We start from the raw sequence: 288,358 nt of genomic DNA, 5'->3' as shown, positions 1-288,358 counted from the left end.
CCTGGGTCCTTCAGGACTAAATATATACGCTATAGAATACAAATTTTGCCATTTTTCACACAAAAGTGATTGCCCTTTTGACCCGCTAAATATTGACAGATCTTTATCAAAACAGGCATGCTAATTCTCCGGCCCGATCCCCTTCCATTTCATCCCCTAAATATTAACCGATCTTTATTAAGAACAATAGGGGTCTTTATTGGCCAGAACCCATCCTACATGCAAAATTTCGTGAAGATTGATCCATATCTGTGGTCTGTATCGTGTTTACAAATTATAATGGACAGACGGACGGACGGACACACATGTCTAGATCGACTCAGCTAGTCGAGATATGACGATCGGTATACTTAAAGGTGGGTCTAGGACCAATATTTCGCGGCGTTACAAACTTTTGGGGCTGCACAAAGCTATAATACCCTGACAACATTGTTGTGTAGGGTATAAAAAAGGTACCATGAATTATCAGAGAAATAAGGTTTGTCGCAAATATTAGATTGTCGAAATTTTGGATTAAACGGAATACTGCGGTCGCATGATAATAACCATTTAAAAATAAAGATTCAAACTTGGTCAATTTTGGAATAAATATATATTTTCGAGAGTTATTTTATGCAGCAGTCATTCATGAAATCTAAAACCTAAAATATTTCGATAATTCTTAGACCATGATAGAGTCTTTAAAACTCCATTCGTTCCTTCTTGTTCAGAAAGAATTTCTATGTCGATTTCTATCTGTCGTTGAAATCACGATAGAGCTCGTAATATTCCCGAAAGACCTTTGAAATTTTACACATACCTATAATGTGAGGTATCGAAAATGCACCGCATAACAGCACCCCCAAATATTCAGTATATTAGAATTTTTCTCACGTTTTTTAACGGAAGTCGTTGTAATTCTGTTATTATGGATATTGTTCCAATTTTTATTGGGTTATCACTGAATGTCAAATTTTCCATGGCATAACTGGCCATGGCTCAGCTGAACATAACGTCACTTGTACTTGTTCATATTATTATACTGAGATAATCATTGAATGAGACCATTGAATATCCTTGTTAAAACTGCTATCGTTGCAGATCCATTTCTTCCGAATTCGGGTCATAAAATTGCTCATCATACCGTACCGTTCAAAAGCCTTTTTATGAAAAAATCCCGTCTAATACTCTTTTCGATCTGTTTATTATACAGTCTTCCACCACCAGAGTTCCATGTCCTTCTGATATTCATACGCTCTTAGGGATTTCCTCAAATACCTTATTGTTCTTCTTGTATCCATCGAAATTTCATTATCCCAACTTGGGTATCAATTATTTTATTTAAGGGAACCCCACCCATTCTCTATTTCAAATTTTCAATATTTTCAATGGGCTGGTAAATCAATACCAATGCTTGTTAAGGTTTGTAACTTTGCACATATATATTTGAAGATTTAAAAGAGAAGAAAAATAATTTACAAAAAATGTTTGTTATTGCTTTGTTGTTGTTTTTTGTAATTAAAAAATAGTCCTTATTTTTGATGGCGGGCATGATAACTCCTCACTGAATCATCGGAAACCGAAAATTCCAACGGTGTTAGAAAGAGTACATGTCTGGCTCTCGTATGAACTAGGATTATTGACTTCGCTCTAAAATTAACTAAAATTAAATTCAAATGACGGACCTTTAAAAAATATTTTTGAAAAATCGCCGAATTTTGACCACAAACCAAGTTAAAAAATAAGGAAGATCTTCACCGATTGGTTTTATCCTAGTTCATACGATAGTTATACACTCACAGAGAAACGTGTAAAAATCTCTCTGATGTTATGTATCCGAGTCCCTTTTATGAGAGGCTGAAAATTCTTGACAGTGTGATTTTTTGACGACAATCTTTTTAAGGTTGTATATCCGTGGATTTTTTATAAAATATGTGTGCTTTGACTTTTTCGCTTCCTAGGTCTATTTTACTTTCGTTATCCTGCTCAACGCACGACTTTCCATCTGTACAATTAACCTCGTTTGCAGAAACGATAGGTAATATATGTTAGGTTGGGGAAAAAGAAATTCATAAGGCTGGTCGTCGAAAATGTCGATAAAATCGGAGAAATTATCGAAGCTTATAGCAGTCGTAACATCGTCCAGAAGCTAAAAATCGACCATAAATTAGTTTTAAACCATTTACACAAAGCGGGATTTAAAAGAAAGCTTGATGTTTAGGTGCCACACCAATTAACAGAATAAACTAGGATGGATCGAATTTCCATCTGCGAAGCCTTGGCCAAACGGAATGAGACAGACCCATTTCTTAAACGGATGGAGCTTGGAGAAGAGAAATGGATCACATACGATAACCCTGTGCGAAAACGATCATGGTCAAAGTGCGATGAAGCACCTCAAACCGCAAGCGGTGAAGCACCTCAAGCCAAACCAGGACTAACGGCCAGAACGGTTCTGCTATGCATTTGGTGGGACTGAAAGGGGATTATTTATTATGAGTCGCTTCCATATGGCCAAACGCTAAATTCTGATCTCTACTGTCAACAACTGGACCGTTTGAAGATAGAAATTGACCAGAAACGGCCCGAATTGGTCAACAGAAGAGGTGTCGTGTTCCACCAGGACATCGCTAAGCCACACACATCTACAGAAACTTGCCAGAAACTTCGGGAGCTTGGTTGGGAAGTTTTAATGCATCCGCCATACTGTCCGGACTCGGCACCAATCGATTATTATATTTTTCTTGCATTGCAAAATTTCTTTAGTGATAAAAAATTAGTATCTAGTGAGGATTGTGAAAATCGACTTCTAGAGTTTTTTTGCAAATACTGAGCAGGAATTCTATGATAGAGGCAATATGAAGTTACCTTAAAAATGCCAAAAATTATACAACAAAATAAATAAAGTCCTATAGTTCATATAAAAATAATGGATTTCTTTTCCCCCAACCTAATATATTTTTGCAAAAAGATACTCTTATTGTTGCCTAGCATTCATTGGAAAGTTTGGAATTGTTTAGCCTTTTTGACCGAACAGGATTTGTCATTTCTTTTTAATATCCATATCAAATTGGAAAACACTACCAATGGAATAATGCCACAATTCCGATATCCTCTAAATAAAAACATATTTTATCAAATCGTAAAATTTGATTTATAGGAAATTGCTTTGAAAACAATCACAACGTGTGTGAATCGCGCATTCATTGTGCCGTCAGAAGGCATTCAGTCGCATCGATACAACTGCGTCTGACAACATAGCAGACATTTTTGGCGGGGTGCGAATTTCATTTTTGCAAATAATTTATATATTTTTAACAAAATGATTTTCTGCAATGCAACAACTGCTCTGCACTGTCACGTCTGTCGGTCCGCCCGTCCGTCCATACAGCTGCTGTCAGTGGCAACATAATTCACACATTTGAGTAGCAGTGACTTGGCTAATACCGTGTGTCGGCAATAATTCTTAGTATTGTTTTGTTTGTGGCATTTTGTTGTTGTTGATGCTTGCAGTTGGCGTTGTTGTTTTTTTATTTTATTTGTCGTTTCAAAAAAATTATACAAATTATTTGCAATTCTTTATTCGGACATTACTCATACGCACCTGTGGGCAACATTTAACGAAACAGAACACACACACACACAAGCACACAAATTGATTGGCATGCCAACCGTTCAGCTGAACCAAAAGAGATTAACACCAGACGCACTTTCCTTTATCATTGGCAATTGACGGACGGGCGTACAGACACACTGACTGAGTGACTGACCATCGACCACCACTTGGCCACCATTGCTATTTATATCTCTGATTTGTTTTGATCAATTGACAAAGCAAGAGAAGAAAGGTAGGCAGACAGACAGCTGGCTGACTGGCGGATAGACGAAAGCATGCGGCAAGTCGTCCATTTCTGTCACCTCGAAAGACCAAACAATTGACATTTTGCGTTAAATTTTCACAACAGTCGTGTGAGCAGACAGTCTTGCGTATGTCTGCCTGTCGGCGTTTGTTCACGAACGGCATCATTTATTTTCAGATTTCATTGACCGCTGGTTGCCGCTTTTCCCTTTCAGTTTCGCCTGAATTCTTGTCGCACCGACAGAAAGAACGAAAGCAAAACTAATTGCCAAAAACATAAACTATAACGATTGACAAGCAGCTGCCGTTAAATTATTTTTTCTTCGTTAATTTTTTATTTTACTCAAAATAAGTATCGATGAGCGAGCAGCACAAATAAATAGACGAACTATTAATTTGTATTAATAGACAAATAGAAATGGGTAATAATATTAGGTTGGAAATCAATTAATTTTATATGAACTATAGGACTTTATTTAGCATGCTTCGGAATGTCCGATTTGGGCCAAATATGCACCGTTTTTTTTTGTATGATTTGTTGCCATTTTGGATGTATCTTCATAATGTCTCTCTCATAGAAGTCGTGCTGTATATTTGCAAAAAACTTTAGTAGTCAATATTCGCAATTCTCCCCAGATACCAATTTTTGTTCATTATAGAAATACTAGCAAAGTGCCCGCTACTTCGTATGAGGAAAGGGAATACAAAAAGAAAAATCATATGGAAATCGTGAGTACTGTATAATTTGTTGTACTATAGTTCTGAAATGCACGTCTTTTCCTAAATCTAATATCACTGACACTGACATTCCAAATTGTAGGTTTCCAGCTCTCTCCATTATCCAAATATAAATTTTTCCAAATATAGTGAATTTTCTATTTACTATTCGTACTCATAAATTCGAATTTCCAAAGTTGTCTCCATAGCTCAATACTACACTCAACAGTAATCGGAATTCTAAATCTCAGGAATCATACAAATCTCTATCCTTTCCCTCAAATCTAAATTGTACTAAACTTAATACCATTTAGTACACATAATTACGCATTTTTAAAACAACCTCCATGTCCCTTCCTACACTCCAACCTTAATTTTAATTTCAAATTTTAGGATTCCCGCTCAAAGACAACGAATTGTAACATATTTAGTACCATTAATTGTCCATAAGTACGAAATTCCAAAACTACCTTAATTCTGTAATTATCCTTCTCTATCTATATCCGTTAATTCTAATCCAAATTGTACCAAATTTTGTACCATTTAGTACACATAACGACAATTTTTCCAAACTACTGACTTTTCTCAATCCTACACTATAACTGTAATACTAATTCAAAATTTCAGAATCTCAGCCCTATCCGTTCATGTAAAAACAATTTGCAAACAATTTGGTACCATTTAGTACTTTTTTTTCTATAATTAAGAATTTCCTAAACTACCTCAATCCTGCACTACAACAGGAATTTTAATTCCAAAATTCTGGAGTCCAGCTTTATCCGTTCTCAAATAATCAAGTTGTACCAAATATAGTACCATTTAGTACACATAAGTACTATGCTTCCATATCTCAATTCTATATTCCAACAGCAACCATTATTCCAAATTTTAGGTTTCCAGCTCTCTCCGTTCACCCAAATCCTAATTGTACCTAATCTAGTGCCGTTTAGTACTATTCGTACACATAAATACGAATTTGTAAAGATGTCTCTATAGCTCAATCTTCAACAGTAATCTTAATTTCAAATTTCAGGATTTCAGCAAAATCCAAATTGTACTGAATTTGGTACCATATAGTACTTTTCGTACCAATAAGTAACTTCCTCAATCCCACATTCAACAGTCAGTTTTTCACAATTTAAAGACTCCAGCTCTATCTGTCCACCTAAATCCAACATGCACCAAATTTAGTATTATTTAGAACTTTTCGTACGCATAAGTATGATTATTTAAAGCTACTTCAATCTTGTGCTCCAATAGTTGTTCTGATTCCGATTTTCCAGATTCCATCTCAATACACTCAACTTAATGCAAATAGTACCAAATTTAGTACTATTTTGTACTTTTTATACACATAGGTACGAATTTCTTAAAGCATTTCCATATATCAACACCACTTCCCAAACTGTATTTCATATAAAATTTCAAGATTCTATCTATATATATTCAATATGTTCAATATATATATAATTAGAACTAAATTTAGTAATTTTTAGTACTTTTAGTAAACTAATAGGTCGAATTTCCAAAAACCCTTTTGTACATCTTTCTAACTTTCCATCAGTGACCCACATTCCAAATTTCAGAATTCTAGCTCTTGCCGTTCGGCTAAAACATAAGTTACCATTTTTGGTACACTTTAGTACTTTTCGTACCCTTCTAGTTCGAATTTCCAAAAACCCAGCCTTATCTCACGCCTACACACCAACACCAACCCACACACAAAATTTCAAGCTTCTAGCTTTAGCCGTTTCGTCTGGGCGATGATCTGTCAGTCACTCACTCACTCACTTAACACTAAGCTCTTTTATATATATAGATATAGATTTAAAAAAAAAATCGCTTGATGCCAAGTCCGGACTGTATGGTGGATGCATTAAAACTTCTGACGAGTCACTGTGGATGTGTGTAGCCTCTCCTGTTGGCCATTTCTGGTCAATTGCTATCTTCAAACGGTCCAGTTGTTGACAGTAGAGATCTGAATTTAACGTTTGGCCATATGGAAGCGAATCATAATAAATAATCCCCTTCCAGTCCCACCAAATGCATAGCAGAACCTTGCTGGCCGTTAGTCCAGGTTTAAGGTGCTTCACCGCTCTTTGACCACGATAATTTTCGAACCCGGTTATCGTATGTTGTCCATTTCTCATCTCTAGTCACCATCCGTTTAAGATATGGGTCTATCATATTCCGTTTGGCCAAGGCGTCGGAGATGGAGATTCGATCCATCCTATTTGATTCTGTTAATTGGTGTGGCACCCAAACATCAAGCTTCTTTTTGAATCCAGCTTTGTGTAAATGGTTTGGTTTTATTGTCGATTTTTAACTCCTGGACGTTATTACGACTGCTGACATGCCGGTCAACTTCGATCATGGATTTCTGTTTCCCCACCTTGATATATACTTTGTGGTGTCTCCGTTGAATATTTTGAGGTGTTGTGAATGGAATGACAAATTTATGGTGGAGGGTATAAAAATTATGCTCTAGTGATCTCTCCTGCATCAAATTTTAACACGAGTAAGATACGATTCCTTAATATAGCTCTTGGGGTTTTTAAGCCCCAGAACCCATAATTCCATTTGTTTATATCTTGATATTATCTACCTTATAACGCTCTTGCATTATTTGAGGATTATTAACTTGCTACTTGAAGGTTATTTATGCTTTTATTGTTGTTGTAGTAGCTTATTGCATTTACACAGTGGGCTTGAGGTGGCAGACGTTGAACGAGTGAGATTCGGGTCGTTTCAGATATATTCGGAATAATTTTAGAGTTCATTAAGAAAATGTTTGCGGCTATTGCTATTTACTTTTTAAGATGACATATCGTCAGTTCAATCGCATCAGAAATAAAATTTGGATATTTTTCAATATATCCTTTTTTCAGAAATGTACGGAATTTATTAGAGGTCAAAAAATCTCGTCTTGTGTGGTTTAGTTTACGGTTCCGGGAAATAAGGATGTTCTTTTTATATATAATTCGGTAATCCATACAAGAATTCATGTCAATTGGGCAAACGTAGGGTCTTGATACATATCATTCTAGACTTAATTCGGCAAAAGTTCCACCATAAGGTGGAGAGTAATTTAAATATTTCGAATGCATATCTCACCAATCGACACTACTTCTTTATTTGCACAGAAGGTAGTTCTAAATTCCTCCAGTGCCTTAGTAGTAAATACTATAAACTTTTTTATATTTTCTAAATTTGTTTACATTTCGAATACAATAAATTTCCATTTAATCATCAATTTCGATTTGACATTTTATTTGTTGTTGTAAAATTACATGTTTATTATTAGCTAGGAAAAACAAAAACAAAAAAATAAATTTATTTAAACGAAAGCTTTCTATTGTTCAACGTGGTGGTGGTGGATAATCACAGTTGTCGTAACAATAATTGACTACGCCCCCACACCCCTTTATTTTAGAATACCATTTTAATGATTGCTACGTGAGTTTGTTAGGCATTACAAAACAACAAATAATTATTGTTGTTGTGTTTGGAAATTTTTCGAATATACCAAAGTACTAAAAATGTCAGCACGTATATTTTGTGACAACATGCTGTTTTTCGTTCATCTATTATTTTCTCTAGAAAGAATATTGATTTTAATAATTTTCAAAACGAATAAAAAAACTTTAAAATATTTTTTATGACTTTTTTGAATGGCTTTTCTTTTGTGTCGTTCAAATCAAATACATACATACATAATGTGGCGCCATCGGATTGTGTTTCGTCTTTCTATAGACAGTTAAGACAGGTGCACACTTATCCATAATGTCTCGTTTCGTTAATATATTATCCATCGAAACTATTGGGAGTGGTTTCTATGCAGAACACATGTCTCCAAACGTAATCATCACTTTGCCAATGATTTGTTTAGATGGATTTCATTACAAGTTAGAAGGGTTACTATGGCTTAATAATGAAGATCCCAAAAATTTATCATTTAATATAAGGATCTATATAGGAGGATGTACCTAATGAGGGGTCAATATTAATCACCTCTGGTAGGCATATTTGAAATAGCACCAACTTCATGTGCCTAAATGTGGACCAATATAGCTCATTTCCGAACCTTACATTTTAGCTTGGATGCCCATTTTATTCGAAGTGTTATATGATTACAAAACGTTCAGGCCTAAATCGTCTTAGAATTTCATACGGACTATAGCATGACTATTTCAGGCTATTCCATGAGCTAGATGGGCTTACTTACTTAGCTGGCTTGTGACAGAACATTTGTTCCATAAGCCGAGCTTTCACAAAGGTACATCCTCTTGTAGAGATGAAGAAGGAAACCTGGTGATACAGTCAGCGTTGAGGATCTGGAAAGAGAATTTTGAAAAGCTTCTATAGTGGCGGTGAAGAAGATAACCCAGAACTAATAAGAGAGTGTATACCACCTAGCCAAGATGAGGTCCGAATAGCAATCAATCGGCTGAAGAATAATAAAGCAGCAGGTGGCCTTGGGTTACCAGCCAAACTATTCAAGACTAGTGGCCAGATGCTGGTCAGGAGCATGTACCAGCTGGTTGGTACAATTTGGCTAGAGGAATGCATGCCCAATTATTGGAATCTCAACATCATGTGTGCCGTACAGTCTCCTTCCCATCGCATATAAAGTGTTATCCAGCGTGCTGTGTGAATGACTGAAGCCAATGACATTATTGGGCCATACCAATGCGGCTTCAGGTCTGGCAAATCAACCATTGACCAAATTTTCACTCTTCGTCAGATCCTGGAAAAGATCCACGAATAACTTATAGACACATTCCACTTATTTGTCGACTATAAAGCCGCATTCTATAGCCATATCCGTTCAGAGGTGTTTAAAGATAGGTCTGCGTTTGGCATTTCTGCAAAATTTATACGGCTAAGCATCATAACTTTAACTGGCACAAGGCTAGCAGGACCAATCATAGCCCTTTAATACCGAACGAGGATTCAGACACTGTCACAGTTTGTCGTGTGATCTTTTGAACATCCTGCTGGAAAAGGCCGCACGAGACGCAAAGGTGGAAAAAATGACCCTCTGTACGCCAAACAACACATGTTACACACCTACGCCGATGACATCGATATAATCGTTTCCACGACAGAGGGGTCTACGATCCATAACGACCCGAGTCTTACTCGGCCAACGTCTGTCACCTCAGCCCATAAAGGCAATAGGGCTGCTACAACAACATCGATATAATGGGTCGAACATTGCGATCGGAAACAACCACCTTTGTACTAACCAGTAGACTCGGATCTCGAGGTTTAGATTTTAGGTACCGCCATAAACAAAGCAAGACCACGTCCCGCCAGACTCGTGCTGTTATATGGATCTGAAACATGGGTACTTACACAAGCAGACGAGACAGCTCTTGGAATGTTTGAGAGAAAAATTCTCCAAAAGATCTATGGGCCGATCTGCGTCGACGGTGAATATCGCCGTCGAATGAACCACGAGTTGCACCATTTATTCTCGGACATCGACATTGTCAGACGTATCGAGCTGCAGGACTACGTTAGCTAGGTCATGTTGTGAGAATGGATGGGGATGCCCCGGGAAAAAGGCATATAAAAGCGAGCCTACAGATGGCTCACGCAGAATGAGAGTTCCCAAAACAAAGGTTGGCCAATCAATATTTTTTTGCAGGAATATTTGACGCCCAATGCAAACTCAATTACCAAATTATTGCCATTTCGGTTGAAAAACGTACCCAAGCTTCCTAAATATCGAAATTGTAGGTGTACCGTTACATAGGGGGAAATACTCGAGAAATGTTGATATTTTTGGTAGGAATGTTTGGTACACAATGATAACTCAAAATATTAATTTACAACTAATTCGGTTGAAAAACGTATCCAAAATCCTCAAAATACAGCGAATTTTGGGGTACAGAAACATGGGCCGATATCTTCGAACTTGCCCTGCCTACGGACAAAAGTCAACTCTATGCAAAATTTCAGCACCCTACATCAATTACTTTGAAAAATAGCGTTATTACAACAGACGGTCGGATATGCTTAGATCGGGTCAGAAATGATTATTTCGATGAGTTTCAAACGGAATGACAAAATTAAAATACCCTCCATAATATGGTGGATGGTATACCAAAAGTTCACATCTAGCAGACCCACTTCGCATAATCGCTTAGATCATATAGGTAGGATATTTCCTACCCAATGAGAACCCAAAATACTAATATACAGCTAATTCTGCTGAAAAACGCATACAAAATCATCAAATCGGTGCCCAAAAGGTGGACCGAAATATCCCATCTTTGTACTTGTCCTGCCTACAGACAAAAGACAACTCTATGCTAAATTTTAATTCCAAATCCAATAACTATTTTTCTTGGAAAATCGCGTGGTTACAGTAGACGGACTGATATGGCTAGATCGCTTCGGAAATGATTATTTCGATGAGTTACAAACGGAATGACAAAATTAATATACCCTCCATAAAAGTCCTTACAACATATTTTGCAAAAAAACTTTGATCTTAAGGATAAAAAAGTTCATTAGCAACGTCGAGTCATTGCCGATAGGGTCCTTGAAATGTGTGGACATTTATTGGAATTCTATTAAATAAGCATCATGTCGAATGGGGACAATTTTCTTCTCGGTGACTGCAGCAACAATCGTATTGTGAAACCTCTCTACCTCAAAGAGCGCCTTCTGCTGAAAAAAAATTTGAGGATCTACGAATATATATTTTCTTTTCAATTTGTACCTCTCTTCGAATAGTTTCAGTACACCTGCTTGTTTTACGGAAAACTGATATAATTTACTTGGAACTAAACTCCATTGCATTGCAATTTGTTTGTAAATATTTTCGCTGCAAAACTTCCAACAAGGCTGCCACAGTCAGTCAGCCAGCCGACAACATATGTTATGTATTAGTCTCTATTAAAGTATGTCTATGTGTGTGTGTCTGTCCATTAGTTGGACAGTCTGCAAATATTTGCTGATGTTATGTCGTCTGCTATGGCTACGAATATGAATGAAATTGTTGTTGGCTGTCTGATTGCCGGTTTTCTTTTCTCAGTTTTTGTGGGGGCCTAATTTATGCCCGCGAGCCTGGGAAATAATATTAATTCATATTAATTTGTATTAGATTCGGTTTTATGAGCTGCAGGTGCAGATATTTTATCTATCTGTAGGTTGGTATTTGTTGTTGATGTTGTTGCCGTTTTTTCTGTTTGTTGTGTTTTCCTTAACATGACCAGACAAAACAAAAAAAATATTTGTTAAATGTCTATTTTTGTCGCCACTTGTGTTAGCAGGTGTACCCCAGTGTGTGTGTGTGTGAATGTGTTGGTATTATTGTCGTTATTTCGTCTTAAGCTTTCCATTTATTAGTCACTAACTAATTTTATTTAAAAATATTTTTATGTCTCATTTTTTTCTCAATTCACAATTTAATTAAATCCACTTGATTGTGGTTTTTTTGTTTGTTTGGTAGGTCAATTTATTTTATTGCAAATATTTGTAATTTTATGGCTATTTAGGAGATAAAACCAGTATAAGCTATGGAAATGTTTATAAAAATGTTAAAGATATAGATTTTATATTTTTTAAAGTTAATTTCGAGATAAATTGTTATAAAATAAAATGTATTTAACTATGTGACATTTATAAAAATAGTATTAGGATTAAAAAAAAATCCACTCCTATTTTGGTCGGTGAAATATTATATAAACCAGTAAGTAAAGTAGTAAAGTAGGAAGGGGCCGACTATACCCTTCACCTTTTTGGGTATATTCAACAGATTAATTCTAACAGACGTCTGATTTTTGAAGGACCATTAACATGAAATTGGATCCATAAACATATAATTCTGCAACCTTTAATAAATTTTTCATTTGGTCAGATATAGAGTGCTTCTTACAATTTAAAGCAAATATCATTCGGACACCCGTTGATTATTTCGATAATTATCTGATAAACATGAGGAGTTTGGTGCACCATTTACTTAAAATCGGACGAAAATATATCGACGCATCCGAACCATAGTATGCTAAGTCGACTTAGCATGTTTTAAAGTTCTTTACGTTTTTAGATACTACGGTCCTTAATTTAAATTCTCTGAAATTTTGGTAATCATCGGCCAATCCAAACCAAAGTTATAAGCAAAAATGTACTTAAAATGGCACGTAAGATTTAAGAAACTTAAATACTTTGAGAGCTTCTGCTGAAAACCTCATTTTTCAGACTTAGCATACTATTCTTCGGAGGCGTTGATATATAAAAGCTATATCGAAATGTAAACCGATTTCATCGAAATTTGTCACAGGTTAGGTTTAACTAATTTCAGTTCGTTTTGTGCATATCGGTCACATTTTGAGTTATTGGTGCATCATTTACTTAAAGTCGGGAGAAAATATATATGGAAGATCTATCCAAATCTGAACCAATTAAAAAAAAATAAATATATATGGAAGCTATATCTAAATCGGACCGATGTTCACGAAAGATATTTAGGGTCTTTGGTTCATCATTTATATTAAATCGGACGAAAATATATATGGGAGCTATATCTAAATCTGAATCGATTTTGACGAAACATTTCATTCTACCCTTAATTCAGTACGCAATACCAAATTTCGTGCAAATCGAAATATATATAGGGTCTTTTGTGCACCATGTACATTAAATCGGACGAAAATATATATGGGAGCTATATATATCTGACCCGATTTTGTCGAATTTTGGTACACGTCATTCTAGACTCAATTCAGTACACTATGCAAAATTCCCCGCACATCGAAATATATATATATATATATATATTTATATATAGGGACTTTTATGCCCCATTTACCTAAAATCGGATGAAAATATATATGGGAGCTATCTAAATCTGACTTGAAACTTGACACATGTCATTCTATACTCAATTCAGTACACTATGCCAAATTTCGTGCAAATCGAAAGATATATAGGAACTTTGGTGCACCATTTACTTAAACTCGGACAAAACTATATATGGGAGCTATATCTAAATCTGAACAGATTTTAAACACACACGTCATTCTGCACCTAATTCAGTAATCTATGCCAAATTTCGGGCAAATCGAAAGATTATAGGAACTTTGGTGCACCATTTACATAAAATCGGTCAAAACTATATATGGAAGCTATATCTAAATCTGAACCGATTCTCTTCAATTTCAATAGGGTTCGTCCTTGGGCCAAATAAGTGATTTGTGCAAATTTCATCCAAATCGGATAATAAATGCGACCTGTACTTTGTTTACAATTTAACATCTACGGACGGACAGGCGGACTCACGGACATGCATAAATCGACTCAGAAAGTGATTCTATGCATATTCTCAAATGGAACCATGTGTCGATCCCGTTTCGTTTTGCCTGTTACAAACATATGTACAATGGCATAAAGACATGTGGTGAAGGGTATTTTCGTCCACGAAAAAATTTTATGTAAAAAGTCCACTTCTTTTTTCTGTTCTTGAAAATATAATTTAAAAAGTTCACTCTAAAAAACCCTCGCCTATTTTGGCGATTATTTAAAAAATATTATTTAAAAAAATGGTCCTTCGAAAATATTATTTAATAATTCCATGCCTATTTTGGTCCTTCAAATAATCAAAAAATTCAAAATTTATTAAAAAATCTACGCCTAGTGTTTATTAAAAAATCTACCCCTTGAAAAAGTACCCCTTGTTTGTTCGTTGAATATTTTAAAAAATGCATTATTGTGTCCTATTGAAAGTCGAACCCCTGCTTATTAACATCGCCATCATACCGTTCCGAGCGTACAATATTTGCCCTAACCTTTTTGCTGATAAACATTGAATTCTAAAGAAATCAATTGCAAGGAAATTACTCCAAATAGCTATTTAAGTGTGGCGCTTTTAATATTTCTCAGAACATTGTTGTAAATACCATATTCCGAATATTATCGAGATTGTTTTTCAATGTAAACAGCGTGACAAGTACAATTAATTACTCATGCATCTGGATAATTAATTGGACATTCGTCAAACAAGCGATGAAACAAGCTGCACTCCACTCCATTGGTCACATTCCATAACGAGCAAGCGCATTGTGACCAACGATTCTCTTACAACAGCGAAGATCTAACAGAGCGGCGACAGATATCGAAACGGCGGAAAACAACAATAAAACGTTAATTAAAAGTCTTGAGGTTAATGCGAAACAAATCATTGAATATATTACTGATGATAATGATAATTATTATTATGTTTTCTATTACAGAATTGTTGTTTTTGTTTGCAATTATTGTTGGGAATATTATTTAACAATTTTTATGATAATCATATAAAACAAAAAAAAAAAAAAAAAAAAAAAAAAAATTAATAAAAATTAAATTACTCATCATGATGATGATGATGACTTTAAATAACTGTTGGCTACTTAGTGTCCGCGGTACTGGTTATTGAGTAACAACATTTTTATTGAAATCGATTTTTAATTGTAAAATTAAAAATATATTTTCGGTTCAGATTTCAGGATTCAGGCTCCCATATATATTTTCGTTCGATTTAAGGTAAATGGGGCACTAGAGTACCTATATATCTTTCGATTTGCACGATATTTGGCATAGAGTACTGAATTAGGTCCAGAATGATGTGTACCAAGTTTCAAAATCGGGTGAGATTTATATATAGATCCCATATATATTTTCGTCCGATATAAGGTAAATGGTGCACCAAAGACACTATATATCTATCGATTTGCACGATAACTGGCATAGAGTACTGAATTAGGTCCAGAATGATGTGTGTCAAGTTTCAAGAAAATCGGTTCAGATTTATATATAGTTCCCATATATATTTTCGTTCGATTTATGGTAAACGGGGCACTAAAATACCTATATATCTTTCAATATGCACGATATTTGGCATAGGGTAATGAATTAGGTGTAGAATGGTGTGTGTTAAGTTTCCTGAAAAACGGTCCAGATTTAGATATAGCTCCCATATATATCTTTGTCCGATTTATGGTAATTGGTGCACCAAAGTTCCTGAAAATCATTCGATTTGCACGAAATTTGGCATAGCATACTGAATTAAGTCTAGAATAATGAGTGTCAAGTTTCGAGAAAATCGGTTCAGATTTATATATAGCTTCATATATATTTTCGTCCGATTTAAGGTAAATAGGGCACCAAAGTTCCTATATATCTTTCGGTTTACACGAAATTTGGCATATGGTACTGAATTAGGTTCAAAATGATGTGTGCTAAATTTAGTGAAAATCGGTTCAGATTTCGTCCGATATAAGGTCCGATATAAGGTCCGATATAAGGTAAATGATGGACCAAAGACCCTATATATCTTTCGATTTTTCGAAATTTGGCATATGGTACTGAATTGGGTTCAAAATGATGTGTGCTAAGTTTAGTGAAAATCGGTTCAGATTTAGATAAAGCTCCCATATATATTTTCGTCCGATATAAGGTAAATAATGCACCAAAGACCCTATATATCTTTCGATTTTTCACGAAATTTGGCATAGTGTACTAAATTGAGTCTAGAATGATGCGTGCTAAGTTTCGAGAAAATCGGTTCAGATATATATATATAGCTCCCACATATATTTTCGTCTAATTTAAGGTAAATAGGGCACCAATGTTCCTATATATCTTTCGATTTGCATGAAATTTGGCATAGGGTACTGGATTAGGTCCAGAGTGACGTGTGCTACCTTTAGTGAAAATCGGTTCAGATTTAGATAAAGCTCCCATATATATTTTCGTCCGATATAAGGTAAATAGCGCACCAAAGGCCCTACATATCTTTCGATTTGCACGAAATTTGGCATAGTGTACTATATGGAGTAGAATGATGTGTGCCAAGTTTCAAGAAAATCGGTTCAGATTTAGATATAGCTCCCATATATAGTTTTGTCCGATTTAAGGTAAAGTGCCCTATTTAAAGTTCCTATATATCTTTCGATTTGCACGGAATTTTTGAAACCAACATATCCTGAACAAGGTCAAAGCCATGTGAAGGAATTCAAAATTAAATATTTAAATTATGAGATTTAACCAGTGAGCGGAGCAGTATAGTCGGACGGGGCCGACCATATGATACCCTATACAACTTCCATGAAAATATAACATTCTGTGGTTCTATATTCTGAGATTGGACAAAATTTCGCGATATTTGCACACTTTTGACTGGCTAGAGGTCAGAAAATGTTACTAATAATCTGCTGTACCTCTTATTACTTGTCCAGATTCCCTTCACCGTAGGTTGTGTTGTGATGTTCGGCTTTCGACTTGAAAAGTACAAATAATTAAGTTTTTGGTCCACTTCATCCGAAAAATTATTATCTGATCATCACCTAACATTTTAGGCGTTGTCCTTGACCATAACTGGAACCTCATGGAACATTGCAAAGCGACCAGGCTATATATCCAGGCTAACTCCCACATCCGAGTACCTACGACAATATGATTGGTATCAATTTAAAGGTCAACAACTCCTCTTGGATATACTGTCAAGTTCTCGGGTCTATGCCATCCAGGAGTAAATATATACGCCATAGAATACACATTTTGTAATATTTCACACAAAAATATTGACCCGCTAAATATTGACCGTTCTTTATAAAAACAGGCATGCTTATTCTTTGACCCGACCCCCTTCTCCATGTGAAACCAGAATATTGGATAAAAATAAAGTTTTTGGTCCATTTCATCCCCTAAATATTAACCGATCTTTATCAAAAACTATAGGGCTCTTCGTTGGCCAGAATCCATCCTACATGCAAAATTTCGTGAAGATTGGTCCATAACTTTGTAACGTGTTTACAAATTATAATGAACAGCCGGACGGACGGACGGACACACATGTCTAGATCGATATGACGATCGGTATACTTAAAGGTGGGTCTAGGACCAATATTTCGCGGCGTTACAAACTTTTGGGGCTGCACAAAGCTATAATACCCTGACAACATAGTTGTGTAGGAAATTTTCAATTTATAAAAAAATAAATGAATACAAATAAAAACATGTAGAACTTTCCCTGCAAGCAAAATCTATCGCGGAAGTTACGTCGAAGTAACGTCAAGGCGATAGAAACAGTCGCGGAAGATAGTCGCATTCTTATCGCGGAAGTCACCTCCTTCGGGAAGAAATGAACCACGTCCGCGTAACTTCCAATAAGTAACTTCTGCGTAACGTCTAGAAGTAACTTCCGCGATACTACGCATATGACACGCGGAAGTTACTTCTTGGAAGTGACGCGGACGTGGTTCATTTCTTCCCGAAGGAGGTGACTTCCGCGATAAGAATGCGACTATTTTCCGCGACTGTTTCTATCGCCTTGGCGTTACTTCGACTTATCTTCCGCGTATCTTCTAGTAGGCATAATATTTTCAATATTACATTATTTATTCATTGAAACAACTTATTGGTTAACATGTTTCAAATTATTTTATTTATTTTTTCACACACTCACATTCAAAACATTATAAAATACAAACTTTTAACAATCACAACATAAATAAAAATTTCTGTTTTTTTTTTTGTTTACGCTTTTTTAAATATCACACTATTGATACACACAGATCACTTTGAAAAATTAACATTAACTGAGTTGATTTATATGTTTTCTCCTCTAACTGTTTTTACAAGCAGATGAGAGACAATTTTGAAAGAGAGCAAATTGTTTTTGTAGCATTTGATCAATCTTCCTTTGTCTTCCCAGGCGTCACTCAGAAGTAACTCAAAGGCGATATAAAGTAGACAAGAACAGTTTTGTTATTGTAATTATACAAACTATCGCCTTTTATCCGAAAAGAAGTGACGCGGAAGTGACTTATTGGGCGAGGGAGTGAGAAACTCACTTCCAAATGCTTGCAGGGTTATTACAAATTAATACTAAAAATTCTATCACCACTGTAATATTTTTGTGGTATTCTTTGTGCTTTTTTTTTGGCTAAACGTTTGGCAATTGCTGCTGGTATTGCACAAAGTATTGGGGCAATTTATGATAAATTAATTTGTTCTTAATGAAATGACAGCCAACAAAGTGTCTAATGGCTAATAAAGTGATAAAGTATTAAACAACTACAAGAGCTAGGTGCCAATGCACCGCGCCATCAATATTTACAAAACACTAAATAACAACAACACCACAGCTACAATCGACAACAACAAATTGTTGTAAATTCAAAAAATAAAACAAAATTTGAGAAAATACTCCTTAGATTCTGAATTAAATCGGCAAACGATTTGGTAATGGTTTTGGCCAACTTCTTGTTGATTTTCGGTATTGTTTGTTTGGGTGATTAAGTTATTGTTCAACAAACACAAACAAATGAATGAAGCAGCAAAAAATGAAATAAAACAGTAACAGCAACAACAATTTACCACAATAATAAATTTATTTTGAATAATAATTTTTTTTTCAATGCACTTGCCGTTTTGTGTTTGCATTCGTCTACCAAGGAAGGAGGTTAATATTTTCCATTTATCATAAATAAAAGCTAACACAAAGTGTTGTCGTTTTGTGTGAGTGTGTGTTTTTTAATTTTTATTTATCGATGAAGGCGTCGTTCGGCCCATAAATAAACAAACCGAACACTCATGTTACTGTGAAGCTGCTGTCTGGGGTTTCCACAGATTTGCAATAATAGCATTAACAAACAATAATCGAGATGGAGATGTTGATGTTGATGCTGATGGAGATGACAATGACGCTTTAGATTTATTTAATTTCTCATAACTGATTTGCATTTGCATTCTAACGGAATTCCAAGGAAATAAATTGAAAATCGGTATACAGAGGAGGATGTGGAAGTTATGGCCGTTTGTTGTTGTTATTGTTGGCGTTTACATCAATTAACATTTTTATTGCAAAGTCAATACTGGACACACACATACACACACACAAAACTAAACACTTGACATACAGGTGTTCTGCGCTTCACATATTATTAATGATATTAGCTCGAGGTTGGTGTATCCGTCATCATTTGCTAATCTACAACAACATACTAGATGATGGTATGTTGTTGTAGAATTATTTTATATATTTTTTTAAAATATTTTTTTTCTGGACTATACACAGGAGTGGACTATACATAGGCGTGGATTTTTTTATACCCTTCACCACTCTGTGGTACAGGGTATTATGTCTTTGTACATATGTTTGTAACAGGCAAAAGGAAACGAGATAGACACATAGTTCCTTTTGAGAATATGCATAGAATCACTTTCTAAGTCGATTTATGCAAGTCCGTCTGTCCCTGTTAAATTGTAAACAAAGTACAAGTCGCATTTATTATCCGAATTGGATGAAATTTGGCACAGCTCATTTATTTGGCCCAGGGAAGAACCCTATTGAAATTGGGAAAAATCGGTTCAGATTTAGACATATCTCCCATATATAGTTTCGTCCGATTTAAGGTAAATGCGGCACCACAGTCCCTATATATCTTTCGATTTGCTCGAAATTCAGTATAGAGTAATGAATTAGGTCCACAATGACGTGTGTTAAGGAAATCGGTTTAGAATTAGATATAACTCCCATATATATGTTCGCCCGATTTAATGTAAATGGTATAACCAAAGTCCCTATATATCTTTAGATTTGCACGAAATTTGACATAGCGTACTGAATTAAGAGTAGAATGATGTGTGCCAAGTTTCGAGAAAATCGGCTCAGATTTATATATAGCTCCCATATATAGTTTCGTCCGATTTATGGTAAATGGTGCACCACATTCCCTATATATCTTTAGATTTGCATGAAATTTGGCACAGAGTACTGAATTAGGTCCAGCATGATGTGTGCCAAGTTTCGAGAAAATTGGTTCAGGTTTAGCTATAGCTCCGATATATAGTTTCGTCCGATTTGAGGTAAATGGGGCACCAAAGTCCCTATACACATTTCGATTTGCACGAAATTTGACATATGGGACTGAATTAGGTCCAGAATGTCGTGTGTTATTTTTCCTGAAAATCGGATCAGATGTAGATATAGATCCCATATATAGTTTCGACCGATTTAAGGTAAATGGTGCACCAAAGTCTCTATACCTTACCCTTCGATTTACCTTTCGATTTGCACGAAATTTGGCATAGACTACTGAATTAGGTCCGCAATGACGTGTGTCAAGTTTCGAGAAAATCGGATCAGATTTAGATATAGCTGCCATATATATTTTCTTCCTATTTAAGGTATATTGGACATCAAAGTCCCTATATATCTTTGGATTTGCACCTATTGTTTTTGGTAAAGGTCGGTTAATATTTAGAGGATGAAATTGACCAAATAATTAATTTTTGTCGGGTTTTCTGGTCGCTCCAGAGGCCGCAATTATGGTCCAAACATCTCGAATTTTTACATGGAGAAGGGGATTGGGCCAAAGAATAAGCATGCCTATTTGATAAAGATCGGTCAATATTTAGCGGGTCAAATGGACACTGACTTTTGTGTGAAAAATGACAAAATTTGTATTCTGTAGCGTATACATTTACTTCTATAGGACATAGAGCCGATTAGTTGATAGTATATCCAAAAGGAGTTGTTGACCTTTAAATTGATGCCAATTATATTATTGCGGGAGTTACACTTAAATATTTACGGGTGCTTACATATTCAGATATTATTTAGTAATCCATTACCCGGAAATATAACGCTAATCGCTTTGAAATGTTGATGAGGTCCTAGTTATGGTCAAGGGCAATGCCTATAATTTTCGGTGATGATCATATAATAATATTGGAATGAAGTGGACCGAAAACTGCATTTTTTGTGTTTATTTTTCAAGTCGATCTAAAGGCCACAAATGAAAGCTCAACATCACAACATAACCCACGGTAAAGAGAAACTTGACAAGTACAGCCCTCGTCTACTGAATATTAGAAATATTTGTCTAGTCGGTCTAGAGGGTGCAAATATCGCGAAATATTTCCGAAGCTATGAATATAGAACCATAGAAAGTTATATTTTCGTCGAAGTTGTGTATGGTATCATATGGTCGGCCCCGTCCGACTATACTGCTCGGTCTACTGTTTTTTAAGAATATTTTTTCTGGACTATATATAGGCGTAAATTTTTTTCTGGACTATATATAGGCGTGTATTTTTTTCTGGACTATTTTTTTAAGAATATATTTTGTGGACTATATATGGTCGTGGATTTTTTCTGGACTATATATAGCGTGAAGTTTTTACGAATATTTTTTTGGGTTATATATATTTTTTCGTTGATTTGTTAAGGAATTATTTGTTTGGCATGGTTTTTTATTTGATTTTTTTTTGATTTGGATGTTTTAAATATATTTTTTTGAACTAGACTTTAGGCGGGATTTTTTTTGGAATATTTTCTTCTACGTCTACCGATAACGATGAGAATGCCCCAGCTCAAAAGGCATATAAAAACGAGCCTACTGATGGTTCCCGTAGAAGGGGAAGGCCACGAATTAGATGGAAAGATCAAGTAGAAAACAACATCTTGGAACGTGGCCTTCCAAATTAGTGGATTTGCGCACAAGTCCGACGCGCTTGGAAATCTTTTTTAAGCTCGACTTATGGAACAACCGTTCTGTAACAAGCCAGCTAAGTAAGTAAGTATATAAGCCTAGATTTTTTTCTGGACTATATACAGGCGTAGATTTTTTTTCTGGATTATATATAGGCGTACATTTTTTTCTGGACTTTTTTTAAGAGTATTTTTTCTGGACTATATATAGTGGATTTTTTCTGGGCTACTTTTTTAAGAATACTTTTCTGGGCGGATGGATTATTTAGGAATATTTTTTTCTGGTCTATATATATATTTTTTGCGTTGATTTTTATACCCTACACAACTATGTTGTCAGGGTATTATAGCTTTGTGCAGCCCCAAAAGTTTGTAACGCTGCGAAATATTGGTCCTAGACCCACCTTTAAGTATACCGATCGTCATATCTCGACTAGCTGAGTCGATCTAGACATGTGTGTCCGTCCGTCCGTCCGTCTGTCCATTATAATTTGTAAACACGATACAGGCCACAGTTATGGACCAATCTTCACGAAATTTTGCATGTATGATGGGTTCTGGCCAATGGAGACCCCTATTGTTTTTGGGAAAGATCGGCTAATATTTAGGGGATGAAATGGACCAAATACTAAATTTTTGTCGGTTTTTCTGTTCGCTCCAGAAGCCGCAATAATGGCCCAAACATCGTGAAATTTTGCATGGAGAAGGGGGTCGGGCCAAATAATAAGCATGCCTGTTTTGATAAAGATCGGTCAATATTTAGCCGGTCAAATGGACCCTGACTTTTGTGTGAAAAATGAAATGTTTCATGAGGTTCCAGTTTTGGTCAAGGACAACGCCTATAATTTTCGGTGATGATCAGATAATAATTTTGGAATGAAGTGGACCGAAAACTTAATTTTTTGTGTTATTTTCGAATCGATCTACTACAACACAACCCACGGTGAAGGGAATCCGGACAATAACTGTACCGAATACTCGTAATATTCGGAAAATATGTCAGTGTGAGGAAGAGGTGCTGTTTACCTCTAATCGGGCAAGAGTGTGCAAATATCACGAAATATTGCCCAGGCTCGGAATACACATCCGTAGAAGATTTGAGTTCAGTGGTAGTTGTGTAGGGTATCGTATGGTCGGCCCCGTCCGACTATATTGCTCCGCTCACTGGTTTAAAGAAATATTTGTTGGGCATGGATTTTATTTGACGTGGATTTTTTTAAATATATTTTTTTGGACTGCACTTTGAAAAATATTTTTTCTGGTCTATACATAGGCGGGATTTTTTTGTGGAATATTTTCTTCTACGTCTACCGATAAGCGAGGATTTGCAACATTTCCCCTTATATTTGTGTTGATATGTTTTTTAGTAGCTTTTATGTTTTTGTCATAAATAAAATAACATGTTTATATGTTGGTGTGTGCGCATAATGTGGGAAAAGCCATAACTCTTAGCGACACTTACCATTTTGGGAGAAAAGCAATTTGCTTTGAAAACAAATGACATTCAGACATAAATATACATTTTACAATTTATCTTAGTCGCCGATTGCCATTTAAATTAAATACACCCACTATCGTGAAAAGTTAGATGCAGAAAAGACATTAGGTCGTATAGAAATGGAATAGCTGTATGGGAGTGAAATAGAAACCGAGTTTTTTGATTTGATATACTTCGGATCCGCAATAAGGACATTAGGTCGTATAGTGATGGATTAGCTTCGTGGGTCTTCTGATATGCCGTGGCCAATCTTTTTCAGTAAATAACTAATAACAATTTTTGTTTAATTTCCTCAATGTATCCTATATTAACATACATTTGTCAAAACATACGAATATGGTCTACTCGACAACAACATTGTTCACTTTCCACCAACATATCTGTTTCGACTTTGCAAAAGCTAATAGAGAAAAAATAAACTATTGTTTCTTGGCTTTTTTGGTTTGGTTTACGAGAAAATAATCGATTCAAATGAATAGCCTCAGGCAATATGGCTATTTAGAAATCGATATTCAATAGTGTCTTCCATTGTTGTTGCCAACGTAAATAATACAAAGACCTGGCATTGGAATTGTTTCCTTTGTTACTAATTTGCATGTACCCAACCACTGGCTACATTGTTGTATTGAAACAAAAGAAGTAATTGATCTTCAACCAAATCAATGATCGAATTTGATTACTTCTTTAATGTTCAATACAAATACACAATACATACATATTTGGCGATAGAGAGTAAATACTAACATTTTGGCAAATTATGGGTATTATTTTCTTTTCATTTGAGATGAATATATACATCCTACCTTTAGGCCATATGTCATTAAGGTGTGTTCCATTTACGGTGAATGTGTTTTAAGTGGAGAATGTTATTTGGAATGAATGAATTGAATACAAGTAATATAATTTTTAAAGGAGTAGAGAAAAATCTTATAGCTTGTAGCGAACTTTGGTCGTATGACCATTTCCAGCTGGATGTTAAACAGGTCCACGACAAACTGTCACCTTGTCTGAAACATCGTTCGGTATTAAAGGGCTCCGAGAGGTCCTTTCCGACTTTAACTGCTGATCTTGTGCCAGTTAAAGTTATCTTGCATAGCCGTATTAATGTTGCAGGAATGCCAAATGCAGACATGGCTCCATACACCTCTGAACGGATAGGGCTGTCGAATGCAGCTTTATAGTCGACGAATAGGTGGAATGTGTCGATAGTTCGGCTTGTAACCCATCGGCACCTGCTGCTTTATTATTCTTCAGCCGATTGATTGCTATTCTGACTTCATCTTGGCTAGATGGTATACACTCTATACCGTCATCTATTATTGGTTTTTCAAAACGCTCTTCCACATCCTCAGCACGCTGTCTGTATCTGTCACTAGGTTTCCTTCTTCATCTCTACACTTAAGCCTTTGGTTTAGTGTTATACCCGTTGGTAGAATTTCATTCTTCATTTCATTCGTTGGTAGAATTTCATTCGGACTTCATTCTGACTCCTGTACATCTCAATTTGCTCACGCTCATGTTTTTTGTTGTTCTTTTTTCTGAACATACATTTCTCCTCTCTCTTTTTCTCCCGATAGTTCTCCATCGCATTACGTGTTGCTACTGTCCGCAGGGTTGCCCTATATGATGCGTTTTTCATATCAGTAGCATTATGACACTCCTGATCGTACCACGGATTTCTTGATGGTGGTCTTTGGTACCCAAGCGTTCTTTTGCTGCAGTTTGTAGGTAGTGGGCAATTCTCTACCACTGTGCTTCTATATTATTATCGGGGCAAGGGGTGCTTTCGTCAAGCAGTTGGGTAAGTTGAGCGGAGTATGTTTCTGCTATCTGTTGTGTTTGCAGCTTTTCGACGTCAAAATTTCCGTGTTACATTATATCGTACCTTTGTCCGCAGGGTTGCCCTATATGCTGCGTTTTTCATATCAGTAGCATTACGACACTCCTGATCGTACCACTGATTTCTTGATGGTGGTCTTTGGTACCCAAGTGTTGCTTTTGCTGCAGTTTGTAGGGAGTGGGCAATTCTCTGCCACTATGCTTCTATATTATTATCGGGGCAAGGGGTGCTTTCGTCAAGCAGTTGGGTAAGTTGAGCGGAGAAGCCTTCTGATATCTGTTGTGTTTGCAGCTTTTCGACGTCAAATTTCCGTGTTACATTAGATCGCACCTTTGCTGCTACATTAAGACGGGCGAGTATCTTGGTTGCCACAAGATAATGGTCCGAATCGACATTCGCTCCCCGGAGCGATCGGACGTCTAAAACACTGGCTGAATGCCTTCGGTCTATCACAACATGATCGATTTGATTTCTCGTTGTTCGATCGGGAGAAATCCAAGTGGCCTTGGCTGTTTTTTGCTGCCGTGAAGTCAATCAAGCTCATGCTGTTGTCTGATGTTTCTTCATGGTGGCTGAATTTTCCGACGGTGGGGCCAAAGATATTTTCCCTTCCGATTTTTGCATTAAAATCTCCTAAAAGAATTTTTTATGTCATGGCCAGGGCAACGGTCATATGCTGTTTCTAGGCGCTCGTAAAATATGTCTTTGGTCTGTTCATCTTTATCTTCGGTCGGAGCATGGGCACAGAGATAGATGTAGAAGAACTTTGCTTTTATACGGATTATAGCAATTCGCTTATCTACTGGAGTGAATCTGGAGACGAGGTCGTTTATTCTCCTGTTAACCATAAATCCGCAGTCAAATTCATGTCTCGTTTCATGACAGATATAATACAGGGCGTAATCATCTGATTTACTTACGCCAGTCCCTTTACATGGCATTTCCTGTAAGGCATTAATATCGGCTTTATACTTGTTGAGTTTATCCGCCAAAGCGAACACCGCGCCTGTTTTGAACATCGTGCGCACATTCAAAGTGTAGATTTGCAGATCGTGGTCCTTTATACGTTTGCGGAGGTCGTCACCATTAGGTGGGTTTGGTTTTCTTTTTCTTTGCTTTTTCATAGTAGGCTCGGTTTTCCGTCGCCTCAACACATATTTTTATAATTCTTATGGGTGAACTCGCGGCACATGTTAACACACTATTTCATCCGGTGATGAAAATAGGTACCCCAGGTGGCACCACGGGGAGGTCAGTGTCCACAAATGTTAAAGTCAATCAGAGGCGTTGCTTGTTATCTATCGTCCCCTAGGCCACCCTTCCTATCACATTTTGCCAAGAAATTCCTATTGAAAATAACACAGTGCTGCACTAAAATCTTGATCCAATCGCTACCCCCAAAAACAGAAAGCTTATGATGGTAGGAGAAATTCCCTTGCTGGATTTTGAATTATTAGTTAAGGTTTGACCTGGTTTTTAAATTTCCGACTCAGACGACTGGGTCAATTCAATTCTGAATATTACACCACAATTTATGTGCCTCATGTCTTCTGAAAAAATCCGAGGAGATGGAATTAATGGGTCATCCGTAGAAAAGCCCTGACTTTGCAACCAATGATTCCCGCAAACCATGAAAATAGTATTTTCACCGTTTTTCGCCAAAAGATGCTGCTGAAACGTGCGAAGGTTTCTCGATCAGAGTGTATAAAATGTTTCGTCAATTTTCTTTAACCCTTTAGCAGCCAAGCCTGCCTATTAAAAAAATAAGAAAATAATTTGCTGTTTACAGGGTTAATAGACCTTTGTTAGTGGTCGTCGTTCTTAGTATGACGTCATCTTCCAGATAATAAATACATTTTTAGATATTTGTTATCTGTCACAATGTGTAAATATCTATACAAAAGTTCATGTGTTGCCTCTTGATTCGAACAATCACATACCGTTTGATTGCAACAAATATATTGAGATGATGTCAGAAATACAGCCGCAATTGTTGATGGATATCAAACATTGTGTTTCAAAATATCAAAAAGTACATGTTACTAAATCTACACTGTTTCCTAAGTATTCATTTCAGGATATTTTCACTAATTATTGAAAGGATACCTCGTATAAAGGTTTAACTTTAGTCGTAGAAGGGCATTTTTAAAAAGTCCACGGTTATATGAAGAATTGAAAAATACTTCACAAAATCACGCCAACCAATAGTCGTAAAAAAATATTTTAAAAACCAGTGAGCGGAGCAGTATAGTCAGACGGGGCCGACCATAGGATACCCTACACAACATCCACGGAAATCTAAATTCCTGTGGTTCGATATTCTGAGTTTGGCCAACTAGAGATCAACAAATATTCATTACAGCTCTTTTAATTACTGGTCCAGATTCCCTTCAACGTGGGTTGTGTTGTGATATTCGGCTTTCAATTGCGGCAACCTATGAAACACAAAAAATTAATTTAATTTGCGCAGAAAATTATAGGCGTTGTCTTTGACCATACCATGGATCGATAAATTTATGGAAAATGATTTATAGCAAAATTGATACATGCTATTCGGTACGCTGCACTATTAATAATTTAATTTCAAGGTCAACGACTCCTCTTGGATATACATAACTTCTCGGAAGTCCTATGGCTGGTAAATATATACTCTATAGAATACAAATTTCACACAAAAGTCATTCTTCACACAAAAGTCAGGGTCCATTTGACAATCTAAATATTGACCGTTCTTTATCAAAACAGGCATGCTTATTCATTGGCCCGATCCCCTTCTCCATGTAAGTTTGGGCCATATCGGACAAACATCAGACAAAAATAAAGTTTTTGGTGCACCATATTAACCGTCTTTACCAAAAACAATAGGGGTCTTCATTGGCCAGAACCCATCCTACATGCAAAATTTCATAAAGGGTAGTCCATAACTGTGGCCTGTATCGTGTTTATGAATTATAACGGACAGAGGGAAACACATGTATAGATCGACTCCGAGCAACCACTCCTCTTGGATATACTATCAACTCTTCGGGTCTATGTCCTTCAGGAATAAACATATAAGCCATAGAATACAAATTTTGTCATTTTTCACACAAAAGTCGGGGTCCATTTAACTAAATATTGACCGATGTAAAATTTCGCGACGTTCGGGACATAATTGCGGCCTCTGGAGCGACCAGAAAAACGGACAAAAATTAAGTATTTGGTCCAATTCATCCTCTAAATATTAACCGATCTTTACCAAAAACAATAGGGGGATTTATTAGGCAGAACCCATCCTAACTGTGGCCTGTATCGTTTTTACAAATTATAATGGACGGACGGACACAGCTATATCGATACAGCTAGTTGAGATATGACGATCGGTATGCTTAAAGGTGGGTCTAGGACCAATATTTCGCGGCGTTACAAACTCTTCTGGCTGCACAAAGCTATAAAACCCTGACAACTTAGTTGTAAAAAAATATTTTTAAAAATCCCACGCCTATATATAATCGTAAAAAAGGGTTTTAAAACATCCTTGTCTATCTATAGTCGTAAACATATATTTTGGAACAATCTCGTATATTTATAGTCGTAAAAATATTTAAAAAAAAGTCGTAAAATATATTTATAAAAGAAGAATAAGAGAATTTTCAATATCTCGGTAGAAGGATCTTTACTATATGTATATCTGTAATCTCCAATATACTATAACAGTTCCCCTGGAAATGGTGCGATTGTAGACATATTAATTTCCACAGACTCATATGATATCGAAATAATTTTTCAAGTCTGAATCATTCGTTGCAAGGGGTAGAGGAGTTAATGAATAATCAGCGTGAAACAATTGAAATACATCAGTGAAAATCTACAATCAGACATGTATATCGGTATGTTTTTGAGTGTGTTTGTTTTTCATTTACAATCAGTTCATCATCTCTGTACGAATAGAGTTGGTACTCAGAGTCGGTCGCGTATCTGGGTCTAGCGGTGTGGGTTGTTGTTGGTGCGCCCATTTATTACCATTAGAGCAGGTGTTTCACGGATGGATGTTGCCGTTGTTTTCATTGCTTTGTGGTTATGTGATATTGGGATACTGCAGATGTTAAGATAAAACACAAAAACGACAAAAAACCAACAACAAAACGAAAAGCTATGCATTGTTTCGCAATAAACGAAGCTAGCGGAAAAATATACAAAAAAATCATAGCTATACCTCCTCTGATACCCTTTCTCAGCCGCGTTTAAAGTGTTTTGGGTAGTAGCTTCGTTGGAGAGATGGAGAAAATTGTTAGCTGCCATATAAAACGGAAAAGTTTTCTGTGTATTTTCCCTATTCACATGAACGAACGAATGTCGCTGTCATGATGATGATCGGCATCATCAGGTTGTTGTTTTTATTACTACTGCCAGTTTATTTTTTTCTGTTATTGTAAACAGTTTAATTTTGTTTTTACCGCTGCTGATTTTGTTATTGTTGTTGCACAATACATACATAGTCAGCAATTTTATTTAAGTTACGTTGTAAATGGACTTGGGCTCGAACTCGAACTTGTTGACTGTTTTTTGTTTTAACTCACTGATTGACTGTCTGTCTGATTGACTGCCCGTCTGAATGCTGCACGTGAAGGGCAAAATATTTGACTTTGATTGATCACTTGATGATCAATGTGGTTTTGAAATCGATTTGATATGCAATTGACTGCAAATGTGGGCATGACAATATTTTTTTTAACTTTCTTGAATATAAATATTCAAATGTTTAGTTTTTGTTGTTGTTTATGGGGAGGTAATGGGATGATGTGTATTGGACATTCTATTTGACACCTGCCATGTTCACAATCATTTGTAATCGGTCTATTTATTGTTAACAAAATAATTAATAAATGTTGTGGTGATCAGTTTAAGTGACATATTGGTTTATATCTTCGGAATGCGATTTTGATTTTCTAGGCATGCAATCTGAGATATAATAAAATATTGTTTAAGGATCAAAATATTTATTATAGCCATATAAATATATGGCTAATCAGGTTTACTAACTTTGTTTTTAATTTTTTTAATTTATTTGATGTATATTTGTTTACATGTGTATATATGAATCATCGCCCCAAAAATTAACTTTTCGTCACAGTAAAATTTCCTTGTCACAGTGCCTTGACGATTGGCAATTTGTTGCAGCTGCAATTCATTTGATATTTATTTCTCCTTTATAGCGTAGAATTCTGCCGCTTGGCTCCATCCACATTCATAAGATATCTGTTAATTTACTTCATGTAACCTCTGACCTGAAATCACATAAAAATATCAACTCAATTGCGAATCGACATAACTTACAAAAAAAAAAAAATGCAAAAAAGAGATATTGGCTTAACGAACAAATAACAACATTTTTGTAAATATAACAAACAAATCATTATTGATGTGAAATATGTGGGGCACAGTGTTGAGAATTGGGTAAAAAATTAGATATGATCATTTTTAAAGGGGATACTGTCATAAAAATATAAAAGTCTCCCGAAAGGGCTGCTATAGTAGAAGAGAAGCTTCTAGTCATTGAAAGGAGAGATATCTCTTTAATATATGGAGTAAGAGAGGGTAAAACCAGTGAGCGGAGCAGTATAGTCGGACGGGGCCGACCATATGATACCCTACACAACTTCCACGAAAATCGTTCTTCTATATTCTGAGCTTGGGATATATTTCGCGATATTTACACCCTCTTGCAAATGTTTTCGGTCCAGTTCACCCCAAAATTATTATCTGATCATCACCGAAAATTATAGGCTTGATCCTCATGAAAAATTTCAAAATATATTACCGCCCTCTAGTGTGGTAATGGGTTACTAAATAATATCCGAATACGTAAGCACCTGTAAATACTTAAGTGCAACTCCCACACTCGATTACATACGACAAAAAATTTGGTATCAATTTAAAGGTCGACCACTCCTCTTGTATATATTTTCAACTTCTGGGGTCTATGTCCTTCAGGGGTAAATATATACGCTATAGAATACAAATTTTGTAATTTTTCACACAAAAGTCAGGGTCCATTTGACCCGCTAAATATTGGCCGATCTTTATCAAAATAGGCATGCTTCTTCTTTGACCCGATCCCCTTCTCCATGTAAAAATTCGCGATGTTTGGGCTATAATTGCGGCCTCTGTAGCGACCAGAAAATCTGACAAAAATAAAGTTTTTGGTCCATTTCATCCTCTAAATAGTAACAGATCTTCACCAAAAACAATAGGGGTCTTTATTGGGCCGAACCCATCCTACATGCAAAATTTCGTGAAGATTGGTCCGTAACTGTGGCCTGTATCGTGTTTACAAATTATAATGGGCAGACGGACGGACACACATGCCTAGATCGACTCAGCTAGTCGAGATATGACGATCGGTATACTTAAAAGTGGGTCTAGGATCAATATTTCGCGGCGTTACAAACTCTTGGGGCTGCACAAAGCTATAATACCCTGACAACATAGTTGTGTAGGGTATAAATTATCATTCTTCGAAGTATGTAAGGCAGAGTGTTGCGAATTGGGTGAAAATGCGATGAGCTCATTTGTAAAAGGTAAACTGTCATATAATATAAAAGTCTCCCGAAAGGTCTGTTATAGAAGAATAAAATCTTCTATTCATCTTCAAATATATAGGTGGAAGAGAGGGTAAAATTATTATTCTTCGAAATATTTGGGACACAGCTTTTCGGACTTGGTAAAAATCTAGTTTAAAGAGCAAACATAGCTGAGGACCGTATAGGGCTTATAAATAAATAATTCTCCTCAAAGGTCTGCAATAGAAGAGCATACTCTTAAAGGTTTTTTAAATCTCTTAAATTTTGAACAGTGAGATAGAGAGAGATCTTTTCTAACTGTAGATCAGTGATGCTCATATTACTTACATTAATATTTGTATGTTACTCTCCCGCCTATGCTAAACAACGGCAGATCTAAATATAGAGTTAATACGTGTGGTTAGTTTTCACGAAAAGGTAAATTTAGAGTAAGTGTGTGAGAGCGAAAGTGAGAGCGAAAGTGAGAGATAATCATAATAAATGCCTGGCAAAAAAAGACAAAAGAGAATACTTGTATAGCCTTCACCGCTATCGTACTATTATGTGGATTAGTGCTGTAGACGTCATATATATAGAGATATCTATATTTAGGATAGATATTTTCTAACTGTACAAAGCAGCAGTAGCCGGTGGGTTACCAGCCGAACTATTCAAGACTGATGGCCAGATGCTGGTCAGGAGCATGCACCAGCTGATTAGTACAATTTGGCTAGATGCAAGCATGCCCAATGATTGGAACCTCAGCATCCTGTGTCACAAAAAAGGAGACAAGACGATATGTACCAACTATAGAGGAATAAGTCTCCTTCCCTTCGCATATACAGTGCTATCCAGTGTGCTGTGCGAACGACTGAAGCCAATGGTGAATGACATCATTGGACCATACATATGCGGCTTCAGACCTGGCAAATCCACCATTGACCAGATTTTCACTTTGCGCCAAATCCTGGAAAATACCCACGAAAACACATCGGCACGTGGCACCTATTTGTCGACTATAAAGCCGCATTCGACAGCGCTATCCGTTCGGAAGTGTTTAAAGCCATGTCTACGTTTGGCATTCCTGCAAAATTAATACGGCTATGCAGGATAACTTTAAGTGGCACAAGGTTAGCAGTTAAAGTAGGAAAGGACTTATCGGAGTCCTTCAATACCGAACGAGGATTAAGACAAGGTGACAGTTTGTCGTGTGATCTTTTTAACATCCTGCTGGAAAAGGTCATACGAGACGCAAAGGTGAACAGAAATGTCACTCTGTACACTAAGCAACACATGTTACTCGCCTATGCCGATGACATCGATATAATCGGTCGAACATTGCGAGCGGTAACAGCCACCTTTGAACAACTTGAAAAGGTGTCTGCCAAAGTGGGTCTGGCAGTAAACGGCGAGAAGACCAAGTTGATGGTATCAACGCGCAAGACGTCCAGTAGACTGGGACCAACTGTTGAACTTGAGAACTACAGTTTCGAGGTAGTTAAAGACTTTATATACCTTGGTACCGCCATAAATAAAACGAATGACATCAGTTTTGAAATTCGGAGAAGACCAAACTCACACTTTACTACAAGACGCTGATACTACCCGTGGTATTATATGGGTCAGAAGCATGGGTACTTGCGCAAGCATATGGGGCAGCTCTTGGGGTGTTTGAAAGAAAAATTCTCCGAAAGATCTACGGGCAGATCTGCGTCGACTGTGAATATCGGCGTCGAATGAACCACGAGCTTTACAATTTATACGCGGACATCGACATAGTCAGTCGTATTGGGAATACTGAGAATACCCCAGCTCAAAAGGCATATAAAAACGAGCCTACTGATGGTTCCCGTAGAAGGCGAAGGCCACGGATTAGATATAAAGACCAAATAGAAAACAGGTGGAACGTGGTCTTCCAAATTAGTGGATCTGCGCACAAGACGCGCTTTGAATTTTTTTAAGCTCGGCTTTTGGAACAACCGTTCTGTAACAAACCAGCTACGGAATACCAATGATGTTTCAATAGTTATCGATAAATGTCGATAACGACATAAGGAATACCAATTTGCAAAAGACGACTCTCTTCGACGAGGTTTTGTGTCGACGATGACATACGGAATAGGGGTGAATGTCTCTTATTAAAAATTGTAAGAATATGAATGTAGAATATGAATTGTATATTGAAGAATTCTATAGGAGAGGATAATCCTCGTCTAGTCCATGGAAAGGAATACCGATTTGTATTTAATTAAAGGCCTTCCTCTTCTATGTAGGGGTGTTTCCTACTTCTATAAAATCAATTATAATCAATATTAAGGAATAAAATCTCTTAGTGTCTATAGGAAAGGAAATCATCGTATATTCTATAGATCCAGCTCTGTTATTATATGTTATAAATTCTCGTAAAATCTGTAACATTTTTGAACCACTGTATTTGCTGGCGGCACCCCGCACTCAACTCCAAACCAATCTGTAACGATTAAGGAGGGAAGTGAATATTGGAAATTGGCTGTCGTCTTTTTCTTCGTTTTTTTTTTCTGTTGCCATGCTTTGGTTCCTTAGCTCTCGATAAAAATCTATGAAACGCTCTATGAAATTTAACGAATCTGTCAACTCAACTGACTTGGCCAAGATTTATGCTCTAACGATAAATTATAACTTTAGGAGTGTAGTTTGATGTAGTTGGTGCCGGTGCAACATGGCCTTACATATACACATATACACACATTCACACTGATTTAAAAACTAATGGAACTAATCGTTGCAATGCAAGTGCACAAGGCAAGGAAAGGTAAACTATGAAACCATGCTAAGCTCAAATTAAAGTCTAAAGCCAAGAAAGGTGTTTAAAGTGTAAAAGTGTGCTGTGCACCAACACCACCAAACCAACAGTAACGTCCATAGGGGAGTTAACTAACGTCCATTCGCAAGAATGAACGTCCACTTTTCAAAAGCCACACACACAAAAACTCAAGTTGACTGCCAAAACCTCGCAAAAAATCGCCAACCAGCACTTCCACTGACCAATACCGGGTCTTACAACAATTATTGATTAATAGTTTTATGGTTGTTTAGCGGCTGCCTGCAATTACGGCTCCGTCAAACCTCCCTCTGCCTCCGCGTATATACATCATTGAAGTTCTAAGTCCTCTTCTCAATTCTAAGTATAGCTTGGCTTCCAGGTGCTGCTTACGTTCGCACTGATTACATTGCTATTCTCAAGTCAAAGCGCCACATTTCATAATGGAATAATCAATATGGTCTATGGATTGTTTGGAGAATGCCGCTAGAAATTTATTGTTACAAGAACAATAACAACAACAACAGGAGAACACAAAAAACTGCTGAATGAAAAAAGTTTGATCAATTTAGTATGAGTGTGAATTCAGCACCTGTGTGTTTGGCTTGAGAAATTAATAAAAACACTAGAAAATAATAATCGGAAACGAAGTATTATTTGTTGTGATAACAGTGGTTCAGTGGGTACAATTTAAAGGTAGAATGTTTCTACCAAGTAGATATTATAGAAAAAAATGGAAAATGTGATCTTAAAAATAACGAAAATAAGCCATATGGGGGCTTTGTCAAAACATGGATTTATAATGACAATTTCTGGACAGATGTATGTTAGCCAACAGAATCCTGAAATGCCAAATGAAAGCTTTTTTGGTTTGAAAATATGGCTACAAGCCTTGAGACGGTTACTCGTCTTCTTTTGAATAATAAGAACCAGTAAGAAAAATAATAAAGTCTGACGGTGCCGACTATATGATACCCTTCACCACTTTCGGTATATCCAACAGATGAAACCTAAAAGGAGTCGAATTTTTATAGGACCAGGGACAAAATTATGAAAATCAATTATAAGCATATATATATGTAAAATCGGACGATACCATTTACATTAAATCGGACGAAAATATATATGGGAGCTATGTCTAAATCGGGATCGATTTTTAGGAAACTTAGCATACATCATTCTAGACTTAATTCATTACGCTATACCAAATTTCGTAAAAATCGAATGATATATAGTGACTTTAGTACACCATTTACATTAAATCAGACAAAAAATATATGGGAGTTATACCTAAATCTGGACCAATTTTCACGAAACTCAACACACATCATTCTCGACATAATTTAGTACGCTGTGCTAAATTTCGTGCAAATCGAAAGATATATAGGGACACCATTTACATTAAATCGGACGAAAGTATATATGGGAACTATATCCAAATCTGGACCGATTTTCAGGAAACACATCATTCTAGAGCTGATTCATTACGCTATGCCAAATTTCGTGCAAATCGAAAGATATATAGGGACTTTGGTATACCATATACATTAAATTGGACAAAAATATATATGGGAGCTATATCTAAATCTGGACCGATTTTCAGGAAACTTCACACACATTATTCTAGAGCTAATTCATTACGCGATGCCAAATTTCGTGCAAATCGAAAGACATATAGGGACTTTGGTACACCATTTACATAAAATCGGACGAAAATATATATGGGGGCTATATCTAAATCTGGACCGATTTTCAGGAAACTTAACACACATCATTCTAGAGCTAATGCATTACGCTATGCCATATTTCGTGCAAATCGAAAGATATATAGGGACTTTGGTATACAATTTACATAAAATCGAACGAAAATATATATGGGAGCTATATATAAATCAAGACCGATTTTCAGGAAACTTAACACACATCATTCTAGACCTAATTCAGTACGCTGTGCTAAATTTCGTGCCAATCGAAAGATATATAGGGACTTTGGTACACCATATACATTAAATCGGACGAAAATATATATGAAAACTATATCTAAATCTGAACAGATTTTTCCCAATTTCAATAGGATTCTTCATTGGGCCAAACAAATGACGGACGGACATGCATAGATTGTCTTTAAAAGTGATTCTATGCATTTTCGCAAAAGGAACCATGTGTCTATCTCGTTTCCTTTTGCCTGTTACAAACATATGCACAAAGACATAATACCCTGTACCACAGAGTGGTGAAGGGTATAAAAATATGTAGCAATTAAACCACTGTCATTTAAAAAAATAAAACTTTAGTTAGTTAAACGTCATTTGAAACGGAGGCAATTACACAGTGAAAACGCCAAGTTACACACCAACATACATAGTACATACAAACATATTTATTGCACATATGAGAATTTTGTTCGTTTGTAAACAGAAGTGATTTTTATTTTGTTTTTTTTCTATTGTTACAAAAACTTTTGACGATCTCGTAATTTAACACCTCCCCGTTCATGACATACCTTTCAGATTGTGCATTGCCTTGTAACGAAGCTCCGATAACCAAGGAAAGAAAACAGAAAAAAATGAAACGCTGAGATTACCTTAAGACGACATGAGTCTTATAATTAGCGAATGCAGTTGCCGGTGGCGCTGTGTGTGCTGACTTTGCAATATATTGCCGCAATTGTTGCCGTTGTTAGCTCTACTATTATTGCTACATCCCCTTATAAAAGCTTTGTTGTTGTTATTGTTGTACGATCGCTTTGGCACTTAACGCTGTAATTAAAGCTATGCACCAAAGTCCAAATTAACCTTTTTTGTCTTAATTCCATTATACGGTCATACGACGATGGAAGTGATGGCGACGACGACGCTAACGAAAGCAATGGCGGCATGGGTGAACTTAATGTGAACCTAGTTGCAATGCAATTAGAGGGTTATGAGTTAAGCATAATATATTAAATACAGTTTAGTGTTTATTTGCCAAGACCTCAAGAAATTTGTTGTTGTAACACGCATGTTGTATATTTCTCGATTAAAAAACATCGATTTTTTGGTTATAAACTCTTGGATAACTTGACTTCGCATGGCTCATATTTTACTGCCACCCCTTGAAAATTTGCAATCACTTCTAATGTATTAACCTTCTATACCAGTGAGCGGAGCAGTATAGTCGGGCGGGGCCGACCATGATACCAAACAAAACTTCCACGAAAATCTAACTTTGTGTGGTTTTATATTCTGAGCTTGGGCAATGTTTCGCGATATTTTCACCCCCTTGGCTGACTAGAGGTCACCAAATATTACTAATATTCAGTACAGCCTTTCGAATTACTTGTCCGGATTCCCTTCACCGTGGGTTGTGTTGTGATGTTCAGCTTTCAATTGTAGCCTATAGAACGACTCGAAAAAACACAAAAAATTAAGTAAAAATTTAAGTGTAACTCCCACATCCGAGTGCTCAGTGTGCTTTAGGGGTAAATACATACATAATACAAATTTTGTCGTTTGTCACACAAAAGTCAGGGTTCATTGGACAGAACCTATCCTACATGCAAAATTTCGTGACGACTGGTCCATAACTGTGGCCTGTATCGTGTTTACAAATTATAATGGACAGACGGACGGACGGACACACATGTCTAGATCGACTCAGTTAGTCGAAATATGACAATCGGTATATTTAAAGGTGGTTCTAGGACCAATATTTCGCGGCTTTACAAACTCTTGGGGCTGCACAAAGCTATATTACCCAAGACTTCTGTGGGGTAAATGTTCACTTCGGGAAAACATGGTTCGGAAAAGATGCCAAGCTAAGAAAGAGTAAATTAGTGTTAACCACTAATCGGTCAAGGGGTGCTAATATCGCGAAATATTACCCAAGCTCGCAATATACATCCGCAGAAAGTTGTATAGGGTATCATATGGTCGGCTCCGTCCGGCTATAATGCTCCGCTAACTTGTTTAATTTAGTTTTTAGCAGAGGTGCGGTATAAATATGCTACAGGATTGTTGTTTTCGTAATTCAGAGTAATTTGACATCTACTTTATGAATCATACATAATATCCACATTACCTTCCTGCAAACCGGAAAAGTCATGTGCCTCCGGACTTACAACTGACGCCTGAAATCACGATAAAGATCACAATTTTTTGGATAAAGCTTTGAATGGGGTATATTTATCCACATTATGGTACAGCTCCCATATATTCGTACTGCCAATTTTTCAGTATTTTGAAGGTTGCAGCCGAAAGGGATGTAATTAGGCGTTGCTGAGATATGTCTGCAAAAAATTACTATTATATACAATTCTGCCCGGTCAATGATTTTACTGGCTAAAGACATGCGTCAATAGCTTTGCAAAAATGAGTAATAAAGTGTCAGTCGGTGTTGCCGACAGATATAACCTCACCCTATTGTTTTGTGAAGGAGGTATTCGAAGTTATACACAAGATTTTTCTAATTTTATGTTGATCAAATATATAATATTGACCCATTTTGTAGAATGTACCCGAGGAGAGAGTAGACGGGTCGCACCTTCGAACTTGGTAAAGATAATAGGTTGTGCAAAGTTTCATACAAATCGGACATTCCATTTATAAACATTGAAAATCTTGGCCCTCTGTGGGCAAGGTACCAGAAGGAGTGGACCAATGGGTCCCATCTTCCTACTGGATGTAGGCTTGGAAAAGATAATAGGCGGTACAAAGTTTCCTTGAAATTGAATAGCCGGTTTGCATGTTATTATAAAACCAGTGAGCGGAGCAGTATAGTCGGACGGGGCTGATCATACGATACCCTATACAACTACCACAGAACTCTTACTTTCTGCGTATGTGTATTTCTAGCCTCGGCAATATTTCGTGATATTTGCACCCTTTTGACCGATAAGAGATCAACAGCACCTCTTCCTTACACTGACATATTTTCCGAATTTTACTAATATCCGGTAAAGCCCTTCTAATTACTTGTCCATACTCCCTTCATCGTGGGTACTGTTGTGATGTTCGGCTCGAAAAAATATAAAAAATTTAAGTTTTTGGTCCACTTCATCCAAAAATTATTATCTGATCATCACTGAAAATTATAGGCGTTGTCCTTGGCCATAACTGGAACCTAATGGAACACTTCAAAGCAATCAGCGCTATATTTCTACCCACTAGTGTGATAATGGCTTACTAAATAATATCTGAATACGTAATCACCTGTAAATATTTAAGTGTAGCTCCGACATCCGAGTACATACGTCAATATAAGAGGTACCAATTTAAAGGTCAACCATTCCTCTTGGATACACTATCAACTTCTCGGGTCTATGTCCGTAAGGTTTAATATATACTCCATAGAATACAAATTTTATAATTTTTCACACAAAAGTCAGGGTCCAATTTGACCCGCTAAATATTGACCGATCTTTATCAAAACATGCATGTTTATTCTTTGGCCCGATCCCCTTGTCCATGTAAAATTTCGCGGTGTTTATTCCATAATTGCGGCCTCTGGAGTGACCAGAAATTATTGGCCAGAACCCATCTTACATGCAAAATTTCGTGAAGATTGGTCCATAACTGTGACCTGTATCGTGTTTACAAATTATAATGGACAGACGGACGGACACACATGTCTAGATCGACTCAGCTAGTCGAGATATGACGATCGGTATACTTAAAGGTGGGTCTAGGTCCAATATTTCGCGGATGCACAAAGCTATAATACCCTGACAACAAATTGTGTAGGGTATAATAATAATTTTTGCAATTTGGACCATATTGTGGGTGAGGTACCAGAAGGAATGGACCGATATTCCCCATCATTGAACCTAACCTAAGTCTGGAAGAAATAATAAGATTAGCAAAGTTGGGATGAAATCGATTATTTGCTTCGAGAGTTATCATGCGCATCAGCATCAGCCAAACGGTGGCCTAAAACAAATATTTCGATGAAGTACATTTTCACCGTATCAAAGTGTATTTACCCTAATTTGCCATAGGGCTGAGGGTATGAAAATATCACATCGACATTCATAAAGCAATTTCTTGTCGAAGTTTGCGTTACCCCATAACCCTTTTACTTCGTGTAGCTCTTCGTGATTTTCTAATTTTAAATGATTGTTACACATGCCCAGTAATTTCTCAATTTGTAGATACATAGTTGCGAAAAATCAACTGAAACACTGCAACACAAGTGAAGTATCAGCATTTTTTGGAGCTTTTTGAGAGACAGCTCGACTGGTCGCTTGTCTCCCCGTGCTCTTATATACATAGGTGTATGAACGACAACTGTGCGACCATTGTCAACTGCCTGCCATCAAGCCATAGTTATGGGCGGTATTTTGAATGCTCACAGCAAAACTATGCTGCGTTTTTACAACAGCCTGCCAGCGAACTTACGTGACAGCAGATATGAACATGTGTGGAGATTTAAGCGCAAAAAACATCTAACATTTTTTTATCAATATCAAACAAATTAAACATAGTTTAGCAAGTTGAATATCCAAAGGCTTTGAATTTCTATTCAGATTGTTATCTTTTGCTGTACATTTTAATGCAAATTACTTTTTTCCGGTCCAAACTGTACCAATGACCGGCCAACTAATCGATTTTGTGTTAATTTTTTTGCAATTTTCTGCTTGAGCTAAAAGCTAAGCAGTTAACAAAACAAACAAGAAAAAATCCATTCAGAAGGATTTAATTGTAGCTGTCAATCTGGCTTACTTTGTATTAATTGGACTGAAACAATTTTTAAGCAATTATTCATATAAAATATAGGTTTAGTTTTTTTTGTAGATAAAATTTTATATTTGTTTTGAATACTGAAAGGCAGGTTACAAATTATAATCAACAATTAGATTTTGAATAAAAACCAATGAGGTCGAAAATCGGAAAAAATGTCTGATAACACAGAATATGTGGGACCTTTCTAATTGGGAACACTACTTTTTTTCTACTACTACTACTTCGTTAGCGAATGTGGGATGTATTTAAAACCCTATACCGACCATATTATTACTAAAATTTTAGAACCATTTAGTACATATGTTCTCTTTAGTACGTTTTTCAAATCTACCTCTATATCTCAACCCTAAACACCCATTGCGATCGCAACAGAAATCTACCTCTATACTAAATTTGGTGTCACTTCTTACACTTTGTACTCAAATCAAATATAGATTCACCCAAATCCAAATTGAGTATCAGTTAATTGAGTACCATTAAGTACCAAATTTCATGATTTGACCTCTGAAGGTTCACTGAAATCCAAATCTTACCAAATTTAGTTCCATTTAACACACATACCCCAATCATACACCCGCACAGTGATCCTAAATCCATGTTTCAGGATTCAAACTCTATCAAATTTAGTACACAGTAGTACGAATTTCAAAAACTTCCAACTTAACCCAAACCAACACCCCCACAGTGATCCTAAATTCATGTTTCAGGATTCACACTCTATAAGTGCACTCACAATTCACATTGTACCAAATTTAGTACACAGTAGTACCAATTTCCAAAACATTCGACATACCCCAATCCTACCCCCACACTGATCCTAATTCCAAGTTTCAGGATTCCAAATCTATCGGTTCACCCACAATTTAAATTGTACCAAATTTAGTACACAGTAGTACCAATTTCCTACATACCTTAGTCCTACATCCCCACACCGATCCTAAATTCAAGTTTTAGGACTCCAACTATATCGGTTCACCCACAATTCAAATTGTTCTAAATTTTGTACATAATAGTACCAATTGCCAATTATTCCTACATACCTCAATCGTACACCTCCACAGTGTTCCTAAATCAAAATTCCAGGATTCCAACTCTATCGCTTCACCACAATTTAAATTTACCAAATTTAGTACACATTAGTACAAATTTCTAAAACTTCCTACATACCCCAACCCTACATCCGCACAGTGATCCCAAATCCAAGTTTCAGGATTCCAACTCTATCGGTTCACTCACAATTCAAACTGTACCACATTTAGTACACATTAGTACAAATTTCCAAAACTTCCTACATATATCAATCGTACACCTCAACAGTGATCCTGACTCCAAATTTCATGATTCTAGCTCTATTGGCTCACTTAAAATTCAAATTGTAACAAATTTAGTAACATTTAGTGCCCATAAGTATTATTTTCTTAATTTGAATCCTGACCCCAATTCTGATCCCAACCCCTACAGTGATCCTAACTCCAAATTTCATTGTTCCCCCTCTATCGTTTCACCCAAATCCAAACTGTACCGATTATAGTACGATTTAGTACTTTTCGTACACATAAGTAACACATTTGCATAACTACGTTCATATCCCAATCCTAATTTTAATTTCAAATTCCAGGATTCCAGCTCGTTTGGAATCTCCAAATTAAATTTGTACTAAATGTAGTACCATATAGTACTTTTCGTACACATGAGTACACGCTTTCAAACCCATCTCCGTAAATGGACCCTACTTCTCAACCTTAATTCACACTCCTAATATTATGTTTTTAACGCTATTCGTTCACATGCTACAGAATTGTACCAAATTTAGTACATTTTCGTACTTTTTGGATAGTTATAGTTCGTATTTCAAAAAACCCTTTTGTACATCTACCCCACCTCAACGACCACCAAACCACATTTCAGAGTTCTAGCTCCACTGGTTCGCCAAATACAAATGGTATCACATTTAGTACTTTTCGTACCGTTCTAGTACGAATTTCCAAAAAACCCCGCCTTATCTGTCACATTTGGACCAAGAGTGACCCTCACCCAAAGTGTTCCTTTACAACTTGAATCATTCACACTTCGAAATTTGTTTCAACCCCTACAAGCAAATATTTCATACAAAATCTAATTACTGTAACAACCAAACAAAAATTGCAACACTTCAAATTTCAAACTGGCACTTCAGCATCTTAGCCAAATGACAAAATTGCCGAAAACCCCCCTTAATGACCATCGAGAGCACTTATACGATATGTGATAAAAATATTAAAAAACAAAATCGATCTGCCATAATTCATTTATTCATTTATGTTCTTGGCAAAAATGAAATATTAATTTAGTTTTCCAAACGAATGGCATCAAACCACCCTGCAAATACAACAACCACAATACATGTAAGACAAAAAAACGGAAATCTACAACAAATGCTTAATATGTGAAACCAATCATGACATGTGCCAACATTATTGTCCTCTTCAGCAGTAACCATCCTTACTCCCCACGGCCAATAAGATGAAGAGAAAAGAACAACAACAACGACAAAAAACTCAGATAACAGGAAGACTATATAATCTTTTTTTTTAACAGCATCATGTAAGAGTTGGTGGTTGGTGTTCTTCGATGGCCAATATTAAGACATAAAATTTCATTTTTCACCATCTGTCATAATCGACTTTTAAGTCATTTATTTTTATGGTCGCCGTATGTATGTAAGGCAAATAGACAGACCGACAGCCGGTCGTGCTTGTGTTTTATATTCATGTGTTGGCTGAGGTTATATCTGTAAATATTCTATATGAGACTTTTGTTGTTTACACATTCTGGTGGCATTTGCAAAAGAAAAAAAAAACGCAATTTAATCTTTGTGATATTCCCTAAAGAAATCAGCAATCTTTATGGGGCCAATATATGTCAGAGATGGAATTTTGTTTGTGGATTAAAGAGATGTAAACAAAAATTTTGATGTAGAATAAGGAAGCATTTTTAATTGCCGATACACTTAGTATATGTATGGTCTGATCTTTATATGCACAGTTATAGGGTCAAGTTTTTCTTTATATATCAGAGTTATGGAACATGAACTGGAACACTTAAATTTGGTATTTAAGGGATTTTTAAGATTTTAAATGGGCTGATAAATGAATACCAATGCTTGTTAAGGTTTGTAACTTTGCACATATATATTTGAAGATTTAAAAAGGAAGAAAAATAATTTACAAAAAAATTTTGTTGTTTTTTGTAATTAAAGAAAAGTCCTTATTTTCGATGGCGGGCATGATAACTCCTCACTGGAACATCGGAATCCGAAAATTCCAACGGTGTTAGAAAGAGTACATGTCTGGCTCTCGTATGAACTAGGATTATTGACTTCGCTCTAAAATAAACAAAATGGTGGACCGTTGAAAAAAATATTTTTGGAAAATCGCCGATTTTTTACCAAAAACCAAGTTAAAAAATAAGGAAGATCTTCACCGATTGGCTTTATCCTAGTTCATACGATAGCTATACACTCCCAGAGAAACGTTGCAAAATTTGGAACCGATTGGATTATTAGTTTTTGAGTTATCGTGCCCGCCATTCGCAAAAAAATGTTTAGAGAAAAACGCGTTTAAAGTTTGAGAAGCCCTTCAGCCGTCACTTGATGCTGACACAATAAATAGGCTATATCTTCAAGAGTTCTTGAGATTTGTACTTTAAATTTTGCAGGGACATTCTTGAATTAGTGTAGATTGGAATTAAGTCAACAAAAATTTTGACCCCGAGAATGGGGGGGTCCCCATAAGTCAATTGGTATGTATGTGGTGGAAAAGGAAAAGATTTTGTTTAAACACGGATTTTAAATAAAATGGTATGTTGTTCTTAAATACCATACCATTTTGTATCAACATTCAATTGTTTCATTTTTGAAAATTTGACTTTGTGAGACTATAACCATGTGAAAATGTCATCCAATGCAAACGAGGTTAGTTTTCCCTTTGACTATCTTCCAGTCATACATTTTCCAGTTTGAAAAATCATATTCGGCAATGTTGTCTTCCACATAATCTGTCCTCTTATTCGTGACCTCTTCCTTATGCGTGTATCAACATTCAATTATTTCATTTTTGAAAATTTGACTTTGTGAGACTATAACCATGTGAAAAAGTCATCCAATGCAAAAGGGGTTTGTTTTCCCTTTGGCTATCTTCCGGTCATATATTTTCCAGTTTGAAAAATCATATTCGGCAATGTTGTCTTCCACATAATCTGTCCTCTTATTCGTGGCCTCTCCCTTATGCGTGAACCATCAGCTGGTTCGTTTTTATATGCCTTTTGGGCTGGGGCATCTGCATCCATCCTCACAACATGACCTAGCCCACGTAGTCGCTGCAGTTCAATAGTCTAACAATGTCAATGTTCGAGAATAGCTGGTACAGCTCATGTTTCATTCGACGGCGATATTCACCGTCAATGCAGATCGGACCATAGATCTTTAGGAGAATTTTTCTTTCAAACACTCCAAGAGCTGCCTCATCTGCTTGCGTAAGTACCCATGATTCAGATCCATATAATAACACGGGTCGAACTAATAGCATATTCTAACTTCAGTGAGAAAAATTATAAAAAAATCGAAAATTTATGTTTTTTCAGAGTTGAGTAAAAATTTGGTGTATAGTGTTGGTACAATTTTAAATGGTTCTAAAATTATTACAAACAAAATGAAAACGTGTCAGTCGATGTTGCCGACAGATATATACCCTTAGCCTATGGTTTACGGAGGTCTTCGGAATTATAAATGCTGAAGAGTGAAAATCAATATTTCCAGTAATTCACGTGGTACTATTTTAAATGCTACTGAAATTATTACAAACAAGTAAAATGTCGGTCCATGTTGCCGAAAGATATAAACCTTCAGCTTATGGTTTGCGGAGGTCTTCGGAATTACACACAGGTTTTATATTCGCTTTATATAAGGCATTTTATTATAAAAATGATTTAATGTTGATAAAATCGGTTATTCAATTGGTTTTTGATTGATCCTTTCTGTGGGAGAAGTTGATCTAGGCTATGTAAAGATAATAGAATCGTTTAATTTATAAACCTAGCTCAAGAACAAAAAAGCAGCAGGAGCGGATGGGTTACCAGCCGAACTATTGGTGGCCAGATGCTGGTCAGGAGCATGCACCAGCTGATTAGTACAATTTGGCTAGAGGAGTGCATGCCCAATTATTGGAATCTCAGCATCCTGTGTCCCGTGCACAAAAAAGGAAACAAGAAGATATGTGCCAACTATAGAGGAATATGTCTCCTTCCCATCGCATATAAAGTCCTATCCAGTGTGCTGCCAATGACAATCATTGGACCATACCAATGCGGCTTCAGACCTGACAAATCCACCATTGACCAGATTTTCACTCTGCGCCAAATCCTGGAAAAGACCCACGAAAAACACATCGACACATATCGCCTATTTGTGGACTATAAAGCCGCATTCGACAGCCCTATCCGTTCAGAGGTGTTTAAAGCCATGTCTATGTTCGGCATTCCTGCAAAATTAATACGGCTATGCAGGATAACTTTAACTGGCACAAGGTCAGCAGTTAAAGTCGGAAAGGATCTCTCGGAGCCCTTCAATACCGAACGAGGATTTAGACAAGGTGACAGTTTGTCGTGTGATCTTTTTAAGAAAAGAAAAGAAAATTTCTCCGAAAGATCTATGGGCCGATCTGTGTCGATGGTGAATATCGCCGTCGAATGAACCATGAGCTATACAATCTATTCTCAGACATCGACATAGTTAGACGGATCGAGCTGCAGCGTCTACGGTGGCTAGGCCATGTTGTGCGAATGGATGAGAATGCCCCAGCTCAAAAGGCATATAAAAGGGAGCCTACTGATGGTTCCCGTAGAAGGGAAAGGCCACGAATTAGATGGAAAGATCAAGTAGAAAAAAAAAACATCTTGGAACGTGGCCTTCCAAATTGGTGGATTTGCGTACAAGACCGATGCTTGGAAATCTTTTTTAAGCTCGGTTTATGGAACAGCCGTTCTGTAACAATCCAGCTAAGTAAGTATTTAAGTAATTTATAAATATTGGAACTTTTGACCATTTGTGTGGGAGGTACCAAAAGCAGTGGACTAATGGGTCTGATCTTCGGACTTCATCTACGCTTAGTAAAGGTAATAGGTTGCTCAAAGTTGGGTTCAAATCGGATAGTCCGTTCGTATGATATTATAAAATTAACTTTTTGCACAATTTTAACCATTTTATGGGGCAGGTACAATGGGTTTCATCTTCGGACTTCATCTAGGCTTCGTAGAGATAATAGGTTGTGTAAAGTTTATTCCAAATTGGAGAGTTCGCCTGATATTGTATTTTTATATGTTGAACAGTTTGGAAGAAATATTAAGATGTGCAAAGTTTTGATGAGATCGATTGTTTCCTTCGAGAGTTATAGTGCGCACCAGACGGCCAGACGAAAATTTGTAAATCGACTCAAAATATTCTGAAACGGATTTGTTTCAAAAAAAAATGTGGTCTAAAACCAATATTTCGATGAGGCAAATTTTCACCGCAACAAAGTGTATTTACCCTAATTAGGCATAAGACTAAGGGTATAATAATATTATGCGAACAAATAGCTCTAGAATATTATGTACGAATGAGAGATACACTTGTTAGCCTCTTTGGCCATGGCCATACGAAATGTTGAATTTCAACCAAATGCTGCTAAAACCTTCAACAATGCCGAAAATGATGTCATTATAGTTGGTTGTGTTAAAACATGGATCTATCTCAAAATTTCGTGCAAAGATGTTTGTTGCGCAAGCAGATGAGGCAGCTCTTGGAATGTTTGAAAGAAAAATTCTCCGGAAGATCTATGGGCCGATCTGGGTCGATGTTAAATATCGCCGTAAAATGAACCATGATCTATACAATCTATTCTCAGACATCGACATTGTCAAACGGATCGAGCTACTACGTTGGTTAGGTCATGTTGTGAGTATGTATGAAGATGCCCCAGCTCAAAAGGTATGTAATAGAGAGGTATATGAAAAGAGGAAGGCTACTACGAACCCGATGGAAAGATTAAGTAGAAGACAACATCTCGGAAATGGTCCTTCAAATTGGATGTGATGCGCAGAATACCAACGCGCCTGAAAATCTTTTTTAAACTCGGTTTATGGAACAACCGTTCTTTCATAAGCCAGCTAAGTAAAGTAAGTAAGATGTTTCTCAGCCTCCAAGAGCCTAGAATGTAGCCACTTCGGATGGATTATACCATTTGTCTGTGCAAGTTGAAGCTATATCTTAAATACTGCAATCTCTATTCTGGTCAATAATGTATAGTTTTTTTTAAAGAGCTACATAAAGTATTTCCAAAAATATGAGTTTGGTCGCAGGATAAAAATTTTCGATAAAAGGTGGAGCTTTGGCCAACTTTCCAAGACAACTTTAAATTATAGACCCTGCTGAAGATTTTGAAGAGTGAGACAAAAAAAAAAGTGACGTGAATGAGCTGTCCAAACCAGTGTTGTAAAAAGGATAATAGCTAAAAAAATAATTTTTTGTATACTCTCGTGTCTAGAAATAATTTTTGCAGAAAGCCTGTTCACAGTTTCCAGCCTATCAAATGGTATTCACCGGGTCGGTTGTTCACTATATGCAGACACGGTTGTATGCAACCACTTCGGATGTATAATGCAGCAAAAAAAAAAAAAAATCAAAATGCGAAAAATGGGAGTCACCTTAGTATGTGAACTATACCAAAACGTGGACCGTTTTCAATACCATTTGTCTTTCTAACGTTACATCTTAAATTTTACCATCCCTATTCTGATCAAAAATATATACGGTGATTTTTTAAGAGCTACAGAAAGTTTTTGAAAAAAAGATGTGTTTCGTTACTAGACACAATTTTCGATAAAATGTGGATGTTCGGCCAGTTTTCTAATGCAATAGCTAAAACAGGGTTATAACTAAAACATGACCCTTTGTATATTCTCGTGTCTGGAACTAACTTTTGCAAGGCCTGTCCACAGTTTAAAGGTAATCGATGTGGAAAAAAATTATTCACTATATCGGTTGTTCACTATATCCAGGCACGGGCGAATATATTTCATGTGGTTTCCGAACGAATATTTTGAAATGTTGCGGACAAACTTTTAAATTTTATATGGTTGTATACCTCATTGTGAAATTTATAAAAATGACGTTGCCATTTAACAAAACCGTTAAAAAGTAAACATATTTTTATATTTTGAAACCCAAGAACCAAAATCCTTCTATTTAACTTCTGTTAGCATCTTCGTAATAAGAGATCCAGGAGCCATATGAAGTTATTAGCTGATACATACGAGAACACATGCACGACAATAATGATCCATATGGGCAAATACCAACCATTGCAATTCTGGCATCCTGCTTGCAAGTGTGCTTGCCACATGGTTCAGTCTCTCTGTGTGTGTGTGTTTGTTCATGTTGTGGTAACTAAATTCCTCCTCCCAAAATAAAACACAACAACGACAAATTAAAACATATTTATATGGGGTTGAATTTCATGTCATAAGCCAACAATCTGCCAACAAACCAGTGCTACTTCTACTGGCAGCCACTGTATCTTTCCTTTTGGTTGCTACTGTTTTACGGCTAACTCCAATCATCAATTTGCGCCTTTTCTTCGCATGTCTGTCCTTTCATTTTCCTCACAAAAATATTTACTACCAAAATAAAAAAAAAACAACAACAAAAAGAAAGACAATGGTGTGGATTGCTTTGAGTGTGCTTATCTCGTGGACATTACGTGAGTTTGTGTCGTAAGCAAAAGCTAACTTTCAACGGAAGCAAACAATACAGAAGCTAGATGGTGATAGTGGACCTCGGGTACACACACAAACACGTACATACATACATGTCTGTAGCAGCAGCCTCGTGTTGTACTGATGTTGATGATGAAATAAAATATGACACCTCAATTTTCAGTGGCACAACCTTTTAGATGCTAACGTCGGATAACAAACTCACACACACACAAACACGCAGACAAATGTTGCAATGGCTTGGCATAGTTATGTGTATACTCCATTACAATAACCCATCCACCCATTCATTGTGATAAATAAATTATCAACTGTCTGACATTTCCACCGAAAAACGAAAAAAATACAAAATATGAAGATAATTTCCCCAAGGAAATATTTGAAGGGTTCGCCAGTGTTACGTTACATACGTGCCACATTTGAATTTTCTGCTGATGCTGTTTGGCTTCAATTTGATATAAAGTTATCAAAAGAAGTAAATCTTGATAACACAATACATTTTTTCGTCGAACATTTGTGTGTAACGTTTTCAGTTATGATTGCATCAGCGAGAAATTCTAAGCACCCAGATTTAAATTAACCGATAAAACAAATTCATGTGAGATAATTTCCAGTTGGTGGAAGCATGGTTTGTGATTTTTTAGAGTATCAGAGAAAATCTGACAAAATTAAAGTTTTCGGTTCATTGTACCCCCTGAATGAAATCTCAACTTCACCGATAAATATAGGCGTCGTCCTTGACCATAATCGGAAGTTCATGTACAATTTCAAAGCTATCAGCGCAACAACAATCCGTCCTCTAATGGAGTAATAGTAATACTATGTACATAGTCACCATTACCTAATTACGTGTAACTCCCACATCAGAGTACATACAGTATTGGTATCAATTTGCAGGTTAACAACTCCTTTTGGATATACTCGTATATGTCCTTCAGGAGTAAGTATATACGCCCAGAATAAAAATTTTGTAATTTTTCACACAAAAGTCGGGGTCCATTTGATCCGCTAAATATTGACCGATCTTTATTAAAACAGACATGCTTATTCTTTGGCACGATACTCTTCTCCGTGCAAAAATTTGCGGTGTTTGGGTCATAATTGCGGCCTCTGGAGCGACCAGAAAAACCGACAAAAATAAAGTTTTTTGTCCATTTCATCCCCTAATTTTTAACCGATTTCTTCCAAAAACAATAGGGGTCTTCATTGCCCAGAACCCATCCTACATGCAAAATTTCGTGAAAATTGGTCCACACGAAGACTGCACGGGAGGTATACACTCTACACCGACATTTCTTATAGGTTCTGGGGTATCTTCTTCACCGCCACTATTTGATACCAGAAGCTTTTCAAAATGCTCTTTCCCCAACACGCTGTCTGTATCTGTCACTAGGTTTCCTTCTTTATCTCTACAGGAGGATGTGCCTGAACCAAATCCTTCGATTTGGTGTTTTACTCGTTGGTAAAATTTCCGGACTTCATTCTGACTCCTGTACATCTCGATTGCTCACACTTACCTTTTTCTTGTTCTTTTTTCTGAAAAAAAAAAACGTTTCTCCTCTCTCTGTTTCTCTCGATAAATCTCTGTTGTGTTGCTACTGTCAGCAGGGTTGCCCTATACACTGTGTTTTTCACATCAATAGCATTACGACACTCCTGATCGTACCATGGGTTTCTTGATGGTGATTTTGGTACCCAGTTTGTCTGCAGGTTGTAGGGAGCGGGCAATTCATTGTCATTGTGCTTCTATACAATTATCGGGACAAGAGGTGCTTTCGTCAAGCAGGTAGGTAAGTTGAGCGGAGTAGGCTTCTGCTATCTGTTGTGTTTGTAGCTTTTCGACGTCAAGTTTCCGGGTTACATTAGATCGCTCCTTTGCTGCTACATTAAGACGGGTGCGAACCTTGGAAATGGTCCGAATCGATATTTGCACCTCGTATCGATGGAACGTCTAAAACACTGGATGAATGCACAACATGTTCAATTTTATTTCTCGTTGCTTGATCAGGAAAACTCCAGTTGGCCTTGTGTATATCCAGAAGTTTGAATCTGGTGCTGCTAACTACCATGTTTTGTTGCTGCCGCGAAGTCAATCAACATCATGCCGTTGTCGGATGTTTCTTCATGTAGGCTTAATTAATCCGACGGTGGGACCAAACATATTTTCCCTTCCGGTTTTTGTATTAAAATCTCCTAGCAGAATTTTAATGTCATGGCCTCGTAAAATATGTCTTTGGTCAGTTCATTTTTGTATTCCGTCGGAGCATGAACGCAAATAAGACTGATGGAGAAGAACTTTGCTAATATACGGATTATAGGAATTCGCTCATCTACTGGAGTGAATCTGGAGACGAGGTCTTTTATTCTCCTATTAACTATAAATCCGCAGATAAATTCACGTCTCGTTTCATGGCTTTAATAATATCGGCTTTGCATTTCTTGAGTACATCGGCCAAAGCGAAAGCTACGCATGTTCTGTATAACGTGCGCACATTCCAAATGCAGATTCGTGGTCCTTTATACGTTTGCGAGGTGACACCGAGGTGAGGTTAGTGTTCACAATTGAGATGTAAGAGGTACCATGATAAGCCTGGGCTTCATCATGTTAAAGGCAATCAGAGCCGTTGCTTCGAAATTATCATCCCCTACGCCATATTTTTCAAAGAGCCCAAAAGTTGAACAGTGGACGACTGGAAACGTGTGATCGGGTCCAACCGCTTTGTAACAGACGATAATCATTTTTGATCAAAACTATTTCAAGTGAGAAATTTGAAGCACGGTTAAAAAATCGTCAAGGTATGGCTTGGCTTTGACTTGTGAGACCTTGGATCTTTATAAAAAATTTTGGAAGATATAACTCCTATCCTATAGAAGAAGTAATTGTGAGCAGGACGGTGGTCCAAGACACATGGCCAAAATCGTGAGAGAATATCTTGGTGAGCAAAATTTTCAATTAAGACAGTGGCCAGACCTCAATCCGAGAGATTATTGGTGGTCAATCGTAGACGAACTTTGGCAACAGATCTGAGGTGATTGGAAGAATACTTCAAAAGAAATTGTACTGAAATTGGTTGAAAGTATGCCAAATTGAATAAATTATACCTAATCGATATAAAACCTCGGTATAAGTACTAAAAATATATGTATTCTGCAAATTTGTTCAAAGTGAGTGCATTGGAATTTAGTCCGTCTGACTAACTCGAAATATGAAGATCCTTATTCAAACTCTTGAGGTCACACCAGCTTTTATTGCAAACAATTAAGACATAGAGTTTTATTATTATGAAATATAATTTGAATTCCGCTTGCCATTATAACTGAATCAATTATCTTAATAGTCTGAATTTATCACAACCTGTGACAATTCATGTATGTATATCATCTTTATTAATTTCCAATAAAACCCACGGAAAAATAAGCCATAAAAACAGCACAACTAGAACAAATGACACCTGCGTGGGTCTGATAAGATGATTTTTTAGTAAATGGCAATTTGTCACTTGTTAAATGTACTTAATAGAATAATTATCAAAAAAAAAAAACAACTAAACTGAGACTATAGACTATTTCGTAAGCGAATCGGTAAGTGGTATACACCCGCAGACATACGTAATAATATTATCAAAGGCCGAAAAATGTAGTGCACCTAAACGCGAATACCTTTACCAAATGTGCTCCACCTGCGGTGACAAGTACATTTTAGGTACAATAGCACCCAATATGTTATCGTTCTATTCTTATAGCCTCTAATACCATTGACGACCTCATTGAGCTTTCCGTTGTGTATATTTTTTTGTTGTTGCTTTTATTTTTACTGATAGCAGACCAGGTGTGCACCGGGTCTTTGGGAAATACTCCGAAGTACTTGTTGTATATTCTTGCTCTTCCCACATTTCTGTTTAGTTAAGTGCAAAACCATCATTTCGAAAATAGATTCTCTTATCAGTGGAAGTTACTACGGCTCTGCGGGAAACACAGTAAACAACGGGTATTGTTTGCTAATTTAACAGGTGGTTGCACTTAAAAAAATCTGTATGTATGTCACACGGATGTATGTGTGAGCGTGTAAAAATAAAATGTTATCTTAGAACGGTTTGTACCGAACGAAATAGCTGTAGGTTAGTTGACATTTAAAGGTGATTGTTTTTGATTTGATATCATTGGAAGATATTTATTGTTGGCCTTATTAAATTATGGCAGGATATAATGTTTTTTATTATTATGAAATTTTCAAAATACGCTTTAGGAATACGCACAAGGTCATGTGAAATGGGGACGATATCGTACGACATTTTGAACTGATGTTGGCGACTGATGTATACCTTTAGCCTATGACGGTATATTTGTAGATGTCGTTTGTATTTATGGTCGAAATTGTTTTTAGTTAGAATAAATTCGCCCCCTATAATAACATCTTAGATTCTAAAAACAACAAAAATGTTATAAAAAATTAGCGTTCTGTATCATTTCCGTAGATAACAAGTATAGCATAAAACAATTGAAGGTATACGGATAGATATTCATTGCTATCGGAAGAAAATATATATGGGAGCTATATCTAAATCTGAACCGATTTTCAGGAAACTTAACACACATCATTCTAGACCTAATTCACTACAATGTGCCAAATTTCGTGCAAATCGAAAGATATATAGGGACCTTGGTACACCATTTACGTTAAATCGGACGAAAATATATATGGGAGCTATATCTAAATATGAACCGATTTTCAGGAAACTTAACACACATCATTCTAGACCTAATTCACTACGCTGTGCCAAATTTCGTGCAAATCGAAAGATATATAGGGACCTTGGTACACCATTTACCTTAAATCGGACGAAAATATATATGGGAGTTATATCTAAATATGAACCGATTTTTCCCAATTTGAATAGGGTTCGTCCTTGTCACAAAGAAGTGACCTATGCCAAATTTACATTTTAACATGGACAGACAGACGGACAGACGGACGGACATGACTTAAAAAGTGATTCTATGAATATTCTCAAAAGGAACCATGTGTCTATCTCGTTTCCTTTTGCCCGTTACAAACATATGCACAAAGACATAATACCCAGTACCACAGTGTGGTGAAGGGTTTAAAAATCGATTTTGTGAAAGTTGTTTTTGTAAATTAATTTTTCAAGTGACTGTGAACTACATAACACATGGTCGTATGTATAATTCCTCATTAAGGTTAGGAGCCACATAAAGAGTCTTTGTTTTGTTATTAAGGGTCTTCTGTCCATAAAATGCCATCACGATTGATCGTCTATATACTCTCTATAAAATGGTTAATATATGGTCTTCTGTCTTCAAAATAATTAGGGAGAAAACCTCATGAAAGTGTCTTCGGCCTAGGAAAGAACTCATGGAGATATTTCTCTCCATATTAGACATCACGAAGTGTCTTCTATCTACAAAAGACCCGAGCATTGCAAAAAAAAGGCACAACAAACACGAATTTGATTTCATGCTGACGATGAAGCTGAACTATTGCCATTTAAGATTTTCTGAAATTTCCACATGATATTTTAAAAAGACATTCTTCTTATAGGTAGAAATAAAATAACAAATCGATTATGATTTTTCAAGTGACTCTGAACTACACAGCACATGGTCGTACATCAACTCGAACTATAACATGTCAAACTTTGCTATTGGAATTGTTCGAATTGTCAGCAAATATTAACAAATTGATTTGTTGTCACCCCATTTAGGACACCTAAAGGATCTTTTACAATTCTTGTTTTTATATATTTTTTTAATATATGAAAATTAAAAAAAAATATTTTTTCCATGGTTCCAAGAACAAATTTTCCTTACTAAAATATATTTTTGCCACCTGTTTTTAGAACAAATGTACGCATTTACGTGATAACGCTGTGACAGGTTATTCAGTCAACAAAACAAAAATTACGTCGCGCTTATTGATTAATCATTTGAACGTTGTAGACGAACTACAAAAAGCTGATGGCGCGTGAAATTCCAAATGGATGTACTCGGCAAAATATTTTTGAAGTTGTTGTTTTTTTATTTTTGATTTTCATGGTTGGTGTTGTTGTTGCCGATTATATTCGGCCTTTGGCAATGTTGTTGGCAGGTTATTGTCACACAGCACATGTGTTCCATTCGTTTAAGTACATTCCCGATAAGAATGTCCTCAATACACAGCACAGCACAGGTGTTTCCACAACTGAGTACATTTTTTTTCTATATTTACTTTCCAAAGATTACAATGATTAATTTATACGAAATATTGCCGACTCTTATCAAGAGTAGATATTTTGGTTGTGGTAATTTTTGTCATTATCGAAAATTTTCGGTAAACTGATTTAGTTTCAAGTATTTCATTTATTGATAAATAATTTATTGTTTCGGGACGTTCTAATCGGAGGCATATAGCATGTGGATTCATATTCGTATTTGGATGATTATTCATAATAGTAGACTATTGTTAACAAATGTTTAAAAATGTTTATGCGGGAAAAAATATTTTTTATGTTTATAAAACCTCCAGAAAGGTCTTTCATCATAAAGATCTCACGACTATTCACGAGTTGATCTTTGATCAAAAGAGGAACTCTTGAAGGGCCTTCATTATGAGGACACCACAATGAAGGGTCATTTGAGCATATAATAACCTTTAATGGTTATTCTATCTAAAAATACTTCATTAAGGGTCTTCTGTAAATGAAATACTTCCTGAAGGTTCTTACGTGAATAGAATACCTCATGAAGGGTATGTTGTATGTAGAAGATATCATTGATATGCCTATAAAATGGGGATCATCTGTCTAAAGCATTTTTCATGAGTGATCATACAGTCTGTATGAAATTTTGTGAAGGATCTTCTGTCTAAAGAAGGCCGTATTATAGGCCCTCTGTCCGTAGAGTAGATCATTAAGCATTCTGTCTTTACTGTGGAACACATTATTGTTTTCTATCTACAGAAGATCTTGCAAAATATTTTTTATCTAAAAAATACTTCTCTATTTAAAAAATCTCATCGAGGTTCTTCTGTATATAAAAATCCTCATAGAGTTGTTTATGTCTGTAGAAAACCTCATATAGTGTCTTCTGTTTATAGTCGTTTTTTTCTTAAGAATACATCTTTTTGTAAAAGTTCACATGAAGATTCTTCTGTCTATAGAATACCTTATTTATACCACATGAAGATTATTCCGTCTACAGAAGTCTTCATGAAGGGTTTTTGGTGTATAGAAGACCTTCTGGCCTTCTGATAGAGGGCCATTTGACTATAAAAGACTTTCTATCAAAGGTGTTTTGAAGGATATTCTACCTATATAAGTCCTCATGAAGGTTAGGGGCCTTATAAAGAGTTATTGTTTTCTATTCTCTATTCCTGACTATTTCTCACCTGACTATTGAAAATCTTCTGGTTTTGCATGTGTAGAGAAAACCTCAACCTCCTCTCTTCTCCATATATATATATATAGACAGAAGACACTCAATAATTATTCTGTCCATATATGGTCTCGTGAAATTTCTATACCCTTCACCACACTGTGCAGAAGAAAGAAGTGAAACGAGTTAGACATATACTTCCTTTTGAGAATATGCATACAATCACTTTCTAAGTCAATTTATTCATATCGGTGCGTTCATCTGTCGTCTGTCCATCTTAAATTGTAAACAAAGTACAGGTCGCATTTATTATCCGATTTGGATGAAATTTTGCACAGCTAAGTTGTTTGGCCCAAGGACGAACCCCATTGAAAAATAGGTCTGAAGTAAATGGTGCACCATACACCCAATGTTAGGCCGATTGACACAAAATTTTGCACAAAAGGGCTCATGGATGGTATTCTGTTTTCCAAAGACTCTTTAATCTATATAAAGAAAACCCCATGAATGGGTCTTCTGTCTAAGGAAGACCTCATGGAGATTTTTCTCTACATAGGAGATATCACGAACACCTCTTCAAAGGTATTATTCTATTGAAGATGGCAATACAAAGGTCACGTATTAATAGACAATCTATTGAACGTTCTTCTGTAAAATATATGTTCCCAATTTAAGATTATGTGTGTTATACTGCAGAACATTGCAACACATGCACAAGAAACACGAACTTGATTTCATCATGATGATGACACCAAACTATTGCCACTGCAACATTTGATCAAGGTCTAGTTTTTCGCATTTTCGCACATAATTCCATTTTCGAAATAACTACGAAAAACTAAACAGCTAACTGTAATGAAATCGAAACAATGGCATTCATGGTCGAATAGTAGAATAACTGCCGTGCCGTATAGGTAACATTAAATATTTTTGATGGAATCGTTGAAGCGCAAAACAAAAATATTATTATACCCTACACAACTATGTTGTCAGGGTATTAAAGCTTTGTGCAGCCCCAAAAGTTGGAACGCCGCGAAATATTGGTCCTAGACCCACCTTTAAGTATATCGATCGTCATATCTCGACTAGCTGAGTCGATCTAGACACGTGTGTCCGTCCGTCCGTCTGTCCATTATAATTTGTAAACACGATACAGGCCACAGTTATGAACCAATCTTCACGAAATTTTTCATGTAGGATGGGTTCTGGACAATGAAGACCCCAATTGTTTTTGGGAAAGATCGGTTAATATTTAGGGAATGAAATGGACCAAATACTAAAATTTTGTCGGTTTTTCTGGTCGCTCCAGAGGCCGCAATAATGGCCCGAACATCGTGAAATTTTCCATGGAGAAGGGTATCCGGCCAAAGAATAAGCATGCCTGTTTTCATAAAGATCGGTCAATATTTAGCGGGTCAAACGGATCCTGACTTTTGTGTGAAAAATGACAAAATTTGTATTCTATAGCGTATATATTTAACCCTGAAGGACATAGACCCGAGAAGTTGATATTATATCCAAGAGGAGTGGTTGACCTTTAAATTAATACCAATTATATTGTTGTTTGTGCTCGAATGTGGGAGTTACACCTAAATATTTACAGGTATCTCCGTATTCGTATATTATTTAGTAACCCATTATCGCTTTGAAATGTTCCATGAGGTTCCAGTTATGGTCAAGGACAATGTCTATAATTTTCGGTGATGATCAGATAATAATTTTGGAATGAAGTGCACGGAAAACTAAATTTTTTGTGTTATTTTCGAGTCTGTCTATAGACCACAAATGAAAGCCGAACATCACAACACAACCCACGGTGAAGGGAATCTGGCAATAGCTGTACTGAATACTCGTAATATTCGGAAAATATGTCAGTGTGAGGAAGAGGTGTTGTTTTACCTCTAATCGGGCAAGAGGGTGCAAATATCACGAAATATTGCCCTGGCTCGGAATAAACATCCACAGAAAATTTGAGTTGCGTGGTAGTTGTGTAGGGTATCGTATGGTCGGCCCCGTCCGACTATACTGCTCCGCTCACTGGTTTTTTTAATACGTTTATTTGTCTGCAAGTTTGTCTCTGTGTTCAACAGCAGCTGAAATTATTAGTCATCCGTATTAGTATACGATGAAATGAAATAATTGCAGAAGCTATGCAATTTATATATGTTACGTGGATGATAATAGAGCAACGATATTTTAAAGATCATAATAATGATGATGATCATTTAATATATTATGATGATGATGACGATGATAATGATACCGACCAATATGATCAACTGTATCGACATTTTGAGGGCAATGTTTGGCACAGATGTTCTTTATTAAACGAAAGCACGTGTGTTTATTTCTGTAAGACAGACAGATATACAATCTAGTTGGATGTAACATATGGTCGTTTACATCTGTGCGGATTTTGGTTGAAATCACAGAATGTTGTCCATTTAGTTTAGTTTACATCTTTTGCACATACGTAAAATTTTCATTTTATTGATTGGATGAAATCGCATGTAAATCAAATACATAGTTTGAAAAAAGGGGAGAGATTAACGCCACGCCATGTTTTTTTACTTATACTTAAGTTTGTGTAACCCTCCCCAGTATGTGATCTAAATCCTCTAAATAATTTATGCAAAGTTTTTTTTTTCATAGTACTGAAATTAAAATCCAAAATTTTTTATGATGTTTTATTTCTTTCAATACATTGTCAATCACTTCTCACCAAATATAAATACAAATTTTAAACAAAAACAGTTTTTTTTTTCTTTCTTATTACTGAAGTTGTTAAAGTACCCACTCAGCCGCAGTGGTTAAATGAAAAATTAATTACCATGATGATTTAGAAATCATTAATAATCTTCGAAAACAAGAAAAAATCCTAAGCAAAAATTCAAAATTTCCACATGATCTGTGTTGTGATGTTGTGGGGAATAAAAAGTTTCGACACTTACTTGAACATGAAATTTCACCCCAAAAGATCTTAAAGACTCTTCGTTTTTTATCCAATTTATGAACAGACAATCTTCATTAACACTGTCAGAGTTGGCTATATGATGCGAACATAACATTGTGAACGACAAACGACATGTTACTTGATGCATCCATCGCATTCATTCATTTATCCCATCGCTTTAGCTTCTGCGAGTAAAAGGTGAAGTTGTTGCCTTAAAGTGTTGGCGTCGAAAGGCAAGTGTTTGATGAATAGATCATATTTCATTGGTACAGTGGAATAAAATTGAAAAAAATAATAGTTGTAATTATGATGGAATTCAAAAGATGCTAAAAATTATTAATGTTGGAGTTTACTCGAAGAAATCATCTGAAGAAATTCTTCAATGAATATTTTAGAGACATATGGGATTATATCGATTCACGTTTTGGTATAGGTCCATGTAATGGTACCGGCATATTTCCGATATTTTCGGCGATTATGTGACCTAACAGTAAGGAAAATAGAAAAATCTAACTGGACCGACTATATGATGCCCTTCCCTATTTTGAGTATGTTGGACATATGTACTCTAACAGACGTCCCTTTTCTAGACTTAATTCAGTACACTATGCTAAATTTCGGGCAAATAGAAATATATATATATAGGGACTTTGCTTTCCCTTTTTACCTTAAATCGGACGACAACATATATATGGGAGCTATATCTAAATCTCAACCGATTTTCTCGAAACTTAAAAATTAATTCAGTACCCTATGCAAAATTTCGTGCAAATCGAAATATATATATATATATATATATAGGGACTTTGGTGCCCAATTTACCTTAAATCGGACGAAAATATATATTGGAGCTATATCTAAATCTGAACCGATTTTCTCGATACTTAACACACGTCATTCTGGACCTAATTCAGTACTCTATGCCAAATTTCATGCAAATCGAAAGATTTATAGGTACTTTGGTGCCCAATATACCTTAAATCGGACGAAAATATATATGGGAGCTATATCTATATCTGGACCGATTTTTACGAAACTTGGACATCACTCTAGGCTCATTCCGTATGTCATGACAAATTTCGTGCAAATCGAAAGACATATAGGGACTATGGTGCACCATTTACATTAAATCGGACGAAAATATATATGGGAGCTATATCTAAATCTGAACCGATTTTCTCGATAATAAACACACGTCATGCAAATCGAAAGATTTATAGGTACTTTGGTGCCCAATTTACCTTAAATCGGACGAAAATATATATGGGGGCTATATCTATATTTGGACCGATTTTTACGAAACTTGGAAAACATCACTCTAAAGAAATCGAAAGACATATAGGGACTATGGTGCACCATTTACATTAAATCGGACGAAAATATATATGGGAACTATATCTAAATCTGGACCGGCTTTGTTCCAATTTCAATAGGGTTCGTCCTTGGGCCAAATAAGTGAGCTGTGCCAAATTTCATCCAATTTGGATTATAAATGCGACCTGTACTTTGTTTAACACCAACAGACGGACTCCATAAATCGACTCAGAAAGTGATTCTATGCTTATTCTCACAAGGAACTATGAGTCTATCTCGTTTCCTTTTGCCTGTTACAAACATATTCACAAAGACATAATACCCTTTACCACAGTGTGGTGAAGAGTATAAAATGGCTGATTTAGTTCGAATTTCTTACATCCCGAATTCAGTCAAAAATTAAGTGGCTGTTTGGCTCTTCGGGGAACGAACTTCATAAGAATTACTGTTTTCTAGTCGCTGTGACCTCTACTTTATTAAATTTACGTTGATCCTTGTCTTCATCGCTATGAAGAGGAAACTGTTCGGTACGAATTGATAATATTTCTATACCCGGATCATAATGTGGCAGAAACGAGTGGATTTGCCTTGAAAGAAGCCTCTCACTGTCCGAAGTTGCAGGAAATTTGGTGCTTCTGTAGACATGGAGGCGATAGACTCTCGTCATCTGATCACAACCGCTTGCAATTCGGAATGCATTTATTTTGAGTCGGTTGCAAGGATTTTTACTGCGTGTGAAAGAAATGACCAGAGATGGCCTGTCAGAAACAGTGACGTAAAAGACATACATTTCCGACGTATAATACATACGTCAGAAACGTCGGAAATCTACCCAAATCCATTAGGTTTTTGATAAAATAGCCATTTCCATTAATCAATTTGGAAATTGCGCAAACTTTACTCAAATCCATATAAAATTTCAAAATTTTCTTCTCGAAAAAATTTAAAAATTTTTATCAGTTCTAGTAAGGAATAGTCAGGTATATGTAAAAATAATATATATTCTTGAAAATAACTGTATATGCTGATAATATTAATATAAATGACGTTTACTACGTTTATTACATTTTATACAGGTATATGACGTTTTCGACGTTTACACCTTTTTTACAGTTGAAAACCTAAAAATTAGTCACACGGACCATCCCTGGAAATGACTTAACTAAGAAATCCAAACTGGGGCTGCATAATTAAAGTTGGAACGACCGATGGCTTTATATGTCTTAACCTGCGTTTGCTTATCTTTGCCCTATGAGGTGCCAGTCAGAGCCTTCAGAACTTTGTTCCTATCTCTTGGCTTTTGGTTGATATAGTTGAAGTGGAAGTAGAAGTTATTTACAAATTTTGTACTTTATTGTACTTATTTAGGTTCTACCTCTTTTGCGGCTAATCATCTACTTAGATTCTCTGGCCCTTAACACCTTATATTTCTCTGAAGAAGATAGCGTTCGGAAGATTGTACCGGGGTTTATCAACCAGGTCATTTCTATGAGATCTTATTCTTGGAGATCAACGAATTCGAGCTCACATTTGGGCATAAATATTCAGGGCCGATTTCGTGAGACAGGGAATCTCATACTTATTGTCCAAAGGAGTAATTCTTACTCCATGAGATCCTGAAAAAGTGTTCTGATTTGTGGGATGAAATGGACATTGACATATCGACGCCTCCGAACCATAGTATGCTAAGTCGACTTAGCATGTTTTAAAGTTCTTCACGTTTTTAGATACTACGGTCCTTAATTTAAATTCTCTGAAATTTTGGTAATCATCGGCCAATCCAAACCAAAGTTATAAGCAAAAATGTACTTAGCATGGCACGTAAGATTCAAGAAACTTCCATACTTTGAAAGCTTCTACTGAAAAACTCACTTTTCAGACTTAGCATACTATTCTTCGGAGGCGTCGATATGTATTAAAAGGACAATATCTCGAAATTGTAGATATGCATTTATGAGATTGTATTGTACCTCTGAAATTTCCTACCGAAATTGTACCTCTTTTTACTCCCACCCGACCACTGTTCTCTATACAAGCAAACATCATCATCATTTCTGTAAGACACCAAAACGGAATACCATCAATTCAATGGTTTGCCACTAATGTGTTAAGTATCTCGACTATGATGTGGAGGCCAATGATGATGGCAGCTTCCAGATGAACATCAGTGATCTTTATTCTTCCTTCGTTTTTCACTGATGGTCCATAGCTATGAAATTTCACAACGATCGAGATGATTGCAACTGCACTAATCATCATCATTACCATGATAATAATGATGAATTGTCATGGTACTTGTTTTATATCATCCTGGGTGATCTATTGACTTGCCTTCGGCCTAAAACTGTTGCTTTCCTCTTTTGTCTGGTGATTGATGTTTGCAGCTGCAGCAATTTCCCTGCAATGGCAAACATAAAATGAAATACAAAACGTTTTATTTCGATATTTTTGATTTGCTCCTCTTCTTTCTTTATTCTTATACCATGTGCAATTTATAAACAAAAACAACAACAATTTATTTATTTTGTTGTAGAGATATGACGTACATCCTTTACAGCTACGACGACCTCGCACATATGTTGTCTATTTATGGCCTTAAATATTGATGATCTTACCATGTCGATCATTATCGACACCCATCAGATTTGGTTTTATTTTTTATTATTATTATTCCAAACACATGTGCCAGTCCATATTCGCGGCGGTCTAGTTCTGGGATGGGATGCAATTGCTCTTATTTGGTCAAATGTAATAAATTATTGATGAGGGAGTGTACGTTTGGAAGTATTTAGAATTAAATAAAAATAATTCGTTGAGGTAGGAGGGTATGTTGGAAGGGGAAAATTCTAACAAAGGGTGATGACAGAGGTGAGATGTGCAAATTAAATATGGACATTTTTGGCAAAAGGTAAACCAGAGTCGAAGGATTTTTTTAAATTTATTTATGGGGATTGGTTCCATTCATAAGTTCAAATTACTTCATATGGAATTTAAACATTCCCCAAATTAATACCCTATGTGAAACCAGTGAGCGGAGCAGTATAATCGACGGGGCCGACCATACGATACCCTACACAACTACCACGGAACTCAAATTTTCTGCGGATGTTTATTCCGAGACTGGGCAATATTTCTTCCTCACACTGACATATTTTCCGAATATTACGAGTATTCAGTACAGATATTGTCCTGATTCCCTTCACCGTGGGTTGTGTTGTGATGTTCGGCTTTCATTTGAGGTCTATAGGTCGACTCGCAAATAACACAAAAAATTAAGTTTTCGGTCCACTTCATTCCAAAATTATTATCACCGAAAATTATAGGCGTTGTCCTCGACCATAACTGGAACCTCATGGAACATTTCAAAGCGATCAGCGCTATAGTTCCGCTCTCCAGAGTGATAATGGGTTACTAAATAATATACGAATACGGAGATACCTGTAAATAATTAGGTGTAACTCCCACATCCGAGCACATACAACAATATAATTGGTCTTAATTGAAAGGTCAACCACTCCTCTTGGATATAATATCAACTTCTCGGGTATATGTCCTTCAGGGGTAAATATATACGCCATAGAATACAAATTTTGTAATTTTTCACCCAAAAGTCAGGGTCCATTTGACCCGCTAAATATTGACCGATCTTTCTCCAAACAGGCATGCTTATTCTTTGGCCCGATCCGCTTCTCCATGCAAAATTTCACGATGTTCGGACCATTGTTGCGGCCTCTGGAGCGACCAGAAAAACAGACAAAAATTTAGTATTTGGTCCATTTCATCCCCTAAATATTAACCCATCTTTCCCAAAAACAATAGGGTCTTCATTGGCCAGAACCCATCCTACATGCAAAATTTCGTAAAGATTGGTCCATAACTGTGTCGACTCAGCTAGTCGAGATATGACGATCGGTATACTTAAAGGTGGGTCTAGGACCAATATTTCGCGGCGTTACAAACTTTTTGGGCTGCACAAAGCTATAATACCCTGACAACATAGTTGTGTAGGGTATAAAAATCGGACCGATATACAGTATGTTGGATTGTTAATGATATCAAAACCAAGTTTGAATTAAAATGACACGAGATTTTTATATTGGAGCTGGAAATAGCTCTCATAGAAGTACTTTTTTGTGGTCAAAATTTAAAAGTCAAATGGAAACACAACGCTAGCAAGAATATATAAAAGCCTTATAGAAGGAGCAATTGATATCTCCAATCAAACATTTTAATTTCTTATAATAAATAATAATTTGTTAGCCTAAAATCGATTATATTTTCATTTTGAAGAATTTTTATGAGCACATCCCTGTATAAATATATCCCGCCCAGAATCCGTCCATGTTTATTTTCATAGCTGCCAGCCTTTGATCTCGTCTAAATGCACAAATTGTGTGGCAAAAATAATATTTCCCGCATTGCACTGGAACGTAATAATTCACATAGAAATTCATCAGCAACAACAACACATCATTACATTCACAAAACTATTTCATTGGGTTAGTAGTAGTTCATCTTGGATCATCATCATCGCCAGCCATCAGTCTTTCGATTGTAATAATAAAAATGCAATTATTTTCATATTCATACCATTCCGAATGAATATACTATATATCGTAAAAATTCTTCCATGAACGGCAACGTTGATGGCGATGATGATGATGCCGAAACTTTTGATGTCCAGCACTTTTGGCAAGAAATGTAAATATTTTGTTAACCTACTGCTGTGCAAATTAATTATTTGTTTATTATGGGCATATTTGATCGATGCTTATTATCATCAATGTGCACATATCGATTATATACGAAATTGAGTTAATATATTGATCATATTTTTGGATATGATTGGTAGATTATTTTTTTTAAACAAGAAATAATGGAAATCTTAAAATAAAACAAAAAATATATTGGTATGTGGAACGTATGATGATTGGCGCATGTAATGTTAATCATACGGGCTGGTATCCTATTCAATATTATAATTAAATTAGATTAAAAAATTGCATTGCAACTCCGATCATGTAGCTCATCTCGAAAGAGAAATTGATAAAAACATTACATGAATGATTCTACGCCCAAAAAAGGCATAAAACTCAAAAATTCGGCCTGAGCGCGGCTGGGATTTGAACCCTGGTTCCCATGGCATTTATTGATTTCGTACGGCGCCTTAGCGTTCAAAGCCACCTACTTATCTTCCTAAGGTTGCACAATATGCAGTTCTATACCATTGAAGAAAAATATTGTAGTCTGTATGGAAAAAAGTCCGTCACTACAAGAAACCTCTGCTCTGAAAAGGAATGTTCTGGCGTGATGTCAAATGTCCGAACTTTTACACGGTTGAATTTAATTCGTAGATGCAATTTCGCAACAATATTCGACATGAATACAACTTTTCAAGTAACGACGTTTGTAAACCACATTGCCCAATATGCCTGATGAGCCGCTTAACCAAAGGCGAAACGCGTCGCATAATGGTGGGAATGTGGTATCTCTCTGGCTTCCTTTTCATTGCAACTCCGATCATGTAGCTCATGTCGAAAGTGAATTTAATAAAAAAAATCTTTGATTTTTAAATATGCATTATCAGTACCAGAAGCGTACACTTTTTAGACTAAGCATGGGTTTTTATGAATCATTTTTTCACTCACAATTAGAGTGATATGCCCAGATCTTCCAAGCTCTATAAGAGCAATTAACTTGCAGTGTCAAGTAAATTTTTTTTAAATGACTATCTGAACAAGAAGCGCTATGGTTTCTTAATTATAGTTCTTCTAAGGGCTATCAGTGAGTTTTTAGTACATAATATCTATACTAAAAGGAGATTAAGGTGATTGGCGTACTGATTGACTGACTGACTTAACGAACGACTCATCAACGCCCAGACGAAACGGCTGAAGTTACAATCTTCAAATTCTGGACGAGGGTCACTCTTGGTCCAAAGGTGACAGATAGAGCTGGATTTTTGGAAAATCGCATTAGAACGACATGAAAAGTTCTAAAAAGTACTAAATCTGGTACCATTTGTATTTGGTGAACCGGTACAGCTAAAACTCTTATATTTGAAATGAGGGTCACTTATGGAGTGTAAAATAGATATATCAATGGGTTTTTGGACCTCCGTACTATAAATATGCGAAAAGTACTAAAATGTACTAAATGTGGTACAATTTCGTAGCATATGCATGGATAGAGCTAGAGAAACTTCAAATTTGGAATGCGAATTAAGGTTTAGATGTGGGATCGATATTATGAGGTGTGTTTTGAAGTGTGTGCTCATGTAAACGAAAAGTACTAAATCGTACTAAATTTGATACAATTTGAATTTGGTGGTTTTTGATGTGTGCTCATGTATACGAAAAGTACTAAATTTGGTACAATTTGAATTTAGAGCTGGAATCCTGAAATTTGAAATTAGCATTACCGTCGCAGTTTAGGATTGGGATATTTACGTGGTTTTGCAATTTTTTTTACATATGTGTACGAGATGTACAAAATCGTACTATAATTAGTACAATTTGAATTTGCTTGTGCTGATAGAGTTGAAGTCCTGAATTTTGGAGTAAGGGTCACTGTTGGGGTATATGATTGACTTATGTAGAACGTTTTGAAAATTGGAGTTAGGGTCATTGTTGGGGTGTTGGATTGGTTTGGTCTATGTAGAAAGTTTTGGAAATTCCCACCAATGTGTACTAAATTGTACTAATTTTGGATTTAGGTGAACTGATTGAACTGGAATCTTGACATTTGGAGTTAGGATCACTGATGGAGTGTATAACAGATATAGCAATGGGTTTTTGGAATTCCGAACTATTAATACCCGAAAAGTACTAAAATGTACTAAATTTGATACAATTACGTAGCATTATGCATGGATAGAGCTAGAGAAACTTGAAATTTGAAATGCGAATTAAGGTTGAGAAGTGGGGTCGATATAAAGAGATGGCTTTGGAAGCGTGTACTTAAGTATACGAAAAGTACTATATGGTACTATATTTGTTACAAATTTGATTCGGATGTACAAATCGAGCTGGAATCCTGAAAATTTAAATTGACATTACCGTCGGAGTGTATGCTTGAGATATGTACGTAGTTTTAAAAATGTTTTACTTATGTGTACGAAAAGTAATAAATCGTACTATAATATGTACAATTTGGATTTGGGTGAATCGATAGAGCTGGAACAATGAAATTTGAAGTTGGGGTGTAGGATTGGGGTCAAGATTCAATTTAAGAAATTAATTGGGGGTATTGGGGTATGTAGGAAGTGTTCAAAATCTGTACTAAATGGCACGAAATTTTTTTAATTTGGATTTGAAGTGAACCGATGGAGCTGAAATACTAAAATTGGGCAATATGATTATTATGATTGTTGAAGTATGATTGTGGAAATTTATATTAATGTGTACTAACTGGTACTAAATTTTGGATTTGGGTGAAACATGTAGGGGGAGGGGGCAACGATCACTGAATTCTTCTTGCGCCCTTACAACAACAAAATTAAAAATTTACAATGACACTTCGAAAACAGCTAAAAAGAGTTCACGCAACTACATTTTGTCGACAACTGAAAAGGCTATCCAAACTTATTTACGCAGCCAGAGAACAAGATTACCATATAAACCTAATTTGTTGCGGGTCAGTAAATATTTTAAACCGAGATTTTATCAGCGCTGTTCAAAGGTGCCCCCTCTTCCCTATTACAAGAGTACTAAAAGTAGCTAGATTTCGGTTGCGGCCAGAATTGGTGCGTAGAGTTGATATATGGAGTGCTTTTGGAAATACGCACTATAAGAGAACATAGGAGCTAAATGGTACGAAAACATTAATTAAGGGGACCCCCCCATTCTCGGGGTCAAAATTTTTCTTGACTTAATTCCAATCTACACTAATTCAAGAATGTCCCTGCAAAATTTCAAGTAAAAATCTCAAGAACTCTTGAAGATATAGCCGATTTCTTGTGTCAGCATCAAGTGACGGCTGAAGGGCTTCTCAAACTTTAAACGCGTTTTTCTCTAAAATTTTTTTTGCGAATGGCGGGCACGATAACTCAAAAACTAATAACCCAATCGATTTCAAATTTTTACACGTTTCTCTGTGAGTGTATAGCTATCGTATGAACTAAGATAAAGCCAATTGGTTAAGATCTTCCTTATTTTTTAACTTGGTTTTTGGTAAAAAATCGGCTATTTTCCAAAAATATTTTTTCAAAGGTCCGCCATTTTGTTAATTTTAGAGCGAAGTCAATAATCCTAGTTCATACGAGAGCCAGACATGTACTCTTTCTAACACCGTTGGAATTTTCGGATTCCGTTGTTCCAGTGAGGAGTTATCATGCCCGCCATCAAAAATAAGGACTTATCTTTAATTACAAAAAACAACAACAAACCAATAACAAAATTTTTTTGTAAATTATTTTTCTTCTCTTTCAAATCTTCAAATATATATGTGCAAAGTTACAAACCTTAACAAGCATTGGTATTGATTTACCAGCCCATTGAAAATCTTAAAAAACTAAAATCGAGAATGGGTGGGGTTCCCTTAACGATTCACAATGCTCAGACGAAACGGTTGAAGCTACAATCTTAAAATTTTGGATGAGGGTCACTCTTGGTTCAAAGGTGACAGATAGAGCTGGATTTTTGAAAATTCGTATTAGAACGGTATGAAAAGTACCAAAAAGTACTAAATGTGGTACCATTTGTATTTGGAGAACCGGTAGAGCTAAAGCTTTTAAATTTGAAATGAGGGTCACTTATAGAGTATAAAATAGATATAGCAATGGGTTTTTGGACTTCCGAACTATAAATATGCGAATAGTACTAAAATGTACTAAATTTGGTACAATTTCTTAGCATATGCATTGATAGAGCTAACAACCTGAAATTTTGAATGCGTATTAATGTTGAGAAAGGGGTTTTCTTTTTCGTTTCTTTTTCATAGTAAGAGGGGGTTTCCGAAAGTGGGCAACTACCCCGACGCCTCAACCCATTTTTTTATAATTCTTATGGATGAACTCGCGGCACATATCAGCTCACTATTTCAACGGATGATGAGAATAGTTACCCTAGATGGTATCCATCATCCCCTACGTCACCCAGAAGGGGAAGGCCACGAATAAGATGAAAGATCAAGTGGAAGACATCATTGCCGAATATGGTCTTTGAAATTTAAAAAACTGAGCAAATGACCTACGCTCCTGGAATTTTTTTAAGCTCGGTTTTTGTCACAAGTCAGCTAAGTAAGTGGGGTCCATATTATGAGGTGGTTTTTGAAGTGTGTGCTCATGTACACGAACAAAATTTGATACAATTTGAATTTGGGTGTACAAATGGAGCTGGAATCCTGAAATTCGGAGTTTAGGATTGGGATATCTACGTAGTTTTGGAATTTTTTACTTATGTGTGCGAAATGTCTAAATCGTCCTATAATTGGTACAATTTGAATTTTCTTGCACTAATGTGTATAAATGTGTTATGGATGTAGTTTTGGAAATTCATACTTATGGGTACTAAAATGTACTTAATTTGGTACAATTTGAATTTTTCGAGGACTGATAGCTGGGATTCTGAAATTTGAAGTTAGAATCTTTGCTGGGGTGTTGGATTTGGGATATTTAGAAAGTGTTGGAAGTTCCTCCTAATCAGTACTAAAGGGTACCAAACTGATTGAACTGGAATCTGTACATTTGGTGTTAGGATCACTGTTGGGATGTTGGATTGGGGTATGTAGGAAGATTTGGAAATATGTACTAAATGGTACGAAATTTTGTACAATTTGGATTTAAAGTGAAACGATAGAGGTGGAATATTGAAATTGGGCAATGAGATTTCAATTCGATTGTATGATGTAGGTAGTAATGGAAATTTGTACTTATGTGTACTAAATGGTACTTAATTTTATAAAATTTGGAATCCTGAGATTTAAAATACAGGTTGAGGTGTTTTGGAAATTCGTACTTATGTTTGTTAAATTAGGTAGTTATGGAAATTAATATTGATTGATTGACTTTAATTATAGTCGGTATTAGGTTTTAAATAACGCTAACGAAGTAGCGGGCACATGCTAGTATTTATGTACTTGGAATGGTCAATGGGAGCATGATCTTGTTATAATTTTTTCAACGATTACCAGAGATGTTAACAAAAAATTTTTAAGATACCTTTCAGAATAGTAATCTTAGTTTTGTTGTTAAGTGTTGAGCAATACATGTGAATTATTATACCCTACACAACTATGTTGTCAGGGTATCATAGCTTTGTGCAGCCCCAAATGTTTGTAACGCCGCGAAATATTGGTCCTAGACCCACCTTTAAGTATACCGATCGTCATATCTCGACTAGCTGAGTCGATCTAGACATGTGTGTCCGTCCGTCCGTCCGTCCGTCTGTCCATTATAATTTGTAAACACGATACAGGCCACAGTTATGGACCAATCTTCACGAAATTTTGCATGTAGGATGGGTTCTGGCCAATGAAGACCCCTATTGTTTTTGGAAAAGATCGGTTAATATTTAGGGGATGAAATGGACCAAATACTAAATTCTTGTCGGTTTTTCTGGTCGCTCCAGAGGTCGCAATTATGGTCCGAACATCGTGAAATTTTGCATGGAGAAGGGGATCGGGTCAGAGAATAAGCATGCATGTTTTGATAAAGATCGGTCAATATTTAGCGGGTCAAATGGACCCTGACTTTTGTGTGAAAAATGACAAAATTTGTATTCTATGGCATACATATTTACTCCTGGAGGATGTAGACCCCAGGAGTTGATAGCATATCCAAGAGGAGTGGTTGGCCTTTAAATTGATACCAAATATAGTGATGTATCTACTCAGATGTGGGAGTTACAGTCAAATATTTACAGGTGCTTACGTATTCAGATATTATTCAGTAACCCATTACCACATTAGAGGGAGAAATATCGCGCTGATGGCTTTGAAATTGTTCATGAAGTTCCAGTTATGGTCAAGAACAACGCCTACAATTTTCGGTGATGATCAGATTAAAATTTTGGTATGAAATGGACCGAAAACATAATTTTTTGTGTGTTTTCGAGTAGAGTATAATCCGAAAATCACAACACAACCCACCGTGAAGGTAATCTGGACAAGTAATTAGAAGGACTGTACTGAATATTCGAAAAAAGTAAGGAAGAGGTGTTGTTAACCTCTAATCGGACAAGAGGGGGCAAATATCACGAAATATTACTCAGACTCGGAATAAACATCCTCAGAAAGTTAGAGTTCGTGGTAGTTGTGTAGGGTATCGCATGGTCGGCCCGTCCGACTATACTGCTCCGCTCACTGGTTTTTATTATATTTTTATTAGCATGGATTTCTTTAATCATTCATTTTTAATTTTTCAGAAAGAAAATACCCGGTGATTTTTAGTATCATTTATTATTTTATTTAGGGACGTGGAGGTTTATGAAAATCCTATCAAGAGCTTGACAAATTATGTTTTAGAAAATCCACGCCTCAAATACAAAAGGACGAACGTGCTATAAAAAAATCCTTTACCTTCGAAAGCGCTTATACATATTATTTCATAAATCTCCGCTTTTATGTCAGATAGTGAATTAAAAATAGCGATTAAAAATATTCCTTAAAAAATCCACGCATATACCTGTCAGAACAAGAAGTGTGGATTTCTATAGTATATTTATAGTGGTCTATACAATTAGTTATATATACGAAATAACGCATATGTATTTTTAGTCGTTTGAATTCAACATTTATTAGAAAACCATCCGATTACTCTGAAATTATTTATGTCGAATAAATGTATTTATCTATATTCTAATCTACTATAAAAATCTCGTTAATTTAAAAAAAAATTGCCTCGAAAAATGTCACTTGATATCTCGCTTGAATACACAACACCATAAATGCTAAATAAGAAATAGAAAATATTCTAACCATATGTTCAGTGGAAGCTCATTCATGCATTTGACGTTAGAAGCGATTTAACCTAATTTACACACTTCACTGATCGTGGCCACATGACCCAAGTTTTTTGAAAAATGTCCAAGTACAAATTGCCGTCAATATATAGTAACTACTAAGAATGGAACCACAAATAGAACGTCGATTGGCAAAAACTAACATGAATGAATGACGAACAACTGAACGCCACATATGAGCAAAAATTAGATAAAAAACCAAATAAAACTGTTCAATGAATTTTCAAGATATCACCACCAATCAGCCAGTCTATCTAATGTATTTGACATGAAATTAATACGACGATCACCACGATCGAATGAACGAATGACTTATTTTTCGCAGCGATCATTCGGCCAATTAATTTCATTGCACTGCCTGTCGATACGAGTGGACGAGTGTAAAACCACCTCCGTTTTATATTTGCAGACAAAAAAACATTCTGAGACTTTTGACCAAGTGGAGTATGGGTGGAGTGAGTACATTACATTTTGCTGTCGTCTAGTCATGACATGAGATCATTTTGGAACACTTGTGGTTGTTTTGCCGTGTTTCATTAGGTTGTTGTTCTTGTTGTTCTTGTTGTTCTGGCTTTTACGCACTTTGTTAGCAATTAGCGTTAAAAGACATGAACTGTCACAAATTGTTAACACATACGAAACGTATATACGCCAATATTGTTATGTGTATGTTTGGATTATCAAAAATAAATAAAAAGAAAGATGTAAAATATTTTATTGAGGAAGAGCAATGGACAAATAACAGAACCAAAAATGATGAAAGAAAGATTTTAATGCTCGACACATATTTGATGAATATAAAAAATGGTAATATAAATATACAAAACATTTAAAAAAATGTTATAATCATTGGAAAAAAGTATTGAGAAAATGTGCCCCTATGATACTACTAAAAACATTTTACAAAAATCACACTGCTAGGTCTTATATTCCTTTAAAAAAAACGCGTATAGTTCTTATAGTGTTTTAAAAAAAATCTTTGAGAGCCCAATCGTAAAGCTCTGTGAATGTTAATGTTTACAATACTTTAAAATCTGCCTTTATAGCTCTGATAATACAAAAAATATATCAAAAAACCAGTGAGCAGAGCAGTATAGTCGGACCGGGCCGACCATATGATACCCTACACAACTTCCACGAAAATATAACTTTCTGTGGTTCTATATTCTGAGCTTGGACAATATTTCGCGATATTTGCAACCTCTTGACCGTCTAGAGATCAACAAATATTACTAATATTCAGTACAGCCCTTCTAGTTACTGGTTCAAATTCGCTTCACCGTGGCTTGTGTTGTAATGTTGTAAACTTCTCGAAAAAATACAAAAAAATTAAGTTTTCGGTCCACTTCATCCCAATATTATTATCTGATCATCATCGAAAATTATAGGCGTTGTACTTGACTATACGTGAATCATAATGGAAAATTTCAAAGCGTTCGGCGCTATATTTTCGCCATCTAGTGTGGTAATGGGTTACTAAATAATATATGAATACGTAAGCACGTGTAAATATTAATTTAAAGCCCAACCACTCCTCTTGGATATGCTATCAACTTCTCGGGTCTGTTCTTCAGTGGTAAATATATACGCCATAGAAAAAAATTTTGTAATTTTTCACACAAAAGCCAGGGTCCATTTGTCCCGCTAAATATTGACCGATCTTTATCAAAACAGGCATGCTTATTCTTTGGTCCGATTACTTTCTCCATGTAAAAAAATCGCGATGTTTGGGCCATAATTGCGGCCTCTAGAGCGATAAGAAAATCAGACCAAAAAAAAATTTTGGTCTATTTCATCCCCTAAATATTACCCTATCTTTACCGGTCTTCTTTGGTCAGAACCCATTCTACATGCAAAATTTCGTGAAGACGAAACAATATTTAAAAGATTATAAACATTTTTTTTTAAAGATCAGAAATACAAAAATGCAGATAGTTTTCAAAAAATATTCTTTAAAACTACACGCTAAAACGTCGGATAGTCTTCAAAAACAAGAGACATTTGGGTTTGAAAGGTTTTTTGTAAAGAAGCTATTAATAGCTTCTGGGGAGAATATCCCAACAAAAAACTAAGGGAACTGATGAGGATCAGTGGCGAGATCCGAAACTATAGTCTTCCCTGCCTTACCCCTCGGCGGACAATGCCATACATTCCCCACTAATAAATAGTTGTTTTTTTTTATATAAAACCAACAAACTGTGATTAAGCCTGATTATTTTGCAAAAACATTTTTTAAAATATTAAAAAAGGATAACTCTGATAGTTTTCAAAAAATATTCTTAAAACAATCCACGCCTCTGTCAGTCTTTAAAAGATCCACGCCTCTGACAGTCTTTAAAAGATCCACGCCTCTGACAGTCTTTAAAAGATCCACGCCTCTGACAGTCTTTAAAAGATCCACGCCTCTGTCAGTCTTTAAAAGATCCACGCCTCTGACAGTCTTTAAAAGATCCACGCCTCTGACAGTCTTTAAAAGATCCACGCCTCTGACAGTCTTTAAAAGATCCACGCCTCTGACAGTCTTTAAAAGATCCACGCCTCTGTCAGTCTTTAAAAGATCCACGCCTCTGACAGTCTTTAAAAGATCCACGCCTCTGACAGTCTTTAAAAGATCCACGCCTCTGACAGTCTTTAAAAGATCCACGCCTCTGACAGTCTTTAAAAGATCCACGCCTCTGACAGTCTTTAAAAGATCCACGCCTCTGACAGTCTTTAAAAGATCCACGCCTCTGACCGTCTTTAAAAGATCCACGCCTCTGACAGTCTTTAAAAGATCCACGCCTCGGACAGTCTTTAAAAGATCTACGCCTCTGACAGTCTTTAAAAAATCCACGCCTCTGACAGTCTTTAAAAGATCCACGCTTGTCTTCAAAAAATATTCTTTAAAAAATCCACGCCTCTGACAGTCTTGAAAAGATCCACGCCTCTGACAGTCTTGAAAAGATCCACGCCTCTGACAGTCTTTAAAAGATCCACGCTTGTCTTCAAAAAATATTCTTTAAAAAATCCACGCCTCTGACAGTCTTTAAAAGATCAACGCCTCTGACAGTCTTTAAAAGATCCACGCTTGTCTTCAAAAAATATTCTTTAAAAAATCCACGCCTCTGACAGTCTTTAAAAGATCCACGCCTCTGACAGTCTTTAAAAGATCCACGCCTCTGACAGTCTTTAAAAGATCCACGCCTCTGACAGTCTTTAAAAGATCCACGCCTCTGACAGTCTTTAAAAGATCCACGCCTCTGACAGTCTTTAAAAGATCCACGCTTGTCTTCAAAAAAATTCTTTAAAAGATCCACGCCTCTGACAGTCTTTAAAAGATCCACGCCTCTGACAGTCTTTAAAAAATCCACGCCTCTGACAGTCTTTAAAAGATCCACGCCTCTGACAGTCTTTAAAAGATCCACGCCTCTGACAGTCTTTAAAAAATCCACGCCTCTGACAGTCTTTAAAAGATCCACGCCTCTGACAGTCTTTAAAAGATCCACGCTTGTCTTCAAAAAATATTCTTTAAAAAATCCACGCCTCTGACAGTCTTTAAAAGATCAACGCCTCTGACAGTCTTTAAAAGATCCACGCTTGTCTTCAAAAAATATTCTTTAAAAAATCCACGCCTCTGACAGTCTTTAAAAGATCCACGCCTCTGACAGTCTTTAAAAGATCCATGCCTCTGACAGTCTTTAAAAGATCCACGCCTCTGACAGTCTTTAAAAGATCCACGCCTCTGACAGTCTTTAAAAGATCCACGCTTGTCTTCAAAAAAATTCTTTAAAAAATCCACGCCTCTGACAGTCTTTAAGGTTTAAGGTTTAATTTATTGAGCCTTTTTTAAAAACGTTATAATTCAGAAGAGTTTTAATAAAAGAAAGCCAAACTTAAGAATATAATGTGTTATCAAAATTTACAATATAGTGTGTACAGCACCATGCTTAAACATGTGAGAAAAGAGAAAAAATAATTATATTACAATAATACTGTAGAATAATTCCTTGCTCCCGAGAATACCGTAATTTTGAGAGTTAAAATCTCAATTAGACTTAAAAACTAAATAAAAACAAAAAAACAACAGAAGAGAACAAAGAAAAAATAAATAATATAAAAAAAATAAAATAAAAACCAACCAGCATACACATCACCCTCTATGTGTACCAAATATCGCTTTTTCATAAAAAGAATATCGAATGTTTGTGTTTATGTCGAAACTAGGTGGGACTTCATTTATATATCCAATTGGAGATAAATAGTTGATATTTGACCAACTGTATGGTCTCTGGTTGTTATAAATACATGATATATAGCTATTTTCATGACCGTTTACGCGTTGAACAAATTTTGAAATCAAATCACAAACGTATAAACCAACAGGAGTAATTTTGGACTCGCCATATATTACCCTATTGGAAAAACGCTTGCAGCTTGATTCATAGTATTTCCCAATACAGTGTCTTAAAATTTTTCTTTCCAAAATTTCCATTTCGGTAATTAGAACAGGGGATATACTGAACCATATTGGGAACGCATAAAGAAATACGGGTCTAATCGAAGTTTTATATAAAAGTAATTTCTGACAGTCTTTAAAAGATCCACGCCTCTGACAGTCTTTAAAAAATCCACGCCTCTGACAGTCTTTAAAAGATCCACGCCTCTGACAGTCTTTAAAAAATCCACGCCTCTGACAGTCTTTAAAAGATCCACGCCTCTGACAGTCTTTAGAAGATCCACGCCTCTGGCAGTCTTTAAAAGATCCACGCTTGTCTTCAAAAAATATTCTTTAAAAAATCCACGCCTCTGACAGTCTTTAAAAGATCCACGCTTGTCTTCAAAAAATATTCTTTAAAAAATCCACTCCTCTGACATTCCTTATTAGATCCACTCCTGTACCTCCGATAGTCTTCAAGAAATAGTTTTTAAAAACTTCACGCTTGTACCTCTGATAGTCTTCAAAAAATATTCTTTAAAAAATGAACGCCTCTGACATTCTTTATAAGATCCACTCCGGTAACTCTGATAGTCTTCCAGAAATATTTTTTAAAAAATCCACACCTCAGACAATAGTCAAAAAATATTTTTATACAAAACCAAGCTTATACCTCTGATAAAATCATCGCTTTTAGCTCTGATAATGATTCAAAAAATATATGCAACAAAAATAAAATATGTGTTTATATGTTAAAAAATTATTTTAAATATGAGAAAATATATAATTTTTAATATATACTTTTCTTTTCAGGAAATTCTGTAAAGGGTCACAACACAGTTTAAACGCCTTCAACCATTTTGCTGGTAAGTAATCATATTTTTTATATATTTTTCTGGGTGAATGCATTTTAATTCCTTGTTTTTAATCTCCAATTTGTCAATGAGTCGGAAATATCTCCCTCTTGTACACAAGTTGCATTGCTATACACAAATTTTAATATCCTGACCAAATTCATATCATAAATTCATAATTTTTATGAACTCTCCCGAATGAGAAAGATACCAAGTTTTACCATGACCACATGTGTGGCATTTAGAACACATCATTGTTGCTGCAGTATTTTCGTTCTCAACCAATTACACAGAAAGGTCCAACCATACAAATCCCTAAATATTATCGAAAAAAAAAAAAAACAACAAACATTGGCGGCCATGGACCACCTAATTGAGTTTATTTAGCCCTGCGGTCATTAAGTTATGAAATCATTATTCGAAATTAAAGATTCTTGATGATGGTAATCATCAGCGAGTTGCAGGGCTTGCTTGCTATACACAAATTCTTCCTGTTTGTTTGGCGGAATCGGAATTGTTTACACATATAGTTTGAAGAAAAAAAATACAACAATAAGAAAACAAGAGTTCAGTTTAATGTTCCAACGCTTCTGGGCTGATCAAACTGTTGCAACTTTTCATAATGAAAATGTAGAGTCTGCAGCATTTCAATTATGGGTGGGGGGATAGGGAATCGGCGTTGTTTTTTTTTTCTCTTGTGATGATGATGGGGGCCTTTCAAAATAAACATTTATGTTGTGCCACTAAGTACAGCAGTACATACAACATATTTTATGAATGGTTCAGTTTTCAGCTTGTTCTCGGCACAGATCATGTTCACAACAAACGACGTGTGAGCGATATGTTGGTGGTCTAACCAAACATCCACACCAGCCGATCGACCGACCAACCAACAAACAAGCTCATCTGTTGGCCATGCCGAATATATATTTATGTTTATACTTTATTCCCAACAACAACAAAAAATTATGTTCATTTTTTAATTTATATTCGAGTATTTGAACCAAGCAAACAATTTGTGAAATGTTTTAAAATTGAGAAGGTGTAGATGTTAGAGAACTTGTCTCCTTTAAAGGTATTGAAAAATGTAATTGAAAATATTGTTTTTTAAATCACACTTATACCTCCGATAGTGCTTCAAAAATATTCTGTTTAAAATTCATGCATTTCAGTATGAATACCGAAAAAGTTTGCTGGGTTATATTTTATTCACTGAAACACCAGAAAAAACAATGTTTCAAAGTTTATTTATTGAAGTCTTCAAATTCACATACAATACTGTTAATATGCTCTAAGGGAATATTCTACTCGTTTATGTTCTACCCACCCAAGTGGTTGCTCTGGGTAACCTAAATATTAAGATCCTGCTGAATTGTAGCCCATCATCATAAACAAACTGGTTGAAGAAACCAAATTAAAAAACCATCTGGTAATTATTTGTTCTTTATATATTTTTGTTGTTGTTGTTGTCGGACACACCGACAAAAAACAAATTAGAATCTGTGCAGAGGATTAGACGATCAGCAAAATGGCCCTTGAGCTGTTAAAGAATGTCGATATCCCCCCCCCCCCCAGATCAATTTAATCAAACAGCACAAAAAATTGTTTCTATATAAATATTTATTTTAACAAAAAAAAAAAAAAAAAAAAATCTCAAAAATCAATGTGATGAAGATTATAATGATGTGGCTAAAAGCTGGAAAGGAAGGAAATCCCAAGAAAAAATTATTCGAAATGAATGAAATTGGAATTCTTCTATTCACTTCATGGTATGGTTAATGTTAAAGTCGTTCAAGTGTCGAAATCGAAATTGGCATATCGATTGAGAAAAATAAACAATTGTTCACACCACCAGAACATATTTCGGTATGTTCATATTTTATTCGAAACTTTTCGAGTATATGGTTTTCAGTATTTTGTTATTATGAGTTTGTTGATTTGAATAAACTTTTGATGTTTATGGGCATTTCAAAATATTTTATAGCTTTTCGTTTTACAGGGCGAAAGGAGGAATTTAAGAGTTCATAAATTTCGCAACCCATCTGATTTGATTTGAAATTGAGTATATTTTTGAATATTATATCTAATTGTGGTAAGGTTGATGGGTTATTAAAAAGGAGACATCGTCGAATGTTAGAGAACCCTGAAACCAATTAGACCAATAATTCGACAAAATTTTTTAGTGAATATTTTTGAAGCACTATCCGAAGCATATCGTTGATTTTTTAAAGAATGTTTTTGAAACAAATAAACTAAGTGCGGATTTTTTAAATACTATTTTAAAGCACTTTTATTGGCTATATTTGAAGCACTATCCGATCGCCAAAATTTTGCATAGAGTCGTCTTTTGTCTGCAGGCAGGTCAAGTTTGAAAATGGGCTTTATCGGTCCACATTTAGCCATAGCTCCCATATAAGGGCACCCCCCAATTTTCGGTATTTTTTGTGTTCTTGAGCGCGTTTTTCAATCGAATTCGCTGAAATTTGCTACATTGGGTTATTATTGGGTACTAAATGTCTCCACAAAAAATTATAAATATAGGTCCACTTTTTCTGATAGCCCCCATATAACGATACCTCCCGAATATTCAGTATTTTGGGTGGTTTGATCGTATTTTTCCGCCGAATTTGCTGTAATTTAGTATTTTGAGTTCCTAATAGGTACTAAATCTCTCCACAAAAAATTACGAATATAAGTCATTTTTTTCGGATGGCACCCATATAAGGTTACCCCGAATTTTCGGTATTTTGGGGGTTCTTGAGCGTGTTTTTCAACCGAATTTGCTGCAATTTGGTATTTTGTAGTCGTATATGGTAACAAATCTCCCTACTAAAAATTATTAATATTCGCCCCCTTTTTGGGGCATCCCCATATAACCTCCTTTTTATACCCTTCACCACACTGTGGTACAGAGTATTATGGCTTTGTGCATATGTTTGTAACAGGCAAAAGGAAACGAGATAGTCACATGGTTCCTTCTGAGAATATGCATATAATCACTTTTTAAGTCTATTTATGCATGTCCGTCTTTCTGTCCGTCCGTTCATGTATTTTTATTAACAAAGTACAGGTCGCATTTGTGATCCGAATTGGATGAAATTTGGCACAGTTCACTTATATGGTCCGAGGACGAACCCTATTGAAATTGGAAAAAATCGGTTCAGATTTAGATAGAGCTCCCATATATATTTTCATCCGATTTTATGTAAATGGTGCAGCAAAGCCCCTATATATCCTTCGATTTGCACGACATTTGGCATAGTATTCTGAATTAAGTCTAGAACGACGTGTGTTAAATTTCCTGAAAATCGGTTCTGATGTTGATATAGCTCCCATATATATTTTCGTCCGATTTTAGGTAAATAGTGCACCAAAGTCCCTATATATCCTTCGATTTGCACGAAATTGGGCATAGCGTATTGAACTAAGTCTAGAACGATGTGTGTAAGATTTCGTGAAAATCGGTTCCCATATATATTTTTGTCCGATTTTATGTGAATGGTGCATCAAAGACCCTATATATCCTTCGATTTGCACGAAATTTGGCATAACATTCTGAATTAAGTCTAGAAAGATGTGTTTTAAATTTCGTGAAAATCGCTTCAGATTTAGATATAGCTCCCATATATATTTCCGTCCGATTTTATGTAAATGGTACACCAAAGTCCCTATATATCCTCCGATTTGCACGAAATTTGGATTTATAAGTTAATGAAGAACTCAAAATGTGGCCGAATGCAAAAAACATACAGAAATAAGTGTAGGCTAACATGAGTTTCGAAGAAATCGGTTTAGATTTCGATATTTTGCTTTCAATATATATCTGCAAAGTTACAAACCTTAACAATTGATATTGATTTAAAATCTTGAAAATTTAAAATTGTGATCGTGGGGGGGTTTCTCGTTTATGGTTTAAAACCGTTTTATGGTCGATTTTTAGCTCGTGGTCGATGTTACGACTGCCAACATGCCGGTCAGAATCAGAATTTAAGGAACCAAAATTCCACATAATTGGTTATTACAGTGTCGGAACCACAAACACGATTTCTTGATTTTGGTAAGGATCGGTTAATATCACTGTGCTACAAAATAACAAAAATTTAATTTTCAGGGGTTCTAATGTACCAATTCTGTTTAGTTGGAGTCCCTGGATCACGAAAATACCTTTGGTTTTTCTGGGTCACTTCGAAAATTAATTTTATAACGGTAAATATAGAGAAAAACGTGGTTTCATGGATTTTCCATTTGAAACTTGAATAACTTATTTACTTTATAAAGGATTTATATTATTCTTTTTTTCTTTCGAAGAGTAAAATTTTTCCTTTCAAACAAGATATATATTTGGTAAATCGGTTGAGGATTGGCTGAGTTACAGCGGTTGAAATGTGAAAAAATACGCATAAAATGACAAAATTTATTTTTCTTCGGACTGTACGATGAAATTATGATATCAAGCCATAAAACTTTTATTATATTACGGGGAAGAAAATTAAATTAGCTTTCCAAAATGATAAAAATCAAATCAATCGGTTAAAAAATGGATGACTTATACACATTTTTGTATTGATTCTATGCATATTCTCTAAAGGAAATATGGGTCTGTATCGTTTCCTGTTACAAACCGTTATGTTTGCAACAGGCGAAAGGAAATGAGATAGACCCATACTTCCTTTAGAGAATATGCATAGAATCAATACAAAAATGTGTATAAGTCATCCATTTTTTAACCGATTGATTTGATTTTTATCATTTTGGAAAGCTAATTTAATTTTCTTCCCCGTAATATAATAAAAGTTTTATGGCTTGATATCATAATTTCATCGTACAGTCCGAAGAAAAATAAATTTTGTCATTTTATGCGTATTTTTTCACATTTCAACCGCTGTAACTCAGCCAATCCTCAACCGATTTACCAAATATATATCTTGTTTGAAAGGAAAAATTTTACTCTTCGAAAGAAAAAAAGAATAATATAAATCCTTTATAAAGTAAATAAGTTATTCAAGTTTCAAATGGAAAATCCATGAAACCACGTTTTTCTCTATATTTACCGTTATAAAATTAATTTTCGAAGTGACCCAGAAAAACCAAAGGTATTTTCGTGGTCCAGGGACTCCAACTAAACAAAATTGGTACATTAGAACCCCTGAAAATTTTTCGTGTCGCACAGTGTATTTAGGGGATGAAATGGACCAAATACTTAATTTTTGTCGGATTTTCTAATTGATCCAGAGGCAGCAAAATTTTACATGGAGAAGAGGTTTGGGCCAAAGAATAAGCATGAATGTTTTGATAAAGATTGGCCAATATTTAGCGGATCAAATGAAGTCTGACTTTTGTGTAAAAAATTACAACATCTGTATTCTACAGCGTATATATTTACTCCTGAAGGACATATTCCCGAGAAGTTGATAGTATATCCAAGAGGAGTGGTTGACCTTTAAATTGAGACCAATTATATTGTCGTATGTACTCGGATGTGGGAGTTACACTTAAATATTTACAAGTGCTTACTTATTCAGATATTATTTAGTAACCCATTACCACAATGGAGGGCAGAAATATAGCGCTGATCGCCTTGAAATTATCCATGAGGTTTCAGTTATGGTGAAGGACAACGCCTACAATTTTCGGTGATGGTCAGATAATAATTTTGGAATGAATTGGACCGAAAACTTAATTTTTTTTGTTTGTTTTTTTTTTTGAGTCGATCTATAGGCCACAATCGAAAGCTGAACATCACAACACAACCCACGGTGAAGGGAAGTTGATTTTCGTGGAATTTGTGTGTAGGGTATAATATGGTCGGCCCCGTCCGACTATACTGCTCCGTGGTTTTTTAATCTAATTTAATAATGTTTTATTAATTTAAATATTAAAATTATATTTTTATTGATGTGCTAATTAATGTTCTACAAGTTTTCTCTTCATCATCGATACACTGCAGAATTTATATATCTTATTATTGAGTTTTTCTTATCTGATTATATGCCATTAAATGTTAAATTTCAATCAACATCGAACATAAATTTGTTTATTTTCCTCAGCTATTTATTAACAAATAAATTTATCGATTCAATTGTTAATGAAATGACGGGGAAAACTAACAAAATTTAAGGCACCCCATGCAACGTCCGTTAATATTCTAGTCAAATCGTTGCAATTGCCAACATTTTTAACAAAATAAATATATAAAGAATTTATATATAGGTAGATATTTTATAGGCGGAAGAGCTTCTATACATTCTATGTAGGCAAGAGGGGTAAGGAATATAACGGAATAACGTTTTTATATAGCAAAGACACAAACCGCAATGTTAAAAGAAGCTGTTGAAAAAAAACTACGGAAGAGCACTTTTCACCTAACTAATAAAAACTTAAGAAAATACCGCCCGATATGGGAGTATTTAACAAATACTGGCGAAATTCTGAGCCCATGTCGGCGGTATTTCTTATAGTTGTTATTAGTAAGGTGGAAAGTACTCTTCAGTTGCTTTCCAATGGTACGCATATTTTCCGGGCAGAATTTTTCAGGAAGGAGCAGTGGACAAAATAATTATCTTCGCCTTTATAAAAAAATAAATTTTTTTTATTCTAGTGTTTTCATTAAAAATATGTACAAAAGACTAATATTTAGTTTCTAGACCCATGTATGTACTTGCTCCTGAAGGACATATGCCCGAGAAGTTGATAGTATATCCAAGAGGAGTTGTTGACCTTCAAATTGATACCAATTATACTCTGTATGTACTCTGATGTGGGAGTTATACGTAAGTAGGTAACGGTGACTATGGGCATAGTATTACTATTACTCCATTAGAGGACGGAAATGTGGCGCCGATCGCTTTGAAATCGTACAAATCGATTATTGTCAAGGACGACGTCTATAGTTTTCGGTGAAGTTGAGATTTCATTCAGGAGATGCAATGAACCGAAAACGTTAATTTTCTCCGATTTTCTAGTCGCTCTATAGGCAATTATTATATGCAGAACATCACATATTTTTAAAGGTAAAGGGGATCTGACCAAATACTTAGAGCGGCTGTTTAGATGATGATCGGCCAATATTCCGAGGGTCAAATCAAACAAAACCTAAAGTTACCAATTTTTCATATTATGGCGTAAACTTTCACTTCAAGAAAAAAATAATTGGTAAAAAGGGTGCAAATATCGCGAAATATTGTCCAGGCTCAGAATATACAACCACAGAAAGTTTGCTTTTCGTGGTTGTTGTTGTAGCAGTTTATATGAATTGTATATTTCCTGTTAAGTTTCCTCCAGTTCTGTCTCCAGATTTAGAACTGCAGCTACCTCCACTGGCTGTAACCACAGATCTTCCGGAGTAAGGTGAGTAGGTTTGACTGGGCAATTGAATAAGTGCAGTGTGGTATGAGGGCCTGTACCACATGCTGGGCAGACATCCTCCACCTGGTCATCAATTCGTGCCCAATACGAATTGAACCGACCGCACCATCCAGAACGTAACAGCCAAAACTACTCTGGTTTGTCTGGGCAGCCGACGTTCTTCAGCTGATATGGGTGGGGGGTGAGCTCCGAGGACGGCATTCACTTTGTAACCGTTCAGCGCTGCGGCTACTGCATCTGTATGAATGTCATTCAGACCTGCTCGATAGGCAACTTGATCTAGAGGCTCCCTTTTGTATCGTTGGACCTCTCTCTCTTGATCATGCAGATCCTTCCTGACACGCCTGGGTGAGGGAGTCCTATCCATCATATGATGGTTGGGAAAATCGTCCCTGAAACACCCGAGCAAGTACTGCAACGAAAGCATATTGCTATGCTGACGTACGGGAAGGATCTTCGTCTCCTCATAAAGGTGGTCCACTGGTGTCATGAGGAGGCACCCTGTCGCTGTCCTCAGGGCGGCATTCTGACAGGTCTGAATATTTCTCCATTGCGTATCACTGGAATTCGCAGACCACACTGGAACCGCATAGCTAGCCACAGACCGACCTATCGCTTTGTAAGAGGTCAACAAGGTTTCCTTATCTGCGCTTTTCGTGGTAGTTGTGTAGGGTATCATATGATCGGCCCCGTCCGACTAAACTGCTCCGCTCACTGGTTTTTATACCCTTCACCACACTGTAGTACAGGGTATTATGTCTTTGTGCATATGTTTGTAACAGGCAAAAGGATAATCGAGATAGACCCATGGTTCCTTTTGAGAATATGCATAGAATCACTTTCTGAGTCGATTTACGCATGTCCGTCTGTCCGTCCGTCCGTCCATGTATTTTTGTGAACAAAGTACAGGTCGCATTTATAATCCGATTTGAAGGAAATTTGGCATATGTCACTTATTTGGCCCAAGGACGAACCCTATTGAAATTGGGAAAAATCGGTTCAAATATAGCTCCCATATATATATTCGTCCGATTTAATGTAAAAAGTCCCTGTATATCTTCCGAATCTTCCGAAATTTGGCAAATCGTAATGAAATCGAATGAATTAGGCCTAAAATGATGTGTGCTGAGTTTCATGAAAATCGGTTCAGATTTAGATATAGCTCCCATATATAGGTTCGCCCGATTCAATGTAAATGGTCCACCAAAGTCCCTATATATTTTTCTATTTGCACGAAATTTAGCGTATCGTATTCCATTAACTCTAGAATGATGTGTGCTAAGTTTCGGGAAAATCGGTTCAGATTTAGATATAGCTCCCATATATATCTTCGTCCGATTTAAGGTAAATTGTGTACCAAAGTCCCTATATATATTTCGATTTGCACGAAATTTGGCACAGTGTACTAAATTAGGTCTAGAATGATGTGTGTTAAGTTTCCTGAAAATCGGTCCAGATTTAGACATAGATCCCATATATATATATATATATACATATATATATATATATATATATACATATATATATGTATATATATATCCGTCCGATTTAATGTAAATGATGTACCCAAGTCTCTATATATATTTCGATTTGCACGAAATTTGGTATAGCGTACTGAATTAGGTCTAGAATGAAAATCGGTCCAGAGTTAGATATAGATCCCATATATATTTTTGTCCTATTTAATGTAAATGGTGCACCAAAATCCCTATATATCTTTCGATTTGCATGAAATTTAGCACGGCGTAATGAGTAAGGTCTAGAATGATGTGTGTTAAGTTTTGTGAAAATCGGTTCAGATTTAGATATAGTTCCCATATATATTTTCGTCCGATTTAATGTAAATAGTGTACCAAAGTCCCTTAATATCTTTCGGTTTGCACGAAATTTAGCACAGCGTAATGAATTAGGTCTAGAATGATGTGTGTTTAGTTTCGTAAAAATCGGTTCAGATTTAGATATAGCTTCTATATCTGACCAAATGAAAAATTTAGTATCGTTTGCAGAATGACATGTTTATGGATCCAATTTCATTTTACTGGTTCTTTAAAAATGCGACGTCTGTTAGGATTCATCTGTTGAATATACCTAAAGTGGTGAAGGGTATCATATAGTCGGCCCCGTCCGACTTTACAACTTTCCTTACTGGTTAACTATCAAATTGGCTGCAATTTAGTAGTTTGGATTTCTATTGGTTTCAAAATTTACATTTGGAAATTTGGGTTATCATTGGGTGCAAAACCTTCGGTAATTCTATTTTACATATCATCTGCGTTAACACTCCATTTAAAGGGCATCTATATAAAGTAGTTGTATGTCTTTTATTTTTGTACATACCATATGAAAATATATCCATTTTACTTCGACGAGTTATAACACCTATTTCAATCAGCTGTGAAATTCTCAAAATATACATAAATTGTCAAATACGATTTATTGAAAACCTCTAGAAAATATAGCATTGCGCATAAATTATGTTAATTCATTTTGGTTAAATAAAATAAATTCCCCTGGTTTTTGGATCACAATTGACGTACGTACATGTAAATAGACACTCAATACTCATTCTAAGCATTCATTCTGTCATCCATTCATCACAGTTGCCACAGAGACAGACCGCTGATGAATTGGGCTCATTTTTGTACATAACTTTATTGTTCTATGAGTCTGTGTGTTTGTGTTTAAACAAAAGTTATGATTATTGGCTAGTTGAAAAAAAAGCAAGGGCACAAACAATGAAAAACAATTGAGAATTTGTTTCTTTTCATTTTCGATATTCCAAAAAATACGAAACCAAGAACTATGTCGTAACAATCAACCAAACAACGGGAATTTAGAGATTAAAATTATGTTCTCTTGATAATTTCAAGTCAAATAAACTATTGTCGAAATTGGCTGTTTGGAAAACAAAACATCTGATCATCCATATATTTTATTGGGTAGCCATTCAGCGTATGCATGCAAGTTGGCCAATCAAAAAGCCCGATTTGAAGCAAATCACACATCAACCAATAAAGCCAAGTTTAATTTTCATTATTTTCTTTTTTCGTATACATACATTTATTTTGTTTGATTATTTGCTTGATTGTTAAGTCTTGTTGTATTGTCTTGAACGTGATATGCATACCTTGAGTGAACAATTTATAATTTGAATATTTTTGGGTGATTTCATAGTCACAAAACTACACAATATAAATATTGGAAGTCATAAAGGGTTCACTATCTATGCGTGGTGCTGAAATTCGAGAACTTAATTTAATTGAGAATTATTAAACATCAGGTGCATACAACTATCGGCAATGCATTGCAAGAAACCCTATGATCTCGGTTTCGTTGGTCTTGTATAAAAATATCCATAAATTGGACTGGGAGGACTGTCAGGGTATTATAGGCCCAAGAATTTGTAACCCAAGAGTTTATAAATATTGGATCGTCATATCTCGACCAGCTGAGTCGATCTCGGCATGTGTGTCCCTTCATCTGTTTGTCAATTATAATTTGTAAACTCCATACCAGCAACAGTTATGAACCAATTGTCACGAAATATTTGGTAAAAATCGGTTAATATTTAGTATATCGGTTAATATTTTGCATATTGAAGGGTACCAGGCCAAAGCATAAGGATAAATAATAAGAATAAAAATTGATCAATAATAAGCGGGTCAAATGGACCCAGACTTTTGTATGAATAATTACAACATTGTTATTTTGGGGCGTATATATTTACTTCTGAAGGACATCGACCCGAGAGGTTGGTAGTATTTCCAAGAGGAGTGGTTGACTTTAAATTTATACCAATTCTATAGTTGCACTCGGATGTGGGAGTCATACTTAAATATTTACAGGGGTCTATGTCGTGCTGATCAGATTTTCTAGCCGAGGCCATTTTATATGCGATCTGACAAAATACTTAGAAAGGTGTTTACATGATATTTGGTTAATATTCCGAGGGTCACATCAACCAAAAACAGATGGCGAAGGTGAATATTTACACCTCGAGATTTGGAAAATATGTGAAGGCTAGAAAGTTGAGCTGTTGGCCTATTATCGGATAAGAGGATGCAAACATCGCGAAATATTACCCAGGCCTATATTTTCGAAAATGGGGTTGGATTATTAATGATGTTTATGGTCTGAGTTGGTTGGTATATAGCTAGACCACTTTTATAGAGACTTTCAAATGTGACAGATAAGGCGAGGTTTTTTGAAATTCGTGCTAGAACGGTACGAAAAGTACTAACAAGTACTAAATATGATACCATTTGTTTTTGGTGAACCGGTGGAGCTAGAACTCTGGTCGTTGATTGACTGTAGGATAGATGTACAAAAGGGTTTGTGGAAATTCGAACTATAACTATCCGAAAAGTACGAAAAGGTACTAAATTTGGTACAATTTCGTAGCATGTGAATGGATTGAGGTAAAAACTTGAAATTTGGAATGTAAAATAACGTTGAGAAGTAGTGTCGATATGAGGAGAGATTGGAAAGCGTGTACTCATGTGTACGAAAAGTACTATATGGTACTATATTTGGTACAAATTTGATTTGGAGGTACAAATCGAGCTGGGATCCTAAAAATTTAAATTAACATTACCGCCGGAGTGTAGAATTGGGATATGTACGTAGTTTTGGAAATTTTTACTTATGTGTACAAAAAGTACTAAATCGTACTATAATTTGTACAATTTGGATTTGGGTGAAGCGATAGAGCTGGAACAATGAAGTTTGGAGATAGGATCATTGTAGGGATGTAGGATTAGGGTCAGGATTCAGTTTAAGAAAATAATACTTATGGGTACTAAATGTTACTAAGTTTGGTACAATTTAAATTTTAAGTGAGCCAATAGAGCTAGAATCAGGAAATTTGGAGTCGGGATCGCTGTTGAGGTGTAAGATTGATATATGTAGGAAGTTTTGGAAATTTGTACTAATGTGTACTAAATGTGGTACAATTTGAATTGTGAGTGAACCGATAGAGTTGGAATCCTGAAACTTGGATTTGGAATCACTGTGGGGATGTAGAGTTGGGGTATGTAGAAAGTTTTAGAAATTTGTACTAAGTGTACTAAATTTGGTAAATTTAAAATGTGGTGAAGCGATAGAGTTGGAATCCTGGAATTTTGATTTAGGAACACTGTGGAGATGTACGATTGAGGTATGTAGGAATAATTAGCAATTGGTACTATTAAAATTTAGTACAATTTGAATTGTGGGTGAACCGATATAGTTGGAGTCCTAAAACTTGAATTTAGGATCGGTGTGGGGGTGCTATGTAGGAAATTGGTAGTACTGTGTACTAAATTTGGTACAATTTAAATTGTGGGTGAACCGATAGATTTGGAATCCTGAAATTTTGATTAAGGAACACTGTGGGGGGTAGGATTGGGCTATGTCGAATGTTTTGGAAATTCGTACTAGTGTGTACTAAATTTGGTACAATTTGAATTGTGAGTGAACTTTTAGAGTGTGAATCCTGAAACATGAATTTAGGATCACTGTGAGGGTGTTGGTTTGGGTTAAATTGGAAGTTTTTGAAATTCGTACTACTGTGTACTAAATTTGGGGTAATTTGTATTGTGGGTGAACCGAAAGAATTTGAATCCTGAAACATGGATTTAGGATCACTGTGCGGGTGTATGATTGGGGTATGTGTGTTAAATGGAACTAAATTTGGTAAGATTTGGATTTAAGTGAACCTTCAGAGGCCAAATCATGAAATTTTTTACTTAATGGTACTCAATTAACTGATACTCAATTTGGATTTGGGTGAATCTATATTTGATTTGAGTACAAAGTGTAAGAAGTGACACCAAATATGGTATAGAGGTAGATTTCTGTTGCGATCGCAATGGTTGTTTAGGGTTGAGATATAGAGATCGATTTCAAAAACGTACTTAAGAGAATATATGTACTAACTGGTTCTAAAATTTTAATAATAATATGGTCGGTATAGGGTTTTAAATACATCCCACATTCGCTAACGAAGTAGCGGGTGTATGCTAGTAAGTTATAACGTTTTTTCATAATTTTCTATAATTTTTCTTTCATAATCGGAATTGGTTTCCGAGTCAGTTTAAATTATAGTTAGATATATAAAATTTGGTGTGTGAGCGAAACTCACGGATCTCACGTGAAAACAGTATGAATATAGCTACTTCTGGAAGCATCATCATCATTTTCCACTCTGATTGAGGCACATCCAAACCATGTTCTCTGAACGCTTCAGCAGCATTTCCGTCTACGAAATCGCACAAAAATGTTCATGAGTTTATATCATTTTTGGAAAATGTATTTATCACTGTAGAAAAACACAACACATGGTCGTACGTCAAACCGCACTGAGTACGGTTATGTCAAAAATAGCTTGCATGAATATAGTTCTCTTATATTAGTAGATCATTTATGTCCCTACTCCATATCGAACTTTGGTTAATGGCTGTTTCGAGGTACTTGGTCTCCTTAAAGAGAAAGAAAGGAAGTGTCAAACGCTTCTCCGGTCCAGGAAAATGAGGAGCTAAGCTTTTGTTGCCTTTCCAGAGTAGCGAAGTCAGTTTTTTTCACTTGTGATCATTAAGCTCGACTCGAAAGAGAAAAACTCTTTTAAAAACAAATTTGTTTATTTTTAGAACCTATAAAAACTTTCTTCTTTCTTTGTGCCAAAAATCAACAAATTGGCCATCATGCATATGTTGGCCACCCTTTTTGTTGTTGTAAGCATGATATGATATTCTAAGCTTGTACTATTTGGCGGCAATTTGTCATGTAATTTCAAAGTTTTGAGCCGTGTATATTGATTGTGTGGCTGTTGTTGTTGTTGTTTTTTTTTTCAAACGTTTTCAATTGAAGTGACTCCCTCCTCGGAATGGCGGTGGCAATACTACTGACGATAGCTGGCCGTGGTGGTTATGTTGTTGGACATTTGTCGTTTGTCGATAAATACCACAAGTGAAGTGATTTGAATTGGCGTTGGGCTACTCAGAATAGGCGGCGCTGTTGTTAATGCGTGTCTACCAATATGTCGTTTGTATTTTGTGTCAGCCATGAATGGATTTTCAAATCGTGCTCGATAAAATTGTAAACAAAACTTTAATTTTCGTTTTTTTGTTTTTGTTTGTTTATTTTCAAATTGTGATTGAAAGTTTTACAGAGAAACACAACAGAACAAAAGACGTTAAAGCCTCATTTAAAACGATTCAACAGATGTTTGAAGTTGTCGTTCCTTTTCTACATTTTACATATGGTAATATGGGTGTAAGTGTGTGTTTGAGCCTTTTTTTGGAAGTTTGACCTAAACGGGGTATGGCATTTGAATAACCAAAAAGCTAACCTTAGAATGACACATACAAATATTTATGTGTGTATTGTCGGTCCCACAATGGAACCTAATACGCACCACACAACCAAAAATTTGCGTGTCTTTGGACATTGTTGTTCACTGCCATAGAAAAGCCATTAATGACAAAAAAAGTATTCCAACAAATGTGTTAACGAACGGATCTCAGCGATTTTTATCATGGCAGCGGATTTATGCAGCTATTGTTGTTGTTGTTGTTTATTTGTCTAACGCTTGACAAAAACAAAAAAGTAATTAAACACCTATTGACGTGTTTACTTGGCCGTTTAACATTTTGTGACTCGTTGGTTGTTGTTGTTATTGGTATGGCTGCGTGTCAATGTTTTGGTGTTTCTATTGATCTGCCATTTTCCACAAAATCGAATAGAGGGAGAGAGAGAGTCAGAGGGGAAGTCATATAATTGGGCAAATTGTACAGAGCACACGAATTGTTCAGCAAGAGAGGGTCAATTGTTGGTCACACACACTCACATGGGTTGGCTTGGTTAGCTCGTTGCGTTTTTTGGCCACTTATAAATTGAGTTGTTACCAATAACCAGCCATGTAATATGTTGTGGTTTCATATCAGACTGTCTTGTTAGCGATTTTTTTCTGTTTTTGTTGTTGTTATTTTTTGTTTTGCGAATAATTTTCACTGTGACTTTTAATTGTAGCGGGGTTTTAATTGTTTTGTAATTGAATTTTGAAAAATGTGTAATAACGCCGAAGCTGGGGCTTACGATATAAATGCAATTATTTCTATTGACAATTAAGATTTTATGAATCACTGGGATTGTTGGTTTTAAACAAATGTTTATTTAAATAGTTGTTGTATTTCTTATTGTTTTATAGGCCAATTAAGAAATGGAAATTTCACATTTTTTTTTATAAAAATGTGTATTTATTTATGTGTTTATGAAATATTAATATTTTACAGATTTTATGAGGGCTACTATTTTTATACCCTTCACCACACTATGGTACAGGGTATTATGTCTTTGTGCATATGTTTGTAACAGGCAAAAGGAAACTGACACATGGTTCCTTTTGAGAATATGCATAGAATCACTTTCTGAGTGTTTAAACATTTTAGATGTTAAATTGTAAACAAAGTACAGGTCGCATTTATGATCCGATTTGGATGAAATTTGGCACAAAATTTTCAGCTGAAAATCCCTATTGAAATTGGGAAAAATCGGTTCAGATTTAGATATAGCTACCATATATATTGTGTCATATAGGCACCAAAGTACCTATATATCTTTCGATTTGCACGAAATTTGGCATACCGCACTGAATTAGGTGCAAAATGATGTGTGCAAAGTTTCGTGAAAATCGGTTCGGATTTAGATATAGCTCCCATATATATTTTCGTCCGATTTAAGGTAAACGGGGCACCAAAGTTCCTATATAACTTTCGATTTACACGAAATTTGGCATAGCGTACTGAAATAGGTCCAGAATTTCATGAAAATCGGTTCAGATTTAGATATAGCTCCCATATATATTTTCGTCCGATTTTAGGTAAATAGTGCACCAAAGTCCCTATATATCCTTCGATTTGCACGAAATTTGGCACAGCGTACTAAATTAAGTCTAGAACGATGTGTGTTAAATTTCGTGAAAATCGGTATATAGCTCCCATATATATTTTCGTCCGATTTAAGTTAAATGGATCACCAAAGTACCTATATATCTTTCGATTTACACAAAATTTGGCACAGCGTAAAATAGGTAAAATGTGTGCAAAGTTTCGTGAAAATCGGTTCAGATTTTGATATAGCTCCCATATATATTTTCGACCGATTTTAGGTGAATAGTGCACCAAATTCCCTATATATCCTTCGATTTGCACGAAATTTGGCACAGCGTAATGAATTAAGTCTAGAACAATGTGTGTAAAACTTCGTGAAAATCGGTTCAGATTTAGATATAGCTCCCATATATATTTTCGTCCGATTTTAGGTAAATAGTGCACCAAAGTCCCTATATATCCTTCGATTTGCACGAAATTTGGCATAGCATTCTGAATTAAGTCTAGAACGATGTGTGTTAAATTACGTGAAAATCGGTTCAGATTTAGATATAGCAACCAAATATATTTTCGCCAGATTTTTTGTAAATGTTGCACCAAAGACCCTATATATCCTTCCATTTGCACGAAATTTGGATTTATTTGTAAATGAGGAACTCAAAATGTGGCCGAAGATGTGACAAGTTTCGATGAAATCGGTTTAGATTTCGATATTTTGCTTTAAATTTATTTACATAATTTTGTCCCATTGTAAGAAGCAACTCTATATCTAATCAAAATTTAGTATAGGTTGCAGAATGACATGTTTAATTTCATGTTACTGGTCCTTCAAAAATGCGACGTCTGTTAGAATCCCATCCGTTGAATATATCCAAAGAGGTGAAGGGTATAATATAGTCGGCCCCGTCCGACTTTACTACTTTCCTTACTGGTTAATTTTGGCCTAGCTCTCTAATACTTCCTTCTCTAATACTTCCTTTCTATGACGATATAGCCATGTCCGTCTGTCTGTTGTAATCACTCTAACTCCTAAACGAATTGAGATAAATCGCCAAAATTTTGTATAGAGTCGTCTTTCGGTATTTTGGGGTTCTTGAGCGCGTTTTTCAACCGAATTCGCTGAAATTTGCTACATTGGGTTCTTATTGGGTACTCCACAAAAAATTATGAATATAGGTCCATTTTTTCGGATAGCCCCCATATAAGCGTACCCCCAATTTTCGCTATTTTGGGTTATATATGTGTAAAGGTGCAAACCTTAACATGCATTGGTATTCATTTACCAGTCCAATGAAAATCTTGAAAATTTAAAATCGAGAATGGGGAGGCCCCCTTAAAAAAATTGAATAAATTGTGAATCGTGAATATTCTACAAAAGTAAGTGCTAACCAATGAGAACAGCTTGACACTATCAAAATACTTAAAAATAGGCGGGGCCCATGTGGCGCCCATTTCTAAACATGTACCCATATTGAAAATTCCATGCAATGATTTTTTACCCTCTTCGAGGAAAAATTATAATACCGCATATGTCAAAAAAATGTACAAAGATGTTTTTCACCCTCTAACATTCCGTAAAATGTTGTCTAGTGGTGTCCTAACCTTGGTGGTCAGTTGATAGCGCCACGACAAGATATTACGCGGTCAGGAAATGCCCCTTGCAATAAAGCAATAAAATACGAAAAAAAGCCGTTTATCATATGACCACAAGGCTAATTGAATTGAGAATTACCAGTTGTTACATCGCCGATTTTGGAGAAATAAAGTCCAATCACACCTTCCGACAAAACAGCGCGCCAAAATTGAATTCTTCTGGATTCAATGTAGGTGGGCATTGAATCCAGAAGAATTCAATTTCGAGAGTGAAGAAATAAAGACATCACTGAGCAACAATACCCATAATTCGGTTTGATTAATTGAGGCTAGGCTACTTGAGAAAATGTTATCCAGTGATCGTTGTTTTTATAAATATTTTACACTTACTATTAAACAATAAGGTTATAGCAATAATAATATATTCATCATAAATAATATATCTAAGTTTCCTTAATTATATATGCTAACATTTAATATGTTCTAAGCGATTTATTTGATTCGATTCATTTCAAAGCAATTCATTTTTACAGATAAATAAAAAAACTGCGTGATCTTTGTGAAATTTAATGAACTAATAATGAACAGTTTTATTGCCATAACAATAATAATTGTTGTTAATCATTTAGATTTCCCCCACTCATATGTGTTTTCCTGTGTTATTAGTTCAATGATAAATGTTATTGGTTTTGTTGTATTTTTTTCTCTCTTCTACTATACAATTTATCGTTGTTGATTTTATATATTATTGTTTTTTGAATTGGTTTAATTTAATGCATGTTTACAATTTATAGTTTTTTTGTTTTTTTGTTTTTACTTGCGAGATTTGCATTTGAACTTTATTCAGGGTGTTGTTGTTGTTTTTGTTATTGGTGGCGCTTTTACGACTTCGTTCGTTCAGTTGTTTGCTCTTGAGCAAAGATCAGTCAGTTGGTGTTGTTGTTTTTTTCTTGCTACTGTTTGATAGGCAAACGACAAAACATGCCAAAGTCTATGAATCGGAGAAGGAAATAATAATGTAAACATTCGTAATAGCTGATAAAGGTACAATGATGAATAAATTGGGGATCTTGGGACTTTGAGGCATCACCATCATTAAATAATAATATGTAGGATAAAGGATCTTGACATTTTTATCAAATTATATCAAATGTTGAAGGTTAATCTTATTTTTACAAACATTTTGGGGTTAAAGAAATTTAAAAAATTTTAATTTCTAGTTGAGCGGTATTAGATGCGCTCTCGAATACTCGGGTACAACAGTAGGCCTGATAAATATTCATAACCAATCCACCAACACGGACAGATGCTTACAATAATTATGTCTAGGTCCCTACACTTTTCCAATAAGTGTCCTCAGCCTATGTTATATACACATATCCTTATTTTGCTCTTAAAGGACTACAGTATTACTGGCTAATGTCGAAGAATAACAATTTATTGGTTAACATTTTATACTATTTTTGACGGTTTGTGTAGTGTACCGATGTGTCCCACCAGGGACGAACGAAATTAATTTTTTTCACAGTAAATTTATGTTTGCAACAGCGATTTTTATCATTTTGTACTACCGGCCCCCCCGAAATGAAATCCTGTGTACGTTGCTGTGTCCCACCTTTGGACTTGACCAAGGTTTTTGTAAAAAAATTAAAATTTTAATGTTGACATTTTGTGGAGAGGTACCAGATGGAGGAGTGGACAGATGGAAATCTGTAAACCTACTACAAATTGTATGAAACTGATTTGATCAAAAGCAATTTGGGAGTTGAAAAGCAATATTTCGATGAGGTGAAATTTTGTCGTAGCAAAGTGTATGTTTCCTTTAAACTTTTAACAGCTCGAAATATTAACACACTTGCCAATTAAATAATTCTCTAGATCTTTAAAATCGGATTCAGTTGCCCAATTAAGTAATTTCATGGCAAATTTTATGAGGACACTCAAATTTTTCTTTAGGTTAAGGCGATCCTTACAATGACATATTCAAATCTATTATTTACATAAGTAGGCTTGATAAATGTCTTCTAAGAATAGAAAACTAATCTAATCACTTCTATATATAGAACATTTTTTAAAACATATACCTTATGAAAACCGGTAAGCGAAGCAGTATAGTCGGACGGGGCCGATCATATGATAACATAAACAACTACAACGGAAATCTAACTCGCTGGCATTCTGTGTTCTGAGCCTGGACAATATTTCGCGATATGTGCACCCTCTTGACCAATTATAGTTCAACAGTTCCACTTTCTAACCCTGGCACAATTTCCAAATCTTGTTTTCCCGACGTGAATGAAGGCCATAAAATAAAAATTGTTGCCGTTCTAAGTATTTTGTCAGATCCCTTTCACCATTTAATATATGTGTTCTGCATATAATAATGGCCTCTAGAGCGACTAGAAAATCTGACAAAAAAAAACTTTTCCATTCATTGCACCCCCTAAATATCATCTCAACATTACCGAAATGTCATGTAAAATGTCAAAACAATCAGCGCGACATTTTCGGGGTAGTCCGAATACATAAAACAATATAATTGGTATCAATTTAAAGGTCAACCACTCCTCTTGGGTCTTCTGGAGTTTATGTCCTTTAGGAGTATATAAATGCGAATTTGTAATTTTCACACAAAAGTCTGGGTTCTTTTGACCCGCTAAATATTGACCCATTTTCATCAAAACAGACATACTTATTCGTTGACAAGAACCTTTCTGGAATAACATTTCGTGGTATTCGGGTTATAAGTGTGTCTCTGGAGCTACCACGAAAGCAGACTAAAACAGATCATTACCCAAATCAATAGGGGTCTTCTTTGGCCGGAACCCATCCTACATGCAAAATTTCGTGACGATTGGTCCATAACTTTGGCCTGCATCGTGTTTAAAATTACAAGGGAATGGACAGACGGACACACATGTCTAGATCGACTCAGCAAGTCGTAATATGTCCTATATCTAATCGTTATATTTAAAGGTGGTTCTAGCACCAATACTTATAATACTTATACTTTTCATAATACATCTCTCATAGAATTCCTGCTTTCTATGTGGAAAAAATCTAGTAGTCGACTTTCACAATCCTCCATAGATACACATTTTTTAACATGAAACCAGTAAGGAAAGCAGTAAAGTCGGACGGGGCCGTCTATATGATACCCTTCTCTACTTTAGTATGATCAACAAATGAATCCTAACAGACGCCGGATTTTTAAAGGACCAGTAAAATGAAATTGGAACCATAAACACGTCATTCTGCAACCGATACTAAATTGTTCATTTGGTCAGATATAGAAGCTTTATCTAAATCTGAACCGATTTCAGGAAACTTAACACATATCTAGACCTAATTCATTACGCTTTTCCAAATTTAGTGCAAACCGAAAGATATTAAGGGACTTTGGTACACCATTTATATTAAATCGGACGAAAATATATATGGGAGCTATATCTAAATCCGAACCGATTTTCAAGAAACTTAACACACATCATTCTAGAGATAATTCATTACGCTGCGCCAAATTTCGTGCAAATCGAAAGATATGTAGGGACTTTGTTGCATCATTTACATTAAATCAGACGAAAATATATATGGGAGGCATATATAAATCTGAACCGATTTTCAGGAAACTTAACACACATCATTCTAGACCTAATTTGTTACGCTGTGCCAAATTTCGTGCTTAAATCGACTCAAAAAGTGATTCTATGCATATTCTTAAAAATGAGCCATGTCTCTATCTCGTTTCCTTTGGCCTGTTACAAATATATGCACAAAGACATAATACCCTGTACCACAGTGTGGTGAAGGGTATAAAAAGAAGAACCTCAAAATATCGAAAATTGGGCGTACCCTTATATGGGGGCTCTCCGAAAAAATGGACCTTTATTTATAATTTTTGGTAGGGAGATTTGCTACCCAATAAGAACTCAAAGTACCAAATATGGGGGTACCCCTATATGGGGGCTATCCGAAAAAATTTACCTATATTTATAATTTTTGGTGGGAGACTTGCTACCCAATAAAAACTCAAACTACCAAATTTCAGCGAATTCGGTTGAAAAACGCACTCAAGAACTTCAAAATACCGAAAATTGGGGCGTACCCTTATATGGGGCTATCCGAAAAAATTGACCTTTATTTATAATTATTTGTAGGGATATTTGCTACCCAATAAAAACTCAAAGTACCAAATTTCAGCGCATTCAGTTAAAAAATGCGCTAAAGAATCTCAAACTACCGAAAATTTGGGGGTACCCTTATATGGGAGCTACGCCTAAAGTGGACCGATTTTCTTCAATTTCAATAGGGTTCGTCCTTGGGCCAATTAAGTGACCTGCGCCAAATTTCATCCAAATCGGATCATAAATGCGACCTGTACTTTGTTAACAAAAATACATGGACGGACATGCATAAATCGACTCAGAAAGTGATTCTATGCATATTTTCAAAATTAACCATGGGTCTATCTCGATTATTTTTGTCTGTTACAAACATATGCACAAAGACATAATACCCTGAACAACAGTGTGGTGTAGGGTATAAAATGTTTGCAATGCAAGAAAAAGATGGTAATTGCTTGGTTCTGGCAAGTCAAAATAGATGTGTGTGGCCTAGCGTTGTCCTAGTAGAACAAGACACCTCTCCTGTTGGACAATTAAGGCCCTCTTTTGGTCAATTGTAAATGGTTTAAAACAGTTTTATTTTTAACTACTGGGCGATGTTACGACTGCTAAGGAATGATTGAAGTTGACCGGCATAACTTCAATCATTCCTTCGATTTTACCGACATTTTCGACGACCGGCCACCTGTGCGAGGTGTATTTTTAACATCAAAAATTCCTGAACGGAATCTACGAAACTAAAATTGACATAATTGGATGTTACAGTATCGGAACCATAAGTACCATTCACAATGTTAGCCGCTTGGCTTTCATTTTCGCCTCTATTAAAGAAAAGCTGTAAAATGTATCGAATTTTCTCTTTGGTCATCTCCATTTTTAACACCCTGAATGCACCAAACAAAATACAGCAAAAGATTTTTTTACTGTCACCCTTCCAAGGAGCATAAATCTGAAATTGTTTGATCGATATTTTACGAGATATCTATCAGTACAGCCATCTGCCGGAAAAAATAATGAATTTCTTTTTCCCCAACCTAATATTACCCCTTTTTCTTTGATAATAATAATCTCCACAATCTCCCGATTTCATAGCATTTGAATATAGTGAATTAATTTAAATATTAAAATAATAAAAAAAACAACAATAAAATGTACAATGACATTATGAAAGACATAAATGACAAATTAAAAATATTTCTTAGCAATAATCCTACAATCACATACTCAAATATAGATTTGTGCAGCTGTCATGTTGTAATTAGATTATATTTTTATATTCCGTTCTAATTAACAATAATAAAATGGTCTCATAAACAAAGCAAAACTGGCGTCTTGGCAAATCAAAATAACTATTCTCAATATTTAATATTATTATGTATATATTTGTAGTATTTTTCAAAGTCTAAGCAGAAAATAAAATACACTGTTTATAGAATAATAATAAAAACCCCATTCATTCTACATTTTTGTTTGTTTGTTTTGCCTTCACCAACTTTGTGGCATCAATTGCAATGCAACTACAACTGCTGCGGCTGCTGTTCCTCAATCTGAAGACGACGACGATGATGATAGGTGACGGACAGCTTCTCTGCTGATCTGATGGTGTTTGGTTCAATGAAAGCAAAGAAATAGAAAACAAACAAATCGCCAATAGTTGTGGCGCCAATTTCAAACATTCTCAGCTGATATTGTCATTGTTTGGGACTAAGCTACGTGAAAAGAACTGAGGCGAAGGGTACACTTCACAGCTAGACAGACGACAACAATGCCGTCTGCCGATCGATAGATCAGTTCAACGCCGGGTATAATAACACTCAACGCTTGTTGTGTTAATTTGTAAACACAGAATAATTGGTGATAAGACGACCATTCCGAACAACGAATAATAAATAAAAAAATGAAATGAAATGCCACAAATACTTGCAATCACAGTACACAGAAAATGATTTATTTCGTTGTCCGTTGGATTGCTGGCCTTATCAGCTGCAAGGGTGCTTAATGAGAGGGGAATGAGCAAATAAGGCGCACTTGTACTTTCCACAGTTTTCCTTGTTGCTTTGCCAGGAATTGGGTCGTATGAGCAACATGACTTCCTACAAATGTAGATCACATTTTGCTACTGTGTATATTTGAGTGTTGTAATCAATAAAAATATAACACTGAGCTGTTAAAATTTAACAACAATTCCATGAAAAAGTGTTGATAGGGTTTGATCATTTACAAATTTGGACAGAACATTTATTTTTTGCCAAACAAATTTTTTCAAACCACATTGTTTCGGTTATTATTATTTTTTATACCCTACACAACTATGTTGTCAGGGTATTATAGCTTTGTGCAGCCCCAAGAGTTTGTAACGCCGTGAAATATTGGACAGACGGACGGACGGACAAACATGTCTAGGTCGACTCAGCTAGTCGAGATATAACAATCGGTATACTTAAAGGTACACCGATCGTTATATCTCGATTAGCTGAGTCGATCTAGAAATGTGTGTCCGTCCGTCAGTCTGTCCGTCTGTCCATTATAATTTGTAAACATGATACAGGCCACTGTTATGAACAAATCTTCACGAAATTTTGCATGTTGGATGGGATGTGGCCAATGAAGACCCCTATTGTTTTTGGTAAAGATCGGTTAATATTTAGGGGATGAAATGGACCAAATACTTAATTTTTGTCCGTTTTCTGGTCACTCCAGAGGCCGCAATTATGGCCCGAACATTGCGAAATTTTACATGAAGAAGGGGATCGGGCCAAAGAGTAAGCATGCCTGTTTTGATAAGGATTGGTCAATAATTAGCGGGCCATATGGACCCTGACTTTTGTGTGAAAAATTACAAAATTTGTATTCTATGGCGTATATATTTGCCCATGAGGGACCTAGACCCGAGAAGTTGATAGTATGTTCAAGAGGAGTGGTTGACCTTTAAATTGATACCAATTATATGGTCGTATATACTCGTATGTAGGAGTTACACTTTAATATTTACAGGTGCTTACGTACTGAGATATTATTTAGTAACCTATTACCAAACTAGAGGGCGGAAATATATCGCTGATCGCTTTGAATTTGAATTTTCCATGAGATCCCAGTTATGCTCAAGGACAATGCCTATAATTTTCGGTGATGATCAGATAATAATTTTGGGATGAAGTGGACCGAAAACTTATTTTTGTGTGTTTTTTTCGACAACGGTAACGGTAAGCACGGTAAAGAGAATCCAGACAAGTCCAGCCCTCGTCTATTGAATATTAGAAATATTTGTTGACATCTAGTCTGTCAAGAGAGTGCAAATATCGCGAAATATTGCCCGAGCTCAGAATATACAACCACATAAAGTTAGATTTTCGTGGAAGTTGTGTAGGGTATCATATGATCGGCTCCGTCCGACTATACTGCTCCGCTCAATGGTTAATAATAGCATTGTGTAAATTCATATATAATATTAAACTATAAAAACTCTGTACGAGAAGTCGGAAATAATGTAGTTACCCATAGTTACATAGAATTAGATATAAAAAGTCAGTATATAAACGTATTTTATAAAACTATTACATGTCGTATTTTTTATTTAATTGTGGCAATATATGACCCAAAGACAAACTTTATTGAAGTTGCTAAGACATACCAGCTTTGAGGATATAATTTAAAATCTTATGAGCCACATTTTGTACAATATTTGGAGTTGTATTTAGTTTACGGTTCGAGAAAATAAGAACAAACTAGTAAGGAAAGTAGTAAATTCGGATTGGGCCGACTATATGATACCCTCACCACTTCTTTTCTGGGGAACATTGACATGAAATTGAACGAACTGAAATATGTGATCTTTACCGCTTGGAGCACCATTTACCTAAAATCGAACGAAAATATATATGGGAGCTTTATCTAAAACTAAACCGATTTCAATGAAACTTGCCAGAGATTAATTTATATTAACTTCAGTACATAGTACAAAATTGAGTACCAATCGTACAGGATTTGGGTCTATATACATACAATTTACATAAAATGGAAAAAAATATAGAGTAACTTCGGGTAATGTGGACTATGAGTCTAATGTGGACCACTCCCATATCTAAGAAAACGCACAATATCAAGAAAGGAAATGGTATATGGCGATATCTAAATCTGAACTGATTTTCACGAAACTTAGCATACATCATTCTAGACTCAATTAAGTACGCTATGCCATATTTCGTGCAAATCGAAAGATATATAGGGACTTTAGTGTACCATTTATATAAAATCGGACGAATCTATATATATGGGGGCTATATATAAATCTGAATTGAATTTCAAGAAACTTAACACACACCATTCTAGATATAATTCAGTACATTATGCCAAATTTTAAAAAATCGATTGAAATGTAGGGGCTTTGGTATATTATTTACATAAAATCGGATGGGAGTTATATCTATATCTGAACCGATTTTCACGAAACTTAGCAAATATTAATCTAGTCGTAATTCAGTTCGATATGCCAAATTTCGTGCAAATCGAAAGATATATAGGGCCTTTGGTGCACCATTTACATTAAATCGGACCAAAATATAAATTGAAACTATATCTAAATCTGAACCGATTTTTCCTAATTTCAATAGACTTCGTGCTTGGGCCAAATAAATGAGCTGCGCGAAATTTCGTCCAATTCGGATCATAAATGTGACCTATACTTTGTTATTATTTAACATGGACAGAGGTCGAACACACACAAATCAACTCGGAAAGTGATTCTATGCATTTTCTCAAAAGGAATCATGTGTCTATTTCGTTTCGTTTTGCCTGTTACAAACATATGTACAGCGACATAAATCCTGTACCACTGTGTGGTGAAGGGTATACAAATGCCCAAGGACAGGAGGTAAAATGAGAATTTGTTTAAAAAATATATTCCTCATTCGACTTGACTAAAGACATTTTATCTTAAAAACATGACATTTCTTCCTGAACTTACCAGAACAACAAATTCGTCATGTCATAACTCAATAACTTAACTTAAGGCGGATTTTGTCCTTCTGGGGTATTAATATACTAGCCAAGGGATTTTATTTCCATAATTATGCCCCACACAACTATGTTGTCAGGGTATTATAGCTTTGTGCAGCCCCAAGGGTTTGTAACGCCGCAAAATATTGGTCCTAGACCCACCTTTAAGTATACCGATCGTCATATCTCGACTAGCTGAGTAGATGTAGACATGTGTGTCCGTAGATGTAGACATGTGTGTCCGTCCGTCCGTCTGTCCAATATAATTTGAAAACACGATACAGGCCACAGTTATGGACCAATCTTCACGAAATTTTGCATGTAGGATGGGTTCTGGCCAAAAACAATAGGGGTTTTTGGTAAAGATCGGTTAATATTTAGGGGATAAAATGGACCAAATACTTAATTTTTTTCTGTTTTTCTTGTCGCTCCAGGGGCCGCAATTATCGCCAAAACATCTCGAATTTTTTACATGGAGAAGGGGATTGGGCCAAAGAATAAGGATGTCTGTTTTGATAAAGATCGGTCAATATTTAGCGGGTCAAATGGACCCTGTTCGCTTTGAAATGTTCGCTTTGAAATGTTTCATGAGGCCCCAGTTATGGTCTAGGACAATGCTTATAATTTTTGGTGATGATCAGATAATAGTTTTGGGATAAAGTGGACCGACAACTTAATTTTTTGTGTAATTTGGAGTAGATCGACTCCAATGGCCACAATTGATAGCCGAACTTCACAAAACCAAAGGTGGAAGGGAATCTGGATAAGTAATTAGAAAGGCTGTGCTGAATATTAGTAATATTCGTTTACCTCTAGTCCGTCAAGAGTGTGTAAATATCGCAAAATATTGCCCAAGCTCAGAACATAAAATCACAGAAAGTTAGACTTTCGTGGAAGTTGTGTAGGGTATCATATGGTTTATAATTTTTCGAAATTGTTACAGTTTTATATCAAGGATTCCCCTACTCGCTTTATTGAAATTATTTGTTTTTATTAAATAATCTGTAACCTTCAATACATTTTTAACATTTTTTACAGGTATATGACGTTTTCGACACTTACAACTTTTCGACAGTCAAACCCCTCCATGTTTACTCCATTCGAAAGTTATCGTGCTCAATAGCCAGACAGACGTACGGATATTTGTAAACAAACTCCGAATTGTCGCTCTTTGGAGACTACTCTGAAACATGGACCAAAATTTATAACTCTTGGTAGGGAGATTTTCTATCAAATGAAAATCCAAAATATAAAATTTGAGACACTACGTTTTGAATAACGTGCTAAAATTAAGAAAATATAGAATAATAGAGTTAACGTTCTATGTAGTCTACCCCGAAACAAGAGCTCATATTGATAATTTTTGGTAGGCTACCCTAAAAAGTGGACAAATACTGATAATTTTGAGTAAAAAGATTTTCTACCAAGAAGAACGCAAAATACCAAATTACAACAATATTGGTTAAAAAACGTATTCAGAATTTTCAAAATATCCAATATTGGGCTCTAAAAAGAACCGATATATACCATTTTTTAATACCAAACATTCTAGCACTTTCTAGAATTTTTTAAAATAAAATCTGTCATTTTTTATAAACTAAGTTTTGGCAACACTGCTTACATTATTTATTTTCAAATATGAAGAGCACATACAAAATATTACCCACATACCATTCACCAATATCGGAAGTTCATTGCACGGAAAATATTTCCATACTTTTTTTGTAATCAATGGGTCAGTAATGTACCATTTTTGTTGTCAGTTTTCGAGTTTATTTACTCGCATCTTCTCACCTCAATTTGAACAGGTGTGTTTACTCAAAATGCTGGGGGTTTTTTCACACATCCATTATTCAAAGCTAACAAATCGAAATATTGTCTGGGGTAGTCACATCTTTAAATTGTTTTTGTTGTTAAACTTAACGCTTTTTTAACATTGACTTAAATCAATATAATTCACACACACACAAACGTACAAGAGGCGCACAAGTTTGATTCAAACGAACATTAAAATGAATAAGTACAAATATTTACATATAGATCTGACCACACACAGACAAACACGAAGTCACAACATTCATTATCACAGCAAACGTTACGGTGAACTGTTGATTATTTCACCCAAAAACCCTTTGTAAATAAAAATCGAAAAAAACATACGTTGATCACTTACAATGATCTCATCATCAGCGTCATTCAAGCGACCGGTGTCCACTAAACTGCAGTTAAAATTTCATTGAACGTCTGCTTCAGGAATGTGTATTTACGGTCGGAAAACTAAAATTAGAGAGTTTTGTTGTTATAATTAGTTAATGTATTTACCCATCAATCTGCCACACAATTTTAAAATTAACTTTTCATAATGATCAGCATATGAAAACTGTTACTATGTACCGATGTAAATATGTCCATAAACTGCGGACATGCAGCTGAGTCAATAAAAAATTACTATATGACTGGACAGAAAATATTATCGGATTTGTTTATATTGACAGAAAAAAAAATATTTGAATGATTATGAACAAAAAAAATAATTAAATTGAAATATTTAAATATATTACGCAAAACTTTTTGGCATATTTAAGAAGTTTGTAAGGCCTCGTTTTACGATAGAGGAACTTATATAGGTTTTTTATAAGTTTTATATTTAAAAAATTCTCAATTCGGTCGAAACTTTTATACGGTTGACAAGACATTTTAAATGTTTACATACATCACTATAATTGGTATACATTTTAAGATCAACTCTTAGATGTACTGTCAATATTTTCGGTCTATGTTTTCCTGCTTAAGGGGACCTACCCCATTCCCGATTTTAAATTTTCAAGTTATTCATTTGGCTGGTAAATGAATACCAATGCATGCATAAGGTTTGTAACTGTACACATATATAATTGAAGATTTAAAAGAGAAGACAAATAATTATACCCTACACAACTATGTTGCCAGGGTATTATAGCTTTGTGCAGCCCCAAGAGTTTGTAACGCCGCGAAATATTGGTCCTAGACCCACCTTTAAGTATACCGATCTCGATCATATCTCGACTAGCTGAATCGATCTAGACATGTGTGTTCCTCCTTCCGTCTGTCCATTATAATTTGTAAACACGATACAGGCCACAGTTATGGACCAATCTTCACGAAATTTTGCATGAAGGTTGGGTTCTGGCCAATGAAGACCCCTATTGTTTTTGGTTGTTTGGTAAAGATCGGTTAATATTTAGGGGATGAAATGGAATAAATACTTAATTTTTGTCGGTTTTTCTGGTCGATCCAGAGGCCGCAATTATGGTCCGAACATCGAGAAATATTTACTCCTGAAAGATATAGACCCGATAAGTTTATAGTAGAATCAAGAGGAGTGGTTAACCTTTAAATTGATACCAAATATATTGATGTTTCTATTCGGATGTGGGAGTTACACTTAAATATTTACAGGTGCTTGCGTGTTAAGATATTATTTAGTAACCCATTACCAAATTGGAGGGCCGAAATATAGCGCTGATCGCTTTGAAATTGTCCATGATGTTCCAAATATGGATAATGATGATCAGAATAAAATTTTGGGATGATCGGCTTTATCCTAGTTAATACGATAACTATACACTCCCAGAGAAACGTGTCAAAATTTCGAACCGATTAGATTATTAGTATTTGAGTTATCGTGCCCGCCATTCGTTAAACACTGCTTCGAGAAAAATGCGTTTAAAGTTCGAGAATCACTCTTACCGTCACTTGATGCTGACACATTAAATCGACTATATCTTTAAGAGATTTTCACTTGAAATTTTGTGGGGACATTCTTGAATTAGTTTAGATTCCAAAAACTAAATGAAAAATTTGGACGCCGCAAATGATCACTTAAAAGCCTTGGTTCATTTAACCCTTTAAATGAGTCGTTTATCTTGAAAGTGGTTTAAGTTCATTGTAGATTTTGTTACGCCTCTTAAATTTATAATACATTTGAAAAACCTCAAATACTTAACAATACTTTCGAAACATATCAAACACAAACCTTTTAATATCTCAATATTAGAAAAATTGACTTAAATTACTATCAAAACCACGTTACCTACTCGTTGACCAAACCCGCTTCTTTGTGTAAAAATTCGTGATGTTCGGGTCATAATTGTGGCCTATAGAGCTACAAGTAAAATAGATGAAAATTCCATTGGTACATTTATTCCTCTAAATATTAACGGATCAGTACTAAAAACAATAGGTGTCATCTTTGGCCAGATACGTGGCGATTGGTCCATAACTGTCGCCTCTGTACTCTGTTTATAAATTATAATGAAGAGGTTGACGGACAGACACACATATCAGGACCGACTCATCTATTCGACCTGAATTAAAACTGTCTGTTAGGAAAATTCTTAAAACAAAGGCTATATCCAAACAAGGTCAAATATTACAGAAGTTTTTTACCCTCTTAACCCTTTCAGTGTTTTTGTCGAATCTATTCGACATTTAAAATTACTATCTTCCTATGTACCGTTACAATTGATATCTTTGTTTTTGCTGAAAGACAGACAAAACTGTCCGAGGGTTAAAATAAGAATTGATTTTTTTTTCTAAACTCTGTGCCTTCATATGATTTTAAGAACAAAATTTTAGATTTTTATTCCGACAAAATTTTTTTGACACTGAAAGGGTTAAATGTATTTAATAAGGGGGTTATACAAAAATATCGATATATACATATATCCAGTCTTCAATACCAAACATCCGAAAATTAGCTCTATTTTAAATAATGTGATTTCTACTTATTATTCACTAGCATCGTAGCTCTGTTGAGTATTTCTAAAAATAGAAAAAAACAGTTTTTAATGGATTGCGCTTAAAACAACATCGATGAATGTATTTACCAAATGTAAATATATATCTTTATGTTAATATTGTCGGTATTACATTTAACTCAAACATGTCCACCCTCTCACGGCAGGCAATCGATATTGAAAAACAATATTTCAAACTCTTGCCAAGCAAAACATTGTCGTTGTCGAAGTTATGGAGTTTTAACAACTTTATCATTGACATCACTTTAGATATTGGCAACAATCAATCAACCGCTGCACAATCATTCAATCATGCAGAAAAATGGAACTCACCACGACAGACGAGCGGCCCATAAAATAGGCAAACAATGTAAAGAAAAAAAAAAATTAAAGCAACTTTGAAAAAGAAAACATTAAAACAAAAGATAAATTAATGTGGCACAACCATAAATCTCAAATTAAAAGCCTAGTTTTGTTTGCGGATCTAACCGATTGGAGAAAACTCCACACATAACAATTGTATTTATGTATCTGCAATAGAACTGAAATTTACATATATACGCATATATCTATCAACTTGAAAACGTAAATGAAATGCCCACATAAATGGTAAATATGAAATCGAGACTTTCGTAGATGAGTATTGTATTGTGGAGGGTGTTGTGATGTGGATAAGAATTCTAACGAAGAGCATTTAAAAATTGGTGAAAAAGAGACAATATGCTGAAATTGCTAGTTATTTCAAGCATGAACGTATTTTCTTTCCAAATTGAGTGTCAATTGCAAAAATAGGTATACAACATTTAATAATGCAAAATGATGGGGGTAATGATGGGTAACAGAACATTCCCGCCTAGTTAAGCTAACGACTAGTTGGGGGGTTTGGTAAGGTGCAAGAATCGACTTGGGCTCGAGGTCCCTACTATTTCCTCCCTATTTCTGAAATTATATGGGAGATTTTATTCTTTGACAATACCAAATTGCTAAAATGGGTAAAAATTCGAGCTATTGGGGCTATTTAATGAGTTGAAGAATAACATCCGAGCTCATCGCTCAATAAGAACTGAGAATTTTGACGCTGTGTCATAAAGTGTTGAAGAAACCCTAGGATTGCTCATCATTTTACTTGATAAGGCTTGAAAATTTCAATATCGAAAATTGTGTCATTGTTGTTTAGGGTCCTTAAATTAAATGGAAATTATTGCGAATTACAACAAAAATCATCATCCAAGAGATATGGTTGATAAGTCTATACATCGTTAGTGCGATTATTGACCCCCATTCTCGTTTTCAAAAAATTACATTTTTGTTTTTAACTCATTGGACCTATTCTATATCAACAATGCCTTTTAAAAAATTCATGTGAAACTCGCAAAAATCTTGGAGAGTTTGTGAGAATTTCAGAAAACTCCTCAATTTTGTTAATTTTTGGTGTGAAGTCCACCAAAGCCAGACATGTAATCATTTGAATACCGTTGGAATTTTTGGTCGACGTTGAAAAAGGACTTTTCTTTAATTATAAAACCAGCAAGGAAAGTTCAGAAGTCGAACGGAGCCCACTATATGATAACCTTCACCACTTTGGGCACTACTTTAATGCTTATATGTACAATATCCTATAGATATAATAGACATAGCATCTTTGGAGGACCATGGAATAGGACAAATATTGTTTGTAAATTCTGCTCCATTTACATAAAATCGGACGAAACTATATATGAGAGCTATATCCAAATATGAAGCGATTTCAACGAATCTTGTCACAGGTTATAACCTAACCCGATTTCAGTACGTTTTGTTCCTATCAACCTATTGATTCCTTGGTGCGTCAATTGCTTAAAATCAATCTATAATAAAAGGGAGCTATATCTAAATCTTAACCGATTTTCATGAAACTTGGCACACATCATTCTGGACCAAATTCAGTACGCTATGCCAAATTTCGTGCAAATCGAAAGATATATGTGGACTTTGGTGCACCATTTACATTAAATCGGACGAAAATATATATGGGAGCTATATCTAAATCTTGACCGATTTTTACGAAACTTGGTAGACATCATTCTAGGCTCAATTCAGTACTTTATGCCAAATTTCGTGCACATCGAAGGATATATAGGGACTTTGGTGCACCATTTACATGAAATCGGACGAAACTATATATGGGAGCTATATCTAAATTTTAACCGATTTTCACGAAACATGGCAGACATCATTCTAGGCTCAATTCACTACGTTATGTCAAATTCCATGCAAATCGAAATATATATGTTGAATTTGTGCACCATTTACATTAAATTGGACGAAAATATATATGGGAGCTATATCTAAATCTGGACCGATTTTCACGAAACACGGCAGACATCACTCTAGGCTCAATTCAGTACGTTATGCCAAATTTCGTACAAATCGATTGCACCATTTACTTTAAATCGGACGAAGCTATATATGTGAGCTATATCTAAATCTGAACCGATCAATAGGGTTCGTCCTTGGGCCAAACAAATGAGCTGTGCCAAATTTCATCCAAATCGGATTATAAATGCGACCTGTACTTTGTTTACAATTTAACACCAACAGACGGACGGACATGCATAAATAGACTCAGAATGTGATTCTATGCACATTCTCAAAAGGAACTATCTCGTTTCCTTTTGCCTGTTACAAAAATATGCACAAAGACATAATACCCTATACCTCAGTGTGGTGAAGGGGATAAAAATGTAGTGCCGCGTAGTTTAAACCGTGGTCGGGGTCCCCTTAAAACATAGTGAAATAACGTAATATATGAGAGATCTTGATCTTATTTCTCAAACTTTTTACATCTACATCGAAATGTAATAACCTATCAAATTTATGCTGGTGGTCACACCCGATGTTTTTTTGCATTTTTGTTTTCGGACCTAAACAACAAATCGTTGGCGGGCACCGGACTAAATGACAGCAACGACAACGAAAATTGAATAAAACAAACGCACCTTCATGGTATGCACAAACATTCGTACCTCCAAAACAAATGAGGAAAATAAACGCCCACACGTGCCACAGAATATTCGATGCTGAGGACAAAGGAATATATGGAGCTATGATTTCAATTGTGGATACTATTTCACTATTCTCTAAAAGCTTGCCGGCTGGCTGGTTGGTTGGCTCTCAGAACAAAGGCGGTTAACAAAATACGCTTATTAGCGAAAAACACATAAAAATCAAAACAACGGAAAGCGGAGATCAATTGTAGTCTCCTTTGGAAAAAGTACTAAACAAAAAAATGAATTCAAAACCAATGCAAACATTTAATGCGGCACAACAGTACGCTAATGCTATGTCAATGCTCCAGCAGCCGTCATCACCCTAAACCATGGGGAACCGGCGAGCCACATGACCACGAAATGTTCATTAAACATACAAAAAAAAAACAAAAAACTGACAGCGGTGACACCACCCAACATCAGCGTGACGCTTCGATCGTACAGAGCTACAATGTGACAATTGCAAATTGATGGTCATTCTTTTGTTGTTGATTTGGTCCACATTGAAGTGTAAACATCCGTTAGCCGAATGGAGTCGCTATCTGGCTTGGTTTTGGTTTGGCTTAGAAGTTGACTGTTTCGCTGATGGCGACGAGCTTTGCAGTGTCGTTTTTAACTGCCTGAGGCTTGTCAGCCGCTTTTTTTTGCCGAATTTGTGATTTAAACCATTTACCGCTCAGCGTGGTAAATTCGGCTTGTGCCATATGGGTACAGTGTTTACATGAGTTATATTAAAACCAGTAAGGAAAGTAGTAAAGTCGGACGGAGCCGACTATATGATACCCTTCACCACTTTGGGTATATTCAACAGATGAATCCTAACAGACGTCGCATTTTTAAAGGACCAGCAAAATGAAATTGGATCCATAAACATGTCATTCTCCAACCTATACTGATTTCTTTCATTTGGTCAGATAGAGAAGCTATATCTAAATCTGAACTGATTTCAACGATTTCAGGAAATTTAACAGACATCATTCTATTTCGTGCAAACCGAAAGATATATAGGGACTTCGGTAGTACCATTTACATAAATCGGACGAAAATATATATGGGAGCTATATCTAAATCTGAACCGATTCTCACCAAACTCAGCACAAATCATTCTGCACTTTATACAGAACGCTCTGCCAAATTTCATGCAAATCGAATGATATATAGGGACTTTGGTGCACCATTTACGTAAAATCGGACGAAACTATATATGGGAGCTATATCTAAATCTGAACCGATTTTCACGAAACTTAGCACACATCATTCTGGACTTAATTGAATACGATACGCTAAATTTCGAGCAAATCGAAAGATATATAGGGACTTTGGTGCACCATTTACATAAAATCGGACGAAAATATATATGGGAGCTATATCTAAATCTGAACCGATTTTCATGAAACTCAGCACACATCATTCTAGGGCTAATTCATTACGCTCTTCCAAATTTCATGCCAATCGAAAGATATATAGGGACTTGGGTGCGCCATTTACATTAACGAAAATATATATGGGAGCTATATCTAAATCTGAACCGATATTTCCCAATTTCAATAGGGTTTGTCCTTGGGCCAAATAAGTGACCTATGCCAAATTTCATCCAAATCGGATCATAAATGCGACCTGTACTTTGTTCACAAAAATACATGGACGGTCAGACGGACAGACGGACGGACATGCGTATATCGACTCAGAAAGTGATGCTATGCATGTTCTCAAAAGGAACCATGTGTCTATCTCGTTTCCTTTTGCCTGTTACAAACATATGCACAAAGACATAATACCCTGTACCACAGTGTGGTGAAGGGTATAAAAAATCTGAAAGAAAAAAAAATGGACTACAACGGTACCACCACATTTTCTGCATTTTGAGGATTTTAGCCACAGTTACCAACCACAAGACTTTTTCCGGTGGCCGATAGACATCTTTGCAGAACATTTTTATACCCTACACAACTATGTTGTCAGGGTATTATAGCTTTGTGCAGCCCCAAGAGTTTGTAACGCCGCGAAATATTGGTCCTAGACCCACCTTTAGGTATACCGATCGTCATATCTCGACTACCTTAGTCGATCTAGACATGTGTGTCCGTCCGTCCGTCCATTATAATTTGTAAACACGATACAGGCCACAGTTATGGACCAATCTTCAAGAAATTTTGCATGTTGGATGGCTTCTGGCCAATGAAGACCCCTATTGTTTTTGGGAAAGATCGGTTAATATTCAGGGGATGAAATGGACCAAATTCTAAATTTTTGTCGGTTTTTCTGGTCGCTCCAGAGGCCGCAATTATGGCCCAAACATCTCGATTTTTAACATGGAGAAGGGGATCGGGCAAAAGAATAAGCATGCCTCTTTTGATAAAGATTGGTCAATATTTAGCGGGTCAAATGGACCCTGACTTTTGTGTGAAAAATGACAAAATTTGTATTCTATATCGTATTTATTTACCCCTGAATGACTTAGACCCGAGAAGTTGATATTATATCCAAGAGGAGTGGTTGACCTTTAAATTGATACCCATTATATTGTTGTATGTGCTCGGATGTGGGAGTTACACCTAAATATTTACAGGTATCTCCGTATCCGTATATTATTTAGTAACCCATTATAACTCTAGAGCGCGGAACTATAGCGCTGATCGCTTTGAAATGTTCCATAAGGTTCCAGTTATGGTCAAGGACAACGCCTATAATTTTCGGTGATGATCAGATAATAATTTTGGAATGTAGTGGACCGAAAACTTAATTTTTGTGTTATTTTCGAGTCGATCTATAGACCACAAATGACCGAACATCACAACACAACCCACGGTGAAGGGAATCTGGAAAATAGCTGTACTGAATACTCGTAATATTCGGAAAATATGTCAGTGTGAGGAAGAGGTGCTGTTTACCTCTAATCGGGCAAGAGTATGCCAATATCACGAAATATTGCCCAGGCAATTTTTTTCGTAGCACCCATATACATGCATGTCCAGTCCAATGTTTGTGCATTTTTCAACTGTAATTTGATATTCCGGGTTATTAGATGGTGAAAAATATTATTGCAGAAGCAGTTCGATATACGTCCTTTCGGGTTCATGGAGGGTGAAACACATTTCTGCAGACATGTCAGGGTGTTATAGCTTTGTGCAGCCCCAAACGTTTGTAACGCCGCGAAATATTGGTCCCACCCACCTTTAAGTATACCGATCAGGGACGTAATAAATGAATTTTTTCACAGTAAATTTATGTTTGCAACAGCGATTTTTTTCATTTTGTACTACCGGGCCCCCCGAAATGAAATCTTGTGTACGTTGCTGATACGGATCGTCATATCTCGACTAGCTGAATCGATCTAGACATGTGTGTCCGTCCGTCTGTGTGCTTGTAGAATGGATTTGACCCAATGAAGACCCTTATTGCTTTTTGTAAAGATCGGTTAATATTTCGGGGATGAAATGGACCAAATACTCAATTTTTGTCGGTTTTTCTGGTCGCTCCAGAGGCCGCAATTATGGCCCAAACTTCTCGAATTTTTACATGGAGAAGGGGATCGGACCAAAGAATGAGCATGCCCGTTTTCATAAAGATCGATCAATATTTAGCGAGTCAATTGGACCCTAACTTTTGTGTGAAAAATGACAAACTTTGTAGTCTATGCCATATGTATTTACTCCTGATGGACATAGACCCGAGAAGTTGATAGTATGTCTAAGAGGAGTGGTTGACCTTTAAATTGATATGAATTATGTTGTCGTATGTATTCGATTGTGGAGTTACACGTAAATATTTTCAGGTGCTTACGTGTTCAGATATTCTTTAGTAACCCATTTTTATTTTTTTATTTTTTGGATTTTTTTTGAGTCGATCTATAGGCCACAAATATAAACCGAACATCACAACACAACCCACTCTGAAGGGAATCTGGACAAGTAATTAGAAGGACTGTACTGATTATTAGTAATATTCGGAAAATTTGTCAGTGTATGGAAGAGGTGCTTCTGACCTCTACTCGGGTAAGAGAGTGCAACTATTACGAAATATTGCCCAGGTTCCGAATAAAAATCCACAGGAAATTAAGGTTCGTGGTAGTTGTGTAGGGTATCGTATGGTCGGGCCCGTCCAACTATACTGCTCCGCTCACTGGTTGAATATGAGTTCATGTTTGACTTGGCTCCAAATACAAGTTCTGCCCAATTTTAGGTATTCTCATTGTCCTAGATGAATTTTCCGTTCAATGTTGGTGGAATTCTGGGATATTGATGGTTTAGGAAACCTCTTCGCAAAAAAAAAAAAGAATTTCTCTGGACATAACATCCATATGATGTTCCCGCCCCATTATAGGTATGTTCAAAGTTCTAGGTTCACTGTCCAACAGAAGTCACTGTAATTTGGCATTTCGGATTTTTTGATGGGTCTTGGTCAAATTTACAATCCAGACTTGTTATATAGAAGTAATATACGAATCCTTCGTGTTCTCATTATAGGGATCCTGATAGACCCATATAGTATTTTGAAGGTACACAGCATGCAGAAGGGGAAACATGTTTCGTTCGAGTTTTACGACTTGTTTACTTGCTGTTACTGTTGTTTGAGTAAACAATTCAAAACCAAGGCCACTTCTCGCCAAACCAAACTCCCACTCTACAAGACGCTGATAGTACCTTTGCTGTTGCATGGCTCTGAAACATGGGTACTTGGGCAAGAAGATGGGGTAGCTCTTGAAGTGTCTGAGGAAAAAAAGTCTCCTAGAGATTTGTGGGCCTATCTGCGTCGACGGTGAATATCGCCGTCGAATGGACCATGAGACATCTCGGACATCGACACAGTCAGACTTATCGAGCTGTAGTGACTACCTTGGCTAGGTCATGTTGTGGGAATGGATGAGAATGCCCAGTTCAAAATATGTATAAAAGCGACGCAACTAATGGGTCACGCAGAAGGGCAAGGCCACCAGTTCGATGGAAAGAACAAGTTGAAGACAATATTTGGAAACAGGGTCTTTTCAATTGGAAGAGCTGCTCACACGACCGAAGCTCGGGTTATGGAACAAATGTTCTGTCTCAAGCCAGCTAAGAAAGTTTACTTGTTGGGGGACAACCATCACCAAATATATCTGTAATTGCGTATACCGGTATCCCAGAAGATAAATTTATTCCCGGAAGATTTTCAGTATAGGCCCTTAAGCCTCAAAAAATATATGGAGCAACGCCACTCCACTCTCACATATAAATCTACGTTACCAATGGAATTTGTATTTATTTGTCTTTGAGTTCCTCATGGGAGAGGATTTTAAATATTAGAATCGATCGATATTCCCCATCAAATCCCTCGGATGATTTAATATGATGATAACCACTGTATACTTCAGAATTTGGTTTAGCTTTAATGCAATTCAATGGCTACGGATTTGTTCGTTGGATATATCACCAGGGCGATGAATAACTGCGCCCTTCTTTTTGACGGACTTGAATGTATCTCCAACATGTGTGAGTGTGTCCATGTGAGTATGTCAACGCCCTTTATTGGCTGTTTATTTGTTTTGGTTTTAAATTTTTTGTTCTTTTTTTAATTTTGCTGGAGGCTATTCTTTTGCACGTGTGTTCAAATAAATATGTATGACTGAATGTGTGTATATACACATGTACCTATATGTGTCCGCCATATGATATAGTTTCAATTAAATGCCTTAGTTCTTAATGCGTAGTTGTGTTGTTGTTGTAATTGCCATAACCCCACTCGTGATTGTTGTTTCGGTGTTGTTGTTGTCTCTTTTGAAAGTCATTGACTCAACTCGAAACTGACTGACTGAGTTGACAATTAGCGCTTTGACAACTCTTACTTATGGGAATGTGACAGTGTAACGGCACGAAGATTGTTGTTCTTTTTGGGTTTTTTGATTTTTTTTTCGTTTTCATTGTTGCCGGCGCTGTTGGGATTTTGGGTTTTGGTCATACCTTTTTTGGAAGGTTTTGTTGTGGAGAAAAAAATCTTTGAAAAAATTAAATTACAGTTTTTGTTTCTTTGGAGGTTTGGTTGTTTTGTTCTGCTTTTGCAGTAGTTGTTATTGTTGCTGCTGCAGTGTTTCATAATAACTTTGACCGAACGGCTGAATTGAATGAATGACCATTATTTCGATTATTTTACTGTCTTGGCTGTCTGTCTGCTGGTTGTTTTTTGGTGACACACTTTTACTTCTCTTGAAGGCATTTGCATTCATTAAAGTCAGTCAATCAAATGTGCTCAATGCGGGAAGTGTTGCCAGGTGTCAGAAGTCGATTTTATAACCTGGGGCATAAAATCGACACATTGGGTCACGATCGATTTTGAACCATATGTGTCTTTGAATAAAAACAGTTGTATCGTGCTCGTGTTGTTCATTTGACTGTTATGTTTTTTTTATTTATTTAAGAAAATATCCTCCTCTATATTTTGAAATAATAATCTTAATAATAAAATATCACTTCGTATTGAAGCCCCTATATAAAATCATTAAGAGGCCTTAAATATGTTAATGGCCTTTAAAAGTTCCATAATGGAAGATCCCCATTTACTTTTTTTCTAGGTGAGGTCTTAAATTTTTCTCCAATTTGTTATGTGCGATTTCTATTAAAAAATCAACATATTTCCCTTGGCATTCATCCCCCATTACCCTGGTATGGAGTAATCTGTATGACACGACAATTTTCTTAATTTTTTTTCTTATTGTTGTTGTTATTATAATATTCATTGTAAATTTTGTTTGTCCCAACTACAATATACAACTTATTTATTTTTGGAAATTTTTCTTGTTGGCGACTTAATTTTTGTTTTTGTTCAGACTTCGTTGCCGTTGTAGTTCTGCTTAATTATATTTCATGTTTTAATTAAATTATTGAGACATTTATCGGTCATTTGGTAAGGCAAATTTGCCAAGCCTTTTCCACCCAGTCAGTCAGCCAGCCACAATGCCCCATGGCAAAATTAAACCACAATTTTGCAGCAACTCTAGAACACATCGTAACCAATTGACGCGGGTAATGATACAAATGCTGCCTTCCTGCCAAGCCAGCCAGCCAGCCTGCCTGACGGACTGATTGCCATATCATATCATGTTCATATGTTATTGTTGTCTACAAAAAAGTCAGCTTCATAAGAAGAAATATAGTTGTTGTTCACTTGTTACATATTGATCGCTTAATTAAAACTTATTAAGTTTTAGTTTGCTCTGCCACCCATTCGTTTATATGATTTTGTTTTTTTTTTCATTTTGAAATATTTTCCTCCATTTTTCTTTACTATTTTGTTTTGCATAACAACAGTAGGTATGTGTCTGAATATTTTTCAATTTGCACAATTTTCCGCGTTGTGTTTTTTTTTCTGGTCAGAGAAGGTGGTGTACATTGCAGGAAACGAGGGGTACCAGGAAATTTTCAAAAGCAAATGAAAATAAACAAACTTGTTTATTTCAATCGCTGAGCTATCCATATGTTCTTCTTTTGCTGAAGGACTTCAAAAGGGAGATAAAATCCAATAAAACATTTTACAGGTCTTCTGTGGAGAAAAACTATTCTAAAAGTTTTTGTCAGTAAAAGTCCTGATAAAAATAACAGTGATTCCCAAAAATAACCAGAGGAAGAACCAACTGCGAAAAACCACCTCAATTTCAGTCAATTGTGAAGATTTGACTGGTTGTTTTCCTGGACTGCAATGAGGTGGTGCATTATTAGAAATGGGCAGTGGGTAAATACCCAAAGGGTAAATGCCCGGTAAATTGGGTAAATACCCATTTGTGGGTATTTATTTGGGTATTTACTATATTGAATCGGTAATACAACATCTTACACCCTATTTCCGGGTTTCTGTTATCAAATCGATTTAGAATGGATAGTTTTACGATACTTTAAAGACATGGGTAAATACTTGGGTAAATACCCGAGTTTTTACCCAAAAATTGGGTATAAACTCATTAACTGCCGAACCACTTGACATAGGCAGCCAAAATTGTCCATGCATGTTTCTAATGTCAAAGCAAATATAGAAATCCAACATGGGGTCCCTGGGTCCAAGTTTTGATATAGCCCCCATATAACCGTATCTCCCGATTTAAGGTATTTTTTGTCTATTAGACACATTTTACAACCAAATTGGCTGTAATTTGGCACAGAGTGTTCTTTTTGGGTATTTACCCGGTATTTACCCACCCCTTGGGTATTTACCCGGTAAATACCATCTCTATGCATTATGAATTCTTGCCACAAGGTCGTGCGGTCAATGGGGAATACTACATTGAAGCTAGGCTTAAAGTAATTAGTCAGAAACACAATTGTCGAAAACCAATCAATAAATAGCTTCTGGGGAGAATAATCCAACAAAAACTTAGGGAACTAATGAGGATCAGTGGCGAGATCCGAAACTATAGCGTTCCCTGCCTTACCCTCGGCGGACAGTGCCATACATTCCTCACTAATAAATAGTTATTTTTTATAAAAACAACAAACTGGGATTCAGCCTGACCATTTTGCAAAAACAAAATACAAATGGTATCCCAAATAACCCGCCAACACTACAGAGGAGAAATTTAAAAGGTGTTGGCTGTCCGAATGTAGAAGTCCTTCTTCTGGTATTCTATAAAAAGAGTACTCTCCGGAGGTATTTATAGAGAGACTTTTTAAGATCTTATAAATAGTGGCAATCTTCTACATGTCTCCCATAGACAAGAGATATTCTAAAATTCTTTTATAGGCAGAAAGGCGTCTCAGGTATTCTATAGCCCGAATGCCTTCAGATGGCCTCCTTAATCCTTCTACTGGCATTTTATGCTCCGTAAACAGATGATTTTCCAGAGGTTCTTCTATGGACATAATATCTAAAATGTGTTTTCCATAGACAGAACATCGATTACCGGTCTTAGTAGCCTTCCATGAGTCTTCTGTGGACTAAGGACATTCTACAGGCCTCCGATAGATTGAGAGCCTTCTACAGGTATGTAAAGAATGTCCAGAGTTTTTTTTTTCAGAAAAATACCTCTCAAAGTGTTCTATAGTCAGATGATTCTCAGGGGGGTTCTATAGATATAATACACGGAAGAACTTCAATGGAAACAATGCCCTCTACAAATACTCAATTGACAGGATTTTAAAAGAGAAAGGAGATCGAAAGGATTTAGATCCTTATATTCCGAATAATAAGTAGGGCTTCTGTAGAAAGATGAAAGTCAACAGGAAGTCATGCTACAAGACCTGCTAAAGGGCTTTCATAGACAGGACATTTTTTTAGTTAGGCTGGGGAAAAAGAAATCCATTATTTTTATATGAACTATAGGACTTTATTTAACATGCTTCGGAATGTCCGATTTGAGTAAATTCTGCACCGTTTTGTTGTATGATTTGTTGCCATTTTAAAGACATTTCTCGATCATTTCACCGACGACCGGCCTACCTGTGCAATGTGTATCTTTATCCTGAACGGAATCTACGAAACCCAATTTTTAGCCGCTTGGTTTGCATTTTCGTAAATTGTACCGAATTTTCTCTTTGTTCACTTCAATTTTTACGCCCTGTAACTGCACCAAATAACAAAAAAGCAAAATAATTATTGTTACTGCGAAATGTCAACCTTCCAACGATCATAAATCTAAAATTGTTTGATCGATACTTTACGAGAAATCTATCACTACAGCAAAAAAATATGGATTTCTTTTTCCCCAACCTAATATAAATATTCTATAGGCAGGATAGATATTTTATAGGCCACGGCAAAATACATTTTACAAGTTTTCTATAGTTAGAAGCATTATACGCTTACAGTAGAGAAAGTACTCTTTTAAGGTCCCCTGTCAGCAAAAGACCTTCTAGAGGCAGTGTAATTGTTTTACATAGAATATATTCCACTTGCCCTTTTTATGATCTTGCAGGTCATCAGCTAGTAGATGATCATCTCCAGATCTTCTATAGGCTGACAACCACCATAGGGCTTCTTTTGATGTTTTTCCTTCATTTTTAGACCAACATCGTTAAAACTAATATTACCTACTTGTTGTTTTAATTTGTGTCATACTGTTAGTAAGTACGAGTATGTGGCGTTTCGTTCACTGTTTGTCGCCTTTATGTCGCCCAATTGAGTTGTGATTGTCTCATTCGATGCCATTACGTGTTTTTTCGTATGGTTTTTTTTTTAAATTTTCTTTTTATAAAAGCATATTGCTACTTGCTCTTCTATGCGATACTCTGCTGTGCATACGAATGGCTTGACAATTAAGTTGAAACACCTGCAATGCACTTGCCGATCCAAGTACTTGCCACTTGCTACCGCCGGGCACTGTTTACTTCTCGCTGCCTAAAACAGTTCAACTTAATTCATATTTTTGTTTATGTTTTTTTTTGAAAATGTTATTGTTGTTGGCGCTACTAGTTTCAAATCTGCTATGCCTTCACTGCCATTTCGGCCTGTCTAAATGTATGTGTGCGTGTGTGGACAAAAAATTGTCTTAAAGAGATTGTTTTGTCATGCTTTTGTGCCTTTTGTCTGCAGATGCAAATACCGATTGCGTGATTAGATGTGGGTACTGCGTGACGTATGAGTGATTGTGAATCAGATCACCAAAATGGATGGATGTTCATACAACCACCACAACAACAGCAAGCAACAGATGACTGAGGGTATGCGACTTGCTGGCTGTCTGGTCTAGCTGGCGGCTGCAGACAGCTATTAACACAGTTTGATGAAAATGTATTTATTACCTCAACGAATGACATATATACTCGTACATACACACGTATATATGTATGTATGCAAATTATAATAGTTTTTCTTTGGACAGTTGTGTCTTGGGATTTTAAATGGAATATGACTAATGGGTTTGTTTTTGTTTGTTTCTTTATTGAATTGTTAATGAACAGTTTGCGAAAATAAATTGACAGCATATTTTGACATTATGTAAATAAAAGAAAGAAGAGTTGATGATATAAAGGGTGACACATGCAAAGTCCTTTCATATTCATAATTGAACTATTTAAAACTTTCGATGTCATTATTTGGTATAGCTCATGAAATGCCAATATAGCTAATGAAATGCCAATATTCGGCATTTTGAAGGCATTTAGTCATAATTTGATTCGATAGCGAATATTTCTTCCATGTGTCAGGATTTCAAAGAATTTTGGACATATTAAAAAAAAAAATAATAAATAAATAAAATAAAATAAAATAAATAAAAAAAATAAAATTTTGTATAATTATTTCTTTGTCCCCAATTTTACGAATTAATGCCGATAAAAAATAGTCCTTGGAAATTTCACGTAAAAATTTAATTAAAAAAATATATTTAATTTTTACTAATAAAAAAAATAATAAACAATTTGACTCACTTTCAATTAAATTTGCAGTAAATTGGTAATTTTGATTCGCATTGTGTAGCACACATTCTTACCAAAACTGTTCAATTTTGGACCCCCTAATGTTTGTTCTGTTAGGTATCGGCTATATTTCAAATTTAATTTATGTATGTTAGAGTTTTAAAAATAAACATATATAAATCAACAATTTTATGCTATTTTGATATTAAATACTGATAAGAAATGAAATATTTAATTTCTTCTGATATTTGATCCGCATTTTTAATTCATTTTTCAAAATCTCAGCGCCATTCCCGCCCACCCTATTGAATTTTTTACATTTTTCTTGCAGAATCGTAATCAAAGCCCGACATGTATTTAATAAACCCACTGTTATATATAAAAGCCAACTGTATTATATAACAAGTGAAAAAAAGTTAAGTTCCGCCAGGCCGAACTTTGGATACCCTTCACCATATATATACTGACAGGTACGTGAAATGAAAATATATGGAACAAATCATAAAAGTTGACCTATACCGACATTTCTACAAACCGATTATGTAAACCATAGTAGAAATTTCAGAATTTTTTAATAGATTATATATATTGTACCCTCAGCCTTATAGCTAATAAGGGTGTATACATTTTGACACGGTGAAAATGTGCCTCATCGAAATATTGGTTCTAGACCCTATGGTTCTTTGGACCAAATCCGTTTCAGAAAATTTGGATTTCATCCATACTTTGCCCATCTTATTATTTCTTCCAAACTTAGTTCGATGATGGGGAATATCGGTCTACTTCTTCAGGTACCTCCCACACAGGGAGCAATAATGGACCTATATTTATAATTTTTAGTAGAGAGATTTGCTAACCAATAAGAATTCAAAGTACTAAATTACAGCCAATTCGGTAGAAAATGCTATCAAAATCCCCAAAATACTGACATTTGGAGTATCGTTTTATGGGGGCTACCAGAAAAAGTGGACCTATATTTATAATTTTTAGTGAAACGGTTGACAAACACGATATATATATATATATTTTATAGGGTCGGAAATGATTATTTCGATGCGTTACAAACGGAAAAACAAAACTAATATATATATATATATATGGAGGGTATAAAACATGTCAAGAATTGCTGCAATCGAACATTTGAGGAACTCAGAATGGGAAGTCATAGACACTCCAGTGAGTGTTTTCTAATATTTTGTTTTATTAAAAATCCGAAAATTATATATTCAATTTTTCGGCTGTACTGATAGATTTCTCGTAAAGTATCGATAAAACAATTTCTGATTTATGTTCGCAGAAAAACAAATTATTTTGATGGTTTTTGTTTGGTGCTTTCAGTTGTGAGTCATATTCTATATGCACAACTATTAAATTCATATACTATATATGAAGTCTTTAAGTTCGTAGCATCAATAAACTATAGAGACCTTCCTAATTACGCCCCTTTTTAATTAATCCTCCCTACTTAGATTTATCTGTGCTGAGCTTAGTTTGAATGGTCTGGAAATCATCAACTACAACTGCTCCTAAAAAATTTTAAAATACGAAAGGGCTATCAGATTTTGACCAAACTGTTGGTAGACTGGCTCAATAGTTCAAAAAGATCTACTTCTTCTGGTACCTCTCCCACAAAGGCCTAAAATTTAGAAAAAATTGAAATCTCATTCGTAACTAATGGATAAACGGATGCTTATGCAAATCGTAGTATTTTCTACAGATACCAGTTGGCGACCGAAGAAGGGACCCATTAACTTCTATGGGATATATAAGTCCATTATCTCTGTTACCTACCCTAAAAAAGTCATACAAGATTTTAAAACATTTAAAATTAATTTTAACCAGTAAGGAAAGTAGTAAAGTCGGACTGGGCCGACTATATACCCTTCACCACTCGAAGGAACATACTCATGTCTTTCTGATAAATTTAATTTCATTCGGGCAGATTTAGAGCCGTCTGCGTACCATGGGACAAATTTATGGAAAACGATTTATAGCAAATTTGATACGAGCCGTTCGTAATACATATGGAAGCTATGGCTGCATCTGTACCAATGACAACAAAACGCAATAACGTCATTCAAGTCTCAATATGATACGTTGTGTTAATCTGAACGAATCCTCACGAAACTTAGCACACACCAAATTTCGTGCAAATCGAAAAATATATTCGGACTTTAGTGCACCATTTAATTTAATCGGACGAAAATATAAATGAGAGCTATATCTAAATCTGAACCGATTATCACGAAACTTAACACACATCGTTTCGATTTTCGACATCATTCTAGACGCTATTTCATGCAAAACGAAGAATATATAGGGTCTTTGGTGCACCATTTACATTGAATCGGACGAGCATTTATATGGGAGCTATATCTAAAGCTGAACCGATTTTACGAAACTTAGCACACATCATTCTAGACCTAATTTTGTACGCTGTGCGAAATTTCGTGCAAATCGGAAGATATTTTGGGACTTTGGTGAACCATTTACCTTAAATCGGACGAAAATATATATGGGAGCTATATCTAAATCTGAACCGATTTTCACCAAACTTAGCACACAGCATTCTCGGCCTAATTCAGTACGCTGTACGAAATTTCGTGCAAATCGAAGTATATTTAGGGACTTTGGTGCACCATTTACCTCAAGTCGGACGAAAATATATATGGGAGCTACATCTAAATCGGAACCGATTTTCATGAAACTTAGCACACATCATTCTAGGCTTAATTCAGTATACTGTGCCAAATATCGTGCAAATCGAAGCATTTTTAGGGACTTTGGTGCACCATTTACCTTAAATCGGACGAAAATATATATAAATCTAAACCGAATTTTCCCAATTTCAATAGAGTTCGTCCTTGGGCCAAATAAATGAGCTGTGCCAAATTTCATCCAATTCGAATCATAAATGCGATCAGTACTTTGTTTACAATTTAATATCTACAGACGGACGGACGGTCATGCATAAATCGACTTAAAAAGTGATTCTATGCATATTCTCAAAAGGAACCATGGGTCTATCCGGTTTCCTTTTGCCTGTTACAAACATATGCACAAAGACATAATACCCTGCACCTCAGTGTGGTGAAGGGTATAATAATTAAAATTAATAAATATTAAGATAAAATAAATGTTTCTAACAAAATTCCTACCAACACATTTTCATTTATAATTTTTAGAAAAGCAAATTTGATATATTTTCCTAATTTATAATCAAAAAACGTCAATACAAAAGTATAATATTTTAAGAGTATGTGAATTAATTCACCCCATTGTGCAAACACAGCCACGTGCAATATATCATAAATGGCAGTGCTTTATTTAATAGTTTTTGTTTTTAAGTTTTTTTTTTATTTGTTTCAAAAGTGGCTAAACCAGCAGCGTCATCGGAAATGTCAAAATAAAATGACAAGATCTCGGCAAATATTTTGAAAATTTAATGATCGTCACCTCTAATTTTTGTGGAGGTGACACCCAAAACTTATTGATGAATAACAACAACAACATGAGGAAAACCGGTGACGACGTTAAAAGGCGAACGCGCAATGCCTGTCTGCCAAACAGCAGAGCAAGTGACGCCTATTTTTAATAAAGAGACATTTAGCCCGAATGGCTGGCCGGTCGGTCAGTCATTTAGGCAAACCAAGTGTTGAAAGTTTATGCATTGGCCGTCGTCTACGTTGTTGTTGTTGGTGTTGTTGCTGCTGTTTATGTTTGTTTATTAAACATTACATTATTTTATTGCATTATATGGAGATTTGCAATGTATCCACAGCAATTGACTGAATATTTAATATCCATTGGTCATCCAATGGATAGATGGATTGGGTGGTCGATGCTATGGCGGGATGTTGTCTGTCTATGAACACGTTCCGTTAACACGCTTTGAGCTGTGCACAAAAAAAGAACATGGCCTGTATATAACGGATAAATACTGCCATGCATCTATCACCTCCATAGCAGGAGGACGATTTTTTTATTTTTTCTTTGGCCATAGAATTTAATATGTAAATTTGTTTGCAATAAATATTTAAATATTACGATTTTAATAGTTGTGCTGCTACGATCTTTAGTATTTATTTATTAATATTTTCATATTATCCTCTTGGCTTTCGGATATACGAATATATATCTATACGGCTGCGGTTTGGCTATGGATAATTTGGAATTTATTACCAGACGATCATGGGTCTAGCTAGCTGGTTGGTTGGCTGGCTGGCTGGCTGGCTGGCAGTTTTGGCGGTATTATTGCCAAGCAGTAGTCCATGTCCAAGTGGTAACAGCAGCCGGTGCAAGAGAAATAATTCCATTGGTTTGAGGGAACAGTGGTATAAATGTCCAAACACTTGTTAAAAAGTATCTTTCCAAAATTTGATATCCTGAGAGTTCAAATCAATAATGAAGAATATGGCCAACACTAACAGCCTAGCCTACGGGGTCGATATCGATATTTATAGGATTTTCAATTTTCAGAACTGTGTAAAAAGCCGTAGGAGAATGACCTCCACGCCATTACAAGTCTCAACGTTTTTTTTTTTTTTTAGAAATTCCATAAATGGCTCTTCGATGTATTTTAATACCCTCACACACTGTGGTACAGGGTATTATGTCTTTGTGCATATGTTTGTAACTGGCAAAAGGAATCGAGATAGACCCATAGTTCCTTTTGAGAATATGCACTTTCACTTTCTGAGTCGATTTACGCATATCCGTCTGTCCATCCGTCCGTCCGTCCATGTATATTTGTGAACAAAGTACAGGTCGCATTTATGATCCGATTTGGATGAAATTTGGCACACTTCACTTTTTTGGCCCAAGGACGAACCCTATTGAAATTGGGAAAAATCGGTTCAGAATTATATATAGCTCCCATATATATTTTCGTCCGATTTAAGGTAAATGGTGCAGGAAAGTCCCTATATATCTTTCGATTTGCACGAAATTTGGCACAGCGTAATGAATTAAGCCTAGAATGATGTCTGCCAAGTTTCGTTAAAATCGGTCCAGATTTAGATATAGCTCCCATATATATTTTCGTCCGATTTTATGTAAATGGTGCACCAAAGTCCCTATATATTTTTCGATTTGCACGAAACTTGGCATAACGTACTGAATTGAGCCTAGAGCGATGTCTACTAAATTTCGTGAAAATCGGTCCAGATTTAGATATAGCTCCGATATATATTTTCGTCCGATTTTATGTAATTGGTGCACCAAAGTCCCTGTATATTTTTAGATTTGTACGAAATTTGGCATAACCGTAAAAATCGGTCCAGATTTAGATATAGCTCCCATATATAGTTTCGTTCGATTTTATGTTAAAGATTCAACAAAGTCCCTATAAATCTTTCGATTTGCACGAAATTTGGTATAGCATACTGGATTGAGCCTGGAATGATGTGTGCTGAGTTTCGTGAAAATCGGTTCAGATTAAGATATATATATATATATATATATATATATATATATACATATATATATATATATATATATATGCGTCAGATTTAATGTAGATAATGTACCAAAGTTCTAATATTGCATAGATCGATTGATTTTAAGTAATTGACGCACCAAGGAAATAATATATGGTTGATAGGAACAAAACGTACTGAAATTAGTATAACCCAACCTGAGACAAGTTTCGTTGAAATCGGTTCATATTTGGATATAGATTCCACATATATCTTCGTCCGATTTTAAGTAAACGGTGCAAATGGTGTTTGTAAGATTGACATGAAATTGAGCATAGAATAACGTAGTTGCGTTTTCTAGAAGTACTGACATAGCCCAACGGCCCCAAAATCTGTCCCATTGTAACAAACAAATGACATGCTTATAGATTGATCTAAATTGATTCACATATAGATAAATATCACATATTTTAGTTCATCCAATTTCATGTTAGTTGTCCTGTTTAATACACCCATACTGGTGAAGGGTATTATATAGTCGGCCCTGTCCGACTTTACTACTTTCCTTACTGGTTTTCATTATTTTTTTAATCTCGAATGTCTTCATCTGAACATATATTTATCATATGGTTTCCAAATTGAAACTTTTTTGATGGGTTGATTGATTTCGTTTTTCCCAAAGTTCACGCATTGTAACTTAATAACATATTTAACATACCTCTCCTTCCTTGAGATTTTCAAAAATATAGCTTTAAAACCACTGTTCACGGACAGACTATTCCAAAATAAGTTTTGATGCATGTTCTGGCTCAACAGTGGCTGGCTACACATTGCCATTGGTAGCAAACGGCAATCGATGACTAGTTGCCTTGCTGCCTGCCTTATTTCGTTTGGCTAAACTGTGACTGGTTGGCTGACTAGCTGACTGACTGGGAGGCAAAATGCAATTGCAGCACCAAAACATTATTTGACTCGTGCTGTGTAATAAATATTTTATTTGTAGAATATCTTTGTTTGAATTCGTAGTTTTTTTCCTTGCTTGCTTTGTTCTCCGGTATTTTTTTTCGCCGATGTTTATTTTTTGAATTTAGTTAGAATTTTATTAGTTTTTGCAAATAAAGATTTTTATATTTTGCATCTCCAACATCGATGCATAATTTTAATACCTTTCAACGCAAAAACGAATTTGTTAGTTGGCAAACAACCAACCAACCAAACCGAACGAACGACCAACTGCACAAAATTGCACATAAACGAAGGCGTTGAACAGCGGAAACAAAAAAAGGTGGCGCTAAATAAACAACCATTGAAATGGTCAAAAGTCTTGGGGGTGTTGTTTTGTTTTTGTTTTTTATTTGCTTTCAATGTAATTCTAAACATTTTTTTGATTTGCATTAAACAATTGTCAATATATCCGTTAAAATCGTGTACAATCGGAAATCGCCCAATAGGCGTTAACAATCATGCAGTTTTTAATCAATTTTACAACAATTTTAAATATTTATTTTAGTTTATTGATTACACATGCCTGCATGCAAATATGGCGGATATTGAGCGAACTTTGACATGATCAAAAATTAAAGGAAAATAAATAAAAAATAGAAAACACGAGCCAATATAAATATAATTTAGAATAATTAAAATCTTATATGAAAAATTATAGGATATTTTTTGATGGATTTGTAAAACCGGTATCTAATGAAGGAATGCTCGTCGGTTTCTTCCAATGGTCAGGTGTAAAAAAATACATTCCGTACATACCTATTACAACTATGTTGTATTGCGGAGCAGAAGTATTAGTCAATAAACTAAATAAACCCATATAAATGACAAAAAATTAGGTCTGCCATCTGCTGTCGTGGAAAATTGAAATGCGGTTTCAGGAGAGAAAAACATTGCTGAATTTTGAGATTTCAGAGAACTCTATCCGACAACGGATCCAGCCCCTGTGTATGTGCCTGCTATAATTTTCTGGATGTACGATTAGTTTGAAAATTCGTGTAAATGGGTGTAACCATTTAATTAGTAACCAGAAATCGCAAAGGTAAAATCGTCAAAATGACTGAAGTAGGACACGAGCTTTAAATGGGGACTGTGTCATATTACCATACAGAAGACAAGATGGCCTAATTGTTAGAAGGCGAAAAGAATTTCATATAAAACACAACGAAGTTTTTTGAATGCTGAAGGCCTATCTTTAGCTGTCCAGAAGGAAAATTATGTTATTTTACCAAAAAGTTAACATTTAGAAAAGTAGGATGCCTTCTTATAGCAGTTTAGAAAGTCTTCTTATACGAGAAGTTTTCATAAAATTATCTTATTTTAGACCAGATAAAATCCTTATAGAATACTGTATGGAACTCTTATGGAAAACAAAAAAGTCTTCTTATAGAAGATCAGAAAATCTTCTTGGAAAAGGAAGAATGTCATGTTATTTAGGGCCTGTGGGTATTTTTATTGAAAATTGATAGGTCTTCCAATAGGAAATCGGCAGGTTTTCTCATAAAAAAACCCGAAACTTTTTCTATATAATGCAGGAAGTCTTATAGACTACCGGATTGTAATCTAACAGAAGGACTTCTTAAAAACCACTAAGGAAAGTAGTAAAGACGGACTGGGCCGACTATATGATACCCTTCACCACATCATTCTCGACCTAATGCAAAATTTCATGCAAATCGAAAGTTATATAGGGTCTTTTGTGCACCACTTACATAAAATCGGACGAAAATATATATGGAAGCTATATCTTTATCTGGACCGGTTTTCACGAAAATTAGCACACATCATTTTGGACCTAATTCAGTATCCTATGCCAAATTTCGTGCAAATCGAAAGATATTTAGCGACATTGGTGCACCATTTGCCTTAAATCAGAAAAAATATATATGGGAGCGATATCCAAATCTGACCCGATTTTCTTCAGTTTCAATAGGGTTCGTCCTTGGGCCAAATAAATGACTTGTGCCAAATTTCATCCAAGTCGGATTATAAATCATAACCCGACGAACTCTTCGAAATTATGCCATATTCATAATTGCATCAAAAATCGTTTCTTTATGTGTCATATAAACAATTAACTATCTCACATTATGTTCATAATTAGAGAGTAATAAAAAAATGTTTAGCTCCGATCCGATCCATTGTTGTTGCTTTGTTGTGGCAAAACATAAAATTGTACATTTAATATTTTTAGTGAAAATCATATGACAATGTGCCGGTTGATCGGACTGTTTGTCTAATAAAATAGCAATTTTTTTTTACAAAATGCCAGCTGATGTCGGAAAACATCAGAGCCGTAAGAGAGTGTTTTCATTTTTCACTAAAGCCTAAGAAACAAGGTGGTTATGATTTTACATGGGGAAAAGAACCTCATCACAATACCAGTAAGGAAAGTAGTAAAGTCAAACTGGGCCGACTATATGATACCCTTCACCACTTTGGGTACATTCTACAAATGTATCCTAACAAACGACGCGTTTTTGTTTTATATCTATATCTGAACCGATTTCGGGGAAACTTGCCAAAGACTAATTTATATTACATCAGTACGTTGTGTCAATCGGCCTAGCTATGGATCTTTTCACGAAGCTTAGCAATAACATTTTAGACTTAATTCAGTACCCTATACCAAAATTCGTGCAAATCGAAAGATATATAGGGACTTTGGTGCACCAATTACCTAAAATGGGATGACAATATATATGGGAGCTATATCTAAATCTGAACCGATTTTCTCAAAACTTTTCACAGATCATTCTAGACCTAATTCAGTACGCTATGCCAAAATTCGTGCAAATCAAAAAATTTCCAGGGACTTTAGTGGACTAGTTACCTAAAATCGGACGAAGATATATATGAGAGCTATATCTAAATCTGAACCGATTTTCGCGAAACTTTGCACAAATCATTCTAGACCTTATTCATTACGCTGTGCCAAATTTCGTGCAAATGGAAAAATATATATGGAGATTGGTGCACCACTTACCTTCAATCGGGCGAAAACATGGACAGACGGACGGACATGCATAAATCGACTCAGAAAGTAATTCTGTGCATATTCTCAAAAGAAACCATGGGTCTATCTCGATTATTTTTGCCTGTTACAAACACAGGCAAAAAAACTTCACCACAGTGTGGTGAAGGATATAAAAATTAAAATTTACCAGCCATTTCGTCCGTCCGTCTGTCCATTATAAATTGTATACACGATACAGGCCACAGTTATGGACCAATCTTCACGATTTTTTGCACGTATGATGGGTCTGGTGGGAGTTACACTTAAATAGTTACAGGTTCTTAGGTATTCAGATATTATTTAGTAACCCATTATCACACTAGAGGGCGGAAATATGGAAATATAGCGCTCATCGCTTTCACTAATATCCAGGTATGGTCATGGACAACGCCTACAATTTTCGGTGATGATCAGATAATAATGTTGGGATGAAGTGGATCGAAAACGTATTTTTTGTTTGTTTTTTTTTTTTTCGAGTCGATCTACAGGCCACAATTGAAAGCCGAACATCACAAAACAACCCACGTTGAAGGGAATCTGGACAAGTAATTAGAAGGACTGTACTGAATATTAGTAATATTTTTTTGGACCTCTGGTGGGTCATGAGGGTGCAAACATTGCGAAATATTGCCCAAGCTCAGAATGTGGTACCACAGAGAGTTATATGTTCATGGAAGTTGTGTAGGGTATCATATGGTCGGCCCCGTCCGACTATACTGCTTCACTCACTGGTTTATTTTGAGTTCGATAATATAGGATAAAATACAAAATGGTAAAAATGGGGTCCACCCTTTGTACTATGGTCACATTTTGCAGCCGAAGTGACAGTCCTTAAAGTTTAAAAAAGTTTAATTTAACCCAAAACATTTTTTTCTCTCCTTCATGTTTGCACTCTTTTACATCACACTCTGCCACTATGCCATGCGTTTAAAGCTCAGTAAGAAATTGTGAATCACATGCAAATATCCTGCTGTAGACACAAACAACTGTAATTTACATTTGCTAAAGGTGTAAATTGTTGTGGTGGCTGATTTCATTTCTCTCTTCATGCCCCAGCTATGCTGGAGGCAACAAATCCACGTGTTGACTGTCAAAGGTATCTCGTATTAATGTGCATAACCAATATTAATATTTTTTTATTGTTTATAAACCTCTTTAATATTTTTTTATTATTGCCAAAAACGACTCAAAACATTCGTTTCTCTCAATTATAAATTGAGTTTTAAATGTAATTGTTTTGATTCTTAAAAATTGTGATTTTACTTAACTGTCTGCCAGCCAGTCAGCCAACCTACCTACCTTCCACTTCGTTCATAAATTTGCAAATTAACGTTTATGGAATTTTGTGTTGACAAACCATATAACCGGATGATATTAAACGTGAGTTTTTCTTCAAAATAAACAAAAAATAAGGTCGCGATTATTTGGTGAATTTTTTATGGTTGACCTTTGAAATTAAAAAAGTAAAAAAAATATGCGCTGTAAATGAATATATTTCAGGTGTTGACATATTTTGGATATTATTGGAAAATGTTGTCAAATATGATGAGTTTCGTTTAAGTAACTTTACGAAATAAAAACCAGTAAAGAAAGCAGTAAAGTCGGACTGGGCCGACTATATAATACCTTTCACCACTTTGGGTATATTGCACATATGTATACTAACAATTGCATATCTATGTTCCCTCTTTCTCCAACCTATCCTAACTTTAACTTCATTCGAGCAGATTTAGAGCCTTCTGCGTAACATGGAAAAAATTTATGGAAAACGATTTATAGTAAAATTGATACACGCTATTCGGTACGCCGCGTTGTTAAAAATATAATCTATATGTGGGAGCTATATCCAAATCTGAACCGATTTTAAGGAAACTTGACACACACCATTCTAGACCTAATTCATTACGCTATGCCAAATTTCGTACAAATCGAAAGATATATAGGGATTTTGGTACACAATTTACCTTTAATTGCACTAAAATATATATGGGAGCTATATCCAAATCTGAACCGATTTTCAGGAAACTTGACACACATCATTTTAGACCTAATTCATTACGCTGTACCAAATTTCGTGCAAATCGAAAGATATATAGGGACCGTATACATTAAATCGGACGAAAATATATATGGGAGCTATATCTAAATCTGAACCGATTTTCCAATTTCAATAGGGTTCGTCCTTGGGCCAAATAAGTGACCTCTGCCAAATTTTATCCAATTCGGATTATAAATGCGACCTGTACTTTGTTTACAATTTAACATCGACAGACAGACGGACATGCATGAATCGACTCAGAAAGTGATTCTATGCATATTCTCAAAAGGAACCATGTGTCTATCTCGTTTCCTTTTGCCTGTTACAAACATATGCACAAAGACATAATACCCTGTACCACATAGTGGTGAAGGGTATAACAAAATTAAAGGGTGAATAAGGTCAACACCTACAAAAAATCATCAACTCAGGGCCTACTACAGGCACTACTAGAATAAAATCTACATGACTTTTATTTACAACTCACTTCTGAATATTACTTCATGAATTATAGCATTTCGTATTGTGAAAACGATGGATTAAGGAGTTCCCTAGCTTTTTTGAGTGCAAATGTTAACTACGCTAAATTAGTATGCAGATCAGAATAATCAGACAGGATCGATAAGATGATACCCTGCACACGGTAATATTAAACCATATAAGTGGATGACTTCACAATTTTTAGTACATTTCCGATATACGACCATTTACATCAATAGAATTGATATCATATTTATGGTCAACCATTTGTAATTTTTCACACAAAACTCTAGGACCATCTAAATATTGACCGATCACCAAAAATCACGACTCCGTTCCCAGTATAACATTTCATAATACTCGGGTCATAATTGAGAGACTAGAAAAATAGACAAGAATATTCGTTTTGGTTCATTTATCCACCTAAATAACTGTGGCCTATATTTTGATTGGACAGACGGAGATTAGTCCTAGATGGTAAATGTTCTATCGAAGTCCCATATAAAGTTACCGCACAATTACACGTATTTTCACAATACGTATGATCCCAATTGACTAAAGGATTCTCCGATAACAAGCCATGTCGAAGAAACGTAGGAGGTCAATTATAAATACAACATCGCGCCTGAAATCTTCGGAGAAATAAAAAACGACTAGGCACCCAATGACGATAGTTTATTTCGGCACATCAAAATAAAAAAAATAGTGAATGATTTTCTTTTATAGACTCCTGTTTCAGAGGGTATGATCCCAATCGATCAAACCGGTATCCGATAACAAGCCAAATCAGAGCAACGTAGGAGGTCAATTTTATGTGCTGCATTGCGGCTAAATGCAAAAAAAAAAAAAACGAAATATAGAAGCCGAATCAATTTGTACCATCCCTACATCGACTCAAATCGGGGAATTGAAGAGTCAGCTGCCGCATAGCCCAGACCCAATGACTTCATTTTATTTCCGCACATCAAAATAAATAAATCAATAAGTAACACTAGATTGCCGAAGGCGGTCTTTTTACCGTTTTTCAATTTCAAGTACAAAAACAACTGTGCATATAATGACACTTTTTTTAAAATTTGGTGACTTTTTGTACCACATAGAATTACGATTATTATGAAAAAGTCACCAATTTTTAAAAAGCTGTGTCATTATATACACAGTTGTTTTTGTATATGAAATTGAAAAACGGTCAAAATGACCGCATTCGGCAATCTAGTGTTAATGAATTTCGGTGCTAGAGGAATCCTTCGAAAACTATGGGTAGGGCGTGTCACAATGGGAGTGGAACAATTTGTCCAGTAATTGCGTTGAACTGTAAATGTTGTCCAGATCAATATCGTGCAACTCCGACCATAACACATTAGTCATCATCTCTCGATCGCGTTAACCAATCATTGTCGCTGCGGATCCAACCTTATTTCAAAGAAAGTAAGGTCCCGCCGTACCATAAACTGCAAACAGTCACACGCAATTTTTTTTTAAAATTGATTTTCCGAACCCTAAGTTCCACGATGTTACTTATGTTACTTCTTCCGGAATGCGAAATTGTCAATGAAATTCAGGACGTAGCCTCAATCAATGACATTGTTCAGTTTGTAAACCTTAATTCTTTACTATTTATGTTGCAATGCAGTTTGAATGTTCAATTCCAAATTCCAATGAATACAACTGGTAATCGAATGTGGTTCGACAAGATGGTTCATTACGATTGGTTGTAATTATTAGGAGATTTAGGAAGCAGACCTATATACGATTTATCTTTTGAAATACACCCCCTATAAAAATTACAACCTATATTCATTATTTTAAAAGGTTTAGCAGTGGTGGTTTTATTTTTGTTGGAGGGTGTACAATATTTTTCTAGACAATTTTCTATATAGCCCCCATATAAATGTTTTGCCCCATTTTCAGTATGTTGATGGTTTTATCACACAGAAATCGCTTTAATTTGGCATTTCCCGGATTCTGAGCATTCTCTCACCAAATTTGCTATTACAAATTTTTGTTTTTCTGTTTGTTTGTTTTTTTCACTGTCTCCATACAATACGCCTTAATGTCTTATATTTTCAATGACATAGTCCCTATTTAATGGTCCCGATTGGTTTTTTGTATGCTGTATGGTAAAAAATGTTCGCCCGAAATTATTAAAAATTGCCTCCAGTACTCAATTCTTGTTATAGACTTCTGCCTTTATATATATCCAAATAAAACCTGAGAATTGATCAGGAAGGCACAATGAACACATCAAATATATTTTTCCAAAAGAATTTTTCTGTAATCGACAAATATGTCGGAATCTGGCGGAAATTCATAGCCTTTTCCAGGAAGGCACTTATGCCACTCGATATATATTTTCTAAAGTACTTCTCATTGATTGATATATCGGGATCTGATGAAACTTCTTTCCATAGGTACCCGTCAATATTTCCCAGAAAGGCACATTGGCCAGTGGAAATATCATTTCAAAAGGACTTCATCTGTAATGATAAAATACGTCGGATCTTCTCATCTTATGATAATTTTAATATTCAACAACGAATTTCCACTCTGAAAATAATTTTTTTCATTCCACAAAAAAATTTGTACAGTGTAATAAATCTTCCTCTTAATATTCGCCAAATAACTAAACAAACCATATACAAAATTGCTTGTGTGGTATAATTTTCAAATAATCATAAACAATTGTCTTCAAATATTTGAGATTTATCTGTGTGATATTTGTAAAAATTTGATACTCCGATGACAGCAATGGAAGCAAAGTCAATCAGCAAAGAATTGACAATTGTCAATGGGAAAAAATGGCAGCGAGCTGTTGAAACAGCATGAAGTGCACATGCGCCCAGCTAACAAACAGTTGGTCTGCCAAATAGCGAACAGTGACAGAAAAAAAAAACAGACATAAGCAAAGCAAAACGACAATGACAAATGTGCCGAAATGTTCAACAAAGACCCCCACACTAATAATTTATTACTCCATATTGTATGATGTGTGTGTGCCTATGCTTCAGAGCAATGAATGAAAACTCTTCGAAAGTGGAAGAAACCTTAAGAAATCAAAATGAATTGTTAAACCTTTCAAAAACGTTAGCTTTCAATCAAAAAAATTTTACAATTGTTCGCAGAGAAAAAGAAAAACTGCACACATTGTATCTATGAGCAATGTATGTTTCTCCTTTTATTTGCCAAGAAAATTTTCAAAGGAAAGCTTAAATATTTTCAAATTATAAGACTCCGTCCGCTGAAGGACTCCTGGTTTGGCTGGCTGATTGGCTACCTTCAGTGGTGTACGCTGTGAGGTCAACTTCCATAGCATTGTTGTAGAATTAATGACTTCGATCAAAGCGTCATTATTGAACAATAGCATTTTAGCAACTGTAGAAGCTTTGAATTGTCTAACCAAGTATTGGAATTATATTCAAAATATTTACACGTCCAATGTTGTTACGGAGTGATTTTTTTGCCCAATGTATTTGCAGTTTAGGTGGTGGTTTGTGGGTATTTTTTGTTATTGAATTTCAAATATACTTTGTATGAAACTTTTTTTGTTATTTCTATCATGGGGAATTACTCATGGTTATGTTGTTGTTGATATCACTGGCGAGGGAAGACAAGGATACCGAAATGGCAAACCTTGTCTAAAAGAAGAAATATTTGAAGAATAATAAATAATTCTTTATATTTTTTATAAGGGCTACAATACATATGGGCAGAGATGCTTAGAGTACGTGGGTACATACCTTGCGGTCTTACCCCACAGTGCTGTAAACACCAGTTAATACAAAGCGTCAACCAACGCCCCCACACCGAAATGCAGGTACCAATCGATCTCACATATTTGGACGCAATCATCTCCTTGGATGAGGAGCGGAGCCCATCTAAAACTCCTGCCTTTCTATGGGTCAGACACCCGGTTGTAATGCAACTCCACACCGAGCCACATCGCTTCCCGCGATTTGGATATAACCATCTCCAGCACGATGCTCCCCGAAGGGCCAACACCAACTGCCAGGCTAGATCCGCAGACCTAGGGGCCCTGACAGCCGTGCTACCGAAACCTTCAGTCAGAATTATAGCCGAAGCTATTACCAGTAGAACTCCAAGTAGTTCGAGGCTGTTCACTCACAGACTATAGCCTCTGCCCAGCTTCATAGCTAAAGCTACTACCATAAAGACTAACATGCAGGCTCTCTACAATGAAACAATCGCTGAAAGGGGATACAATGCAAAAGTGACCACCAACATCTCACGATATTGGTAGCCACCATGCATCTCACCCCTCCCAATAACTGCTCCACAAGCCTGCTAGTCCGGGAATGGTCCCCCACATACTAACCTTTGCACGTTTCCGTAGTCGAAACTACTACCATTTGAACTTATAACTGCAGGCTCTCCACAATGGAATAACCATTAAGATAAGATGAAAAACAGATACAAAAACCAACACCTCTCGATGCTAATTCCCTCACAGTCTCCATACTCACCTAACGTTCATTCCACAAGCCTACAAAGTTCGGGAATGGTGACCCTATTAGTTTCGATCCATGATCTGGGACTAGTAAACTCAAAGGCACACCCAGAACACCGAATACCCTCAGGGGCATTCCACACACAACACATGCACACAGGACAGCGACCGCAACCAACTCCGGCCCGTCGAATCATACACACAGGACAGTGACTGAACACCTTCACGAATGTCCAGCCCGTCGGACCAGGCACCCATATATATGGGCAATAATAATGAACATGATCAAGAATTATTTTATTATATTTCATAGTATTCTCCAGCATAATTGTTCACGTTGCGAGAGGAACTGTGGCCAGCACTCGCAGAAGAAACAGGAAAAAGTTCGCTTATAAAGTGTTTCTCTAAAAACTTTCATTGAAATTGGTTCGTCATCGAAGGCCCATATGGTCTGTTGTTTTGTTTCGGTCTCAAACGCATTTATCCAGGGTCTCTTTTACATATTAGGTTGGGGAAAAAGAAATCCATTATTTTTATATGAACATAGGACTTTATTTAACATGCTTCGGAATGTCCGATTTGGGCCAAATATGCACCGTTTTGTTGTATGATTTGTTGCCAGACGTCCTGCTCTCTATTTGCAAAAAAAAAAAACACAATCCTCCCTAGATACCAATTTTTTATCATCAAAGTCAGTTTGCAATGCAAGAAAAATATGTTAATCGCTTGGTGCCAAGTCCGGACTTTATGGCGGATGCATTAAACCTTCCAACCGAACTCCCGAAGTTTCTGGCGTGTCCCTGTATATGTGTGTGGCCTAGCGTTGTCCTGGTGGAATACGACACCACCCCTGTTGGCCAATTGTGACCGCTTCTGGTCAATTGTAAATGGTTTAAAACAGTTTTATGATCGATTTTTAGCTCCTGGGCGATGTTACAACTGCTAACATACCGGTCCGTTTTTATCGAAATTTTCGACGACATCGTACAGGTGGGCCGTACGATGTGCATCTTTAACATCAAAAATTCCTGAACGGAATCTACGAAACCAAAATTACACATAATTGGCTGTTACAGTATCGGAACCATAAACACCATTCTCAATTTTAGCAGCTTGGCTTGCATTTTCGCCTTTGTCAAAGAAAAACTGTAAAATGTACCGAATTTTCTCTTTGTTCAATTCCATTTTTAATACCCTGTAACTCACAACTGAATGCACCAAACAAAAAACAGCAAAATATTTTTTTATTCCGAAATGTCACCCTTCCAACGAGCATAAATCTGAAATTGTTAGATCGATACTTTACGAGAAATTTATCAGTGCAGTCATCTACCGAAAAAATAATGGATTTCTTTTTCTCCAACCTAATATATTGAAGGTCGCATTCCTAATCCGATGCGTTTGCATGATACCTATATAACGATCCCATTTCACTTGAAGTATTTTGGAGATCCAAGTCCTATGTCACCGAAAGCCTCACGAATTCTATATTTGAGGAATTGACAGTCGGCGTTGGTTTATATCCTATCTTTCATGGTGTCCTAATAGAAAAAATTGTGTGGTGTTGTGATCACATTTTTGAGGAATATCACTGGACAATAAACCGCATCATACAGTGTCACGTTGAGGCCTATGAAGCTTCTCAATAGGTCTCCGGGTCCAGATGCGTCAAGTATATTTCAGTGAATAAGATACATCATGGCAGAATATGTGTCTATTTTAAATCCCGAATATCTGTATGCAATTTTCTCAGAGAATAATAATATATCCTTGTAATCAATTTGCAATACCGGTCCATGTCCTTATATATATCTCCATATAGGGACCCGATGAGTTTTAGTTGTTTTTCTCGGAGGATAAAATATTTGCTGGCAGCCAATTTCCAATGCCGGTACATGTTTTCTCGGAAAGACCATTTTGCGAGATGTTGTCTTCTACTTGAACTTTCCGTCGGATTTGTGGCCTTCCACTTCTGCGTGAACCATCACTTGGCTCGCTTTTATATGCCTTTTAAGCTGGGGCATCTTCATCCATTCTCACAAAATAGCCAACGCAGCTCGATTCGTCTATGTCGATGTCCTAGAATAGATGGTATTGCTCATGGTTCATTCGACGGCGATATTCACCATCGACGCAGATCGACCCATAGATCTTCCAGAGAATGTTTCTATCAAACACTCCAAGGCTGTATCATCTGCTTGCACAAGTACACATGCTTCAGATCCATATAACAGCACGGGTAATGTCAGCGTATTGTAGAGTGGGAGATTGGTATGGCGAGAGGTGAGTTGCTTACACAGACCATAGTAGCATCTGTCGACCAACACTATTCCCCTCCGGATTTCAAATCTGATGTTATTATCTTATCTGATGTTAGCTGTAGTTTTCAAGTTCCACAGTTGGTCCGAGTCTACTGGACGTCTTGCTCGTAATACCATCAGCTTGGTATTTTCGCCATTTACAGTGAGACTCCTTCTCAATTCGTTCAAAGGTGGATGTTACCGCTCGCAATGTTCGACTCATTATGTCGATGTCGTCGGCGAGTAACATATGCAATTTGGCGTACAGAGTGTCATTTCTGTTCACATTTGCATCTCGTATGACCTTTTTAAGCAGGATGTTGAACAGGTCACACGACAAACTGTCACCTTGTCTGAATCATCGTTCGGCATTGAAGGACTCTTTTGATTGTTTTTTATTATTTGTTGTTTCTCTCCAAATCCAAATCACCAAAGTTTGCACAGCTCTTACATTTAACTTTTCGAAGGACTTGTGATCACTGACGGTCATATGCAGACAAAACAAAAAAGAACCGAATTGAAGAAAAAAAAGAGATGCAGACACCAAATGTAAAAAAGGTTTCAAATTTAAAATGATTTGTTTATATTAAACGTTAATGTTCACATAACAATTGCGATGATTTTCTGCACAGTCATGCGCTTGGTGTTCTGCAACTATTGAATGGGTGGACAGACAGACAGACGTACAGGCGGACAGACATATGTATGTACAACGAATGAACATACGACCAGACGGACATTCTGACTATGAAATCTATGGAATATGGTTGGCGTTGATTTTCTTTTGATTTCTGATGTTGTTGTTGTTGTGGTGGTGGAGTTTTTATTTGATGTGGAGCCACGTTAATCGGTTCTGCGGTGACTTAAGGTGGCGCTTACAAGTCAATGACACAGTGTGTCTGTAGTGTTTTTTGTTGTTGTTGTTTTTGTATGTTTTTCGCTTTATATTCATTTTTGCAAAATCTTGGTGGTTCTTTGTCCCTCTACTCTTGGCAAATTACTTCTCCCACAAAAAAGGCGATGCTTTGCGACTTGAAGTTTTTCAGTTAGTTTGGTTTTGTTTCTATCTTTGTGATGTAAGTAGTTTTCTGAGATTTATATTTAGTAATTTTTTGAATGTTTTTTCTTTGGGTTTTCGCCATCTCCATGAAAACTATTATGAATATTTAGCAGTAGTTGTTGTTGTTGACGTCGTCGTCGTCGCTGTCTTATAAAGTCGTAAACATAACTAAAATTTATACGACCATAAAACTTTACTACTCATCATAATTGCATATTGAATTAAATTAAATAAATGTTTTAATTAAAAAATGTTAAAAGTTATGAAAAAGAAAAACATATATATACAGTTACTCAGCTAAATTTGATGTGCATTTTTTTGAATGAAATCAGTTTTTTAACTCCATAAAAGTCAATGAACTCTGTGTTGGAAAAAATTAAAACCAAAATCAAGGGGAATTGTAAATATTTTGTAGACAATACTAATTCTTTTGCTGATTTTGTCATTACATTTTGAACACCTCGGCAGTTTCTTCGCAGACATATTATGTGTGTCATTCAGTTTGAAACACCTCGAAAAAAAAACTCATCGGAAACCCACTCGTTAACTCATTACTGGCCATTGTACTCGTACAGATGCATTCTTTAAAATGCCATAAATCCACTAAGAAATGTTGTGATTCTGTGTTATTTGCATACATTTGGCCCATACATGTGGCCCAAGGGCGAACCCTATTGAAATTGTGAAAAATCGGTTCAGATTTAGATATAGCTCACATATATATTTTCGACCGATTTATTGCAAATGGTGTGCCAAAGTCCCTATATATCTATCGATTTGCACGAAATTTGCTATAGCGCATTGAATTAAGTGTAGAATGATGTGTACTAAGTTTCGTTGAAATAGGTTCAGATTTAGCTCCCATAAATATTTTCGTCCGATGTAATGCAAATGGTGTACCAAAGTTCCTATATACCTTTCGATTTGCACGAAATTTGGCATCGGGTCTAGAATGGTGGCATCGGGTCTAGAAATCAAAATTCCCACACTTGCAGTCATTTTCTTAACAAAAAGTGTAATATTTATAAGCGAGGAGATTTTGGGAAAAGAGATGAACATTTGCGAGCAAGTCCCAGAAATTGACTACCAACCCCCCTTCTATGACATTTATGTATGCCAATCATTGTAGCTATCTACCAACTTCTCTGTCATGCCAATTATCTTATATTATTACAAGCAATATCCAATATGTATTAACTATAACCGATTAAGACTTATTTGTGGCAATCAATTCACAGTTTCGTGCCCAATTTTTATAAGCAAATTATTAAACAGTCAGCCGTAAAAAAAGCAAACTAAAACCTGCTAACGTTTACTCAACACACTTAAATTAAATACAATTAATATCTAAATATCTACTCAATCATATCAATATAGAGCAATATGTTTGCATAATAATCACAGCAACGGCAACGACGACGACAGACAAAGTTCAACCTCCATTTTTTTTCACCACTGCCTTATCAGCAAATTTTCAATCACCAACCAACCGAATATAATTAGTCTGGCTTGTATAACTGGGCGATTGTATCCAAATCAAATCAAGCGAAATATCGGTCATTGTTCTGTCCAAATGCGAAAAATTTGTCCACCAAAACAATTGATTTGTAAGATTTGTTCTTTGTTTTATCTTGACTAAGTGGTTCAAGTGTTCTAGACAGAAAAAAACGATGTGATTTAAATAAATTCATCAGACACAATAGGTGTTAAAAGCAACAAATTGAACGCTGCTGCTGCAGATATGTCAAAATATTGAAACATATTTTAAAATTCAAATAATCGATACATTTTAGATTGGACGTTTCGTACACAAAAATTAGTGCTGAATTCAGTCTAGCTGCACTAGGGGTTTGAGAGATAATCATCAATTTGCCTTGGCTAAAGTAGAGTTTCTATAGATAATATTCAATTCGGAATAGCTTAATTAGAGTTTTTATAGAAAATCATTAATTGATTCCACCAAAATGACAGTTTCTAAGGGAAATCTTAAATTCCTCCCCTTAAATTAATGACCTCCCCGCGGTGCCACCTGGGGAGTTATCCTCATCACCCGATGAAATAGTGAGCTAATATGTGCCGCGAGTTCACCCATAAGAACTATAAAAAATGGGTTGAGGCGTCGGGTTAGTTGCCCACTCTCGGAAAACCCAACCTACTATGAAAAAGCTAAGAAAATGAAAACCAAACCCCCCTAATGTTGACGACCCCCGCAAAAGAAGAAGAAAGAACAAGAAAAACGTGAGTCCGGAAATATTACCAACGAGTAAAACACCAAACCGAAGACTTTGGTGCAGGCACATCCTCCTGTTGAGATGAAGAAGGAAACCTGGTGACAGATACAGACAGCGTGTTGAGGATCTGTAAGGAACATTTCGAAAAGCTTCTAGTATCAAATAGTGGCGATGAAGAAGATACCCCAGAACCAATAAGAGATAATGGTATAGAGTATATACCACCTAGCCAAGATGAGGTCATAAAAGCAATTAATCGGCTCAAGAACAACAAAGGAGCAGGAGCCGATGGGTTACCAGCCGAACTATTCAAGACTGGTGGCCAGATGCTGGTCAGGAGCATACACCAGCAGATTAGCACAATTTGGCTAGATGAATGCATGCCCAATGATTGGAACCTCAGCATCCTGTATCCCGTGCACAAAAATGGAGACAAGACGATATGTGACAACTATAGAGGAATAAGTCTCCTTCCCATCGCATATAAAGTGCTATCCAGTGTGCTGTGTGAACGATAGAAGCCAATGGTCAATGACATCATCGGATCATACCAATGCGGCTTCAGACCTGGCAAATCCACCGTTGACCAGATTTTCAGCCTGGAAAAGACCCACGAAAAACACATCGACACATACCACCTATTTGTCGACTATAAAGCTGCATTCGACAGCCCTATCCGTTCAGAGGTGTTTAAAGCCATGTCTGCGTTCGGCATTCCTGCAAAATTAATACGGCTATGCAGGATAACTTTAAGTGGAACAAGGTCAGCAGTTAAAGTCGGAAAGGACCACTCGGAGCCCTTGAATACCGAACGAGGATTCAGACAAGGTGACAGTTTGTCGTGTGACCTTTTTTAGATCCTGCTGGAAAAGGTCATACGAGAGGCAAAGGTGACCCGAAATGGCACTCTGTACACCAAACAACACATGTTACTCGCCTACGCCGATTACATCGACGTAATGGGTCGAACATTGAGAGCGGTAACATCCACCATTGAACAAATTCAGAATGAGTCCGGCAAAGTGGCTCCGGCAGTAAACGGCGAGAAGACCAAGCTAGCTATTAACGCGCAAGACGTCCAGTAGACTCGGACCAACTGTGGAACTTGAGAACTACAACTTCGAGTCAGTCAAAGATTTCATATACCTTGGTACCGCCATAAATAAAACTAATGACATCAGTTTTGAAATTCGGAGAAGAATAGTGTTGGCCAACAGATGCTACAATGGTCTGAGTAAGCAACTCAAAAGCAAGGTCACCTTTCGCCAGACCAAACTCACACTCTACAAAACACTGATACTACCCGTACTATACGCAATCAGATGATGAACACAGCTCTTGGAGTGTTTGAGAGAAAAATTCTCGGAAATATCTATGGACCGATCTGCGTTGACGGTGAATATCGCCGTCGAATGAACCATGAGCTGTCCAGCTATTCTCGGACATCGGCATTATTAGACATATTGAGCTGCAACGACTACGTTGGCTAGGTAATGTTGTGAGAATAGATGAAGATGCCCAAGTCCAAAAGGCATATAAAAGTGAACCAGCTGATAGTTCACGCAGGAGGGAAGGCCACGAATAAGATGGAAAAGTCAAATGGAAGACAACATTGCCGAATATGATCTTTCAAACTGGGGAAAACTTATGGAACGAAGGTTCTGTCAAAAGCCAGCTACGTAAGTAATAGCCACCATATAAACGTCAAACTCCCTTTTTGTGTATTTTGAAGATTTTAGTCGCATTATTCTGCCAATGTGTCTGAATTTCTCATTCCAGGTTCTTCGAGGGTGATATACATATATGCAGACAATTATTATTATAGGTCCATGTTTTGACATAATCCCAATATTAATGTCCACCGCCATTTTATATAACATTTATAAGGCCTTCACGTCCCTTTGTCAGAATTTTTAAGGTGTTTACTACGTTTTTCCATTTTTGTTCTGATGTTAGTTTGTTTATTATACCCTACACAACTATGTTGTCAGGGTATTATAGCTTTGTGCAGCCCCAAAAGTTTGTAACGCCGCGAAATATTGGTCCTAGACCCACCTTTAAGTATACCGATCGTCATATCTCGACTAGCTGAGTCGATCTAGACATGTGTGTCCGTCCGTCCGTCTGTCCATTATAATTTGTAAACACGATACAGGCCACAGTTATGGATCAATCTTCGCGAAATTTTGCATGTAGGATGGGTTCTGGCCAATGAAGACCCCTATTGTTTTTGGGAAAGATCGGTTAATATTTAGGGGATGAAATGGACCAAATACTAAATTTTTGTCTGTTTTTCTGGTCGCTCCAGAGGCCGCAACAATGGTCCGAACATCGTGAAATTTTGCATGGAGAAGCGGATCGGGCCAAAGAATAAGCATGCCTGTTTGGAGAAAGATCGGTCAATATTTAGCGGGTCAAATGGACCCTGACTTTTGTGTGAAAAATGACAAAATTTGTATTCTATGGCGTAAATATTTACCCCTGAAGGACATATACCCGAGAAGTTCATATTATATCCAAGAGGTGTGGTTGACCTTTAAATTAAGACCAATTATATTGTTGTATGTGCTCACATGTGGGAGTTACACCTAAATATTTACAGGTATCTCCGTATTCGTATATTATTTAGTAACCCATTATTACTCTGGAGAGCGGAACTATAGCGCTGATCGCTTTGAAATGTTCCATGAGGTTCCAGTTATGGTCAAGGACAACGCCTATAATTTTCGGTGATGATCAGATAATAATTTTGGAATGAAGTGGACCGAAAACTTCATTTTTTGTGTTATTTTCGAGTCGATCTATAGACCTCAAATGAAAGCCGAACATCACAACACAACCCACATTGAAGAGAATCTGGACAATAGCTGTACTGAATACTCGTAATATTCGGAAAATATGTCAGTGTGAGGAAGAGGTGCTGTTTACCTCTAATCGTGCAAGAGGGTGCAAATATCACGAAATATTGCCCAGTCTCGAAATAAACATCCGCAGAAAATTTGAGTTCCGTGGTAGTTGTGTAGGGTAAGGTATGGTCGGCCCCGTCCGACTATACTGCTCCGCTTACTGGTTTAAATTTTACATACAGGGTTGCCCATATTCGACGGACCCATGTTTTTTTTTTAATCAAAGAAAAAAATAAAAATTTGGCGGTTGGCAATGTTAATCATTTAGTTTGTTCCAAGTAGATTTGTTTACATCAATTTTTGAATATGATATCTCTCAAATGGACGCCTCTGGCGTTGATGACATGTTGTGCCATTTTTGCTGCATTTTGCATCGTTTTAGCCAACATTTCGGCCGGAATAGCGGCTATTTCTTCACGAATGTTGTCCTTGAGCTCTTCTACGGTCCTTGGCTTGTTAACGTAAACCTTTGACTTCAAATATCCCCACAAGAAGAAGTCAGGCGGCGTCAAATCGGCATGGCCATTTTCATTTTGGAAGAAAAACGACCCTATGGCCGTTTTCGCACCAACGCTGCACCAAGCTGTGCCTTTTTCGTCGTGAAGAGGCACTTCTTGAATCTCCTGAGGATTCAGTGGCGTAAAAACGGCAATTCTGCTTATTTACGACTATTACGGCCATTTTGATGACTCTTTGGGCCCATTCCAATCGACTTTCAATTTCAATTCAGCTTAGCTAAATTAGAGATTCTATAGAAAAGCAACAATTTAGTCGTTTAAAAAAAATAGACAAACATCTGCAAATATGATCGATTGGACTTTCAAAGTAACAACATTAACCGCATTATTTCCAAACGATTACAAAACTATTATTTCATTTCTTATTATCTATCTCTGTGCCGATCGCCCTGGCTGGGTTCTCTCATTCATACATAATTGTCTTGTTGCTTTTAAACGTAAAACTTTTCAAATCATTACCGACATTGATAAATACCATCCCACACCTTGATGTTGTCGGCTTGCCGAACGAGTGGTGTGTATTGCTCAATGGGCAGCAGCAACAGGCAGTTGGCTATTTTCTCTGCTTCGGTGTTACACACTCACACACACAGCCACTGAAATTGTTAAGAATTATTAGCAAGTTAATAAAATATTGTTCACTCTCTTGTTGGCATGACTGTTGCAAACAATTGCTCTGGCGAAATGTCCCAACCATATTGAATGGAAAACGGCATAGAGCAGGATCCAGTGGCGGCGGACTAATACAAAGGCGGACTTGTGTTCATTTTCTTAATTGATTCATTGATCTTGAAGGAGATATCAATTGGTCAGCAGTAACAGTAGTTGCTGCAGCCGAAGCAGCAAATAGTGCTGTTATGGACTCATAGATGTGATATTGTGAACTGTTCGTTCTATGGCTATTGTTGTCGTGGTTGTCGCCATTGATAACGTGGGCAAGAGCGGGTTCTCATAGTTTGCCTTTTTCTCGCCAATGGTTGAAAAAAGTGAGGGCTGCTGTATTTCGATTTGTTTACGCCGTTGTTTACACAGACAGCTGGCGTATGGTGACGCGGTATTATTACCCGTCTCCAGTGCAAATCGACCACCACCATTGGGGACCAACGCCACCATCTGAATAATCACCATGCCACTGCCACTCAATTTTGGTTACAAACACCACCAGCAGCAACAACACAGTCAACGACAATTTTTGTTTTGTTGTTGCTGCTGCTGTTGTTATTATTATTAAAGTGAACCGCAACAACAACAAAAACGACATGATTTTTTTATTATTTTTTATTATTGTTACAACAAAAGTTTGTTTGAGAGTTTAGGGGGCAACGGCATTTGCACACCCAGGTTAGGTTTTGTTGTATTTCTGCTCTGCCATTAAACCTCACCTCGTCGCCTGGGTTTTTTTTAATTTTTTTACAAAATTCTTGGCAATTTGGTTTTATCAAATGAAAAAATTTTGTTGCAATTTTCTAAATTGACATGTATTTTACTACTGCCAACCAGCTAGCCAGCCCGGGCATTTGTACCCGCATTGGACTTCACTATCTTGGGATTTGTGGCCAAAAGAAATATGTTTTAATTAAATACAAGTGTTTAATAATAGGTTTCAATTGAATGTTATTAAATTAAATGGACACTATCACATGAGAGAAATAATTACCCCTCTCGAAATCGTAAAAAAAACAAAACAAAAATTCGGTAACACATTCGTATCTAAGACAAAACATTTTAAGATAATGTTCTATGTGCTATTTTTCATTGTGGTAATTTTCAGTTGGAGCCAATCCCCTAAGGTTTGCTGGACATTTGTCAGCAGAAAATTAAGTTGTTTCGATAATAGCAACTTGGTATTTATTTTTAAGGGTTCGACAGTTTATGAAGTCATTGATATCTGAGGATTAGATTTTTAAAATTTAGAAACAATTGAAGGGTTTGTTGGAATTTAAATTCTACTTCCAACAAGAGGAGTTTTTCGCTAGCTGTCCCATTTGAAGCTTTAACTTTTTGACATTTGCTAAAAATGGAACGATACATACCTTAACAGTCCACTGAAATGACTAAAACTAAAAATGTAGTCAAAACCAGCGAACGATGCAGTATAGTCGGACGGGGCCGAACATATGATACCATACACAACTTCCATGAACATCTAACTTTCTGTGGCACCACATTTTGAGCTTGGGCAATATTTCGCGATGTTTGCACCCTCTTGACCCTCCAGAGGCCAACAAATATTACTACTATTCTGTACAATTACTTGTCCAGATTCCCTTCAACGTGGGTTGTGATGTTCGGCTTTCAATTGTGTTGCCTGTAGATCGACTTGAAAAGAAACAAAAAATACGTTTTCGGTCCACTTCATCCCAAAATTTTATTCTGATCATCACCCAAAATTATAGGCGTTATCTTTGACCATATCTGGATGCTGGTGAAAAATTTCAAAGCGATGAGCGCTATATTTCCGCCCTCTAGTGTGGTAATGGGTTACTAAATAATATCTGAGTACGTTAGCACCTTCAAACAATTAAGTGTAACTCCCACATCCGAGTACATACGACAATAAAAATTGGTATCAATTTAAAGGTCAACCACTCCTCTTGTGTATACTATCAACTTCCCGGGTCTATGTCCTTCTGGGGGTAAATCTATACGCTATAGGATACAAATTTTGTAATTTTTCACACAAAAGTCAGAGTCCATTTGACCCGCTAAATAATGACCGATCTTTATCAACACATACATGATTATTCTTTGGCCCCATCCCCTTCTCCATGTAAAATTTCGCAATGTTCGGACAATAATTGCGGCCTCTGGAGCGACCAGAAAAACCGACAAAAATTAAGTATTTGGTCCATTTCATCCCCTAAATATTAACCGATCTTTACCAAAAACAATAGGGGTATTCATTGGCCAGAACCCATCCTACATGCAAAATTTCGTGATGATTGGTCCATAACTGAGGCCTGCACATTTCTAGATCGACTCAGCTAGTCGAGATATGACGATCGGTATACTTAAAGGTGGGTCTAGGACCAATATTTCACGGCGTTACAAACTCTTTTGGCTGAACAAAGCTATAATACCCTGACAACATAGTTGTGTAGGGTATAATGACCCTAGGTCCATCGAAACTGTTAAAAAAGCGGGCTGGACTTTATTTATGGAATTTATTTTCTAACATTTCCCTAATGACATACGGATATTGGTACTTTTGGTACGAATATTTACGACCCACTGACAACGCATAGTACCATATTACGACACATTCTGTTGAAAACCGAGCTAGGAGTCCTCCAAATCCGAAAATTGCGGGGTATATACGGACTCAAATACAATCCAATGAAATCATTTGACAGACAATAAGAATCAAAATTATAAAATTACAGCCAAGTCGATGGGAAGACGTGCCTGATTTCATCCTCAAAATACCGAAATTCGGGGGCTACGGTTGTGTGGGAGCTACATCAAAATTTACCAACCGACTTCTCCCATTTTCATACAGGAAATGCAAGCTTCTGGGACAAGTTGGTTGTGAGAAGAATAAAATCCACGGGTCGTTTTCGATCTCATCCTCAAAATACCGAAATTCTGGGGCTACGGTTGTGTGGGAGCTACATCAAAATTTACCAACCGACTTATCCCATTTTCATACAGAAATGCAAGCTTCTGGGACATGTTGGTGGTGAGAAGAATAAAATCCATGGGTCGTTTTGCAGTTTTGAAGGAACCCCAGGTTTGTCCATTTCTCATCGTTTTTTTGGAATAAGAGATTCCACAAACATCATTAAAGCGTATATTGATGATCTGGTTCTCAAAGCTTATCAATTTCAATTGACACATGAATTCAAAGTTCTTGAAATACACAAACATGCGGAATTTCATTCATAAAGTTATCTTGACTGATTGGACCATACCTTGATGGCACCCAGGGACACTGAAAACCCAAGTACAAATTTTCTTTGGACATAACAAACGACCTCTTATTGGAGCTATGCAGTTTTCATGATATGTCAGTTCACATAGAATGATCCACCCCATTTTTTTCATCATGATGTATTTGCTTAATAGAAAAATAAAAACCTGACACTACAGTCGAAATCGCTTATAAAGACTGTCAAGGGACCGGCGAAATTGATCGTTATAATCCTTACAATATACTGAGATTACTAATTTCATGTCATACAATAACATGAAATAACAACTACAAAGATATTCAATTAAAAACATTTTACCTAAACTAAAATCGGAAATTAACGTTTGTTATCGACAACGATTTTTTTTCCTTCAAAACAATAACCAAAAATAAAAGAGGAACACAATTCCTGGAATTGATTCTTCAAATAAGGCATCATCATTAACAAGACCATAGAACCAAATATACAAGTCGTCAACACCGCCACTACCACCACCGCGAATATCAACCAAACAACATCGTGTCAATAATAGCAACAAGAACTAACAATGCCACCAAAAGACTAATGGCAACCCAAAAATAAACCTAACAAAATGCAAAACAACACCACCAGCAACAACAACAAAAAGAACAACCATGTGAGTGCCACCATGAAACGCACAAGTGTTCAACATCGTCGTCATCATCATCGTCCTCCTCATCAGCAGCAGCATTGAGTCAGTCCACCAACTATCAATAACACTGGTTGTTGTCTGCCAGGCAGGCAGGCATGGCTAAGATATTCACACGCAGCCAAAAAAAGAAAGAAAACATAAAATGAAGTGTTTGTGTGGGTCAGTTTATTGTTTTTGTTGTCGTTTTGATTTCCTTCAAAGAACCCCAGCAAATCTCTGACAATAATGATGAACCCCGATGACGATGACGACACACCAACGAAGTAGAAAAGAATTTTTAAGACTTCTGGCAAAGATCGTTTCGTTGTGATATTGATGGTCATAAATACTCAGCCTTTTGGCCAACTGAAATGGAGGAAAAAAAAATCCCAAGCGTAGCAAACAGATAAGATGAAAAAGCGACGACTGCCTTCACTTAGGTGGGATTAAAGGCAATATGAATATCTTTTGAATGTATTATGGTAATATTAGAGTATGGGTATTTCCCATAGGGATTACATGGACGGGTAGTTTCCATCAATGAAATTGAAGAAAAGGCTAATAATCGTCAGCTGGTAATCTTGGTATATTTTGTGGCAAACTGTAACCGGTAGGGAGATTAATACGAAGTCATTTTTGTTTTTCTTTACTGGAGATGCTATACAAAGTAATTCAGCTCCACAATGAGAAATCAAAACATCGGATGGCACATGCATATCCTTACAAATTGCATCTTATTAATGTCCTAAAAAACATTACTAGGACATTAATAATTATACCCTACACAACTATGTTGTCAGGGTATTATAGCTTTGCGCCGTCCCAAGAGTTCATAACGTGGCGAAATATTGGTCCCAGACCCACTTGTAAGTATGCCGACTAGCTGAGTCGACATGTGTGTCCGTCCGTCTGTCCATTATAATTTGTAAACACGATACAGGCCACAGTTATGGACCGATCTTCACGAAATTTTGCATACAGGATGGGTTCTGGTCAATGAAGACCCCTATTGTTTTTGGTAAAGATCGGTTAATATGTAGGGGATGAAATGGACCAAATACATAATTTTTGTCGGTTTTTCTGGTCGCTCCTGTTATGGTCCGAACATGGTGAAATTTTACATGGAGAAGGGGATCGGACCAAAGAATAAGCATGCCTGTTTTGATAAAGATCGGTCAATATTTAGCGGGTCTAATGGACCCTGACTTTTGTGTGAAGAATTACAAAATGTGTATTCTATGGCGTATAGATTTACCCCTGAAGGACATAGAGCGAGCAGTTGATAGTACATCCAAGAGGAGTGGTTGACCTTCAAATTGATACAAATTATATTGTCGTATGTTCTCGGATGCGAGAGTTACACTTAAATATTTACAAGTGCTTACGTATTCAGATATTATTAAGTAAGTCATTACCACACTAGAGGGCGGAAATATAGGGCTGATGGCTTTGAAATTTTCAACGAGGTTCAAGTTATGGTCAAGGACAACACCTATAATTTTCGGTGATGTTCAGATAATCATTTTCGTATGAAGTGGACCTAAAAATTTATTTTTGTGAATTTTTCGAATCGATCTATAGACCACAGTTATGAGCCGAGCATCACCGTACAACCACGGTGAAGGCAATCTGGACAAGTAATTAAGAGAGATGTACTGAATATTAGAAATATTTGGAAAATATGTCAGTGTATGGAAGAGGTACTGTTGACCTCTAATCGGGTAAGAGGGTGCAAATGTCACGAAATATTGTCCAGACTCGAAAAAAACACCCGCGGAAAGTTAGAACTCCGTCGTAGTTGTATAGGGTATCGTATGGTCGTACTTTTCTGGGAGTGAGATAAGGACTCTGGACTAGTAGGACCAGTAATGCTTAATACCAGATTGTGTTTTGAGGCATCGTCTGGTATTGAACATTAGCAGCAAATATGTTTACATTTAGATTTCGAAAAGTAGTAGTCTGGAGTAGTCCATGTAACGAAGTTCTTGGAATCGCTCATGGCCCTTTGGGCTAGGTTCTCGATTATTAAATAAATTAAAAATAGAAATACCGAAAATTGAAGGTATTGTTATATGAGGACTATATCATATCATGGACCGATGTTGGTACATTTTAGTCTGAAATATATGTCACCATCTAGGAACAAAAATATATAATTACTGCCAATGAAATCCTCATAATATCGAAAACGCGGACCGATAATGATTTTTTTAAGAATACTTTCCACCTAATAGGAATACATAATATAAAACCAGTGAGCGGAGAAGTATAGTCGGACGGGGCCGACCATACGATACCGTACACAACTACCACGGAATTCTAACTTTCTGCGGATGTTTACACCGCAATATTTCGTGATATTTGAATCCTCTTGCCCGAATAGATAACAACACCTCTTCCTTACACTGACATATTTAACAAATTTTACAGTCCTTCTAATTACTTGTCCAGATTCCCTTCAATGTGGGTTGGTTCGGTTTACAATTGTGGCCTATAAATCGACACAAAAAATGCAAAAAAAAAAAAAAAAATATTTTCGGTCCACTTCATCCCAAAATTATTATCTGATTTTCACCGAAAATTATAGGCGTTGTCCTTGACCACTACTGGAATCTCATGGAACATTTCAAAGCGATCAGCTCTATATTTCCGCCCTCAAGTGTGGTAATGGGTTACTAAATAATATATGAATACGTAAACACCTGTAAATATTTACGTGTAACTCACACATCCGGTATTGGTATCAATTGTATATTGGTATCAATTTAAAGGTCAACCACTCCTCTTAGATACACTACCAACCTCTCCGGTCTATGTCCTTCAGGGGTAAATATATACGCTATAGAATACAAATTTTGTAATTTTTCACACAAAAGTCAGAGTCCATTTGACCCGCTAAATATTGCCCGATCTTTTTGTCAAAACAAGCATGCTTATTCTTTGGCCCAATCCCCTTCTCCATGTAAAATTTTACTATGTTCGGACCAAAACTGCGGCCTCTGGAGCGACCAGAAAAACCGACAAAAATTACGTATTTGGTCCATTTCATCCCCTAAATATTAACCGATCCTTAACAAAAACAATAGGGGTCTTCATTGACCAGAACCCATCCAACATGCAAAATTTCGTTAAGATTGGTCCATAACTGTGGCTTGTATCGTGTGTACAAATTATAATTGACGAACGGACGGACACACATGTCTAGATCGACTTAGCTAGTCGAGATATGACGATCGGTATACTTAAAGGTGGGTCTAGCACCAATATTTCGCGGTGTTACAAACTTCTGGGGCTGCACAAAGATATAATACCCTGGCAACATAGTTGTGTAGGGTATTATTAGATCCGATTCGCTTTAAATAAAGTTGCAAAAATTCGGAATAATTGAGGTACCTTTTTATGAAAACTCCCCTGAAAATTTGGCCAATATTGGTAATTATTGGTAGAAAGATTATCTACTTAGTAAGAATGCTATATACTGGAGGTACCGTTATATGGGGGCTAAACTAAAACTTAATTCAATATTGGAAATTTCTACTCGAATCAAAATAAAACCAGTGAGCGGAGCAGTATAGTCGGACGGGGCCGACCATACGATACCCTACACAACTACTGCGGAACTCAAATTTTCTGCGGATGTTTATTCCGTCCAGATACCCTTCACCATGGGTTGTGTTGTGATGTTCGGCTTTCATTTGTGGTCTATATATCGACTCGAAAATAACACAAAAAATTAAGTTTTCGTTCCACATCATTCCAAACTTATTATCTGATCATCAACGAAAATTATAGGCGTTGTCCTTGACCATAATTGGAAGCTTATGGAACATTTCAAAGCGATCATCACTATAGTTCTGCTCTCTAGAGTGATAATGGGTTACTAAATAATATACAAATACGGAGATACCTGTAAATATTTAGGTGTTACTCCCACATCCGAGCACATACAACAATATAATTGGTCTTAATTTAAAGGTCAACCACTCCTCTTGGATATAATACCAACTTCTCGGGTCTATGTCATTCAGGGGCAAATATATACGCTATAGAATACAAATTTTGTCATTTTTCACACAAAAGTCAGGGTCCATTTGACCCGCTAAATATTGACCAATCTTTATCAAAACAGGCATGCTTATTCTTTGGCCCGATCCCCTTCTCCATGCAAAATTCACGATGTTCGGGCCATTATTGCGGCCTCTGGAGCGACCAGAAAAACCGACAAAAATTTAGTATTTGGTCCATTTCATCCCCTAAATATTAACTGATCTTTTCCAAAAACAATAGGGGTCTTCATTGGCCAGAACCCATCCTACATGCAAAATTTCGTGAAGATTGGTCCATAACTGTAGCCTGTATCGTGTTTACAAATTATAATGGACAGACGGACGGACGGACGGACGGACACACATGTCTAGATCGACTCAGCTAGTCGTGATATGACGATCGGTATACTTAAAGGTGAGTCTAGGACCAATATTTCGCGGCGTTACAAACATTTGGGGCTGCACAAAGCTATAATACCCTGACAACATAGTTGTGTAGGGTATAAATACGAATCTGAAATATGAGATTAGAGAATCCCCGAAATACCAAAATTTAGAATGTGCCTAAAATGTGGAAAAATATTGATAACGTACATAAAAGCCTGTTAATATTTGGGGGTACCTATATATGGGGGCTATCCTAAAATGTTGGCCAATATATCGGGGTGAAAAAGAAGGAAAAACCTCAACTCTGAAATCTATACACTATAATTTTGAAATGAACAAAGATTTCCAATTAAATTTCTTTCAGTGTAGCATTTTAAAATTCTACCAAAAAACGAACGGAATGGGTTACCTTCATAACCCATAAAAAAAAACATAACTACCACCAAAAAAACCTTCACTAAAAACTTCGATGATGGTTCATAATTGTTGTTAACCGCTTGTTGCTATTCTTGTTGTTGTTCTTCTCGTTGCATTGTTGTATTGTGAAAATGTAATTTTTATGTTTCTTTGGCATTCTTCTTAGTGTTTTTTTTTCGTTTTTGGCGATACGATTCTCCTGTTTTATGCTATCGTTATGATTTGAATTTCAGATTGAGTTTTAAAAGGCCACACCTGCATTTCATTGTATTCATAATGATTTCTTTCGGTTGTTGTTGTTGTTGCTGTTGATACAAGAGGAATCTTCTTCTTTTTCTGTTATTGTTGTGCATATTTTTAGATGTGGTTTTAAGGATTGGCCATGTGATGATGATCAGTATCATCACCAACACCACCATCAACAGCTTGAATATTATCTTGAGCATCATTAACCAAACCAAAGCAACGAAAAAAATTTATCATTTGTTTTGCCAAAATCAAACAATTCAGCATTTTAATATCTCTCAAAATAATTTGGAGATTGAAATTTGAGTTGAGGTGTGACAGCATCAAATCAAATGCAATTAAGCGTCATAAATGTGATAGTAAATTTTAGTATTGAATATTTTTATATATTTGGCGCAATCTGTGAAAATATTTACGGTTTGCAAAAATTAGGGATCAACATACATGACCCGGTAAAATTCACATAGATATGTTAAATCTCTTTTTGGAAGATGTGGTTAGGACTTAAAAAATACCGAAACAAAAATAAGTTATTCTGTTTCTTAAAATCAATTCTTATGGACATACTCTAATCCCTTCATTCTTATATTTTGTTCATTTTTTCTTAACAGATACATATGCCACGGATGAAAATTTGTTTTTGGTGAGTATAAAAACCTTTATTTTTTCCAATTTCATGCTCATTTTGTTAATTTTCAATGCTTTATTATGATGCTTAATAAGGTTTTTTTTTTAAAGGTATTAACTCAGATGATAATAATAAGAAAGGCTTAAAGTGGTAACATACCATAAAAGCACGCTTCAACGAAGCTAAGGCTATTGTGTTCACAATAAAGGAAACAAAGCTTTAAAAAATGATGACCGCTTCAAAGATAAGTTTCGGCATTTGTATAAAAAGTTAAAAAACTTCATGCGAAAGACCCAGTTTAGAAATTATTGAAAACAACATCACAAAGTTAATCTTATAATTATGGTTTTTTGTATTGGCCCTGGACCAAACATATTTCGACCGCCCAGGTTGTTTTCTTGTTGTCCCAAAAATGGGAAATAAGAGTACGGATCGTCAAAAATGTCTTTGGGTATTACCTATTCAAATGCAAATTAAGCCGGAAACTAATTGCCTTGTGTTTCTTTTGTTATTTCCTGCAAAAGGGTCAGACTTCAGCTTCCGTAGAATTACCACACACGTGGTAAAACTTGTAGAGAAATCATGACTTTAACGTCTTGGAAAAAATACCAAACATAATAAGTTTTAAAGAGAGGGGAGACTATGGGTGGGATGGTATAAAAAATAATATCTTTAAATAAAACGTATAACTGGGGTGATTTAAAAAACTATTTGTAAAAAATCCATATTTATAACGACGATGATTATAAAAAAGTATGACTATATTTAATCTTAAGAAGAAATATTCTTTAAAAATCCAAGCTTTTTCCCCCATCAAAAAACTTTAAAAATCTACGCTTGGTCTTTTTTGAAATCATATTCTGGAACAAGTAAAAACGTCGTTATATTCGTCCAGGGCTTTAATGGGCTATGCTGTTGTCAGAAGAAGACGAAATGTCAAACTACTAACACTCAGGTTCAGAAATTCATGCAGGACCTTGATCATACCGACAATGACGCGTGACCTCTTTATGTGGGCTATGCAGTTGGACCTATATTATTTTTTTTCTGTGGCACCCAACGAGAATTAATTAGAAAATATAAAATCAGAGCAAATTAAAAAAAAAAATACATTAAGGGAACACGCCTCCCACCCCCCCCCCCCCCCTGCATTCTCGATTTTAAATTTTTCAAGATATTCAATGGGCTGGTAAATGAATACAAATGCTTGTTAAGGTTTGTAAATTTGCACATATATATTTGAAGATTTAAAAGAGAAGGAAAATAATTTACACAAAATCGCCGATTTTTGACCAAAAACCAAGTTAAAAAATAAGGAAAATCTTCACTGATTGGCTTTGTCCTAGTTCATACGAGAGCTATACACTCCCAGAGAAACGTTGCAAAATTTGGAACCGATTGGATTATTATTTTTTGAGTTATCGTGCCCACCATTCGCAAAAAAATGTTTAGAGAAAAACGCTTTTAAAGTTTGAGAAGCCCTTCAACCGTCACTTGATGCTGACACAATAAATCGGCTATATTTTCAAGAGTTCTTGAGATTTTCACTTGAAATTTTGTAGAGACATTCTTTAATCAGTGTAGATTCGAATTATATCAACAAAAATTTTGAACCCAGGAAAGGGGGGTGGGGTCCCCTTAAATTAAATTAGATCAAACTTGATTGGAAAATGTGCCTGAAATCCTCAAAAAGGCCGAAAATTGAGGCGGGCCAATATGGAAAAAATACAAATATTCTTAAAACCAGTGAGCGGAGCAGTATAGTCTGACCGAGCCGACCAGTTGAAACCCTACACAACTTCTACGAAAATCTAGCTTTGTGTGGTTCTATATTCTGAGCTTGGGCAATATTTCGCGATATTTGCATCCTCTTGACCGACTAAAGGTAAACAAGTATTACTAATATTCTGTACAGCCCTTCTAATTAATTGTCCTCATTCCCTTCACCGTGGTTTGTGTTGTGATGTTTGGCTTTTAATTGTAGCCTATAGATCGACTCAACAAAAAAAAAAAAAATATTATCTGATCATCACCGAAAATTATAGGCGTTGTCATTGACCATACCTGGATCCTCATGGAAAATTTCGCCTCTAGTGTGATAATGGGTTACTAAATAATATATGAATATGTAAGCACCTGTAAATACTTAACCCTTCCAGTGTCAAAAAAAATTGTCGGGATAAAAATCTAAAATTTTATACTTAAAATCATATGAAGGCACAGAGTTTAGAAAAAAAATCAATTCTTATTTTAACCCTCGGACAGTTTTGTCTGTCTTTCAGCAAAAACAAAGGCATCAATTGTAACGGTACATAGGATAACCGAAAAATTGCAAAGGAAGAGAGTAATTTTAAATGTCGAATATATTCGACAAAAACACTAAAAGGGTTAAGAGTAACTCCCATGTCCGAGTAAATACGTCAACCACTGCACTTGGATATGCTCTCGAATCGGTGTCCTTCAGGAGTGAATATATACTCCATAAAATACAAGTTTTGTAATTTCACACAAAATTCAGGGTCCATTTGACTCGCTAAATATTGGCCGATCTTTATTTCAAATTTCACGATGTTCGGGCTATAATTGCAGCCTCTGGAGCGACCAGAAAAACCGAAAAATAAATATTTGGTCCATTTCATCCTCTAAATAATAAGCGATCTGTGAAGATTGCTTGTATCGTGTTTACAAATTATAATGGACCGTCGGACGGACGAACACGCATGTCTAGATCGACTCAGCTAGTCGATATATGACTTAAAGTTGGATCTAGGACCAATATTTCGCGGCGTAACAAACTTTTGGGGCTGCACAATGCTATAATAGCCTTATTACATAGTTGTGTATGGTATAAAAACAAGCCTTGATCGGCTGGTCATTAAAATTTTTTCTTCAAAAAATCCAAGCATTCGATTTGTTGGACTGTGAACAAATATTCTTAAAAAATACAACCCTAAATCTATTGGGTCTTGAAAAATATATGTTTTTTAAAATGCTCGCCTTGTTTTGGTCCCTAAATCTATTGGGTCTTGAAAAAATATATGTTTTTTAAAATACTCGCCTTGTTTTGGTCCTTAGATAATCAAAGTTTTTTTTTATTATTTTCATCCTTACAGGGTTGCCCATATTTGACGGACCTATGTTTTTTTTTTTTTAAATAAAAAAAAAAAAAAAAATAAATAAAAATTTGGCGGTTGGCAATGTTAATCATTTAATTTATTCCAAGTAGATTTGTTTACATCAATGTTTGAATATGAAACCGTCTTGTTGAAACCAGAACTGTCTCATACGCTTTGGACGAACGCTCCTGATTGATGGTAACAGCATGGCCATTTTCATTTTGGAAGAAAAACGGCCCAATGACCGTTTTCGCACTAACGCCGCACCAAACTGTGACTTTTTCGTCATGAAGAGGCACTTCTTGAATCTCCTGAGGATTTTCAGTGGTGTAAAAACGGCAATTATTTACGGTCCCATTCAATGTGAAACGGGCTTCATCGGACATGATAATTTTGTTCCAAAATTGCTCGTCATCTTCGGACATTTCGATGGCTCTTTGGGCCCATTCCAATCGACGAGGCTTGTCCGCAGGCAGCATTCTTTGCGTCAATTGGATTTTGTACGGGAACAAATGCAAATCAATGCGAATAATCCGTTGTAAAGTGGACCGAGCCAAGCCCAACTGCTGAGAACGGCGTTTTTGGGATGTTCTTGGGGACCTCTCAACACTGGCTCGTACGGCAGCGATATTCTCGGCCGATCGCCTTGATCGATTTTTATATGGTCTCTTCGGATTAGAAAGAGCCTTACCAGTCGAAAATTTTTCGTATATACGCTTAATGGTGTTCTTAGAAGGCGCACTTCTAACAGTTTTTAATGTTTTAAAAGCACGTTGAATTTTCACAATTGACTTCTTCTGTTGAATGTAAATTTCAACTATTTCTGAGCACTCGCGTGGAGTGTATTGGTTCAAGGTAAAAATCTGCTTGGACTGACGCTTCAAATGCGGTCTGTCATTAAGCGATGTGACATCTCTGTCAAAAGTTATGGCGTTGCCAGATGGGTCCGTCGAATATGGGCAACCCTGTATAAATACACGCCATGAAAAAAAAAATTTAGAAAAAATCTTTAAAACATAACATCATGAAAAAATCTTTTAGGAAATCCACGAAAAAAACTCCACGCTAGTCCTTTGAAAAATATATTAAAAAAATCTTTAAAAATTCCCACGCTTCTGATAGTCCTTAAAAAATCAAAGCAATGATTTGTTGGACTTTGATTACAATTTATTTGAAAGTACCACGTCTCTGGTAGTTCCTCAAAAAGGTGTTCTTTAAAAATATATTACTTTTTATTCCATACTCATGGGTCTGTTGGCGTCTGTCCACATTCGAGATCTAACCTTTTGTCAATTGACCTAATTTCAAAGTTATGTAAGTATACCAGCATAACAGACTTCTAACCACACGCCAACATTTTGAATATTTCCCCGCTTTATAACTATACTAAAATCTTTTTTATTATTGCGTGGGGACAAAATTTGTAGCGACATTCGACATTACACTATGCGCGATTCACTACTTATCCGGAAGAGGAAGCCACCTCCATGCCATCCATGTCTGCACACATTTTAACGGCCATTCATTTTATGATAATCGTTACATAGAATTCTGGGAAAGACTTCTCTTCCTGTGTTGTCGAGCAATTACTTTTCACATTCTTGTGGTGTTGAAGAGATTTGTGTTGCTTCGTTTTTAATAATTCTTCTATAATAAAATACAAAAGAAGAAGAAGAAGAAATACACACACACACATTTTTTATAGAAACAACGACGTCGTCGTTGTTTTTTAATTCATGTTAACAAACAATGTCAATGGCTTAACATTCCAACAGACAATATTTTTTTCTTCTTATTTTTGTAACACAGAAAGAAACAGAAGAAAAAAGAAATACAAAACAGCAAAACGCTACAAAGAAAGAAAAAAGCATTTCCTTTCAGGTGTTCATTATTGGTCTGGTCTGCGCGTTGTTGTTGCTGCTGCTGTCCCGTCTCAACTTGGTGTGGTTGATGTTGTCGATATAACATCAACCTCCCTAACCTCATCATCAACAGCAGCAACAGCACCATGAGTATTACCATAGCTGGTCATTCTGCCAGCTAACGTCATTGTCGTCACAATCAATGAACAACGGTTGGTTGGTTGCCTGCTTGGACGTTGACGGTCGTTGGTGTCGATGCGACCGTTGGCATTTTTTACTCCTCATCTCCTCTTCTCTGTTAAATAAATCTGCGTCTTTACAACATCATTTCTTTTTTTGTTTCATTTTCATAATAAAATGTTTCTTTTCATAAAGCAGAACAACAACGGCAGCAGCAAACAAATGTGATGGTAATGCATTTTAAAGTACTAGGTGCGGTGCAATGCATTTCGTTTCAGCTGAGCCGATTTGACAAGAGAGAACTTTGCATTTCAAATTATGCTGCTTCTGGGCTCATTCACAAATCTACGTCATTCTCATCAGCATGTCTGGCCATTGTCGACAACAACAACATCATCATCGGATGATGACATCCGTATGAAATGTTATACTCCCATGCTTGCTTGCTTTTCTTTTTTGCTGTTGCGTTATTGGTACACAGTAGTGACTGACACTGATCGCTCCAGACCCTGAAACGGGACAGAGGGCAAGAGTAGTTACTTTTTTTATAATCTTGTTGTTGTTGTGGTTGATATCATAAAAAGTTTATCATGAGAGGTCGTTTACATGCGTGCACGTGCATTTTTTGTTGTAAATTGGAATAACGACGATAACAAAGTTGAACCACCTTTACGATGAAAAGAAATCTTGTTTCCTTGATAAGAGCATAGCTTTGGCAATGGACTTTTCAAATGGCAGAAGCTAAATAATGTATATATTGGAATGTTTCATTCATTAGCCGAAACAAACATTTTTATAAATAAATAACAAAAGAATCTTAACCAGTGAGCGGAGCAGTATATTCGGACTGGGCCGACCATACGGTATCCTACACAACTATCACGGAAAATATCGCGATGTTCGGACCATAATTGCGGCCTCTGGAGCGACCAGAAAAACCGACAAAAACTAAGTATTTGGTCCATTTCATCCCATAAATATTAAAAGATCTTTACCAAAAAATAGGGGTCTTCATTGGGCCGAACACATCATACATGCAAAATTTCGTGAAGTCCATAACTGTGGCCTGTATCGTGTTTACAAATTATAATAGATCGACTCAGCTAATCGAGATATGACGATCGGTATATTAAAAAATCTTTACCAAAAACAATATGGTTCTTCATTGGGCCGAACACATCCTACATTCAAAATTTTGTGAGGATTGGTCCACAACTGTGGCCTGTATCGTGCTGCACAAAGCTATAATACCCTGACAACATATTTGTGTAGGGTATAAAAATTGCAGTCCTTGAAAATAAATAACAAAAAATATTTATAACCAGTAAGGAAAGTAGTAAAGTCGGACTGGGACGACTATATGATACCCTTCACCACTTATATATTGTACATATGTATCCTTTCAATTGCATGCCAATGTTCCCTCGAAGGAACATACTCATGCCCTGATACACGCCATTCGGTACGTTGCACTGTTGAAAAATTTAATATCCATCAGACATCCGTTCGAAATACATATGGAAGCTAGCTACATCTGCACCAATTTCAAGAAAACGCAATAATGCCATTCAAGTCTCAATCGAAATCTGAATCGATTTTCCCCGCAACTTACCACTCATCATTCTTGGCTCAATTCAGTACGCTATGCCAAATTACGGGCAAATCGAAAGTTATATAGGGACTTTGGTGTATCATTTACCTTAAATAGGACGAAAGTATATATGGAAGCTATATCGAAATCTGAACCGATTTTCCCGAAACTTACCACTCATAATTCTTGACTAAATTCAGTACGCTAAGCCAAATTACGGGCAAATCGAAAGCCATATAGGGACTTTGGTGCACCATTTACCCAAAAGCTGACGAAAATATATATGTGAGCTATATCTAAATCTTAGCCGATTTTCAGGAAATTTAACACGCATCATTCTAGATTTAATCCAGTATGTTGTGCCAAATTTCGTGCAAATTGAAAGATGTATAGGGACTTTGGTGCACCATTTACCTTAAATCGGACGAAATTATATATGGGAGCTATATAAAAATCTGAACCGATTTTCACGAATCACACATCATTTTAGGCTGAATTTTGTACGCTATGCCAAATTTCGTGCGAATCGAAAGATGTATAGGGACTTTGGTGCACCATTTACCTTAAATCGGACCTATATCTAAATCTGAACCGATTTCCACGAATCTTAGCACACATCATTCTAGACTCAATTCAGCACGCTATGCCAAATTTCGTGCAAATCGGAAGTTATATAGGGACTTTGGTGCACCATTTACTTTAAATCGGACGAAAATATATATGGGATCTATATCTAAATCTGCACCGATTTTCACGAAACTTAGCACACATCACTCTAGAGTTAATTCAGTATGCTGTCCTGTCCTTGGTACAGTCTTTAAAAAAAAATATTTTCGAAAATCCACGCCTTAGTATAGTTTTTGAAAAATATTTTTAAAAATGCTCCTCCTTGAAAGAAAAAAAAAAACAGTGAGCGGAGCAGTATAGTCGGACGGGGTCGACCATGTGATACCATACACAACTTCCACGAAAATCTGTCTTCTATGGTTCTATATTCACAACCTGAAAAATATTTCGCGATATTTGCAACCTCTTGGCCGACTAAATGTCAACAAATATTTCTAATATTCAATAGACGAGGGCTGTACTTGTCCAGATTGTCTTTACCGTGGGTTATGTTGTGATTTTGGGCTTTAAAACAAGTTGATTTTTCGGTCCACTTCATCCCAAAATTATTATCTGATCATCACCGAAAAATATTGGCGTTGTACTTGACCATAACTGGAATCTCATGGAAAATTTCAAAGCGATCAGGGCTACATTTCAGGGATACATTTCTGCCCTATAGTGCGGTAATGGGTTACTAAATAACCGCTAAATATTGACCAATCCATATCAAAACAGGCATGCCTATTCTTTGGCCCGACTCCCTTCTCCGTGTAAAATTTTGCGATGTTCGGGCTCTGGAGCGACCAGAAAAACCGAAAAAAAGTATTTGGTCCATTTCATCCCCTAAATATTAACCGATCCTTACCAAAAACAATAGGGGTCTTCATTGGGCCGAACCCTTCCTACATGCAAAATTTCGTGAAGATTGGTCCATAACTGTGGCCTGCATCGTCTTTACAAATTATAATGGACAGACGGAGGTAAATTGAAAATAAATTATTTTTTTTTTAAATGCAGCCCTTCTTTTAAAACACACTAAACACGCCTGTGTTTAGCACTTCAAAAAATATTTTTAAAAATCCATGCCTTCATATATAACACTATTCTTTTTTAAATCCACTCTTGTTCTTAGCTTTTAACCATTTTTTTAAACATCGAAGCCTCTGTATAGCGCTTGAAAACATTTTTTTTTAATCCACGCCTTGCAAATATGTTTTTTTGAAAAGCCATGCATATGCTCCTCCTTGAAAGAAAGAAAAAAAAACAAATTAAAAATAATACTCAGGTGTATAACATTGTTTTTCAAATATTGAAAACTAACGGCATTCAATTTTATTCATTACGACACTCGGCCCTTTTATTCGAACTTCTTAGAATTTTCTGTATTATCTTTTTTTTTTGTAATAATTTTTTCATGCCCTTTTTTTATCGAGAAGGATATTGTTTTCATTCAAGTACTGAGCATCGTGTGTTTTTATATAATATCCTTAAACAAAGGATTTCTTCACTTAATAATCCACAACATTTTAGGTAATCTCAGGTGTTTTTACAATACCCAATTCACTTGGTAGTTGTATGGTAGTCAAACGTGTTTATTGTTTGTCCCTAAATCCATTCTGATGAAGTTCACGCTTAGAGGGGTGTCCTTTCAGCTTCGTGTGAGATGGCTTGTTGTTTTGTGTAAAATCTTAAATACATTTTGACTTGACTATCCTGCGGTGTGCGGTCTATTTTTGTTTGATGTTATTGTCAAATTATTTGCTTGTTTATTGCAATTGTCTTTATTTGAGAGTGTCTTCATTGTGTGTGAGGATTCGTTTATTGTTTTGAAATCAAGTTATATTTGTGCAATTATTAATTGAACTGCGTTGTTGTATTTGTTTGGATATTGAAGATTGTGTGTGTATGACTGTTTCTAAGAAGTGGAAAAACGTTAATATTTACGAACATATATTTGTATAACCACTGACAATAAATTAACCCACTTTGTTTCCTTGTATACATATATATTTTTATCTACCTTATTGTAGTTTTTCAATTGGACACCATTTTGATGCCTTTTGGTCTGGCATGTATCGACCTATTCGAACAACAAATTCCGCTAATTTTATAATTAGCTACAACGATTTCCCAACAGAATTGCCACCATTGCCAGCTGTGTTGAAAAGTTCTTGCATGACGTTATAATTGTCAAACTGACATTTGCAACAGCTTAGCTGACAGTTCGAACCAAACATATTCATTGCAGTCAGCCTCAATAATAACATTTGGCTAACCTGGCAATCAATCCTCAGGTTTTGCAATAATTTCGAGTGTTTTTTTCTTCTCACTTTTCTGGAGGTGTGGCAGCATTCTCTCGGGTTCATTCATAGAGTCACACAATTAAATAAACGGAAAAATGATCTATTGTTTTATTCAGTTAGCTAGGCAGGCAGGCTGGCTGGCTAGCAAACTGACAGTCAGTCAGTCAGCCGGTAACACAGGCATGTAGTCATACAAAACGGAAATAATTCAAAACAGTTGTGTGGCGTAGAAAACCATGCAGCAAACACACACATACACACATGATCTGGGATTTAAACGCTTACTGCGGTGGCCACATAAAAATATTAAATACTTAATTATAATTTTCACACCATTATTGTGTACGAATATACAAGAGCGCATAAAAAACATTTTCTATAAATAATTACAAAATGTTTTTATTTCAAGCTAACAGATAGGCAGTTGAGTTCTGTTGCGATTTTATGAAGTTTCTCAGTAATTATTGTTGTTACAATTATTAATGACCCAGCAAACAATGTGGAAAATGGTGAGATTTTTTAGAAGCTGTGGATGGTATTCGATTTAAAAAAATAGTATTGTGGAAGGCTTGCTATCTACAGATTTTCCACACCCCAGACCATGAACTCGATTTTGTGTAACAGCGTAGTTTCGAAATTGTTTCGAAAAGTTCTAAACCTACCATAATAAAATTATTCGTTGCCAATATAGTTATTCTTTATCCCTCCATCATAATTAACTTCGAATTCAGCTTGCAACACGTCGAGGTATTCGTCGGTCACCACATGACCAGCCGCCCACCGATTTTCGATATTTTGAAAACCCATATTTCCTAATGTAAGTCACAATTATAGGGGTTTGGAAATATTTATATCCTACACAACTATGTTGTCAGGGTATTATAGCTTTGTGCAGCCCAAAAAGTTTGTAACGCAGTGAAATATTGGTCCTAGACCCACCTTTAAGTATACCGATCGTCATATCTCGATTAGCTGAGTCGATCTAGACATGTGTGTCCGTCCGTCCGTCTGTCGATTATAATTTGTAAACACGATACAGGCCACAGTTATGGACCAATCTTCACGAAATTTTGCATGTAGGATGGGTTCTGGCCAATGAAGACCCCTATTGTTTTTAGAAAAAATCAGTTCATATTTAGGGGATGAAATGGACCAAAAACTTTATTTTTGTCTGATTTTCTGGTCGCTCCAGAGGTCGCAATTATGGTCCAAACATCGCGAATTTTTGCATGGAGATAGGGATCGGGCTAAAGAATAAGCATGCCTGTTTTGATAGAGATCGGTCAATATTTAGTGGGTCAAATTGACCCATATTTGGAAAAATTACAAAATTTGTATTCTATAGCATATATATTTACTCCTGAAGGACATAGACACCAGAAATTGATAATATAGATACAGAAGTTGTTGGCCTTTAAATTGATACCAGCTACATTGTCGTATTTGCTCGGATATGAGAGTTACACATAAATATTTACAGGTGCTTACGTATTCAGCTATTATTTAGTAACCCATTACCACACTGTAGGGCGGAAACAGAGCGCTGATCGCTTTTAAAATTTCCATGAGGTTCCGGTTATGGTCAAGGACAAAGCCTATAATTTGCGGTGATGATCAAATAATAATTTTGGGATGAAGTGGACCGAAACTTATTTTTATTGTGTTTTTTAAGTCTATCTATATACCACAATTATAAGCAGAATATTACACTGGAGAATGAATCTGGCCAACTATATCGTTGAGATTTTGTAATGATCAGTCACTATTCAGCGGGTCAAGTCAACCAAGACCTTTCTGTGTAAAATGAAAAAAAAAATGGATATTATGATATAGAACATAATTCGAAATAGATGTCATGGCAAGAAATAGGAGCTATTGGTGCAAATATCGCGAAATATTGCCCATTCTTGGAATATAGATCTGCAATAAGTTAGAGTTTCGTGGTAGTTGTGTAGGGTATCATATGGTCGGTCCCGTCCGACTATACTGCTCCGCTCACTGTTAATTTTTTTTGATAATTACCGGGAATTTCCAACAGATTATGAAAGAGGGGCTAAAAAAATTTACGGCGAGAGGTAACATAGGGGGGGGGGGGGGGGGGGGGGGGGGGGTCAATATTCCCCCTTTTCAAGAATTTTGATAATTTTCGAATTATGATTTCTTGAAATCCTTGCATTTTAGGTATGTAGTGTCTTCGACAATATTACTGATAAAATATAGAGGAATATTTTAGTATACAACTTTAACCCTCAACCGACTCATTAAAGGGATCTTTTCGGTCCCATTTTCCAGTAGTGATTGAAAACTCATTCAAAACGGGGTTAAAGCTGCTCAGAATATTCTACAGAAATGTTCGCCATAAAGTTTTACTATAAGTATCAGAATAGTCTAAAACTTTATTATACCAAATGTTTAATTCCGAAGTGTATATAATTTGCCGCTTCAGATTTTTAGGATTCGGATTCTCAAGTGTGACACACCGAATTATAGGTATGCCTTCCAAGCGAACATTCGATTCAGATCTGAAAATAGGAAAAGTCAGATCGGTTAGTTTGGAGAACTGTGACCAGTGTTGCCAAAACTTTGTTGATAAAAAATGTTAGATTTTGTTCAAAAAAGTGCTAGAAAGTGCTAAAAAAATTTAAAAAGTGTCAAATAAAAGTGCTAAAAATGTTATAAGTGAAATTAACAGAATTGGATGTAATTTGATATTTTGTATTCTCATTATGTTCAAATTTCCCTACCATAAATTATCAATGTGGGTATATGTTTCAGGGTAGGCCCTAGAGAACGGAAATTTGAATATTATTTGAAACTTTTGATTTTAATGGTGTGTCAAATTAATACCGGTTTTGTAAAATGGCATATATGCAAAAATTGTCAAGGTGAAGGTTGGCAAATAGTCCTTATGATAAAGTAATGCTCCTTCTTTATTTTGAAGGTTTTAGACGCATTCTTGTAGGGTAGGATATATTTATGAGGACAATTTTCTACATAAGTCTATGTTTGGAAGGTTCCACCCTATTTTCGTCCCTTTTAAGGTTTAGAAACTTTTTCTGCCGAAGTGTAAGTCCATCTTTTGACATAACCCCATTATAAAGTGGGACGCGACCCATTTTCGGTACTCTGAAGTGACTATAATTTGGCATTCCAGATTCCCGATGAATAAAAAACTCCTTTTTAGAAGTTTTCCGATTTATTTTTACATCAATTCCATAGAAATGTCATCTTAATTTGGTTTTTCATTTTACCAAATAAAAACTCAACTAGCAGACGGTACTATAGTAACCACATGAATTGCAGAGTATAAAACGTTCTGACCGGACGAACTTTAACACTTGTTTACAGATGTACTGGCACTTTTTATACCCTTCACCATACTGTGGTACAGGTTATTATGTATTTGTGCATATGTTTGTAACAGGCAAAAGGAAACGAGATAGACGAATGGTTCCTTTTGAGAATATGCATAGAATCACTTTCGGAGTCGATTTATGCATTTCCGTCAGTCCGTCCGTCTGTCTGTCTGTATATGTTAAATTGTAAACAAGGTACAGGTCGCATTTATGCTCCAATTTGGATGAAACTTGGCACAGCTCGCTTATTTGGCCCAAGGACGAACCCCATTGAAATTGAAGAAAATCGGTTCAGATTTAGTTATAGCTCCCATATATATTTTCGTCCGATTTAAGGTAAATGGCGCACCAAACTCCCTATATATCTTTCGATTTACACGAAATTTGGCATAGATCACTTAATTAGGTCCACAATGATGTGTACTAAGTTTCGTGAAAACCGGTTCAGATTTAGATATAACTCCCATATATAGTTTTGTCCGATTTTATGTAAATGGTCCACCAATGCCCCTATATTTCATTCGATTTACACGAAATTGTGTCTAGAATGATGTGCGTTAAGTTTCGTGAAGATCGGTTCAGATTTATATATAGCTCCTATATATATTTTCGTCCGATTTAAGTTAAATGGGACAACAAAGTCCCTACATACCTTTCGATTTGCACAAAATTTGGCATAGGGTACTGAATTAGGTCCAGAATGACATATTTAGAGAAGGGGTTGACCTTTAAATTGATACCAATTATACGGCTGTATATACTCGGATAAGGGAGTTATACCTAAATATTTAAGGTAGTCTACGTATTCTGATATTGTTTTGTATTACCATTATCACACTGGAGTACGGAAATGTAGGCTAGGATATTTTGCTTGCGGTTCCGGTTATGGTCACGATGTAGCCTATAATTTTCAATGATGATTGGATGATATTTGGGCGATGAAATGGACCGAAAACTTTATTTTTGTCCGGTTTTCTAGTCGCTTTAGAGGTTACAAATGGGGAAGGCGATTAGACAAACTTATTTCAATTGTTGTCTAATCATGAACGGTCCATATTTAACGGGTCAAGTGAAGCAAAACTTTTTGCATAAAATAAACAAATTTTAATCTTATGGAGTAGTATTTTTTTACTCCGGGAAAACATAATTCAGAAAATATGCCGCATAGGACTTCTAATCCGCCAAGAAAGTGAAAATATTGCGAAATAATACCCAGGTTCGGAATATGGATCCGCAGTTGTGTAGGTCGGCCCCGTCTGACTATACTACTCCGCTCACTGGTTTAAAAAATTAGTACTAACTAAAAATCATATGGACTTACATCTAGTGGGGGCATCTATTTGTCTAGCCGGCGATTTTTCAAATTTGTCAGAATTTATAAATATTTCACTGGGTTCCTCCTCCAAGTGTTTCAATCCATTAACAGCTTGATAATATGTGTAACACTACATCTAAAGTCGACGCTCCTTCTTCGTCGATGTAATGCTTAACATAACTGTCGTCATTGTATGACTGTAATGAAATTACCATAGATGTATGCGCCAGGCCGTGACATGTGGTTGCAGCAGTGCCTTGTTTTACTGACCATGTGCTAGAGAATTAAATTTCGTGGCAGCAGCGGTGGCGTTTCATTGGTTGCCTTGCTGGCTAGCAGCCGTTTAACTAGCTAACATTTGCTAAAAAAATAAAACACAAATACACACACCGACTGTATCCATCCACTGCTCCTATTGTTGTTGTTGGCATGCAACTAAAGATCAGTTTGTTTGTAACAAATGTTTGGAACAGAAAGTGGGGTTGTTTGGATTTGGCTTTTGCATGGTGGCGACTTCTAGTGGTGGTGCTGCTGCTGAGGTGGCGGCGGCTGCTGTTATATTTTAATAGCAATGTTCGCAGCAATGGGGAAACACCTGCAAACGCACCTGTAAAACACCGACGCTTTAGATAAAATACATACTTTGTTGGTAATATAATCGCTTATAACCGCTTGCGGATGCCTACAATTGTTGTTGTTGTTATTATTATTGTTGCCATATGCATTTCACAGCGATCTGTTGGTTTGGTGTTCAATTGAATTGACTGACTGACTGTGCCGTTTCATTCATTCATTCATTCATTCGTTCGTTCATTGAGACAACAATTGTATGTTCGTACCAAGCACCACCATAATTTTTCACATTTTTCACAATGGAAATAAGTCCGGTGTGAGTTTTTAGTTGCGAGTCTGTTTCGTTTCTATTTAATTTTTTACTTTTTTTCTGTTGAATTGCACGGCTGAATGTCCAAATTAATAGCATATGTTTCATTTTGTTATGAATATGTTGTTGGTTGTGTATTTTGTATAATTTTGAAATTAACATTTGGATTGTAACATTTTTTGTGTAATGAATAAATGCCGGGTTGTTAAGCACCTGATAGTGTTTGATATGTTTGACCATTAAATATATCTGTCTATATTTAGAAATAGCCCCCATATTAAAATTTTTACGTACTTTCCATCATCCATCAATGCCAATAATTAGGGATTATAAATTCGTAAAGGATTATAAATTCGTAAATATCAAGCAGGACTTGCTTGATATAAGTCCATATAGCCCCCGTATGGTATTAGCATTCGCCACCTAAGATAAGTGGGGTGTTGACGAAAAAAATTTTCATACGTTGACCTATCCCTAACCAATTAATGTCATATCAAATTTCCATTCCGATTTCTCGATCGCAGAAATTTTTAGCATGTGTCCATTTTTTGACAAGACTGCCATTATATGAAAGTTGTTGAGTCCGCAGTTATGTTTTCACCTATGTTTCTGCTTACGTAGAATGTAAAATTACAGTTATTTTTGGTCAAAATCCTTGACTTAACATATTAGGTTGGGGAAAAAGAAATTCATTATTAGACTCTACACAACTATGTTGTCAATGTATTATAGCTTTGTACAGCCCCAAGAGTTTGTAGCGCCGCGAAATATTGGGCCTAGACCCACTAGCTGAGTCGATCTAGACATGTGTGTCCGTCCGTCCGTCCGTCTGTCTGTCCATTATAATTTGTAAACACGATACAGGCCACAGCTATGGACCAATCTTCACGAAATTTCACATGTAGGATGGATTCTGGCCAATGAAGACCCCTATTGTTTTTGGGAAAGATCGGTTAATATTTAGAGGATGAAATACTAAATTTTTGTCGGTTTTTGTGGTCGCTCCAGAGGCCGCAATTATGAACCAAACATCGAGAATTTTTACATGGAGAAGGGGATCGGGCCAAAGAATGAGCATGCCTGTTTTGATAAGGATCGGTCAATATTTAGCGGGTGAAATAGACCCTAACTTTTGTGTGAAAAATTACAAAAATTGTATTCTATAGGGTATATATTTATTCCTGAAGGACATAGACCCGAAAAGCTGTTAGTATATTATAGGAGTGGTTAACCTTTAAATTGACACCAATTATACATACGACAGTATATACTCGGATGTGGGATATTTAGTAAACCATTACCGGGCGAAAATATAGCACTGATCGCTTTGAAATGATCCGTGAGGTTCCAGTTATGGTCAAGGACAACGCCTATAATGTTCGGTGATGACCAGATAATAATATTGGGATAAAGTGGACCGAAAACATAACTTTTTTGTGTTTTTTTTTTTTGACAAGTAATTAGAATGGCTGTACTGAATATTAGTAAAATTTATTGACCTCTAGACGGTCAAGAGGTTGAAAATATCGCGAAATATTGCCAAAGCTCAGAATAAAGAACCACACAATGTTAGATTTTCGTGAAAGTTGTGTAGGGTATCATACGATGGCCCATCCGACTATACTGCTCCGCTCACTGTTTTTTCCTACAGATGACTTTACTGATAGGTTTCTCGTAACGTATCGAGCAAACAATTTCAGATTTATGGTCGTTGGAAGGGTGACATTTCGCAGTAAAACTCCAGAAACTCCAGGGTGTTAGAAATGAAGTTAACAAAAAGAAAACACTTTACAGTTTTCTTTGAGTGGTGTTTATGGTTCCGATACTGTAACAACCAATTATGTGGAATTTTGGTTTCGTATATTTGATATTTGACGCTCAGGAGCTAAAAAATTACCACAAAACTGTTTTACTCGATTTTGTATTTTTAAAATTTTAAATGGGCTGGCAAATGAATACCAATGCTTGTTAAGGTTTGTAACTTCGCACATATATATTTAAAGATTTAAAAAAGAAGAAAAATAATTTACAAAAATTTTTGTTGTTGTTTTTTGTGATCAAAGAAAAGTCCTTATTTTTGATGGCGGGCACTATAACTCCTCACTGGAACATCGGAATCCGAAAATTCAAACGGTGTCAGAAAGAGTACTTATCTGGCTCTCGTATGAACTATTATTGACTTCGCACAACAATTAACAAAATGGCGGAACTCGGATTTTTTTTTTTGGAAGATGGCCTATTTTTGACCACAAACTAGTTTAAATAAGGAAGATCTTAAAAAATGAGGAAGATCTTCACCGATTGGTTTTATCTTAGTTCATACGAGAGCTATACAATCCCAGAGAAACGTGTCAAAATTTGGGACCGATTGGATTTTTAGTTTTTGAGTTATCGTGCCCGCCATTCGCGTCGTGAAAATTGTGTTTAAAGTTTGAGAATCACTCTTGCCGTCCCTTGATTCTGACACAATAAATCGGCTATATCTTCAAGACTTCTTGAGATTTTCAAAAGTTTGTAACGCCGCGAAATATTGGTCCTAGACCCACCTTTAAGTATAACGTCTCGACTAGCTGAGTCGATCTTGCCATGTGTATCCGATCTTGACATGTGGGTCCCCTTAAACAATTGACCAGAAACGGCCAGAATTGGCCAACAAGAGAGGTGTCGTGCTCCACTAAGACAGCGCTAGGCCACACACATCTACAGTGACTCGCCAGAAACTTCGGGAGCTTGGTTTGTACGTTTTAATTCATCCGCCATACAGTCCGGACTTAGCACAAAGTGATTATCATATATTTCTTGGGTTACAAATTTCTTTAATGAAAAAAATTGGTATCTGAGGAGGATTTTGAAAACCGGCTACTAGAGTTTTTTTTTTTGCAAATATAGAGCAGGACTAAAAAAACTTCACTTGTAAAAAGCGGCTACTTCCTTCAATATGCCATAAATATGGCGGTATCGCAATAGTAGCCCTCATATAACGATAACGTTTCATTTATCAAAACATAGACTTGTCCTGACTGCATTATATCGAGAAGTTTTTACATCCAATTTGTTAAGGGCATTAAAAGACATAAAATGGCTACGTCACCTGCATATGGGGGCTATACCTTTGAAGTATCGTGTACCGTATTGACCTCCAAACCAAGAGTATGAAAAATGAAAAATTGGACCTTGTACCGATAGTTCCTATTTGAACTAGTTCTTCTAGTGCTTTAGTGGAAAGAAATTAGTTGCTTAACATTGGAACGATAAAAATAACTATATGAACTAACCATCAGGATCTAGTTCCGATCGTTTCTTTTTGGGAACAGCTCCAATTACCTTTTTCGTTCCGAAACGACTAAAATATATGTATAAATCCTTGAGAGGATTTATGTTCCGAGGTGTCGGATCGGCAAATTTCATATACAATCTACCTCTATTGTATAATTGAAAGTAAAAGTAGACTTTGCGTTCATCCAATAATAACAATGGCGCCAAATAATGCAATTCAATAGCTGGTAATATAATTAGATTTAGCAAATCTGAAATCCAATTATTTATTCCTCTGTTCAAAGCCCATTAAAAGTAACACAAAGTGGCATATATTCTACAAATATGGTAACTGTTATTCCATATTAACAACTAAGAATACTATTTTCAAATAATTCCCACCGAAAATTATCCAATTACTATAAGCAAGCAATAAAACTAATTGAGTGTCATTATATGGTAAAACAATGGTTAACCACACGAACAGCAATAACAACAACAACAAAATTATGACAACTTAAAGAAACGAAAACAAAAAACAAAACAAATGTATATTTTTAAGGAAACCCAAAACATAAGAAAACATCCGCCCCTCCAGTTAATAAAAACACACGATTTTCCTCTCCTCTTAAAGGAACAAACAAGGGGAGAACATATTCACAAAAAAAAAAAAAATCCGCACCTTTAAAACAATAAATTGACATTTGAATAGAAGGAATTGAAATCTGCAGAAACAAACAATAGATTCATTGACGAAACCCCAGAAGTAGCAACGAAAAAAAAACAAACATAACAAACAAATATCGGGAGAAAAAGTCAAATTTTTTCCCAAAAGAGAATTTCAAAATTTCGACAAACATAACATACCAGACACATGGCAGGGAAACAGAAGGGAAAAAAACAAATATTAATGCCTCAACCAGGCTGGCCGATGTCGATCTCATGGTTTACGTGTTTTTTTTTCAGCAATTGATCATTAGTGAGAAAAAAATTTTCCAACCCATAGGCAAGCAAATATTTCCCGAAAACAATGGAATTGTCGAATATGAAATAACCAAAAACCAACAAAATATCTTGATTCACTCACTCATTGGACTACCGCTAGCCAAATGTGGTGCTTTTTGTTGTTGTTGCTTCAGCTTGCTTGCAAATTTTCTTTGATATTATTCATATTTGTTGTTTTTCGTTTATTTCTCATGCATTATTATATTTATTATTAGTGATACATGACGTTGTTAATACATGACATCGTCATAGTACAATAGACAACGAACACAAACCGACCACTTAGTTATAATGTTGTATTATTATTTCTATTTCTATTATCAGTATTGTGATTATTGTTATTCAAATTTTAAAGTATTTTGGAAATTCGTGTTTGCTGAACAAATAGACATTTGTTGTTATTGTTTTCTTTTCTTCTTTGAGGAAAAAATCAAGATGCGACATAAGAAGAAAAACGTGCTCAGACTTTGGAATGAAGAATGCAAAATTAAGAAATATTTAGCCGATTTTTTACACTTATGAGAAAAAATATAACAAACATTGTTAAAAAAACACATACGTTGAGGATGAGTTCTCCGAGGTCCACCATTCGACTTTTTAATAAGGCTCAAATCTTGAGCACTTAAAAACCATCATTCATCAAGTTATGGCTGAGATACAACACAATATGTGCCAAATAGTAATCGAAAAGTACCTCAGTTCACGTGGAGGTCATTTAAATGATGTAGTGTCAAAGGTCAAATATTATAATAAAAACGATATAAAATTAAATAAAATTAAACTACGAAATGGCCAACCATATTATATTTTAACGATCCAATTAGCAAATACTCTACATTGCTGAATTTTAATAATATTAAAAAGACTTAACACCGAAGTCTTGAAAATACTATGTATGATATTTTCCGAATACGCAATTCCAAACCACGAGGACACTCATTCGCCACCATGAACGGTAATTTTTTAAAATAAATCATACGCCCTGCTGATCTATGTGAATTTGTGTTAATGTCGTTAACCCTTTCAGTGTTCTGTCGAATATATTCGACATTTACAATTTCTCTCTTTCTTTGCGATTTTTCGGTTATCCTATGTACCGTTACAATTGATGTTTTTGTTTTTGATTTTGCTGAAAGACAGACAAAACTGTCCTAGGGTTAAAATAAAAATTGCATTTTTTTAACTTTGTGGCTTTATATGATTTTAAATAACAAATTTTAGATTTTTATTCCGACAAAAATTTTTTTTGGCACTGAAAGCGCCAAATACGCACCGTTTTGTTGCCATTTTAAAAGTCAACTTCGATCATTTCTCCGATTTTATCGAAATTTTCCACAATGAACATGAATCTGAAATAGTTTGATCGATATTTTACGAGAAATCTATCAGTACAGCCATCCACCGATAAAATAATGGATTTCTTTTTTCCCAACCTAATATATAAAATCTTTGCAATATCTGTCAATCTGGTGGAACTTTTATATATGAGGTGGAGAATTAAAAAACTTAAAACTGATAGGGACATCCATATGTGGGGTAGATAAATGCCATGGTAAATTGCTGCCACGAAAAAACGAAATGTCAAAATACAAAAATGTTTGCTAAGTCTTTTAATAACCAAAATTTACGCGAGGATGTTGAAAAAATTTCTGAAGTGTTCATATTGTGTGTACCGTTGCGAGGCCTATATCAAAAAGTTGATAATTGTTGGTAAGAAGAGAATATTATATTATTAGAATATCTCAGATTTTTATACCCTACACAACTATGTTGTCAGGGTATTATAGCTTTGTGCAGCTCCAAAAGTTTGTAACGCCGCGAAATATTGGTCCTGCACCCACCTTTAAGTATACCGATCGTCATATCTCGATTGGCTGAGTCGATCTAGACATGTGTGTTCGTCCGTCTGTCCATTATAAATTGTAAACACGATACAGGCCACAGTTATGGACCAATCTTCACGAAATTTTGCATGTAGGATGGGTTCTGGCCAATGAAGACCCCTATTGTTTTTGGGAAAGATCGGTTAATATTTAGGGGATAAAATGGACCAAATACTAAATTTTTTGTCGGTTTTTCTGGTCGCTCCAGAGGCCGCAATAATAGCCCGAACATCGTGAAATTTTCCATGGAGAAGAGGATCGGGTCAAAGAATAAGTATGCCTGTTTTCATAAAGATCGGTCAATATTTAGCGGGTCAAATGGTCCCTGACTTTTGTGTGAAAAATGACAAAATTTGTATTCTATAGCGTATATATTTGCCTCTGATGGACATAGACCCGAGAAGTTTGTATTATATCCAAGAGGAGTGGTTGACCTTTAAATTATTACCAATTACATAGTTGTATGTGCTCGGATGTTGGAGTTACACCTAAATATTTACAGGTATCTCCGTATTCCTACATTATTTAGTAACCCATTATCACTTTAGAGAGCGGAACTATAGCGCTGATCGCTTTGAAATGTTCCATGAGATTCCAGTTATGGTCAAGGAGAACGCCTATAATTTTCGGTGATGATCAGATAATAATTTTGGAATGAAGTGGACCGAAAACTTAATTTTTTGTGTTGTTTTCGAGTCGATCTATAGACCACAAATGAAAGCCGAACATCACAACACAACCCACGGTGAAGGGAATCTGGACAATAGCTGTACTCGTTATATTCGGAAAATATATCAGTGTGAGGAAGAGGTGCTGTTTACCTCTAATCGGTAAACAGCACGAAATATTGCCCAGGCTCGGAATAAACTTCCGCAGAAAATTTGAGTTTCGTGGTAGTTGTGTAGGGTATCGTATGGTCGGCCCCGTCCGACAATACTGCTCCGCTCACTGGTTTTCAGATATATTAGCCAAATATATCAGAGATTTATTAAAGACGGAGATCCAAACCCGCAATATTTATTTTTAAAAAAGCCTCAGGACCCTCAACGCGTGGTTGTTTGTTGTGGTTTATGGTGCGGAAGGGTCATTGGAATGCGTTATTGAGACATGGCTAATGATTATTAAGTTGGGTGGCATTAACCCTTTTGTGGCTCAATGTTGCCCAAAGACAACAAAATATTTTAGAGCTTATATTTAATATGCAGCTAGTAGATATATTTTATTTGGATTTCATATGCCAAGAAAAATCAAAAAAAAAAAAAAAAATCAAAATTTTGATAAAGTTATGAGCCTTTCAATATAGAGAAGAGGGTAAATTTGTGTACAGTACTAAATTGTGTATACTGTCCAAATTATTTAAATCGCTTAAAATTGTATGATTTCTGTCATCAGAATTAATTTTGATTCTTGTAAAAATGAATATAGAGAATAATTTGAAATGATTTTTCTTTCGATTTTGCATTTGGTTTTCTTGATATAGGACTTAAATTTTTCCGAAAGAATGTACTGTATCTCCCAAATGCAAGGGTGTAGCGATGTCAAAGTTTGTGCATATACTATTTAGGATAGTTGCATTAAATCTGTGAACAGAAATTTGTTTTAAGATGGCGGAAAAAATTCGGAGCTCAAAGGGTTAATCCTGACGACGTTCACTTAGAAGTTAAGTGCCGCAGGTCTTTATAAAGAACAATTGTTCCTTATAAATCCCTGTTTTCTATTTACAGTAGTAGTATTAGTATTAGAATTAGTATAAGTATTAGTATTTCAATTCCTTTTATTTTTGTTAAAATTGAGTATTTGTGGATCTGTAGTCTCTATACACTTTTAATGTCGTACCAATCTTTTATGGTAAAAAATAAGAACATTTATTTTGAAGTATCACAATCCTTTTTATTTTTATTAAAAAAAAAATGAATTTTAAAGGTAATGAAAAATGAATTTTAAAGGTAAGCAATTTTACACACAACAAAATTATCTTTAAAACCAGTGAACGGAGCAGTATAGTCGGACGGGGCCGACCATATGATACCCTACACAACTTCCACGAAAAACTAACTTTCTGTGGATCTATATTCTGAGCTTGGGCAATATTTCGCGATTTTTTAACCATCTGGACCAACTAGAGGCCGACAATTATTACTGATGTTCTGTACAGCCCTTTTACTTGGCCAGATTCCCTTCCCTTGTGTTGTGATCTTCTTATTCCCATTGGAGCCTATAGATCGACTCGAAAAAACACAAAAATTTAAGTGGTCGGTCCACTTCATCACAATATAATTATCTGATCGTCAAAAAAAATTATAGGCGTTATCCCTGACCATAACTGGAACTTCATGGAACATTTTAAAGCGATCAGCGCTATATTTCCACCCTCTAGTGTGATAAAAGGGTTACTAAATAATATCTGAATACATAAGGACCTCTAAATATTTAAGTGTAACTCCCACATCTGAGTACGTACCACCATATATTTGGTATCAATTTAAAGGTCAACCACTGCCCTTGGATGTACTAACCACTTTTCGGGTCTGTGTCCTTCAGGGGTAAATCTATACGCTATATAATACAAATTTTGTAATTTTTCACACAAAAGTCAGGGTCCATTTTACCCGCTAAATATTGACCGATCCTTATCAAAACAGGCATGCTTATTCTTTGGCCCGATCCTTTTTTCTTTGTAAAAATTCGCGATGTTTGGATCATAATTGCGGCCTCTAGAGCGACCAGAAAAACCGATAAACATTAAGTTTTTGGTCCATTTCATCCCCTAGATATTAACCGATCTTTACCAAAAACAATAGGGGTCTTCATTGGCCAGAACCCATCCTACATGCAAAATTTCGTGAAGATAGGTCTATAACTGTGGCCTGTATCGTGTTTACAAAATATAATCGACAGACGGACGGACACACATGTCTAGATCGACTCAGCTAGTCGAGATATGACGATCGGTATACTTAAAGGTGGGTCTAGGACCAATATTTCGCGGCCTTACAAACTCTTGGGGCTGCACAAAGCTGTAATATCCTAACAACATAGTTGTGTAGGGTATAATAAATTTCTTTTTGTTTAAATTGGAACATTTTTGTGAGAGTTAGAGGATTTGAAATTGAAATTTGAATAATTTAGCATGGGATACGAACTTTTAGGGGTGATGTGTATTACTGCACTTCAATATCAAAATGTTTGTGGGCATTCTCAGAATTGAAAACAAGTCCTTTATAAACAAATAAGAGTTATATTAATAGTATATATGTAAGAGATATAATTTCATGGAATACTGTCCCTTACATCCTTTGCAATTCTAGTTTGAATTACCTTGCACCTGACATAAAACAACCTATTATGTTTCACATCAGTTAATATCTGTCAGTTTTTACAGACATTCGATTAACATGAACATGTTATATATTTAATCAATGCAATGCGCATGTATAAGACAATCATATGCACAAGGAAATATTAAATTACTGCAAAGATTTACCAGAGACAACATATTTGTATGACAAATATGAACAGGATTACAAGGCTAAAGATTATCTAGAGATTTATGCTTATAATGATCATGTTCAGAAAAAATATTGTTGTTGTTTGATTTTACAAAGACATTTTGCCCTTAATTAATACAATTAATAAATATCATGTTAGATCGGGTACTAATGTGCCTCACTGAATAAAATAATGATAATTATTATCATGGTAACCCAATGAAAACATATTTAATTTTTTCCAGACTTTTCTTGGGTCCTAGAAACGGTAAAACTGAAAATAATGTCCTGAACCGAATATATGTAGTAAGACTAAACTTTCAAATTATGTTTACTTCCATACCTAAATGAGCCCCCCTAATTCTCATATTTTTTTTTTTTTCAAATAAAACACCCTGACCACATGATACGATAAATCGACTTTAGATCGAAATGTCCTGATAACCCAACCATACATCTCATTTGAATTACCTACCACATCTCGGCATGGTGGCCTGCTACTGTGCAACAGCTGATTGCTATCTCTAGACAACACTCGGACACTAATTTCAAAGTAAAACAACAAAAACAATAACGGCTAACAATTACATTTAAAAATGAGAGAAGCAAAAAAAAAACAACAACTTTGCTGAGGCTAAGCTTTTATGTCATTCTAAGTTTAAGGCATTCAAGACGTCAACAACGACGATGCGATGCCGGCTGTTGCTGATGAGGTTAATATGCGATTTCAGTGAAAAAAAAACAACAACAAAAACAGCTATAGCCGCGGTGAGAGATAGAGATGACAGCGACAGATCTTTATTTTGCACCGAACGCCAAAACAACTGCAATGAACAATAAAAACGCATTTGTTATAACTTTTTGTTGTTGTTGCTGCTTTACCATTTTTGTTTTTTTATTTTTATTTTACAGGTGTCTAAAAACAATTAGTGCCGTATTATGGGCAATTGTAGTCGTTGTTGTTGCTATCGTTTATCGTGTTTTGTTGTTGTTTGCATTATATTTTTCATATTTGGTATTAAGTGATTTTGTTAACAGAATAAAAAAATGAAAAGAGCTATGGGTATATAGCATGTTTGTAGGGTTATTTAATCGGTATATAAAATACCCACTAGAATACCGTGATATGTTTTTTTTAACTTAAGAGTCAATAATAATATTTTTCAAGCAATTATAGCAATTATAGACGTTATAAATGCGTATTTTTGGCGGATATTTTCTTGGAACATCTACAAACTTAACAAATATATTAGGACTATATTCAACATGCTTCGTAATGTCTGATTTGGGCGAAAATATGCATCGTTTTGTTGTATGATTTGTTGTTGTATGATATGCACCGTTTTGTTGTATGATTCTATGCCTCTCTCATAGAAGTCCGGCTATCTATTTGCAAAAAAACTACAGTAGTCGATTTTCACAATCCATCCTAGATACCAATTTTTTTATCATTAAAGAAGTTTTGCAATGCAAGAAAAAGATGAAAATCGCTTTGTGTCGGATCCGGACTGCTCCCGAAGTTTCTGGCGAATCACTGTAAATGTGTGTGGCCTAGCGTTGTCTTGCTGGAATACGACACCTCTCCTGTTCTCCTGTTCTGGTCAATTGCTGTCTTCAAACGGCCCAGTTGTTGACAGTAGAGATCAGAATTTAACGTTTGGCCATATGGAAGCAACTCATAATAAATAGTCCCCTTCCAGTCCCACCAAATGCATATCAGAACCTTCCTCGCCATTAGTCCAACCTGATATTTTTATAACATTATACCAATGGATTTGTTTTAATTTTTAAAAAAGTACTTTTTCAAAAAAAAAAAATATATATATATATATATATATATATATATTTTCATGCGCCAACACAACCTTACTTTACACGGATTTTATACCCTCCGCCATAGTATGGAGGGTATATTAATTTTGTCAATCCGTTTGTAACACATCGAAATATTCATTTCCGACCCTATAAAGTATATATATTCTTGATCAGGGTAAAATTCTAAGACGATCTAGCCGTGTCCGTCCGTCAGTTGTAATCACGCTATCTTCTGAATGAATTGAGACAGGGTGCTGAAATTTTGCATAAAGTTGTTTTTTGTCTGCAGGCAGGTCAAGTTCGCAGATGGGATATATCGGTCCACGTTTAGGCATAGCTCCCATATAAGGGTAACCCCCAATTTTCGGTATTTTGAGGTTCTTGAGAGTGTTTTTTAACCGAATTCGTTGAAATTTCCTACATTGGGTTCGTATTGGGTACTTAATGTTTTCACAAAAAATTATAAATCTATGTCCACTTTTTCTGGTAGCCCCCATATAACGGTACCTCCTAATTTTCAGTATTTTGGGAATTTTGATCGTATTTTTCCGCCGTATTAGCTGTAATTTAGTATTTTGAGTTCTTAATAGGTCCCAAATCTCTCTACAAAAAATTATGAATATAGGTCCATTTTTTCGGATAGCCCACATATAAGGGTACCCCAATTTTCGGAATTTTGGGGTTCTTGAGCGGGTTTTTTAACCGAATTTGCTGAAATTTGGTATTTTGTAGTCGTATATCGTAACAAATCTCCCTACCAAAAATTATTAATATTCGCCCCCTTTTTTGGGGTATTCCCCATATAACCCCCTTTTTATATTAAAATAGTTATCTGATTTGTTCCGCGTTTTGAGTTTGGTTCTAAGACTCTGTTGTAATCATTTCTCCTGCGGAGGATAGCGAGATAAAAAAATTATAACGTTAGATTCGATAATGAACTATAGCCGCATTTAGACCTAGCCCCTGTGTGGAGGTTCCAAAAGGAGTGGACCGATATTTCCCATCTTCGAATTTGAACTAAGTTTGGAAGAAATAATAAGATGGGCACAGTTTGGATGAAATTTAATTTTCTGAAACGGATTTGGTCTAAACAAAAAAATTTTTAAAATTTGTATTATGGTTTACATAATCCCTTTTTAGAAATGTCGGTATAGGTCCACTTTTTGGTATGTTCCCTATATTTTCATTTCTAGTACCCGGGTATCCAAAATTCGGCCCGGCCGAACTGAACGCGTTTTCACTTGTTTTAATACTATTTTTTTAATATTTGTTAAACACCTAATGAACTATTAGCTATTCCATTTTTAGGTTCTAATCTCCCAAAAAGTATCAATATCGGGCCACTTTTTAGAGTAGCCCCCAAATAACGGTACCTACCGATTTCCCAAATTTTGAAGAAAGCTCTGCAATTTTATATTTTGGATTCTTATTGAGTAGAAATTCTTTCCACCTAAAACTTGTCAATTTTAGTCTAAGTTTCGGGGTAATTCCCCATTTTTTGGAGACTGTGTGGTTTTGGTATAGCCCCTGATATTACGCAGTACGATTTTTTAAAGTATTTTGAGTGTGTATCATGGTGAGGGTATAAAAAGTTTGACCTAGCCGAATATTTTTTCCACCTATATATTTTTTCACAGATGTATACGTGGATTTTTTAAAGAATGTTTTTTTTTTCAATATTTGTTCGAACCTTCTGGTTAAAAAAACGTTCGGTTCAGATGTAAATATAATTTAATCGGAACCTCTATGTGAAAATCACGTATGAATATTGCATGATATTACCTCTATATGGCACATGTAATTACTAATAAAATTGTTATTCCGCATTTTATTTTATATGAAAAGCTTGCTCATCATTTGTTTATTCTAATAATAACTAAATATTTAAATAATTCAAACGCCCAGGTGGAAAATGTAAATAGAAATGAATTAAAGCATTTGAAAAATAAAATTAATTAATTTTAACAAGCCAAAAGAGCGAGGAATAGAATATGGAATCTTCACTGTAAGTGTGATGTAAATTTCCTCTCCAAAGGTGTTGGAAATTTAAAACACATTATTAGTAAACTTTTGTAGTTTCGCCGAATCTTTTAAGGTATCATAAATTCTGATGGTCAGAAACATTTTCGTAATCGGTATGCCTAGTCTCTCTATTTTTCTATCGTCTATCTATTTCTATCTACCGTCTGTTTATTTTTCTCAACTTCTTTTCCAACAATCACTATTTTCCATCAAATCAACAAACACACACACACATATATTTCCTTCAATCTTATTAACCTAACATTTATCTTCTTCTAGTCAATATTATTATTATTTTTGTATATTTGTTTGTATTTTCGCGTGTCGCGTTTTCATCTCAATTTTCCATTGTCATTGCACAGTTGTTTGGGAACAACACACCAGCAACAACAAAAAGTAGTTTACTTATTACACACTCACTTCCCAGTCCTATCATCTCTACGGTTTGAATATTTTTGCACACGTGCAACTCATAAAAAGTTTCTATCTACACACAAAAACAACTACACTCAACAATACACGGTGGCAGCAGCAACGGCTGCTGCTGGCGCAGATACCCAGCCGCATTTCATTGTAAACCTTTTTGGTGGTAATCTTCCCGTTACAAAGACGAAACACAGTCGTCGTTACGGCGTAACAGGTAATAACATCCAAAATAAAAACAACAACCACTATTACAACGGAAGATTTTAATTTCTTCCTCTGTCGTATCTGCAATACCTATTTACCTGTGTATCTGTCCTCTTCAAACAGTCAGCAAGCCAACCATCCGTGTAAGCCGTGAGAACTACAAAAAACCGAACAGTCATTCGTCGTCGTAGAGTTGCGTGTTTTTGTGCGTTGTTATCAGACCAAGTGTTGTTTGCTATGTTTGTCGTTTACAGATAGACAGACAGACAGACAGCCAGGCAACAACAAACAAACAATCCGAAAATGTCCACTTTTAGTTCATTGTAGCACGAATCGAACATCGAATAGTGGCTTGTAGACGCGTAGAGATATGGATTCCCAGTACATAAACAGAAACCAAAGAAAAAACTTTCTTCTTTCAATTTATCGTTGATGTATTTTCTGTCTTTCATTCGTACCTTCTCCAATATTGCTACACAATGCACTCATTTTATCGCCAGCACCTGTGAAGAGTGACAGTGGCTCAAAGGAAATCTCATTTATATAAATGGGATGATAAAGTCACTAGCATAAAATTATTCTCCAATCCTGAGGAAATTTTATACAAAAGTAAAAAATCGAAATTGAGATCAGCGGGATCTGGAAATATTTATTTTAAACCCGATATAGATTCTTAAAAATATAGACCAACATCAACATTTAAATACACAATTATAACTCCGATGGATCTGAAAAAATAAAAAAATCCTTTGGGCTTGGAAATTATTCTGATGATGCATGAACAAACGTTCTTTAAGAGATCCACTCATATAGCTCTGCTGAACCTGTAAAAGTATTATTTAAGAGATCCACGCCTACATCTCTGCTGAACCTGCAACAATATTCGTTATAAAAAAATATTCTCTAAGAAATCCATGCCTATATCTGCTAAACCCGAAAAAAATATTCCTTAAGAGATCCACACCTATATTTCTGCTGAACCTCAAAAAATATTCCTATTTCTCGATTTTAATTTTTCAAGATTTTCAATGGGCTGGTAAATCAATACCAATGCTTGTTAAGGTTTGTAACATTGCACATATATATTTGAAGATTTAAAAAATAAGAAAAATAATTTACAAAAAATTTTTGTTGTTGTTTTTTGTAATTAAAGAAAAGTCCTTATTTTTGATGGCGGGCATGATAACTCCTCACTGGATCATCGGAATCCGAAAATTCCAACGGTGTTAGAAAGATTACATGTCTGGCTCTCGTATGAACTAGGATTATTGACCTCGCTCTAAAATTAACAAAATGGCGGACCTTTGAAAAAATATTTTTGGAAAATCTACGATTTTTGACCAAAAATCAAGTTAACAAATAAGGAAGATCTTCACCGATTGGCTTTATCCTAGTTCATACGAGAGCTATACACTACACACCGATTGGATTATTAGTTTTTGAGTTATCGTGCCCGCCATTCGCAAAAAAAATGTTTAGAGAAAAACGCGTTTAAAGTTTGAGAAGCCCTTCAGTCGTCACTTGATGCTGAAACAATAAATCGGATATATCTTCAAGAGTTCTTGAGATTTTCACTTGAAATTTTGTAGAGACCTTCTTTAATCAGTGTTGATTCGAATTATATCAACAAAAATTTTGACCCCAAGAATGGGGGGGTCCCCTTAAGAGATCCACGCCTATATTTCTGCTGAACCTGAAAAAATATTCCTTAAGAGATCCACGCCTATATTTCTGCTGAATCTAACAAAAATATTCCTTAAGAGATCCACGCCTATATTTCTGCTGAACCTGAAAAAATACTCCTTAAGAGATCCACGCCTATATTTCTGCTGAATCTAACAAAAATATTCCTTAAGAGATCCACGCCTATATTTCTGCTGAACCTGAAAAAATATTCCTTAAGAGATCCACGCCTATATTTCTGCTGAATCTAACAAAAATATTCCTTAAAAGATCCACGCCTATATTTCTGCTGAATCTAACAAAAATATTCCTTAAGAGATCCACGCCTATATTTCTGCTGAACCTGAAAAAATATTCCTTAAGAGATCCACGCCTATATTTCTGCTGAATCTAACAAAAATATTCCTTAAGAGATCCACGCCTATATTTCTGCTGAATCTAACAAAAATATTCCTTAAGAGATCCACGCCTATACTTCTGCTGAACCTGAAAAAATATTCCTTAAGAGATCCACGCCTATATTTCTGCTGAATCTAACAAAAATATTCTTTAAGAAATCCACGCCTATAGCTCTGCTGAGCCTGCAACAATATTCTTTATGAAATCCTTGTCTACGACTCTGCTGAACCTGAAAAATATTCTCTAAGAAATCCATGCTTATATCTCAGCCGAACCTGAAAAATATTCTTTAATAGACCCAAGTCTATAGCTCTGTTGAACCTGAAAATATCCTTAAAGAGATCCACTTATATAGCTCTGCTAAACCTGAAATTATTCCTTAAGAAATTCACTTAGCTCTGCTGAACCTGTAAATATTCTTTAAGAGATCCACGCCTATATCTCTGCTAAATCTAAAATATATATTATTTAAGAAATGCACGCCTATAGCTCTGCGGAATCTGAAACAATATTCTTTAAGAAATCCCCGCCTCTAGCTCCCCGGAATATGAAAAAAATATTCTCTATGAAATCCATACCTATATCTCTGCTCAACCCGAAAAAGTATTCTTTAAGAGCTCCACGTCTATAGCTCTGCTGAACTTGAAATAATATTCTATAAGAAATCATCGAAGCTAAATTATTTGTTATGGGGTGGAGGCTTTATTCCAAGCCAAACTTGAAAGAAGTTGTTCCAAATTTTTTTCTCTGAGCCACTGTAAATGTTTAACACTTGGGTGATTGTGTCGGCCAAAAAAGGTAAAGTTCTGTTACGACCCCGTTAGATTTGCCATGCTGGGTTAGTAAGCGAGTGAATGACTGACTGACTGAAGAGTGTGTAGGTAGCACAGAGATAATTGTTGTTTACATCGTTTACTTTTCTTTAACATTTCGCTGCAGTTGCCCATTGTTACCGCTGTGAATTTCCAAGTATGGACGAATCTCTTTCTCTTCACTCATTCTGTACATTTTGGATGGCCGACTGGTTGGCTGTCTGTCTGTCTTTCTGTTTGTCATTCCATTGTAAGGTCAGGTGTAAATGTCTTTCATTATGTGGGTTGCCCCACTAACCGTTCAAATAAACCAGACAATCAAACAGCCAGCTAGGCAGCCAGTCAGTCAACCAATAGCCCAGCTCAACCACCATCGATGCATTTACTCGTCCGTTTGTCGCTTCAAGTGTGGTGTTTTATTTTCTGATTCTCAGGTGTGTCTTGTTTTTTTTTGTGTTTCTGAGATTGTTTTTCTTGTTGTTGTTGTTGTTGCTGCTGTTACTTTGGAGATTTCTTTTTTTGTTTCTTTTAGGGTCTATGTAGTTTTCTGGGTTGAATATTAATTAGCACTAATTATGGTGTTTGTTGTTGTTGTTTTTTCTTTGAAATCAAAAAACAAAATCATGTCTGGAAAATTTCTGTGAAATTGGTTGAAGGTTTTTGGATTTTTTTGAGTTGTAGTTTGGCAATAAATTTCTGTCGATGTAATCACTATGGTGTTTTTCTTATAGGAGGGGTGGGTTGAAATTAATCAACTTATTGGGAAATATAAGACAATTAATTGAAATCTTTGTTTGAATTTTTGTAAGGCAATTAGAGGTTATTTTATAGGCGGTGTACAAGAAGTAATATATTGTGATATGAGTTTCATATAGAGAAGTCCTTTAACCCTACGGTCAATAACCAAAAAAGTATACGTAAATCAATAACCGTGGTACATTTGTACCCATCCAAAGATAGCTCTGTAACTCATTAAAAAATTAGACTATCGTGAGGTTTTTTGTTTTAAATTAGTCTATATGGATCTGATCTAGATGTAGGAACTCAAAATTATATAAACGTTAAAATAATATATATTTAAATCCATGCTTAAATGATAATCTATCTAAAACAATAATAGTAAATACCTTATAGCTTTCGAATGGGTTAAGCTTTTTTTAGTTATTTTTTATTGGTTATTTTAGTTATTTTTATATTTGTGGCCCTAGATAACATGGGGCCATCAGGGCGACTCGTGGAAATCAGAAACTACCTTGGTTTTCCTTTGGTATACAGGGACTAAAACAATTATTATTGCCTATAACTCACATTTTATGAGTTTAGAGATTGTGATTGTTTTATACTTTAAAACATTATTTAATGATAGTTTATATGTGTACGTCAATCTATAATTGTAATAAATCAGACTAATTCGATTATAGAAAAAATTTCAGGCCCAATATGAAGAATAATTGGATAATTACGGACAATAATCATTGTTTTTGTCCCTGTATACCAAGGGAAAACCAGGGTAGTTTCTGACTTCCACGAGTCGCCCTGATGGCCCCATGTTATCTAGGGCCACAAAAATATGCAGAGGGGTTGAGGAACACCTAAATAAGATCCCAATAAAAAATAATCAAAAAAGCTAAACCCATTCTAAAGCTATAACGAATATACTATGCTTGGTTTAGATAGATAATCATTTAGGCATGGATTTAAATATATATTATTTTAATGTATATATAATTTTGAGTTCCTACATCTAGACCATATCCGTATAGACTAATTTAAAATAAAAAACCTCACGATAGTCCAATTTTTTAATGAGTTACAGAGCTCCCTTTGGATGGGTACAAATGTACCACGGTTATTGATTTACGTAGGTAATAACTTTAAAAAATTGTAAAAATTATATATGGAAAATATTTATATTTTTTTCTTCGATTATGTGTGAAAATACCTCAAGAATGATTCCTCAAAATTTGATCCAAATAATGCTTTACAGCATTTTTATTCGAAAAAAGGTACAAATGTACCCGGTTATTGACCGTAGGGTTAATAGGTACTGTGGATAGAATAAACATAGACAGACCTTTTTTGTAGAAAAAAACGGTGAAGGGGTTTCCCATTGTTGCCGCTAAAATCACTAAAATCTTCTTAAATGTATGTTCAAGAGAATGTATCATTCTTCTGACTATAGAGAACATATTAATAAATATTTCACATGCAGAATATTTATATCAGTCCTATAATTTCGTCTAACTTCCTTCCAGTTTAGGGAGCTTTAAAGCACTGAATGCATTTTCCAACCTAACTGATGATAACACTGTGCTACAAAATAACAAAAAAAAATTTTTCAGGGGTTCTAATGTACCAATTCTGTTTAGTTGGAGTCTCTGGATCACGAAAATACCTTTGGTTTTTCTGGGTCACTTCGAAAATTAATTTTATAACGGTTAATATAGAGAAAAACGAGGTTTCATGGATTTTCCATTTGAAACTTGAATAACTTATTTACTATATAACGGATTTATATTATTCTTTTTTTCTTTCGAAGAGTACAATTTTTCCTTTTAAACAAGATATATATTTGGTAAATCGGTTGAGGATTGGCTTAGTTACAGCGGTTGAAATGTGAAAAAAATACGCGTAAAATGACAAAATTTATTTTTCTTCGGACTGTACGATGAAAGCCATATAAGTTTTATTATATTACGGGGAAGAAAATTAAATTAGCTTTCGAAAATGAAAAAAATCAAAAAAATCGGTTAAAAAATGGATGACTTATGCACATTTTTGTATTGATTCTATGCATATTCTCTAAAGGAACTATGGGTCTGTATCGTTTCCTGTTACAAACCGTTATGTTTGTAGCAGGCAAAAGGAAACGAGATAGACCCATAGTTCCTTTAGAGAATATGCATAGAATCAATACAAAAATGTGCATAAGTCATCCATTTTTTAACCGATTTTTTTGATTTTTATCATTTTCGAAAGCTAATTTAATTTTCTTCCCCGTAATATAATAAAACTTATATGGCTTGATATCATAATTTCATCGTACAGTCCGAAGAAAAATAAATTTTGTCATTTTAGGCGTATTTTTTCACATTTTAACCGCTGTAACTCAGCCAATACTCAACCGATTTACCAAATATATATCTTGTTTGAAAGGAAAATTTGTACTCTTCGAAAGAAAAAAATAATAATATAAATCCGTTATAAAGTAAATAAGTTATTCAAGTTTCAAATGGAAAATCCATGAAACCGCGTTTTTCTCTATATTTACAGTTATAAAATTAATTTTCGAAGTGACCCAGAAAAACCAAAGGTATTTTCGTGGTCCAGGGACTCCAACTAAACAGAATTGGTACATTAGAACCCCTGAAAAATTTTCGTGTCGCACAGTGTAATTTGCCTTTTCGAGATGACAAAATAGTGTTCACGTTTTCGATATGAAGCTCTCACTCTACATCACCAATTTCGATCCATAGGTATCGAATATCAAAATAAACAACTGTCGCAAAGTTTGAAATCTCTAGCTAATAAATTTATTTAGATGTACGGTTTCTTTTTTTATTTTTTACAGATGTTTTGGTAATATTTTTATTCCACTTCGTAAGTATTTCGTGTATAAAGCGTTTTAAATTTTAAGGTAGTATTATTAAAAATTAGTTAATTAAAAAGTATATTCTTTTATATAATGTTTTTAGAAGATTGATAGAAAAAAATTAAAAAAAAAACTATAAAAAGTACCCTTGGGGTACATTCGGCATTTTAAAGTGGATCACATTCGGCCATAGTAGTAATAGATAGTGCAATATTATTTCCTTAAAATGTTTTTGAGTTTGTCTTTAAAAATATCCTTTTAATATGGTTCGAAATTACATATATAAAACCAAACGTGCTTGTATTGACGAAAATGCGATAGAAAAAAGCTATTTCTGATTGTGAGTGTGGCCTTAAGACGTCAACGTCCGCCGCTAGAAAAATAGCCTTAAAAGTCAAACTTTGAGTCGCATATTAAAACAAAAAGTGGAACATTTAGAGGATCAGAATTTAACCACACTGATAGCGGTGATAATTACCAGGCTATGACTATGGTGCCGAATGTGCCCTATTCGGCATCTACCCTGGGTGGGGGCACATTCGACGAATTTGACTTATTTACAAAACTGTAAATATTTTTAACTAATACTAATTTGTTATTTTTTTCTGCTATTAGCTTTTTTAATTAAGAATCAGACGACAATAACCAGCCATAAAGTTCTTATATATGTTGAATAAGTACAGAGATAAAAGTGCCGAATGTGCCCCAATCTCCCCTATTTTGACATTTTTGGGAACCTTAATGATAATATTCCTTATATTGACGTAGCTTCTTATCCTATTTAGCTATTTAAAAGGCCCTAGACGCATTTTAAAACCGAAGTAGCTGAATGTTGTGATCACCGCGGATTCTCAGCGGATAAAATGCCGACGTGGTGGTATTACAGATCGTAGTGGCTGTAATCTAATAGGAAACCAGTAAGGAAAGTTGTAAAGTCGGACTGGGCCCAAGATGAATTTATATTAATTTCAGTACGTGTTGCCATCGCCCTAGCTATGGGTCTTTAGTACACCATTTACTCAAAATTGGACGAATGTATATATAGGAACTATATGTAAATCTGAATTTCAAGAAAACTTGACACACGAAAGGTTATAGTAACTTCTGCACATTGTCCAAAATTGTGTGCAGGTCGGCCAATCTTTGGTTCTTTAGTGCACAATATACATTAAATCGGACGAAAATATATATTGGAGCATTCTGGACCCAATTCAGTACCCTATGCCAAATTTCGCACAAATCAAAAGAAATATAGGGATTTTGGGGACCCATTTGCATTAAATCGGACGAAAATATATATGGGAGCTATATAAATCTGACCCGATTTTCTCAAAACTTGGCACACGTCATTCTTGACCTAATTCAGTACTTTATGCCAAATTTCATTCAAATCGAAAGATATATAGGGGCTTTGGTGTCCCATATACATAAAATCGGACAAAACTATATATGAGAGCTATATCTAAATCTGAACCGATTATCACGAAACTTAGCACACATCATTCTGGAATCTAATTCAGTACTATATGACAAATTTCGTGCCAATCGAATGATATATATGGACTTTGGTGCACCATTTACCTTAAATCGGACGAAACTATATATAGGAGCTATATCTAAATCTGAACCGATTTTGTAGAAACTTGGCACATATCATTCTGCATCCAATTCAGTACTCTATGCCAAATTTCATGCAAATCGAATGATATATAGGGAAACTTAGCACACATCATTCTGGACCTAATTCAGTACTCTATGCCAACTTTCGTGGAAATCGAAAGCTATTTAGGGACTTTGGTGCACTTTATACCTAAAATCGGACGAAAATATATATGGGAGCTATATGTAAATCTGAACCGATTTTTCCAAATTTCAATAGGGTTCGTCCTTGGGACAAACGAATGAGCTGTGCCAAATTTCATCTAATTCCAATAATAAATGCGACCTGTACTTTGTTTACTATTTAACATGGACAGACAGACGGACGGACATACATAAATCAATCGACTTAGAAAGTGATTCTATGCATATTCTCAAAAGGAGCCATGTGTCTATCTCGTTTCCTTTTGCCTGTTACTAACATATGCACAAATACATAATACCACAGTGTGGTGAAGAATATAAAAACACCAGCTGGAAAAAAATATTTAATATAGGTATATGTTTTGACACATTCCCCATATACAAGGTCCATGGAAGATATAGTTTGACATGGTGCCACATAAGAGTATCTCCTTATTTTTTATAAGGTTCACTCCACATTTTATATTTTTATAATTTGCCTTTTCGGATTCTTGCAGATAAAACATGTTTTCGCGAGGAAAAATTTAAATTTAATTGTTATATTCTAAGATTTATTTGAAGATATTTCAACTTACCTTTCTCTCTCTCTCTCCCTCTCTCTTTTCATAAATAATTGAAAGAAATTTATTTAATATTATGCATCAGGATTATGTTATATTTTTAATAATTGTTTATTTTTTCAAATATACATTTACAAGGAATTTACACACACATATTTAAATTATTTTTTTATTATTGTTTTTTAATAGTGATGGTAGTATTAAACCTTCGAATATTTTTTGGGTTGGGTACATATAAAATTTGGCCATGAAATAAATATATTTCCAAATGAAAATTTAAATTGTTTTCTATTCGAAATGGTCTAAGACTCTGAGATGTTAACGATAATATAAATGTAATTATATATAAGAGTACAAAAAAAACCGAAGGCTGTAGGAAAATTAATAACATTTCTTTATTAAAAATAATAAATACAAGAACGACCTCTTGTTTTTTTTCTAATAAATTAATCATTTTGTAATTAAAAATTTCATAATTTTTTTGTAAAATCCGAATCGGACAAATACAAGTGATCACTAAGAGCGCCTGTTTATACAAACAAATTGTAATGGATTACAAATGCATTTGTATACGTTCATATCGATTTCTAGAGAATCAGCCTGTGTATTTCCATGCAATTTTATATTGTTTTTTTTTTAAGCACTAAAACTTAAGTTAATAGGAAAAAAATGATATTGTTAATAAAAATTTTGCTTTGCACTAAAAAAAAATACAAATAATAATAATCGTATATATAATAAAGCTTTACCTATTTTTAAATTATTAACTGCAATTAATTACGAATATTTTTATTTATTTTTTGTTTTATTTTTGTCCCAAGGTAAATAGTTCTATTTTGTCAGTATTGTTTTGTTATATTCATGAAAATTAAAAATTTTTTTCAAAAGTCTAAATAATTATTTTTTTCTTTAGAGCTTTTTTAACCATTCTGAAGGACATTAATCTTACAAATGTACTTATATACAAATTGATTAATAATAACGATATAATCTTAAATATTTTTATGAATTAAAATGAGGAATTCGAGGTTTTTGTTATTTTATTTAATAATTAATATTTCTTTAATTAATTCTTATATAACTGCCTACTATCGACATCCTTTTCATTTGAAATCTGCAATGAAAAACAGAAGAGAAAAACTGATTATTTTGTTGTTGTTTATTATATAAAAAAAAAATCATGATAGTAAAGGGGAAGTTATTTAAAACTTGTTAATTCAAAATATGTCTTTATTATATTATTAAAAACAGCTTTAACTAAACAATATATAACCAGTGAGCGGAGCAGTATAGTCGGACGGGGCCGACCATATGATACCCTACACAACTTTGCGTTATTTGCTTCCTCTTGACACCCGACTAAAGGTCAACAAATATTAATAATATTGAATAGACGAGGGCTGTACCTGTTCAGATTCTCTTTACCGTAGGTTATGTTGTGATGTTGGGCTTTCAATTGTGGCCTATAGATCGAATAAAAAACACAAAAAGTTAAGTTTTCGGTCCACTTCATCCCAAAATTATTATCTGATCATCACCGAAAATGAAAGGCGTTGTCCCTGACCATAATTGGAATCTCATGGAAAATTTCAAAGCGATCAGTGCTATATTTCCGCCCTCTAGTGTGGTAATGGGTTTTCTAAATAATGTCTGAATACGTAAGCACTTGTAAATATTTAAGTGTAACTCCCACATCTGAGTACATACGACTATATATAATTGGTATCAATTAAAAGGCCAACCTCTCCTCTTGAACATACTATCAACGTCTCGGGTCTAGGTCGTTCAGGGGCAAATCTATACGCCATAGAATACAAATTTTGCCATTTTTCACACAAAAGTCAGGGTCCAGTTGACCCGCTAAATATTGACCGATCTTTATCAAAACAGGCATGCTTATTCTTTGGCCCAATCCCCTTCTCCATGCAAAAATTCGCGATGTTTGGGCCATAATTGCGGCCTCTGGAGCGACCAGAAAAACCGACAAAAATAAAGTTTTTGGTACATATCATCCCCTAAATATTAACCGATCTTTTCCAAAAACAATAGGGGTCTTCATTGGCCAGAACCCATTCTACATGCAAAATTTCGTGAAGATTGGTCCATAACTGTGACCTGTATCGTGTTTACAAATTATAATGGACAGACGGACGGACGGACGGACGGACGGACAGCTAGTCGAGATATGACGATCGGTATACTTAAAGGTGGGTCTAGGACCAATATTTCGCGGCGTTACAAACTTTTGGGGCTACACAAATCTATAATACCCTGACAACATAGTTGTGTAGGGTATAAAAACATTGCAAAATATTTAAGTGCTTGCCGGTAATGAAACAAATCAAATTTCTTATTTTATAAAAATTGAGACATTAAAAAATTAAGAATCATTCTTGTGTGTGCAATTTCAAATTGAAACGAATAAAACAATTAAATGAAACGAAGTATTCAAATGTTTGCGTCACAATTTGTGGAATGCACATACAAATATTTCTTATCAACATTTTTTGACATTTTCAAAATATTTCAATGTACTTGTTGTTGTTATTTTGCTTTATGCATTTCTATTTCCTGAAGAAGTATTTTCAACAAATATATTAACTAAGCGCCATGCCTTTAGAACTTTGTACATTGTTTTATTTGTTTTTCAGCAGAGTAATTTGTTTTGTATTTACTCGGAAAAAACAACAACAATAACAACGCAAAAAATAAAACAAAATCCCAGTCAAGCTCATCATCGGTAACATCTCTGGCATTTGCGAGTATTTATATGCAAAACAAAACTGTTGATTAACAATGAAACACAACTGAAACAAAACAACAACAAAAAACCCGACACAAACATACCCAACCACATTAATAAATAGAAAATAAGGAGGAGGAGAAGAAGAAGAAAAAAAAACTGAAAAATAAAATTAACACAAAAAAATAATAAAACATACAAAATAACAAATAACCACATGAGGTTATTTTAAAATGGGAACACGTGCATGCCCGCAGCCAGTCAGCCAGTCAGCCAGCCAATCCCCAATGGCATTGTGATTTGTGTGATTGGAGTGAAATTGCGGTGGAGGTATTGCAATGAAGCCACGTATTTATTAATGGCGTCTATTTTGGAGACATTTCGCTGTTGTTGTGGATATTTTGTTGTTTTGTATTGTCGAGAAGGTTACAATAGTTTGGTTGTGGTTTAGTGATTTGCTAATTTTTCAAGAGAAGAGAATATAGCCGAAAAAAACTAACATGCGCAGTTTTCATGAGTGTAAAGCAGCGACAAATTATTGATTGATTTATATCGATTTTTGGAGAATTGCACACATTCGGAGGTCATTATTTATTCACTTTATACATAGGTTAGTTGAGATTAAAATATATTTAATTTTAATGTCCTATATAGGTATTCTTTGGTATACAATTTTACAATTTGCGTATGAGCCTTACAAACGTGACCTTTAAACCAAAGAATAGCCCATCTAGAGTTGACAGTTATATAGGCAAAATTTGTCCTCTATTTATATTATCAGTTTTCATCACCTCAAAATATTCATAAATATCAGAAAAACATTGTATATTGATTTGAGATAAATTTAAAAGTAATTTATTTGTAAAATCCACGCCCCTGAAAAGTCGTTAAAAATAAATTTAAAAAATCTACGTTAATAAATTGTCATTCCAAATTTGTTTAAAAGTATCCACGCATACGAGGAGACTTTGAAAAATAATATTTAAAAAAATTAACGTCGATGTAGGGTCGGTAAAAATCACTTTTAAAAATCCAAGTCTATTTCAAAAATGCATTTTAATTTCCAAATCTATAAAAAGTATTTCAAAAATTAATTGAAAGAAACTGCACCTATGAAGATAATTTAAAAATTTATTTTAAATCAGTAAGGAAAGTAGTAAAGTCGGACTGGGCCGACTATATGATACCCTTCACCACTTTGGGAATAGTGTACATATTTTCCATACAATTGTATGTCAATGTTCCCTCGATATGGCTGCATCTGCGCCAATTTCCATAAACCCCAATAATGTCATTCAAGTCTCAATTGGATACGTTGTGCAAAAATTCGTGTTAATCGGACGAACTTCAGGATTTCGGTGCACCATGTATGTAAACTACATATAGGAGCTATATATATATATCTAAATCTGAACCGATTTTCACGAAACTTAGCACACATCATTCTAGGCTTAATTCAGTACGCTGTGCAAATTGAAAGAGATTTATCCTTAAATCGAAAAATATATATGGGAGCTATATAGAAATCTGAACCGATTTTTTCGAACATTAGGAGTTTGGTGCACCATGTATGAAAAATCGGGCGAAAATATATATGGGAGCTATATCTAAATATGAACGGGTCTTCACGAAACTTAGCTCACATCATTCTACACTCAAATATATATATATATATATATTCGGACTACCATATTAAATAATATCTAAATCTGAACCGATTTTTCAAGGCTTATTTCAGTACGCTGTGCCGAATTTCGTGCAAATATATATAGGGACTTTGGTGCACCACTTACCTTAAACCGGACCAAAATATATATGGAAGCTATATCTAAATCTGAACCGATTTTCACGAAACTTAGCACACAACATTCTAGGCTTAATTCAGTACGCTGTGCAAATCGAAAGAGATTTAGAGTCTTTGGTTACCTTAAATCGGACGAATATATATATATGGGACCTATATAGAAATCTGAACCATTTTTTTCCATTTTCAATAGGGTTTGTCCTTGGGCCAAATTAATGAGCTGTGCCAAATTTCATCCAATTCGAATCATAAATGCGACCAGTACTTTGTTTACTATTAAACATGGACAGACAGACAGACGGACGGACATACATAAATCGACTCAGAAAGTGATTCTATGCATATTCTTAAAAGGAACCATGTGTCCACCTCGTTTCCTTTGTTACAATCATATGCACAAATACATAATACCCTGTATCACATCGATTTCGACTACAAAATGTCAAATTACAGCGAACTCGGTCGAAAAAACGCACTCAAAAACCAAAAATGCCGAAATTGAGGGTATTTTTATATGGGGGCTACCCGAAAAAATTGTCCTATATTTGAAATCAGTCAGCGAATTCGGTTGAAAAACGCGCGTAACACCCCCAACATACCGTAAATTGGAAGTTACCGTTATATGGGGGCTATCAGAAAAATTGGACCGATATTTTTAATTTTAAGTGGAGATATATGGTACCCAATAAAAACCCAATGAACGAAATTTCAGTGAATTCGGTTCAAAAGCGTACTCAAAAAATATCAAAATTTGGGGGTAACCTTATATGGGGGCTATGCCTAAACGCGTACCGATATAGCTTCATCTTCGAACTTGACTTGCCTGCAGACAAAAGACGACTCTATGCAAATATGTGGCAATCTATCTCAATTCGTTTAGATGCTAGAGTGATAACAACAGACAGAGGGACAAACGGGCATGCTCATACATTTTTACGCTGATAAACAATATATACACTTTATAGGATCGAAAATGACTATTTCGATGAGTTACAAACGGAAAAACAAAACTAATATAACCTCCATAATATGGTGGGTGGTAAAAAATATACGTCAATGAAGGTAACTTTGAGTATTATTTAAAAAATGTATGCCCATGAAGAAATCTTTAAAAAATAATTTAAAAACTAGTGAGCGGAGCAGTGTAATCGGACGGGAAGGACCATATGATACACAACATCCACGAAAACCTAACTTTCTGAGATACTGTACACAACTTCCACGTAAGCCCTTCTAATCTAAATTTCTGGGTTGTGTTGTGATGTTCGGCTTTCAGTTGTGACCTATAGAAAAAAAAAACTTGGGCAATATTTTTTGTTGTTGTCTTTGACCATACCTGGATCCTCATTGAATATTTAAAAGCGATGAGCGCTACATTTCCGCCCTCTACTGTGGTAATGGATTACCAAATAATTTATGAATACGTAAGCACCTGTAAATATTTAAGTGTAACTCCCACATCCGAGTATATAGACATTATAAGTGGTATCAATTTCATGGTTAAACACTCCTCTTGGATATACTTTCGACTTCTCGGTTGTATGTCCTTCAGGGTTAAATATATCAACATAGAATACAAATTTTGTCATTTTTCACACAAAAGTCAGGGTTCATTTGACTCGGTAAATATTGACCAATCTATATCAAAACTGGCATACTTATTCTTTGGCCCGATCTTCTTCTCCATGTACAAATTGGCGATGTTTCGGCCATAATTGGGCCTCTGGAGCGACCAGAGTATCAGACAAAAATAAAGTTTTTGGTCCATCCCATAAATATTATCCGATCTTTTGGCCATAATTGGGCCTCTGGAGCGACCAGAGTATCAGACAAAAATAAAGTTTTTGGTTCATCCCATAAATATTATCCGATCTGTACGAAACAATAGGTGGCATCAGTGGGCAGAAATTTCGTGAAGATTGGTCCATACCTGTGGCCAGTATCGCATTTACAAACTATAATGGACAGATGGACGGACACATATGTCTAGACGACTCAGCTAGTCGAGATATAACGATCGGTATACTTAAAGGTATTTCGCGGCGTTACAAACTCATGGGCTGCACAAAGCTATAACACCCTGACAACATAGTTGCGTAGGGTATACAAATTCACAACCCATTCGAAGGAAGATCTATAACTATACTCTTTTAAAAAATTCCATCTCATATAAATTGTCATATTCTCAAATTGTGATTCCCCTGTCAATTATTTGCTTTTGTCCATAAAAAATCTCAGATTTGAGATGTTCTAACTCTTTTGTTGTCTCATGAAATATATTTGAACAATTTTATTGCCTTTTGGCTTTGTTTGGGAATTCCAAAAAAGTGTCATAAAATATTTTGTTGTGTTTTCAACAACAATATAAAATTAAATTAACTTTGATTTTGTCTCTAATCATTTAGGTGTATATATGAGAGTGTATGTGTGTGTGTGTCTGATATGTGCTATAATTTATCATTGAATATTCTGCACCTGTTTTATTTGTATTTTAAATGTTGTTGAGGTTGAGTTCATCTATAAATTTTTAACCAAATAACAAAAACGAAAAAAAAACATAGAAAACCAAAAAAAACAACAACCAAATACCACAACCATAAATAATTAACAGCATTAAAGCGGGGCTAAAAACCAGATTTCAACCAAAAAATTAAATAAATTCAAAAAATAAAAATGTGAACGAAAAAATTCAAATCTCTTTTTATTATAGTTTTGTTAGCATGGCATAGATAAGAGAGTGTGATTTAAGAGAAATATTAAAGAAATATGAAATTCCAAAAGACCCCAAAAATATTTACAAAATACACACACATCAAAACATCTTGTAAAAGTTGTGGCCTTTCAAAAAAATAACAACAAATTTTGAAGGGGTTATCGCAGCATGTGTTTGTGAACAAACCCCAAAGAAAAAAAAATTAACCAAAATTTTATAAAAACAACCACATTGTTTTAAACATTTTTTCCATGTTAGAAAACAAAAGCGTGTGAATTAATGATGACAATGGACGATGATGTGGCTGATGAGGGGAGAATTACTTGCGGATGCGTGATTGTGAATCTGCGGCAAATGATAATCATCATCATCATCAGCCAGCATTCACTGGCATCTAATGAAATGTTTGCTGGTTTATTCATTGTCGACCACCAGCAGTTGTTACTCTTCTTTCTAAAAAAATTATTACAAATCCCCAACAACAACAACAACAGTATCGTCGTGAAATTCGTTTTCGGTCTCGTTTTGTATTTTGAAAAAAATGTACAAAAAATCACAGAAAAAATACAAACAAAAAATTGTTGTTTTTTTATTGTTGTTTAACTTTGGCGTTGTGTTGTCTTGTTTTTTTTTTGATGGTGCTGTTTTTGTGTGTTAAGTTGCGTGATGCTTTATATATTTCATTGGTGTGATTGTTGTTGTTGCTGTAGCTGTTCAGTACATTAAACCATTCAAAACGAATATAACGAAAAAAGCGAAAATGAAATAAATTTAAGTATTTGCAGGTGTTCAGCATACAGACAAACAAACCATCAACAAAACAGCAGCAGCAGCAACAACAACAAACGTCAATGAACAACAAAACAAAAATTTGTATTTTTTTAAAACAAAATTTCATACAAATTATCACGAAATACTTAATCAGCTAAACCAAACTCACAAACACACACACACACAAATAAATCAAAATTTTTATTTTGGGAATTTTTACAGCACAATTTTTCAAAAATCACTTGACAAAAAACGCTTTGTTTTTTATATATAAAATATTTATTTATTTACATGTCTCAGTAACGTGAAACCTGTTCTACAAAATCAAGAAATTATCACCAGTGCGTCAGACGTCATAATTTAAATGGTGATGTTGCTTGCTCATCCTTGCGCTGTATCTGGTTATCCCCTCAAAATGTTAAATTTATCTTCTGATACGAGTGACACTGTGACCTGATTTCATGATTTGTTTAATTGGTATTTAACCGTATCAGAGATTTAAATTTTTGTGTTTTCATTTTGTTTTTCAGATAAAATTTATTTTTTTTAATATTTTCCCTTTAAAAGATACTGAAAATAAATTCAATTTTATTTTTCAGTTGGGAGATTTTTTGAATGATCTAAGATCTCGGTAGAAACAATGTTATACGGTTTTAAATTGCTAAACAATCCCTTTTATAAAAACCAGTAAAGAAATTTCAAAAGTCGGACGGGACTGACCATATGATACCCTTAACCACGTTGGGTACACACAACAGATGCTCACATGTACAATATCCTTTACATAGAATAGACATATCATATTTGCAGGATTTCAACAGAACTTCGCATACATTTATAAATCTGAACCAAAACTTCGCATACATCAATCTGGACCTAATTCAGAACTCTGTGTAAAATTGTGTCTCAATCGGACCAATATTGGCAGTATGGTGTTCCATTTACATAAAATTGGACGAAACTATATATGGGAGCTATATCTAAATCTGAACCGATTTCAACAAAACTTCGCATACATCAATCCGGGCCTAAGTCGATACCCTGTGCAAAATTTTTTTTCAATCGGACCAATATTGGCAGTATGGTGCTCCATTTACATAAAATCGGACGAAACTATATATGGCAGCTATATGTAAATCTGAACCGATTTCCTCTAATTTCAATAGGGTTCGTCCTGGGACCAAATAAGTGACATGTGTCAAATTTAATCCAAATCGGATCATAAATGCGACCTGTACTTTCTTCACAAAAATACATGAACTATTATGGACCATATATAAGTGATTCTATGCATATTTGCAAATTTGAGGAACAAGTGTTGTGTTGTTTTTATTGACTTTAATAAATAATGCACAAACAAATACCCTGTACCACAGTGTGGTGAAGGGTATAATGAGGCAGTCAATGAGAGTATTATCCACCGATTAATGGATTTTCTTGCTTCGAATTCACACATGTGATGGACAATAAAAGTTCTTAAATATCTCGGGACCTTTATATGAGGACTATATTATTGTATATGGTAATATTCTGGAAAAAATGAATATAAATTTATTTACAGTTGTCATGAATCCGGGATGTCAAACTACATCCCTATTGGGTAATTAAATGGGTCTAAGGCATTAAAATACCGAAGCTGGATTTTTATACAAAGGCTACTGTACATATTTTGGTCATTTGACATTTTTATTGGAAAGTTTAAAATTTTTTGGTGTATACGTCCTCTGCACAATTCAGCGTACGAACATGTGTTGTGTTGTTTGTATTGACTTTAATAAATGATTTGCTAAACAATTTGTTTGATTTAAGAGAGGTTTTGAAAAAGAGAACGCGACAAAAAAAAAAAAAACTGTTCCATGCCAATGCGAGCTGAAACAGCGACTTTTTGACTAACTCTTCTATTTTCCATTTTATATTAAAATATTCACGATAGCATAAGCATTTACGATATCTTACCGTTGAACATTTATATTTCACAGGGGTTTAGAATAACCTCTGTATTTTGAGAGAATTTCTAGAGTCAAGGAAACTTTATTAGGGATATTCATGCTGTTTTCTTTTTTATAAGTCGATGTCGTTTCTAAGAGAATATGTAATAAAAAGTGGTTCGAATATAATACACATAAATCAAAACTTATACATCTAATCTTCTTTTTTTTTTTGAAAAAAAAGATATTGACAAACCTCAAAACTTCGCTGTCATAACATTGTAAGTTCTAAGGTAAGTTATCAAATGATCATATCTGACGACTCTAGCTTTTGTTGAATTGTTTCACTTGCTTTGTGTGTGTGCGTTTGTTTTTTGTCATTGCATTTGACTATTCAATTAGCATTGTATTTGGGACAAAACGTTTTTGTATCACATTCAATTTTAACGAATTCAGAGTCTATGTAGTTTTGAATTTGAATTTCTTTTGTGACCATCTGACTATAGAACAAACACAAATATATACATAAGTACATACATACATACACATGACTAGAATTGTGGGTCAATTTATAAATATGGAAATTACTTTGAACTGTATAGAAATGGAAATAAGTAAGCAATGCATGTATGTATGTAAGAATATATACAAACAAAAATTCTATATCAAAGGAAATTACTCTACAATGGCGAGAAAATGCATTAAAATGGAAATTACTTTGTGTCACCTTTAAACTGCAAACGCAAATTCTATTCAAGGTTTTTTTTTTGTAATTTGATTTCTATCGAACAGATGGCAGTTTGATTTACAATGTAAAAGAAATGCAGGGGGAAATGCATTGTAAGCAAATCGATTTCAAATTATTTTTTTACTATTCGTTGGATATTGAAAAAAAACTTTCAAGGAATACAAAAAAATAATGACTTCATTTCAGGGAGTGTGTATTTCATTATATCCAGAAAAATTAATATGAAGGATACAACGATTACTAATAGATATATAAATTACTCGTTCCCCAAAAATGTTATCCTATACTCAATAGTGTTGGATACACTGATATTAGGATTTAAAGCCAAAACCATGTCTATTCTTGTATAATAATCTGTTTTATGCCCTTCATCAGATGATGGAATATTAAATTTGTCATTCCGCTTTCCACGCCTCGATATGTAATCTTGCTCAGAATAAAATTGTATGCCGATTTAGCCATACCTGTCTATTGAAATCGCGATAGAGCTAGCAATATTAAAAATATAACTTTGACATTTTGCTGCAATATCTAGAATATTTGGTATTGAAAATGGTAATAGTACCTCCACATATTCGCTAAAATTTTGACATGTTTTCACTTTATTTTTTGGATTCTTATTGAGTAGAAAATCTCCCATGCTGAGTCCATTCTAAAATATATGCGACATATAAAGATATCGTGGTGATTTGAATATCCACCTGACCGGCAGAACTTTACCCATTTCGTTCCGAGATTAAATATGTACATTTATAAATAAAAGAGTTGGGTTAAATAGGTCCCATTAATGTTAAATTTTCCGATTTTCCAGAAAATAGTGTTAAATATTTCGAAAAGTTATGTTTGCATTTATGCAACGTCACGTTTGTACCTACAAATCAATTTTTTATATTTTTTACTGTTTAGTAATGCTTCATTATTATTTTTAAGCGTGTTTTTATTTAATTTTTTTTTAAGTTTGAACAAGATGCCTTTTAGAAAATTGACCCATTTACATAGAGGGGGGGAGGATTTAAGGAATTTTTTATTAGATAAAGTTTACCGAAATTTGTTTAAAATTTTAAATTTTTCATAAACATTTACAAGGGTTGGAAACTAATGGCTCATGCCGAGCTTCGGAACATTATCCCAATATGTGTTTTACATATATTATTAAAGGATTTATTAAAAAGTTCGAATCTAGTCCAAATAAGGATTTCTGATTATTGATAAATAAGTTGGGTTGGATGTGCGAATCTTAAAAGGGCTAACAGTGTCCCCTTTCCGAAAATGCAATTTCCAAAAAGTTGTATTCCTCACAATTTCCATATATATATTTTTTTTACTTTTCATATATTAGTTTAGGGAAAAAATCCACTATTTTTTCGGCAGATGACTATGCTGATAATATGGAAGACTGGGGCACCTTCGGCATCGGGGCACATTCGGCAATCGCGTTTTCGATATGAAGCTCTCACCGTACATCACTAGCTTCGATACATAGCTTTCGAATATCAAAATAAAGAACTGTCGTAAAGTTTAAAATCTCTAGCTAATAGACTTTTTTAGATTCACGATTTTTGGATTTTTACAGATGTTTTTGTAATATTTCCATTCCATTTCGTAAGTATTTCGTGTATAAAACTTTTAATATTTTAAGGCAGTACTATTAAGAAGTCTTTAATTACAACGTATATCCATATAAAAATAATTAAAAATATAATGGTTTTAGAAGATTGTTAGAAATTAATGAAAAAAACTATAAAAAGTATCTTCCGGTAGATTCGGTATTTTGAATTGGGACACATTCGGCCATATGCAGATAGTGCAATATTATTTCCTTAAAATGTTTTTGAGTTTTTTTTTTAAAAATAATCTTTTGTATGGTTCGAAATTACATATATAAGACCAAACGTGCTTGCATTGACGAAAATACGATAGAAAAAGCTATTTCTGATAGTGTGTGTGGCTTTAATACGTTAACGTCCGCCGCTTGAAAATATAGCCTTTAAAGTCAAACTTTGAGTCGCATATTAAAACAAAATGGAATACTTAGAGGACCTGAATTTCAACCACACTGATAGCGGTAAAAGTTACCAGGTTATGACTATGGTGCCGAATGTGCCCTATCAAATACCGAAGTTACCCCGGGTGGTGGCACATTCGGCGAATTTGACTTTTTTTACAAAACTGTAAAAATGTTCAATACTAATTTATTATATGTGTTAGTACTAGTTTTTATAATTAATTATCAGAGGACAATAATCAGCCGTAAAGTTTTTAAATATATTGAATAAGTACTGAGATATAGAGCTCCAAACAAAAAGTGCGAAGGTGCCCCAGTCTCCCCTACAGATTTATGATCGTTGGAAGGGTGACATTTCGCAGTTAAAAAAATATTTTGTTGTTTTTTTGTTTGAAGCATTCAGTTGTGAGTTACAGGGTGTTAAAAGTGTTTATGGTTCCGATACTGTAACAGCAATTTTTGTTTCGTTGATTCCGTTCAGGAATTTTAAATGTTAAAGATGCACCTCGCAAAAAATTGTCGCTTCGTCGAAAATGTAGATAAAATCGGAGAAATGATCGATAAATACCTTTAAAATGGCAACAAATCATACAACATAACGGTGCATATTTGGCTCAAATCGGACATTCCGAAGCATGTTAAATAAATTCTAATAGTTTATCTAAAAATTATGGATTTATTTTTCTGAAATATACATCTGAAATATACATCTAAAAAAGTCATTTGAAATGAAGAAAATATTACCACCATCTATAGTTATTTTGTTGCCGATTTATTCATGTTTAATCATTTATTTGTATAAAAATTATGCGTGTTAGAGAGTTCCAAACGTCTAATAGCTAGTATACCCTGCAACATATAAACTGAACACGTTTCCCATTAGTTTGGTTTCCACATAAGTAAACTTCGGCAGAGAATTTCGAAAATAGCACTGGATATTATACTGAACTTTCCATTTTCATTACATTGTTTCACTTGTAAAAATTCATAAATTTTAATGGAATATATTTAACTGTTACTAGTCCACACCATTTTGCTGTACACATAACTAAAAAATAAAAAAATCCGCAATAAACACCATAACCTAAACTGCCGACGGCATTACAAAATTAAATATTTTCATAATACAATTTACAAGCAAAAAAATTTTATATAGCTCTCGCAGACATTTACCAGCAGAAATACAAATATTCAATTTCCCAATAAAGGTTTCTAAATATTTCCCAAACCATATTTGAAACCATTCCAATAACCAATGCTTTCCTTTTTTACATTTTTGTAAAATCCAACCTCCAGTTAATAGAAGAAAATGAAATGAATTTCCAAAACAAATATTTTTTAGTTTATATTGATTCTTTAACACACAAGTGATTGTGTGTTGTTTGTTTTTTATTTTTTCAGAGTTTTTTTTTTTTTTTTATACTTAAAACATACAATTTATATACTAAAACTTATTTACACAGATTTAAGATCATCATTGATTTTCTTCTTTTTTTCATTATCTGTAATAGCTTAAAACTACAATAATAATATACACAAATTCTTAGGAAAATACAAAAAATTAATGATTTGTAATGAAAATTAATAAAAAAAATAATAATAATGAAAACAAAAAAAAAAATATTCAAATGAAAATTGCATTATAGGTTGGTTTGTTTTTATCTTAATAACTGAAAGTTTGACTTTTATTGTTAATTTCACATTTACGGTACTTAAATTCAAGTGACTTAAACATTTGAGGTTTTGTTTTTTTAAGGTTTTATATATTTATATTTATAAAAAAAATCAACATTAACGCTTTTAAAAAAATTAAAAGTCTTTTTTTCTAAGAAAATAAAAAAGAGGACAGTACGAAATAAGGTTAACAAATAAAATTAGATTGGAGTGAAGAGGAGGAGGAGGAGGAGAAGACAACAAAAATTGCATTTTTCCATATTTGTTGCTGTTGTTGTTTTTGGGGATTGCCCATGGGGCCCATAGATAATAGTGAAGTGGAGTTTCTTTCACACAATCAGTTTCCATTTTTTCTTTCAAAACATTTTCCTTACAGTCTCTCTGCAGTTCTAAGTCTAATATTCTTGGTGAGGGTGTTTTGTGTTGTGTGTGGGAGGATGAGGGGGGTGGTGGAGTGTTGTGGCAGCCGTCCTAATACTTTTTCAACGAACTTACCGTGTGTTGATTCGTTGAAGTTTGTTGGGAGCTGGCTGTTTCTTCAGAAGCTGCTGATGGCGATGATGATGATGTTACTGCCACAGCAGAGGAGGCGGATGTGGAGACTGTTGTAACGGCGGTGTTAATTTGTCGCTGTTGTTGTTGTGAGGCGGGTGGTAAAATCGAGTTGGGTGTGGGACGTTCAACCAATGGCTGACGCTGAGCAGGACTAGATTGATACTGTTGCTGTTGTGTGGCGGATGCACTTAAACGCTGTTGCACTTCACTGTCCTCCTCGGCCATATCTTCGTCGTCGGCACCCTCATCACTGTCCATGCTGTTGGCGGCAAAACTCAACGCTGCACTGGCATCGAAATTATTCATTTCGGGATGTGTCTCCAATTCCGACTGTAAATCGCAAATGTAATCGATGACGTGCTGGATGATTTCCAACTTGGAGAGTTTGCGGTTTTTGGGCATGAACGGCACCAAATCCTTCAGCTTGGACAGATACATTTTCATTTCGGCATTTTCACCATCGCCGCGATGTGGCGGATGGCGGCTGATGCGACCATTGGGATTGATGGCGGGCATTGAGGCACCGGTTTGGCAAACGGCCGTCAAGGATTTCATTTTGGAAATGATGTCTTTACGTTCTTTGAGTAGAATTTTGGCGGCTGTTATTTGTAACGGGTTGCTGGGCTTAAAAACGTTGCCTTTGCTTAGTTATCCGTGGCGAAAGGTGTGTGTGTTTTTTTAATAAATTTTCAAAATTTATTTTAAATTATGATTTTCAATATTTTTTGTTTTTGTTATTGCGAGGTTTATTGTTGGTTATGGTGTGATTTTTCAATATTCCAAAATTTTAGAAAAATCCACACTCAACACTATTCTTGGCTTTTATGTTTATAAAATATTATTTTTTATTTTATTTGAAAATTTTTTTAATTTTTTCTTTTATTTTTTTCCAACACTTTTGGTTTTTTCTTTGTAATCCACAGTTTGGTTTTATTAGTGTTGCTGCTGTGATTTTTTTCTTTTTGAACCGTAATCCGTATTTTGTTTTAGCGCTTGGTCTTCAACAGATATTATCAATCTGTGTATTTTTAGTTTTTTTCTCTTTAATATTTTTGTGTTTTTTTAAAAATATTAATTCCGCTTGCGTTTTCTTTTGGTATTGTTGACGCTTTGAGTAACAAACTCGTTGTGAGCTCTTCATACTCAGAGCATGACTATTTATACCTGCGCCAGCTAACTCCGCCTATCTCCCAAAATTTTGCCTGGCTGCCTGTCTGTGATAAGAGCACAAGAGGCCAGCAAACATATGGCTAAACCACCGGAGAGACCCATTTAGTGCTGGTTAAGGGAGAGTTAGTTACATTTGTAGAGTGGATTGTGTGAGAGTGTTCTCAGGGAAAAACATCTGTGCGCTCTAGCCATCCACTCTATACACAAACAACGACAACCAAAAGACCTCAGAGACTATGACAAATCCTACCGTTGTTGGTTGGGAAACGAAATCAATGCAATATGAAATTCCGTGGGAAATTCAATTCCCCCATTTGTTGGTCGTCGTCTGAGAATTGTCATCTGCCAGAGGCCAGAGTATTTATTTTGTATTAAATGTGGACGTGTGTGCGAGATGTGCTGTGCCTATGTGTGTCATGCCTAATGTGAGCATTAAATGGGGATTTAATGAAGACCGTGAGTAATAGTGGAGAGCCTTAATACTGTGAGATATATCGACATTGTTATTTTCTTGAGTTGTACAAGAAGAAGAAGAGCATACCGAGATGGGGATATTTTTTTGTCGTTAAACTCCTAGAGAGAAGGGAATTGCTTTAACACAAAAGAGTTGTGGTTGTATGTCTTTCTCACTTGTAAAACATACTCAATTATGTTGATACAGCAGGTTGTATCCTCACTGATCTTTTCTCGGCCAAAGTACCTGTTAATATCTACAATTAATTATAATAAAACACAGCTGGTGAGAGTTAGTACCATTTTTAATGGACTAATTAATGATATCTATAATATGAAACCGCATCAATAGAATATTTCATATCGAACTCAGTAAGTAATTTGGACAAATGTGTATTTTGTTCTTATCCAAAAAAACAGCATAAAATGAAAGAAAGCTAAAAATCAAATATTATTTTATTCACAAACCGAAATTTTAATTTTCCATTGAAACTACATTTGTAATATAGGCTTAAATTTTTTTATTATTTAAGCTTAGATCATAAAATATACATTTCTGAAAAAAAAAATTTAAACGGTTGTAAGCGGCTCAGTTTGGTACAAGTTGTTGCATTGAGAACATTTTATACCAAAAATATAAAATTAGGCCCGGAGAATGAAATTCAAAAGTTTTCAAAATTGTTGAGGCTAAAACATAGAAACATATCTATAAAACGAAAAAATATAAAAAAAACATTTATAAAAAACATTTTTTTCCTAAAACAATTTCTGAAAACAAATTTTAAACCCTATTTCAAACAATATATCCTAAAATAAGCTACTTATTGAATTCTATTATTATTCTCTGGTGTAAGACACAAAAGTTTTTCCTTCAACTTAAAAAAAAATCTATGATTATAAAATACCTCCTTTATGAAAAGAAATATATTTTCTCACAATTTAAAAAGAGACTCATGATATTCATGATATTATTAAAATGTTGATATAAATTGATATTGATAACTCCCTGATATTATAAATATGCCCATTTATATTGAAAGCGAATAATGTTTCTGAAAACCTCAATATTTCCCCTTGTCACAAAAAAACATCCTTCTGATTTCCTTCATTCATGCGGATATTCCCTTCGATTTTAGCAAAAATTCCTATTTAAAAATATTTACATTGCGGGAAAAACAAAGGATTTATTCATTATGCCTGTCCCTTAATGCAGGAAATCCCATCTTAATAAAGGGAAAATAAATTCCAATAAACAGTATTACTCAAGTTGTAACGTTTGCAGCAACTGATAGAGAATTTCCCTGTTTTTGAGGAGAAATTACCATCAACAAACCATATTAGGGTGAATTAGTTTTGATAACACAACTTACAGAGGAATTTCCCCGCGACAAACATTTGTGATTGGTTGAAGAAGTAATAGGGGTTTTTATATGTCGATATATGCCTCGCTTAGACTAAAAAGTTCCAAATATTTTATGTTGGAAACCAAATACTGTAATGGTATTACAAAAAAAGTACTATTGTAAAGAAGTGCTATTGTAAAAAAGAAGTACTATTATAAAATTGGAGAAATTATCGAGGTTGACCGGCTGTTAGCAGTCGTAATATCGCCCAGGAGCTAAAAATAGAGAACAGAGCTTTTAAGAAGGATATTTGGGTAAAATTTTGAAATTATGTATTAATATTTATATTCGGTTGGGAAAAAGTAAATCCATCGAAAATGTCGATAAAATCGGAGAAATGATCGAAGCATGTTAGTAGTCGTAACAATATTTTTGGAAAATCTCCGATTTTTTTACCACAAAACTAAGTTAAAAAATAAGGAAGATCTTCACCGATTAGCTTTATCCTAGTTCATACGATAGCTATACACTCACAGAGAAACGTGTAAAAATTTGGAATCGATTGGGTTATTAGTTTTTTTAGAAAAACGCGTTAAAGGTTGGGAAGCCCTTTAGCCGTCACTTGATGCTGACACAATAAATCGGCTATATTTTCAAGAGTTCTTGAGATTTTCGCTTGAAATTTTGTAGGGGCATTCTTGAATTAGTGTAGATTTGAATTAAATCAAAATTTTTTTTGATGGTATGGTCCAAATATTTTACTGTTTGAAGATTATTACATGTAAATGAAGACCGTCCTATAGTTCAATGAAAATAATGTCCATTTTCGTAAAAGGGTCTAATCCATTTTTTCACAACTATGATCCGGCAATATATTTAGGGTCTACATATTTCGTCGATTTGGTCTTTTGTCGGCGGATATTATTACAACCAAGAGACGTTTCTGTCAAAATTTTAGTGCATGAAGTGGCATGGTGCATTATATGATTATAAGAAAATATTAACTAATTCTTGGCAAATTACAACGCCTTCGTTAAAAAAAAAACCTATATATCATAAAACATATATAACCATTTCTTTAGGGAGGATGATTAAACAACTTGTATGCGGGATGTGTCAAAAGATGAACCTATATTGAAACCAGTGAGCGGAGCAGTATAGTCGGACGGGGCCGACCATACGATACCCTACACAACTACCAAGGAACTCTAACTTTCTGCGGATGTTTATTCCGAGCCTGAGCAATATTTCGTAATATTTGCCGCGACTTGCTAGATTAGAGGGGTCAACAGCACATTTTCCGAATATTATAAATATTCAGTACAGCCCTTCTAGTTACTTGTCAAGGTTCCCTTCACGGTGGGTTGTGTTGAGATGTTCTGCCTATATTCGAAACACAAAAAATAAGTTTGGTCCACTTCATCCCAAAATTTTATTCTGATCATCATCGAAAATTATAGGCGTTGTCAATGACCATAAATGGAACTTCATTGAAAATTTCAAAGCGATCATCGCCATGTTTCCGCCCTCTAGTGTGGTAATGGGTATCTAAATAATATCAGAATACGTAAGCACCTGTAAATATTTAAGTGTAACTCCCATATCCGAGTACATATATATCAATTTAAAGATCCATCTCTTGGATATACTATCAACTTATCGGATCTATATCCCTCAGGAGTAAATATATAAGCCACAGAATTCAAATTTTGTAATTTTTCACACAAAAGTCAGAGTCCAATTAACAATAATTGCGGCCTCTGGAGCGACCAGAAAAACCGACAAAAATTAAGTATGTGGTCCATTTCATCCCCTAAATATCTACCGATCTTTACCAAAAACAATAGGGGTCTTCATTGGCCAGAACCCATCCTACATGCAAATTTTCGTGAAGATTGGTCCATAACTGTGGTCTGTATCGTGTTTGCAACTTATAATGGACGGACGGACAGACGGACGGACACACAAGTCTAGATCGACTCAGCTAGTCGAGATATGACGATCGGTATACTTAAATATCGACGGATATAGCTAAATCGGAATATAATTTTACTACTGAAGATATATATTTGATCGGGTCTCTGATATGTTAATGCATACTATTGTAGACCATAGCATATATCAATACATTCAAAGGCAGAAGTAGATGTAAGGGGTATCGGATAATTAGACCCTGTTTAAAATAAAACATTGAATTCGTATGCCATTGTGATACCATTTTTTTAATTAACTAATAACAATAACAAATTTTCCAAAAAATTAAAAATTCCTCAGGAAATTTTGCCAGAAAACCACAAAGTGATGATTACCAATTTGTCCACAGCTGTCTTTTTAGACTCCTTGTAAACCACATTTACTAAATATGCACATCCAGGGAACATAAAACAAGTGTTCAATTGCATTGCATATCGAATTAATCTCTGGTTATAAAAACACACGTGTGCAAATTGCGAACTCCTCCTCCCTAACACATTTCCCATTTTGCTAATCTTTTGTCACAAACACACACACACGTTGATCTACTATTGTTGTGTACTGAAGTGTTTTTGACTTCTACATAACTGATGCCTGGATAAATCATAAACATATACAGCCATTCAACATCTGCATTGATAATTGACAAATTCCAAAAATTCCCCGCACATCGTTATCATGGCTACCAGACATCATCTTCGTTATCGTCGTCGTGTACCATAAAAATTGTGAAATTGCACAGATGTGCAACAGTACACATTTGGAATTCTGTATAATTGAAGCACAGTCCAGCCGCTACTTCTTAATCCCTTCATTGAAAGAAATTACCCGGGGAAAAAGGGCAAACAGTGACACACAGCCACAGCTGTGTGTGTTGTGTTTAAATCAAACCCACTATTTTTAGTTACAACACTAATGTTGTTGTTATTTTATTTTAGTAGGTAACAAATTAAATATCCCACAAGGCAGCAATATGTGCTGCATGGGGTATTCGTATATTTTACCTACTACCTAACACGATGGAGATAATATGGGCACACCATCAGCCCATTTGTGATTGGTCGGTTTTTATTGCTCTACACGAGATTAAGGGAAATTTTTCTCTCCTTCTATAGGAAGGGGAAACCAATACAGAGATTTAGGAATTACTCAGCAAACCACAATATGACATAGGGAAATTTTTTATAATGTTAAGAGAGGGAAAGTGAGAGACTCTTTACAAAAATTCCCTACTAGAAGGAGAAATACCGTGAGCACATACATTTGGTAAGAGGTTTTCAGTTTCACACAAATGGGAATTTTATTATGCTCTTTCTCGCTCTTTCTCATTATTTTGATCCATTGGGGAGATGATATTTTGTAGCAGGGAATACGTTGAGCCCTCAACGTATACGTATTTCATTCGTTATACGTATTTCGACATTGAATGTTGTATTTTCTTGAAGCAGGTACTTCTGTTAGTGTTTTTATAAGCTATAAAGTTTACATCGCTTCGCAAAAATGAGATGTCATTGTCGCTTTGGGATTAAAAAAGAAGAATTTTTTGCATGTTTATAATTGAAGATTATAAAATTTTAGGATATTTTAATGTTTCAGATTACGATATGGATTTGGTGTCGAAATTGACTTTTGAAACCTTTTTGAGTAACCAAAGAATAAAATTAAAAAATCGCTTATCGAAAAAGATTGGTACGGGTCAATCAATTTCAGAGTATGTTGCTGTTGAAATCACAATAGATTTTGGAAATTTCGAACACATATTGCAACCCTATAATTTGGTCACGTCTTTCAACCGTATTGGCTGTAATTTTTTTACTTTGGGATCACATGTAATTATTTGATCGACGAAGTCATCATTCTGTTCCAAACAAGATTCTGTAACACTGATGGTATTGATATATGTCTATATGAAAAATAATCAAGACTTAATACACTTTAATTTGATAACGTTGGAATGGAAAAAAAACAGGAACTTAAGAGGCCTATATGTCAGAAAGTTTGAATTTCCACAAGAAAAAAACAGTAAGGAAAGTAGTAAAGTCGGACGGGGTCGACTATATAATACCCTTCACCACTTTGGGTATATTCGACAGATGCAATCTAACAGACTTCGCATTTTCGAAGAACCATTAACAACACGAAATTAGATGAACAAAAATATGTGATTTTTACGTAAATGTGAACCGAATTAGATCAGTCCATAAACATGTCATTCTGCAACATAGACTAAATTTTTCATTTGGGCAGATATAGAGTCGTTTGATTAAATGGGAAAAAATATATAAATCGACTTATGGGAAATTTCAATTGGATATCCGATGATTATTTGGAGCTCAACTAACATGAAGTCGATCTAAAATATATTTGGGCTACATCTGCTTATCTAAAATCGCAATTACATCAAATTGTGTGCCAATCGGTCGTATTTTTGGGTTTTGCACTATTTACTTAAAATCGGACGAAAATATATATGGGAGCTATATCTAAACCGATTTCAACAAAACTAAATTTTGTGGCAATCGGACTAATTTTGGGTCTTTGGTATACCATTTACTTAAAATCGGACGACACTATATATGGAAGCTATATCTAAATATGAACCGATTTTAATAAATCTCGGCACATATTAGGCTGTCCTAACTTCAGTACTTTGTGCAAACTTCTGTGAAAATCGGCCATAATTTTGAGCTTTGTTGCACTATTTACTGAAAATCGAACGAAACTTTATATGGGAGCTATATCTAAATCTGAACCGATTTTTCCCAATTTCAATAGGGTTCGTCCTTGGGTCATATAAATGTGCTATGCCAAAATTCATCCGATTTGGATTATAAATGCCACCTGTACTTTGTTTACAATCTAAATTGGACAGACGGACGACATGGAAAAATCGACTCAGAAAGTGATTCTATACATTTTCTCTAAAGGAACCATGTGTCTATCTCGTTTCCTTTTGCCTGTTTCAAACATATTCACAAAGCCATAATACCCCGTACCACAGTGTGGTGAAGGATATAAATATTATATAGTTGTAAGTAGGGTCATTGGAACTACTTATGGTAAAAATTTCAACACGACCCGCCAAGACTTATTATAATTTTCGATATAGGTCCATGTTTTATTTGAAGGTCCATATTGTAGTAAAAGGTAATATCCGCATTTTATCACTGAAATGGTTTTTTTGGCTTGATTTTCCGAGAAATTTTTCCATATATGTCAATGCACACCAACTGCACATTTTTGTTGTCTGACAGGCATACGCACATCAGTATATGTTCACGTGCTTGTACCACCCCATTTTCTGTATTTAGTAGATATTAGTCACATTTTCCAACCAAAATGAATTTACTTTAGCATTCTAAGTTCTTTGAAGATAAAAATGTTTTATTTTAATATTAACCCCTAAATAATGTTGACTTTGCTTTTCTGGTACCACCAGATGCCACAATTATGGAGGGGATCTGGTCTAAAAATAAGCATGCCAGTTTTGATAAAACTCGGTCAATATTTAGCGGATCAAGTTTTTCAGAAGTTGATGGTATATCCAAGAGGAGTGTTTGACCTTTAAATTATGCGGATGTATGTACTCGGATGTGGGAATTTTACGTAAATATTTAATGGAGTATATGTGTTATGATATTTTTTAGTATTGCTATTACCCCACTAGATGGCGGAAATATCGCTCTTATCGCTTTCAAATTTTACATGAAATTCCGGTTATGGTCAAGGACGACGCATATAATTTTCGGTGATGTTGAGATGATAAAGGGGATCTGAAAATATTTGGATCGGCTGTTTATGTTACTATCGATCAATATTCCGAGAGTCAAATTAACTAAAACCTAAAGTTACCAAATTTTTATTTTATGGTGTAAATTTTCACGTAGAGAAATCAAGGTTTGGAAAATATGTTAGGTTAAGAAAATATTGCCCAGGCTTAGAATATATAACAACAGAAAGTTAGATTTTGGAGGTAGTTGTGTAGGGTATCATATAGTTCAATCATCAAATTGACAAATATTGGGACAAGCTGTATCCAGCCTTGAAAAAGTATATATTTTTAAATCAAGGTTTATAAAGCACCAACAAATTTATTTAAAACCAGTGAACGGAGCAGTATAGTCGGACGGGGCCGACCATATGATACTCTACACAACTACCACGAAAATCACACGTTCTGTGGTTCTATATTCTGAAATATTTTTATTTTATTATAGATAAACAACTCCTCTTTATAAGTCTTCCATATTTTCCAAAATGTTTTTTCTTGAAGTGAATTTATAAGCCATAAAATAAAAAATTGGTCAATTTAGGTTTTGGTTGATTTGACCCTCGCAAAATTGACCGATCATCATCTAAACAGCCGCTCTAAGTATTTGGTCAGATCCCCTTCACCTTGTGAAATATGTGATGTTCTGCATATAACAATTGCCTCTAGAGCGACTAGAAAATCTGACAAAATTAAAGTTTTCGGTTCATTGCGCCCCCTGAATGAAATCTCAACTTCACCGAAAACTATAAGCGTCGTCCATGACCATAATCGGAACTTCATGTACAATTTCAAAGCGATCAGCGCGACATTTCCGTCCTCTAATGGAGTAATAGTAATACCATGCACATAGTCACCTTTACTTAATTACGTATAACTCCCGCATCGGAGTACATACAGCCATATAATTGATATCAATTTGAAGGTCAACAACTCGTCTTGGACAAAAAACATATATATTTTTAAATCAAGTATATACGCCCACCATAAAAATTTTATTTTTCAAAAAAATGTCCATTTGAAAGACCAATCTTTATGAAAACAGGCAGGCTTATTCTTAGGCCCGATCCCCTTATCCATGTAAAATTTCACGATGTTCGGACCATAACTGCTGCCTCAGGAGCGACCAGAAAAACCGACAAGAATTTAGTATTTGGTCCATTTCATCCCCTAAATATTAACCGATGTTTACCAAAAACATTAGCTTCCCAGAATTCCTACATGCAAAATTTCGTGAAGATTGGTCATATCTGTGGTGTATCGTGTTTACAAATTATAATGGTTACAAGTAACACATTGGGTATCAACTCAGTTTTTTTTTATCTAAAGAACCTAAAAATAGCTTCAGGGGAGAATATCTCAATAATAAACTATGGGACGGTTTCATTTGAATGTTGGAGCTAAATAATCGTCATATGAATTTAATTCTAATAGCGCTATGTGGGACTTTATAATTGTGCCTTTAATCGTGGTTAAATTATGTGTCAATCTTAATTTGCATCTCTCTGAAATGTAAAGGAAATACTATAAGGCCATGGGAATATTTTTCAGGAAAATCAACCAGTGCATTTCTCATAAGATTTTCATGCAGCTGTGATTCATTCTAAAAGTCCCCTAGTAGGTCAACCACTTTGAAGTACAACCTATCAATTGAACTAAATTTCCAAGTTTTCTCTCATTTCTGCAGGCGGGTTTTTAATGGGAATTCTTTATTCAACTACAACAACCCTATTTGGTTCACATGATGACCCACTGTGCCATGACAATAATGCATTTGACGATTATCGGATCTCTTATGGTTTTCATAGTGGCGTGTACTGAGTCACTCATAACTTTTATACTTAAGAATGGATTTACTACAATGCCCGCTTATTGTGCCACATATAAACGAATCAATGAATGAGCAAATGCGAACACAACAAAATATATAGCAAATATAAAGCAAAAGAATGAATGAATGTGAATAGAATAAAGTAGACATTTCTATCTCAAGATGAAGAATTGCATTTTAAATGGCAACAGAGCTTGGCTGGCGTCTCAAGTGGGTTTCACACCGCACACACACATATTGTCAGATGAGGGAAATTGAGGGATGGTTGGATGGCATCACCACATCCGCATATTTTGTGCCAACATGACGGCTGACTATGTCGTATATAAGTCAGAAATCATAACTCCCATGAAGGAGTAGACAAGAAAACAAAAAGAGGGATGAAAGAATAAGTGAACGAGCGAACCAGCGTCTGACTGAGTCGGAATGGTTAAATTCGGTTGTTAATAAAGGGGGGTATTTGAGGTGTTGTTTATGGTATTGTTATTAAGGCGCTTGTAATATTGTTGTTTTGTTTCTTTTTATCTGAGAAATTGCTGAATTAAATCTTTCAACATGCTGTTAAGGTAACGACGCTGCAGGAGGGGGGTGGTTTGCAACTCGATTTTTAGACTTCTTGACATTTTGGGTGGGAATTATTTGGATATTGTTACATTGTTTGTTAGTTTTTTATTGATGTAGTTTTTGTATTTCTGTTTTTGTTGTGATTTCTTTATTTTGTCACAGGAAAATGCGGGATTTTTTATCATTTTTTATATCAAATGGTACAATCTTGCAAATTTCTTTAAGTATCGAACAGCTGTTTGTGGCATGATGGTGATTTATTGTAGAAGTTAGGTATAAATTTACGTTTTATCGGTGGAGGATATAGAGAATATTTTTTTAAATTTGTTTTTGTTTTATTTTAAAACGAATTGGGAAGGAAGAAGGAGTTTACATTGTCCACTTCAAGGTTTGGCTTGAAAAAAAAAACGTCTTAAAAAATTTATTCTAGTAAGTCGCCTATGAATAAGGCCTCTATAAACGGCTTGGAATAATACGCTAAAGAAATTTTGAATAGAGTATATATAGACGATGTGAATGTGGTCTCTATACACGAAATTAAAGGAGATTCTTAAGACAAAATTAATGAGACTATCTATAGATGACCTGAATGGAGTGGAGTAAGTGATTTGAATAGATGATTTGAAAGGTATATCTATACACAAAAGTCTTCTCTATATATATAAACAAAACCCCGACTCTATCCACCTGAAATCCAAGTAGGCGATTTTGATAGTACTTGCAACATAATTTTCTATTTTGTAACTGTGATGATCCTTAACAAAATATTATTTTATTTTATTTTTCGCTCTAACTACCCCTGAATGCCGTTCTTTAAAAATCCACTTTTCGGCTCTAGATATATTTTTTCAAATATTAATTATTTGTCTTGAAAAAATATATTCTTAAAATATGCATTCGTGATTTTGAATTTTTTTTTTTTTTAAATTCCAAATTTGTTGATCGAATAGACCCTGAAAATGTCATTAATAATACAAATGGCACTAATTGAAAAATAAAAATAAAAAAATCAACGATTGTGGTTCGCATGGACATTAAAAAATATTATTATTGGAACATCTACGTTTGCGCTTCGTATATTTTTTAAAGGAAACGAGATAGACACATGGGTTCTTTTGAGAATATGCATAGAATCACTTTCTGAGTCGATTTGTGTCCGTCCGACCGTCCGTCCGTCTGTCTGTCGATGTTAAATTGTAAACAAAGTACAGGTCGCATTTATAATCCGAATCGGATGAAATTTGGCAGAGGTCACTTATTTGGACAAACCCTATCGAAATTGGGAAAAATCGGTTCAGATTTAGATATAGCTCCCATATATATTTTCGTCCGATTTAATGTATACGATCCCTATATATCTTTCGATTTGCACGAAATTTGGCACAGCGTAATGAATTTGGTCTAGAATGATGTTTGTCAAGTTTCCTGAAAATCGGTTCAGATTTGGATATAGCTCCCATATATATTTTCGTCCGATTTAAGGTAAATGGTATACCAAAGTCTCTATATATACTTCGAGGTAAATAGTGCACCAAAGTCCCTTTATATGCTTCGAAATTTGGCTTAGCGTACTAAATTGAGTCAATAATGATGACTGGTGAGTTTCGGGAAAATCGGTCGAGATTTCGATATAGCTCTCATATATATGTTCGTCCGATTTTATGTAAATGGTGCACCAACGTGCCTAATATCCTTCGATTTGTACGAAATTTGGCGCAGCGTACTGAATTAAGTCTAAAACGATGTGTGTTAAATTTCGTGAAAATCGGTTCAAATTTAGATATAGCTCCCATATATATTTTCGTTCGATTTAAGGTAAATAGTATACCAAAGTCTCTATATATACTTCGAAGTAAATAGTGCACCAAAGTCCCTTTATATCCTTCGATTTGCACGAAATTTCGCATAGCGTGCTGAATTAAGTCTAGAACGATGTGTGTTAAATTTCGTGAAAATCCGTTCAGATTTAGATATAGCTCCCACATGTAGAATATATTTTTAACAACGCGGCGTACCGAATAGCGTGTATCAATTTGGCTATAAATCGTTTTCCATTAATTTTCCGAAAGTTAGGGATAGGTTGGAGAAAGAGGAAACAGAGACATGCAATTGTTAGGATACATATGTACAATATACACAAAGTGGTAAATTAAAGTTAGGATACTAAAAATATTCAATGTCTTAGTTTTGATTGTGTTGCTTACAAAATTCAAAATATTGTTTATACCCCGTAATAATACTTGACAAATATATTTAAAAATTCCATGCTTGTAGCTCTGATATTCAATGCTAAGTATTATACATAAAAACGCTAAAGGTCATTGAACAAAAAAATAAAAAAATAAAACAATTTTTTTTACTCTGATAGTCCTAAAAAATATTTTTTGAAGCGTGGTTCTCATTGTCCTTCAAAAATATTACATATAAGAAATCAAAGCTTTTAGCTCTTCACAAATATTACTGTAACAAATTCATTTTTTTTGTGTCGAATATCCCTCGAAAATTTGTTGTCGAAAATCCAGAGGGTACTACAATAAATCCTCTGTCTAATAGTTCTGTCGGTCCTGTTTATCCTACAAGAAATGTTTTTTTAGAACTTCACGGTTATGGATCCTACAAAAAAATGCACTGTCACTATATTCTTTCCAAATCCACGATTGACTCTGGCTCCGTCAATCCTACAATTATTTCAAATCTATGCATATAATCCGTTTATCACAAAAATCTTTAAAAATCATCACTTTTTAGCCCCCTACTAAATCACAGATGAAAAATACGCATACATGTACATCATGAGCAGAATAATATTGATTAAAAGCATTTTAATTAGTTACCTGTCCTTTTTTGTTTATGCTATAGGTGCCATTTAGCGGTAATCCATTAAACTGGTTATTGCAAAAACATGTTTCTTGCATTACTCTCTTTCAATTATTAAGGTATTGTATTTAAAAAAATCAAAATTCAGTAGCCATTTTTCGATTAGGGTAAATTTTAAGATTCCATCGGTAGATCAATCAAAGCTAGCCACGACGACTAACAAAGCCACAAAAATCCAGTTTAACCGATTTCCATGTAATCTGATACCTCAAATTGTTGATGGTTGATTGGTCGGATGGATGAATGGCAATGGTGAATTTTCTCACATTTGCAACGAATGCCAAAACAGATAATAAAAAAGTCCATTCAACAATTACTGAGCCAATTGATTAGTACATTTCAAAATCGGTAAATAAACAAAACACGATGTAGAGAAAAAACAACAAAAAATATGATATGAAAAAATATCATTTTTTCATTAATATTTTATTTTATTACAAGACAGCGGATAATGAGCAAAGAAGAAGACAAACAACCCGTATTTCATGTGAACTTGAGAAATGTCGTAATGAACATCCGCAAAAAAATACACATACTCAGCTGGAATGAAACTCGAACTGAGTCGGATAAAAAACGCACAAGAAAAAAACACTACAATCTCATGAACAAGTCAACTAACGAACGAGCAATAAATAGCAGTGAAAAAAAAAGAAATTGTGTGAAAATGAAAAATTAAGTTTTTTTTTTCACAAGAAAAAAAAACTTAGCGAAGAGTAAAAAATATACCATAAAATAATTAATGAAACTCACGTTTTATGAATGATATTAAGTCTTCACAGTTATCAGATGTCTTTGGCTTTACCAGAGGTTAATTTCTGGGAAGTGATTTTTTTAGGGAAGTAAATATTGTAGATTTATTTAATAATATTTTTCAAGAACTATCAGAACCATAAGCCTAGATTTTTTAAATAACATTTTCAAGAACTATCAGAACCATAAGCGTATATTCCTTAAATAATATTTCTCAAGAACTATCCAAATCATAAGCGCAGTTTACTTAAATAATATTTTTCAAGAACTATCTGAAACATAAGCGTAGATTTTGTAAATAATATTTTTCTATAAGAATCATGAGCGTAGATTTGTTATTTTTAAGTGATTATTTATACTCTTTCGAGTCGAGCTTAGTCTAAATTTTGCAATGAAAAGGAAAGCCAGGAAAAGAACCTACGTACCCACCATTATGCGACGCGTTTAGCCGTTGGTTAAACGGCTCATCAGACATATTGGACTATGTGGCTTTACAAAGGTTGTATGTTGATAAATTGTATTTATTCCGCCCTGATGCGACATTTCCATATACGAATTAAATTCAAATTTTTCAAAGTTCGACATTTGTCTTCATTCTAGGAACAGTCCTTTTCAAAACAGATTTTTGTTGTAGTGATGGATAATTATACCACACACTTACAATTGCTTCAATGGTATACACATGTTTTTGCGCAACCGTTTTGGAAGTGTGTTTATGGCTCAGAACGTTAAGTGGTCTGGCAACATTTGTGTTGCTCCGAGGATTTTTTATAATAATCTGTTTCTATCAGAACCATTTAAAAACACAATACAGACCCCTGTTATTGACCAATCTTCATGAAATGTTCATGTAGGATGGGTTTTGGCCAATGAATACCCCTATTGTTTTTGTCTGATTTTCTGGTCGGTCCAGAGGCCTAATAATAAGCATGTCTGTTTTGATAAAAATCGGTTAGCGGGTCATAAATGATAAAATTTGTATTCTATAGCGTATATTTTTACCCCTGAAGGACATAGACCCGAGATGTTGATAGTATATCCAAGAGGAGTGGTTGACATTTAAATTTATACCAATTATATTGTCGTATGTACTCAGATGTGGGAGTTACACTTAAATATTTACTGGTTTTTACATATTCATACAACATATTATTTACTAACCCATTACCACACTATAGGACGGAAATATATTTTGAAATTTGCATGAGGATCCAGGTATGGTCAAGGACAACGCCTGAAAACTTATTTTTATACCCTACACAACTATGTTGTCAGGGTATTATAGCTTTGTGCAGATCCAAGAGTTTGTAACGCCGCGAAATATTGGTCCTAGACCCACCTTTAAGTATACCGATCGTCATATCTCGACTAGCTGAGTCGATCTAGACATGTGTGTCTGTCCGTCTGTCCATTATATTTTGTCCAGTGAAGACCCCTATTGTTTTTGGTAAAGATCGGTTAATATCTAGGGGATGAAATGGACCAAATACTTAATTTTTATCGTTTTTTTCTGGTCGCTCTAGAGGCCGCAATTACGATCCAAACATCGCGAATTTTTACATAGATAAGGGTATCGGGCCAAAGAATAAGCATGCCTGTTTTGATAAGGATCGGGTCAAATGGACCCTGACTCTTGTGTGAAAAATTACAAAATTTGTATTCTATAGCGTATAGATTCACACCTGAAGGACATAGACCCGAAAAGTTGTTGGTATATCCAAGGGCAGTGGTTGGCCTTTAAATTGATACGTACTCAGATGTGGGAGTTACAATTAAACATTCACAGGTGCTTATGTATACAGATATTATTTAGTAACCCTTTACCACACTAGAGGGCGGAAATATAACACTGATCGCCTTAAAATGTTCCATGAAGTTCCAGTTATGGTCAAGGATAACGCCTATAATTTTCGGTGACGACCAGATAATTATATTGTGATGAAGTGGATCTAAAACATAACTTTTTGTGTTTTTTCGAGTCGATCTATAGGCTCCATTGGGAATAAGAAAATCACAACACAAGGGATGGGAGTCTGGACAAGTAATTAGAAGGGCTGTACTGAACATTAGTAATAAGTGTCGGCCTCTAGTTGGTTCAGATGGTTCAAATATCGCGAAATATTGCCCAAGCTCAGAATATAAACCCACAGAAAGTTAGTTTTTCGTGGAAGTTGTTTGGGGTATCATATGGTCGGCCCCGTCCGACTATATTGCTCCGCTCACTGGTTTTGTCTTTTTTCGTGTCGATCTATAGGCCGCAGTTGAAAGCCGAACATCACAACACAATTCACGGTGAAAGAAATCTGGCCAAGTAATTACAAGGGCTGTACTGAATATTAGTAATATTTGTTGACCTCTAGTCGGTCAAGAGGGTGCAAATATCGCGAAATATTGCCCAAGCACTGAATATAGAATAGAAAGTTAGATTTTCGTGGAAGTTTTGTGGGTTATCATATGATCGGCCCCGTCCGACATTGTCGAAATTTTTCAATATAGGTCTGTCTCCGTTTTCGATATTTAAAATATTTTAGCCGCATTTTCCTACAAGAATATCTGTAATATCACATTTCGGGGCTTTGAAAAACATCTTTGCTGAACATTTTCATTATATTTTCACATAATATATTTTAGCAAAAAATTGCCTGTAATTTGGCTTTCCGTGTTACTGAGGGTGAGAAACATATTTGCAAACAAAAATGAACAATTTTTCCCAGTATTTTAAAAACTGCTTCCCAGAAAATGTTAAATTTGTGCCCATGTTTTTTTATTTATAATCTCATACAAAGGTCTTCTTTAATTTTTGTCACCTTAAGGTTCCTTTAATAATACAGTATAAATGGCTTATATCGATGGACAAGGGATTGGTGAAATTTGTCGCTATAAGCGATATGTCGTTACGACATAAAATAAATGGTATAACTTTTTTCGGGACTCTTGAATACTGTCTCATAAGCGATATACCACTCAAATCTACTTTGCCCCTGTGCAGCTCATATTTGCATAGCAAATTTAATTTGTCTACCTTAACCTGTTGCTTCATTTGAAGACATTTTTTTTATTGTTCCGATTACTTGTTTTCTTAGCAAAAAGTACTCAAATTTAATTCTTGGGCAAACAAAATTGGAAACATTCATAGCCAGTATATTTTAGCTCATTTGTCATTCCTTTAAAGTACAAGTCATAAACTTTAAAATGCTTTGCTGTTGCTTCTTCTGCTACACAATGAAATTCCTAAGAAAAAAAATGTTTCCATTAACGAAATGAAAAAGAATTTCAGTTTTTATTTTTGTGCGTCTTTTTTGGAAGAATATACAACATCCATTCCTAAGTTCTTCACCTCATTCATATGATATGCATACGACAATGGACAAAGCAAACGAACGGACAGACATTAGAGCTGACATATAGCAACATAATAATGAACAATCCCACATACGTGAATATGCTGCGAACATCAAAAAACCCACTGTATGTTCGCGTACAAGTACCAATCCCGCCACAATTCGGCCCCACTTCTTCTGCCTCTGATTCGTCTTATTCTTCTTCGGGATCTACATGTGATTCTTATCACATGTAACATGAACTGCGTGTCTTTCATTATTTCAACGTCGTACTCGTCGTCGACGACGTAACAAAGTACCAGACAAACGACGATTTACGTATGTTTTGTCTTGTTGTCGAGAGTGCATTTTTTATGATCGGTTTCAGGCTCATTTTTTTCACGGTTAAGATTCCAATGTTGTTGTGTTTGTTGCTGTTGGTTTGTTTTTATGATTTTTTTTTTCGTTTTTGTTTTGTTGTTCTGTGTCTTGTGTTTTATGTTTTCGGTTGTCAGGAATGTCTTCTTCCAAAGAAAATGAGAAGGTGTTGTCTCCTCCACTCCAATGAATGGGTTTGGGGTTTCAAAAGTGTTTATTTTCACGTGTGTAATGTGTAGATGTGTGTTCGTGTTTTTTTTTAGTTTTTTTTTTTATTTTTTGGGGACTGATGGACGATCCCGAACACTTGGATGAATTGTGTGTATGTGTGTGTGGTTAGCATTAGTCGTAGGATTGTGTTATTGGAATCCCAAATAATTTGCATGTTTCGACAAATGTTTTGAATGTGTGTCTGTTTGATGGGGTGAAGAAACAATTTCTGGAATTATTGTGTGCTTTTTTAGAGAATTTTATTTTAGTAATTATAAACCTGTCATGTTGTCATATCTTTGTCATATTTCTTTTCCCCAGCAAGGTAGTTCATTATTTGGTTTATAGTTTATGCTGCTGACATCAATGGAAATTATTGACATATTGTTTTATGTTACAGCCTGTTCTTTTGGAATTAAATATAAAACATTTGGAGGAGAATTGTGGAAATTGTTTTTCATTTTTAAAACCCAAAAAAAATATAATATAATAATATCAGTAAAATGAAATTGGACACATAAACATATCTTTCTGCAACCTATACTAAATTTTTCATTCGGTCAGATATAGAGTTGCTTCTTACAATGGGACAAAATTATGTAAATCAATTTAAAGCATATATCAGTCGGATACATATCTGATAAGCATGAGGAGTTTGGTGCACCATTTCAAATCGGACGAAAATATTTATAAAAACTATATCGAAATCTAAGCCGATTTCATCGAAACTTGTCACAGAATATCGGCCACATTTTGAGTTCTTGGTGCATAATTTAGTTAAAATCGGGAGAAAATATGAAAGCTCTATTCAAATTTGGACCGGTTTCAATAAAACTTTCCACATGCTAGGTTATATAAACTATAGAACATTGGGTCTTTGGAGCCCATTTTACTTAAAATCTGACGAAATTATATATAGGAACTGTATCTAAGTCTAAATTAATTTCAACAAAACTTGCCACATGTTATCTCATAATAACTTCTATAAGTTGTGCAAAATGTTATGCCAATCTGGGGAATTCGGTGCAGCATTTATATATAGGGTGCATAAGATATATAGGGACTCTGGTGCACCATTTACCTAAAATCGGACGAAAATATATATGGGAGCTATATCTAAATCGGAAACGATTTTCACAAAACTTAACACACATCATTGTAGACTTTATTCAGTACACTGTGCCAAATTTCGGATAATAAATGCGACCTGTACTTTATTTACAATTTAAAATGGACATACAGAGAGACAGACGTGCGGACGGCATGCATAAATCGACTTAAGGGCTGGTAAATGAATACATATATACATATATAATTGAAGATTTAAAAGAGAAGAAAAATAATTTACAAAAAAATTTTGTTGTTGTTTTTTGTAATTAAAGAAAAGTCTTTATTTTTGATGGCGGGCATGATAACTCCTCACTGGAACATCGGAATCCGAAAATTCCAACGCTGTAAGAAAGAGTACATGACTGGCTCTCGTATGAACTAGGATTATTGACTTCGCTCTAAAATTAACAAAATGGTGGACCTTTGAAAAAATATTTTTGGAAAATCGCCGATTTTTTACCAAAAACCAAGTTAAAAAATAAGTAAGATTTTCACCGATTGGCTTTATCCTAGTTCATACGAGAGCTATACACTCCCAGAGAAACGTTGCAAAATTTGGAACCGATTGGATTATTAGTTTTTGAGTTATCGTGCCCGCCATTCGCAAAAAAAATGTGTAGAAAAAAACGCGTTTAAGGTTTGAGAAGCCCTTCAGCCGTCACTTGATGCGGACACAATAAATCGGATATATCTTCAAAAGTTCTTGAGATTTTCACTTGAAATTTTGTAGATACATTCTTTAATCCGTGTAGATTCGAATTATATCAACAAAAATTTTGACCCCGAGAATGGGGGGTCCCCTTAAAGCCTATATCAGTCGGATACCCGTTGTTTATTTGGATACATATCTGATAAGCATGAGGAGTTTGGTGCACCGTTTACTTCAAATCGGACCAAAATATTTATAAAAACTATATCGAAATCTAAACCGATTTCATCGAAACTTGTCACAGAATATCGGCCACATTTTGAGTTCTTGGTGCATCATTTAGTTAAAATCGGGAGAAATTATGAAAGCTCTATTCAAATTTGGACCGATTTCAATAAAACTTTCCACATGCTAGGTTATATAAACTATATAATATTGGGTCTTTGGTGCCCATTTTACTTAAAATCTGACAAAACTATATATAGGAACTATATCTAAATCTAAATTAATTTCAACAAAACTTGCCATCATAATAACTTCTATAAGATGTGCAAATTTTTGTGTCAACCGGACCCACCTGGGGAATTCGGTGCAGCATTTATATATAGGGTGCATAAGATATATAGGGACTCTGGTGCACCATTTACCTAAGATCGGGCGAAAATATATATTGGAAAATATATATCTTAACCGATTTTCACGAAACTGAACACACATCATTGTAGACTTTATTCAGTACTCTGTACCAAATTTCGTGGAAATCGAAATATATATAGGGACTTTGTTACACCATTTGCCTTAAATCGGACGAAAATATATATGGGAGCTATATCTAAATCCAAACCGATTTTCAGGAAACTTAGCATACATCATTCTAGACTTTATTCAGTTCGATATGCCAAATTTCGTGCAAATCGAAAGATATTTAGGGACTTTGTTACACCATAATTCTTAAATCGGACGAAAATATATTTGGGAGCTATATCTAAATCGGAACCGATTTTCAGGAAACTTAACACACATCATTCTTGACCTAATTCATTATGCTGTGCCAAATTTCGAGCAATCGAAAGATATATAGGGACTCTGGTGCACCATTTACCTAAAATCGGACAAAAATATATATGGGAGCTATATCTAAATCGGAACCGATTTTCACGAAACTTAGCATACATCATTCTAGACTATGTTCAGTATGCTATACCAAATTTCGTGCAAATCGAAAGATATTTAGGGACTTTGGTGCACCATTTGCCTTAAATCGGACGAAAATATATATGGGAGCTATATCTAAATCGGAACCATTTTTCACGAAACTTGACACACATCATTCTTGACCTAATTCATTATGCTGTGCCAAATTTCGAGCAATCGAAAGATATATAGGGACTCTGGTGCACCATTTACCTAAAATCGGACAAAAATATATATGGGAGCTATATCTAAATCGGAACCGATTTTCACGAAACTTAGCATACATCATTCTAGACTATGTTCAGTATGCTATACCAAATTTCGTGCAAATCGAAAGATATTTAGGGACTTTGGTGCACCATTTGCCTTAAATCGGACAAAATATATATGGGAGCTATATCTAAATCGCTATTAACACACATCATTCTTGACCTATTCATTATGCTGTGCCAAATTTCGAGCAATCGAAAGATATATAGGGACTCTGGTGCACCATTTACCTAAAATCGGACAAAAATATATATGGGAGATATATCTAAATCGGAACCAATTTTCACGAAACTTAGAATACATCATTCTAGACTATGTTCAGTATGCTATACCAAATTTCGTGCAAATCGAAAGATATTTAGGGACTTTGGTGCACCATTTGCCTTAAATCGGACGAAAATATATATGGGAGCTATATCTAAATCGGAACCGATTTTCACGAAACTTAACACACATAATTCTAGACTATGTTCACTACGCTATACCAAATTTCGTGCAAACCGAAAGATATTTAAGGAATTTGGTGCACCATTTGCTTTAAATCGGACGAAAATATATATGGGAGCTATATCTAAATCTGACTCGATTTTCACGAAACTTAGCACACATCATTCTAGGCTTAATTCAGTACCCTGCCAAATTTCGTGCAAATCGAAAGATTTTTAGGGACTTTGGTGCACCATTTACCTTAAATCGGACGAATATATATATATGGTACCTATATCTAAATCTGAACCGATTTTTTCCCAATTTCAATGGGGTTCGTCCTTGGGCCAAATATGTGACGTATGCCAAATTTCATCCAATTCGGATAATAAATGCAACCTGTACTTTGTTTACAATTTAACATGGACAGACAGACAGATGCACAAATCGACTTAAAAAGTTATTCTATGCGTATTCTCAAAAGGGACCATGGTCTATCTCGTTTCCTTTTGCTTGTTACAAACATATGCACAAATACATAATACACTGTACCACAGTGTGGTGAAGGGTATAATAATAATTATAAATTAATTTTTGCCGTTCATATCGTATTCAAATATAGAACCGATTGGTTTTCTTTTAAAATTATGCGGTCCGAACTTTTGTGAGCAATCTTCCCTCAGAAACCATTTTTACAAATTCAAAGATTTATAACAGATTGTGTTGACAATTTTTTTTTAATTTTTTTTTAATATAGGGTTTTATTATTTTTATGAAGATACATATTTTAAAACATAGCCACACCACCCATTTTTACCACCTACATCTGCTGGCGGTATTAACCAAGCGAATATAATTGAATACTTTTGTTCCTCTGCACAACGCTTATAATTAACTAATTCCATAATCCCTAGTTTGTCCGAAAAAAAATAAAAATTAGATTAGAATAGAATACAAATATTGTCAGTTGTTATAAAACTGCTGAAATACATTTGTTATAACGCCTCTCCCAATTCAAACAGCTGCAAACCTTATGGCCTTGTGGTGCTTCATATGCAGATATGAACCGACACCCACCCAACCAGACATTTCTCTCTATTATCGATGTCGTGACAAGGCATCTGGGCTAATTTAACGCCTGCATATGACACTCTGGTCATACAATTGGTCACACACATGCAAACAAATGGCTGGCATAACAGACATGTGGGGGTATGAACGATTTTCCTTCATCGTCAGTTCGAAGCGGCGAATGGAGGACACATCTTCAAGTGGGTCTGTTAGCGTGCCAAGAACCAGTGATGATGAATTCGGAAACCAAATCTAAACAGAAACTACACTTGAACACAGATCGAATGACTTCTTTTTTATCGACGGTTTGTCGCCCGAAGAAGGAATGTACTAAGCCCAAACCCGCACATAAAATCGAACAGAAATACTAAACTCGCATTCATTCAATGATCACCACCCGCGGTTTATGCAAAACACAACCGAAAACATACCAACTCACATAAATATAAACATACACATTTTCGAAACAAATAGAATCCCTAATCATATTTCCAAATTTCATTGGAAAAATATGAATTTTTAAAAAAAGAACAATACAAACAAAAAATGGTATGGAAATTGTAAATAAATGTATTAACACACATTCACACATTATTATGGTGGCGCCAATAGAATGATCTGCATAGTTAAATTTATGCAAGACTGGCTAATTGCCATCCGATGAGAAGGTAGTCAGGTAGGTAGCTCGAAATATTCATTGTTCTCTCTTAGTCTAGTCTTGCTAATGATACGATTTAAAGGAATTATCTACCATGCTTAAAGGCATTGTGTGTAAATGACCTTGTTACTCAAGTTACACAAACAAGTTGTAAAGATATTTATATAGACAATGTCAATATCCATTTCTTTGGGAGAATTAGAATTTATGAATCCTCTTATAGAAGACCTGAAGGTCTTATATGTCTCATAGAAGACCTGAAGGTCTTATATGTCTCATAGAAGACCTTCAGGTCTTATATGTCTCATAGAAGACCTTCAGGTCTTATATGTCTCATAGAAGACCTTCAGGTCTTATATGTCTCATAGAAGACCTGAAGGTCTTATATGTCTCATAGAAGACCTGAAGGTCTTATATGTCTCATAGAAGACCTGAAGGTCTTATATGTCTCATAGAAGACCTGAAGGTCTTATATGTCTCATAGAAGACCTGAAGGTCTTATATGTCTCATAGAAGACCTGAAGGTCTTATATGTCTCATAGAAGACCTGAAGGTCTTATATGTCTCATAGAAGACCTAAGGTCTTATATGTCTTATATGTCATAGAAGACCTGAAGGTCTTATATGTCTCATAGAAGACCTGAAGGTCTTATATGTCTCATAGAAGACCTGAAGGTCTTATATGTCTCATAGAAGACCTGAAGGTCTTATATGTCTCATAGAAGACCTTCATACGAGTAATAAGAGGTAAATGACCGATATCTTGGCGATCATTATTGACTTGTCATGATCCATCATTTCAAATGAATATATAGTCTACCTAACATTACCATAAAATAATTTACTAGCAATGATTTAGATCCAATTTATGACATTGTAAAAATGCAACATTTATTGAACGAACTCCTTCAGTTTTGCAAAGCAAAGCAATAATTATGTAAATTGTCAGTTGGCCATTTAGCATTTTTACAGAGACAAGTGTCGGTAGTCATTTCCCCGAAGCAGCAGACAAATTGTAAATGGTAGTGCTATGGCAACGATGCCGACAGTGTCATAAATAGTTTTGTAATTAAATTTACATTAACAAACGCTTAAGTGATGGCGACAAATATTGGCCATTTACAAGAACGCCTCTTTTTGTTGCCACGTTCACCAAGTGAAATGCGGACGGCAAAACAAGTGCCACCAATAAAACCTAACCGCTGAGCCCACTGAGTTATTGAATAGCACTCTTTTAGACCAACGAATCGGTCATTAGCCGGCTGGACCACCTGCAAAGTTGGCCAGAATTACATTGAGAAAGCAATAGCGCCCAAAACAGCAACAACAACAACACTGCTTAAGGATGTAATAAAGCTACAAAAACAGTGTTGTTGTGTTTCTTTACGATTTATTACCTGCAACAAATGATATATGATTAAATTGAAGGCTGCGTATGGTGGAGGAGGAAGATTGTTTTACAACACACTTGCTGCAAGGTCATAAATATTGTGTTTTTTGAGGCTTACATCGTGTTATCTGTAGTTGAAGATAAATATCATTAAAATAGAATTAGAACAGGTTATCAGTGAATCTGTGTTGGTTAATGAAAGAAAATCGGGTTTGAGTTGGAATTGTGTGTTCATAAGGGTAAAGCGGAAATATATATTCAAGAATTCGAGTGGAAAAGTGGATGTTATAGGAAAGTCATTTTGAATTCAAGGTTCCATTCGGCTGTTGTTATTGGTGAAAATGGAAATTGTTAATTTATAAAGAAATTATTTTATCCTCCTGCGGAGTGGTATTCCACCGTCTAGGAAACCGAAATACAACGTTACACCCAATTCCGATGAAAAAATGACAATTGACTTTTTTGCGAGGAAGTTTTTAGATATTGAAGATTACTATCTGAAGAGTTTTCATTTAGTAAAGGCACTAAATGGCAAAATCACATAAATCGGCCGACTTATGCCACTTCAATGGGATATAGTGGTTAAAACCATCAAAAATTGATAAGTTTTGTACATATGTATGTCATCCTTCAATAGCTTTTTATGCCAAATTACATCCACATCAATACGAAGAAAAAATCAACCAAAATAGCGAATATTTATACCCTACACAACTATGTTGTCAGGGTATTATAGCTTTGTGCAGCCCCAAAAGTTTGTAACGCCGCGAAATATTGGTCCTAAACACACCTTCAATTATACCGATCGTCATATCTCGACTATTGTTTTTGGTAAAGATCGGTTAATATTTAGGGGATGAAATGGACCAAATACGAACATCACAAAATTTTACGTGGAGAACGTGGTCGGTCTAAAGAATACGCATGTCTGTTTTGATAAAGATTGGTCCATATTTAGCGGGTCAAATGGACCCTGACTTTTATGTGAAAAATTACAATATTTGTATTCTATGGCTTATATATATGCCCATGAAGGACATATACCGATAAGTTGATAGTATATCCAAGAGGAGTGGTTGACCTTTAAATTGATACCAATTATATTGTTGTAGGTACTCGGATGCGGGAGTTACACTTATGTATTCATATATTATTTAGTAACCTATTACCACACTGGAGAGCGGAAATATATAGCTGATCGCTTTGAAATGTCCCATGAGGTTCCACTTGTGGTCAAGGACAACGCCTAAAATGTTAGGTGATGATCGGATAATAACTTTTCGGATGAAGTGGACCGAAAACTTAATTATTTGTACTTTTCGAGTCGAAAGCCGAACATCACCACACAACCCACGGTGAAGGGAATCTGGACAAGTAATTAGAGGGGCTGTACTGATTATTAATAACATTTGCTGACCTCTAGCCAGTCAAAAGTGTGCAAATATTGCGAAATATTGCCCAATCTCAGAATATAGAACCACAGAAAGTTAGATTTTCATAGAAGTTGTGTAGGGTATTGTATGGTCGGCCCGCTCCGACTATACTGCTCCGCTCACTGGTTGTAGTTACCGTTATATGGAGGCTATAAAAAACGTAAACCGATGTATCCCATTTAAATGTCATTCCTATGAGGAATACAATTTGTCTTAAACACTACGAGCTTTATCGTGATTTCAACGGACAGACGGACATGTATTAATCGACATTCGGCATTTTATTCTGATCATATACTGGTGCCAAAACTAATGCAACTGAAATGATCTTCCTTTTTTTATTTTATTTTATTTTTTTTTTTAAATAAAGTTATAGCGAAAGTTTTTCCAGAAATAAATACATATTAATTTTTTATTTTTAAATAAAAAATATTCTATGGAAAATTAAATTGACCAAAATGTTGCTTGGTCAAAACTAAAGCAACTTTTTGATTTTTTTTCATATAAATAATCAAATTTTGCTAGTAATCGATAGCATTACTTTTCATTACGCAGCACACCTACGAGGCTTTGAAACAATAAAGGGATCAAATTGTTCCTTGGGTATACTATTCCTGGCATCCTGAACCTTTGGAAGAGGTTATGTCTGTTTGTTTGTGAAACTCATTTGATGTTGCTATCTATGATACTCCAAAGATTTTTCTATTGGATAAAAATGTGATGATTGTGTTGGCCATGATAAAACCCTGATTTTTTACTCCCGCAACTAATCTTTGACATGATTTGGTGTATTTTTGGAGGTTATTGTCGCCCAAACAAGTGGTATATTTTCTTCAGTGAAGGGAACCATAGCGTTCTCCAACAAACCGATCCATTACTTCATAAATCTCGTAATTATATCGAACTCCATAAGAAGAAAAACCAATACCATTATTGATCCTCCTTAATGTTTCCTAGTGCCCTTGCAATAGAGTGGTATGACGCTTTCATTTATGAACTTTTTCGCGGTAACCACACTGTAGTACAGGTTATCATGTCTTTGTGCATATGTTTGTAAAAGGCAAAAAGAAACGAGATAGACACATGGTTCCTTTTGAGAATATGTATAGAATCATTTTCTGTGTCGACTTACGCATGTCCGTCTGTCCGTCCGTCCATGTATTTTTGTGAACAAAGTAAAGGTCGCATTTATGATTCGATTTGGATGAAATTTGGCCCAAGGACGAACCCTATTGAAATTTGTAAAAATCGGTTCAGATTTAGATATAGCTCCCATTTATATTTTCGTCCGATTTAATGTAAATGGCACAACAAAGTCCCTCAATATCTTTCAATTTGCACGAAATTTGGCACAGCGTAATGAACTAGGTCTAGAATGATGTGTGCTAAGTTTCCTGAAATCGGTTCATATTTAGGTATAGCTTCTATATCTGACCAAATGAAAAATTTAGTATCGGTTGCAGAACGACATTTTTATGGATCCAATTTCACTTTGCAGGTCCTTTAAAAATGCGAGGTCTGTTAGGATTCATATCTTGAATATACGCAAAGTGGTGAAGGGTCTGAAGGTAGTTAAAGACTTTATATACCTTGGTACAGCCATAAATAAAACGAATGACATCAGTTTTGAAATTCGGAGAAGGATTGTGATGGTTTAAGAACAAGGCCACCTCCCGCCAGACCAAACTCACACTTTACAAGACGCTGATACTCCCGTGCTATTATATGGATCAGAAGCATGGGTACTTGCGCAAACAGATGAGGCAGCTCTTGGGGTGTTTGAGAGAAAAATTCTCCGAAAGATCTACGGGCCGATCTGCGTCGACGGTGAATATCGGCGTCGAATGAACCACGAGCTTTACAATTTATAAGCGGACATAAACATAGTCAGTCGTATTGAGCTGCAACGGCTACGGTGGTTAGGCCATGTTGTGCGGATGAATGAAAATGCCCCAGCTCAGAAGGCATATAAAAACGAACCTACTGATTGTTCCCGTAGTAGGGGAAGGCCACGAATTAGATGGAGAGATCAAGTAGAAAACATCTTGGAGCGTGGTCTTCCAAATTGGTGGACTTGCGCACAAGACCGACGCGCTTGGAAATCTTTTTTAAGCTCGGCTTATGGAACAACCGTTCTGTAACAAGCCAGCTAAGTAAGTAAGTGAAAGGTCCGACTTTACTACTTTCCTAACTGTTTTTTAAGTTTAATTCATCCGAGAGCATTATATTTTTCAACTGAGTCGGATTCCAATTAACCCTATGTGGCCCGAATGTTTATCCGTGACAATAGAATTATTGTTTGTGCACAGTTTTAATGTAACTATCCTAAAAAGGATGTGAACAAAATTTGACATCGCTACATCCAGTATATTCTTTTCGAAAAATAAAATTTGAATTTTTTAGTTTTTTTTCTATAAAAACATGTTGTTGCTGTTGGCAACATTGGGCCATTAACCCTTTATGAGCTTTTGCGAAAGGCAATCTGGCTTTCCGATTTTTTCAGAAATGAAAGAACTTTCTAATGGTTTCCGAGCATGTAGGCCTGCTACCATTGCTCGTCCTCGTTCTGTTCTTGAGGTTATATCCAACGATTACAGTCTCGCAAATTCCGATGTATTCTTATATGGATAGTTGTTGATAAAGGTAATGTAAAAATTTGCCATGCCTCCAAAAACATGTCCTAACTTGATAAGTAACTTCCATAGCAATTTTTTATTGAGTAGGACACTTTAAAATGTTTCGATATACAAAATGTTTTTTTTATATTACAAAAGATTATTGTATTTGTTTTCCTCAAAAAAAATCTCTTCATCCAATTGCCACCTTTCTCGGTTTGTAGGTCATTAGTAGTATCACGCATAATTGATGATACAATGGCAGATAAAACATAACAAACTGATAAACACATATGCAGCAGTAGCAGCATATGCCACTCGCCACATCAACAACTAGTGGTAAAAATATACCAGCGTTTTTCATGTTACGCACACATGTCCTTTTTCAGCTATTATTACCATAACGCTGCAATAGAGCTGTTATCATTGATCGTAGCTATGCAGAAGGAGCATGTGCGCAGTTTAGCTTGTTTCAAATGGGGTTTAATAATTGACGTTTAGGTTGTCACTGCAGGCAATGCATTGACAACAATAACAACAACTGGGGTAATAGTATCAATAATAATCCTTAATCGTAGCATAATGGCAACTGTGAAATATTCCAGCATTGGTGGTGTTGGCATTGTTGTTTGTTTCTCCTCACCTGGTTTTGCGTTTTACTTTTGTTGTTGTTGCTTTTTGGTTGTCTGGCTCACCTTTTGTCATTGGCTTGTGTTTGTTTTCCCAAGTAGCGGGAACAACAACAGCAGCAGCAGTGGAGCGGCTGTTGTTAAGCCATTGCCACAGCCGCCGTGTCTGCTGTAATTTTCGTATCAAAACGAGTGTTTTTTCGGTTTGGTTTATTGTGTGTTTGCCCATATGCGTTTGATCCTTGCAACATTTTTTTACATATGCAAGACGGCTGTTATTGTTCCTCAAGAGCCCCGTATAAAGGCCATGTGCACTCTGCCAATCGGGGTTGATTCATTCATCGTCCTTTTTTATGCCAGCTCTTGTTTTTGTTCTCGGCGATCCTGTTAAGGAGTCATTAGGATTTCCAATGTCATCGGCGTCGTCATCATCATCATCATTGCCATACGTTCATTGGCTGTGTTTAAGTATTTTGACATTTATCCACCGGAAAAACACCCTCCGTGAAAACCGATTGTGTAATCTGGACATTTGTTGTTCATTATTTCGCATTTTGCCAAGCGAGTGATGCTTGTTGAGCGCCTTGATTTCACTTTTGTTTGCTATCGGGGTTGTTGTTGCTGTTATCGTGCGAATCATTTGTTTTACTGCAAAATAGCGAAGATGCCTTCGTGATTGAAAGGTGTTGTTTGATTCTTTATTCTGCTTGTTTCACATTTGGCAGATTTTCATGGTTGATTTGCAGGATTTGTTAAAAGGTGTTTGCGTTACGAATGATTAGCAATCTACGCAGTCATTAAATTCTTTGACAAACCCTTCTGTGATAATAGCTTTGCCAGCCAAAACCTTTATGTTTGTAAACATAATACGTAGGTACATAATTGCGGTAAGATGTTGTATGGTAAAGTAGACATCTGTACTCGGTTCCATTTGTGAATGTGATCGTGTGTCTGAGTATATAATTATTATGTCTTTAAGATTAGACGCTCTAATACACACAAGGTTTGTTCAAATTGATCTTAAAAATAGCAGGAAAATTACACATATACTCATGGGGGTTATACCCAGTTTGGAATTTTGGAAGCTTTTCCCTGTATTTGCCAACAGATAATTTGATATTCATGGGTTCACAGAGGACTATCTCCCCGTAGGAAATAAGGAATTTTTAGGTTTGTCCTTTATGTTGACCTCCTCCATAACAAATTATACGATGTTATTTAATATAGGTATTTAATAAATTTTATTTTTATTAAGGCCTTGGTTACATTACAGATCAATGTTGTTATATCCGCGTTTCGCAATCTTCACTCATATTAGTCTAGTCTCAAATCAAAAAAAAAAATATATATATATATATATCCACCCTGTACGAGAGCTGCAAGGGGGTTTAATAAACAAGTTTTTTTATCAAGAAAGGTTTTGTGGTTTTTCCAAGAGATCCTAATGTGGGCGCCAAGTCAGGGCTGTACGGCAGATGAGTCATCAACTCCAAGTTTGGCTTGTCATAAAGGTCCTGCTTTAAGACGTGTGAGAGCTCGCATATTAATGTTCGTTTTTCGAATTCCAACAAATTGTGATGTACATTCCCCAATTTTGCGAACGGAACAGTCGACCATGTGCTTTGAATTGATTTTTCCGCATTCATCATTCGTTGAATTTGTTAAATTGTGCGGGATCCAAGGCAAACAAAATTGGCCTGGTGTTCATGGCCTATTCTTTTACGAAATTCAGGCATGATGGTCATTGGAATAAAATATTTAAAAACCAGTGAGCGGAGTAGTATAGTCGGACGGGGCCGACCATATGATACCCTACACAACTACCACGAAAAGCAAACTTTCTGCGGTTCTATATCATCCCCTAAATATTTCATATCTTTACCATTATAGATCAACAACTCCGCTTTCTAAGCATAGCATATTATCCACAATTTTTTTTCTTGAATTGATTTTTTACGCCATAAAATAAAAAATTGGTCCCTTTAGGTTTTGGTTGATTTGACCCTCGGAATATTGACCGATCATCATCTAAACAGCCGCTCTGAGTATTTGGTCAGATCCCCTTCACCTTGTAAAATATGCGATGTCCTGCATATACTAATTGCCTCAGGAGCGACTAGAAAATCTGACTAAAATAAAGTTTTCGGTTCAATGCACACCCTGAATGAAATCTCAACTACACCGAAAAGTACAGGCGTCGTCCTTGACCATAATCGGAACTTCATGTACAATTTCAAAGCGCTTTGATCGCTTTGAAATTGTACATGAACATTTCTGTCCTCTAATGGAGTAATAGTAATACTATGCACATAGTCACCTTAACCTAATTACGTATAACTGCCACATCAAAGTACATACAACCATATAATTGGTATCTAGGGCATATGTCCTTCAGGAGCAAGTATATACGCCCTAGTATAAAAATTTGTAATTTTTCACACAAAAGTTAGGGTCCATTTGAAACGCTAAATATTGACCGATCTTTATCAAAACATGCATGCTTATCCTTTGGTCCGATCCCCTTCTCCATGTAAAATTTCACGATGTTCGGACCATAACTGCGGCCTCTGGAGCGACCAGAAAAAACGGCAAAAATTAAGTATTTGGTCCATGTCATCCCCTAAATATTAACCGATCTTTACCAAAAACAATAGGGGTCTTCATTGACCAGAACCCATCCTACATGAAAAATTTCGTGATGATTGGTCCATAACTGTGGCCTGTATCGTGTTTACAAATTATAATGGACAGTCGGACGGACGGACAAACATGTCTAGATCGACTCAGCTAGTCGAGATATGACGATTGGTATACTTAAAGGTGGGTCTAGGATCAATATTTCGCGGCGTTACAAAAAAAGCTATAGTACCCTGACAACATAGTTGTGTAGGGTATAAAAATTCCAGAGGAGTTTTGACTCAGAAAGTAATAACTATTGACGACTTAGTTCGAAGTAGCTATTAATTTGGGCTTGTAAAACTGAAATATCAGAGAGGTCCATTATTATATGGTCTGCAATTTAAGAACTCTAATTATCCGTTTAATTGAGGTATTCCACTCCTAGGTGTAACTCGAACGGAATCATCAATTTCCATTAAATTTTGTACATAAATTTTGTTTTGCCAAATCTACATTAAGTACGACGATAAAACCCACCAGTCCATTCCGCCTGATGGTTTGCCCCCAAAATGTCAATAAATTTGAAATTCAATAAAATCACAATATTTCGGTCCGCTACTTCAGATATCCACGGCAACAATTTGACATTTTATATATCCGACAACAGGATACGTTCACTTCGTAATAAACCTACATCAAGTCCCTAAATGAGTTCCACAAAGTGTCAAACATTTTTATTGTTTATATCCAATATCAGGCGATTGGAGCATGCGATTTCATTCAAACTTGGCACTTAGTAATCGCGTATCTTCCCAACAAAGTATCAATATTTTGTAAGTTTGTATATATAATGTCAACCGAATTGAGTATCCGATTTGATCCATTGATTGTGTATTTTAATATATATACCCTACACAACTATATTGTCAGGGTATTATAGCTTAGTGCATCCCCAAGAGTTTGTAACGCCGCGAAATATTGGTCCTAGACCTTTAAGTATACCGATCGCCATATCTCGACTAGCTGAGTCGATCTAGACATGTGTGTCCGTCCATTATAATTTGTAAACACGATACAGGCCACAGTTATGGACCAATCTTCACGAAATTTTGCATGTAGATGGGTTCTGGCCAGTGAAGACCCCTATTGTTTTTGGTAAAGATCGGTTAATATTTAAGGGATGAAATGGACCATATAATTAATTTTTGTCCGTTTTTCTGGTAGCTCCAGAGGCCGCAATTATGGCCCGAACATCTTGAAATTTTTCATGGAGAAGGAGATTTGGTTAAAGAATAGCCATGCTTGTTTTGATAAAGATCGGTCAATATTTAGCGGGTCAAATGGACGCTGACTTTTGTGTTAAAAATGACAACAAAAATTGTTTTATGGCGTATTTATTTACACCTGAAGGACATAGACCCGAGAAGTTGATTGTATATCCAAGAGGAGTGGTTGACTTTAAATTGATACCAATTTTATTGTCGTATGTTCTCGGATGTGGGAATTACACTTAAATATTTACAGGTGATTACGTACTGAGATATTATTTAGTAACCCATTACCACACTAGAGGGCGGAAATATAGCGCTGATTGCTTTGAAATTTTCCATGAGATTTCAGTTGTGGTCAAGGACAACGCCTATAATTTTCGGTGATGATCAGATAATAATATTGGGATGAAGTGGACCGAAAAATAATTATTTGCGTTTTTTTCGAGTCGATCTATAGGCTACAATTGAAAGCCCAACATCACAACATAACCCACGGTAAAGGGAATCTGGACAAGTACAGCCCTCGTCTACTTAATATTAGAAATATTTGTTGACACCTAGTCGGTCAATGTGGTGTAAATATCGCGAAATATTGTGGAAGTGGTGTAGGGTATCATATGGTCGGCCCCGTCCGACTATACAGCTCCGTTCACTGGTTTTACTAATAGTTTTTGATGCAACCTACAACATATGATGATATCCTGAAAAGTTGAAGTTATAGTTAGTCCCGCTCATTTGTGATTCTTTACATATCGATTCAATAAATCGAACTTCAAAAGACTATATAAAAATAGGACATTTACTATATATTGTACTGTAACCCTATAATTTGTTCAAAAAAAAAATACAGTCATTCCTTGACAGCAACAGTTCCCTATACTTTTTCCGCAGAACAAAAGTCAAAATTTCATTCCGTTACACTGCTGTTTATTAATGACTGTCATATTGTGAAAATCTGGACGACAAAAATTTATGAAAATTGTTTGTCTGTGCCTTTGCTGCTCAGTCATATCAGTTTGGCAATTGGCGAACATATGTCAACATTATTGAGAAACCACTACCGCTAGCCACCACTGTCAGTGGAAAAATTGAAAAACCAGCCAACAAGAAACGGAAAAGACAAAGACAAAGGCAGCAAGAAAAGAAATGCGAAATTAATGAATAATATTGTCGTCGCTGTTGTCGTCATCATTATTGTCGTTGCATAGATTTCCTTATAACATTTATTTTTATTTCTGTTTCTGTGTGCGTTTGCATAATGCAGCTGCACAGCTGTTGCTGGCATCAATATCAGCAACTAGCAATGGCATGGACAACATCAACAAAGACCAACAACAATGATGATATTGTTGGTTGGCTGGCTGGCGCATTATGGCAAACATTATTGATAACATGGCGTCAACCGGATGAACAAGTGTAAAACTGCCACTGCTAGTTTCATCTCTAAGCTACAGACAGTTGGCTCCCCACCGCCAAGGCTTAGCATTATTAACTCGGTCTATGGCCATTGATAAGCAGAGGAATGATCTGCAGAAAAAAACCCACACGTGCACCATCATCAAGATTCATTTCATTTCCCTCATTTTACACTTTGCAGCAATTAAAAGCAATGCAGACTTGTAAATGCAACCTAAAAAGATATCAATGTACAGATCTGTGCAGCGGTGTTGGGTCGATTCAGTTTTTTAGTACAGTTTTGCGAACACTTGGCCGCCGTCGATTATTGGCAGCAGGGAAAATGTCTCGACAGGAGATTAGCGTCGTGAAATTCAAAAGCATTTTCACTTGTGCGTTCGCCAGCAACAACCAACCTCCACCATTCCCATTTCCCCAATATGCCACAATGGACACATTGACTGGTTGGCTGGCTGGCTGACTGCTCTACTTTAATGGCTGGCCAGCGAAATTGAACGAGAAAACATGCCGGACACCGGACCTGCAAATAAATCGATGCAGAAGAAAGCAAATGTGCTATGCTGTTGTTATTAGCAAACGATTTATAATGCAGCTGTGTGCAGAGTAATGTTGCCTGACGGGCCTCCATGCCAGCCAGCCAGTCAGTCAGCCAGCAAATATGGCAAATGTTTGTCTCTTCTTAAAACGGCTGCCGTTACAAATGCTAATCATTTTTGCTTAGAGCTCAATTTTAAACCGCATCCTCAATGCCTGTGCGGCTGTTGTCGCTGCAGTGCAATCTCAATATGATTTGTATGATTGTCGTCCAATGATCTACAACATTTTCATGTTTTATCCTCATCTTTGTATGGTGGCTGTGCTGTAAATCGGTGTTGGAATTTTCGTTGCGAGAATGGTTATTAGCCACAAAATAACTATGGAATACTCGATCTAATTGACGGCGGTAATAAAATATTTGACAAATTAAAATGCAGTTCAGCTATTTTTGTCATATTTGTGAAATGATGTTATTGTATATGGAAGATATTTATCGGATGTTATCCAAATAACTGTAATGGTTTATATCTGCATGGGTTATACAAGTAGTAACGTACAATATTTGTATCCAATTGTTATACCATCTGACTTTAAGTAGGGGTGTACATTACATTTTTCAGTCCGTTGGCAATACCTCGAAATAATCCTTAGATACCCTAGAAAGGTCAATGTGTTGATCAGGACTTCGTCTATCCCATATATTTTTATAAATAAAGTCCGAACCACATTCAATCATAATTTAAAGTATGTATGGGAATATTTAAAATATGAACCTAAATTGAAAGCAGTGAGCGGAGCAGTATAGTTGGACGATGCCGACCATATGATACCCTACACCCTATATTCAGAGCATGGGTAATATCTCGTGATATTTGCACCCTTTTTACTGATTATAGATCAACAACTTCACTCTCTAACCCTGGCATATTTCCCCATTTTTTTCTTGTAATGAATTTTTACGCCATAAAAAAATTGGTCACTTTAGGTTTTGGTTGATTGGACCCTCGGAATATTGACCGATCATCATCTAAACTGCCGCTCTAAGTATTTGGTCACATCCCCTTCACCTTGTAAAATATGTGATGTTCTGCATATAATAATTGCCTCTAGAGAGACTAGATAATCTGACAAAATTAAAGTTTTCGGCTCATTGTACCCCCTGAATGAAATTTCAACTTCACCGAAAACTATAGCAGGCGTCCTTGACAATAATCGGAATTTCATGTACAATTTCAAAGCGATCAGTGTGGCATTTCCGTCCTCTAATGGGGTAATAGTAATACTATGCACATAGTCACCTTTACCTAATTACGTATAAGTCCCACATCAGAGTACATGCATCCATATAATTGGTATCAATTTGAAGGTCAACAACTTCTCTTAGATATACTATTAACTTCTCGTGTATATGTCCTTCAGGAGCAAGTATATACACCCCAGAATAACAATTTTGTAATTTTTCACACAAAAGTCAGGGTTAATTTGACCCGCTAAATATTGACCGATCTTTATCAAAACAGGCATGTTTATTCTTTGGCCTTATACCCAAAAAATTTCACGATGTTCGGAACATAACTGCGACCAGAAAAACAGACAAAAATTAAATATTTTGTCCACTTCATCCCCTAAATATTAACCGATATTTACCAAAAATAATGCGGCCTCTGGATTGGCCAGAAAACCCATGTACAAAAATATAATTGTGGCCTGTATCGTTTTTTACAAATTTAATCAGACGGACGGACACACATGTCTAGATCGACTCAGCTAGTCGAGATATGACGGTCGGTATACTTAAAGGTGGGTCTAGGACCAATATTTCGCGGCGTTACAAACTCTTGGTGCTGCACAAAGCTATAATACCCTGACATAATTGTGTAGGGTATAAATATTCTAGGAAAAAGTTGTTTTATCAGTAGCAATACCAGTTCGATGGGAAATTGTTTTCCCCAAGAATCCAACACTCTATGTTATATCCACTATTGTGGATAATCGAAAGAATCCAAATTTCCAATAAATTCCATTGGAATCAATAATTTGTTGTAACCCAGGTGACATTCAGATCATTTAAAAAATTTAACAAATTTTACAAAATCTAGAAATAAAATAAAACCAGCTGTTCGATGTAATAAAAATGAAAAATGTGTCCCCCAAACAAGCCGCAAACATTTGTGTAGCAAATTGTTTGACAAAAATTACCCAACAATTGTCCTACATTATGTCATTGGCCTTTTTATTCAAGAAAAAAAACCAAATTTGCCGCAAAAACTATTTGCCAATATTATCGAAATGTTGACAGATTTTCAGCTGCAGTCAATCCATCGAATCGTCATTTTTGGCATCTGTGCGTATAAAGCAAGAACGCAATCGAAGTACAAACTACGAAACATATGACACACACACACACCGAAGATGAACCCTCTGTGATTTACCAACAAAGGAAAAAACACACGTGTGTTTTTTCCAAAAAAAAAAAAAGAGAATATCCTGCCAACCAACCAACAAACTATCCACCAGGCAGTCAACGTCCCCTGTGTCCCCTAACATTTGTACTTGAATAATTGTGTTATCGCCGACACGCATATGTTTAACTGTAAAACAAAAACACAAGGACGTCTGCTCCTTTTACTTCTAAATGGGTGTTTGTGTGTGTGTGAACGAGTGTTTTTGCGCCTGCGTTAATGCCTCTGCGTTTATTTGCCACAAAGTCTATATGTTTTATTTTGCTGTGTCAAAAGCTATAGTGTTTCCCTTTCCCTAAACTGTGAATGGTCCCGTTTGTGAAGCATGTGTCAACTTTTATAACCTCATTTGGTTTACAACCCTAAAATATGCCGCATATCCTTTTTTTACGTACCGCATGCCTACGGAGTGGCGGAGGGACAGACAGACAGACCAACAAACATATTGGAACAAATGTGCAGTAAACAGGGAACGGGACTTTGTCCTCATCATCATCATGTGCTAGTACATGTGTTTGCTTTACAGTCTGATGATCCCCACTCTCCTTGACATTCCAAATGTCATACTGCATATGTTTGACACTCGTTGCACAGTGTGTATTTGTGGCAAAGATAACTTACACAGTGATACATAACAAATTTATTTAAAGAAACTTAAATATTTCGAGGTAGAAGATACGTGTATATTAAAAATCAAATGTGGGTTCTTCTTTGCAATATAACTCTCAGGATTAACAAAAATGGCAGGTCCATTGTGAGGAAACTGTATTTTAGAAACTGTAAATTGTCCTAAATATTTCTTCTTCCAATTCTGAACATTCCAATACGAATGGACCACTAGAAATCATATATTCGCTACTTCGGTAAATATAGTATTTCGCTCTATTCAATTTTTTTGAGGTTTGGTACCTCCCTGGGTATAAATATTCGCACCATCCTCGAACACGATCTAGATATAGTAAAATTATTATAAGGTGCAATGTGAAAACGATATCATCCGATAACCCATTCGGTGCATTTACATTTGGAATTTTACGAAATGTTGATCCTTTGTGGGGGATATATCAGAAACTTTTCGGGGTCTCCAACGAATATTTCAAGGTGTTATTAATAAAGTGGAGGATATAAAAAATATTAAAAAAATAACAACTAAAAAACGTCGATAAGTTCACCCGGACTATAGCCTTCATTATACCCTTCCACATCAGGTGGATATTCCAAATACCTACATACGATACTCTACACAACTACCACGGAACTCTAACTTTCTGCGGATGTTTATTCCGAGTTTGAATAATATTTGGTGATATTTGCCCCCTCTTGTCCGATTAGAGGACAACAGCACCTCTTCCTTACATTTTCGAATATTCAGTACAGCCCCTCTAATTACTTGTCCAGATTCCCTTCATGGTGGATTGTGTTGTGATGTTCGGTTATATTCGACTCGAAACACACACAAAAATTTAAGTTTTCGGTCAATTTCATCCCAAAAGTTTTATGTGATCATCACCGCAAATTGTAGGCGTTGTCCTTGATCATAACTGGAACTTCATGGAAAATTTCAAAGCGATCAGCGAGATATTTCCGCCCTCTAATATGGTAATGGGTTACTAAATAATATCTGAATACGTAAGCACCTTTAAATATTTGAGTGTAACTCCCACATCTGAGTAGATACATCACTATATTTGGTATCAATTTAAAGGCCAACCACTCCTTTTGGATATACTATAAACTCCTCGGGTCTATATCCTTCAGGAGTAAATATATACGCCCCAGAATAAATTTTTTGTCATTTTTCACACAAAAGTTAGGGTCCATTTGACCCGCTAAAACGTCCATGCTTATTCTTTGGCCCCACCCCCTTCTCAATCTAAAATTTCGCGATGTTCGGGCCATAATTACGGCCTCTGGAGCGACCAGACAAAAAATAATACCGACAAAAATTAAGTATTTGGTCCAAAAATTTTGTAATTTTTCACACAAAAGTCAAGGTTCATTTGACCCGCTAAATATTGATCTTTATCAAAACGTCCATGCTTATTCTTTGGCCCTTTCTGTAAAATTTCTTCATGTAAAATTTCTTCATGTAAAATTTCGCGATGTTCGGGCCATAATTACGGCCTCTGGAGCGACCAGAAATACCGACAAAAATTAAGTATTTGGTTCAAAAACATTGGGGTCTTCATTGGCCAGAACCCATCCTACATGCAAAATTTCGCGAAGATTGGTCCATAACTGTGGCCTGTATCGTGTTTACAAATTATAACGGACGGGCGGACGGACACACATGTCTAGATCGACTCAGCTAGTCGAGATATGACGATCGGTATACTTACGACCAATATTTCGCGGTGTTACCAACTCTTGGGGCTGCACAACAATTCGGTTAACACTTCCAAAATAGCGAATTATGGGCGATAACATTATAAGGAGGTCAATATTGATAAGTGGTGGTAGGTCAAAATTAAGAAATTTGGAGGTACCGTGGTCTATCCTAAACTAAAAAATCCACGAAATACCGAATATTTATGAGTACTGTTGTAAATGGGGTTATACCTATAAAACGTGTGCCGATATATCCCATTTGCAATACCAAACATCCTAGGAGTGCCTAGGAGTAAATATTGCGAAATCTATCGTGATTTCAAAAAAAGGGCATGCTTTAATCTTCTATGTCGATCAATATAGATTTGGTCTCCGGTAAATATTTCGAAATGTTGTCGGATGTAACTATTTCAACTACTGAATATCTATTTACACATCTTCTGCTAATAAAAATTTAGTCTGCTTGGTGTCAACTAAGGTTATTCCGCCGTGTATTTAGTCCGTATTTTCATCCAACATATGTATGGATTTTATAGAATTGGTTCATAAATATCGTTTCTGCTTAATGCCTTAATGTTGAATAAATTTTATTTTATCAAACTACAGTCCATAAAAGTTCAACTCTTTCAATGTGGGCAACATATTGGTACACTGTATCCTATTGCCACTGCTGGTCTGTATCACCAGCATCGTCATTATCGTCATCAACATATGTACCATATCGGTTTGTAGAGTTAATCATATATGCCGATGATGACAATGATCAGAACACATGCTTGGCAGCAGTTTCTCATCTCATTTGCCACTGCATTTGTTCAACATATGATTGCTGCACACTCCTTGTACCTACATACGCACATACATATTGCATATTGGTTTCCGTTGTATATGGCATACTTTCGTCTTCTATCGATTGGAGCGCCTAAGTTTAGATACGATAACAACATCTGTAAAATGTTTTTCCTACTCATGTGCGTTTTTACGATGATCGTCGTTTGTACTCCCCTTAAAAATAAACGAGCGAACTGCAGCAGTGAAACACAAACACGCATTTCCTTTTTTGGCCTAACCAAATTTCATAAAAATAGTACACATTTGCTGTTTTGAATGTTTCCATAATAAATCGGAAGTTGAATGATTGGCGGCCCGTGTGCCCTTGCCTTGTCCGTCGGTACAACATTTCCAAACGGGCTTTTTATGTGATTAATGCAAAAGGCTGCTAGCTAGTTACCCCCTCTCCACCCATTCAAACGCATTGAAATGTGTTAAGTACCCGCCGCCATTGGCGATGATGTTGATGACGAAGACGACGATGGTGTTCCACATATGCGTGAAATGAAACGAAACAAAAAAAGTTCATTAAAAATAAACTTTGCCACGACATGGCACGGTACTCTACCACAGATCGCTACCCAACCCCATCCCACTGTAACATCTGTTTGCCTTAAAGGTATTGATCCGTGATAATGATGTGTGAATGTTCTTCATTATACGGGAAAACAGATTATACATATTTTTTCGGTTAGAAGTAGAAACATATTTACTTCTTGCGGAGATTAAACAGATACTCTAGGAATTATATTATTTTGGAAATATATCGATACGCCAAAGGGTGATCTTTAGAAAAATACAATCGTTTAAAGAAATTCAAATTGAATATTTATTCTTGGCAAATATATTCCACACTTTGTTTCGGAGAATCTATTGCAATATAATCATTTCACAGTACAAAATACAAAATTAAAGAAATTTGAATTTGTGAATGAACCGTTACACTAATCCTCAACCTATCACTGTAAGTTATTTTCATTACGGAAAAGTACAAGTACACAGCAAATTATAAAAATACCAAAAATGGAGCGGAACCATACGTGGAATTTTTTCTGAAAATATTTGATGTACACGAACCGGGAATATCAAATTACAGCCACAACGTTTTTTAATACCGAAAATGGGGGCTATATTGGATGAAATGTTGACTCCGTGTAAGTGAGGTGTAAGAAGGAGTACACCGTACCGATATGTCCCATTTTCAATATTAAATATCGTAGGAGTACAAAATTGCAGACGTATATCATAAATATGGCAACCTCCATTGAGATTTCCCAATAGAATTTTATTCTGATCAAGAGGTGTTGCCTTTTTCTTTAAAAATTTGACACTTGTATTGGTCATTTTTTATACCCTCCGCCGTAGTATGGAGGGTATATTAATTTTGTTTTTCCGTTTGTAACTCATCGAAATATTCATTTCCGACCCTAAAAAGTATATATATTCTTGATCAGCGTAAAATTCTATGACGATATAGCCATGTCCGTCTGTAATCACTCTAGCGTCTAAACGAATTGAGATAGATCGGCAAAATTTTGCATAGAGTCGTATTTTGTCTGCAGGCAGGTCAAGTTCGAATATGGGCTTTATCGGCCCACGTTTAGGCATAGCTCCCATGTAGGGTACCCCCCAATTTTCGGTATTTCTTTCTTATCGGGGTTCTTGAGCGCGCTTTTCAACCGAATTCGCTAAAATTTGCTACATTGGGTTCTTATTGGGTACTAAATGCCTCCACAAAAAATTATAAATATAGGTCCACATTTTCTGGTAGCCCCCATATAATGGTACCTCCTAATTTTCAGTATTTTGGGGGTTTTGATCGTGTTTTCCGCCGAATTACCTGTAATTTTGTCTGTCTGTTGTAATCAGTCTAGCGCCTAAACGAATTGAGATAGGTCGGCAAAATTTTGCATAGAGTCGTCTTTAAGAATACCCCCAATTTTCGGTATTTTGGGGTTCTTGAGCGCGTTTTTCAACCGAATTTGCTACAATTTGGTATTTTTTAGTCATATATGGTAACAAATCTTCCTACCAAAAATATTAATATTCGCCCTCTTTTTGGGGTAGTCCCCATATAACCCCGTTTTTACATTAAAATAGTTATCTGATTTGTTCCGCGTTTTGAGTTTGGTTCTAAGACTCTGTTGTAATCATAGCGAGATAAAAATTAGAACCTATGGTTCGATAATGAACTATAGCCGCATTTAGACCTAGCCCTTGTGTGGAGGTTCCAGAAGGAGTGGACCGATATTCCCATCTTCGAATTTGAACTAAGTTCGGAAGAAATAATAAGATGGGCAAAGTTTGGTTGAAATCTAAATTTTCTGAAACTGATTTGGTCCAATGAAACATGGGGTCTAGAACCAATATTTCGATGAGGCACATTTTCACCGTGTTAATGTGTATACACCCTTATTAGCCATAAGGCTGAGGGTATAATTATCTATTAAAATTTTCTGAAATTTGTATTATGGTTTACTTAATCCGTTTTTAGAAATGTCGGTGTAGGTCCACTTTTTGGTATGTTCCCTATATTTATCATTTCATATATATCCAAAGTTCGGCCCGGCCGAACTTAACGCTTTTCAACTTGTTTTCATTAAAAAATTTCTCAAAAAAATTAAAAAAAGTTGTTTAAAGCCTGGGGTATATAAGTTATGTTTCTGAGATTCCGTGTGAATTACAAATCTCAATTCGAGGAATATTATGATGCGAAAAAATTGGTTTAAAAAATCGTTCGTGATCTCCAAAGACTCTTGGGATTTAAAACCGAAAGTTTGATAAGGCAATTTTTTTTCATATCAAAGTGAGTGATAGTAGTTATATCGTTTAGTTAGTTTATACCACCTTCACCATGAGATGGACATTAAAATACCTCTAATCTGTTGGGACCCTTAAATGGGGGCTGTTGAATCTACAACGGATTCTGTGCATTAAAAACTTTCAAATTAATGAAGGTTTCATATTTTTTTCTTCCAAATTATTTTAGCAATTAAAACATGTCGAACGACATTCTGGGAGAACAACTCTACAGCAAAACCGCTACAATGCACTTTTCCTGTCTACGTTACATTTTATCAATCTTTACACCTAAAACTTGGAGAAAATCTTGTTATACTGGCCTACGAAGTTGAATCAAATGCAAATCTAAAAAAATATATATATGCAGCACTCAAAACATTTCTAGCCAATATTAATCATTTACAAACTGTCTGGCCATCATCGTTATTGCGGTTGCAGCTGCAACCCCATCAGCAGCTGTGGACAACAACAAAAATAAAACATTTTTTAATTTGTATAATAATTACGCAAATGTGTGTAATTAAATGTGGCATTAAATTAAATTAGTCTCAAATACAATATGTGAAAATTCCACAGACATGTGTAATATTTCTTCTTTTTTTCTTGTACATGCCATTGATTTGTGTTGTTGTTGCTTTGGTTTTCAATTCAAGGCAACCTGTCATGCAGCTAAAAAATCTGCAGGCATAAAACAAACATAATAATTTCTATGCAAAATCAAGTCCACCCATAAAATGAAAAAAATATATATAAATGAATAGGCCTAACAACAGATGTCTATCGGGTATGCCTCAATGCATTTCTTAAAAGCCACTGCAAAAGTTCAAGGCTTGTCATAGGCATTCATCACATAAAAATTGTAAAGTCATTACAATTGATCGATGATTGCTGTTTGCATTCGACAACAAGTGGCAAATACCTTTCACAGATTTTGTCATATTTTTTTTAAGTGATCTAATAAATGTATTACAAGTTTATCTATGGATCTTTGAGCCTGTAAAAATACATCATTAGAGTTCGACAATTGACAACCGTAGAATAATTACAAACAATATCGTTCGTTGTAATCATCTGTCGAATGATTTGCCATATATTAAATAGATGTGTGTTGTTGATCTATTAGAAATGCTATACAAATGGCAACACCTGTTCGCCAATTACAGGCATTGCTAAACATAAATATTATGAAATTTAATTTCTTCGGTTATGATGGCTTAACGGATACCACACAAGACATAAATATAAAGCTAAAGGCCTTACAGTTATAAAGCTGAATCTGGAAGACATTTAGGATCTCCATATATAGTAGACCTATAGCTTTTCTATAGATTGAATATCTACAGCTGTTCTATAGATCAAAGACTAACCTATTGTTCTTCTATATAACGAAAACATATCGATCTACTACAGATCGAGGAACAATGGCTCTGTCGTAGTCGATGATGTAACGCTATCCTATAGAACTAAGAACTGTTGTTCTTCTATAGATTTAAGATCTGTACCATCTGTAAATCAGAGACATATACTTCATATGTAAATCAATGTCCTATACTTCATATGTAGATCAAAGACCAGCAGCTATTCTATAGATCTAAAACCTAAGGCCCTTTTTTTGATCGAAGACCTACAATTGGATTTTTAAAGTACTTTCATTCAAATAACTATCACAGCTGTAGGCATGGATTATTAAATGGTTTTTATTTCACGGAATATCTCAGCTATAGGAGTGAATTTTTAAAGGATTATTATTTAATTCCAAGGATTTTTGGATTTTTAAGGATATTTTTTTTAGATCTAAGACCTAAGGCTCTTTTGTAGATCGTAGACCTACAGTTGGATTTTTAAAGTATTTTATTCAAATGACTATTACAGCTGTAGGCGTGGATTATTAAAGGATTTTTATTTTATTTCAAAGATTTTTGGATTTTTGAAGGATTATTTCAATGACTATCACAGCTCAAGGCATTTTTGAAGGATTTTTATTTCATAGATTATCACACCTAACGCGTGGATTATTAAAGGATATTTATTTCAAGGACAATAACAACTAAGGGCATAGTTTTTAAAATAATTTTTAAGGACTATGACAGCGGAAGACATAGTTTTGAAAATTATTTTTTAAGGACTAAATACGTGAATTTTTAAAAGATGTTTTGTTCAAGTAATGGGCTTGGAAGATTTTTGGTTCAGGTATTTTTGTTCAAGGTCAATCATTGCTAAAGACCTGATTTTTATGCCCTACACAACTATGTTGTCAGGGTATTATAGCTTTGTGCAGCCCCAAAAGTTTGTAACGCCGCGAAATATTGGTCCTAGACCCACCTTCAAGTATACCGATCGTCATATCTCGATTAACTGAGTCGATCTAGACATGTGTGTCAGTCCGTCCGTCCGTCTGTCCATTATAATTTGTAAACACGATACAGGCCACAGTTGTGGATCAATCTTCACGAAATTTTGCATGTAGGATGGGTTCTGGCCAATGAAGACCCCTATTGTTCTTGGTAAAGATTGGTTAATATTTAGGGTATGAAATGGACCAATCACTTAATTTTTGTCTGTTTTTCTGATGGCTCCAGAGGTCGCAATTATGGCCAAAACAGCGCGAATTGTTGCTTGGAGAAGCGGATTGGGCCAAAGAATAAGCATGCCTGTTTTGATAAAGACCGGTCAATATTTAGCGTGTCAAATGTGCCCCAACTTTTGTGTGAAAAATTATAAAATTTGTATTCCATGGCGTATATATTTGCCCCTGAAGGACATAGACCCGAGAAGTTGATAGTATATCCAAGAGGAGTGGTTGAGCTTTAAATTGATACCAATTATATGGTCGTATGTACTCAGATGTAGGATTTACACTTAAATATTTCCAGGTGCTTACGTATATAGACATTACTTTGTAACCCATTACCACACTGGAGGGTGAAAATATAGCGCTGATCGCTTTGAAAATGTCCACGAGGATCCAGGTGTGGTCAAGGATAACGCCTATAATTGTCGTTTATGATCAGATCCAAATTTTGGGCTGAAGTGGACCGAAAACGTATTTTTTGTGTTTTTTTTCGATTCGATATATACAATTATAAGCCGAACTTCACAACACAACCCACGGCTAAGGGAATCTGGACAAGTAATTAAAAGGGCTGTACTGAATATTGGGAATATTCGGAAAATATGTCAGTGTAAGAAAGAAGACCTCTAATCGGGCAAGCGGGTGCAAATATCACGAAATATTGCCCAGGCTCCAAATAAGCATCGGCAGAATGTTAGAGTGCAGTGGTAGTTATGTAGGGTATCGTATGGTCGGCCCCGTCCGTCTATAGTGCTCCGCTCACTGGTTTAAAAGATTTTTGTTCAAGTATTAGGTGCGGATTTTTAATAGATTTTCTGTTCAAGGGCTGTCGCAGTTATATATGTGGATATTCAATAAATTTTTTGTTCAAGGACTATCGCAGCTAGTTCTTTTAGAGGATTTATTTGAATCCAAGGACAAGGATTTTTTAAATGACATTCAAATTGTAAGAATGGATTGTAAAGAGATTTTTCCAAGGACTATGTGAGAATTTTTAAAGAATATGTATTAAATGAAAGGAAAAATAGTTAATAGAAGGAATTTTAAGATGTTTTTTTAAGAAAAATCACAGCTTAAAGCTTGGATTGTAACCTTGGATATTTAAATATTTCTATTCCAAGGACTAAGTTCTAAGTATAGAATATTAAGGAACTATCAGAGCTCTAATCAATATTTTTATGGATGGATTTTCCATGAAGTTTTATTTTAAGGACAAATCAGAGTTCTAAACGTTAATGTCCTGCTTTTTTATTTTCTATACCCTTTTATAGTAATTAATCACAATTCGAACTAATCGAAACTTTTTCTTTTTCACCTTTACAGCTCCTCTAATGTAGGGCATCACCTGCAATATGTTGCCATGACTATCTGTACCTGTCGCCAGTGACAGTGGTGACACCTGATTTGTTTTGTCGCATTGACAATAAATCAAAGCTGAGAACATAAACTTAAGAAGACAAGAACAACAAGATATATTTGCCGTTATTTAACAGCTGAAAAGATGTGAATAGTGAACGCGATAGCGGCAATAACCGTAGATGCCAAGACTGCAACAACAACAACAACAGAAAAAATCATAACAGACAGAATGCGACCGATAAAATATATGGCGTCATAAAACTTAACAACAAATTACCAATCATTACGCCAACAAGCTAACCGATCGACCAGACCAGGCAAGCGTTCTGCCGATGGAACACAGCAATGTTACACTGCAATGGACCAAGAGAGGAGATATTCGCAATCGATAAACATTAACAAAATCACCCGAAGAGATTTGCCGAAGGGGGAGTAACAATATGGCAAATATGAAGAATAACTACGATTATTAAATGGACTCGGCACACTTGTACTTGAAAAAGCATGGCTGTGTTGGATGGATGGACATGCCATCATCAGCCCGGCTAGTGACCAAGGTAGGTTGTTGTAACATGAAGTCAAAGTTTTTGCTTCCTCATTGCGAACAGTCGAACACACAAACGACAAACGGTTCGGCAGATCGGCAAATATGCTGCTGCGACGCCATTTCGAACGTCCGGTCGATATGGTGCAACTTGGCAAGATTCTTAATGTCGTTGTGGTCATTTTTTCTGCTGCACAGGTGTCAATTAAATTGATTATCGAAGTGTTTATCGTTACACAAAATTTTCCATTTGCCAAGGATGTTCGAACAGGTTATCGTTGCTCTTTCTTAAGCTGCATAGATAAGGCCCCGCACCAAGAGCGAGAAATAGTTTTTTTTTTAGTTTTTGTTCACCGGTTGGCGATTAAAGGTATGAATGCACAAAATCATGTATCGACCAGATGGCTTTATAATTAATTGCGGCGACGTGTCTGCTACAGCCGCATCAGCAGTGATTAAGTCGGAATTCAATTAAAATTCACTAAGTTTTAATCAAAAAGAATTATATCCGCTTAATATATGGTAGTGGTTGGGTATTTCGGTTTTGGTGTTTTTTTTTTTCACAAAAAAAGAAGATACAATTTCGAACATTTTTATTTTAACCAAATAAGGTGGGATGCAAGAAAAATTCATTAATTAGTTTCGTATTTGTGAAGTAATCACCTGCTAGACTGGTGATTTATTAAACAACTACACAACTCTCTTGTCAGGGTAATATAGCTTTATGCAGTCCCAAGAGGTTGTAACGCCGCGAAATATTGGTCCTAGATCCACCTTTAAGTATACCGATCGTCATATCTCGACTAGCTGAGTCGATCTAGACATGTGTGTCCGACCGTCTGCCCATTATAATTTGTAAACACGATACAGGCCACAGCTATTGGCCAATCTTAGCGAAGTTTTGCATGTAAGATGGATTGTGGTAAAGATCGGTTAAAATTTAGGGGATGAAATAGACCAAAAACTTTATTGTTGTCTGATTTTCTGGTCGTTCCAGAGGACGCAATTATGGTCCAAACATCCTGATTTTTTACATGGAGAAGGTAATTGGGCCAAAGAATAAGCATGCCTATTTTCATAAAAATCGTTCAATATTTAGCGGGTCAAATGGACCCTGTGAAAATGACAAAAATTGTATTCTATAGCGTATAGATTTACCCCTGAAGGACATAGACCCGAGATGTTGATAGTATATCCAAGAGGAGTGGTTGACCTTTAAGGGGACCCCCCATTCTAGGGGTCAAAATTTTTGTTGATATAATTCGAATCTACACTGATTAAAGAATGTCTCTACAAAATTTCAAGTGAGAATCTCAAGAACTCTTGAAGATATAGCCGATTTATTGTGTCAGCATCAAGTGACGGCTGAAGGGTTTCTCATACTTTAAACGCGTTTTTCTCTAAACATTTTTTTGCGAATGGCGGGCACGATAACTCAAAAACTAATAATCCAATCGGTTTCAAATTTTGCAACGTTTCTCTGGGAGTGTATAGCTCTCGTATGAACTAGGATAAAGCCAATCGGTGAAGATCTTCCCTATTTTTTTACTTGGTTTTTGGTAAAAAATCGGCGATTTTCCAAAAATATTTTTTCAAAGGTCCACCATTTTGTTAATTTTAGAGCGAAGTCAATAATCCTAGTTCATACGAGAGCCAGACATGTACTCTTTCTAACACCGTTGGAATTTTCGGATTCCGATGTTCCAGTGAGGAGTTATCATGTCCGCCATCAAAAATAAGGACTTTTCTTTAATTACAATAAACAACAACAATTTTTTTTTTAATTATTTTTCTTCTATTTTAAATCTTCAGTTATATATGTGTAAAGTTACAAACCTTAACAAGCATTTGTATTCATTTACCAGCCCATTGAAAATCTTGAAAAATTAAAATCGTGAATGGAGGGTTTTCCCTTAAATTGATACCAATTATATGGCCGTATGTACTCGGATGTGTGAATTGCTCTTAAAAAATTACAGGTGATTACGTTTTCATATATTATTTAGTAACCCATTACCACACTAGAGGTCGAAAATATAGCGCTGATCGCCTTGAAATTTTCCATTAGGATCCAGGTATGGTCAAGGACAACGCCTGTAATTTTCGATGATGATCAGCTAATAATATTGGGATGAAGTGGACCGAAAACTTAATTTTTTGTGTTTTGTCCAGTAGATCCCAACATCACAACACAACCCAAGGTGAAGGGAATCTAGACAAGTAATTAAAAGGGCTTTACTGACCTCTAGTCGGTCAAGGGGGTGCAAATATCGCGAAATATTGCCCAAACACAGAACATAAAACCACAGACAGTTAGATTTTCGTGGAAGTTGTGTAGGGTATCAAATGGTCGGCCCCGTTCGACTATACTGTTCCGCTCACTGGTTTGGATTTGTTTTCAAGGACAATAAAAGCTGTAAAAGCTGAATATTCCGGAAGGAAGGATTATGAGAAATTTATGAAGAACTTTTTTACTTCAAGAACATCTGAGCTCTAAACATGGATCATTAAATAATTTTAATTTTAGGAACTATCTAGGGTCTAAGCGTGAATTTTCAAATTAAAAAAAAAAACAGAAAGGAATATAGTAAATTCGGACGGGGCCGACTATATGATACCCTTCACCACTTTGGGTATATTCAACAGATGAATCCTAACAGACGTCGCATTTTTAAGGGACCAGCAAAATGAAATTGGGTCCATAAACATGTCATTCTGCAACCTACACTAATTTCTTTCAATTGGTCAGATAAAGAAGCTATGTCTAAATCTGAACCGATGTCAACGATTTCATGAAACTTAGCACACATCATTCTAGGCCTAATTCATTACTCTGTGCCAAATTTCGTGCAAATCAAAATATATATAGGGACTTTGGTGCACCATTTACATAAATCGGACGGAAATATATATGGGAGCTATATCTAAATCTGAACCGATTTTCACCAAACTCACCACACATCATTCTGCACTTTATACAGAACGCTCTGCCAAATTTCGTGCAAATCGAATTATATATAGGGACTTTGGTGCACCATTTAAGTAAAATCGGACGAAAATATATATGGGAGCTATATCTAAATCTGAACCGATTTTCACCAAACTCAGCACACATAATTCTGCACTTTATACAGAACGCTCTGCCAAATTTCATGCAAATCGAATTATATATAGGGACTTTGGTGCACCATTTACGTAAAATCGGACGAAAATATATATGGGAGCTATATCTAAATCTGAACCGATTTTCACAAAACTTAGCACACATAATTCTATACTTCATTCATTACGCTAAGCCAAATTTCGTGCAAATCGAAAGGTATATAGGGACTTTGGTGCACCATTTACGTAAAATCGGACGAAACTATATATGGGAGCTATATCTAAATCTGAACCGATTTTCACGAAACTTGACACACATCATTCTAGACTTAATTGAATACGATATGCTAAATTTCGTGCAAATCGAAAGATATATAGGGACTTTGGTGAACAATTACCTAAAATCGGACGAAACTATATATATATATCTAAATCTGAACCGATTTTCAGGAAACTTACCAATTTCAATAGGCTTCGTCCTAGGGCCAAATAAGTGACCTATGCCAAATTTAATCCAAATCGGATCATAAATGCGACCTGTACTTTGTTCACAAAAATACATGGACGGACATGCGTAAATCGACTCAGAAAGTGCTTCTATGCATATTCTCAAAATGAACCATGTGTCTATCTCGTTTCCTTTTGCCTGTTACAAACATATGCACAAAGACATAATACCCGGTAGCACAGTGTGGTGAAAGGTATAAATACTAGCAGACTAATATGCGTAGACTTTCTACAAATTTTTATTTCAAGGAATATTAGCTATAAGCAATGATTTTTCGATTTTAAATGATTTTTGGTGTTTTTAAGAATACTATTTCGATTTTAATGGCGTTGATTTTTTAAGGCTCCCAAGGTAGATTTTTTGAAAATTTTTTAATTCAAAGGGCTCCAAGCAATGACTTTTATTTCTAGGACTATCAGTCCTTTAAACCTAGATTTTTGAAGTATTTTTATTTCAAGGACTATCAGGCGTATAAGCGTTTGGTTTTTGTTTAAAATAAATATGTTTGTAGGATTATAGGCGTATTTTTTCAGGATTGTTATTTCAGGAAAGATAACATTTAGGAGACAATGAACCCTCATATAACACAACCTACCTCAAAACAGTTCACAATAGTATGTCGTATATGTAACCATTACCATTTCCATTCACGAATAATAAAAAAATAAAAAATTCCTAAAAATTTGCGTGGGATTCATGGATGCACTAGACACTTTTGCGTGGTCGTTGTCTTGACTCAGCATGACTAACACTCAAGGAATGAATGAATGAATTGCCTTGGTAATGATGATGATCATCATTTTGGTATTATTTCAATGAATGACTTGACATAAACTTAAAAAGAAAAAGAAGAAAACTATTTTTAGGAATAAAATAAATGTGCCGGTGGCACCGATTCAATTGGCGGGAGCATTCATTCGGTGGCAATTGTTTGTCTTTGATGGTAGTGTTGCACAAATGTTTTTTTTTTTTTTTTTTTTGTAAATGGCACATTGCCTGGCAATTAGCTTCAACGACGACAACAAACAATAGAATAGAAAAATTCAATTGAATGTGAATTGAAATGCAATGGATTTGAATTGCATATAAAAATGCCGACAGCATCCGAATAAGAAACCTAAATATATACATTGAAATTCTAAGCAAAAGTTCTTTGCACTTTTGCAGGGTGTAAAGACAAAAATAACAACAACAACTGCAGCGAAGAATCAGCTGCATGCAACGAACAACAAAGCCATGATAAACAACAATTGCTCGCACAGCTGCAATTTAAATGTGAGCAACAACAATAACAGGCAATCGTATAACAAGTAGCTGCTCATCAGGCACTTGGTGGCGGTCGGCTTTTTTTCTTCATCGTCTTCTTCTTGTTGAAAGCATAACGAAAATGACCACCACAAGTTGGCACCTCCTTGGAGGGTGCAGTGGCGAGATTCCAATTTCGAACAAATATTTACAAGTAGTGTATGCATCCAAAAACAAGCACAATAGATGAACAGTCAACGTCACACGTTTTTCTTTTTCGAAACAAGTGCAAAAACTGGGCTGGCCATGTACAGTGACCTCGAAAAAAAACTGTATCTCAAAAAAATGAAAAAGTAAAATAATAATAATAATACAACACAATACAATGGTAACCATATTTGAAAACCTAAGCTTATGGTCTCATAAATAAAAATTCTTTAAAAACCCATTTCAGTCCTTGACATAAAATTCTAAAAAAACAACGACTTTAGATACATATCGGCAGTAAATATTGTTGCGTTAAAAATTAACGATTCCCCTTTGATATTCCATACAAAAATATTTCTTAACCATACGCGGTGCAGTATAGTCGGACGGGACCGACCATATGATATCCTACACAACATCCACGAAAATCTAACTTTCTGTTGTTCCATATTCAGTGCTTGGGCAATATTTCGCGATATGAAATATCACTAATATTCAGTACAGCTCTTCAAATTACTTGGCCAGATTCCCTCCACGTGTGATGTTCGGCTTTCAATTGTAGCCTATAGATCGACTCGAAAAACACAAAAAATTTAGTTTTCGGTCCACTTCATCCCTATATTATTAACTGATCATCACTGAAAATTATAAGCGTTGTCCTTGTCCATGACATGGATCCTCATGGAAAATTTCGAAATATATTACCGCCCTCTAGTGTGGTAATGGGTTACTATTATATGAATACGTAAGCACCTGTAAATATTTAAGTGTAACTCCAACATCCGAGTACATACGACAATATAATTGGTATCATATTAAAGGTCAACCACTCCTCTTGGATATAACATTCTCGGGTATATGTCCTTAAGGGATAAATATATATAATAAAAATTTTGTAATTTTTCACACAAAATTCAGAGTCCATTTGACCCGCTAAATATTGACCGATCTATATCGAAACAGGCATGCTTATTCTTTGGCGTGATCCTCTTCTCCATGTAAAAAGGGGATCACGCCAAAGAATAAGCATGCATTCTCCATGTAAAAATTCGCGTGTTTGGCCTCGTTTTTGTTCCATTTTATGCCCTTCATTAGCCAGAACCCATCCTACATGCAAAATTTCGTGAAGATTGGTCCACAACTTTGGCCTGTATCGTGTTTACAAATTATAATTGACAGACGGACGGACACACATGTCTAGATTGACTCAGCTAGTCGAGATATGACGATCGGTATACTTGAAAGTGGGCCTAGGACCAATATTTTGCGGCATTACAAACTCTTGGGGCTGCACAAAGTTATAATACCCTTACAACAATTCTACGACTATTGATCCATATTATTTCGTTAAAAATTTGCGATTCTCACTTTGTTTTTCTTAAAAAAATATTCCTATAAATTTGATAGTCTTTAAAAAATATATTTGGATCCACTTGTTTAAATTCATACTGATAGTTGTGACAATTATGGATATATTGGTCTTGTAAAATGAGTTGATTTTTAAGGTCTTGAAAAATATTCTTTAGAAATCCACGCCTATGGTTTTAAGGGCGATGAATATTTTTTTTAAATACATATTTTTACAAATACATATGGGCCTTGAAAAAATCTATAAAAATCCATGAGGGTCTTGAAAAGAAGTTCATTAAAAATTGTTTTTGTTCGAGTGTCTTGAATTAAAAATTCTTTAAAAATCCATGCCTATGGTTTTGGGGGTCTTGAATAAAAATTCTTTAAAAGTCCACGCCAATATTTTGAGTGCCTTTAAACAAATTATTTAAAATGGTTTTAGGGATCTTAATAAATTTTTTACATACAAGCCAATAGTTATTTGGGTGTAAAAAAAAATAAAAATTAATGAAAAAAAGTTAATTAAAAATTGGCGTTTTTGGTTTCGAGGGTCTGGAATTAAAAATTCTTTGAGAATTCATGCCTATGGTTTTAAGGGTCTTGAATAAAAATTCTTTAAAAATCGACGCCAATTATTTTAAGGGTCTTGACATATATTTATTGTTTATATTAACGCCTATGGTTTTGAGGGTCTTGAAATATTAATTCTTTAAAAATCCACGTCTATAGCTTTGGAGTTTTTAAAATAAAAATTCACGCCGATTGTTTTGAGCGCCTGGAAATAAAAATTAGTTAACAATCTACGAGTATTGAAAGAAAATACCATGCTTATGAATTTGCTTGTTCTTCAAATATATGTTAATCCTCCTAATAGCTGTGATATATCGAAATATTTTTATTACGCCCTACTATCTGTGATAGACATTGATATATAAATTCGCTAAAAATCGATGCCTATAGTCCTTGAAATAAAATTTATTTAAAAATCATTTAAAATCTTGTCAAGAAATTATTCCAACCACTGTATTAAATGGGACATCGAACTAAATAGTCTATATTCTACGAAAGAAAAAACACTACAACAACAAAAGTAATTGCTAAGTTCTATTGTTATTGGCTGACACTCAAAAATTTTGTGTTGATATTTTAATTACAAACGGCGACAGCAACAGCAGCAGCAACAACATACAAACATAATCCGACTTGTACAGCGGGGCTGACTGGCTGCTTGGCCGGTCACCATACCATTCGTCCGTCCGTCCATACAATCAGCTAAAGCTCCTCTATGGCGTTTATCTTAGTTCGGATGTTGGATGATGACGACAATCTGAGCAGCTGGTTGTTAATACGATGTCCGCAATGTATTGAGATGTTGTTGTTAGGTTGTTTTTGTTTTCATAGTTTTTTTTGCGATTTTTTGCACTTTTCACAAATGTGGCGCCCTCTTTCGATACGTGTTGAGGAGCACAGTGCCACAGTCGGTTAGCTAGCCAACCGCCACCGCCTGCCGCCTTGCAATAAATGATTATGCGATTTCTTTCCGCTGATAGAGTAAAAACCAACAACTAAATAGAAATAAACTAAAAGATTATTTGTTGTTGTTTTTCTTTTATTTTTTCATTTTTTGTTTTGGTTTTTAGATTCGCGTTCTTATAAATTATAGAAAAACGCGATAGAAAAACGCCACTGGCAACAACAAAAACAACTGCAAGAACAATCACTGGCTGGCTGGCGGCTGCAAATAATAATGCATTCGTATTCGCATTCAATTGTTTTTTTTTTTGAGCATTTATGCACCTGCAGCGCCGTCATGCATCGCCACATGTTTTGTAATGAATTCTCGCTCCGTTGTTTGGCGCTGTTTTCATGTTTTTTTCTTTTTTTGTTGTTATATTTTTGGCTATGGTTGTTGCCATTGCAGATGTTGGTGCTATATGCGTTGTATTAGCTATTATTGTCGTTGTTGTTGTTGTAGTTGTGGTTAAATGTATCTCTAATCTAAGTTAATTCATACACATGCCATGTGATAGTCACCTGCTAGCAGCATATTTTGTATTTCTGTTTCCATCTATTCTGTGATTAGACCATTTAAGCATTTCAGCTGTTGAACACCCCAAAACAACTTTCAAGCTACACAGAAGCAACAACAACAAAATGTGGGAGCTGCTTTCTTGAACATTTGCTGCTTTGTTATTATTTGTTGGCTTTGGACCGTGGTAATTGATAATGTGTGTGTGTGAGTGTGTTGGTTGTTTTGGTGTTGCAATTCTCGGCGATTCAATTGAATATTTCACATGATCAATATGTCCAAATATAGATTTTCTTATATGTTTTGTTGATGGGAAGAAATGGTTAAACAAAATGCATATCTGATATAAATGGGTGTTGAATCTAAATGAACGGGACATTTAATGTGTATGCTCTATATTAGTTATACGAAAAAAAGGAACTTATTTTCTATTCCTATTTCAAGAAAAAAAAAAATAAAGTTCAATTATAAAATAGCCAATTAAAAACGATGAAAAATTCATAATTGAAAATATTTTGGAAATAATTGTTTTGAAGGACATTTTTCGAATGATGACGATGATAATGAAAAACGAGATTTTACACGTTTTTTTTAACAAAATAAGACCAATATTCGCTGAGCTTTAAGGATTTTTTTCGAGAAATAATTTATACAATATGCGTGGATTTTATAATTGAAGGATAATTAGGAAAATAAATTGTGTATATTTTAAAGATTTATTTATTTTTTTTTTTTTTTTTTTGGTAATCGCGGATAAATAATAAGTTTTATAGAAGATATTTTTATAGAAGATTTTATATTTAGTAAATAAAAATCATGTATCTTTTATAGATTTCTTCGAAAAATAAATAAAATATGAAAAGCTAATCTTATCTTAATTGAAAGAGGAAGCCTGGCAATTTTTTCGAATGCCAAGTGGAACAAAAAGTATACTCTTTATACCCTACACAACTATGTCGTAAGGGTATTATAGCTTTGTGCAGCCCCAAGAGTTTGTAACGCCACCTAAAAGTATACTGATCGTCATATCTCGACTTGCTGAGAAGATCTAGACATGTGTGTCCATCCGTCTGTACATTATAATTTGTAAACACGATACAGACCACAGAAATTTTGCATGTAGGATGGGTTCTATCCAATGAAGTCCCCTATTGTTGTTTGTAATATCGGTTAATATTTAAGGGATGAAATGGACCAAATATTTAAATTTGCCGGTTTTTCTGGTCACTGCAGAGGCCGCAACTATAGCCCAAACATCGCAATTTTTTACATGGAGAAGGAGATCGGGCCTAAGAATAAGCATGCCTATTTTAATAAAGATAGGCAAATATTTACCTGGTCGAATTGACTCTGACTTTTGTGTAAAAAATGAAAAAAAAAAAAATTATTCGATAGCGTATGTATTTACCCATATAAAATATCCAAGAGGATTGATTGACCTTTAAATTGATACCATATACCATGTATGTACTCGGATGTGGGAGTTACACTTAAATATTTACAAGTGCTTAAGTATTCATATATTATTTAGTAACCCATTACCGCACAATAGGCTGGAAATATAGCGCTGATCCCATTGAAATGTTCATGAGGGTCATTTATGGTCAAGGACATAATTTTCGGTGATGATCAGATAATAATATAGAAATGAAGTGGACCGAAATCTTAATTTTTTCTGTTGTTTTTTTTTTCGAATCGATCTATAGGCCACAATTGGGAAGACGGACATGTAATTAGAAGAGCTGTACTGAATATTAGTAATATTTGTTGACCTCTAGTCGTTCAAGAGGGTGCAAATATCGCGGAACATTGCCCAAACTCAGAATGTAGTACAACAGAAATTTAAATTTTCGTGGAAGTTGTGTAGGGTATCATATGGTCGGGTCCGTCCGGCTATACTGCTCCGCTCACTGGTTTTCAAATGATTTCGAAGAATACAGCATATTTTTAATATTATATTCCAAGTAAAAGTATAGAAGGAACTCTGGATTTTTGAAGTTAGTTGTTTTTAGAATGATAGAACAAAAGCCAGGATCTTTTGCATTTTTGCATTTTCTATACTCGAAGACCCAAGGCTGAAATGTCTCCACCAAGCTGGTTGGTGCACACGATAACTCTCAATATTTCCTTCACCTTTGAGCATCGTAATATTTCTCACTAATCTAAATCAAGTTCGAAGATGGAAAATATCAGGCCACTGATTTTAGTACATCACCTAAAAATGATCAAAATATTGCTGCAGAAAATAAATTTGTAATATCCTGGGAAAGAATTATACTTCTTGGCCGAATCATTACATAACCTTACATATGGTGTAAATGTATAGTTCTAAAACTATATGCAGCTCGAAGTCCTGGTACTTCCCCCACAAAGGGTCAATATTTTGACATCTGTCAAACTTTCTTCGAACCTGAAAATGGATTTTATACACCCACTTCTTGTATTACCTCTCCCATAAAGGGTCAACATTATTGGACATTTGTAAATCTAATATCTATCGTGATTGACATAGTATTTTATTCCATTTTCGGGGTTATGTAAATTCAAAATATAATATTTGAATTAAAATATTTAATAATATTAACATGTAATATTTTAAATAATATTATGGGAATTTTATTGACTAAGGTCATCAAGATCTTTGAAGGAAAAACTGGAGTTTTATAAGGAAATTCTACTTCCATTTATTTCTTAAATATTTCCGAAAAATAAAATATTCATATTCTGTCATTTCCAATTGAATAACCCAACCGAATTAAATATACAGAATCAATGGGAAAATGTCTGCTAAACATGTGTACCTTACTACCAATATTGTGATTATTATTATCAACTTAGTCAATGTAAAAATGTCACATATAATACCCTCAAACCACATACACACACATATCACCATCAATACTAATTTGATAATTTCCAATAATAAATACCTTTGAAATCTAAACATGTAAATTGAGAGTTAAGTGTGTATATCCTCTATCATGGGTAACTGTTGTAAATCGGCTAGTTACACATGCGCACATTCTATAATAAATGACAACAATTATCGATGTTGACATGGGCATAAATTACACATGTACCCCGACATAGTCTGGTAAATCGTTTAGAGATACCGATACAATATTTTGTTACAATTTAAGTTAAATAAAAAAAGTCAAACAAAGCAAAAACAAAAATATTGTAACTACTCAGCAGTCCTGTACCACCAGGTCCAAAATTTATGGTAGTCTTTTGAGGGGAAAGGGTGCGACAACTGCGAAAAGAAATACCACCAATTTAAGTTGAGTTCATTTACAATACAATCGTCCAGCAATCATAGATAATTTTTCACATCAAGCCAAAAACAAAAAATATTGTTTAAATAAATACGTGTGTAGTATTACGATTTGTCTGTCCGCATTTGCGTTTTATGGTATTATGTCCCCGCCTAGTAGTTTATATGTTAAGTCGCAAACAACACCACCACCAACATATGTGCAACAAGGACCAATGACTTTATGTTGCAACTTCACCTCGCCCGCTGGAGGGTAGATTGCGATTCCTGCCAGCAATTGAATCATTTGGAAATTGTATCTTACCAAGAAAATAAAACGTGTTAATGTTGTTCGGTATTACATTGTGCTCCATTATCACAGAGTACGCATATTTGAATTTTCAATTGGTTTTGCAGTTCGCAATATTTGACTGTGTGGAAAGAGGGGGAGTGTCATAAGTGGAGAAGTGAAAAATATAATAAAACATAGAAAACATACATATAGAAAAATATATGAAATGTAAGATACATTAATGATTTGAAAAAGAACTTTCAATAATACACGCTCTAGATGCTCCTCGAAAAAATATTTAAAAAATCAACTATTCTGATTTATTTCCAAAAATATCCAAATCCTCGAAAAAAAATGCTTCTGTTGGCCCTTAAAACTATTTCCAAAAAATGCAAGGCTTGAAAAAATCACAGTATGGATTTGGTCTTTAAAAATAATTTAAACCAGTGAGCGGAGCAGTATAGTCCGACGGGACGGACCATACGATACCCCACACAACTACCACGGAACTCAAATTTTCTGCTGATGTTTATTCCGGGCCTGGGCAATATTTCGTGATATTTGCACCCTCTTGCCCGATTGGAGTTAAACAGCACACCTCTTCCTCACACTGACATATTTTCCGAATATTACGAGTATTCAGTACAGCTATTGTCCAGATTCCCTTCACCGTGGGTTGTGTTGTGATGTTCGGCTTTCATTTGTGGTCTATAGATGGACACGAAAATAACACAAAAAATTAAGTCTTCGCTCACTTCATTCCAAAATTATTATCTGATCATCCTCGAAAATTATAGGCGTTGTCCTTGACCATAACTGGAACCTCATGAAATATTTCAACGCGATCTGCGCTATTGTTTCGCTCTCTAGAGTGATAACGGGTTACTAAATAATATACAAATACGGAGATACCTATAAATATTTAGGTGTAACTCCCACATCCGAGCACATACAACAATATAATTGGTATTAATTTAAAGGTCAACCACTCCTCTTGGATATAATATCAACTTCTCTGGTCTATGTCCTTCAGGGGTAAATATATACGCTATAGAATACAAATTTTGTCATTTTTCACACAAAAGTCAGGGTTTATTTGATCTGCTAAATATTGACCGGTCTTTATCAATACCGGCATGCTTATGTTTTGGCCCCATCCCCTTCTCCATGCAAATTTTCACGATGTTCGGGCCATTATTGGGGCCTTTGGAGCGACCAGAAAAACCGACAAAAATTTAGTATTTGGTCAATTCCATCCCCTAAATATTAACCGATCTTTCCCAAAAACAATAGGGGTCTTCATTGGCCAGAACCCATCCTACATGCAAAATTTCGTGAAGATTGGTCCATAACTGTGGCCTGTATCGTGTTTACAAATTATAATGGACAGACGGAGGGACGGACGGACGGACCGACACACATGTCTAGATCGACTCAGCTAGTGGAGATATGACGATCGGTATACTTAAAGGTGGGTCTAGGACCGCGGCGTTACAAACTTTTGGGGCTGCACAAAGCTATAATACCCTGACAACATAGTTGTGTAGGGTATAAAAATGTAACATGAAAAATTTTATAAATACATAGAATTTTCGTCAAAAGTATTTTTTTATGGAATTTTGAATCCTGTTCATGTTTTTGCTTGAACATATTCGAAAAAATCCTGGATAATCTGAGCTTCATAATTTATTGAAACATTTATAAACCAGTGAGCCAAGCAGTATAGTCGGACCCTACCCTACACAACTTCCACGAAAATTTAGCTTTCTGTGGTACTACATTCTGAGCTTTTGGAATACTTGCACTCTCTTGACCGACTAGAGGTCAACAACTATTACTAATATTCAGTACAGCTCTCCTACTTACTTGCCCAGACTCCCTCCACCGTGGGTTATGTTGTGATGTTCAGCATTTAATTGTGGCTTATAGATCGACTCGAAAAAAAAAATAAGTTTTTGGTCCACTTCATCCCAATATTTTTATGTGATCATCACCGAAAATTATAGGCGTTGTCCTTGACCATACCTGGATCCTCATGGAAAATTTCAAAACGGTATTTCCCCCCTCTAGTGTGGTATTGGGTTACTAAATAATATATGAATAAGTAAGCACCATTTTACCCGCTAAATATTGACCGATCTTTATCAAAACAGGTATGCGTATTCTTTGGCCCGATCTCCTTCTCCATGCAAAAAATCACATGTCTAGATCGACTTAGCTAGTCGGCTATAGCTAGTCGGTATACTTATAGGTGGGTCTAGGATCAATATTTCAACTCTTGGGGCTGCACAAAGCTATAACACTCTGACAACATAGTTGTGTAGGGTATAAAAACAGCCTTGGTTCCTCCTATTACTATGAAAAATATTTTTAGGAAAATACATGCTTAAACCCATTTTTAAAATAATCCACGATTAAAAAAAATATTTGTAAACAAATCACACTTAATTTTTTTTTAAATAGTTTTAAATAATCCACGATTAAACATTTTTGAAACAATCAAATTTTCTAAACCCAAAGTCTCTGTTGATCTCCACAGAATTTTTACTGTTTTCATTACTCGTGATATGGTCGGTTCGACAATAACTTATAGTTATAGCTTTTATACTAAATCACAGACAGTCGTTCTGATTATCCAACCCTCGTTCTACGCTTGTATTTAAATTGTAAATCTTGTAATAACAAAGAAATCCATGTTATTTGAAATGTTCCTAGTTTGGAATTGGTGATCACTGATCAGCAACCAGGAACCTGCTGCATTTAGGTTTTATATTACAATCAACTGTGGTGCATAAATAAACCAAATATCAAGCAAAAAAAAAATAAAAACAACATATCGCAAAAAAAAAAAACAAACAAAGTAGCCAAGCAATTCGAAAAAAAAATACGAAACACCGTCACTAAGCCAATATCATACGACGGTGTCCACAACTACAGCAACGCCACACGGAGACTTTATCCATTTTGCATTTTCCAGCGACTTTTGTGGTGAATGCTAAAATTTACGCATTTTTTACACGCATTATACGATTGTGGCAGCTATAAATGTCTCTCTGTTGTAATCCATGCAGTTACAACTCCAATTCCAGCTAACAAACATTGCGACCATACTGAGTGTGTTTGTGTGTGTGTGTATATGGACTCGTATGTGGTTTGTCGATATGTCATGGCACCATGGCAAGCATGCGCCTTTAATCGCTAGGAAATATCACAACATTTATATATTCAACATAGAGTTGTTGTAGGTGCATTCAAAAATAACAACAAACAAAGCGAATATTTTTCATTGGAATGGAAATTGAACCGGGAGAACCATAGGACAGGCCAAGAGTTACACATAAATGATGGAGTCCATAAAAACAAAAAAAAAATGGAAAATAGTCTTGAAAACAATATTAACATATTGGCACTGCTTTCTGAAATCATGTAAGCCAAATGGTTAACATATAAATAACTTTGGCCAAATTATCAGCTCCATCAGCCTGGCAGCTAGTCAAAATGTACTCGAGTCCGATTCTGCACATCTAGGTCTTTGTATCTTTGATCGACAATGGATTGTAAAATGATAAATGTTCTTGGTGGCCAGGTTTCTCTTGAACAAGTCAGTGAGTGCTCAAAGGATATCCTTTTTGTGATAACTATTCAATTTGAATTCGTAGAATTCGTGCTGTTGTCTCTTTGTTTGGTATTACTGGCAAACTGTAAATCAAAAAGAGTCTGATTATCGATTTAACAACAATGTTTCACAATGGGAACATTTATAAAAAAGCAAATCACAAAAAAAAAATTAAACTTTATTATAATAATTTACTACCAAAAGGATTTTTACTCTTTGAGTATCATAATACCTCAAATGAGACGCGACCATTATATAAGGGTTAAGAAAACCAATATATTGCTCATTTGCTGCAAGACAGGCATAACTCAAAAAACATTATTTTCGAGTTAATGATGCACGATTGTTCGCTATGATAGACCTCATGTTGTGTAAAAATTCATACTATAGAGACAGTACAAAAATTTCCATATTCTGCAAAATCTTTTTTTTTTTTTTTTGCAGCAATTGAGCGATATATTCGCACTCTAAGAGAACGAAACATTAAGGGGAGGTCCCATTCTCGATTTTAAATTTTCAAGATTTTCATTGGGCTGGTAAATGAATATCAATGGTTTGTATCTTTACACATATATAATTGAAGATTGGCTTTATCCTAGTTCATACGAGAGCCATACACTCCCAGAGAAACGTGTCAAAATTTGGAACCGATTGGATTATTGGTTTTTGAGTTATCGTGCCCGCCATCCGTAAAACAAATCCTTCGAGAAAAATGAGTTTAAAATATGAGAATCACTCTTGCCTCCAAGAGTTCTTGAGATTTTCACTTTAAATTTTGTAGGGACATTCTTCAATTAATCTAGATTCAAATTAAATCAAAATATTTTTTGACACCGAGAAATTTTTCATTTGATCAGATATAGAAGCTATATCTAACTTAACACACATCATTCTAGGCCTTATTCATTACGATGTGCCAAATTTCGTGCAAATCGAAATATATATAGGGACTTTGGTCCACCATTTACATTAAATCGGACAAAAATATATATGGGAGCTATATCTAAATCTGAATCGATTTTCCCGAAACTTAACACACATCATTCTACACCTTATTCATTACGCTATACCAAATTTCGTGCAAATCGAAAGATATATAGGGACTTTGATGTACTATTTACATTAAATCTGACGAAAATATATATGGGAGCTATATCTAAATCTGAACCGATTTTTCCTAATTTAAGTAGGGCTCGTCCTTGGGCCAAATAAGTGACCTACGCCAAATTTCATCCAAATTGGATCTAAATGCGACCTGTACTTTGTTCTGAAAAATACATGTACAGACGGACGGACATGCGTAAATCGATTCAAAAAGTGATTCTATGCACATTCTCAAAAGGAACCATGTGTCTATCTCGTTTTCTTTTGCCTGTTACAAACATATGCACAAAGACATAATACCCTGTACCACCGTGTGGTGAAGGGTATAAAAATCTATAGGTCGTTGATCCTCGATAAAATAGGTTCTTGAACAAATATTAAAAAATCCAAGGTTTAGTTGGCCCTTGAAAAAATATTTTTTAGAACATTCACAGTTCAATTGGCTCTTAAAGATATCAAAGTTTTATTTGTTCTAGTCCCTGAAAAAAATTGTTGACATCCAAGTCTTTACAACATATTTTTTTAAATATATTCACGCTTTAGTTGGTCTTTGAAAAAAATAGTTTTTCGAACATCCAAATGGTGTTTAAGAAAATATTTAAAAAAAATTCAAGTTTTTTTGTTATTGATAAAATATTTCGTAACAGTTGTACCCTCTTGCCCGGTCAAAGGTCGACAGCTGACATACTTTCCAACTATTACTAATATTCAGTATAGCCCTCTTAATTACTTGCTCATATTCCCGTTCACCGTGGGTTGTATTGTGATGTTCGACTGTGGCCTATAGATCGAATTTTGTGGCCTATAGATCGACTTAAAAAACACGAAAAATTCATGTTTTTGGTCCACTTCATCCCAAAATTATTATCTGATTATCACTGAATATTATAGGCGTTGCCCTTGACCACAACTGGAATTTCATGGAAAATTTCAAAGGGATCAGCGCTATATTTCCGCCCCCCCTAGCGTGGTAATGGGTTATTAAGTAATATCTGAATACGTAGGCACCTACAAATATTTAAGTGTAACTCCCACATCTGAGTACACACGACAATATAATTTGTATCAATTTAAAGGCCAACCACTCCTATTGGATATACTATCAACTTTTCGTGTATATGTCCTTCAGGAGTAAATATATACGATCTTTACCGAAAAATAGGGTATTTATTGGCCTGAACCCATCCTGCATGCAAAATTTCGGACCTTTATAGAAATTGACCAGCAAAGAATCAAGAAGAAAGTGGTTTCCATCCTCTAATAACCTGAAATGCTAAATTCCAGTCACAATAGTGAAAAACATGGACATTTTCCGTATAAATATATGTCGGTTTCCAAACACCGGAATTACCAAAGTACAACCACTTCGGTGGTAAAATGCGGCAATCACTCAATGATGAGGAACTGCTCCATAAATACTTTCACAAAAATTTGACAAACATACACCAGACATAGCATATCAGAAATAAAACCTTCTCTTCAAAAAAAAAACCATATATATATATGGGCAATATTGCCAATTTTTTAATATTCCATTTTCAAAAAATCAGTTTTTTTGTTTTTGTGGCACATCAATGATTTTTGGTACACATATAGAGAAAAATGTTCTGACTCCGAAACCGTTCGCGATCAAATTTTTGATTGATGCGCGCAAAAGTTATAGAAGTTTTAATTTTGGGCATAAGAAAAAAATCTTAAAATTACGCCGTTTATTATATTGACCAAAAACGTTGATATATATCTTCCTCCGTAAAATAAGAATATGAATATATTATAATAATCACGATAAAGTTGCACATATTCGCGAAATATGAGAAAAATAAAAAAAATATAGCAGATTACATCAATATTTTCATTATGTTAATGACATACACACACCTAAAAATTAATTTAAAAATATCTACATAATCTAAACACTATGGTGAATCAAATGATATCAAAATCACACAAGTCCGTGTAGCGGTTTCTAAATCAAAGCGACAACAAAACAAGATATTGAGGGAAAATATTTGTTTTTGGTTCGAAAAAATAATGTCATCATATTTGTTTTTTTAATTTTATACAAGAAATTTCAGAAAAAAAAGTTGGTGTTATTCTGCTATTTTACCCGAATTTTGCCGAAAAATTGGCATATATAAAAATAATCACTTTTTGTGTATAAGTATACGCCTTGCGGATTATATCAAGACCCTTCCGATAAATCTTGGGGTTCTATAAATAGGAATATATCTTAAAATAAAATAATATTATGAAATATACATTTTAAATTGCGTGTAAATCGCGTAATTCTCAAAATCATTTGATGCGCATGCGGTTTCCAGGAAGTACTGAAGTTTATCTTCCAATCCATATATATTTTGCGAAATTTCATTTGACGGCTAAGATGTGCCACAAGTTGCATTGAAGTACCCAAAAAATCGTAAAACGCGAATAATTTCCGAAAATTCCATATGCCATTAACGCGCATCCGATTTCGGTGTGCACCCTAAAAAAATACATCGATCTATACCAATTTCAATGTGGTCCATTAAGAACCATGGATGTGCCAGCTCACACCATTTTTGAGATAAATTGCGTCTAAATCGCGTAATTCTCAAAATCATTTGATGCGCATGCCGTTTTCAGGAAGTACTGAAGTTTATCTTCCAATCCATAAATATTTTGCGAAATTTCATTTGACGGCTAAGATGTGCCGCACGTTACATTGAAGTACCCAAAAAATCGTAAAACGCGAATAATTTCCGAAAACTCCATATGCCATCAACGCGCATCCGATTTCGGTGTGCACCCTAAAAAAATACATCGATCTATACCGATTTCAATGTGGTCCATTAAGCACAATGGATGTGCCAGCACAATCTATTTTTGAGATAAATTGGGTACATCTCTCTTTCGGCTGAAGTTTTTAAAGTTCTCTTTTCGAAAAAGATCAAAATCCGTATGAGGTCATTTATTAAAGCGGAAATGATACACAGAAAACGCAAATAAATTCGCGATATTTTCAAAAACATTTTTTGCCAAATTTCGTGTTTTTGGAAGGCCAGTTCCCGCCGTTCTAGTAGATGGATTTTCACGAAGAAGATTTTATATCATCCGAAACGTAAAAAACCTTATTGATCGCGGGTACCCATATCATTCAGTTGACAGATCTAAAAATTTCGCCCAAAAAATAGGTTTTTTAGAAATTTGATCGCACAGAATTCGCACCTTCGGATGAGTATTTCTCTGAAGCTGTGCATACTACATACACAAAATACATATCAAATTACGCAGATTCGCGACTACAATAATCTTATAATCGATTTTTAGAAATTCCTGTTTGCGTATTAAAGCTAGAAGTAAAATTAAAAAGACACTCAAAATCGAGCTTCAAAATGTCAGCATCATTTAAAGGTAGATGCAGTTAAAATTTTGAAAAATGATACATAAGGGGCGTAGTCCCCATTTTGTTGACTTCTAGTTTTCTTTTGACACGAAGACCGTGCAATGAGTGGCTTAGTCACAAATCGATAGAGAACATAAAAAAATTGGTTCGCCTCAACCTGTTTTTACACATTTTTTTACATTAAAGTAGACACAGCTTCCACCAAAATAAAGTTTGGAGGTCAATATCATGAACAGTTTGCAACGACAGATCAATTAACCCCAAAACTATTCACTTTTTTTTCATATACTTAAGTAGTTCCCGAGTTATAAAGGGGTGAACCTCCGCTTCAGCTATGTTAAAAAATTGGCAATATTGCCCATATAGTATCAATTTTCCTTCAATTTGAACATAGTAATTGCAAAATCAAGAGTTCATTAGGTAAATTTTAGAATAACCTAGTATAAATTTCATACTTTATAGTTTGCAACGTTAATTGTTCATCCCAAATTACCAATAAACTCTTAAATATTATTGCAAATTAAAAACAACAGCTAATATTTCTCATCATTTGTCATTGACCAATTTCGAGTATATCAACTTGATTATAAAACATGTAGGTAATGGCTCATCTTTCATTTCGGTTTCTACAACTATTGCCCCCATTGGTGGGGTGGTGACCTTTTTTCATTCAATTCAATTGAAAAACACCTCATTTATAGACAATTTTTGATTGTATGCAAATAGTGGCTCAATCCGAACGACGTCGACGACGAACAGCAGCGACGGCATCACCTTATGTCATTTTTGTTGCTGATATTGTTACTGTTGTTGCCAATTTATTCATTTGTGTTTGTTGTCAACAACAGCGGCACCAACAGTGACTAAGCCACAGCAAAATGCTGGGGCAAGCTAGCCAACCAGCAAGCTAGTTACTGTGTTATATGCAAAATGCTACTTCCCTCTGTCGTCTCATCTTGTTGGAGGACAAAGTACATGTGTACAAGTCAATCGATCTGCAACTTATGCATGCCGGCTACTAGTAATGAATTGCTGATGAAGTCTGGTCCTCAACATCGATGATGTGTCTCCTCCTCTGTCAGCATCAAATCTTAGCTTGAAAATGCAAATGAACACATTAAAACAATTGTATCTGTCTGACATTATCAAATAAATGAAAAATGGATAAATTTTTAAGCTGGCGTGTGAAATTTTCACAATAGAGCGGCGGTAGCAGAAATATCAACAGCGCCACCACCGCATGACATTAACGACTGCAAACGGCACATGGATAAATAACGAAAAACTTAACTTCGAGATAATCCATGACCGCTGCGCTTAGTAATACTGGGTCACGATTTTGAAGAAAAAAAATTTATCAAAGTGAGAATGTGTCATACTTAACACGTAATTAGACTGAAGATAATTTAATTAGATTTATATGAACAAGTAAAAAAAAAACAAGTTAAGTTGGGGCGGGCGGAACTTTTCTTTATTCCACTATTCGGAAAGTGGAAATAAGTTCTCCATTCTACTTGAAATTATAAAAAATATTGAAACTAATAAAGTAGGGGACAGCATGGGCCGAAGAGGAAATGTTCAATATTTGTATACTTTTGATCGCCATTGTATATTTTTATCTATAATATACGGGATTCTCTCTGTATCTGTATATACATAGGCAGTACATCTTAAATATGTACCTACAAAATTTTCTATAGGCCTTGTTTAGACAGAATACCTGTTTTGGACGGGAGAACTACTGTGTTTCTATATGAAGGAGTTGTCAGATTGAAAAAATTAACATGTGTTCATAACAGAGATGGAACTTTCCAAAAAACTTAACTTTTTTCTGTTTTTATACCCTTCACCACACTGTGGTACAGGGTATTATGTCTTTGTGCATATGTTTGTAACAGGCAAACGGAAACGAGATAGAAAATCGGTTCAGATTTAGATGTCGCTCCCATATATATTTACGTACGATTTCAGGTAAGTGGGGCACCACAGTTCCTCTATATCTTTCGATTTGTACGAAATTTGGCGCAGAGTACTGAATTATGTCCAGAATGATGTGTGCCAAGTTTCGAGAAAATCGGTTCAGATTTAGATATAGCTCCCATATATAGTTTCGTCCGATTTAAGGTAAATGGTGCACCAAAGTCTTTATATATCTTTCGATTTGCACGAAATTTGGCACAGCGTAATGAATTAGGCCTAGATTGATGTGTGCTGAGTTTCATTAAAATCGGTCCAGATTTAGATATAGCTCCTATATATATTTTCGTCCGATTTAATGTAAATGGTGTAACAAAGTCCCCATATATCTTTCGATTTGCACGAAATTTGGCACAGTGCACTGAATTAGGTCTAGAATGATGTTTGTTAAGTTTCCTGAAAATCGGACCAGATTTAGATATAGCTCCTATATATATTTTCGTCCGATTTAATGTAAATGGTGTAACAAAGTCCCCATATATCTTTCGATTTGCACGAAATTTGGCACAGTGTACTAGATTAGGTCTAGAATGATGTGTGTGAAGTTTGCTGAAAATCGGTCCAGATTTAGATATAGCTCCCATATATATTTTCGTCCGATTTAATGTAAATGGTGTACCAAAGTCCCTATATATCTTTCGATTTGCACGAAATTCAGCATAATGGCGTGTGCCTAGTTTCAAGAAAATCGGTTCAGATTTAGATATAGCTCCCGATTTAAGGTAAATGGTGCACCAAAGTTCCCATATATGAGGACCAAAGTCCCTATATATGAGCATGTGTAAGGATTGATGTTAGTCGGTTTACTTGTAGATAAAGATCGCATTTTTAAGTTCGTTCAATTTCATGTCTACGTTCCTCCGAAAAGACGACATCTGTAAAGACACATATGTAGGATATCCCTAAAGTGGTGAAGGGTATCATATAGTCGGCCCAGACCGACTTTACTACTTTCCATACTGTGTTGTTTTTTTGTGCTAGACTAAGAACTTTTCGAACTGCCCTCGTACCGTATACCGAACATGTTATAGATCTTCTATAGACTGAAGACTACCTATAAAAATCTATTAAATGTTTTGTTATTAGAAGGCCAGTATAATCTATTTTGTCTGTAAAATTTCTGTAGAGGTATTTAGTCTGTAGAAAGCCCATAACAGTTCTTCAGTCTTCAAAAGACCATATGTATAAAGAACTATCATAGAAGGACATCTATAGAGGGTATTATATATATCGACACTTTTCTGTAGAAAATTCAGATATGTTCTCTCAAATGTTCTCTCCATTACATAGAAATTTCATTGAAGATTTTATCCCCAAAAGAAATTTCCCACTCATCATCCATGACCTCAATTTTGTTACATAGTGTGCATTACATTGGGTTTTATTCCTAAATCGATGAATAGCTGTAACCGATTTTTACCATGTATTACAATCCCATCCGATATTCAAGCGCATTTCCCTGACAATTTATGGGCATAATTATACGTCATTTATCAAAGGCAATAATTTCCATTGACATCCATATTTGCAGCTGATATTATTCAAATCTAGTAGCTATCGTTGTGGGAAGGTACCTTCCGCATTACACACTCCACGCTAATGATGACAGTAGCTGAATACAGTTCAACACATACCCCGATCCAGCTTGTTGATTACAATTTGAGATCATTTCATTATTATTAGCCACCCACAGATGTTCAGATATGGTGGGTAAATATGTATCCATACCGTTCAAAGTACAACTAGCTTTGTATGACGAGGACTGGCTGTTGAAATGATTTAAACATCTCTGTATCGGGGTAAACCAAATCCGGGCTATGAGACATGCTTTTTTCCATTGCTTTGCAATCGCAGACGACATCTGATGTCACATTAAACACTTTGTGGTTGTAGATTTTTTTTTTTTGCTTCATCTTCCTATCCTCAATTTTTGTAATGATATGAAATTATATTTATCTGTTGCGGGGTTTTGTTTTTTATATATGGCATCCACAACAATTGCAGCTGCAAACAAATAGTCAAGATTAATTCTCGTCATGGCGTTGCTGCTGTCATTACAAGCTTCTTCCGCTCACTGTGGCACAGTAGGCGATTTGTTAAACACAGAGATTAATTTGAATATTTAAACACAAAAGGCCAATACCTCCTTTAGACAGGAAACCTGTTATAGACACAAGACTGTATATAAGCATTTTATGGACATAATACATCCTATATACAAAATATTAGGTTGGGGAAAAATAAATCCATTATTTTCTCGGCAGATGTACTGATAGATTTCAGGTAAAGTATCGATCAAACAATTTCAGATCTATGCTCGTTCGAAAGGTGGCATTTCGCGGTAAAAAAAAAATTATTTTGCTTTTTTGTTTGGTGCATTCAGTTGTGAGTTACAGGGTGTTAAACATGGAAGTGACAAAGTCGAAAATGCAAGCCAAGCGCTAAAATTGTGAATGGTGTTTATGGTTCCGATACAGTAACAGCCAATTATGTGCAAATTTGGTTTTGTAGATTCCGTTCAGGAATTTTTGAAATTTCGAAAATGTCGATAAAATCGGAAAAATGATCGTAGTTGACCGGCATGTTAGCAGTCGTAACATCACCCAGGAGATAAAAATTGACCATAAAACCCCCCAACCTAATACCTTATATATGACTACAATATATATAGATTTCATGTAGACATAAGACCTTCTTATGGCCTTCTGTAGACGGAACTTCGTCTATCCATAGATAGAAACCTTTCTATATGTATTTAATAGGCAGCAGATCTTTTTAGTGGAATACTTTTTGTATTCTTCAATGAACAGCATGCAGAAAAACTTCCATAACACTTAGGTAGACCTATTATGCAAACAGAATACCTCCTATGAGCAGAAGAATTTCTATAGGCCTTTCATAGACGGAAGATACTTTGTTGTTATTCAATAGACAGAATTCCTTCTTTATACAAAAGCCGTTATGTAATATTCCAAAAACATATGACTTTTTAAACGTTTTCTATAGACATAAGATCATCTATATGTATTACCGAATCTTTTACATGTCTGTATACCGAATCTTTTACATGTCTTCTATGGACCGACGTGGAACAGGTATATTACAGATTTTCATATACCTTCAATAGAATAACGACTTTTATAGGATATATATAAACGGCACCTCTTCTATGGATCTTCCCGAGACGTGACACTTTCTGTAGTTCTTTCGTACATAGTTCTTCTCTATGCAAATACTCCCGATAGGATTTCTGTAGACCGAACATCTTCAATACAAACTTCTACCAAAATAGACCTTCTTGAGCTTGTCTTGAGCTTTTGAACAATTTCCAAATAGAAAAAGTCATGGCAAAGGAGTTTCCATAGACTCCTACATTTCAAAAAAAGGCACCCATTGTGTCGACTGATGTCAATGACTCACTCACCACTTTTTCACTTACTGCAATCATATGTACATTTGCAGAAAAAGAAAACCC

The 288,358-nt window shown here is 35.3% G+C and overlaps 1 protein-coding gene across 1 annotated transcript; it reads right to left on the bottom strand.

The window, feature by feature from the left end:
• Positions 1-213,930: 213,930 nt before the first annotated feature.
• On the bottom strand, positions 213,931-214,621 carry LOC133326504 (protein extra-macrochaetae; the record flags this gene model as incomplete). The annotated part of the gene is made up of 1 exon (XM_061535126.1): positions 213,931-214,621. A coding segment is annotated over exon 1 (615 nt), but the record flags the coding sequence as incomplete, so codon positions are not given.
• Positions 214,622-288,358: the final 73,737 nt, after the last annotated feature.

This window comes from Musca vetustissima, unplaced genomic scaffold (assembly GCF_032173495.1).
Source record: "Musca vetustissima isolate MV318-11 ecotype Yass unplaced genomic scaffold, APGP_CSIRO_Mvet_v1 utg26421, whole genome shotgun sequence".
In the NCBI taxonomy this organism is placed as follows: domain Eukaryota; kingdom Metazoa; phylum Arthropoda; class Insecta; order Diptera; family Muscidae; genus Musca; species Musca vetustissima.
The sequence above is the reverse complement of the archived record's forward strand: the minus strand, read 5'-3'. Positions and strand labels throughout refer to the sequence as shown.